The 266,820-nt window shown below is 38.6% G+C and overlaps 10 protein-coding genes, 2 long non-coding RNA genes and 1 pseudogene across 19 annotated transcripts; 7 read left to right on the forward strand and 6 right to left on the reverse strand.

Annotated features, from left to right (window-relative positions):
• The first annotated feature begins 425 nt into the window (after nt 1-425).
• On the forward strand, nt 426-16,664 carry znf219 (zinc finger protein 219). Of its 4 annotated transcripts, none has more exons than XM_053619399.1 (5): nt 426-567; nt 8,887-8,961; nt 9,066-11,085; nt 11,407-11,544; nt 11,764-16,664. In XM_053619399.1, the coding sequence occupies exons 1-5, from the start codon at nt 538-540 to the stop codon at nt 12,849-12,851; spliced, it is 3,351 nt and encodes a 1,116-aa protein (XP_053475374.1). In that variant the 5' UTR covers nt 426-537; the 3' UTR covers nt 12,852-16,664. The 4 variants fall into 4 exon arrangements, with proteins under 4 accessions (XP_053475374.1, XP_053475372.1, XP_053475373.1 ...); XM_053619397.1 differs by lacking the exon at nt 426-567 and adding an exon at nt 713-1,383; XM_053619398.1 differs by lacking the exon at nt 426-567 and adding an exon at nt 713-929.
• A 41,394-nt stretch (nt 16,665-58,058) lies between these two features.
• LOC128604325 (E3 ubiquitin-protein ligase TRIM39-like) lies at nt 58,059-66,600 on the forward strand. Its single transcript, XM_053619386.1, has 7 exons — nt 58,059-58,464; nt 59,449-60,077; nt 60,287-60,382; nt 64,312-64,545; nt 65,264-65,411; nt 65,573-65,599; nt 66,056-66,600. The coding sequence occupies exons 1-7, from the start codon at nt 58,458-58,460 to the stop codon at nt 66,598-66,600; spliced, it is 1,686 nt and encodes a 561-aa protein (XP_053475361.1). The 5' UTR covers nt 58,059-58,457.
• Nucleotides 66,598-73,974, forward strand: LOC128604324 (E3 ubiquitin-protein ligase TRIM39-like). Its single transcript, XM_053619385.1, has 7 exons — nt 66,598-68,083; nt 70,306-70,958; nt 71,555-71,650; nt 71,814-72,047; nt 72,275-72,422; nt 72,691-72,717; nt 72,831-73,974. The coding sequence occupies exons 1-7, from the start codon at nt 68,017-68,019 to the stop codon at nt 73,382-73,384; spliced, it is 1,779 nt and encodes a 592-aa protein (XP_053475360.1). The 5' UTR covers nt 66,598-68,016; the 3' UTR covers nt 73,385-73,974.
• A 502-nt stretch (nt 73,975-74,476) lies between these two features.
• LOC128604261 (E3 ubiquitin-protein ligase TRIM39) lies at nt 74,477-91,424 on the forward strand. 3 transcript variants are annotated; one of them, XM_053619260.1, is made up of 8 exons: nt 74,477-74,699; nt 75,969-76,044; nt 76,686-77,317; nt 78,199-78,294; nt 88,768-89,001; nt 89,560-89,707; nt 89,813-89,839; nt 90,431-91,424. In XM_053619260.1, the coding sequence occupies exons 2-8, from the start codon at nt 75,996-75,998 to the stop codon at nt 90,964-90,966; spliced, it is 1,722 nt and encodes a 573-aa protein (XP_053475235.1). In that variant the 5' UTR covers nt 74,477-74,699; nt 75,969-75,995; the 3' UTR covers nt 90,967-91,424. The 3 variants fall into 3 exon arrangements, with proteins under 3 accessions (XP_053475235.1, XP_053475234.1, XP_053475236.1); XM_053619259.1 differs by lacking the exon at nt 75,969-76,044; XM_053619261.1 differs by lacking the exon at nt 74,477-74,699 and having other exon boundaries at nt 75,989-76,060.
• LOC128604263 (uncharacterized) lies at nt 77,219-84,665 on the reverse strand. Its single transcript, XR_008385159.1, has 3 exons — nt 84,336-84,665; nt 83,951-84,040; nt 77,219-77,288 (listed from the first exon to the last, which is right to left on the reverse strand). It is a non-coding gene; the product is annotated as an uncharacterized LOC128604263 (long non-coding RNA).
• A 10,322-nt stretch (nt 91,425-101,746) lies between the features above and the next one.
• LOC128604262 (nuclear factor 7, brain-like) lies at nt 101,747-103,058 on the forward strand. The gene is made up of 2 exons (XM_053619262.1): nt 101,747-101,816; nt 102,412-103,058. Exon 2 carries the CDS (start codon nt 102,468-102,470, stop codon nt 102,945-102,947), a length of 480 nt encoding a protein of 159 aa, XP_053475237.1. The 5' UTR covers nt 101,747-101,816; nt 102,412-102,467; the 3' UTR covers nt 102,948-103,058.
• Nucleotides 103,059-112,276: 9,218 nt separating this feature from the next.
• On the forward strand, nt 112,277-127,161 carry LOC128604028 (E3 ubiquitin-protein ligase TRIM21-like). The gene is made up of 5 exons (XM_053618799.1): nt 112,277-112,694; nt 121,022-121,639; nt 123,033-123,128; nt 123,653-123,824; nt 126,524-127,161. Exons 1-5 carry the CDS (start codon nt 112,560-112,562, stop codon nt 127,054-127,056), a joined length of 1,554 nt encoding a protein of 517 aa, XP_053474774.1. The 5' UTR covers nt 112,277-112,559; the 3' UTR covers nt 127,057-127,161.
• A 6,346-nt stretch (nt 127,162-133,507) lies between these two features.
• On the reverse strand, nt 133,508-133,659 carry LOC128604534 (uncharacterized; annotated as a pseudogene).
• A 5,738-nt stretch (nt 133,660-139,397) lies between these two features.
• On the forward strand, nt 139,398-145,229 carry wu:fd46g04 (endonuclease domain-containing 1 protein). Its single transcript, XM_053619481.1, has 2 exons — nt 139,398-139,785; nt 142,749-145,229. The coding sequence occupies exons 1-2, from the start codon at nt 139,486-139,488 to the stop codon at nt 143,253-143,255; spliced, it is 807 nt and encodes a 268-aa protein (XP_053475456.1). The 5' UTR covers nt 139,398-139,485; the 3' UTR covers nt 143,256-145,229.
• A 1,377-nt stretch (nt 145,230-146,606) lies between these two features.
• LOC128604379 (uncharacterized) lies at nt 146,607-151,230 on the reverse strand. Its single transcript, XM_053619482.1, has 5 exons — nt 150,893-151,230; nt 150,165-150,200; nt 148,797-149,039; nt 147,980-148,231; nt 146,607-147,446 (listed from the first exon to the last, which is right to left on the reverse strand). Exons 2-5 carry the CDS (start codon nt 150,193-150,195, stop codon nt 147,169-147,171), a joined length of 804 nt encoding a protein of 267 aa, XP_053475457.1. The 5' UTR covers nt 150,196-150,200; nt 150,893-151,230; the 3' UTR covers nt 146,607-147,168.
• A 1,101-nt stretch (nt 151,231-152,331) lies between these two features.
• On the reverse strand, nt 152,332-165,567 carry LOC128604029 (acidic leucine-rich nuclear phosphoprotein 32 family member B-like). The gene is made up of 4 exons (XM_053618800.1): nt 165,216-165,567; nt 154,798-154,898; nt 154,483-154,557; nt 152,332-153,824 (listed from the first exon to the last, which is right to left on the reverse strand). The coding sequence occupies exons 1-4, from the start codon at nt 165,565-165,567 to the stop codon at nt 153,462-153,464; spliced, it is 891 nt and encodes a 296-aa protein (XP_053474775.1). The 3' UTR covers nt 152,332-153,461.
• Nucleotides 165,568-173,583: 8,016 nt separating this feature from the next.
• On the reverse strand, nt 173,584-176,909 carry LOC128604487 (uncharacterized). The gene is made up of 3 exons (XR_008385188.1): nt 176,339-176,909; nt 175,591-175,626; nt 173,584-173,826 (listed from the first exon to the last, which is right to left on the reverse strand). It is a non-coding gene; the product is annotated as an uncharacterized LOC128604487 (long non-coding RNA).
• A 632-nt stretch (nt 176,910-177,541) lies between these two features.
• LOC128604255 (calsequestrin-1-like) lies at nt 177,542-225,046 on the reverse strand. 3 transcript variants are annotated; one of them, XM_053619248.1, is made up of 12 exons: nt 224,658-225,046; nt 193,421-193,453; nt 189,610-189,703; nt 184,977-185,077; nt 183,744-183,855; nt 183,514-183,587; nt 181,270-181,400; nt 180,907-180,952; nt 180,684-180,738; nt 179,863-179,963; nt 179,548-179,622; nt 177,542-178,899 (listed from the first exon to the last, which is right to left on the reverse strand). In XM_053619248.1, exons 1-12 carry the CDS (start codon nt 224,892-224,894, stop codon nt 178,465-178,467), a joined length of 1,494 nt encoding a protein of 497 aa, XP_053475223.1. In that variant the 5' UTR covers nt 224,895-225,046; the 3' UTR covers nt 177,542-178,464. The 3 variants fall into 3 exon arrangements, with proteins under 3 accessions (XP_053475223.1, XP_053475225.1, XP_053475224.1); XM_053619250.1 differs by lacking the exon at nt 224,658-225,046 and adding an exon at nt 199,162-199,206; XM_053619249.1 differs by lacking the exon at nt 193,421-193,453 and having other exon boundaries at nt 177,543-178,899.
• Nucleotides 225,047-266,820: the final 41,774 nt, after the last annotated feature.

Raw genomic sequence — 266,820 nt, forward strand, 5'->3', positions numbered from 1 at the left:
CTAGGTGTGAAATAGGTGCCTTTCAATTCAATACGCAAGAATCTTGAGTAAGATTATTATTTATAATAACGTTTATAAATAATTCAAAAGAATAATAAATGCATGGTTTAAAAATAAATTCTTGTGTGTCTGTAAGAAGTGGGCACGGGTTTGAGCGGACCAGACTGAGAAGCTACTGCACCTGCGCAGAACCACGTGACGCGAGAGTCTTAAAAACCTCCTGCCTAAAGGGACGCTTCCCAAAAAACTTTTCTGTCCCAAAACTTCCCACCGGAAACAACTCAATGTGGACTACCGGCCACCTTTAGAGTGAAAGGAGTTGTGTTGATTATCGACATGTTTTGGGGTTTTTTGGGGGGGAGCAACTGATGGAACATACAAGTGTTGCCTACTTTACCTTAAAGTTCAGAGCAGATGTGGCAACATGCTGAGGAAATCTAGCAAAAAAAAAATTTTTTTTTTTTTGCAATGAATATACCATGCACAGGACGCAAGCAGAGTGCACAATCCAGCTGTCAGTAACCTGCGCATGGTTTGATGTGCACGAGAACACGGGCCGCCCTGCACGTGAGAACACTTTTAAAATGGAAACCCTTCCATTTATAATTGCGTTTGCAACCTTCAGCCACTTCTCTCCTTCATCGGCGCTCACACTGTCTCATTCACTCACTCACTCACTCACTCACGACTACACAATAAATGGATCTTTAAAAAATGCAAAAGAGAGAGAGAGAGAGAGAGAGAGAGAGAGAGAAATACGTGCGAGAGAAGAGGGGAGGAGAAGAGAGAAAGAGAGGGAGGGGGAAGAACGGCGTAAGCTTGTATACAACTACCTCGATTTCCATTTCCCCCCCAACTCGTAATGTATTTAATTCAAGCGAAACGTAATCATGACGTGTCTTGTCATTAATCTCCTCGCCGCCTCTCCCGTAAGTACATTGAGTCTCACTTTCATCACAAAATATCTTATAAATTTAAAACTATTCGCTAATTTACACTGCGCGCGCTCTTATAAATGATGATATGATCATGTGTTTGCCAATGTTCCGCGTGTAATTTCCTTTTTTTCCCCTGGAAATGTAGCGATTGCTATGGGCTTCATAAACAACAAATAACCGACGACGACTTTTTTTGTTTTTAATTTTTTTTTTTGGGTGCTGATCCGGGCTAATGGAGAAAAACACCCAGCGCTCGTGCTACATACACTTAGCGCTTTTTTTTTTTTTTTTTTTTTTTAAAACGGAATGGAATGCGGCGTCTCGGGGTGATTGGCGGCTCGCGCATCCCTACAGGGCACATCATACATGTAACCGCACGAGACACAATTCAGTCGAGCGTGGAGTGTGTCATGGATGTGCGCCTTGCCCTTGCCACCAGAATGGGGTACTTGTCTGTAGTCTGGGTTAAGCTATATGGCTATATGCACAAGGGCTCGGGTTACAAATGATTATATAAAAAAAAAAACAACAACAAAAAAACGCTCATTAAAAAAAACAAAAAAAAACTTTTATGTCTAATATCTCGAGCGAGTGTTGCATGCAATAGCAATAAGGGTACTTTATTTATTTATTTATTTATTTATTTAAATAAACGTCCCAAAGAGGAACTTATGAGTTGAATAAAAGTGTCCTGAAGTACTGCTGAACTTGATGTCTGGATGATGGATAGAAAATAACCAGGAACTTTTCTTAAGTTATGTGCACCATTCAACTTGCTCGGTTAAACAAACGCATGAAGTGTTAAAGTCGTCATTTATTTCAATTTGCGCCGCATACTCATGCTCGGAAAACATGCATCGGATAAATGATGCGCAGTTTATCTTTAGCACCAGTTTCTTCCATTTGTGTGTCGAACCCGAGTCTTGGAAGTGCACCGAGGTCGCATAAACACTCCTCCTATAGCCTATAATGTCGCTAAATCGCTGACCTGCACGACTCCATATTGAGCCGAATACTAACTGTTGATGTTTTACGCGATGCAATTGTGAACTGAAGTGGAAACTGTTACTACCGCCTGCGATTACACGCAGGACCACTTGTCCTAGGCTATTCTCACCTCGTTCTAGTAGCTTACACAAGGCTGCGAGCTCCGGCTGCTGCATGCCCCCGCTGCGCTTTGCTACATAAGTAGCCGTAAGTGCTGTTTCGAAATGCATGCTACTATTTGAGGTAAAATAGAACGGATGCATACAACGACATTCTGTTCCAAAGCGCAGAAATCTAACAAAAGTTCTAAAAGTGCCTGTTGGTCTACGAGGCTCGGGGTTCGGCTTTGGAGCCGACATTGGCAGCGAAATTCAAGATGAAACCCGTGATGGCACTTTTCAGCTGCTCCTTCTTCGCACTCGCGTGTCCCTTTCCCCCCTCCCCTCCCCTCACATTATCTTTTGTCGAAAGAAAATCAGGAAGAAAAAAATATGGAGACAAAAAAACATCCTTCAATCGCGTGCAACGAGCATCAAACCCCAAAATCTCTACGCACCATTATGTTGGTTTGTGATTTGGTTAAACCCAATGCTCGCGCGCGCACTCGTTTGTTCGCGAGCCATTATTTATTTTATTAATGAGCCTGTTCTCTCTCTCTCTCTCTCTCTCTCTCTCTCTCTCTCTCCTTAAAAATTGAGATGGCCGCGAGAGGGAAGGGCGAGAAAGCCACTGAAAATGGTTGCGCGTTATTGACGCCCAAAGGCCGTGGTGGAAATTCTTCTCAAGATAAGTGAGCGGACGTGTCATCAAATGTCGCCCTCCGCTCCTTAAAGTAGAATACAATCCCAAAGCAGCCTTTCCAGGTTTCCTTCTAAAACCGTAGCTCTTTTTTTCTTATTACCTTTTGAAGGTGACACAGTCTAGGCAGTCATGAGGGGGTATTATTTTTCCCCCTTGAGACTTCCAGCTAACCTTTTAAAAGTGAGGTGACAAATAAGGTTGAAAATGTAAGACTGAGGAGGAACTTGGAATTCAAGTAAAGGTTCTTTCATGAACCGTTCATGAACATGTTTTTAAAAAAAATAAATTCTTTGCGAACAAGATTCCTGGAGGTGCCTTTAAGGAAGAATCACTAAAAGATCTTCTAGAATTTTTGTTTTGTTTTTATAGTGTAGTAACTATGGGATAGGTAAGTGGTTCTCAAAGTGGGCTCTCAGCGAGGGAACCAAAGTTTTTTTTTTTCTCACTTTCTTAGTGCTGGAAATCACAGCTCATTTTATTTATTTTTTTTAATCAAAGTTACTATATATTTTATTGAGTTCTTATAGTTACATGATCTGACTGGTCACTTATCCAAAAGCTTAAAAACTCACAGGCATATAAATAATATCAACTTGGACCTACAAGCTCAGAAAAGGGGTAATCATCTTTACCATACCTTGTCCCTGGGGTGCTACCCTCAAGCAGAGACCTTTCGCACCTTTCGTATGTATCTTTTACCTAGAAAGGTGCATGTATTGTACCTTTAAAGCTTCACCCTACAAGCTAATTACAGTTCATTTTTGAACTTAAATATTCAGCACACTATATCCATGTTTCTAGGTGAAATGTACATACAAAAAAAAAACAATTAAAAAAAAGATGTACCCTTTCTGGTGCAGTTTAGTACTTTGGTTTACTCAAAATCACAACCCATTATTATTAGTCAAGTTAATCTATTTATTATTGAATTCTTATACACATTAGCCTGTTGGACTGGTCACTTAGCCAAAACCTCAGTATCTCAAAAGTACACTCTCAGAGAAAAAAAAAGTACTAAACTGTACCTTGTCACTGTGGTGGTACCCTCAAGGGTGCATCTTTTCCTTTAATATCTATCTTTCAGGAACTGGAAACAGATATAGTGTACCTTTAAGATGATTTAAGGTGCATACGTGGACCAGTTATTTTTTCAGAGTAAAAGTTTAAAGGTACACTACATACACCTTACATGTTAAACGAGACAAAAGATAAATAATAATAGTACAAAAGAAGTACCTTTAAGGGTACTATAACAGCAACAAGGCAAAGCACAGTTTAGTACCCTTTTTTCTGAGAGTGCAAGTAGGCCTTTAAATAATGTCAACTTCAATCAAATGTGTTCTATTGGTGAACATTTCAGGAATAAAAAGTTATACGGTTACTATAAATAGGCAAAATATTATTGTACACATTTAAATAATGAGCCTAATATTTGAATAGTTGAATGGGGGTCCGTGAAATTTATTTTAAAGCTAAAGATTTCATTGGCTGCAAAAAGATTGAGAATCTGGTATAGGGGAACACTTTTAGCAAAAATGCAACCTTGTCAACCTTGAGTGGAAATGTGACTGCTGCTTCATTTGAGCATTTCTTTCTTTTGAATAGTAGCCAGATGCATTCCAGGGTTGCATCTGTTGGAACTGTAAAGTCGACTTTACTAATGAAAGTTCTGATTGGTTTAATTGGGCAATTAACACTCAGCTGGAGGTAGATCTGTTCGTACTCCCCCACAGAGGAGGAAGCACTACCTCTTTTAAATCCCTCCTGTGTCCATGGAAAGAGCTTTGCACATATTGCAAAAATGCCACAGGCTTGCAGTTTGAGCTGAGTTGTTTTGTCAGAGTGGTAAATGAGCAAAGGCTGTCTTTAGTTAGCAACAGATAAAGAATTAAAGTGGGAGGGTCAATGGAAGGGTTCACATGGCTTGCCCTGTGTATATTTAAACATCCTAACATAGATTTTTTTTTCTATTGGATGCACTCATGCACAAATCACTGCCCTAATTTCTCTGATTCGCATATGTAATCAGAGTTCATCCGGTTGCATTACCTCCCATTTGTATTTTTTAAGAGCAGGTGTTGGGGCTCAGCATTTCACTTTACTTACATAATTAATCTTCTAGGTGCTGAGTCCCTGACAGTGTCTGGATGAAAAAAAAAGGGTTAAGTTAATATTATGCTGTTAGCCTGAGGAGTGGAGTTGTGGAACCATCCACTATCCCTTGGAGTTCAGGAGGTTTAGTTCTAACATTAGTTTTATTTGTATAGTGCTTTTAACAACACACATGGTCACAAAGCAGCTTCACAGAAATTTGGATGAGATTTAGGTCCCTAATAAGCAAACCAGAGGCAAAAGGGGCAAAGAAAAACTCCTTGAGATTAAATGGGGATGTAACCTTAATAAGAACCAGACTTAAAACCCATCCTCTTCTGGGTGACACCAGACAGTGGGATTTTAAATCATTATAGTACACACCTGTAGAAAAGTAAAGTGAAACAGTACTGTGTTGAAAAGGCTGTTTGTTTGGTATGAACACAGTGTGGAGAAACACCCTGAGATGACTATAGAACAGTCTATAGAACAGTCTTTACGATTACCGCAGCAGTTCTTAGGTAGAAGTCTATAGTATCCAGGTGAGATTTTTCCACTGAAGCAAGATTGAGACTTGGGCATAAACTGTTTTTGGGAAATGCAAATTAATGCCCAGCTGTTTCTTATTATTACTCATTTCAACCCACCCAATTCAACACATTTGAGCACTTAGTAATTAACTAATGAGCTGGGTCAGGGTTAATCTTGGAATCTACTCTCAGAATATAGGAACTACTCTCCAAATGAAAAAATAAATGAACCTAGTGTTCACAACAGGTGTGTGATTTAATAATAATTAATAATAGTGATTAATAATAATTTGCATTTCTGGTGCAAGGCTTACCAAACCCACACACTCAAAAAGTTCCACCTGTAGCTTTAAATGAACTCTGAACTATTAGACATACTGTGAGATTCCATACATTTTGTTTTTAGTACCCATAGTTAAACCAGCTACACTGGCATTTTATTGAGTGTAACACAATTGCCATTAACACAGATTCATGCTTACAAGCTTATAAACATGTCATTCTTAGCAGCTGCAAGTCTACTTACTTTAAAATACAAGGCTATGTGAAGCAGCAACAGGTAGCAGATCTTTTCAGAAGTAGGTTAGAAATATAGCAAAACAGTAAATGTTTCTACATATCTAGAGTGTGAAAGAAATGACAGAAATAGTGTTTTCACTGCATATCTACAATGGCATCAACTTCTATGGAGCTGACCTTGAGCCCTGGCCTAAAAATTGAGTGATAAGAGTCCCATTGTAAGTGCTCTTGTAATGCTTATTGTTAGATGAAATGAAACCACCAACTATCAAACTGAGAGGTAGGAGTATTGAAAGAAAACACACGGGCACCCTGAGACAGATTGCAGGAGAGGGAGCGACTGAGGTGAAGGAACTGTGTGGGAGAAAAAAGAAAACTGATGTGCATATTTCAAAGTCACTGCTATGTGTATGTTAGGCATGTGCATAAGAAAAACAGAAAGAGAGTGAGGGGTAAGCAAAGACTTAGGTTCAGGCCAAGATTTAAAAAAAAAAAAAAAAAAAAAAAATAGGAAATGAAATGAATTGTGTCTATGTGTAAGCTTGCCCTTTGACCACAGGCGAATGCCATAAGACCAAGTCACATGCATGCACACACAAAGAAACACACATGGCCAACAAAATGAACATAGTATAATCAATACCTAAAGATTTTGGTACAGGCAGAGACACAGACACACTGAGGCACATCACACATCAACACACCCACAAAGACACACGAGTACACACACCCTTTTCACATAAATTTTCTCAAGGGCATCTGTTACACACTGCATGAATAGCCGCTTGTTCATCCTTTAGATACATTACATGGTTACGGAGTATACAATTTTAGAACAGCTATTCCAGTAAATGTGTGATCCAATAAACTAGGAATGCATCTATTTCTATATTAACATTCCTGTGTCTGTATCAACTATCTATAGTTTCTGTTTTCAAGTTGAAGTTGTCAAGTATGACTATTCACATGGTAGAGATCACTCAAGTATGTATTTAAAAATATATATCATTAATAAAATGAGAGCCACACACAAGATTTTAAGGTCACCATAAACATTTTTAAATGTTTATCACATCTAAGGAATTCCTTGATTGAAATTATATTAATGTCAGGTTTATTAATGTCAGCAATATTAATGTCAGGTGTTTTTTTTCCAGTCTGTGTCTATCTTTTTACATATAAGAATGAAGAAGGTTGACAGTGCGCAGTTGGCATGCTGTTAACTCTGCCCGTGTTACTGTTGTTTAATTACACCTCCACTCCTCAGGCTAACAGCATTAGCTCTATCTAGTTGTTATTACAGTTGTTATGCAAGTAAGAACTTCGGACTGTTCTTTGAAAAGAACATTCAGTGGTATATAATAAGCTTTGATTTGTTTGAATGGTAGTGTCCTGTAAGATATCTACTTGAAAGATTGAGGTCTGGAGGATGTGGTGATTAAGTTCAGCACTTGAGATCAAAACAAAGCATAGGAGGTTCAGTATACTAGTATACTAGTTCAGTACACTATCAGTATCTGCTTAATGCCTGTATCTGTATCTATATCTGTATTCAAATTTAAACCTGAAGTTTAGTTTTTTTCTTTCAAGTTGTAGTTGACAAAAACTATATTGTTCCAGTGTAGTATATCATGTGGCCATCCGGACAAGGGTGTTTAACATGAATGTATCATCTGGTGACTTGCTGCCATATTGCAAATGTGTGTGTGTATTATTTGTGTGTGCTGCTTTATCACTCTCCTGCCTTCATCTTTCCCCTCCCCCCTCTGTCTAGCACCTTATCACTCCTTCTATCCAAATTCGGTGGGGGGGGGCCTTTATTAGAATGACAGGCCCGGTCAGACACAAACATAATCTGTCATGGCAGAACAATGCATTGGCACAAACAATATTCATATGAAAATAATACCATCAGACCAAAGAGGTTCAGCATCCTCTACTCTAGAGCTGGGAATGCTTCGTGCCCCCTTTTTCATGAGAAAATTACCACTCAAATATGGCTCATTCAGATGTGAGTCTCTCCTCCAACCCCCCTCTCTCCCTTTCTCCGTCTGTCTCGCTCCCTTCTTTCTCTTCTCCCTTCGCCATGTTATGAGGCCCCAATCTACCAGCTGATAGCAGCATTCCCTGGCATAGTGCCAACTGGCAGCGATGCAAGAGAGAGAGAATGAAAGAAAATTAGTGAGTAATAGAGGGAGGAGGAGTGAAAGAGAGAGAAAAGGAGAGGGGGATGGGAGTCTATTGAGGTGAAAAGATGGAAAGAAAAGAATTAACAATGATGGTGTATTAAAGAGGAGAGAAGGAGGGCAGGAGAGAGTGCAATTGATACTGTAGTGACAGAGACATGATTGAACAAAAATGTCAACTGGCCACGTTTATCTCATATGCACACAAACTAATCGCATTTACAGAATTACCTATATTCTTATCCACTCTCTCTGTGCAAAAATAGAAACATACTGTCATCAACACAGAAAAACACAAACTGTCACAAACTGTGACTCACACATACAGAAACACAGATGCACCCACACATGTTCCTCTATTTAGCAGATTTTTTGCCACAATTATCAATGAGCTCAATTTTCTTTCAGCATTTTTTCATGCTATGTCTGGACATGTCCTCATACAGAGCATATTTCTGGTCCTGGTGTGTATATGTGATTTGTGTGATTGTGACGTTACACAATTACCTCTGACTGGGTTGTGGGAGTGGGGAACAGATTATAATTTCTTTCTTATTTAAACAGCTACTATATATGTATGTGTGTGCAGGAAGGGTGTGTGGGGAAATCAAAACATCTCGCGCCCATCCTGTTTAGGATAGTTTGTGTCCTGCTGTACCCTTAGCTTTTACATACTATTCAGGCATGCATACTTGTGCAAACAATAGCCACAACACACAATAAGATCATGTTATGATAGAATATTAACCAAAATGGCAATAAAATAATTTTTTCATAATCAGAACAAATTGTGATCCCAGTGTATATGCATATACTCTTGTTTCTGTTTTGTAGGTGGTGTCGGAGACCATTTCAGACGTGCATCCTCTCTCATTTAAGGAAGCAAATGATGGAATACACACACTACTAGTAAGTACCCACTCTTCTACAGTATATAAGAGAAGCATATTTATACCTGTTGGCATGCTACCTTTTTCATACTTCTGACTGCTGTTACTCTCTGTCTGGCACAGAGTATGGATTCTCCTAGAGAATGTATGATTGCCCTCTCCTCTGAGGTACCCCTGTCCCCTCCCTCAATGCCCTCACTAGATGACAGCCCTCACACCTTACCCCAAAGCCCTCACTCTGCCCAATCTAGCCCTCTAACTAACCCATATACACAACTGTCACCTTTTGATGATGCCAACCAGCAAGATGAGGAGGAGGTTGATGAGCTATCAGGTCCACCATCTCCTACTACAGTTGTTGCACTGTTTCCAGAGGAAGAGCAGCTGTGTACTCCCTCTTCAGAGAGCAGTCCTCCAGCCACTCCGTTTGCACCGCCACCTGGGTTTGGAGCACTGGAGCAGGTTCTTTCATCTGGGGACAATGCCACCTGCAATGATGAACTAGACCTGCAGCTTTTCAGCAATGAAGGTGTGGCTGTCCAAGGAGGTTCATCCAGTGGCCCCGCCCTCAGGTTTCCTTGCCATGTTTGTGGGAAGAGGTTCCGCTTTCAGAGCATTCTCTCCCTGCATGCCCGAGCTCATAGTTTGGACAGGGACCGCCATCCCACTACCCTGTACAAAACTGCACGTATTAAACCAGAAAAAAATCACTTCAGTGATACTGTTATCCAAAAACAACGGAAGCTCAACCTGAATTCAATATACAAATCATTTCACCAGAATCAGAGAGAAGAGACTGTACCAGAGGATCTCTGTCAAACAGTCAATATCTCTCAGTTTGAAATGGATGAAACCACACCACTGACTCCACCACTAACGGAAGAAGCACCAGTCTCTTCAACCTTTTCTCCATTTGGGTCTGCCTTCATAGAAGATCCCATCCCTCCTGTGTCAGCTCTTGCCTTCCGCTGTCATGCATGTAAGGGTAAATTCCGCACAGCTGCTGAGCTAGCTCGTCACGTGCGGATCCTCCATAACCCATACAAGTGTACACTGTGCCCCTTCTCAGCCAATAAGGAGGAACGCCTAGCTGTTCACCTACAGGAAAGCCACCCACCTGAAGAGCCTGTGCCACAGCTTGTCTTCCCATCCCGCCCAAACACATTGCAACCACAAACACCTTCCTCACAAGCACCTGCTGTTCCAGCCTTCCGTTGTGAGACTTGTGGTCAGCGGTTTACCCAGTCCTGGTTCCTGAAGGGTCATATGCGCAAACACAAGGCATCTCTTGACCACAAGTGCCAGGTCTGTGGCCGTGGTTTTAAAGAACCCTGGTTCCTCAAGAACCATATGAAAGTGCACCTCAACAAACTGGGCCTGAAGGCTGGTCTAGGAGATCTGGGACCTTCAGGGTCTGAACATTCCAAAGGTCCTACTGGGAACCATGCTCTAGGGGCTCTCTATTCTAATGTGCTCCTGGCACACAGTGTGGCAGGTGGAAGTGCAAAAACAGGGAATCGGATGGAGAGGTCAGAATTCAGTGAAGGATCAAGCAGATCTTCAGTATGGGGTTACCTCAGGTTGCCAAATGACAGCAATGGTGCTAGTTGCATGGAACGCCTTCAGGCAGTGGCGCAGGTGGCAGAGATAGGTAACGGTGGAGAGAGAGGAGGAGCAGAGGTATTGGATGGACGAGAGCAGGCAGCTATGTGGGAACTGGTTGCGCATAGACTGGCAGCAGTGCAGCAGAGCCAGCAGCAGCAGAGATCCCAGGCGCAACCCCAATACTCTTCCTCACAGGGCACTGTTGTTGGGGAAGGTGAGCAGATGCATGCCTACTTAGGTGGCCTTGGCTTCAAAGAGGACCTGGAAGCCTCCAGGGCCCCTTGGGAGTGTCCTGACTGTGGCAAGCTTTTCCAGAATCTTCACCAGGTAGTGGCTCATGCCCGTGTTCATTCTCAAAGGCCACGGAAGTATCGAAGTATACATGGGAGTGTTCGAAAAGAAGAGGATGGAGTACAAAAAAACACCGGATTCCAAGCAGGAGAAGGACAAGGATACAGAAATGAAGGAAGACAAGAATCTCAACAACTCCAATCAGGAGTACCAGCAGGTTTCCATTCTTCTATAGCACATCTCTCTGGTAAAAATAATCTAATAAAATATATTTTAAAAGCCAATTCATAGATTTTATTAAGATGCTTTTGTTGTATGTTGTGAGTTTTGCATAATCTATTAATCTCTGAATGATTCTGAGGGTTCGTTCATGCTGTTACTCACCAAGTACTTAAGCTTAATGAGAGCCCAAATGCTTTCTTTTGATGTCTCTGATATTTCCTGTGCCTTCTGGTCCAACAATAGCATTAATATAAGGAAAGGTTCTAAGTCAACAACATAGTTGATAAATTCTGTTTTACTTTTGTATTTAAATGTATACCATTAAATCTTTTTCTTTTTACCCCAGGGGACAATGGTCTGAGAGGAACATCATTTGGACCTTCAAGAGAGCGGGTGCGAGGTACAGGAATGAAGGATTGCCCCTACTGTGGTAAATCTTTCCGCTCTTCCCATCATCTTAAAGTGCACCTACGTGTGCACACAGGTGAGGCTGCTACAGGAAATTGAGTCATACATGTAATGCATACACTATACAACAATATATTCACTCTCTCCTCTGAGATACCTGTACTGCAGCAATCACTTAAACGTTAATATTTACAAAGAAATTCCGACCGTCAGAAATGACAAAGAGTGCCATCTGCTGTTATTGAATAAAACTGCAAATTCAGTTTTTGTATGTTTCATGTATGCTCTCTTTTAGGTGAGAGACCTTACAAATGTCCCCACTGTGACTATGCTGGCACCCAGTCTGGCTCTCTTAAATACCATCTACAACGACACCATCGTGAGAGAAATGCCATGGCAAACTCTCCTAGCTCCTCATCTTCAAGCCTCCCTTCATCATTGACTGGCTCGCCACGAGAGAAGCAGCATCGACCCTTGACTGCAAACCAGGGCTCATTCCCCACATTCAGACAAAGCCAGACCTTGGCCCATGGATCCACAGAACAGAAAGAGAGCCATCTGAAGTCTAGAGAAGCTCAAAAGGAAAGAAATTTGGATAGTCAGTATCGTTTTCTGTCTGGGATGATGCAGGAACTGTACCCAGGAGGACTAGAAGGGGGATGGAGAGGTGAGACACCTCCTCCAAAAATACCAAAAATATCCAGACGTAAGCCGCTTGTTACAAGTCGTATGATGCCAGCTAATGGATATCAAGGCAGCATCAACTCTAGTGTTTCCCAAGAATGTGGACCCCTAGACCTCTCTCGCCGCCCTGTGTCTAGTGTAGGTGCAATGAAACAAGTCAGAGGACCAGTAAGCAGCTCTGATAGTCCAACAGGGGGAACAAAAGGAGATGGAGATACTCTAAATCAGTGTGTGTTTTGTCCATTTCGAACCTCTTCTTCTGAGCTGATGGCAATGCATCTTCAAGTCAACCACACCAGCAAGTCCCGCCGTAAAAGGGGGGGCGTTGTAACACGTGACAACCACTCTCCCAGGCTGACCCTGTATGGAATGAACCATGACCCTTTGGCACTGTGGAAGTTCCTCAGTGAAGGAGATGAAATCATGGCCATGGATGACTGGATAAAATACAGGTCAAGGTCTGAAAATGGGGTCAGCTTGGATGATGGGGACCTAGAGATGGATCCCACAAAACATGGGCTTAAACTAGATGGCAAACTGGGGAACATTGATGATCATGAAACAAAAGAAATAGAAGATGGCCTGGAAGCAAACAGCAACCTTGAAGATAACTTCCATCAACAGGGCATGACAAAGGATCTATCTGACATGATGCAGGAGGAGTTGCCAGAGGACAGGGAAAAGCTTGAGAAGAAGTAAATGATTTAAAGTGCCCCAGAGGAACACAGTGCTAGAATCAAGGATCTATTGGCAAAATTAGACAGAAAACTAAAATGAGGCTGTTCATGTTATTTCCAACACAAGGACATCATGTCCTAGTTTCATACATAGTCACAGACTTGCACACGGACATATATCCAGTATTCTATGCTAGTCTTAGCCTTCAGGAGTCCCGAGGCCTTCTTGACTGCTGTTTTTTTTTTTGTTTTTTTTTGTTTTTTATATATATATATATATATATATTATATATATTTCTTTTTTATTTTTGTCATTTAAGGTAATTGCCAAGTTATATTTCTTTCTACTGTGAGACATTCCCATGTCAAAAGCATCTGGAAATGGTAATCATTAGAACAGGAAAAGCAAAAAAAGAATCATTAAACTTAATAATAATAATTAGATTTTTTTGTACTAATATAATAGCTTGTGTTAAATGAAGAAAAGGCTGGCTTAACATAAAAGCCAGATGTAGTCTACAACTGAACTTTGCATTTTGACAACACTTGCACCATTAACCAAATGGATGGCATAATTTCTTACCATACATTTACCAGGCTGTATGCACAGTATGCTGTGATGACTAAATGGTACTGGTGATGACCATTTTTAACAATACACATCAAAGCAAATAATATTTGCCCCATATATACTGTCAGCTAGGCCTGGCAGTCTTCTAGATTTCTTCTACTTTATTCTGTCTCTGCCTGGTGCTGTATTTATTTTTAGGGGAATCCAACAACACAGGAAATTATAGTTCATATATACAGTATATTCCAATTAATGTATAAGAACTCTAAAGGTAAGATAGATCTGGAACATTGTGTCGGCAATTTCTGTAGCTTGTTTGTTGCACCTGAAGGAGTGGAACATTTGACTTGAAACATGAGAAGAGATGGCCAGCTGACAGAGAACAAATTGCAGTGTTTACATCAGAATGACCACTATGATTTTTTATTTTTTTATTTTTTTGGATGAAACTGGATCATGATCATTAAGAAGGATTGAGGTCTGGTTTTCATATATGGAATGAAACATTTCTACAACACTGAGCTAAACTGTAAGAGACTGAGTCTCAGTCAGTCATTCCTACTTTTCTTTTCTCTCTCACCTGTAAATCACCCAAGAGAGAGATGAGAAAGTATTGGGTCCCTAAGCATCAAGGCAAATGCAAAAAAAAACAAAAAAACAAACAAAAAACAACAAATAAATATGGCATCTTTAAGATCAATACTTTTTTTAAAGAAACAATAAGAAACATTATTAATAACATCACTAACACCTTCATAGACATCCCAATAAAAATGTGTAGCTTTTATAAAGATAAAAAAGAGAAAAAAGTTCATTTTTAAATGTTTTTTTTTATTTTATTTTAAGAAGAGTTCTTAAAGAATAAAAAGTGATATCAATATCAGTAATAATAATGGTTGTGGTAGAATACTGGTTTGGAATGTCTTAAAAACACTGTGCAAAGTTCATTGTTTTCCCAAAGTAGATTTTCATTTCCCTTTGAATATAGACCAAACTTTTTGTTTAAGAGTTATTGTTCACTTTCATTTGAAGTAATGCTGCAGATTCAAATCTCTGTTCCTAATCATACTATAAAGTGGTCAATCAATCAATCATTCAATCAAAAAAAAATGTTGATGAAATCAACTTATCAACTATTGATCTAATCAGGCATGCAATCAAAATCTAGTTTTCAGTACTAAAGTGTTGGCACCATAATGTATTTGATAACTTATTTATTAATTATTGTGTGTCAAGGACATATCACTTTGTTGTCAGTTTGACTGACTTGAACTATAAGGGACTGACTCCCTGCTTTCTATACTATTAATGTTTATGGCATTCTCACACATTACCACCCCAAAATCAGATAGTGTGATTGAATGACCTTACTCCTGCCTCTTGTGCCACTGACTGATAGAGATGGGTACTGATTGTTACTGCTGGCCTTACTATATAAATGTGCATGTGTTGTTTTGTGTGTAGAGCACCTTATGAGTTTGGTAACCCCTGACGTGGTGGTCGTTAAAGATTACACTCCAAGCCACTGTGCCTTCCGTCCTGCACACTTCCTCAAGTACTTTGTATTCTCACCAAATGCACCTACAGTAACTCATACCGTATCTGCTTTCCACTTCCAGCTGTCTTTTAAATGTTGCCACTTCTAAGGTCTTATCATTCTGTCTACTTCTCTCTCTCTCTCTCTCTCTCTCTCTCTCTCTCGCTCTCTCTGTCTGTCTGTCCCTCAGCACACGTTATCAGACATTTTGGCATTATTCTGTGTACTCACTTCATTCAGTTCCAGTTTTTTCTGAACTGCTCCTCTTTTCCAACAAACACCACTGGAAGGTGACATACTGTTTAGCATTGTGGCCTTTTTTTTTTTTTTAGATTTTATTTTAATTTTTGTGATGTTTGTTTGCCAATGAGATGAGATCAAGCTCTTCTTATAATAATTAATGTTCATTTGTTTTTTTTTTAGTATTACAAAAAAAGAAAACTGTGTTTGATGTACAGATAGAGTTAGAGATGTGTTTCTAATGAGAACTCCAACCACAGTGCCGACTCTCCATCTCTCTTAATAATCTTAAATATATAGACTGTGTGGATACTTGATGTGTAGCTGAGGGCAATATGACTGTTAGAGCATATTGTGTTGGCATGTTAAGTTCCTACCATGACTAATATTTAATCTAATGGGGAAAGCATGGCTGATGCAATGAGTGAATATATAATATTCAAAATGTTGTGAATTCCTATCTTATTCGTGGTTACAAATTCATGTGTCAATCATCAACATTTAAATATATGAATGTTACGATGCCCCCAGTGACATCTAAAAATGCAGAAATCACAGGAATCTGCAGTAGAGGAGAGTTGGAGGGAAGGTCTGTGTTTGAACTCTTAAGTAGTTGACTGCTATTGCAGTGAAGGGGAAACTGGTCTAACATAGTAGTAATTAATATGAAAATGTGGACTGAGAAAAAAATAGTAGAGAAGATTCAATAAAATATAAGAAAAATAATAATGTTGTTGTCTATATATGTGTGTGTCACTGTAGAAGTAATTATGATGATTTTATTTTAAAACTTTCTTATTACCCAACAGCATACAGTGACATTTAAACATGAATATAATCCATCCATACATTCATTTTCTGTACCGCTTATCCTTACTGGGTCACGGGGAACCTGGAGCCTAACCCATGGGGCATGGGGCACACACCCTGGACAGGGTGCCAATGCATCGCAGGGCACAATCATACACACATTCACCCACCCATTCATACACTACAGACATTTTTTGAACATGCCAATCAGCCTACAATGCATGTCTTTGGACTGGGGGAGGAAACCCCAGAAGCACGGGGAGAACATGCAAACTTCACACACACAGGGCCGCAGCAGGAATTGAACCCTCAATCCTGGAGGCGTGAGGCAGACACGCTAACCACTAAGCCCCCGTGCCCCCACAGGAATATAACAACTTTGTTATTATGTTAATATACTATATATAAATATATATGTCCAAATATATGTCTGAATCAAGGGGGGCATTTTCAACTATACAAAGAGATATTCATGGACACTGAGAAACAACTTTTAGCTGCCTTGAGACATGGACTTCTATACAAAAGGGTTTGTGGGAACCATGGTTACCGTGGTTACCACTGACCCCTTTTGACTGAACTTAGCAGGTGAGACAATAAAGGAGAGGAAAGCCAAAGCACAAGATTAAACAGCTGTGCTTTGTGTTAACTGGACTTTGATTTATACTTATCAGTCTACAAACTACAAATGAGAGTATATGAAAGTAATGTCCGTTGATATTTTGTTTAGATTTGTGGGAAGATTCAGAACTGTTTCAGGTGACTTAATTGGAAATGGCATGTGAAATCTGTTACTGTAATTACAATACTAGTAAAATATCAGCTGGTTCACCTGAGTTTTTGAATTTGCCATGGTTTAACTCCAGAAAGGGCAAAAGGTGTTGGCTACAGGTGTATTGTACAGTGCTGTCCTCTAGTGGAAAAGAATCAGACCGAATAATTAAAATCCATGTGTTTATAATTTGTTTTATCACCACCAATTATTTTTGAGGGTAAATATTAGTATTTTAAATTCTTCCATACCAAGAAGCCAAGGAGAACCCAGAAAAGTGATTAATTTGAATGAACAATTCAATTCAGTTTTATTTGTATAGTTTTTTATTTTAACAATAGGCATTGTCCCAAAGCAGCTTTACAGAAATATATAAATTGATAATATAAATAAAAAATTTACAAATTTGTCCATAATGAGCAAGCCAGAAGCGACAGTGGCAAGGAAAAACTTCCTGAGACGATATGAGGACAAAATATTGAGAGGAACCAGCCTCAAAACGGAACCAATCCTCATCTGGGTGACACCGGCTAGTGCAATTATAAATAAATCCCTTCTGTAAATGTGCTAATACTTCATGGTTAAATAGTGCAGTTATGTAACCAGGAAAATTCATTACAGTTTTTACATGAAGTCTGTTTTGTTGAACTTCTCCACTGTTCACTGATGGATACTTGAGTGCAAAACTGTTTGTGGTAATTGCGGTGCTGAGGCTATAATAGTAATTGTCATCCTAGACATCATAGCATAACTGTTCACATGAATTGAGGTCCAAAGCCATCTTTATGGTTTTAGTGGTACCATCCTCAGCAATCCCAATGACCTCCAGGCTGCACCACGTGGGGCCATCCTCAGCAGCAGCACGTAACTTCCAGCTGATGAGAACTCCAAACAGAAGTAGGCATTAGGCATCAGGATGGATTAGGCAGCTGTGGAAAGCAGAAGGGGTCAGGATCACTGGTATCTTAGGAGTATCGTGTAGCTCGACAGAAAGAGAGAGAGAGGGGGGGGGGGGAAGAGAGGGAGAGATTATTAGGTATGGTTAATGTCCCATTATGGTTAAGGACAATGTACATTGCGTGAGTGCGAGCAGGGACTCTGGCAAGACTAGCTATGACAGCATAACTAAAGGGAGAGCCAGAAGGTAACACAGACATGAGGGCCCTCTGGGACATAAGGCAGCCAGCCACCCCACCATCTACAAACCTGGGTGAATGCATGAAAGTAGGGGGGAGCGACAGCATCCAAACATCCCAGTTCACCACAACACTCAATGCCTGTGAGCCTTCTAGATCTGCTCCTGAACACTAATTGGAAGGCTGTTCCATAACTGTGGGGCATTGTAGGAGAAAGCTCTTCCCTCTGCTGTAGCCTATTGAGGTACCAACAAATAGCCTGCACCTTTTGATTGAAGTAGGTGTGGCAGATCATAAAAGACCAAAAGTTCGCTCAGGTACTGTGACGCGAGACCATTAAGTGCTTCATAGGTTAATAGTAGTATTTTATAATCAATGCAAAATTTTACTGGGAGCCAATGCAATGTGGATAAGATAGGGGTGATGTGGTCATATCTTCTGGTTCTAGTAAGGACACTTGCAGCTGCATTCCATACTAAGTGGTGCTTGTTTATGCTCCTACTGGAACATCCAGACAGTGAGGCATTACAATAATCCAACCTAGAGATGATGAAAGCATGAACTAACATTTCTGCGTCGTGTAGTGACATTATATATCTCATCTTAGCAATATTTCTGAGACGAAAGAAGGCTATCCTAGTAATATTATCTGCATGAGCGTCAAATGAAAGACTGGAGTCAATAATCACACCAAGGTCTTTTACTGCTGTACATGACGAAATAGAAAGGCCATCCAGAGTTACTGTGTAAACGGAAAGTTTACTGCATGTGATCTTACTGGAAGTGCTTCTGTCTTGTCAGAATTAAGTAATAGGAAGTTAATAAGCATCCAGTGTATAATGACCTTTACACATTCCTCAACATTACTGAGCTGGTGTCTGTCACCTGGCTTTGCTGAAACATACAACTGTGTGTCATCAGCATAACAGTGGAAGCTAGTTCCATGTTTACAAATAATTTGACCCAGAGGTAGCATATATAATGTAAAAAGCAGTAGGCCTAAAACAGAACCTTGTGGAACACCAAACTTTACCTCAGTATGCACAGAGTAATTTCCATTTACATCTATGAACTGATAACGGTCAGTCAGATAAGACCTGAGCCAGGAGAGGGCCGTTCCCTTAATGACAATCATGTTTTCCAGTCTACCAAGGAGAATGGTATATTCAATAGTATCAAAAGCTGCAAGGTCAGGCAACATGAGCAAGGATACACAACCCTGATCAGAGACCAGTAGTAGGTCGTTTACTACTTTAACCAGCGTTGTCTCTGTGCTATGATGAGGCCTAAATCCTGACTGATACATTTCATGAATGTTATTCTTAAGTAGGTACGAGCATAGCTGCTGTGCTACAACCTTTTCTAAGATCTTGGAGATAAAGGGGAGATTTAATATTGCCCTATAGCTGGACAATTGACAGTGGTCGGGGTCAGGTTTTTTAATCAGGGGTTTAATAACTGTTTGTTTCAATGATTTAGGTACATAGCCTGTGCTAAGGGAAGAATTTATTATATTTATAAGGGGTTTGAGTACTTCTGGAATAATCTGTTTGAAGCAACATGTAGGTAAGGGATCTGCTATTCAAGTTGATGATTTTGATGAAGAAATTAATTACATTAGTTTGATTTCTCTAAGGGGATTAAAACATTCTAATTGTTGATCTGATATTGCTATATTATCTACAGGGTTAGTTATAAAACTGTCTGGCTGGTTTTAAATTAATAGTCAGAATTTTTTGTCTAATATTTTACATTTTGCCAGTGAAAGAATTCATGAAATCATTGCTGCTATATAATGATTGTGTGCATGTTTCTGTGATGGTTTTATTCCCAGTTAATTTTGCTACAGTATTGAATATAAGAATCTAGGATTATTTTTGTTATCTTCAATTAGGGTGGAGAGACAGACTGATCTAGCAGCACTAAGAGATTGTCAATAGTTCAGGAGGCTCTCCTTCCATGCTGTTTGAAATACTACCAATTTGGTTTGATGCCATTTACATTCTAATTGGCGAGTAGTCTGTTTTAAGGAGCATGTGTGATCGTTATACCAGGGTGATAGCTTTTTCTCTCTAATTATTTTTTTTTTAAGTGGGGCTACCTAATCTAGCGTGTAGTGAAACATTGACTCTAAGCATTCAGACACTCTAAGCATAAAGTTCTTTGGGATCAAACGGTGATCCAATCATAGCTGATATCTCTGGGAGGTTATTGATAAAGCTCTGTGCAGTAGCTGATGCGAATGTATGTTTGACGCGGTAGCGTGGCAAGTGCAAATATTATGATCAGTACGCAGTTTAAAGGAGATGAGATAATGGTCTGACATAGCTTCAGTCTGCGGAAGTATGACTATATTTCCTATATTTATTCCGTATGTTAGTATCAGGTCAAGAGTGTGACGACCATTATGAGTGGGTCCTATTACATTCTGATTGACCACTCACTGAAGGGAGGGGTCTATTCTATCTAGAATAGACACATCCGCTGTTCTCAGAGGGTCTTTCGGGTTATCAACAAGTCACCAACAATTAAAGCTTTATCTAGAGAAACAACCAGATTGAAGCTGAAATCTGCAAATTCACTAAGGAATTCAGAATATGGCCCTGGGAGTCTGTAAATAATAATTAGTGGAATCGACTCGGTAGATTTGGAACAACCTAAGTCACTCCCAGAAAAGATTCCAATTGTTCACAAAGAGCAGATTCTGTTCATTACACCATGATATTAACCATTCATTTAAAGCGGAAAGTCTACTGAACCTTTCAAGTCCATGTCTGTATGTGGGGTGTGGTCCAGACACGATGATCTTTGTCACAGGTGATCTGCTGCGTACTATCTCGATCAGGCTGCCGAAGTTCCTCTTCAGGACTTCCACCTGCTGCAGCCAGATGCCGTTCAACCCCCCCCCCCGTGCAGCAAGAGAGCTCCGAGGTTCTTGTCATTCCTCAGGATTGCGGGTACCTGTGTAGCAACATCGAGAACACGAGCATCAGAAAAATACCTTACCTTTAATTGAGGTGACGCGGATGTTCCGAAAGACGGAGTCTCCAATGATCACGACATTGGGTTTGGTCTTGCGGACATTGGTGAAGCATTTTCTGGTGGAGAGCTTGAAGACTGGGGGTGGTGGAGGTCCTTGCCCAGAGTCTGGCCCATGCCTTCCACTGCTGGTGCACCCAGGGACCATGATGTGTTGATGCCGGAGTGAAGGAAACCTGGGCTGGTTGCGTCCTGGGTACATGGCCCTTGTGCAGAGAGGCACATGGAGGAGAGGTGGTGTGAGTAGTTTTAAGTGCGGCTCTCTGCTTACGCAGCTGGGTCTGCTTTACAAGTAGGTCGCATATCTGCTTCTCCCCAGCCACCAACTCCATCTGCACTGTGTGCGACTCGAACGTGTCCTCACCTGCACTGAAAGGTAGAAAAAATCTGATACATTCGCCATTCTGAACAGTGGTGGTTGAGGGTTAATGTTAGCTGGCTAGCTGGTTGCGGATGTTCATGGAATCGGATGTGTCACAATGTTCTGAAAAATACTATCCGGGATATGTTCATACAGTATGATAGTGAATAATAGTAGGTTTTAAGGTTAATCAAAAATAGAAAAATTTAAAAACTTAGCATCAACTCAAGTAGATTCCTTGAGTAGCTCCTTCCTGTGCAGCCTGGTTTGCTGACTACTACTACTACTTATATTATTATTGTTATTATTATTATTATTATTATTATTATTATTATGCTGATAATTCAAAAATATACATTACACACACTTAACCTACTCTATGTATTGTTAAGTCAAAGAACCTTGTCAGATACACCACTGGACTCAGTTCTAAGGTCCAAGGATTTCCTGGGAAACTACTGCATGTGTTGACATTTAATTTATATTGTTAAAGCACATATTAGTCTGCATAGGTTGTTTCTAACTTCCTCATTCATTGATTAGTCTTCATGAACTATTCTACCCTGGTCAGGGTCACGTTGTGTCCAGAACACTGGGTGGGTGGTGCGAATACACCCTGGATGGGATACCAGTCCAATCAAACACATTCATATACTCATTCACACCTATTTCAGATGAGTCAACCAACCATGTTTTTGTGAGATGTGAGGAAAATCAGGGGATCAGGAGGAAACCCACAGGACACAGGGACCTTGGAGCGGTGAGGTAGCAACAATGCCTGCTGCACCATCTTCCAAATTAATCTGTGAAATTAAATAATGTCTACATTGAATAGGAAGTATCTATTTATATAGCATTTAATGATTTGTATAAGACAAAATACAAACCAAAAAAAGCTTAAACTATCTCTCTGTGAATTCTCAAACAAAATTTCAAATTGTAAATTAGTAAATCTCTACCACTCACCAGCCACTTTATTAGGAACACCAAACTAATACCGTGTAGGGCCCCATTTGCTCTCAGAACAGCTTCAATTCTTTCAGGCATGGATTCTACAAGGTGCCGGATGCATTCCTCTGATATTTTAGTTCATATTGAGAACACTGCATCACAGATTTGTCAGATGCACATTCAGGCTGAGAATCTCCCCTTCTAGCACATCCCAACGGTGCTCTATTGGCTTCAAATCTGGTGATTGGGGAGACCACTGAAGTACACTGAACTCATTATCATGTTCATGGAACCAGTTTGAGACAAAAGCTTTGTAATGAAGCTTTCTATCATGGTACATTATCATGCTATAAGTAGCCATTATAAGATGGGAAAATTACAGCAATAAAAGGACGTACATGTTCAGCAATGATACTCAGGCTGTGGCATTCAAACAGTGCTCAATAGATATTGAATGACTCAATGTGTGCCAAGAAAACATTCATTACACTATCACTGCCAGCCTGAACTTTTGACAAAACGTAGGTTGGGTCTGTGGATTTGTGCTGTTGACTCCAAATACTGACCCTACCATTTGCATGCTGCAGCAAAAATTGAGATTCATAAGACATGACATTTTTCCTATCTTTATCTGTCTGGTGAATCTGTGCCCACTGTAGCTTCAGATTCCTGATCTTTGCTGACAGTATTGGAATCCAATGTGCTCTTCTGCTGTTGCAGCCTGTGAACCTCAGGGTTCAACGTGTTGTGCGTTCTGAGATGCTTTTTTGTTTAGCACAGTTGTAAAGAGTGGTCATTCGAGTTACCATAGCCTTCCTGTCAACTACAATTAGTCCGGTCATTCTCCTCTGACTTCGCTCATTAACAAGGCATTTCCACCCATACACCTGCTGCTTACTGGATGTTTTTTGCACCATTCTGTGTAATCTCTAGAAACTGTTGTTCATGAAAATCCCAGGAGATCAGTAGTTTCTGAAATTCTCAAACCAGCCCATCTGGCACCAACAACCATGGTCAAAGTCACTGAGATCACACTCTGATGTTTGATCTGAACATTAACTGCAGTCCTTGACCTGTATTTGCATGATTGTATACATTGTGCTTCTGCCATATGATTGGCTGATTTAATAATTGTATGAGTTGTTTTTAATGCAGCACTCAGTATCTCATTATGATTTATAAAATCATATCCATGTTTGAGAACTTATGGCACAGTCAACACTGGAGTCCCATTGCGTGAATTTGGACCTTCTGAGGTAGCCACTTTGTATGTAATAAATATGTAATGAACCCAATATTGCATGCTAGACATAAGCATGTGGAATAGAGAAAATCCTTCAATTTTAACAACATAAAGTTCCTAAAAAAGAGTCTGTCATGAATATTCCATTACACATGCAATATTTATGAAATAGTTCTGCACTTAAAAGGAAACTTTTAATGGAACACTATTTTTGGCTGAAATTTCAAAACATGAAGACTTTCTTCAAATTTTCATTCATTTTCAGTAACTGCTATTCTAGATAAATAGCAAGGCAGGAATACATTCAGGATAGGACACCATGCCATCACAAATTACTCTGCTTAACACAATGTAACAATACAAATGTAATTTTTAATAAACAAAAGCTTTTAATAAAAACAAATTAGGCTCTCACTAATTTATCTGCCACATTATCCCACTTTATCATTTTGCAATATTCTCTCATTCCATCAATTTATTGCTGCTTTTGTATGACTTTGTTAGAAGCAGACAAAAAGACTTCAGATTTTGCTCTAGCAATCACATGGAGCCAGTTAAGTTGTTGGTAACAAAAAGTAAGCAATGTATGTAGACATTAGACAGAATATTGTTGTCTCAAATATCGTGATACAAAATTCTGGCGAAACTAATTCACTGCTCATATAATGTATCACAATATTTCCATTTAATATTTATTATAAACTCTTACTCTTCTCACACACTAGGTGGCAGCACCAGAGGTAGTAGCATACAGAGCAAGAAGTTAGCAAGTGGGAGCCTAACTGTCTCAAAGCATGCTTGCTTAATAGTTCAAAAAATTAAGTTAATCAGGATATGCTATGGCACATGTGTCAAACACAAGGCCCACAGCCTCCTTTCATTTGGTTTCATTTGGAAATGACCCCTAGTGCAATTACTGCTCAACATTTTCACACTACACACAATTCACAGAAGATCTATAGTGTAGCCATACAGAAGTAGCTACCGTAAACCGCCATATATGTGAACTCCGGTTTCTACCTTGGCTGACTTGATTACGCTCCGAATGTCGATTAAATTCAATGTCTGTGTGCTGTGCTTGATGTAAGTCTTACTTGTGAGTAAAATGATTAAGAAGCACTTCGTGTGTTGCGCTGGCAGTGGCGTATCCATAAATAAATTTTGCAGGGATGAGGAAATATATAAAATAAAATCACTACTGTTTTACTCATTTATACAATTAAATTAAGTGTAATGCATTCATGCATTTAAGATGGATTTCTGTGTCATATCTGAATTCAGCATTGAAACTCCCAGAATGCACCTCCAACAAGTAACATGGCCTCCACAGACTCCAACTCCCAGTTCAAACGTTCAAGTTCACCTGATGAGTCAAGTCAAGTAAAATCAAGTGGGTTTTTATTGCTATTCCTCTATATACCTTGTATACATTGGAATGAAATGGCGTATCTTCCGGACCATGGTGCAACACGGAACAGTACGCAAGACTACATAAAGTGCAAATATACAACAGTGTGAGACGAGTGCAAAACAATAAATACAGAGAACAAAACAATAAATACACAGGACAGTAAATACACAGGACAATAAATATACAGTCAATAGATACACAGAACATGGACTGTAGCTATTTTGTAATGTAGCAGCACTACTGTAGTATAGCAGCAATACAGGCAGCAAAAACAAGTTCCATAGTATAAAGTGACTGATGCAGCTACTGTATGTAAAGTGCAGTGTGCAGTAGTACTGAGTCTTACCGGGTAAGTGTGTGTGCAGTGGTCTTGGGTTAGGTGTTTGACTAGCCCAGGTGAGTGTTGGGAGGTAGCCAGGTATTGAGTATTCTGACTGCCTCAGGGAAGAAACTGTTGTGGAGTATGCTGGTGGTGGCACGGATGCTCTTGTACCTTCTGCCAGATGGCAGGAGGGTGAACAGTCCATGAAAAGGGTGGGACGGGTTGTCCGCAATACTGATGGCTTTGCAGATGCAGCGGTTGTTTAATGAGGTGTCGATGGTGGGTAGAGAGACCTCGATGATCTTTTCCGCTGTCCTCACAATCTGCTGTAGACTTACTCCACACACCTGACTCACCACCACACACATATAAGAATGCTCACAGCACAAAGAAATACAGAGATGAGCCACTAAATGTCTGGAACCAAGATTAACCTCTACCAAAGTGATGCAAAGGCCAAAGTGTGGAGAAAGAAAAGATCTGCTTATGATCCAAAACATACAAGCTCATCTGTGAAACATGGGTACTGTCATTGCTTGGGCTTGCATGGCTGCTTCTGGAACAGGCTCACTAATCTTTATTGATGATTTAACTCATGGTGGTAGCAGCAGAATGAATTCAGAAGTTTACAGGAACATTTTCTCTGCCAATATACAGAGAAATGCATCCAAATTAATAAGGATGAACTTTATCATGCGGCAAGATAACGATCAAAAACACACTGCCAATTCAACAAAGCACTTTATCAGGGGGGAAAACTGAAAGGTTTTAGACTGGCCAAGTCATTTACCAGACCTTAATCCAACTGAGCAGCATTTGACCTCATGAAGAGGAGACTGAATGGAGAAACCCCTGAAATAAACAACAACTGAAACAGGCTGTGGTAAAAGCCTGGAAAATCATCACAAAAGAAAAAAACAACAATTTGGTGATGCCAATGAGTCACAAGGTTGATGCAGTTATTTCAAGCAAATCCCAACCAAATATTAAGTGTTATTAACTTTAATTTACTTCAAGACTTACCTGTTCCTATTTGTTTGCTTGCCTAAAAATTGGGTGGTCTTATACAATGGTTGTTTATGTTGTTTAACACATCCAGATGTAAATACCAGGAAATAAAAGCTGAAATATCATTAACTTCCTTGGTAATTTTGCAGATTTCATCTCGAGCCTGGTTGTTACCTACATGTTTCTTCAAACAGATTATTCCAGAAATAATCAAACCCCTTCTAAAAATAATAAATTCTTCCCTTAGCAAAGGCTATGTACATAAAACATTTAAACTAGCTGTTATCAAACCTCTGATTAAAAAACCTGACTTTGACCCCTGTCAATTGTCCAACTATAGACCTATATCAAATCCCCCCTTTATCTCCAAGATCTTAGAAAAGGTTGTAGCACAGCAGCTATGCTCATACCTACATAAGAATAACATTCATGAAATGTATTAGTCAGGATTTAGGCCTTATCATAGCACAGAGACAACGCTGGTTAAAGTGGTGAATGACCTACTACTGGCCTCTGATCAGGGTTGTGTCTCCTTGCTCGTGTTATTTGACCTTAGTGAAATTTTTGATAACACATATCATTTTATTCTCCTGGATAGACTAGAAAACATCACAGGCAAAAAAAGTTGGGACAGTATGGAGAATGCTAAAAGCCAAACAAAAAGAGTCATTTGAAAATTACATTCACTCTCTGCTTATGCAACCATGTGCTTGTAATTTGGGCAGAATGTGGTTTGGCACTGTCCTGCTCTGGATGGCAGCATATGTTGCTCCACAATGTGTACATATCTTTCTGTATTAATGGTACCATCACAGATGTGTAAATTACCCATGAGCACTGACACACCCCCATACCATGACCGAAACTGGCTTTTGGACCTGACCGGACCACAAAACATGATTCCACTGTGCTGCTGTCCATCTCAGATGAGCCCAAGCCCAGAGAAGTCAGTGGTGTTTCTGGACAGTGTTTATGTATGGCTTCTGCTTTGCATAGTAAAGGCTTAACTTGCATCTGTTTATGCAGCGACGAATTGTGTTGAGTGACAAAGGTTTATCAAAGTATCAAAAGTTTAACAAAGTAATGTTGTTCTCAAAGTGTTAGATTATTTGCTGATGCATCTGTTGGCAGATTGGCGAGCCTTGACCCATCTTTTCACTTGAATGACTAGGCCATTTTTGGAGGCTCCTTATATGCTATGATTAGATGATTGCTATTATCACATCGCTATTAGTCCTAAATTGCCCTTGCCCAAACTTTTTTGGAATGTGTTGCATACATCAATTTCAAAATAAATTTTTATCTTAAAAAAACTATGTAGTTGATTAGGTAAAACATCAAACACCTTGTCTTTATATGTGTTTTTAAAAAAAAAAAAAAAAAAAAATACAAATCAAAGTACATTTACAAATCACTTCCCTTTGTTTTTATTAGCATTTTCCATACTGTCCCAACTTTTTCGAGATTGGGGTTGTAAATGGTGACATCTCTATGCATACTGAGGTAAAGTTTGGTGTTCCGCAAGGGTCTGTGTTAGGCCCATTTCTCTTTTATTTATATAACCTACCTCTGGGTAAAATTATTTATAAACATGCTATTAGCTTTCACTGTTATGCTGATGACACCCAGTTGTATGTTTTAGCAAAGCCAGCTGACAGACAGCAGCATAATAATATTGAGGAATGTGTAAGGGACTTTAGACATTTGATGCTCAGAAGTAAGCTTTCTGATTACATAGTAAGGCTGGATGGCCTTTCTGTTTCATCATATGCAGCAGTAAAAGACCTGCTTGTGTGATTATTAACTCCAGTCTTTCATTTGATTCTCATAGATAATATTACTAGGATAGCCTATTTTTTAATTCTGAAATATTGCTAAGATATATAATGTCACTACATGATGCAAAAAATTTAGTTCATGCTTTTGTTACCTCTAGGTTGGATTATTGTAATGCCTTACTGTCTGGATGTTCCAGTAGGTACATAAACAAGCTCCAGTTAGTTTGGAATGCAGCTGCTAGAGTCCTTACTAGAACCAGAAAATATGACCACATCACCCTGATCTTATCCACACTGCATTGGCTCTCAGTAAAAATTTTCACTGATTATAAAATACTACTATTGACCTATAAAGCACTAATTGGTCTTGCACCCCACAGTACTTGAGCAAACTTTTGGTCTTTTATGATCCGCCATGCCTACTTCGATCAAAAGGTGCAGGCTATTTGTTGGTACCTCGAATAGTGAAAGCTACAGCAGGTGGAAGAGCTTTCTCTTACAAAGCCCCACAGTTATGGAACAGCCTTCCAATTAGTGTAAGGGACTCAGACACAGTCTCAGTGTGTAAGTCCAGTCTGAAAACATATTTGTTTAGTTATGCCTTTTGTGAATATTTTTTTCTTTAAGTAATGGAGCAGATCTAGAGGGCTCACATACTTTCACACACACACACACACACACACACACACACACACACACACACATACACACACACACACACTTTCACGTGTTCACTCAGGTTTGCTGATGGTGGAGTGGCTGGCCGCCTTATGTCCCAGTGTGCCCTCATGTCTGTGTTCCCTTCTGGCTCTCCCTTTCTCTGCCTCTCACTATCTTATGCTGTCATAGCTAGTCTTGCTGGAATCCCTGCTTGCACTCACACAAAGTACATTTTCCTTTACCATTACAAGACCATAAGCATACCTAATAATCTCTCCCTCTCTTTCCCTCTCTCTCCCTCTCTCTTTCTGTCGAGCTACACATGATTCTCCTGAGATAACAGCGGTTCTGACCCCTTCTGCTCTCCAGACCTGCCTGATCCACCCTGATGCCCTACTTCTGGTTGGATTTCTCATCAACTGGAAGTTACATGCTGTTGCTGAGGATGGCCCCACATGCTGCAGCCTAAAGATCATTGAGATTACTGAGGATGGTACCACTTAAAAACCATAAAGATGGCTTTGGACCACAATTCATACGAACAGTTATGCTATGACTACAGTTGCTATGATAGCTTTAGGACAAACAGCTTTGCACTCAAGTCTCCATCAGTGAACAGTGGAGAAATTCAACAAAACAGGCTTCATGTAAAAACTGTAATGAATTTTCCTGGTTACACAATTGCACTATTTGACCATGTAGTATTAGCACATTTATAGAACTGATTTATTTATAACTGTACTATACATTGTTACCCAGATGAGGATGGGTTCCCTTTGGAGTCTGGTTCCTCTCAAGATTTCTTCCTCATAGTGTCTCAGGGAGTTTTTTTCTTGCTACCGTCACCTCTGGCTTGCTCATTAGGGATAAATTCTTACATTTAAAATCTATATCCTGAATTTATATACTTCTGTAAATGTACTTTGGGACAATGTCTATTAACAGCGCTATACAAATAAAACTGAATTGAATTGAATACTTAAACAGCCTTATATACAAGGAGTTAACCCATTGCAACATGAATTAGCCTGCATCTCATATACTAAAAACCTCTATCCATTTAAAAAATGGACAAAAAGACTTATCACCCATTACTTACCAGAATTTTGGTTCCATTTGTCAACATCTGGCTTTTGTTTCTTAGCACTATATAGATTTGTGCATATTATTATGATCTTCCTATGGCACATCTATAATAATGATGTGTAGTTTTTGTTTTCTTTCTTTTTTTTTTTTTTTTGAACAAACTGAATTGTACTAGTTGTACTGTCTAAAAGATTCTTTTGTCCAAGTTTAAAGATTTATGCCAGAGATTTGGTTAAAATTTAATCATTCCCATCCTGCTAGCAGCTAAAACTAAACTTTCCCATATTGATTAATTTGTCTTCTCAAACACTGAGCAGTTTTTTAGCACTTCAATTTAGCTAAAACTCTTTAGTACAGTATGACAGCATACATGTGATACATGTTCACAGAGAAGGTAAATTTTTACAAATACCAACTTTGTCACAACATATTTATATTTTTTTTATAATGTTGTCCATTATCACCACACAAGCTATTGTATTTTTTAAAATAAGAAATAACACAAAACAGATGGTAATTGTTGTTAGGCGGCGGAGAAAGTGACAGTTCAGGTTAAGAGTCTTTATTCTGAAACAGGCAGACAAATCCAAAATCTGAACCATAATCGAAGTCAAAGTACAGGCAGAAGTCAGGTGATGTGCAAATAAAGTTAAGAAGGCAAAAGTCAAATACATAAAGAATACATAAAGAAACCAAGGAACCAGAAATGTAGTCATGACCATGAACACTATAGCAGAATAACAAGGCTTGGTATTGTAGGTATACTTCGCAAGTATCGTGGTGAAATTATGGTGGTGAGTCCTTAAATACTGTTGGCTGTGATTGTGTAATAGAGTCCAGGTGCGTGTAGTCAGAATAAAAGATGAACATGAACATGAGAGAGTTTGTGATGGCTGTTGGGTACTGTCGTCTTTGGCGGTCATGTTTATAGATCTCTCTGAGCTCTGCGAGTTGTAGTCAGCCGTCATGCTTGTAGGTCTCTCTGTGATACTTGGAGTAGAGTGCAACGCCGTTTCCGGCGTCAGTCCATGCATTTTATTTTGTAACAGAGTCATTTAAAATTATTTCAATTTTTATTTTCCCCTGAGACCCGAGGAGCAGATCTCTAATCTGTGTATCTATTAATTTCTGACTGCAGGGGGTCAATGAGAAAAAAAAATTGTATTTGTATTTGATTCTGGTTTGCCCACATCTAGGCGGTGAACCAGGATTTAGCCGCAGTTTCATTATTTAATGCAAGTCTGTTTGATGTTGAGGTAATAAAATAATGCAGCAAAAAAATAAAATAAATAATAATAATAAAAATAATAAGGCTTAATAAGAAATTCAGGTCAGACATCCAGCAAAACATCAAGTATCTTTTGGTCTGTACTCTACATTTTTAATATATCCGTTTGAATTTGACATTACACTTTGCTTTTCTAGTAACAGCAATTTTAGAATTTAAATTTCCATATGCTTTACTTCATCATTTTAGTAGTGCCATTTTTACTTCACCATGCTAGTAACAACAATTTCAGAATGAATATTTCCATATCCTGCACTTTATCCTTTTAAAGAGGTTGACTTGCTTTACATGGTCATTTGTATATATACATTTTTTTCTTTATCCTTTTATTTTTGTTATTAGATTGTTTTTCTTTAAAAAGCACCTTTGTATTTTTAGCCCTGTTTTTCTGTTTACTGTGTAGAATAGTGCATAAGAATACGATTTTGGATGCACCTAGTCTGTCATAGTAAAAGCACAGTGTATCATAGTTAAACCATAGTGTGTCATTGTAAAGGCATAATGTGTCAGTAAAAGCATAGACTGTCATAGTACATGTATAGTATACTATAGTAAAAGTATAGAGTGTCATAGTACATGTATAGTATACTATAGTAAAAGTAGTACAGTAGATTATAGAGTCTAGGGTGAAAGGCAAAAAGTCTACAGGTATATATGTTCAGTGTAACTACATGTACCTAAATAATAAGTATTATTCTTTTTTTTTTTTCATTAAAAAAACTTGTTTTAACAAAACAAACATTTCACATGTGCTAGTTCTCACTTTCCAGAAGATGGCGCACACTCTCACAAGAGTGACTGATCTTGCACACAGCAAAAGGTACAATGTTGAAAATAATCCTTTGCTTCTCTAAATACTTAGGGATTATACTTCTAGTCAGTATTTAGTCAATCCAATGCAATAGAGGTTTAGTAATTAGATTTTTAAATAAAGACATTACTATGTAGTCATGACATAATAGTGATGGAACTTTATATCCATGTTAGAAAACAGCACTGGCAGTGTTAGTGTCTCCGTTGTTATTCTAAAATTGTTTATTTATTTATTTTTTTTGGTAACAGTACGAATATTTTCATTGTGAACATATTCACTGTGCTCATGTATTACATTATCCTTTTTGAGTGCTAAACATTTTGACGCCAAATGACATATTTGGGTAGTATCACAAAATGCATTCAGAGGGTAAGACAGTGCATCCAGAGGGTAAGACAGTGCATTCAGAGGGTAACACAGTGCATTCACAGGGTAACACACAGTGCATTCAGAGGGTAACACAGTGCATTCAGAGGGTAACACAGTGCATTCAGAGGGTAACACTCAGTGCATTCAGAGGGTAACACCGTGCATTCAAAGGGTAACACAGTGCATTCAGAGGGTAACACAGTGCATTCAGAGGGTAACACAGTGCATTCAGAGGGTAACACTCAGTGCATTCAGAGGGTAACACCGTGCATTCAAAGGGTAACACAGTGCATTCAGAGGGTAACACAGTGCATTCAGAGGGTAACACTGTGCATTCAAAGGGTAACACAGTGCATTCAAAGGGTAACACAGTGCATTCAGAGGGTAAAAGTGCATTCAGAGGGTAACACACAGTGCATTCAGAGGGTAACACACAGTGCATTCAGAGGGTAACACCGTGCATTCAAAGGGTAACACAGTGCATTCAGAGGATAACACAGTGCATTCAGAGGGTAACACTGTGCATTCAAAGGGTAACACAGTGCATTCAAAGGGTAACACAGTGCATTCAGAGGGTAACAGTGCATTCAGAGGGTAACAGTGCATTCAGAGGGTAACACACAGTGCATTCAGAGGGTAACACACAGTGCATTCAGAGGGTAACACAATGCATTCAGAGGGTAACACACAGTGCATTCAAAGGATAACACACGGCATATTCTAGTAAACCCAAAGTGTAATTTTTTAAAAATATATATAGTTTAATATTGTAAAGCCAAACTGTGTCATTTTAAGACCATAATCTATAATAGAATACCATAGTGTGTCATAGTAAAAGTGTACTTTGTCAAAGTAAAACTTTATTGTGTCCTAGTAAAAACCACTGTGTCATAGTAAAAGCATAGTGTATTATAATAAAAGCTTAATGTGTCAAATTAAAGCATATTATGCTATAATAAGATAATGTGTCAAGATGAAACCATACTGTGCCATAGTAAGGCTATAGTGTGTCCATAGTGTGTCATAGTTAAACCACAGTGTATCATAGTTAAACCATAGTGTGTCATAATAAAACAATAGTGTGTCATAGTAAAAACATAGTGTCATAGTAAAGCAGTGTGTGTCATAGTAAAAACATAGTATAAAAGCATCATAGTAAAGCATAGTGTGTCATAGTAGAAGTATAATGTGTCATAGTAAAAGCACAGTGTCTCATAGTAGAAGTATAATGTGTCATAGTAAAAGCACAGAGTGTCATAGTAAAAGCACAGTGTCTCACAGTAGAAGTATAATGTGTCATAGTAAAAGCATAGTGTTTCATAATAAAAGCACAGTGTCTCACAGTAGAAGTATAATGCATCATAGTAAAAGCACAGAGTGTCATAGTAAAGCATAGTGTGTAGCATAGTAGAAGCATAATGTGTCATAGTAAAAGCACAGTGTCTCATAGTAGAAGCATTATGTGATATTGTAAAAGCGCAGTGTGTCATAGTAGAAGCACAGTGCCTCATAGTAGAAGCATAGTGTGTCAGTAAAAGCATAATGTGTCATAGTAAAAGCATAGTGTGTCATAGTAAAAGTACAGAGAGTCATAGTAGAAGCATAATGTGATATAATAAAAGAACAGTGTCTCATAGTAGAAGCATAGTGTGTCATATTGAAAGCATAGTGTGTCAGTAAAAGCATAATGTGTCATAGTAAAAGCACAGCGTCTCATAGTAAAAGCATAGTGTGTCATAGTAAAAGCACAGTGTCTCATACTAGAAGCATAATGTGTCATAGTAAAAGGACAGTGTCTCATAGTAAAAGCGTAATGTGTCATAGTAAAAGTATAGTGTGTCATCCTTGCTGAAAAACAACAAAAGCAACAGCAAAAAAAAAAAAAAAAAGTAGAAAGCCTCATAGAATTTGTCATGGTTTCAATTGTTATAATGGGAATTATATTGGTTTAAATGAGAAACTGTAATGGCCCCTGTGGGTCTCTACTGGTAATTTGTTCCATTCTAATGGTAGCATGTTATTTATAGTGTTTACCATTAAGGACCAATAATGGTAATGGTAGCTAATGGTTTTAGTGAATAGCTAATGCTTTGAAATGGTATTTGTCGTGGAAAACATTTTAATTTCTGTAATGGTTTCTATTGGGGTTTTTTTTTTTCCAGCAGGGATAATATAAATATTGTGCCAGAGCACAACCATTGTAAAGTGGTACAAGAGTAAAAGCATTTTGTGTCGTAGTAAAACATTCTTTTATCACAGTGTGTGCCTAGTGCATCGTAATAAATCTACAGTATACTGTATCATGGTGAAACTAAAGCCCACTTAAACCATACTGTATTACAGTAAAACTACACATTAGTATAGTAAACCCAGAGAGTGTCATCAGAAAACCTCAGTATGGGATACTATGATACCATAGTGGATTTTTTCCAAGGGAAATCCCTCGCGTGCATGTCTCTACATTACAGTGCTCGGTGGAATATAACTGTCGCCGCACTTCCTCTGCTAAAATAAACGTGTGTCAGCAGCGTCATAATTCAGTTCTGCGCGCGGTCCAATAACGTGAGTTAGTGCGCGTGTGAGTGGGCGAGGGGAGGGGGGAGAGGAGAAGGGGGGCAGGGGTAGAGGAGGGGGGATTCTGCCGTTCCGTTGCGCACAGCCGCACTGCTTCATACCGCATCGCCACAAAACCACTGACTGAACCGCCTGCTCGAATTCACTCAAGCGCCGCTGTATTTTTCCCGCATCCCCACTTCACGCGTTTCTTAAGCTTAGGGGTTTTAAAAAAACAACAAAAAAACAAAAACAAACAAACAAAAAAAAAAAACAAAACGCACACTTAAGAGAGCGCAAGAAGAGGGACGAAAATAAGAAGAATAAAAAAAAAAGCCCTATCATCTCTGCAGAACTCCACCGCACATTTTCCAGCATGAGCGAGGTGAGTGGGAATAACAGGAGAAACAAGCTAACCGAATGTACGACTCAGTAGATGAGACAGATCCAGAGATGCTTACTTGAATGGAGTTCTCAGACTCCCCCATGCGCAATTGCCACCACTGTATCCTGTTGATATGACAGACTTAGTGACTGTACACCTGCATGAGAAGCCAAGGCAGGATTCCACTGTGAAACTGTGTTAACTTAAAAAATAATAATAAAAATAAATAAATAAAAAAACAGCATATGTATGGCATAATTGCATAAAAGTGTATGGATATAATGTAACCTACAGCTGCATAGCGTTTAGTACTTTGCGACCTTTGCGCTTGTCCACCTTTACCGCCGCATTACTCAAAGTGCAGGTTTAAGCATTCTCTCTCTGTCACATCTCATCCTTCAAGTGCATGAACGTGTTGCAGTGAAATGCGGAGAAATTCTGCCAATCCACTCCGCTACACAATATGCATGAGGTGCAGCAAAAGATCACTGCTGTTAATGCGCGGTTTGCCATCTTTTTAATCTGCTGTGGGCTCCTGCTACAGGCTGTAAGTTATTATGCTTGACTTTGAGATCAGGCAGCCTGCTTTGTGATAAATCTATAAATAAACTTTTGGGATGTTTTTATTCTAGCATCAGATCTCCTCAGGAGAGTCATATAGAACAATAGAGTGTTACTCTTGTAATTTCTCTCTGTCCTACTCTGTTTGAATAGCTAGGGGTATGGTTAACACTAAAGGAAAGTATTTGCAGCCACATCACCCTTGCTTATTTAGCTTCGTACACATTTCTCATTAGATTTATTTGGACATATCAATTTCACATGCAGTTTTATGCCTATGGTACGTAACTACAATAGGGAATTTAGTTTAGGTTTTTCCTCTTTTTCTCGCAGTAAACCAAATATTAACTACATGGCAGCTATCAGTCTGTCTCGTTTTTATTTTTTTATTTTTTAACAATTTGCACTGCTGAACTCAAATGGAAAGTTAAGTTTACGGTTATGGTTAGGGTTCACACCATTTCTTATGACTTTGCATGAAAACAAATATTTGCTGATTTAAATTTGTAGAAATTCTTTATGAGATCAGTTTGCAAAGACTAACATGCTTCTCAACGGTCTCACATTTGAAAATTTGAAGCATGTTGTATGAAAATATCCTAGATTTCAGGTTAGGGTGAGTTGAAGAGTTATCAGTTGTAAAAAAAAAAATAAAATAAATAAATAAATAAATAAAAAAAATTTACAACTTCAAAAGCATGAAATTGAACAAAAACACCAACATCGCCGTTGTTTGTTCAAATGTGTAGAGATTTATAATGAAATGAGGTTGCAAGATACCTAAGCCATACACTGCATCTTATTGAAGTGCTCATGCAATGTCATAATGCAGATGAATACGCCAGAAGGACAGTGCTAACTGTGCTGAATCCCACAACTGGCTAATGTTGCTCTGATTGACAGCACAGAGAAAGAGAAGGGCCAATTATGCTCTCTTGTGGACACCTGGCATCAGACCACAGTGGCCTCATCAGGAAATAAGCTTGCAACTATAAGGTGAATTGTTAGCTATTAACACTCTGGACACCAGTTTGCCAATATTTTCAGTCTCTCCTCTGAAATAGGAAGAAGTTAAAGTCATTAAGGATACTGCGGTTCAACGTGGTTCTCTTATTACCTAACAGCTTCAACCAGCCAGTCATTAAGTAAGGAATAAAACATACTGGGGTGTGCTGTTATAGGAAAATAATCAATGACAGGGTGGTGTGATGCAGCCACATTGAAAGCAGAGTTTCTGTTACCAACCCAATGAAGGATTGATTATTTTCCTATACCAGCATGCCCTGAAATGTTTTATTCTAACTATTACAATTTTTAATTTATTGAGGAACATCATACATTTTAACCTTATAAAGTTACATTTAATGTTGCCGAACATCCATTCCAGACAAGTTAGAGTGTTATCACATACTTTATAGCAGCTATAAACAGTCTTTCCCTCACCAGCCTCTTTTACTTCTGACTTTTGAATAAGACAAAAACACATCTTGTCATGTTATAGAGAACCAGAAAATACACTCTGGAAAACTCAGAGTTGCAGAGTAAGATTTGAGTTGACAAAACCAAACAAATCTAACCTGGGTTAATTAAGGTTAACAGGTTTCTTGATGCTGGTTATCAACTTTCTCAATCAACCCAGGTTTTAACCCTGAATCATGGTTTACTCATCATGCACATGCACATAAAACCAGACATTTCCAGAAAACAGCCAATACCGTTCAACATGAAAAAAATGCAGGTGAGCGTACTTCCATTGAAGAGCAAGAAATTATTATTTGAAATATGAGGAATTTAAACCTTAAAGGAATTTAAAATGCAAAAAGAAGCAACGTTGCAGCTGCCAGAGCTCGGGAAAATTGCTGATTGTGTAAATGCCCACGTTTACTTTTATAGGTTCACAGAGAGAATAAACGGATTGAAAACTTATAACCCCAACATATTTCATGTAATTTCATTTAATATAAATGTAAAGTTTTAAATTAAATATTAATAAAATAAATATCAATTTGTGAAATTATATTAGGACAGGAATAATTTCCACCGCATGAAAATATATACCACACACGAAGAACCTCAAAGCAATACATAAAGTTTGCAGTACAGTAAGAGCATGGCTTTGATGTGTCATGACCCTATGTGTGCATGGGTTTCCTCTGGGTTCTCCAGTTTCCTCCCATAGTCTGAAAACATTCCAGTAGGTTGAATCTAAACTGCTCCAAGGTGTGAATCTGTGTGTGTGTGTGTGTGTTCCCAAGAAGGATCTACCATGGCTACTGAAGATGAATAAATGAATATCTCAAACATTATTTTTAATTGTATTTCCATTATGACTAGATAATCTAAGACATAATTCAAAGTCTACTTGATATTTCAATACCTAAATTGGTATGCTTCTGCCATACTGGAAAATTTATAATAGTCTATTCATTTGATATTACACTTTTTCATCATCACGCATCAACTTGGCAAAAAAACAACAACCCACCTTTGCATTTTATTTTGAAATATTAGTTTCCTGAGTGTAATGATTACAGTGAATACTGGATTAGCATAACTAATTAATGTTGATGTCAACAGGTATATTTTTTTTTGTTGATGATGACTAATAGGCTGCATCTTTGTTCCAAGAGAATGGTATGTGGTGGCACACAATAATAACATCAGCGTACAAAAAGGAGTATTTTTTGTACAAGCATTCTACCGTATTTATGGAAGCGGAGTGTTACATTACTGAATATTTGTTACAGTGTAATATTACAGAGTGCAGTGCTGTGATTTAGTTTGATAATTTGATCATTTAAAATTGATTTTGTATTTAGTTTTCCTCCTATGGTAATGACTCCCTAAATAAACCTTGATCGTTGAATCTTGAACCTGGACAGAAATGGGCACTGTTCATTTTTACACACATTTGGGGATGTTTACTCATCATTTTCCAATGTATTGAATATGATACACTTGTATCGTATTTATTTAGCAAGAAATCCAAAGTAAATGCAACACACGTTGGATGAATTATTGGATTTTTTTTTTTTGCAGTTATTAGATTTCTTATTTAGATTTATTAGATTTATTTTTTTATCCCTATGTGTATTTGGTGTCTATAACTGCTCTCTCACTGATACACACTGTATCAACAACATGGATTAAAGTTCTCCATCACCTCAACAGATTTCTATCATATCAATCTTATACTAATCATGTTTTGTTTATTAATTTTTTTTTAGGTTTGACTTTGGTGGTGTTTTAAAGTAAAGTAACTCTCACACAATGTGCATTCAAACACCTTGTTTTCAGTAACAAGGTGACACAAAAGTTTGCTGGAGTGACAGGTTTACGGACACAAGAAAATCTCGGTGCAACCTACAGGAAAACAGTAAGCATGCTGCTGATTAGTGTCTTCCCAGTATTTTAACAGTTTAAATTATTGACTCTGTTGAGTGTTCCTACCGTCTGCTGTGATATTGGAACATGGTGAAAAACAGTGGTGGTATATGAGTCACTAGTCCATACTATTTCGAGCAGATTGTGAAACATGATATCGTATTATTGGTTAACTGAATTTTCTCCCTGTGCAGGGTGAATTTTCTCCCTGTACAAGGTGACGCTGTTGAAGATGTCTAGAGACAAAAAAAGTCAATGTATATTGATGAAATATTATGGAGCAAGACACTTTTAGCCTATTTATCGTGACGAATCACCTAAAGTATTACCTGAACATTTGTTCATTTTGATCCCTTTTTCTATTCTCTCTCTGTGGTAAACGTTAGGACTATGCAAACACAGATCTGATCTGGGGGTTGGTATTATGGCTGATACTGGTCTGACATGCTGGGTCTGCTGATGCATTTTATGGTGTGAATGCATGTTACAGAGGTGTCAACATCTACAGTTTAGCCATAGCATTTTCAATTTATGATTCATTGATATGCCGATATGGGGGACACCTGAAAACTGAAAGCTTGGCTGAAATCTCTGATACTGATATTGTATCAGAATGTACTGTAAAAGATTTAATTGATGCATTTAATCGTGTGAGTTCTTGGGTGCAATGATAAGCTAAACAAAAAAATCAATCCAGAACAATTTGCAGATTATTTTTTTTAGAATAAACATGTGATTGTCAGTGCCAGCCAAGACAAGACTACTTTTTAATGGAAGTTTGCTTTTAGTTTAAACATTTTTCATAGACATGCTGTCTCATTTTTACTTTGGTTAACAGTTTACACACAATGCAATTCAACTGCCTGTTGATAGTGGCACTAGTGGGAATTTAATTTCTACCTAAACAGAGCAATGCAGCAGCACTTTCATCCTTTGCAGTACAATTCCACTGCATGGAAATTTGTCACCTGAAATTTTGCTCCCATTCATTTCCAGTGGGGAGTAGTGAAAAATGTATGAGGGACTGTGAAATAGCGAGTGACAAGAACTTCAAAAATCTGAGCTGGTTGCAACTTTGTACAAATTACAAGCGACAGCCAACTTTTCTTCTGGCCAACATGGACAAACAATTAATAACCACACTGAACTAAGCTAAATGTGTAGGGATGTCATTCTTTAAGAGATTAATACCACATTACAAAATTCACCTTCTTGTAGAATGCTAACCATCTGAGCTGAGTCTTTGCTATAATTCATTGTAACTGTGTCATATAACAGCATTTCAGTCTGGAATGTTGAGTTGAGTGCATTTACTCTCTCCACTACATCTACTCTGGATATTCATTAAGACGACATTTAATGCTGCTGGGAAATGCTGAGTGAAATCTCTTTTGTCTTTTGGAGCTAAAAGCAAAACCTGACCTTTATCTTTACCTTTATGTTATGTAGAGGTTGCTGAAATATTCACTTATTAAACTCCATTGTAACTGCTCTAGCAATGTACATGTGTGACATCAATGCAACAGACAGACAATCTCTAACTTCCCACTGAAATAACTGGAATACAGCACCAACCAACCATTAGCAAAAGAATCTTGCCAAATATTTCAGTATAAGCATATTTAATGTGTTTCAGGGTGGCCGTGTTCTTTACAGTAGGGATATTAGCCATAGTTTTGGTAGAATGCACAATATGCAAAACATTTTTTTTTTTAACTTTTGTACATGTAGCAAATTGGCTGGTTCTAAGGATTTTACATTATTCTGTTTATAAGAAATTAATACTGATGTCACCGTTTAGGGACGAGCCGTTCATAATGGATCAGGAAGCTGAGCTCCATCTGTTGCAGGAGAGATGCAAGTGTCTAAAAGCAGAGAGTGTAACAGGAGCTAGAAAAAAGAAGAGTAGCCTGGAGGGGTGTTGCAGTGCCTAACCATAAACTACGGTTAGAAAATTACAGTGTGCTTCAGTGGCAAGTTTAACTTGGGTAACACCTCTCTCTCTCTCTCTCTCTCTCTCGCTCTCTCTCTCTCTCTTTCGCTCTCTCCTTCTTCTTCTCATCACCTACAGCAGCTCCCCAGGGCAGGTACTTAAATACTGCAATCTGTCTCTGTCTCTCTGTCTCGCAAATGTTCTTTCTCTCTCTCGCTCTCTCTCTCACTTGCTGTCTTTCTCTATTCACCCATGCCCCCCCTCTTTCTTTCTGCTTTTTTTTCTCCCACTCCATCCATTTTTCTTTCCATCTGCTCCCCTCACCTCCATTCACCTGTTCATCTGCTGCAGTACTCAGAACATGAAACAAGACAGATCGTTATAATGAAACCATCACAGAGATGGAAAACTTGAAGGTGGGAGGGAGGGAGGGAATAGATAAAAAAGAGCGAAAGAGAACAAAATGGGATGTAAAAGCTTTAGAGAGTGAGGGAGCAAGAGAATGGGCCTGAGGCAAAGTGTGAATGCGCTAATTGCGTGGGCTTCTTTATTTTTTCCTTTTTATACTGCTCTTCTTTTTCTTCATGACCTTGCTCCGTTCCTCCCTCCCTCCCTTACTGGAGCTTCCTCTCTTTCTCCTGTCATTCATCTCATCTTTCCGCCCCTCTCTCTCTCTCCAAACACAGATGTCTGTTTTTCTTCTCACTCTTTCGACCCTCCGTGAACGTCATTTGCACTTTCTTGCTGAAAAGATACGGAAGGAAGGGAAAAACAGAAAATGCAGGGGCGATTCTGCTGACAGTACAGAGAGCATGGAAGGTAGAGGAGTGAGAGAGAGTCTGTGGGTTTTCTGAAAAAGACAGAGCTCTCTGTTCTTCCATGTCAGCATTTTAGTCTTTACTGAGGGCTGCAAGAAGCTGACAACCACTTTTGACAACCACTATCGCTCAAGATGTTGCCGCTCTGACATGGCAGTGTTATAGGGACCTCTTTATCTCTTTTTTCATCACTCTACCTCACTTCTGCTCCCTTTTCACTGCAGAGCTTATTTAACAAGAATAAGTGTTTCATAGATGCTTTATTTTTTTTATTCTTTTTTACAGCAAAACACAAACATTTAGGGTATTTGTGTCATGCTCTAATAGGGATTGTTTTGATCATGGGCTATTTCATCCAGAGATTAGTAATGGGAATGAGTTTATGCAGGATTACACACACACACACACATATATGTATACACACATGTTTGTTGTACCATCCTTGCGAGGACCTTCCATTAAAATAATGACTAATCCAGCTTATTAATGCCATGCCTACACCAAAATCTAAACTTAACTTTAACCTCAGTAACCAAAAGGAAACCTTTTGGCTCTTAGTTTTTGTTTTCTTAAATAAATACTGCAGTAAAAGCCATTTTCCTTGTGGGGACCAGCCAAATATCTGCATAAAGTCAAAAATGTCTGAAATTTCTGTTGAAATGTCCATGCCAAGATGTAAAAGTACATAAACACACACATACTGATTGCACTTACCCTTACAGCCACATAGAGACAGGAAGATGCACTTTGCCATGTGGCATTTTACTGTATACATTATTCATAGAGAAAGCATCAGCAGATAAAGTCAGGAAGATAGGTGAGTGGAAAGTAAGATGGTAAGACTGAGATGGAAAAGTGAGCGAGATGAAAAAATCCAGACAGGCACTGAAACAGAGCGAGACAGCGAAAGAGAGATTATAAAATTAGGTCAGTTGTCACACAGGAATTGGCTGGCCATCATGGCTCTTATGGAATCCCTAAGCTCATCCGTGTGTGTTCTGGATAAATCTGTGACTCTATGTGTGTGTCTGTACTTGTGTGTGAGAGAGGTACTGTAGATTAGCAGTTTGGTCTCTTGAGTCTACTCTGGCTAATAGCTCTGCTTTACAGGGAGACGGAATCATTCTCTTGTAATACGCTTCAAGCTCTATTACCTCTTCTCTTGATGTTACGATTATGGAGTAGGCTCAAGACACAAACACATCTAACATATAGGGTATGTTGTAATGAATGTAGTTTAGAGTTGGATTAGCAGGGGACCCCATAATGTAATGGTAATGGGAGAAGATCTCCTGCCGGGGAAGAAGATAAACTGCACCACAGCAAACTTTGGCATAGAGATTGAACTAAATCACATCACACTGAGCAGCGATGTTACCCGCCGTATGGTCTCGTTCCACTTCAGATAATATACTAAACCCTCATCCCTCTTCCCCACTAATGTATTCGTGTTTATGCTTAGGAGAAGTGTGAAGGGGTGTAATTTTATTTGTGAGGAACAGCTCGGGCTTGCAGTGTAGCTAACCGGCATATTTATCACGCATTATTGCAACTATGCATATTATCATAATAATGAAAATAAAGGGAAATGATGATGTATTTGTCTGATTTTCCTGTTTTGATCATTCTAATTAGACTGTGCTTTATCCATTAGTCTACTGTGAATCAAATCCAAATTTTCGGTTGTTCACGTTATTTATGTAATTACTTTTTTTTTATGCAGTTATTACCTAAGATTGTGGGAATGCATTGTGTTGGAGCTTTCGCGAGCTTTTTTTAGACAGTGCAGCCATTCTGAAAATTAACATCAGCAGAGCTGGAGAAATCATGAATGCATTAGCTAGCCCACCAGACAAAAAAAGCTCTGGTGTGCTACCAAGCTACCCTTGTTTTGGTTGCCTGGACATATAAATGACTATGCTAAAAAGCAGTAGCTAACGCAATATGTTAACTAGTTAAGTGCATTAAGCAAGATTAATAAGTATATGATCATGTAGTACATTGTATTTGTGTCCTCAGCAAAAGCGTTTCGGCTATAAGCTGTGGTGCTGGCTTTATTTTGCTCAGTTTTGTGTTTCCACATACCTGCATGCTTCAGATTCAGAAAAATCTGTCATCACTGCATATTAATTAATCCTTATAGTAAATATAGGTGCCCTTGGCCAATGTGTTAATTCAGAAGTTGGCAGGATTTGGAACCACACACTATAGTTACAGAATCAAGGTGTAACGTACCTTCGTGTAGCACATTAACTTTCAAAATTATGTTTAACACGTGGAACTTCCAGTGGGATCGGGTTCTATGGTCAGATGATGGTGGTGGTTTATGGTGGTTCTGGTGCACACAGAAAGGTAGCCATATGGAAAAGTACCTTATGCGCACGGTTAAATATGGTGGTGGCTCTAATATTTTGGGGCTGTTTTTCTGCCAGAGGACCTGGACATTTTGTTAGGATACATGGCATCATGGACTCTATCAAATATCAACAGATATTAAATGAAAACCTGACTGCCTCTGCCAGAAAGCATAAATGGGCCATGGTTGGATCTTCCAGCAGAACAATGATCCAAAACATTCATCAAAATCAACACAAAAATGGTTTACTGACCACAAAATCAAGGTCCTGTCATGGCCATCCCAATCCCCTGACCTGAACCCCACAGAAAACCTGTGGGGTGAACTGAAGAGGAGAGTCCACCAGCATTTGAAGGATTTGGATGTTGTGTCCTGCACTGTAGGTTAGAACGCTGAGTTAAAGAAGCAGTTAGATTGTTCTGTGATTGCAATACATGTCTGAGAGCACTGTGTGCGATTGGTTTTTGCCTGAGACTGTTCTGGGTCTGAGCTATATTTATTTATTTATTTGGTCCAGCTCCTCCTACACGGGCATACTCAAAAGTCCAGGAGGTAGGAACAACTCAGTGTGTTTCATGCTTGATAACTGTGTTTCCTGTTTTGTGTTGTACAGCATCTCATCTAGCGTCCTCCTTCTAGTGTACTAGAAGGAGGGTTAGTCCTAGGGTTAGCTGGAATGAATCAGGTCCAGCTCCACCTGATGGACTTTTGGTTCTGCAGGGACCAACCAGGGTGTACTCCCATTTCATGAAGGGTACTAGTAATTCCATTTTCAAAAATCAATTTTATGATATTTACTTCATGATATTATGAGCATTCTAACACCAAAGGACTGGTCACAAAATCATTAGGTCTTCTTTCAAATCACTTTATACTAATGGATGAAATGATAAATATCTAAAAGGTAAACTGAATTTGCTCAGGAGAAGTTCCCTACGAAAGTTAAAGTGTATTTAAAGTTTGCCTTTTCACTGCTTGTGCTCAAAGGTCAACCACTTTCATGTTTTCCTGAAATGATCTCAATGAAGTTGCTCATTCATAGCTTTTTAAGCATTGTTACGTCAAGCTAGTAATTTAGAAGGAGCTCTGTGAGACCTAGAAGAAGCTGTGTGTGTCGGTTTTGATTTCTCTCTTATTTCTCTTCCAGCCTACGCCCACAGGGAACCCAGACAGCAGCCAAACACCCGCCTCAGACACCAAAGGTGAGTGTGTCTCTATGGCTCCCACTTATCTACTTGCCTCTCTCTGCTTGACCCTTTAGTTTGTTGTGTATTAACTGCTCTTATACCACATTAGTATTGTTTGCTCAAGTCTGACTGGAAAGAAGGTATTGATTATTTTGCAGTAACAGCATATCTGACAGCAGTTATGGCTGCAAGTTTTATATTTATAAACTCGCTCTAATAAGTGACAACTTACACAGAGACTTAAATAGGAGATTGTCAACATGAATGTATAAAAAATACTTTTCTGCAAGAAAGGAGTCTTCAGTGTCAGGGCTTTGTAACAGTCAGAGGTACTGCTGAAAACATGAAGTTTTCTGACACAGAACTTTGTGCTTTGCGGTAACATAACACCCTGCATTTTTTTGTTTTACTAACTTCAAGAGACAGAAAAAAGAGAGGCTGGTGAGGGAATGACTGTTTTAATAACAACATTAAACGTAACAGTAAACAATTAAAAAATATGATGTAATTCCTTAATAAAAAATGTTAAAAACACTATTAGCATAGATAAATTGCTGTGGTATAAGAGGAATAAATGCTTAAATAAAACACACCACATCACATCACCATGCTGTTGATTATTGTCCTATAACATCATGCCCCAGCATGTTTAAGTCCTTACTTTAAACACTTTATAAGTAGACTGGTAATGATGTCTGGGACTGATTAAATGATGTCATTTTTGAGTGGGGAAAAAACCCACAAACAGAGAGAAAAACAGGCTTGGTATCATCACAAACACAAGAAATGGACCATATACTTCAGTGCAATGAGTGTCCCTTTATACTGTGGCTGTGATTGTGCTGTGAATTGGATGCAGGTGTGCGTGATCTGGGAATTGCAGTCCATGGCGGCCATGTTTGTAGGCCACAGTGCAGGATGGGAAATGAACTTTGTGGCGTGAGCAGACCTAACAATAGAACAAATTGAGTTCCTTAAAAAATATTATGGTTGGGTACAAACAAAAATAATAACTGCAGGAGGGGGAAGGATTGGTTAGAATTCTTTTGGTAGTGGGTGGAAGTGGGATTTAAAAAGTGTCTCGTTTAAATAGTACGCTACTGTGTACTGAACAATCTGTACCAAATGTGTATTTTAGTGTTATAAAGTCTGTTTATTTGGTTAAGAAATTATTTGGTTAAAAGTCACCGTGTTTATTTAAACCTGATTTGTTGATTCAGTGATTTCTTTATTATAATTCACTCATATTGACTGATTTTTATTATAGGAAAGGCGTCTGCCACAGCAGGGAAGCCGGAGCAGGAGGAAGAGATCGATATTGATCTGGAGGCACCCGAGACGGAGAAAGCAGCTCTAGCCATCCAAAACCAGTTCAGGCGTTTCCAGAAGAAAAAGAAGTAGAACTTTAATCCAACAACTGTAATAAATGAAATAAATATTAACAGGAACAAGATATAGAAAGAAAGTGGTGGTAGAAATTTATTTTTTAAAAAAGTATTTAGTTAGCAGAAAAACAACAAGATTTCTTCTGCATGTTAGGGAGAGATTATAGGGGGAAACAAATATAGACAGGAAGTGGAATTCATAATCTAGCATGAAAATAGTCAGTCAGCCATTTGCTTTCCCCTAAAACCTTAAACTCATAAATAACAGTTGCACAGGAATGGCACATAGCTCCAAATACATACCCTTAAAATGATCAAAAACTCTAATTCCTGTGTCTCAAAATGACCCCAAACTCAAATACCTGGTCTTGAAATGTATCCCCCCAATATGCCTGAAACATAAATACTGTGCTTAAATGTGGCCAAATTCAGTGCTCAAAATTATAGACCAATTGAAGTCCCTGTACTGAAAAGGAAGCCATTTGGCAAACAAAATTATATTCTCCATCCGCAGAGCAAGCACATGATACAAAAGAGCACATGTCTCGTTCAAAAGAGCACATTAGCATTTTCCAGCTCCCACTTCTTGACTTCCTTTTTATTTCTTTTCTCCTGTTCCCTGTGGCATTGATGACAACTTGGGCACAGTCTCAGATTTTAATCTCTTTTTTGGTTCTGATGCAGAAACTAGAGGGAAAGTGTGTAATGTGTTCCCAGGTAATACTATAGCTATCCCTGAGGTTGCACTATGCAGTCACACTCTTAGAGAAACAGGCTAGTCGAAGGGATATTCACTGCATCCCCATGGTATGCTGTTTCCATGCCAACCTGAATTATTGATACACCATTGGTTGCACAACAGCGTGCCCAACTGATCAAAAAGCCAAGAACAGTTGAGGTGACAGAGAAATAAGCAGTAAAACAACTGTGGGGGAAATTATATAAATTAAATTAGTAGGAGAGCCCATCAGTACTGATACCTTAATACAATACACCTTGATTAAGTACTGTAACACCACTGAGTAACTCCACGAGGAACAAATGAAACAGTATGCTTTATTTGAAGTGCAAGAGATGCAAGTTATATACACGACCGCAAAGTAATAGTACTAGATCTAATTTAGACCTTACTTCCCAGTAGCTCACATCCCAACATAGGGGTACTAAATACAGATTGAGGAATAGAATTGGGACAGAGAGGAAATGGTGACCAGAAAAACCAATTGGAGCTGAACAGTATACCCAATTTAAACCAACCCCTTGAGCCATGAACTATTTATAATAATTCTAAGCATATTCTTGTCATTTTTACCATGGACAAGCACAAACACACTTTTGTTGGCACAAAAAGGTAAAGTCTATAAAGTATATAAAACACTGACCTGCTCTGGAAAAGCAGAGCTCTAACTAATTAATACTCTATTACTGGAATGTAACCTCTTTTTCTATTTAAAGGGCTGAGGCACAATTAGCACATTCGAAAAGTGCTCATTACGCATGGTGAGATATCCCTAAAGCATCACTACATGAAAGGAGTCTGTAGTCTTATGGATCTTGTTTTATACACAAATGCCACGGTACAGTTTCCATAACAACATTTAAAACCAGATGCCTCTGACAAAACATTTACATTTACATTTACATTTACATTTACATTTAAAAAACTCAACTAACTGCAACTGGTTGTAGATGTGACATTTACCAAGTAAATCATGACGTTTGGAGAGAAAATAGTGCTAACTATTTTAACGTTTACACATAGTGAGTGTTAATATTAAAATAGTTGAGTTTGTACTTGGCAATAAGTTATTCATTTTATTTCACTCGCCCTCCTCCTATGGCCCTCGCCCATTTCTCCCACTTTTACACTTTATGGCCCATTTTAGGAATGACCTCCTTTCACTTTGCCTCAAGGCATCTCAATCTTGGATCTCCCATACTTGGCATGCCAACTACACCAGTTTTAGAATTCTGTAATACTTAATGCAGTTATGGTCTGTACTTATATCTTAGCAGTTACAGTTAAAGTTAAGTACTGTATATCCAATGTGAAGTACTGTATATCTAATCCACTCTATATCTTGGGTACTATATATGCTATGTCAATACTCTATCATATTAATATACCTGGAAATAACGTTTTAAAATTCGCCTGGTCTTAGCACTTTCATACCTCCCTTTCCTCATCCCTAATCTAGACTTTTCTCATGTGTTGCGTTAAAGCAACGTGGCTTTGCTTAAAAACACAAGGATTAGCACCACCATGTTGCTTTTATGATGCAAAATAGTACAAAACCATGGGAGTGGAGGAATTCTTTACCAATAGCCATGATACTGAGAACAAGGACAGGAGGACAAGTCAAGCAACACTGGCAAGGTGCCAGCACCACAACCTGACCTCAAAACCCTCTTCAGGTGACCTTTTTAAATGGACAAATTACATCATTTCCTGTCTGTTGATTAATGATGTGAGCCCAATCAAGAGATGAGGTGCTTCTGATTTCTTTAATTGCACCTCCTTGCTTTGTTTCCTTGCTTCTTGTCCTCGCTTCTTAGCTCCTCTTACAGAGGATGTTGAGAAAGGGGACATGAAATGAAAATTAGGACAGGAGGAATCAAGAACAAATGAGATGTTTTTGCTTAATGAATGGTTAGTTTAAAGCAACTTCAACAAATTAATTTATTAATGACGTTTCCCTGCTGTATTAGCTATATAACACAATATACAGTTCAGTGATTACACACTAAATTATCCTTAATTAAAATATTATTGTATGTGTACATCACACACTTAAATGTTGATGTTTTAGTCTAAACAAGATCATCTGACTTCTCAGATTTTAAAGCAAGTGATATTAATTTACTTTTATGCAAAGGTTTTATTTGTATTATTGTTTACTTAATTAAGATTATTATGTAAATTTTATTATTATTATGGTTCTTTATTGGAATTAGATTTTTTGTGAGAGGTGGAGCATTTGTGCCATAGGCTTACATAATGCTCTACAACAAAAAATACTCACACATAGGAAACGTCTGCATATCCTCGCTCTCTCCTTGATTCCTCTAAATGCATTTTAAGAATTGGTACATCCTTAAAGACTGCAGACTTCGCTTGATTTCCAGCTCAGGGGCTGAAAGGGGTAGGACAGAGGAATCAAGGAGAAATCAATTAGAGTTTTGGGAAGCACCCATGGAATCTGTAGCTGCCTCCCACTGGGACACTGCAAAAGCTGGATGATTGACTGGATGATTGCATATCAGTAACATTGAGAATCCCATGTCAGTCCTTTTGGAGTGTAGATTGAATGTGCAAATAAGTCACTGATTTCTCATTGATGTAGGGCCCTGGGGAGGGGCATACGGATGCTTTGGATTGGGACCTGTCCTTTGTACTGTAGGGCTTATGTAGTTGCTAACCACATTTTTCCATGTTACCTAGAGAGGGAATACGAAAATGGTTGTGACATCACACTGTGTTTTAGCAGCGCAGGTCCTGTTTTGTGTTAGGCATTTCAGACATACTTTATGTAATCCTGTGTGGCAGAGAAAGCACATTCAAACATTCCTGATGTGTTGCTTTGAATTATACACAATTAAAATTTGCTGCAGATTGCTTAAGAAAACCACCTTGCATTCTTCTTTTAATGGGTTTTGTATTCACAGTGTTTGTGCTTAATAATACATTATAGATGACATGAAAAAGCATCAGGGGAAAGTGTGCATTAAACAGTATTGATGAGACGATGTAAACTGCTGACCTAATTTATTTTTGTTTAACAACACTTCCTCTATGGTTTGTTGAATCATTTGCGTCAACCCAGTATGCACAGGGGTATACGGAGGGATGTCTTTTTGCTACTGATTTCAGACCTGTTACATTTCTCATGTAATAATTACGTGTAGCACTTAGTAGAGACAAGCTGTTCTTGAATCAGCTGCTACACAGAGTGTTCCCAGAGGATTTCAGTTCCTGTGTTTTTTCTCCCATGGGCCTCACTCCATTCAACTGCTGGGGCGATGAGCCATGACTGAAGCTTCATTAGGACAGTTAGTCTCCAGAGGAAAAGGCTCACTGTCCATAGGCGGTCTCTATAGATAGTCCTCATGGTTAATGTGTGTGTGGGGTAATAGAGAGCTAGGGAAAGAACTCAGCATCACTCAGGGATGCAGAGAGATACAAGGAAGCAGAGGGACCCAAAGGAAGCAATGTATGAACAAAGGACACACAGGAACCTTGTGTTTCCATTAGGAGTGGAAAAAATGAAGGGCTCTTTCATGCTGATGTGCAGTGATAGACTACAGGCCCTGCTCAGAAAGTCAATAAAGTAGCAGGAGTTGAGTTTTGGAAAAAGACAGATCATTTGATGTTTTATATAAGGAATTAGTGTGATTATATTCAGAAGATGACAAAGAGCAATTGAATTATGTAATACAGCACATGATTTGAATAAATGGCATGTTCAGTGTTTAAAAGAACCTTTGAAAGAAAACCCATTAGCACGTTATTGCTTCAGTAATAGACTTACTGCTATCTACTTAGATTCCCAAATGACTAACCATAAAAGTTCCCACAGCCCACAACAGGTTAAAAAGGCTAAAAATACATGTAAAGTGGTAGATTACAATACAAAAGGCATTTAGAGAAAATGGACCTATGCAGTGACAATGTAGTTTTAAAAAACTGTGCTTTAATTAATCCTTAAAAGTCTGTGACTGCACCTACAGCATAAAATATAATGTCTTACATATTGCATAATAATGTAGGAATTATTTTGTGCAGAGACTTACTTTTAAAAATGTATCTTATTGCAAATATCTGTAGCTTAACAGGGGTAAAAAAAAAAAAAGGTAAAATTAAAAAATTGCAAATTTACTCATAGTATCAGTTTATCTATAAAACAACCTTCTGCAAAGATGTTGGATTTTTATTTATTCAATATTTGTTCGTAAGCTGTAAGCCTACTCAGCTTTCAAACAAGACCTTTTAACCAGTCAGATGTTTTGTGATTCATTGCCTACCAATCATAAGTCTGGTCATTCAACAATACATCATTCATCAACTATATGGACAAAAGTTTGTGGACACCTGACCATCACACCCATATGAAGAACAATATGTTCTTCAAATTGCTGTTGCAAAGTTGAAAGCACACAATTGTATAGAATGCCTTTGTATGCTATAGGATTACAATTTCCCTTTACTGGAACTAAGAGGTCCAAACGTGTTCCAGCACGACACTGTGCACAAAGCGAGGTCCATGAAGACAAAGTTTGCCAAGATTGGATTGGAAGAACTTGAGTGTCCTTCACAGACCCCTGACCTCAACCCCACTGACGACCTACTCCCCAGGCCTCCTCATCTGACATCAGTACCTGACTTACTAATACTCTTGTGACTGAATAAACACAAATCCCCATAACCACACTACAAATTCAAGTGGAAATCCTTCCTCTAGTGCAAAGTAAAGGTTATTATAACAGCAAAGCAGGGACTAAATCTGGACTGAAGCAAAAATGAGTGCTATGGTCAGGTGTTCGCAAACTTTTGACCATATAATGTGTCTGTGCTCAAACAAATGATATAAAACAACACACTAATTGTTAAAAGGGGCATTTTACTGACTTAAACCTAGGACTCAGAACTTGTGGGCAAGCATAGGCATGGGGTCATTCCATCTCAAATGGTCCAATTTTTATCAGCTTGTATCACATTTTATAAAGTACTGTTCATTTTTATTATTTATTATGCTTATATTAAATGTTTATTTCTCAAAATGCATGAATAAAGTAGACTTTTCCCCAGATTTCTACTAGCCCTAGCTCTGCAACCAGTGGAATCTCAAACTCATTTTTTTTATTGCAGAATGCTACTATAGAGGACTTATTTCTCTGAAAATTTCAGGTTTGTACCTCGTCCCCCACCAGAGATATTCCACTTTCTCACCCCCATTTAAAAAAATAAAATTAAGAGAAGTCTCACACCAAAATGTTCTGCATGCACACTATACTTACCTAGGTACTTACTGAAAAAAAATAACACTGAGACTATTCCCTTTATAAATTGACCCTAAATGTGGAACTGTGAGCAATATTGGGCATTAAATTTGGACATGAGCTCTAAGTCTAAGGAAGAAGAAACTACTAAATGTTTATATGTCCATGTACCTTGTAATGTGATCTAGAGATCAGTTTTTGTTTCCATAAACAGCTTTATAACTAAAATTTGTTGCATGCCATGACAAAAAGAGGGCTGTCATAGTTAAACTAAGTAAAATAAAATAAAATAAAAATATTAATAATAATTGGTGGTTTTGCAACATCAACACACAGAGGTCATCACTCAAAAAAAAAAAAAAAAATTAAAATCGGTCAAGCAACCAACAATTATTGGACGACTTGAGATGGAATGACCCACAGTCTTCTGAGTGTTAAAGAAGGAGCTGCCAAATCAGTAAATATGATACTGTGGCCTAAGTGAGGAATGAGCATGTGGCTCTTGTCTTTGATTGGCAAATACACACTTACAGTGCAAAATAGTGGTTTGGTGGTTAGCTGCAAACCAAGCCAGGGAAAACCATCAAGGGAACAAAACCCATCAGGCTTCCACTGGACAGTAAATATAAACAAACATAAAATAATGAGAATTTCCTGTAAACAACGCTGAATTGTTGTGGCAGGTTGGGCTTTATCCAGATTCTCCGGTTTCCTCCCATAACCAAAAAACATGCCAATAGATGGACTGGTGATTCTAAGTTGCCTAAGTGTGAAAGAGTGTGTGATTGTTTGTGTGTGTGTGTGTGTGTGTGTGTGTGTGTGTGTGTGTGTGTGTGTGTGTGTGTGTGTGACTGGTGCCCTGCAATGGACTGGCATCCCATTCAGGTCCAATGTGACCCTGACCAGGATCTCAGTAATGAGTATTGCTTTATGTGGGTAACTGTACCATTGAATGGATTATTATTGTACTAATGTGTGAAACAATTTACCATCTCATGCGTGAAACATTCTTTTCGATGAGTCATCCATAATATTTTATGTTAAAAACATAACACACAACATTTTCTCACCCTGATAACTCACCTCTATGAAAAATTAGAAGCATTCCACATCCCTTGTTTTCCCTAATGAATTCCCTAAAGATCATGGGAAGAAGAAAAGTAAGTTCTTTCATTGTTTTTGTGCTTTATTTTCAGTGATATTGTGATAGTGACTTGCAAATTCACAGATGGAAAGTTAAATGAATGATAAATTAAAAAAAATAAATCAGTAGAATATCCTTAATGTCCTCATGTCATTAGCATGGATGCTAGTTGACCACATTTTGTGTAGGTGCTAATTCTGTGCTAAAAAACCCTCTCAACCCTGTTTCTTTCAGCCCTGTTTTTGTGAAGATCAAAATTCAGCCATTAAATTTCAAAATGATTAAAAAACTAACTCTTTTTTAGTTACAATTGTGGAATCACCCATAGAAGCTCTTAATTTAGGGTGCTAAACCACAGTTCTTGGATACAGTGTCACAACACTGCACAACGCTACACTGCTTTCCTTTATTTTACACATCTGGCTCAACACCTCATTATCAAGATCGTTCTGAAACTGAGTTGAAACTGAAACTGCCCTGTTTGAGTGAACCTGTAACCTCAGATTCCTGTTCTTGGCTAACAGGAGTTGAACCTGATGTAATCTTCTGCTGTTGTAGCCCATTCACCTCAACCACCTCAAGGTTTGGTGTGGTTGGCATCCTAAGATGCTTTTCTACTCACCACGATTGTAAAGAATGGTTATTTGAGTTACTGTAGCCCTCAAAACACATTTTTCCCTCATTCTGATGTTTGATATAAACATTAACCGATGCTCTTGATGTGTATCTGCATGATTGTGTTCATTATGCTGCTGCAACATTGGATTGAAAATTGGATAACTGCATCAATGTGAAGTTGTTCAGGTGTTCCTAACGTAGTGGTTGATGAGTGTTTAGAGATGAATACGTAACGGTATTTATTTGATTGTGTTTCATGTAAACAACAACTGCACAATAAATGACAGGTCCCATACATTTAAGGCAGACTAGACTGGCATCTGAAATTGGACTTTTGGCATATTTCATGTATTCAGTCTTCATTAAATGGGGAACTGAGGACAATTAAATTATTATTGTGGCCTCTTCACAGCGCACTTGTCATTTATTACTTGATACTGAATAAGGGGAAATACTTTGGCTGAGTTGTTGGGACTGTTTTCAGTCAGTACCCAAGAAAATACTAGCTAGTCTATGTGCAAATATGCAAAAGTGGCAGTAATGCTAACAAGAATATTATATCAGATAGAGATATAAAACCAGAATTTTTCAAAGAACAAAAACAAAAAACAAACAAACAACAACAATAATAAAAACAAACAGGCTGAATAATTGACAGGCTAAAGTGTACCTAGATAAATTTGTCAAGAAGACGAAGTAAGTGCTACCACATCATGTTTCGTTTCCTTTTTATTAGTCCGGGAACAGAATTTTATTCATGTTTCTTCTGACACCTGGCACCAAAAAGGCAGTAAATTTAGATTTCAGGTGTGACCTGAAATGACTTAGCAAGAGGGCAAAAACAGTTAATGCTGCAGCTATGCCATACATGTGAGTACCCCTGTACATGATAAAAGAGAGATAAGACATTGCCAGTTACAGTAGTGACTCTAGGGCCATTGGTCTCAAAGTGGGGTCTAAGGACACATTTTGTTACAGTGGTGGAAATCACAATCCACTGTTATCTTTATATAAGTTATTTTGTCTGTAAATAATGACAACTGGAATATAATGACAATTTTAATAATCAGACATGTAAAAAAAAAAAACACAAAAAACCTTCTGGCACCAAATCAATTGCCTAATAGTATTGTATACATTTAAATCCATCCAGTTTCCATACCGCTTATCCTGCACAGGGTTGCAGGGGAGCTTATCCCAGGGAACTCAGGGCACAAGTCAGGGGACACGCTGGATGGTGGGCCAGCCCATCACAGGGCACAATTTTGGAAATGCCAATCATGGCAATGCATGTCGTTGCATGTCGTTGCATTGATATGCATTGCATGTCTTTATGGACTGGGGACCAGAGTACACACACACACAAACCAGAGTATCTGGAGGAAACACCCTAAGCATGGAGAGAACATGCAAACTCCATGCACACAGGGCAGAGGCGGGATTTGAACCCCCAACCCCAGAGATGTGAAGCAAACATGCTAACCACTAATCCACCATGCCCTGGGCAGCAAAAGGTTTGAGAAACCCTGCTTATGGGAACCCATAAACCAAGGAACTTCATTAGTTTTATCAATGAAAAGATTAGGCTTTTTGAATATTACACATTGCTGCTCATTTTTAAACTCAAAACCTTCACATATAGAAAACAAGCTGCAGCAGTTTCAAATCCTATTAAAAGTATTAATTTATTAATAGTTTATATAATACAATTCAACAGCAACACCATTAGCAGTAATTAAAGCCATGTGTATTGCCAATTTGCACTGAGTATCATGTAATGGTTCTCCCCTGGACTGTTTAATGGCTGACAGCCTAAAGAGTTTCACAAATCAGGAAGACCCTTATTCATGATGTAAGTGCTATGCTCAAAACCAGTCAACTGAAAGAGAACACTGTGTGTGTGCTTGTGTGTGTGTGTGTGTGTGTGTGTGTGTGTGTGTGCGCGCGCCGTAGCAGCAGTGCGAAGCACTATTATGTGGGAGTGGAGTGAGAAAGAGCAAGAAAGTGTGAGATGGAGTGAGTGAGAGAGAGGGAATGAAAGGGAGAAGGGGAGGAGAGTTATGTTTCTAATAATAAACCAGAGAGAGAACACAGTGATTGAGGTACAGAACATTGAGAGAGGGTCAGTAAATGCAAGCGAACAGCAAGAACAACGGGAAAGGGGTGGGGGGTGAGGGTCTGCAAAGAGCAAAAAAAGATTAGTTTCCGAGTACGGCATATTAAAAATGTGCCTGTAATTTACACAATGAAAACTGTAACCACATGAACTCAAATGGTGCCAGAATTAAAGCCCATTTTAATGTTCACTGAATTGTATCAATTCATTTGTTTAATTAACTACCCAGACAAGACAAGAAAATATAAACCACTTTATTAATAATAGTGTAGTTGAGTGTAGTTTTTAGGCTATTTTTAATCAGTAACGATGATGTCATGCTTTTTGGCAGACCAGAAGTCTTTATTCCTATGATGCTATCAAATTATATGCAATGCCTCAAAATGCATTTTAGCTGAGGTTGCATTTTATGGAAATCATTTCAATCACCACAGAATTTATGTAAGGAAAAGGGAGCTTGGATGAGTGGTGCATATATTATCAATGTTCTGTTTAAATCATGACACCTCAGTTGACAGAAAGGGAAAGCCTGTGTGCCATGGTGGAGCATTAAACAGTATAATTTACTGGATTGCCGCACTGCTGAAGCAGCAGCACCGCTTGCTGAAATCTTCCCTCTAGAGGTAGTATGTGGGTAAATCACACAAGTTCAACACTGCATTAATACATCCTTGGTTCTATTTTCCCCTATATGCAGTGCCCTGCAAAAATATTAACCACCCATGAACTTTTCCACATTTTTTAATGTTAAATATATCAGGATCCAGATGTGCAAAGCTGATAGAGATATACTGTATAGAGATGATTTGAAGCTACAATTGCTGCCAAAGGTGGTTCTACCCAGAAAGTGTCTGTTTTTTAAAAAATATTAAATACAGTATTGTGTAAATAAGTGATAAATATCTCAATCATATCAATTTAAATTCCATTGATTTGTATCCATTTATATAAACTGTTGTTAAATATCTTCAGATGTCCAGTTTTGGTGAACCTATGCCCACTGTAGCCTTAAATTCCTGTTTGTGGCTGACAGAAGTTGAACCCAATGTGGTCTTCTTCTGTTGTAGCCCATCCACCTCAAGGTTCGACGTGTTGTGCTTGCCGAGATGCCTTTCTGCTCACTATGGAGTAGATATTTGAGTTACTGTAGCGTTCTTGTAAACTCAATTCAGTCTGGTTATTCTCTTCTGACCTCTGACATCAACAAGGCATTTCTTCCCACAGAACTGGTTTTTGGCACCATTATGTATAAACTCTAGTCACTGTTCTGCATGAAAATCCCAGATCCCAGACGGTTGAGTATAGTTAAAGATTAGGAAAAAATCACCTGGTCTTTTGGCCCATCTGGTACCAACAACCATGTGACGGTTAAAGACACAAAGCTCACATTTTTTCCCCATTCTGATATTTGATGTGAACATCTGCTACAGCTCTGAAGCTCTTGACCTGTATATGCATGATACTGCCACATGAGTGTCTGATTGGATAAATGAATAAATGTGCAGGTGTGCAGGTTTTCCTAACAAAGTGGGCAGTGAGTGTATGTGTTGTTTGTTTAATCACCACCCACAGCTTAGCCACACAAACCCAGCCTCTCCAACTCACCCACAATTTTGCCACACCCAGAAAAAGGCCAGACGAATTTCTTCAAACAGTTTGCATTTATGTGTTTGCCTCTCGGAGAAAAGTTGATAAACAGGTTTAGTATGTGTATGCCTGTGTATGCATAGGAACAACTAAAAGCCACTAAAAGAGAAGTGAAGAATTCAGTGAAGTGAAGAGTCAACATATCACCATGCAGAGTAAGTCATCGAGACATTTGAATGTTCTGTCTGTTTTTATTTATTTACTTTTATATAATTTAATTATTTAAGTATAAATTGTGCTCTTGGATGGAGGGAATAGAGTAGGCTGTGGTTGGCTAGTGTCAGAGAAATGAATAATTTAATGAAACAACTTAATGAACATGGATTTTGTGGAATAAACTTCATAATATTCCTTATAGTTCTTGAGTTTTAATTAAGAATTGATTTCTGTACTTTATATTAAATAAGTTAGATAGGGCTACTACTAGAAAGAATCTTACCACACTTAATATATTCAGTGAATAAGAAATTACTCCCATACATTTTCTGAGAACATGATAAATAAAGGCCAATGTGAAAGGAATTTATTTTCATTTAGATGCTGACGTCTATCCTGAGCTGCTGCATTCCTAAAATGACCTGCCTTTCATGGTTATAAGAGTCTTATGATGTTTCAGCAGTCAAGCTTGTTTTATTTGTGCCTTTTTAATGATTGTAGTTGTTGTTTTTTTGTTTTTTTTTATATAGATATTTCTTCTGAAGCAAAAGCAGGAAGTAGTAAAGGATATATCTTTATCTAATATAAGTCTCATTTTGTTAACTTTCTGACCATAGGTCATTGTCCTTCAGTGCTTTTCCATGTAGGGCCCAGCACTGCACTTGTTTAAAAAAAAAAGTAGAATTGAAATATTTATACAGACTTAACTGATTAGGCTTGTATTTGTATTTGGCACACAACTATCCAATGACTTGATCAAAGCTTGAGCTTTACTATATGAGGAAATCAATTTGAGGTGGCAAAGTATGTTATAAGCAGAAAAACCTTATTTTGGCCAATATGCATTTTTTTTGGTCTTTTTGCTGTTTGCCAGAATTCAGCCACAGAAACATTTGATGGGTTTTCCCCAAGACCATTTCAAATATTTTGACATGTATCCATGTGCTTTGACAATTAATAAAATGTACTTTTCGGTCTCCCAGGCCTGGCGTCTAAAGGCCGCACACTGTCAGAAGAGCAGTTCTCATGTTCCATTTGTCTAGAGGTGTTTGTGGAACCTGTCTCAACACCATGTGGACATAGCTTCTGCATGGCTTGCCTGCAGGGCTACTGGAATCACAGCAACAAGATTCTGTGCCCCATGTGCAAGAAGACCTTCTCCAAAAAGCCTGAGTTATGTGTTAACCGTGTTCTTGCTGAGATCGCCGAGCAGTTCCAGGGCCTTTCTGTTGCTCAAGTAGCGGGTGCTGAAGGGGTGGTCTCGCCAAGACCTGAAAAAAAAGACGAGGACAGCGGTGAGTTCGCCAAACCTGGTGATGTGCCCTGCGATGCCTGCATTGGGAGAAAGCTGAAGGCCCTGAAGTCTTGTCTAAGTTGCCCGGGGTCCTTCTGCGAAGCCCACCTGCGGCATCACAAAAAAGTCAAGGCCATGACCAAGCACAAACTGGTGGAACCCATCCACCACCTGCAGGAGAAGGTGTGTAAAAAGCATGAGCGCCTCTTGGATGCCTACTGCCGCAAGGAGCATGTGTGTGTGTGCCGCGAGTGTGCTGAGGTTGCGCATAAGACACACAATATAATCTCAGTGGAGCGTGAATATAAGAAGCTATCGGTGAGTGGGTGGAATTGAATCTGATACTTTTGGTTTTCACAGCACAAGATTAGTTTTAAGTGTTAAGTTTTCAAATGCCTCTGTAATTTATTCTGTGCTAATATTATTCTCAGAATTTTTTATGCTCTCCCTAAAATTTTTTTACAGTTCAGTGGTCATACAAAAAGATTTTGTCTTTAGAAAAGTAATCGCAATTCCATTTTCTACAGAGTCAACTGGGGATGAGACGATCTGAGCTGAAACATCTGATTAAAGAGAGAGTAAAGAAACTAGAAGAGGTCAAGCAGTCCATTGCAGTTATCAAAGTGAGTCCCAGATAATGCCATGAAATTAAATAAGTCCAAAGACTTATTAATAACTCCACAGTTTCTAATTTTTAGAACCATCTGCTGACTGTAGTGACGGTGAATCACCACCCCTCTGGTTGAGACTCCTTATATCTTATGGGGTTTTTAATCCCTGCATTTACAACCAAGGATTCTTTACCTTATGTTGTGTAGATCACTATATGCTGGCTGCTGATATCATTTGATGCAATGTTTTCACATTGCATCAAATGATCAAATGTGATCTTTCTATCTGTGCATTTATTACATTACATTTATTTAGTTACATTTATTTAGCAACACTTGACAAATCACTTTATATATTTTAATATACAATCAAAATAGTATATTTTGTATATAATAGTATATAATATTTGGAAGCAAAAAAAATTTTTGTAATTAAATTGCACCTTGGTAACAACATGTGTGCTAACATTATACATGTTGACTGAAATTAACTGGTTTCCTTTAGAATATGTTAGGCTGGAAAAAAAAACAAAAAACTAATCAAACTAACTCACAATCCCCACAGATACATAATTTTAGTACATTTAAAGCAATTTCTCCCTCCAAAAAAAAGACAAAAAAAAAAAAAAACCCTGCTAATTTTTCACAACAGGAATTGTCTGTCTTTCCCATTAATAGTTTTGCATCCATCCATCCATTTTCTGTAACACTTATCCTTACTGGGTCACGTGGAACTTGGAACCTATCCCAGGGAGCATGGGGCACAAGGATTGGCACCCTGGACAGGGTGCCAATCCATCGCAGGGCACAATTATATACACATTTACATATCCATTCATACACTACGGACACTTTTTGGACATGCCAATCAGCCTATAACACATGTCTTTGGACTGGAGGAGGAAACCAGAGTATCCAGAGAAGCCCTCGCAGCACGGGGAGAACATGTAAATTCCACACACACAGGTCAACGGTGGGAAACGAACCCTCAACTCTGGAGGTGCTAGTCACTAAGCCATAAACAAACTGTTAGTTTGAAACGTTCAAAATGGGTTCACAAATTCATCACTATCAAACTTTGAGTTGTATCTACACAATGTTAGTATTACTGATCTAAGAGTTCTATTACAATTATAATAATCGAACAATGTAAACTTATTAAATTGTAACACAAAACACCACTATTTTGTGTAACATTTTAATGAGGGTACACTGTAAGATTGTTAAAATTGTAAGAAGTTAAATAGGTTTTAACTTCTATAAACTGTCACGCCCTCACACAAGTGTTTTGTTTTCTTTCTCTTTAAGTTAAAAAGACAAAAAATATGATGACTGTCATGTTTCTGAGAAAACACAAAGCACAAAATCCTCTGTCCTGCCTCCTTCCAAAAAACTTGCTTCAAAGAAAATTTCACCATATCAAAAATTGTAAATATATATATATATATATATATATATATATATATATATATATATATATATAAATCTGCATCTGGAACGGAACATCTGCCATACAATCCTTGCAGTCAGAAGTACTGTCTGAGGATTGAATCAAATTTCCCTTCACTAATGTCCAGTCATTACCTGAGTGTTAAAGGTCTAGAGACGCTTATAAACATTACCAGCTGCACCTTTAACTTTTTAATGGATTCAGTGTAATGTTTAATGGAATGTAATTCAGAAGTGATATTGGTCCATCACAAAATTAGTCTGTCTAATTTATCTCTTAAATTCTATTAGAGTAGAGCTTAACTCAAAAAAAAATTACACAGGTGTACATCTGAAACAACAACAGATCTTTTCGAAGCAGAAGCTCATTTCTGAGGGTTAAGGTATTCTAATAGAATTTAACCCCCAGAAATATACACAGGCGTATATCTGAAAAAAAGATATACACTTTCTTTGATGGTATAGAAGCTCATTACTGTGGCTAAGGTTCATTTACTGAATATGTCTGTGCAAACACAGTTTTCATAATCTGACTAGCCTAACCAGTAGGACCGCTGCAAATATTTACTTTCCACACCCAAACTTAGTGCCATCAGGTGACTGTAGGAAGTTAGACATGTCGAATGTTGCATAAGAAGCATAAATGACACTACACACAGTATGGAAATTCAGACTTTCTGACCAAACCTGTTTCAGGTCATGCCTGTAGCAGTACTATGTAACAATATATTTTTCCCTTAGACAAAACAAGTTTAATGCTATACTTTGTCAATAACACACTGAGGTTAGTGTGGCAGTTCTTAGCCAGTGTTGTGACCAAATCTCAAGCTGTTATTGGAGCCCTGCTGGAGCTGTGTTCAATCATACAAAGATAATGAAGTTGCACAGGGGGGATGATCCAAAAAGGATTAAAAAAAACACACACACACACACACACACACACACACACACACACAAAAAAAAAACAGAAAAAAAAAAACAGCAAAGTCTCTTATTACAGAGATGTTCTCTCTCTGTGGTTTTTAGAGCCAAAAATTGTAAATGACAGGGAAGTGATTGTATACATGATAATACAATAACACTGTAGATTTCATTATGTTCATAGCTCAAGGAAGCCATGATGTGTTTTTACACTTTGTAGTTAAACCAGTCAGACCAGTCGTTGCCAAACTCATGAGCAAGGTCCTGCCGGACATCTTGTCACCATGCATTTGCAGTCCTGTTTACTGTACATGGACGGAGTCTGCAGTGCTCTAACATAATGCACCACTAAATCAATATAAATCGTGTCGCTACAGTAAACCTAATTAGTCATCCATGGCAAATACAGGGGTGGAGAATTCATAAATTCAGCCCACTGGACAATGAAAGCTCCAGTCCCATGTTTCAGTTGGTATAAACCCAAATGACTAAGCAAAAATGTACTAGCTAACATAATGTAATAGAGAAGTATGGTGAGCACAGTAAGACATTAATACAACCAAAGGGAAACAAACTAGTATAATGTATGAATTCCTGTGTATCAGTAGTACTCATCTTCTTCTAACCAAATTTTTAACATAGCACATTGTATTTGCATTGTCAACAAAAGTCAGTAGGCAATGAGATGTGATGTTTTCTTCTTGCATCTTTATGTTCTTCTGATATGTTATGGACTATGAAAGCCCTGAGCCGCAAGATAGTAAAAAAAAAAAGATGAAGTGCCATGTTATTTGTGAGTTTAAACATTAAGTTATTAAGTCAAAATAAGGAGTTATTAACTCAAAATAAAAACATAATATATTGAAATAAGTTATTCAGTCAAAATAATGAGATAATATTTTGAAATAATGACTGTTAGAGATAAGGAATCTCAGATTATGTCCGTCAGTCCTCAGTCAGCCTTACAGCCTTTTATTTCTTTTAACTCTTAGTTCTGTGCTATGTGTGGTTGACCGCAGAGCGTTTCAGGCCTGGAGAGTCTAAATGAACACACACTGACACACATGTTGTTCACAGAGACGTCCGGTTTATTCGTGGAGAACAGGAGTATTTATACACATAGATAAGCAGCCGTGCATGGGCATGTTTCTACTTTTGCAGGTGCTAGACAGATTCAGACAAAGCACACAGCACACACAGTCATACTACAAAAAATAAGTCTTTTCAAGGTATAGAAAATATATGTGTCAGCTATAATAAAGGGTGGCAGTTGATCAGCTAGGTAATAAAGTGAATACGTTCATCATAGGCATTTGATAGCACAGAGACACACAAACAGAAACTATAACCCAGTATTCCCCGTATCTAAGGTGTCTCAGTAGCAGTTCATAATATAAGAGAGTACATGATATTTCCTTCAGTGACCTATAATGACAAAATAATGAGCTAATATGTCAAAATTTCTGTGTATTTGTAGTTAAACAGTCAACAAGACCTCAAGGACAGCTGGGAAATAGATGAATTTACACAAGGTCGATACGGCTAACAATGTGTGTGCATGTATGTTGTAGTCGAGCAGTCAGCGGGAGATCGAGGAGAGCTGGGCTGTGTATGCTGAGCTGCAGAGGCTGCTAGAGCAGAGTCAAGCCCAGCTGGTGGAGCACATCACATTCCGGCAGAAGCTGGCTGAGGAGCAGGCACGAGATTTGGCCAGCCGTCTGGAGCATGAACTTAACATGCTCAAAAACAGGAGCTACGACCTAGACATCCTCTCAAATACCCAGGACAAAGTGCTTTTCCTCCAGGTATGTGTGTGTATACAATTGCTGTTGAATGCTTGAAACTGACTGGTCAGAAGGTGTTGATTAATTTTCTATAACAACAGCTTTGACAGTAGTGCTGGCTGTAATTCAAATCAGAGGTTTATATTAATGTGCTCATTCTAATACATTGTTGTTTCTATAGTAACAGCCATACAGGGACTTGTATGCAAATGCTCAACATACAGTATGTGTCGATATGGGGAAGTTTTTCTTTTAAAGAGAAGGTTATTTAGCATAGCTCCTTTAAAGCTTTTCCTTTAAGTTTTCCACATGGATAATTCTTCAGGACAGAGGACTTTGTATTTTGCGGTTTCTCTGTAACATGATAAAATGTTTTAAATAAAATTTTTAATAAAAACTGCTAGTGTTGGCAAATTACTGTGTTAAAAAAGGAATAAAACACTTATCTGAATCAGTGCATTAATATAGCATTTTCTGGCCAATCAGATTAAAGAATTCAGCAGCACCAATGTATGACATAACTATAATATAACGTGAAGCATAATAATAAATGATGACAATGAGGAGTGTATTGTACCTGAAAAGGTACAGGTGCTCATGTATAGACTACAGTAAAAGGCTAAATAATCATTGTAAAATTTATTTTACAATCACCCCCTTATTGTGGATGTCCATATGTATTACTTATGTGTGTGTGTTTGTATTAAAATCTGACATGTGCGATTTTTTGTTGTTGTAGCTTTTGCCCACTCTCCCTCCTCCACCCGAACCGACTGACTGGACAGGTGTGTCTGTGAACACTGACTTGTACCTGGGAACTATCAGGAAGTCTGTCTCTGCACTCATTGAGAAGTTTCAGGAAGAGTTGAAGCACCTCTATGGGAAAGGTAACGTTATTAATCAGTGAAACCAATGAAAAGAAATTATGCTGGCTGACACGAATAAATGCATTTTTAGAAGTCATTTCTCATTAAAACATACACAATAGTTGGTTTTATTGTTTTATGTTGATGGTTACTCTGAATAACTCTGACTGTTCTTTTAACAGAGCTGAGAAAGATGCAGAATTATGCAAGTAAGTGCTATTTTCACTTACTATTGGGAAGCTCTGCAAAACTTCATGTTCTGTTCGATACTTAGAAATGAACATTCCACTGACCCTAGAGATTTCTTTTGCTTAACAGCAATACAATTGTAAATCCAAGAAATCTCAAGAAATCCACACATATAAAGAAATCCAAACATTAAAGCCTATAAATGAAGTTTGGATCAAAATGTAATCATCATTGTAATGAATGTAAGATTTTAAGTGATTGTTTATGGTAATGAACATGAGGATATTTCATGATGTAAACAGCATTTTAGAATAGATGCACTTTTGGAAATGGCAATTAAATGGATTATTTTAACCCTGACAATTGAGCAGCATGTAAGCATCATTAGTTGTACTTCAAAACAAAAAATGCATGAAGTGACTGGCTGTAGTGTTTTTTAAAATGTTCTTTTCATTCTCTATAATGTTCTCATAAAGGCGAGGTGCTTATGGACCCATCCACAGCACAGCGAAACCTGGTTGTCTCCGAGGATGGGCAGCAGGTTCATTATGAAGAGGGCCGTAAAGCCGGATCCCAGTCGGACAACCCACGTCGCTTCAGCCCAGCTCTGTTTGTTCTCGCTCGTGAAGGCCTCTCCTCCGGCAGGCACTACTGGGAAGTGGATTTGGGACGGAAAACAGCATGGACCCTAGGAGTGGCAAAGGCATCTGCTCGTCGCAAAGGAGACCTTCGCCTCAATCCTGAAGGTGGCTTCTGGTGCTTATGGCTGAAAAACAACGAGGTGAGAGCTCTGGCCTCCAGCAGGATTCCCCTCCAGCTGCCCACACTGCCACAGAAGGTGGGTGTCTACCTGGACCATGAGGGAGGACAGGTGTCCTTCTATGATGTGAAGACACAGTCTCACCTCTACACATTCATGGACACATTTGGTGAGAGTGTGTACCCCATCTTCAGCCCATGTGCCAATCAAGAGGGAACGAATGCAGGAGCACTGTCCATCACATCTGTGAAACACAGCTAAAGCAGCATTGTTGTTTGTTAAATATGTTTAAAAACCTGCCTGATTCTCATATATAGTTCTAAAAAAAATTATTGTTGGATTAGGGAAAATTTAATTCTATATAAACTTCCATGGATGGATAAACATTATAGGATAATACTACATGAATAATGTACTTTGATTAATACTACAGTTTATTAATACTCACTAGTCAAGCAGTACATTAATTACTACTACATTATTGCCAAAATTACTATAGCTGAATTTTGGAAATTACATTAATTGAAATTAATTATTTTACTTAGCCTACTTTCTGACCTTGCCATGACAACCTGCCAGCAAAGTTGGGTAATGAACCAGCAAACACAGCAGTGAAAATAAGTCTAAAAACTTGCTAGTTAAGTGTGATTTTCTTACAGTGGAATCAAGTTTTTGGATAATTACATGCCATAACACAATGTGATATCAGCCTAACCAATTCACTTTGTAATCAGATACTGGCTGAATTTGAAATTGTAAACTTATCATTCTTAAAAGTTTGTCAGTAATACTTTTTTTTTCTGTAAGTAGATTAACTTAATACATGTAGAGGTAGACAGGGTGTGTTTCAGTAGAACCAGAATAATCTCTTTAAATGTAATTTTCTCCCTTTTTACGTTTTGGCATAATCACACTTTTAAATGCAACTTTAAAACTTTATTTGTGATTGATAGGCAAAAGAAAAACATATTTTACTTCAACAAAGCTTGTACTTTTCAGAAATATACAGTAGGGAAAAAGACCATATGAAGGGTTTTCTCAGGCCACTGCACAAATGAAGTGCTGTGGTTATATGAACTTAATTTCTAAGATGGACTCAACATAAACATGCTTCATTTCCAGAGTGGGTGATAATGTGCACTAAAGATTATATTAAGTGGAAAGGACTACTGCCAAACACATTACTTCACATTACATCACACTTGTATATTTTGCATTTGCAAATGCACTGTATTTACAGTTTTGTGATTGGGGTATGGTTAAATATAATTACTTATCAGGTGATTTTATTGAAATTGAAAAACAGATTGAAAATGGTTAATGTAGCGTTTTATTATGTTCAGACTACTAAAATTTTATTTACATGCATATATTCTTTCTGCCATTTGTACATTATATGAAGTAATTTTGAACACTCAACTTTTTGAGACTTTTGAATAAAATAAATCAATTGCATCAATAGCATTACTTTCTCTTTCTTCACATGACCCGACTACAGATCTTTATCATCTGTCAATTGCTCATAGAAGTAGAACAGTATAAAACACTTACCATGTAAGGGGTTAACTTTTTGTCTTTATGTCTAGAGGGACCACTAGCCTGGAAGTGCAAATACTAAACTAGGCTAAGGGAAGGGGTGGGGGCTGATATTTTTGAGCAGGGAATCAGCTGTGTCGCATGTCACTCGCCGTCTATAGTAGAAAGATCACTTTATACAGGGGCTCTGAGCATTTCCAGCTCCCTGGTGAGTCTCCATTTGAAATCTTCATCTAACATTACTATTTAATAACAAATAACACTTACATACTGCTAAAACAAACATACATAACTATTTTGATTTCATAATTGAAAGACGTGATTTTACTGACAGCCATGCTTGCTTATCAGTTTTGCACACTGCCAAGACTTCAGCACTTTGCATAGGAAAACTAATCAAAATCTCACATTATGCACAGTCTGCTTGAAATGTTCTATTCTGGAATGAAGCTGTAGATATGAAATGCTCATTTATGAGTAGAGAGGTGAAGCAGGGCAGTGACTAGACTGGTATATTTGGAAATGTTAATCTTGGAAATCTATGAATAGACAGGTCTTGCCTTTCTGCTCTGCCTCTAAAGCTGTGGCATGCTGCTAAGAGCATATGCCAAGAGTCACAAAAACAGGACTGCTAATCAGCTAATCATGCCTACTTGCACAAGTGTCGCATTATGGTACAGTGCTATGAATAAGTATTCACCCCCTTGATATTTTCCACTTTTTCTAGTGTTACAACCTAGAACTGAAATGCAATTATCTGGGATATGTCATTAATCTAGCCCATAATGTTGACATGGAGTTAAAAATAAAAAAAATCAATATAGTTTGCAAAATCATTTACAAATTAAAAAAGTTGTGATTTGCATAAGTATTCACGCATGTTGCTGTGAAATCCCTAAATTAGTTCAAATACAACCTGTTGCCCTCAGAAGTCACATAACTGGTTGAAAGGAGTCTGGGACAAATTATCAGTTTTTTTTTAAATTAACGTATTACTCTTGTCTGAGTACACATCAGACAAGATATCAGGTCTCTCTCAAGTGTAACAGCATGGAGGGGAATTACATTTGTGTGAACTGCTGATTTTGCAGGTTTTTTTTTTTTTTTTACAGAAGATTTTCTTTCTAATCTAATCATGAAAAGTCCAGTGTAGTTAGTATGTGAGAACTGTCAAATTACAGATTTGATTTTATAGATTGATTTTTGATTGATTTTGATCTGTTTCCATTGTGTGTGCATGTTATAATGCAAATATAGTACAGGAATGATAGAAAAGTTACTTTAATATTTTAAGCTATACATATTTAATTACATGATTTGTGACTGTAATAGTGTACATGCCCAATAGACAAAACTTATCTGTACAGTTTACACTACATGGCCAAGAGTATGGGGACCTGACCATCACACCCATGTGAAATCCTTCCCTAAACTGTTGCCACAAAGGTGGAAGCACACAATTGTATAGCATTGGAATTTCCCCCCACTAGAACTAAGAGGCCCAAGCTTGTTCCAGCATCACAATGCCACTGTTCACAAAATGAACTCAATGAAGACATGGTTTGTAAAGTTTGTCAAGTTTGTCAAGTGGCCTGCACAGAGTCATGTCCTCAACGCCACTGAACACCTATGGGATTAATTGGAATGCCGACTGTTATGATTATTACTGTAATGTCGACTATGAGTGTTATGGTCATATGTCCACAGTCTTTTGGCCATATAGTGTATGTGGAATTACAAAGGTATTAGAGACACTTAATATAAATGGGGCCATCTTTATTTGTCAAACCAGATTGCATAATTCTTTACTAATGTAAGATTTTAGAACAGCTACTCAGTTACTGGAATAATTCAACAGTAAGCTCAGTCATTCTTAGTTATTGGTTAATGTAACATTAAAAATGAGGCAGTATGCAATTGCTGGTACTAGATGTGTGCTTTATTAGGCCAGATCTATTAATTGTTGTCAGTGCCTGTAATGGAGTTAGGAATAATCAATAATATATGTAAAAATCAGAAACTAAAACAGGGCTGTAATGCTACAAAGAAATAGCAGGGTATACTGTATAGACATACTAATCAAGGAGTAACACAGAACAGGTGGACACAGCCAGGTAACAAGGAGACATGACCAAAACAGAAACAATCATATAAACACTTGGTACCTGGGAGAGCCATAGGACCTGCGATGCAAAGAGGGAATGTGTGACACTTGCTAAGCGATGTGATCAGTAACTGCAGTGTTAGGAGTATATGTGTTACCTATTTGGAGTATATGTCTCTGTAGCAACAATTTGAAAAAAAAAAATCTCTAAAGCATCCGTGAATCATCCTATGTGGTAGCTACTAATAGGAAAGGTTGAATTATTATTAACATGAGGAATGTAAGGAAGTTTTGTAAAAGTAAAAAAAAAAAAAACATTTCTTTAGGAATGGCTTCACCTACAAACATGCTAGCCGAAGAGCAGGTCCATTGTTCCATCTGTTTGGATGTCTTCACCAATCCAGTGTCCATCCCCTGTGGCCACAACTTCTGCATGGGCTGCATTGGTGGCTACTGGAAGACCAGTTCCCTCTTCATGTGCCCCATGTGCAAGAAAACCTTTTTCAAGCAGCCAGACATTAGCATCAACACGGTACTGCGTGAGATTGCAGAGCAGTTCAAGGAAATGAGAATCAAGCCTGTCCTGAAGCAACAGCAGTCCCAGCAACAACATGAGCCAGAGAAACTACTGGAAGAGCTACCCTTGGAAATACCAGAATTGATTCCCCCAAGTGGGCCTTTGATTGAGGCAGTGTGTTGTGACGTCTGTACTGGGCCTCAGCAACAGGCTGTGAAGTCGTGCCTGGTGTGCCTCACTTCATACTGTGAGGAACATCTAAAGACACACACAGCAAGATTCACTAAACACAAATTGATTGAGCCAGTGCAGAATCTGGAAGACCGCATGTGTAAGAAGCATGAGAGGCTGCTGGAACTGTTTTGTAAGAAAGATCAGATCATGGTGTGCGTGCTCTGCACAGAGATGGACCACAGGGCACACTACACGGTGCCGGTCGAACGAGAATGGAGTGAGAAAAAGGTAAAAAGACAAAAAGATTTGTCAGTCCTTGTCTTGGTGTATCACTGCTTTGCACATTTTACTGTTTTCCCTGTTCAAGTAGACCGATTCAATTCGCCAATTAATTTGCAAGCTCTTTTCAAGCTACATTAGATGTGTAAATCCAGTTCTAGACTGTGCAATTACAGCAGTCTTTTAGATTATTACTTGTTATATTGTAAGACATGATCCCAAAAAAATCGTGTCCAAATTCTATAACAGACTGCACAATAACACGTGGTCTCCATGTCAGATTATACAATGATGATCCTCTAACGACAGACCTGTGATTAAAGAAAATTACTACATTTTGCTTAATTAGTGTGATCTGGGTTCATGCAGAAAATCAGCCATCAGGGAACATGTCACTTGACACATTGGTGGTTCTAAGACCACCAATCTTACTCAAGACCAAATAACTCTTTTGATGATGTACAGTTTTTGTCTGCAACAGCAAAACTGGATCATAAATTGTACAGTGTAAAACTGGCTTTAGAGCAAAGTGTGCAGCTTTATAAAATCAAGTGTAAGAGACAGAGAGATAGACTTTAATGAGTGTATTAAATGGTAATTAACAGGCTCTGCTACGAAAAACAGAGGCAGAGGTTCAGCAGATGATCCAGGAACGACTCAAAAAGGTGGAGGACATCAAACACTCTGTCGAATTGAATAAAGTAAGTTTGAATCTTCAACATACTGTTTATGTTTCATCAGATGGCACTGCAAATCAGCCTATAATGCTGGATAGAAATCTAGGCAAACCTGATTGATAACCTCACAATATTTCATGTTAACGCACATATGCATTTTCTCTTCTTCCTGTCTTGCCCTCTTCAGCACAGCGCTCTTAGGGAGATTGAGGACAGTATGCAGGTGTTCTCAAACGTGGTCCGTATGGTTCAAAAAGCCCAGGCTGAGCTCATTCTTGCCATAGAAGAGAAGCAGAGGAAAACAGCGAGCTGGGCTCAGGGACTCGTCGAGGAACTAGAACGGGAGATTGACATGCTGAAAACAAGGAACAGTGAGATAGAACATCTTGCTCACACTGATGACCACATTTACTTTCTTCAGGTGGAGTCTTGCAATAAAATTTAAAAAGAAAGAAAGAAAGACAAAGAAAGAAAGTAGACAAAGGATGCGCAAGCTAACAGATTTCGCAAAAGTCATTTGGTCATTTTACTACTTCGTTATTCATATTCTTGCAGTCTGTTTCCATGACCTTTAACTTTTACATGATTAAGATTCAAGAATAGTCAAGATTAGGAAATTTGACATCTAATCTAAATTTACATCTCCAGAAACTCCCATCTCTAATCACCCATCCACAAGCTAAAGACTGGTCTGAGGCCCATGTGCCCACAGATCAGTGTCTGGGGACAATCAGGAGAGCTGTGTCCAAGCTTGAGGAAACCCTGAGAGAAGAGATAGAGAAACTTGCAGAAACTGGTGGGTCTTTGATTCTTTGAAATGAATACCCTACTCCACTGGTGTTTTCCTCCTGGTGTCTCTTTGCCAAATCAAAGGAAAATTGGTGATTCTGGATGATATTTGGTTTGGTTTGCTTTCACTCTGCACATAATAAAATAAACCTAAAAGGTACAAATATTTTGACTGAGGGGCATGTAACACTGAAAACATACTCGTGGAAGTCTTTGATTAATTGGTCAGAAATTCATTGATGTGATTTTTTTAAAACATTTTTTCTTCCTAACAGAGCTGAAGACTGTTCAGAAGTACTCAAGTATGTTTTTGTGTGTGATTTCCCATACAAAAATATTTTTTTAATAAAAAATATTATGATCCCTTGTTCCATATTTCCATCGTTCCAAAGTTTCTTTGTTCTTTTTTTTAAAGTGGATGTGACCCTTGATCCTGACACAGCCAATCCCTGGCTGCAACTCTCTGAGGACAGACGACAGTTGCGTCACCTGGGGGCATGGCAAGACCTGCCTGACACACTAGCGCGTTTTGACACAGTGGTCATCACCCTGGGCCATGAAGGTTTCACCTATGGTCGCCATTACTGGGAGGTCCAAGTGGGTGAAAAAGATGACTGGTACCTGGGTGTTGCCAGAGAGTCTGTCAACAGGAAAGGGCGGATTGCTATAAGCACGTCTCAAGGCTATTGGGCATTGGCTATGAAGAAGGGACAGGAGTACAGAGTCTCCTCATCTCCACCTCTTATTCTTTCTGTCAACCCCAAGCTGAAGAGAGTGGGCGTGTATGTGGATTTTGAAGAAGGACAGGTGTCATTTTATGATGCAATATCAAGTAGTCACATCTACACCTTCATGGACTCGTTCCAAGAGAAAATATACCCGTTTTTCTACCTTTATTGCTGTGATAAGGCCTCGGACATACTGAGCATCTGTCCAGTGATGGGGGTAACACACAACAAACAGTGCTGAACACTATTACAAGGACAATAAGAACACGTTTAAATTTTACATTTTAATCCATTTTTTTGTTTTATGAAACTATATGACGTGTTGGTGCTTTAAACTGACACCTAGTGGCTGAGTGAAGTGAAGCATCAATATCAACCCTGGTGTTATGGAGATGCAACTGCTTGTGCTTCAAAATATCAATAACTTAGGAACTGACAGAGCTGTTGTTACAGCCAGGCTTTTAATATTAAACTAATAAGACGTCTTAAATGTAAATGCTACCACAGTGTAATTTTTTGGGGTCTATGGTTTGGAAGGCTTAGAAAAAAATGTCTGATGATTTTAATGAATTAATATATTTTCTGAAATGTATCCAACATATAAATGTCAATAGTTGGATTATATTAATAAAACAAAATTGAGCTGCAATTAAATTAGATTACTCGAATAAAATGAAATCCTCTGTCTATTCATCTGTCATTTACATGTACAGTATTTGCTGTGTACACTCCTATTCCATTCATTAATATACTGCAATCATGGATTATTATTATCTTTACAATTTTCATAAATGTAAATAAGTGGAATACTCAAAACCCTGTCTAAAGAAGTGTTATTTTTATTCTTTTAGTTACTAATTTACTCTCATGTTCTTGATGTGCATGAGGACGCTGTGCTTTCTGCCCACACACAAACTGTTCCCTAACACATTAATCACTTAAATGTTTCTCAGTGTCACCAAAACAATATTTTGTGGCATCTGTAATGTTGCACGTCATTACTGTGGTTAAATTTAGTTAAGGGAACTCATTTGTAAACCATTAGTAAAACCACATAACACCAATGGAATGTTGTTACTTATAAATGTGATGCTCATAGTGGGATTATGACAATAAGTGTAGGCTATATATTACTTTGTCTGTATCAAAACACTTTACATTAGGTGAAAAAAATATATTATGGCACCAATGTTCTCCTTGAAACGATAAAATATTACAGACTGAAAGACAACTGAGTATCAACTTCACTGTATAATTGAGTGGTTTTATTCGTGTCTTTGTTCTCTTTCCAGGAGGAAGCTGGCACTATATTTGCAAATCTAGTTCCGCAACTTAGCTTTACCCAGAAATGAAAAGCGAAACTAACCTAGAAGTTCATGCAAACATGAGCATATAGACACACACACACACAGACTGCTAAGGAAAACACTTACACAAAAGGGTGTGTAATTTTGATGAAATGAAACTCTACTACACACTACGAATACAGAAGAGTACAGTCAGAATAAGGAAAGACAGATTGTCAGAAATGAGGAGAGGATCAGAACTTCACCAAGGTAAATCTGAATTACATTTTTTTATTGACTATTATTATGAAAATGTAACTGTAATTTAATTTAATTGTAAATTAAATTTAAAAGTAAAATCACACAAATCTACCTATTTGGCCATATTTCCAGGAAATTAACTGCACTAATTAAGAATGTGCACCAAATATAAAAGAAAATACCTTACAGTAAAACATGCTGTAACTAATATATATTATATATATATATATATATATATATATATATATATATATATATATATATATATATATATATAACTTTAATAATAATAATAATAATAATAATAATAATGTAAGTTCTTTCTAGTCAAGGCTAAAATGCAAACTGTAGACCTGTACATCACTCACAGCTATCTAGCCACTTAGGTTTACAGTATGATGACTCATATTTTATTTTACACATGGGCGTAACCACGCATCATTTTGGGGGGTCGTGTCTCCCCAAATGTTGAGGAAATACCAATCTGTCCCCCCTCAATATACAGTACAAAATATTTTCTATATGTCCCCATTTAATGAACCCTGCCAACGGATCTGTCTTTTCTTCATCTATTCTATTTATTTATGTCTATTCCTTTTTAATATATTTCTAAATGTAGACAGCAGCCAAGCATAGAAAAGTGCAGCAGTACATACAAGCTTTTTTTCAGACAGCAAGTACCTAGATACCTAAATAGTAGGTGACCTTAGCTGAGAATAGAAGGCATCATATCATGGCTTGGTTTGTTCTTAAGAACGTCAATTAACTGTTGATATTTGCACACCCACAAAGTAGGCTAGGCTAATGTCCGTTCCAGTTTTTGACCATTAACGTTACATTTACTTGCATATCCTCCCGCCGAGTTCGTTGGACCCCCCCCCATGTCCATACCATGGTTATGCCCTAGATTTTACATTTCATTAATTAAAGCAAACCCAAATACTATTACTTTTCATAACATAAAAGAAGACCCCCCCACACACTCTTTTCTAATGTATAACAGCTTTATTCCATAAAATGGCAGAAGATACTGATAATGAGCTTTAAAGGTGCACTAAAAAGGCACCATAAAAACTATACTCCAAGAGGCCATATGAGAGCTTTGTGTCATATGCACTGCTTTTAAAATATAGCTGTGTAAACAGTCTTCAAAATTCTCCTTTTGTGTTTCACTGCAAACATAACAGTGAGATATATATATATATATATGTTACGTCAGGAGACGTATTGTGCGTGTGTGCGCTCTCTCTCTCTCCCTCCCCCGTTTCGCTCTCACAGGTCGCTCCGCCCTAATCTGACGTGCTGATGTACTGCACAGGGATTGGAGAGGAGAAGATTGTGCGTCTTTTAAAAAGTAGGAAGAACGTTAGGTCGGTAGGAATTCAGATGTGTGGTGTGTCTGTGATTGCGTCCGTACGATTGTGTAGCGGATGTTTTTCCAGTGTTTGAGTGAAATCGCTTGCTTGTTGTATTGTGTACGAGTGAAAGAAGTGAGTGGTAGGATATTGTGTTGTCTCATTCCCCTGTTTTGTCCTATGTTGTGGCAGAGTGTACGCCTGAATTGTAAATATATCTTTCATTGTAAATATTTCTCTTCTTACTGTCACGAAAACTGTAGGTGTTGGGTGCCGTTTATTTTGGGGCTCTACCTTTTGTTCACTTTTTTGCCTCAGTTAAGGAGACAGGTTAGACTCTGTATTTTCGTTTGACATACCTTTTTTTTTGTTAGGTTAGTTAAATTGATACGGGGAAGATAGTGACTGTTTTATTTATTATTTTGGCCTTGCCCAGCCCTGAAGAGTGGTGCTTTCAGAGTGATTGTTTGTTTTGGATTTTTCTTCTTGTAATAATTAAATTTGTAAGATTTGAAGATTTAGAGAGAGAGAGAGAGAGAGAGAGAGAGAGAGAGAGAGAGAGAGAGAGAGAGAGAGAGGGTTTTGCCTCAATGAAATGCCAAATATTACTAAATTACCAGTCTGTATCAATTATCAACAGTTAACCTGGATTTTCACCACAATCAAACCACAGACATGAATCCCTTCAGATCCTTCACACCTTCCTACTCTACTCTACGGGACACTCCTGTGGCCATCTTGCAACACCTCAAATGTTCCATTTGTATTGATGTTCTGGAGGAGCCTGTCACTACCGCCTGTGGTCACACCTTCTGCAAGAAATGCCTGGATCGCCACATGGCCATCAATGACCTAGTCTGCCCATTGTGCAAGCAGCATCTGAGATTAAAACCACAAGTAAACATTGCCTTTAGAGATATTCTGAAGGATTTCTATGAAGCCCAGAGTCCCATTCCTGATGAGTTCGCTGGACAGCCGGAGGAGGTCCCCTGTGACGTCTGCCCTGATAGTCGCAAGTATAAAGCAGTCAAGTCCTGTCTGATGTGCTTGTTGTCATACTGCAATCAACATCTTAAAAGGCACCACAACAAGCTACGTTCCAAAGGGCATAAGCTGGTGGAGCCACTGAATGAGCTGGATCAGCGAGCATGCATGATCCACGGCAGGCCTCTGGAGCTCTATTCAGTCAGCGAGGGGAAGTTAATCTGCAGTCTCTGTGTGAAAGGTGGGACAAATGTGGTGTCTGTGGAGGAAGAAAGAGACAGAAGGCAGGTAAAAAAAAAATGATACTTTGATTCTTCTTGCTAGAATATGATTAGGTCTCTATATTTGTTTTTGAGTTTTGTGGGTAATAAAGCTAATTTAATTTAAATGCGAGTTATAAATTAAACCAATAAGGCAGGAGAAAGTTTTCAGGTAAGGGTGTTCTTAGGCATGACACTAAATGCAGTGCCTAACACCCCCTTATAAAATGACAACAAATGTTGAGAAATGGAGAATCCAGAGTTCAGTAAATAATTTCACTTATTATTAATAATATTTGCAATATAAGATTTTTCTGCCACACAATGTAATCTGTTAACAGTAAGGTTTCATTACAACAAACAACAGAACAGGCAAAGATTATGATATTCTATGAAAAAAAATAATTATTTAGGTAAAACAGTTTATTGGTTCATACAGAATTGAATGACTGTGGTCGCAGATGTGAGAATATCAAGGATCTTACAAAGTCTTTGATCATGGCTGATCCAATCAGATTTTACAAACCAAACTACCCAGTACCAGTTGTGTCTCACAACATTCACACAATCCTGTTAGCTGAACATATTCACTTCTATGAAATATGTGAAATATTCCAAAAGTCACAGGATGCATTATCTAAATTTCCTGAAGGTCATGGGAAGAAGAAAAATATGTATTTATTTATTTATGATTTGATGATATGATGATATTGACCAACAAGGTCACCGTCAGTGGGGTAGGGAAAATTAGATATTTTGGTTTTAAAATGCTTTTTTATAAAAATGATTAATTTTTTTAGAATCAATGTTGGAAAGTGATAGAAAAATAAAAAAATATTTTACAGAGGGATAAATGGCTCCCCATTGTGGAATCACCCTGTTGATGTGTAAAGATATATTTCCTCACAGGCAGAGCTGGGCACTGTTATAAGTGAGATGAAACAGGGAATACAGCAGAGAGAGGAGAAAGTGAAGGAGCTGGACAATTCAGCAGCAATCTGCCTGGTGAGTCCCCATAACTAACCTACTGTACAGCTCAGCAATACAGCTTATTTGAACTCACATTTTTACACAACTACACTTTAAAATGAATTACCAAATTATAGTGGCGTTCCCTTTCCAAGGGAAAGGGACATTGTGTCATGCTTGATGCTGTGGAGACGCCCCCTGGTGGAAAGGTTGTCTGAGGCCGTGTTTACACTAATGCATTTTCATTTTAAAACGCTGTTTTAAAATGAAAACGATCCTCGTCCACACTGGCGTTTCCACGGTGTTTCAGAAATGATCTCCATCTACACTACATGACAGAATATGCATGTCACATGACCATTCATGCACACTGGGCATGTGCATACAAGTGTAAACAAGAAGTTGTGTGCTAGTTATCGGAAGAACAGTGCTGATCACTGGCAGGCACAACAAACCGGAGATCCATGTAGGGCTTACGCCACTTGAAATGAGATTTGTTGCAGATTGCTCTAATTATAGCTCACCTCTTGCGCATGTAGGCTGCTGTAGTATTATAAAATACAGAATTTAACTGCACCATGGCTGCTAAGAATGACGACAAAGCCAGCAAAGCTTGTGGTTCAGTCTCACAGAGGTTGTATTCCGCCATGCTCCTGTTTTCTCCCAGAGCAGTAAATACTGTAGTGGATAGGTTTCAGGAAGGGGAAAAACAGTCAGAGGTATTCATTAGACTCCTGCCTTGCCGCTTCAAGCTCCCAGGGGCATCGAGTAGTCCTCGGCCTGGGACTAGCACTGATGGGGAGGAACAGAAACCTAGTGTGGCCTCCCCCTATGCAGAGGCAGGGGGTTCAGGATCTGAGGACCATTCTAATGGTTCTAACAGGACTTTTGAGGTTGTTATTGCACCCCAGTTTTTCTGTAGGGCATCATCTATTCAACAATTTCCAATGTTCTTATGTCCCTCTTCAGTGAGCTGGGCAGGGTAATGAACTTATGATACTTTCACTTAAAAAAAAAAATAATAAAAAAAAATAATAAAACTCTCCCCCTTGAGTCTGCCGGGGTGTGGGAATGCAACTGTGTTTGGGCCTGCATTACCTGAAACTGTGCTCATTATATGTGCAGTTTCAGTGTGTTATTCTCAAATTATCATTTGCACATTCAGTTCGAGTATTGATTTGTCATGATAAGATCTGAAAACCACACATTCTCACATCCATATTCCCCTCCCTTTAGTCGAATCTGTTATGAATGCAAAATGTTTCTGGGGAAATATTTCTTCTCCTATTTAAAGGGGGTATCTATTATCAGAATCAGCTTTATTGCCAAGTATGCTTATAAAAGACCAAGTATGCTTATAAAGACTAAACTGTGTATTGCACATAATAATATAAATCTGTTATATACAGTGCAAGGAAATGTAATGGCAGAAGAAGTTGGATGTATTGGATAAATATAAAAAGACTAATCTGTGTATTGCACATAATTATTGCTCGATGGGGCAGTTTAACTGTTCATGAGATGGATAGCCTCGGGGATGAAACTGTTCCTGAACTTGACGGTTTTGGTGCTCAGAGCTTTGAATCGTCAGCCAGAAGGTAACAGTTCAAAAAGGTAGTGGGCAGGGTGAGTGGGGTCCAGAGTGATTTTTCCGGCCTTCTTCCTTATTCTGGAAGTGTATAGTTCTTGAAGGGAGGGCAGGGGACAATCAGTAATCCTTTCAGCAGTCCTGTGGCAAGTTGAACTTCCTCAACTGGCAAAGAAAGTACAACCTCTGCTGGGCCTTTTTCACAATAGAGTCAATGTAGGTCTCCCACTTCAGGTCCTGTGAGATGGTAGTGCCCATGATCCTGAATGAGTCCTTTACTGCCACAGTGCTGTTTAGAATGGTGGGGGAGTCAGTGTTGGTGTGCTCCTCCTAAAGTCCACAATCATCTCCACCATTTTGAGCTTGTTCAGCTCAAGGTTCTTTTGACTGCACCAGACAGCCAGCTGTTTAACCTCCCTTCTGTATGCAGACTCGACGTCATCACCGGCTGATGACAGTGGTGTCGTCTGCAAACTTCAGGAGCTTGACAGAGGGGTCCTTGGTGATGCAGTCATTTTTATAGAGAGCGAAGAGTAGTGAGGAGAGGACACATCCATGGGGGCACTAGTGCTGACTGTACAGGTGCTGCAAGTGAATTTACCCAGTCTCACAAGCTGCTGCCTGTCTGTCAGAAAGCTGGTAATACACAGCCAGATAGACATGGGAACAGAGAGCTGGTGTAGTTTGGTCTGGAGTATAGCTGGGATGATGGTATTGAATGCTCCAGTGAAGTCCACAAAAAGGATCCTTGCATATGTCCCTGGTCTGTCCAGATGTTGCAAAATATGATGCAATCCTATGTTGACTGCATCCTTCACAGACCTGTTTGCTTGATAAGCAAATTGAAGGGGATCTAGAAATGGTCCAATGATGATCTTCAGTCTCTAAAATGATTTCATGTCCACAGACGTCAGGGCAGGAGGTCTGTAGTCATTAAGTCTTGTGATTTTGGGTTTCTTTGGGACAAGAATGATGATCGAGCATTTAAAGCAGCATGGGACTTCACACTGCTCAGTGATCTATTGAAGATCTGTGTGAAGATGGGGTCCAGCTGGTTAGCACAGGAGCTGAGACACACGGTGGAAATACCGTCTGGGCCTGAAGCGTTCCTAGTCTTTTGTTTCTGAAAGACATGGTACACCTCTATTCATAGATCTTAAGTGCATGTTGAGTATCAGGAGGGGGAGGAAGGGGGTTGCAGGAGGTGTGGGTGTTTATGTGAAGTGAAGGTCAGAGCGAGTTTGGGGTGTGAGATTGGGCCTTTTAAATCAGTGATGTGCGGTGAGGTTCGTGGCTGGGGAGTCACTGACTCTTTCAAAGTCAGATTTGCAAATATGCAGTGGCAAGAAAACGTATGTGAACCTTTTGGAATTTCATGGTTTTCTGAATAAATTTTAGGGATGCACCGAATGTTCGGCAACCGGAATTATTCGTCCGAAAATAGTAAAAATGCACTTTCGGTGTTTGGGCGAATAAGTGAAAAGGCCGAATAAATTTGACCGAACAATGACGTGTTTGATGACGCGCCAAATAGCCTAGCAACCAGAGTGAGATGCGCGAATTTCGCGACCTCCACTTCCGGCAGCGCATGCTCTTCGGATGTTGACAACCGTGGCATTGTTTACTGTGGACACGTGCGTTTGTTTTGTTTCTGTTCCGGAGTATTCTGTCACGTCGCGAGACCTAAGGTTGTAGAGTACGGAAGCAGGTAAAGACGTATTTATGTAAGGGAACATAACATTAACAACGTATCCAACTGTACTATATCTACTATGATACTCGGCGAGGTGTACAGTGACGCGAGCGGTATATATCCCCAATATAATCAGCCGTATATAACTGAATAGAACCATTTTTTGCACTCTTGTCAGTGCACTTTTTTGTTGTAGGCATACATTCACAGGAGTGTTACATTCTTTCAGCAGTCAGTTATAGGCCGAACATAGGCTATTCAAGGGGGGCTCAAAGATGACCACATAAGAATATTTTTATTTTACTCATTTATTTATTTAAAGTTATATTGTGCCTTGTTGGTAGCCTATGCCTGCTGGAATGTAAAAAAAAATGTTCAGTGTTAAATATTTTGAAATTGTAGTTTTTGTAATTGATTTTTTTCTTTTAAAAGCAAGACAAAATAGTAAAAAGCACATTTTGACTATTTACTTTATGCAACGGTGAAAAAAAATGGTAAAATAAATGGAAAAAACGTGTTCGGTATTCGGCCAAGTTTTTCATTATATTCGGTTTTGGCTTCGGCCAAGAATTTTCATTTCGGTGCATCCCTAATAAATTCTTCATAAAAAGTGATCTGATTTCATCTAAGTCTAGGGTATTGACAAATATAATGTGTCTAAAATAATAACACAAAAAAAAATTCTGATCTTTCATGTCTTTATTGAGAACAACCAAAAAAAAAAACTCATAGTGCTTGTGGAAGAAGTATGTGAACCCTTGAGTTAATGATCTCAAAAAAGCTAACTGGAGTCAGGTTTTAGCACACCTGGAGTCTCGTTAAGGAAATGAGTTTGGAGGTGTGGACTACAGATACTTTGACTGATAAAACCCATCAAACTTTTGGAGTTTGCTCTGCACAAGAAGCACACGCTTATGTGAGCCATGCCTCGCCAAAAAGAGCTTTCAGAGGATCTACAATCAAGAATTGTTGATTTAGATAAAGCTGGCAAGGGTTACAAAGTGATTTCAAAGACTTTAGAAATTCACCAGTCTACGGTTAGGCAAACATTCTACAAATGGAGACACTTTGGGACTGTTGCTATTCTACCAAGAAGTGGGCACCTAGTCAAAATGACACCAAGAGAACAACAAAGACTCATCAATGAGGTAAAGAAACAACCCCGAATGACAGCCGAAGATTTGAAGGCATCATTGGAACTGGCTAACATCTCTGTTCATGAGTCTACAATACGTAAAACATTGAACAAGCAGAGTACCTACGGCAGGACACCACGAAGGAAGCCAGTGCTTACTAAAACGAACATTGCTGCACACCTGAAGTTTGCAAAAGAGTGCGTTGACACTCCACAGCGGTATTGGCAAAATGTTTTGTGGATTGATGAAAGTAAGATTGAACTATTTGGAAAAGCCACACAGCACTACATCTGGTGTAGAAAGGGCATGGCATATCATCATGAAAACATCATCCCAACCGTAAAGTATGGTGGAGGAAACGTCATGATTTGGGCCTGCTTTGCTGCATCAGGGCCTGGCCAGCTTGCAATCATTGAGGGGAAGATGAAATCCCAAGTATATCAGACAATTCTTCAGGATAATATGAGAATGTCTGTACATCAGCTGAAACTGTGTAGAAGTTGGGTGACGCAACAGGACAACGAATCAAAACACTGGAGCAAGTCCACAACAGAATGGCTTCAGAAAAACTAAATCCGCCTTTTGCAGTGGCCGAGTCAGAGCCCAGACCTCAACCCAATAGAGATGCTATGGAATGACTTGAACAGAGCCATACACATGAGACGTCCAAAGAATATGACGGAGCTAAGGCAGTTCTGCAGGAAGAATGGGCTAAAATTGAGTGTGTTCAATAAAGACATGAGGGATCAGAATTTTTGTGTTATTATTTTAGACACATTATGTACCCTTGACTTAGATGAAGATCAGATCACATTTTATGACAAATTTATTCAGAAAACCATGAAATTCCAAAAGGTTCACATACTTTTTCTTGCCACTGTATGAATTCAACAGAGAAGCAGAAATTCACCATTCAACTGGCTGCTTGCACATTGACTACTGGTTATGTTTCATATCCCACATCAGCATTCTTTACACACGCATATTTAAGGTACATATTTGGCCAAAGAAGAAGGTTAACTTTATAGCGGCTCAGAGAGAGCGCATTTGCTTTGCACCCTCCGTGTGCTCTTAATTTGCCATCACAATTCATACTCATTCAATACAAATGAAAGTATACACAGTCCACAACAAAAAGACAAATGTAGTTTTATTCTTTAAAATAACAATTTTTTCTTATCTTGTTTTATACAATTTTTTTTAGTTATTATTTTAAAAAATGGCTGGTCTTTAATTTTTGTCGTGGACTGTACAGCAGTGTATGCATGGTCTTACCTTTACTTCACGGGACAGCTCACTTCACGCCACATAACGCAAAATGACAGATCTGGGCTTTGTTTGTGGCATCCGTTGTCTCGTATACTTCTACAGCAACAAATAGGGCTGGATTAATCTCCTTTTTATATCATTTCTAATCTCATCACTTATTGCTTCAATTAAATCGTCCTGAATTATGTTTGATAAGCCAGAAAACACAGTGGATGTCTCTAAATGTCTAGCTAACCGATCATCTTTCTCAGCAAAAGCATGTCATAGTTCTACAGAGCTGCCACGAATAGAAGGTCGTACTCTCATCGTTAGCACAAAATGCTAATTGCTGTTCGGCTAGGAAGCAAGTTGCATTAATGAGGTCTTTTAAAATCTCTCGGTTTTCCTTTACCTTAGCGTTGTGGATGATAATATTTAGTCTCCGCTGTTCGTTCAAAGCCAAATCTATCCTTGCGCTTCCAAAAATTTTTAAAAGCAATTTGGCTTTGAATGTGAGTAGTTGAAGTTCATGTCTGCTGAGGCTTCTTGGTATATTTTTAAGTCACAAAATCCCGTTGTAGTCCAGACATTGTGATTCGTTGAGAACAAAAGGCAGGGAAAGCGGAAAAGGCGTTTTTTTCCGATGTACCACTCCGTTTGAAAAGAGCTTATCTTCTGTCCTGTCGTTTGAAGCAAATCTTTTAGCTCCGGCATCGGTCTTCCATTATTTATCACTTCCGGTTTTGATTGAGAGTCCAGTTTTGAGAAATGTTTTAGCTTTATGTTATATATATATATATATATATATATATATATATATATATATATATATATATATATATATATACAATCTTCCATTTTGCAGTCAGGGCAAAAAATAAAAATAAACGGACTGATGCGGTGCATTTCACTACTTTTTTTTTTTTTAGCTAGCGTATTACCCACAATGCCATTTATCTGTAATACGTGAAGAACAACAATCCTGTATGCTCACACACGCCCCCTTCAGTGACGCAGAGGTACTGGCTGCCTCCCCTCCTGCTTTTTCACTGCGGCATTATGTCAGATCAGCAAGTCTGATAAGTTATACACATATGTGAAATACATGACCTAGACTATGGAATGTGTGGAATTTATTTATTTTTTAATCATTATTTGTTTTTTACATTTCATGATGACACAGGGGACTCACTGTTTTAAATCTACAGTAGAACACATTCAGGTCATCACCCAGTTGTTGGTCCACCACAGGCTTGGGGGTAGGAGTCCAGTAATTTGTAAGTTGTTTCATGCCTCTCCACACTGATGCTGGGTCATCTGAGTATCTTCTTTTAACCAGTCTGATCTCCTAATTCAGTGTGTTCCTGGCCTGATTGTACAAGACTTGTAAACCCCTGTAAGCATCATCTTTGGACTGACAAAGTTGCCTGAGCTTTGCTGTAAACCATGGTTTGTCGATGTTAAACATTAAATAAGTCCTAGTAGGAATGCACATATTCTCACAGAAACTGATGTATGATGTAACAGTATCTGTGAGCTCGTCCAGGTCGGTAGCTGCAGTCTCAAAAATACTCCAATCTGTGCAATCAAAGCAGGCTTGTAGTTCCAGTTCTGCTTCACTGGCCATCTCTTTACAGTCCTTACTACAGGCTTGGCTGATTTTAATCTCTGTCTGTAGATTGGAAGAAGATGAACCAGACGTTGATCGGAGCATCCCAAAGCTGCTCTAGGGACAGAGTGATATGCATCCTTTATTGTTGTGTAGCAATGATCCAGGATGTTCCTATCTCTGACTGGGCATGTAATGTGCTGTCTGTATTTGGGCAGTTCACGTGTGAGATTTGCTTTGTTAAAATTCCCAAGAATAATAATAACTGAGTACGGATATTGTTGTTCCCGTATCTTGATTTGATCAGCCAGTTGTTGCAGCGCTGCACTCACACACACATTTTCCGTGATATATACACTCACCAGAATAAATTATGAAAATTCCCATGGCATGTAGAGCAGCCTACAGTTAATAAAGAGCGCTTCCAAATTTGGACAGCACATCTTCTTTAACATTGTTACATCTGTACACCATTGAAGTAAAAACATGTTCCACCTCCTCTTGTTGTCAATTCAATTCAATTTTATTTGTAAAGCGTGTTTAACAATGGACATTGTCTCAAAGCAGCTTTACAGAAATATATAAACACAGGATACAGATTTTAAGAGAGTGAATTTTCCCTAATGAGCAAGCCGGTGGAGATGATGGCAAGGTAAAACTCCCTAAGATGAGATGAGGTAGAAACCTTGAGAGGAACCAGACTCAGAAGGGAACCCATCCTCATCTAGGTAACAACGGATAGTGTGAAAGTAAAGGAAAGTTCATTATGGTTTTCATATGAAGTCTGTTTTTTTTTTTTTTTTTTTTTTTTTTTTTTTTAATAACTAATCCACTGTTCACTAAAGGAGACTTGAGTGCAAAATTGTATGTGGTAATTGCAGTCCTAAGGAGATAGCAGCAACCACAGCGAAAATGTCCCTGTGAAATTGAGGTCCAAATCCATTTCCATGGTACTTCAAGTGGCACCATCCTCAGCAATGTCCAGGCTGCCCTGCTTGGGGTCGTCCTCAGTGGCAAAATGTAGCTTCCAGTTGATGAGAGCTCCATCCAGAGGTAGGGCATCAGGATGGATCAGGCAGGTCCAGAGAGCAGAAAGGGTCAGGATCACTGGCATCTCCATACTATCATGTGTAGATCGACAGAAGGAGAGAGGGAACGGGAGTTTCCCCATTAAATCCATGATGCAATCCGCTCTGAACCGCTGAAAGCCCGGCAGATGTAACACGCTGTCTGGAATGGCTTCGTTCAGCCAGGTTTCTGTGAAGCACAAGACAGCAGAGTTTGAAAAGTCCTTGTTTGTACGGGTGAGGATTTATAGTTCGTATGTTTGGTAGGCAGGGAGCAGAGATTCGCTAGACGAATGCTCAGCAGCGCTGTTCGAAAGCTTGACCAGCACACCTGCTCGTCGCCCTCTCGGGCGTCTCACATGTCTGTGTCTCTTTGTCATGGGGAAGTTGTATGCTCTTTTATGTGTCTCTTTCACATCATGAGTCCAATAGCGTAGTGGAACCCAGTGACTACTAGGATAGTGCTGTGGATTCTACAAACACTTCAAATTCGCCCACGGGAAGTGTATGCTCTAAATACGTGTTGCTTCACTTTGTGGTGTGGATATCATCAGTTAGACCCTGTCACTGAGGTGTGGGGCTACAAGATGTTTCACAGGCAGACTGGGGGTGTGGCTACTTATCGGGTGACTATATGCTTAGTGCTGAGGTTCATCCACAGGGAAGTGTATGCTCTAATATGTGTTGCTTTTCATCATGGTACGATTAGTGTTAGATAAACCCAGTAACTGAGGTGATGGTTATTTACATGAATGCTTCTCAGCAGAATTTAAGTTATATAGTTGCTGTTTAGGTGGTCACATGCTCATTAAGGAAAGTTAGTTTGGACACTGTTATCTAAAGTCGCTTTTTCCCATCAGGAAATCATATGTTGAGTCTGTTAGTGCTGGTATAAACAGAGTTCATACTTCTTTTTATATCTAAAGATGGAATATTGTTGAACACAGACATCCTACCAAGGTAGGGGCTGAGGCCCAGGGAATGGTGTGGTTGAGGCCACACCTCTTTCCCAATAGCTCTGTTTTCAGAACAAGGGGTTCGTCAAAACCAGTAAAGTCTGCTGCTGGTAGCTCTGCTTTGACCATCTCCCAAGTATGGTGTTCAGACATCAGGGCCCTGTTGAAGCAGTGTAGGCTATAAGTCTGGCCCCTGAGGGGGTACCAACTCCTAGGTGTTTTCAATACTAGAGCTTTATCCACAAGGAAGTGCACACTCTAAAATGCCTCTATTCTTTTGTGGTATAAAGATTGCCAGTAGATTCAAGCAGACTTGGGTGGTTACACTTGAGGGTGTGGCTTCCTCTAAGGCATTACCTGAGGATATGCTGTAAGTAATTTTTTGATAGACGTGGTGCAGTATGGCATAGTGGGCATTCTCGTTCCCAACGCGTCAAACGTGATGCAATGTAGAGTTCCCTTGGAAAGGGAACGTCTGGGTTACGTATGTTCCCTGAGAATGGAACGAGACATTGCATCTTGTTGGCCATACTTTGCCATGCCTGCAAATTGCGTCTTCCTTCAAACAAATAGAAGCTAAATGACCTAGTTTATGGGTGCCTTACATAGTCTTTGTGACGCGTTTCTACTACGTCACCAGACTGAGGCAGACGTCTATTTTTTTGGATACTGATTTGAGCTTTGGCACAATAAGGAGCATGGAGTCACCAGACTGAGGCAGCTCAATCAGATTGGCGTGATTTCACAGGCATTCAGACCCCGTTTCTGCCAGGGGGCGTTCCCAAAGTGTGAGGCAATGTCTCGTTCCCTTCTCAGGGAACAGGGTTACATATGTAACCCAGATGTTTTCATGTACAGATGATCTGATAGATCTGATTAAGCTATCTGTTAATGGGAAAATACAGCTCTAACAACAAACAAAAACATTTATTATTAGTCTTAGATTATGTGGATTATGTAAAATATTAGTATCAGTCCATTAATATAAACCATTTGAACTATCACCTGATAGTACTATCAGAGATGCATTGTTATAGAAAATTAATCAGTACATTCTGACAGTCAGATTACAGTCAGATTACAACAGTGCTGTGGTATAACAGAGAATAATCAACAGCGAATGAACCTTGAAAAAGAAAGCTACATTTCACATGCATGTTAAAGAAACAACACTGATGCCCTCCACTTCTAATGCCCTCCAAATCTTTACAGGCACTGATTGACCAGGAGTCAAAGGAAATTAAAAAGGTTTTCAATGCCATAAAGAAAGCAATTCAGAAAGCAGAGAATGAGGTGTTGAGCCCTTTAGAAGAACGGAAGAAGGAAGTGGAACAGGAGGCAGAGGAGCTGAAAAGAGATTTGCAGAGAAAGATCAACACATTGAGTAACACCATCTCAGATCTACAAACATTGAGAGATGAAGAAGATCCTGTCTTCTTCCTACAGGTCAGCAACTAATCACTTGTGGTGTTTCCATCACAGAATAAACCTTTTCTCTTTGGATGCAGACAGTGTCATTTAGCTCATAGTTATATTTAGTATGTTAGATGTTTTGTAGAATAATATATACAGCAAGGTTCTGAGTCAACCATCAAGAAATACCACAAATCTTTTATTATTCAGATAAATAGAGACAAATCATGTTTTAGTTTGAGAAAACCTTATGTCAGATGCCCCTAATGTCAAATTAATATTTCTATATGTCTATATTTACCCACTTACAACTGCCCTCTATACATTATGCATTACAGTCACAATGTCCTTCAGTAAATAATAGTAAATGAGCAAATTCCACACAAATATCACCCATACCATGGAAGAATAAAGTTCTGAGCAGATGAATAAAACTACTTTTTAAATTTTCACATATCTTTCACTTATAAACCACAGTATTTAGCTTTAATTGTTTCAGAGAAACCAAAAAGCAAAAAGTCACATGAAGATGTCACATGGTAGGAGACTTTCCTAAACTTTAACTTTTTTATTTTTTGTATTTTTTTAAAGAGTTATCCCTCTGACAAAATGGAAGATAATGGCAATGACTGGATGTCTATTTTTTTGGATACTGATTTGAGCTTTGGCACAATAAGGAGCATGGAGGTGACCATGATGGCTAATATTAAGGACGAGTTTGAGAAACTCTCCAGAATTGGTGAGGGAAATGGCTTTTACTGCTTTCCAGGCAAATGTATTATGTACTTGTTTTGTCATCACTGTGAGTACCATTTATTTATTTATTTTCTCACTTGCCTTATAGAAACTGCAAGGATTAAGAAATATGGAGGCAAGTATGAAATGTTTTTATAATATCAATGATAATTCCTAGTACTGGCACATTGAGATATACAATTTGATAAAATGTCATAAGTATTTGTAGTATATATAATTACTGCATTTTTATAAATGATTAACTAAAATGAGTCCTTCATGATGGATTCAGACATTATGACCGTGCTGTAAGACTAGTGAGGCTTGAGACCTCTATCTCTACTTAGCCTAGCAACTGATTTCATCTATTAATCTGTAATTGTTATGTATTCTGTTAATCATCATAATGTTTGAGGATGATTGGTACAGGATTATATATTAGCAGTTGATAAATGACAGTTGTAGATAAATGCTAATTGTAGATCAATGCTGTAATCATTTTGTAAACGGTTGGTGTTTAGTTTAACAATTGTAATCTGGCATGACTTGCTATATAACTGTAGTTAAACACATATTTAACTCTGTGCACTTTTTGAAGCACAAAACTGATACAATAGCTAATGGTGATTGTGTTAAAGAAAACAAACAAACAAACACATTACAGTAGTTGATAGCTATGATCAGGAACATGTTTGCTGATTCATTATTTACATCTCTGATCTTTCAGTGGATGTGACTCTGGATCCCGACACTGCTAATGCACAGCTCCTAATTTCTGATGACATGAGGCAGGTGCACAGCTCTGTGGAGAAAATGGATGTATCTGATTGCCCTGAGAGGTTTGATGTCTTTGGCAGCGTTTTGGGACAGAACCCGCTGGCTGAAGGCAGGGCCTTCTGGGTAGTGGAGGTTGGGAACAAACGAGGCTGGGATATTGGGGTGGCAAGAGAGAAGGCAAACAGGAAGGGTGCACTCTCCCTCAAACCAAGCCAAGGATACTGGGCAATTGTGCATTATAATGACGACAATTATGCAGCTCTGGAAGACCCTCCCACCCTGCTGTCTCTTTCAAATAAACCCTGTAAAGTAGGAGTGTTTGTTGATTACAGCGAGAAGTTCGTCTCCTTCTATGACATGGAAGCAGAAACTCACATTTACTCATTTACTGACTGTGCATTTGGAGCAGTAATTAAACCCTACTTTAGCCCTCACCTTAATGAGAATGACCCTTTGGTCATTTGCCCCGTCAATTCCAGTGAATAAGATTTCTATTTAAAGGGAAAGGTAATTTTTGAGCAACTGTAAAAGCTGTACTGTTTAATAAATTTCATAGACCCTTATGTAAGAACAATGAATGACATGTTCACAAGCATATACTGTTCATTTAAATATTTGAAGGCTTTAACTTGTGATTTTACTGGCAATTTAAATATATGCATTCCATTTGATACTAAAATATGTATATAATCAGGAATGGTTATTTGCAAATAAAGGGATCAAAGGTTCTGTGGTTATTAAGTTCTTTTCGCAGTAGCCAAAAAATGGCATTATTGTCTGTTTTGGGGGTACTTGTGTTCAGCATTGATTTTTTTTGTGATATCACACACCACAGTAGTGGTTAATGGCTCATATGAAAGTAGACACTTAAGACTTTAAGAATTAGCAGTTATTTCAACTATTTCTTTTTTTACCTAGCCTACCTGGGGCAATATATTCAGATTTTTTTTTTTTTAATTATTAAAAAAAAAAATTGTTTACTTTTAACACAAATGCTATATCTTCACAAATGTTGATATCAACCCCATTCCTGGTCTCAAAGATGCCCCAACTACTTGTCCATGAACACCCAAAATATAAGGAAATTATCTCTAACCACTAAAATTGTGTGTAAGGTTATCCAAACACAGGTAAAACCCTCTCCAAAATGGCACAAAACCTCTCCAAATGGCACCAAACGTCTCTAAATGACATAAAACCTCTCTAAATGGCACAAAGCTTATAAAAATGGCACAAAGCTTTTAAAAATTGCAGACTTCTAGAATTAGCAAACATTTTTTTTTTTAAAGGCACAAAATAACGTCTCCAAATGGCACCAAACATCTCCAAATGGGACAAAATGAAAACAAATGGCAGTAGCATGAAATCTGTTACAAAATGTGTAATTTCACACACAAAAAAAGTCTGAAACATACTTAAAAAATAAATAAAATAAAATATAATGTTTTTTAAAAATAGTGCCAGAGCCCCAGGTGAAGAAGCACTTGCTCTCCTAATGGCTCAAATGATAGACACGAGTGACCCCTCTCCTCTGACTTCTCTGGGGGGTAGATAGAGCGGTCAGGTTTGCAGTGGAAACCTCCATGTGGGTGTTATGGGGAAGGCCTCAGAAGAAGTGTGAGGAGGTTCAGGAGCATTTTTCTTCTTCTCTGTAACAATAAATAATCATGAATACAAAGTACACTAAGTACCAAAAATCACCCATAGTAAATACTAAAATGGCTTTTATATTTATATAATAATAATAATAATAATAATAATAATAATAATAATTCTACATATTATGTATAATATATTCTATATAACTCATGCTGGTGCATTTGCCATTGTTTTGTTCATTATAAAAAAATGCAGTGCCATGTTGCATGTAGAAAACAAACACTGCCGTGTTAAATGGCGCACTTGTATAGCGCTTTTATCCAAAGTGCTTTGCACTGTGTCCCATTCACCCACACACACACACACACTCACCCACACACACACCCACACATTCTCACCCACGGTAGCAGAGACCATGCAAGGCGCTAACTTGCCATCGGGAGCAACTTGGGGTTCAGTGTCTTGCCCAAGGACACTCCGGTATGTGGAGTCATGTGGGCCAGGAATTGAACCGCCAACCCCACGATTAGTGGACAACCCGCTCTACCATCTGATCCACAGCCACCCCATATTGCATATAGAAAACAAACACTGCCGTGTTGCATGTGGAAATATCTCTGCTGTGTTGCATGCAAAACTCAAGAATTTCATACTGCATGCAAATACTTGCTGTATAAAGTTTTTCAGGAAGACCGCTAGAGCGGAGAAGCCATTTCCTGATAGTTTCTCTGCATGGCCCTGTAGCGCTTTGCTGATTGGCCTGTACCCGCTGACACACAACTCAAGACTAATGGATGCGCGTGTAAAAGGTTTAGTTGTGCTGATTACGCTTATGATTTTCTCAGCCTCTGCGTGGTCAATCATGTCGAGTTTGGGCTTGTTTGAAAGCTAGAAGTATCTACAATTGGTCCATGTGGGTGTCAATCAAGTTAGACTGCCCGATTAAAATTTAAGAGGCGGGTTGTTCCGCATAGCCAAAGCAGATTAGCTTTTTCAGAATGTGTCTCAGTTCGGTTTATGGCTAATTACTAAATTCCAGAGGGGTGGGATACCAAAATACTTAATGCATTTTGAAGAGGACATTTGTGACTAAATATGTAACTTTGTGTTTATTTTCTTCAACAAAGCTGATGGACTTTATACCGATGGAAATGTGCATGATTTATAAAACCGCAAGTGATGCATTTTTTTTTTCTTTTGCATGTTTAGGGTGAATTTGCTAATATGTTACAGTGACTCTTTTGATGATTGAGGATTTGTTAGGTGAATGATTATATCTAACTATTAATTATACAAAAATTCATTATAACATACACATCTTTCAAGACTTCTGACCTTCCATCCTGGTTACACTGGAAAGCTCATTACATGTAGCTTGCTAATGTCAGTAGCATTAAGGTTATTGACTTGTCAAGGCTGTCTATGTTGCCTTTATACAATGTGCTCTAGGTAAAATCTTAAACCAGGTTTTAAACGTTTTAGTAAAACTACCCAATTACCCAACTATATGTCACGAGTTCCCCTTTAAGCAGGGCGCTGTTGAGCATATGAGCGCGCGTGCACGAGCAGGTGTTGACAATCGTGACATTTCGACACGTGCATTTGGTTATGTTTCTGTTATGTCTCCTCCCCGTTCTGTCATTGGTTGTTGTTTCATGTGTGTCTGAATTTCCCTCAGCCGTCAGCCATTACAATGCTGATTATGTTTGTATATATACCGCACGTCTCCCAGCACACGGTGTGGAATATTGAGTTATAGTAGATTAGTTTAGAGTCCTTAGGATAGACAGTCACAGTCACAGTTCATAGTTTCATATTTAGATTCAGATTCATAGTCATAGTTCATGTCATGTTTCATGTTTAGGTTCGTTTGTTAAGTTCACGCTGGTTTCTCCACTACCAGTCCCTCATTGTTGTTTATGTTTCATGTTTGGTATATCGATCCTGTATCCCGCGACCACGACTTTGATTCCTGCCTTGCCTCGTTTATGCCTGTTTGCCGATCGTCTGAACTTTGCATGTTACTGGATTACATTTGTGGATTACGTTTTGATTTACCTGCCTGTGTTCTCTTGTTTAATAAAACTGTTCCAACTGCATTTGCATCCCTCATATCTCCGTTACATCACGATATGTGACAATATATATATATATATATATATATATATATATATATATATATATATATATATATATATATATATATATATTCCCTTTGAATAGGAATCTGTTCCTATTTGAAAGGGAATCTGGGTTTTTTACTTCGTAGCAAATAAACAAAGCACAGATATGACACAAAACAATTTTTGTTTAATATGTGAACATTCTGGTTTCGTGAATGTTAAATGATTTTTTTTAATTAATACCATTTTTTTCCCCGATTAGGTAGAGGAAAAAATTATGTCAGTCTGTTGCCATGATCATTATCTTTTACATGATTACCTTTCAAGAATAGTCATGATTAGGACATTTGACATCTAATCTAAATTGACATCCAATCTCAACCTCCAGAAACTCCCATCTTTAATCACCCATCCACAAGCTAAAGACAGGTCTGAGGCCCATATGCCTACAGATCAGTGTTTGGGGACAATCAGTAGAGCTGTGTCCAAGCTGGAGGACACCCTGACAGAAGAGATAGAGAAACTTGCATAAACTGGCGGGTCCTTGATTCTTTGAAAAGAATACTGTACTCCAAGGGTGCTTTCCTTCCTATTTGTTTCTTTGCTGAGTCTGCATCACAGGAAAGTTGATGATTCTGGTTGCTATTTGGTTTGGTTTGCTTTCACACTGCACAAAATTAAATGGACCTAAAACTGGCACATAACACTGAAAACTCTTTGATTCATTGGTGTGAAAGCTCCCTAATATCCATCTATCCATCCATTCACCTTCTATACGGCTTATCCTTTTCAGGGTCACGGGGAACCTGGAGCCTATCCCAGGAATCATCGGGCACAAGGCGGGGTAAAATTGTGGATAAAAATGACATGGAATAAACACGAGGGAGACCTAGTATGAGTAATATGTAATTTTATTGAAAATTCACAGGACTGGTGGGTGTGTAATCCTGAGGAGAGCGGTAGGGGGAAGAAAATGGGGTGCGTCCTGGGGACATGGGATAGCCAGCAAGGGTGAAATAAGGAGAATACTGAGAGTACGGCGGACTGACAGGTGAGAAGAGGGAAGAATGGTCAGAGCCCAGATCAGAGAAGGCGATATCATCCTCAGACTGAAAGCTGGAGGGAAGGTCAGGCAGAGGGTCTGTTTGTGTAGAGGCGTCAATACACACATTCGCGGGGTGGATTTTGTATCGGGGGGGGGGACCCCGCATTTCCATTTCCAGAGGGGGTGCTGCGAAGAACGTCAAGTAGCACCATGATGTCAGCAGTGAGATGCGCGAGCTGATAGTGAGTGTTCAGATCCAAATCCAGCCCCTCCAGTAAAGGAGAGAAGGAAAAATGATGACAGGCACCTAGACACACAGAAGCGGTATTAGGCGGATATTGACGAATTGGATTCACACTTTAAGATCTTTAAGAGTAACACACTATGGTTTATTAGTCACAGAGAAATATAAGAGCTGAGGAGTGCAGGCTGAGAAACACACACACACTCTCGTATAGTCAAGGGCGGGCGTGCAGACATAACACACCCAAAGGCCCCAACGCACACACATAACAATATGAGATAACAACATGAGACCAAGGTCTCTCTAAATTGTTTTCTCTCTCTCCCACTTTCAATCCTAATGGTAGTCAGAAAGTCCTCTTTCAAAACATCATGGTAAATTTGATAAGCCTTTTTTTAAACATCATGGTAATGTAGATGAGCTCTTTTTAACCCTATTGGTATTGATATCATAGTCTTTATAAAATATATTGGTTATTTACTGTGTAAATACAGTATAAATACTGGAGCTTGAGCTCCAGGTGTCAGATCACTTCTGAGAATTCTCATTGGTGTGGATCTCGTGAGGTGGAAATAAAATCTGGACCCTTGCTTCTTCTCACTCACGGCTGGTGTCTTTTTTCTATCTCCAACTGGGTTTACAGATGTGAGTATTTGCTTCTATGTTGAATTTTAAGTGTCTTTGGGTAATAGGCTAAATTTGGGCCAGCAGTACACCCTGGACAGGGTGCCAATCCATTGCAGGGCACAATCACATACACATTCACACACCCATTCATACACTATGGACACTCTGGAATATGTATAATGAAACCCCCAATTTTTTTTTTCTTCCTTACAGAGCTGAAGAAAAAATCTTATGATTCCTTGTTCCATCAGAGTTTCTTTTTTTTATTTTGTAAAGTGGATGTGACCCTTGATTCTTTCACAACCAATCCTTGGCTTCGACTCTCTGAGGGCAGATCACAGTTGCATCACCTGGGGCATGGCAAGACCTGCCTGACCCACCACAGCATTTTGGTACAGTAGTCATCACCCTGGGCTGTGTCACCCTGTCAACCCCAAGCTAAAGAGAGTGGGTGTGTATGTGGACTTTGAAGAAGGCCAGGTGTCATTTTATGATGTAATATGTCCATATGTCCAATATGTCCAGGTGTCATTTTATGATGTAATATGTCCAGATGTCATTTTATGATGTAATATGTCCAGATGTCCAATATGTCCAGGTGTCCTTTTATAATGTAATATGTCCACGTCTACACCTTTATTGACTCGTTCCAAGAGAAAATTTATCAGTTTTTCCCCCTGCCCTACTGTGATAAAGCCTCAGACATACTGAGCATCTTTCCAGTGATGGAGATAACACACAACAAACAGTGCTGAACACTATTACAAGGACAATAGGAATAAGTTTAGATTGGATTTTTTAAAGACCTGCTCAGTGATTGTATTTTCTGTTATGCAACAGTCAATATGACGTTTTGGTACTTTAAACTGATAGCTAGTGACTGACGTGAAGTGAAGCATCAATATCAACCCTGGTGTTATGGAGATGCAACTGCTTGTGCTTCAAAATATCAATAACTTAGGAACTGACAGAGCTGTTGTTACAGCCAGGTTTTTAATATTAAACTTATAAGATGTCTTAAATGTAAATGCTACCACAGTGTAATTTTTTGGGGTCTATGGTTTTAAGGCTTAGAAAAAAATGTCTGATGATTTTAATAAATTAATATATTTTCTGAAATGTATCTAACATGTAAATGTCAATAGTTGCATTATATTAATAAAACAAAATTAAGCTGCAATTAAATTAGATTACTCGAATAAAATGAAATCCTCTGTCTATTCATCTGTCATTTACATGTACAGTATTTGCTGTGTACACTCCTATTCCATTCATTAATATACTGCAATCATGGATTATTATTATCTTTACAATTTTCATAAATGTAAATAAGTGGAATACTCAAAACCCTGTCTAAAGAAGTGTTATTTTTATTCTTTTAGTTACTAATTTACTCTCATATTCTTGATGTGCATGAGGATGCTGTGTTTTCTGCCCACAAACAAACTGTTCCCGAACACATTAATCACTTAAATGTTTCTCAGTGTCACCAAAACAATATTTTGTGGCATCTGTAATGTTACACGTCATTACTGTGGTTAAATTTAGTTAAGGGAACTCATTTGTAAACCATTAGTAAAACCACATAACACCAATGGAATGTTGTTACTTATAAATGTGATGCTCATAGTGGGATTATGACAACAAGTGTAGGCTATATATTACTTTGTCTGTATCAAAACACTTTACAGTAAGTGAAAAAAATACATTATGGCACCAATGTTCTCCTTGAAACGATAAAATATTGCAGACTGAAAGACAACTGAGTATCAACGTCACCTTATAATTGAATGGTTTTATTCGTGGTTTATTCGTGGTTTTATTCGTGTCTTTGTTTTTTTTCCATGAGGAAGCTGGCAAATCTAATTCCGCAACTTAGCTTTACCCAGAAATGAAAAGTGAAACTAACCTAGAAGTTCATGCAAACATGAGCATATAGACACACACACATAGACTGCTAAGGAAAACACTTAAACAAAAGGGTGTGTAATTTAGATTAAATGAAACTCTACTACAAACTACGAATACAGAAGAGTACAGTCAGAATAAGGAAAGACAGATTGTCAGAAATGAGGAGAGGATCAGAACTTCACCAAGGTAAATCTGAATTACATTTTTTTATTGACTATTATTATGAAAATGTAATTGTAATTTAATTTAATTGTAAATTAAATTTACAAGTAAAATCACACAAATCTACCTATTTGGCCATATTTCCAGGAAATTAACTGCACTAATTAAGAATGTGCACCAAATATAAAAGAAAATACCGTACAGTAAAACATGCTGTAACTATATATATATATATATATATAACTTTAATAGCAATAATAATAATAATAATAATAATAATAATAATAATAATAATGTAAGTTCTTTCTAGTCAAGGCTAAAATTCAAACTGTAGACCTGTACATTACTCATAGCTATCTAGCCACTTAGGTTTACAATATGTTGGCTCATATTTTATTTTACATTTCATGATCTAATTAAAGCAAACTCAAATACTGTTACTTTTCATAACATAAAATGAAAAGTATTTTCATACTGTCCCCCATAATTCAGACACACACACACACACACACACAGTAGTGCCCAAAAGTTTGCATACTCCTTGCAGAATCTGCTAAATCTTAATACTGTTAACAAATTAAGAGGGATCATTTCATACATCTGCCCCCCCCCACACACACACACACTCTTTTCTAATGTATAACAGCTTTATTCCATAAAATGGCAGAAGATACTGATAATGAGCTTTAAAGGTTTTTTTTTTATTGCACCCAAGTATGTCTGTAGGGCATCATCTATTCAACAATTTCCAATGTTCTTATGTCCCTCTTCAGTGAGCTGGGCAGGGTAACAAACTTATGATACTTTCACTTTAAAAAAAAAAACCTCTCTCCCTTGAGTCTGCCGGGGTGTGGGAATGCAACTGAGTTTGGGCCTGCATTACCTGAAACTGTGCTCATTATATGTGTGTTATTCTCAAATTATCGTTTGCACATTCAGTTCGAGTATTGATTTGTCATGATAAGATCATATAATATAATATATAATAATATAAGTCTGTTATATACAATGCAAGGAAATGTAATGTAATGGCAGAAGAAGTTGGAAGTATTGGATAAATATAAAAAGACTAATCTGTGTATTGCACATAATTATTGCTCGATGGGGCAGTTTAACTGTTCATGAGATGGATAGCCTGGGGGATGAAACTGTTCCTGAACCTGACAATTTTGGTGCTCAGAGCTTTGAATTGTCAGCCAGAAGGTAACAGTTCAAAAAGGTAGTGGGCAGGGTGAGTGGGGTCCAGAGTGATTTTTCCGGCCTTCTTCCTTATTCTGGAAGTGTATAGTTCTTCTATACACTGTATAGAACTTCCTCAACTGGCAAAGGAAGTACAACCGCTACTGGGCCTTTTTCACAATAGAGTCAATGTAGGTCTCCCACTTCAGGTCCTGTGAGATGGTAGTGCCCATGATCCTGAATGAGTCCATTGCTGCCACAGTGCTGTTTAGAATGGTGAGGGGGCCAGTGTTGGTGTGCTCCTCCTAAAGTCCACAATCATCTCCACCATTTTGAGCTTGTTCAGCTCAAGGTTCTTTTGACTGCACCAGACAGCCAGCTGTTTAACCTCCCTTCTGTATGCAGACTTATCGTCATCTTGGATGAGGCCGACGGCAGTGGTGTCGTCTGCAAACTTCAGGTGCTTGACAGAGGGGTCCTTGGTGATGCAGTCATTTTCATAGAGAGCCAAGAGTAGTGAGGAGAGGACACATCCATGGGGGCACTAGTGCTGATTGTACAGGTGCTGCAAGTGAATTTACCCAGTCTCACAAGCTGCTGCCTGTCCATCAGAAAGCTGGTAATACACAGCCAGATAGACATGGGAACAGAGAGCTGGTGTAGTTTGGTCTGGAGTATAGCTGGGATGATGGTATTGAATGCTCCACTGAAGTCCACAAAAAGGATCCTTGCATATGTCCCTGGTCTGTCCAGATGTTGCAAAAATGATGCAATCCTATGTTGACTGCATCCTTCACAGACCTGTTTGCTTGATAAGTAAATTGAAGGGGATCTAGAAATGGTCCAGTGATGTCCTTCAGTCTCTAAAATGATTTCATGACCACAGACGTCAGGGCGACAGGTCTGTAGTCATTAAGTCCTGTGATTTTGGGTTTCTTTGGGACAAGAATGATGATCGAGCATTTAAAGCAGCGTGGGACTTCACACTGCTCAGTGATCTATTGAAGATCTGTGTGAAGATGGGGTCCTGCTGGTTGGCACAGGATCTGAGACACACGGTGGAAATACCGTCTGGGCCTGAAGCGTTTTTTTTTTGTTTGTTTGTTTCTGAAAGACATAGCACACCTCTATTAGATCTTAAGTGCATGTTGAGTATTAGGAGGCGGAGGAGGGGGGTTGCAGGAGGTGTTGGTGTTTATGTGAAGTGAAGGTCAGAGTGAGTGTGGGGTGTGAGATTGGGCCTTTTAAATCTACAGTAGAACACATTCAGGTCATCAGCCAGTTGTTGGTCCACCACACGCTTCGGGGTAGGAGTCCAGTAATTTGTTGTTTCATGCCACCCCACACTGATGTCGGGTCATCTCAGAGTATCTTCTTTTAGCCAGTCTGATCTCCTAATTCACTGTGTTCCTGGCCTGATTGTACAAGACTTAAACCCTTGTAAGCATCCTCTTTGGACCAACAAAGTTGCCTGAGCTTTGCTGTAAACCATGGTTTGTCGATGTTAAACATTAAATAAGTCCTAGTAGGAATGCACATATCCTCACAGAAACTGATGTATGATGTAACAGTATCTGTGAGCTCGTCCAGGTCGGCAGCTGCAGTCTCAAAAATACTCCAATCTGTGCAATCAAAGCAGGCTTGTAGTTCCAGTCCTGCTTCATTGGCCATCTCTTTACAGTCTTTACTACAGGCTTGGCTGATTTTAATTTCTGTCTGTAGATTGGAAGAAAATGAACCAGACGTTGATCGGAGCATCCCAAGGCTGCTCTAGGGACAGAGTGATATTGATCCTTTATTGTTGTGTAGCAATGATCCAGGATGTTCCTATCTCTGACTGGGCATGTAATGTGCTGTCTGTATTTGGGCAGTTCACGTATGAGATTTGCTTTGTTAAAATTCCCAAAAATAATAATAACTGAGTCCAGATATTGTTGTTCCTATATCTGTGATTTGATCAGCCAGTTGTTGCAGCGCATTCTCGTTGCCAACGCGTCAAACGTGAGGCAATGTAGAGTTCCCTTGGAAAGGGAACGTCTGGGTTACGTATGTTCCCTGAGTAGGGAACGAGACATTGCATCTTGTTGGCCATACTTTGCATGCCTGCAAATTGTCTTCCTTCAAACAAATAGAAGCTAAATGACCTAGTTCATGGGTGCCTTTTATAGTCTTCATGACGCGTTTCTACTACGTCACCAGACTGAGGCAGACGTCTATTTTTTTGGATACTGATTTGAGCTTTGGCACAATAAGGAGGTGGAGGTGACCATGATGGCTAATATTAAGGACGAGTTTGAGAAACTCTCCATAATTCGTGAGGGAAATGGCTTTTACTGCTTTCCACGCAAATGTATTATGTACTTGTTTTGTCATCACTGTGAGTACCATTTATTTATTTATTTTCTCACTTGCCTTATAGAAACTGCAAGGATTAAGAAATATGGAGGTAAGTATGAAATGTTTTTATAATATCAATGAAAATTCCTAGTACTGACATATTGAGATATACAATTAGATAAAATGTCATAAGTATTTGAAGTATATATAATTACTGCATTTTTATAAATGATTAAATAAAATGAGTCCTTCATGATGGATTCAGACATTATGACCGTGCTGTAAGACTAGTGAGGCTTGAGACCTCTATCTCTACTTAGCCTAGCAACTGATTTCATCTATTAATCTGTAATTGTTATGTATTCTGTTAATCATCATAATGTTTGAGTATGATTGGTACAGGATTATATATCAGCAGTTGATAAATGACAGTTGTAGATAAATGCTAATTGTAGATCAATGCTGTAATCATTTTGTAAATGGTTGGTATTTAGTTTAACAATTGTAATCTGGCATGACTTGCTATAAAACTGTAGTTAAACACATATTTAACTCTGTGCACCTTTTGAAGCACAAAACTGATACAATAGCTAATGGTGATTGTGTTAAAGAAAACAAACAAACAAACAAACACATTACAGCAGTTGATAGCTATGATCAGGAACATGTTTGCTGATTCATTATTTACAACTCTGATCTTTCAGTGGATGTGACTCTGGATCCCGACACTGCTAATGCACAGCTCCTAATTTCTGATGACATGAAACAGGTGCACAGCTCTGTGGAGAAAATTAATATATCTGATTGCCCTGAGAGGTTTGATGTCTTTGGCAGCGTTTTGGGACAGAACCCGCTGGCTGAAGGCAGGGCCTTCTGGGTAGTGGAGGTTGGGAACAAACGAGGCTGGGATATTGGGGTGGCAAGAGAGAAGGCAAACAGGAAGGGTGCACTCTCCCTCAAACCAAGCCAAGGATACTGGGCAATTGTGCATTATAATAACGACAGTTATGCAGCTCTGGAAGACCCTCCCACCCTGCTGTCTCTTTCAAATAAACCCTGTAAAGTAGGGGTGTTTGTTGATCACAGCGAGAAGTTAGTCTCCTTCTATGACATGGAAGCAGAAACTAACATTTACTCATCTACTGACTGTGCATTTGGAGCAGCAATTAAACCCTACTTTAGCCCGCACCTTAATGAGAATGACCCTTTGGTCATTTTCCCTGTCAATTCCAGTGAATAAGATTCCTATTTAAAGGGAAAGGTAATTTTTGAGCAACTGTAAAAGCTGTACTGTTCAATAAATTTCATAGACCCTTATGTAAGAACAATGATTGCCATGTTCACAAGCATATACTGTATTCATTTAAATATTTTACCTCTAACACCTCTAAATCTGAGGCCATGGTTCTCAGCAGGAAACTGATGGAGTGCCTACTCCGGGTAGGGAATGAGTACTTAACCCAACGGAAGGAGTTCAAGTACCTCGGGGTCTTGTTCATGAGTGAGGGGACATTGGAGTGGAGATTGGCCGGAGAATCGGAGCAGCAGGAGCGGTATTGCAATCGCTTTACCGCACCATTGTGACGAAAAGAGAGCTGAGCCGGAAGGTAAAGTTCTCGATCTAACGGGCAATTTTCGTTCCTACCCTCACCTATGGTCATGAAGGTTGGGTAGTGACCGAAAGAACTAGATTGCGGGTACAAGTGGCTGAAATGGGTTTTCTCTACTCAACTCAGAGTAGAGCCACTGCTCCTTTGCATTGAAAGGAGCCAGTTGAGGTGGTTCGGGCACCTGGTAAGGATGCCCCCTGGGCTCCTCCCTAGGGAGGTGTTCCAGGCATGTTCAGCTGGGAGGAGACCTCAGGGAAGACCCAGGACTAGGTGGAGAAATTATATCTCCACACTGGCCTGGGAACGCCTCGGGATCCCCCAGTCAGAGCTGGTTGATGTGGCTCGGGAAAGGGAAGTTTGGGTTCCCCTGCTGGAGCTGTTGCCCCTGTGACCCGATAACGGATAAGCGGTTGAGGATGGATGGATGGATTTAAAGATTTGAAGGCTTTAACTTTAATTCTTTATAATGTTATGATTTTTACAATTTAAATATATGGGATCCATTTGATACTAAAATATGTATATATAACCACGAATGGTTATTTGCAGATAAAGGGATCAAAGGTTCTTGTGTGGTTATTAAAGTCACTTCATAATCCTAAGGCATCTGAGATGGTGGTTACTGTAGTGCAATGTACTGTGCAGTGAAATATCAATGCAAGAATATAATGCAAGAATCATTTTATACTTATCTATGTTAAGCTAAAGGTTTTAGGTTTGAGCTCTGCTGTCACTTAACTAGTAAATAAGATTTTGCATGTTTAGGGTAAATTTGCTAATATGTTACAGTGACTCTTTTGATGATTGAGGATTTGTTAGGTGATTGTGAAAAATGTACTAATGTCAGTAGTATTTAATGCTAATGATAACTACAATATCAATATTTATACACTGTATAAGAAACCAGTACAGTAGACATTTACTGTGCCTGTTATGTACATTTACTTACACACCCTACTGAGGCTTGATGTCTGTTTTGTCACACTGTAAATTGAGTACTGATATTGAGTTGTCAAGGCTGTCTATGTTGCTTTTATACAATATCACACATACCACACATGAAACCACTAACTATTATATTACCAAATACTTTTTTATTCATTGAAGCATTTTTATTTTTTCCTGGTGACAAATAAATACAATAGGATTTATTTATTGATTAATTTACTGCTTACTAATTACATCCTACTTATACCATATTTGTCACATCACATGCCACTTTTGAAGCCGCATGGTAAATCCCTTGATCAAGCACACCTGTTCCTTATCATACACGGTCCTTAAATTACCTGAATTCACAATAGTGATGGCAAAATGAAGCTTTCTGTAGCAATGTCCCAAATGTTATCCTAGAAGAGAATACTCCAATCAGGATAATACTAAAATACTAACACTAAAAAGGTTTATTACTCGAAGGTTTTCAATACAGTGCACACTCATTTGGTGGCATCTGGTGGTTGAAATAATAAAGTGCAGCTCCTAATGCATTATGCACTGGTGTTTTGGGTTCCAGAGAGAGAGAGAGTCGCGCCAACGGAAGTTCAAAATGCTTGATCGTCACATGATTCAAGTAGACTTCCGATATTTCCCAGAAGTTATTTGCGGACTATTTGAATCCATAGAGTTAGACAGAACTGCAATTTTTGGTAATTAGTAACCAATAAATGCATTGATTAAATATATTTATATAATTCAACGACATGTGTATGTAGTATATATATGTACATCAATGTTGTTTAAAAAAAAAAAAATCCACTAATACTTGAACAGTGTGGTCAATTAGCGTTACCTGCCTTGTTAACATACCATGGTTAAAGACTGTGTTGATGTTATTTTTAATTAATATTTTTTATGTTCTTAAACTTGTAAGTTAGTCAAGGGCAATGACTAATGTCATCTTTATGACTTTCAGATAGGACAAGCGACAGGAGACTATCAGTGATTGTCAACTCCCTGGGTCAGCGGAGTAGCAGCAGCAGCAGCAGCATGATGTTAAGTGTGGTGTCTCTTTCAAATTGCAAATAAGTGAAATGTAAATGCACCCCAACACTTATTTAAATATACGTTAATAAATAATATATTCAACTTAAACATATGTTCATACACAATCATATATATTTTATGTATTTTGACTTTTGAAGCTTGTGTAACATCATGCCTATTTATAAGCCTGGCGTGATCAGGTGACGTGGCAATTAAGTGCGTGTGATATATAAATGACACCCATGAACCGTGCCGTCAGCCTCTATTATCTGAAGCAAAGACACAATTCACAGGCATGCCGCAGTATGACAAAGCTACGCAACCTCTTGTTCCCTTCTCACGGAACAGGGTTACATGCGTAACCCAGACATTCCCTTTCAAAAGGAACTTCACGTTGTGTTGGCTGAAGATTTCGGGAACGAGAATACCCACTCCGTCATACTGAGGGTACGGCCTGTTCAAAAAGACCCGAGCCCAAGGGTCACTGCAAGACACTCGAGCCTGGTCCTGAATGTGTATCCAGGCTGTAAAATTGAATGAATGTGTGAAGCGTACACCAACCTGCCACAGCACACACATACTGTAAGGATACCTCTTTGGACAAAGTCTTCGAGGAGGCGACTCCCCTAGTAGAATGAGCCCTTATGCCCAGAGATGTAGCACGACCGCGCGCCTCATAAGCAATAGAGATAGCTTCCACTATCCAGTTAGAGATGTGCTGTTTCAACACAGCATCACCTCTGCTGTCGCCGCCAAAGCCGACCAGCAGCTGCTCTGACTTACACCAGTGGCCGGATCGGTGCAAGTACAGAGAGCCCTTACTGGACACAGTCAGTGCAATTTCTCTTGTTCCGGTTTGAGGAAGAGTGGAGGGCAGAAAGCCTGCAACACTACTGACTGGGAAGCAGAGGTAGGCACTTTAGGAATAATCCAGCATAGGATACAGGAAGGCCTTGGCTAATCCAGGGGTAAAGTCAAGGCAGGAAGGGGCAATAGAGAGCTCCTACTCGCTTGAGAGATGTCAGGGCCAGCAGAATAGCTACCGTTAGAGTCAGAAGCTTCTCAGAGGCTGACACTAAGGGCTCAAATGCGGCACCTGACAGAACTTCCAGGACCACAGAAAGGTCCCAGGAAGGTATGCGTGGTCTGCAGATGTGCCTCAGCCGCCTGACACCACGTATATCCCTCGAAGTTACAGGATGTTGCCCCCCAGAGGCTCCATCAATAGGGGTGTGGTTGGCCAAAATGGTGGCCACGTAGACCTGATTGTAGGAGGAGCCACCCCTGCTGAGAAACGTCCTTCTAAGAACTCTAGGAAAGTAGCTATTGCGCAGTTTGCTGGGTCTAGCTGACATTCCTCATACCACAAGACAAAAAGTTGCCACTTGAGCACATACAATTTCGTCATGGATGGCTTTCTAGCATTCTACATGGTCTCTACAACCTCAGTTGTGAGATCAGAATCTACGAGCTGGTACCCCTCAGGGGTCAGACCCACAGTTTCCATTGTTCCAGCTGAGGGTGATAAATCAGCTCTCCAGCTTGAGACAGTAGAACCGTGCAGATGGGAATCTCTGAAGGAGTGCCGTCTAGCAGGGATATTGTCTCTGAGATCCATATTCAGGCTGGCCAATAAGGTGCTACAAGCAGCAGACGTAGACCGTCTTGGTGAACTCTCCCTAGAACTTGTGGGAGCAGAGCGATCAGGGGGAAAGCATACAGATGTGACCTCGGCCACATGTGCACCATGGCGTCCAGCCCTAATGGTGCAGGAGGAGTGAGGGTGAACCACAGCGGGCAGTGTGTTGTCTCCTTGGAGGTGAACACATCCACTCCTGCTTGGCCAAACCTCCGCCATATGGACTCCACCACTTGTGGATGGAACCACCAATCCCTGGGCCTCAGCCCCTGCCTCGACAGGATGTCTGCCTCCACATTCCAGTTGCCCAGAATGTACATTGCACTCACTAACACAACTTTACTTCTGCGCAGAGAAGAATTAATTGCGCCTGCCTGAACAGGGGGCGCAAACATCATCCTCCCTGGTGGTCAATATATGAGACCACCGCTGTGTTGTCTGTAAACACATGGTGACCTCTCAGTTGAGGAACAAAGAATTTCAGTGCTAGAAATATGGCCCAAATTTCTAGGCAATTTATATGCCACTTGAGATGAGGGCCGCTCCAGAGACCATGAGCTGGACAGCCATCTAAGACTGTGCCCCAGCCAATGAGGGATGTGTCTGTCATTATCGTCTTGCACTAAGAAGACACCCCTAGAGTGTGACCCAAGGCTAGAAACTGGGGACACGTAGGCATTCCCGTGTGACACTGATTACACTCAGAGGTTTCAACCTCGGACAAAACCCACAACTTCTCAGCCACCACTGGAAAGGTCTCCTGTGCAATAGGCCCAATGGTATGACATTGACTGCTGCTGACATAAGCTCCAACAGTCTCCCATAGAGACTGGAGGGGATGCCAAGATCCAGCTTCATCTTGTTCAATGTCGATAGGATTGACCCTACGCATGTTGGGGATAGAAACGCCCTCATCGTAATAGAAGCCTTATAAACCCTAGAAAAGTTGTCCACTGCACTGGAGAAAGCATACTTTTCTGAGGTTCAATCTGAGCCCCAAGCTCTTCATGTGGGCTAGAACAACATTTTGATGTTGAACCGCCAGTTCCTTGGATCGTGCTAGAATTAACCAGTCATCCACGTAGTTTAGTGCACGGATGCCCTGGAGTCACAATGGAGCCAGAATGACATCCATGCACTTTGTGAAGGTGCGAGGGGATGAAACTATTCTGAAGGGAAGAACCCGATCTTGGTATGCATTGCCTCCAACGTAAACCCCAGGAACTTCTTGTGACTGGGCGATATTTCTATGTGGAAATATGCACCCTTTAGAGCTATCATCACAAACCAGTCCTCAAACTGACTCTGTGGAACGATAAGTTTGGGAGCCAGCATCTTCAACCTGTATGTCTGAAGAGTACAGCTCAGATAACACAGATCTAAAATTGTCCACATACTCCTTTACTTTTTGCAGACCAGGAAATAATGGCTGTTCCCTCCCTCAGGGAACGGGGTACATGTTCTATGGCCTCTTTGTCCAAGAGGGATCTCTGAACTTGACCCGGTAACCCTTTTCTACTATAGACAGAACCCATGGAGACACATTTGGTCTTTTATTGACGTTAACTTTTCCACATTCGATTGGAGGGAAAGCATCAGATTTTCGTTGCCTGTGACAGCTTGCTGACCAGAGAACACTAAAAACTTGGGACAGCCTTGGCTAGTGGAGACCCTACAGTAGCATTGGGGGCTAAGTGCCCTAACAACCTCATGTCCCCTGATATGTCCCTCCACGGCCCCTCAGGACCGTTCCTCTTTTGTCTGCTTGGCCTTTATGACCATTCTTAGATCAGGCCTAGTAGCAGGCTGCAACTGTGGCCGCCCGTTTCCCCTGGCTGTCTGTGGGGGTTGGCGGGCTGCCATCCTTGCCTTCTGCGCCTTCCTCACACTAGCCCTAGTGAACTCGACACAAAAGGGAAGGAACTGGCTGAATGCTGCCATATGTCAAGCTCAATCAGCAGGTCTGCTTGGTAGGCCTGCAACACTGCCATTGTTTGCAGTGACCCACAAGCAAGACCCACTACTGCATAGGCCTTGCCCACCAATGCCACGGTGGCCTTACATTGTTTGGATGGCAAAGCCGGCCCCCCTAAATTAATTTCCCACGATGGCCAAATAATCCGACATTGCAGGGTTATAAATGCGGCTTATGCATGGTTTTCCCCCAGAAGCATGATATTTTGTCATGCACTTCTGGAAAATAGGGGAGTTTTCTGCAGCGTGAGGGATTTACTTTCACTGGGGAAAAAAAGGCTCATCCAGCCTTAGTAATCACTTCAAGCAGCTCTTTATGTTTCTGTTTTTAGCACATCCTTCTGTCTCCTCGGTGTCAGAGAGGAATTATTATTTTTTATTATTGTGTGTGTTTTTTTTTCTTCTGGCTTTCCATAGCGGGAGGAGGAGTCGCGACGTGAGCTCCAAAATCCAGCGGAGAGCCGGACCCGGAAGACAGAGCAAGAGCTAGAGCAGCGCTCGTCTCCGGTTGCTTTTCCAGATCCATACGAGATCCCCCGGACCTGAGACGGTTAGATGCTTCAGCAGCGGCCGCCCAGATCCGCGAGGCTCTGAAACCCAACTCACTTCGGCTTCCGAGAAGAGATCGAGTCGCGATCGGAGCTGCCTAATGTAAGGCGTTAACAATGCTGCCGTTGCATGCTCCATCTCTAGACACTTCACACAGAAAGTGGGCAGTCCTCCCCATGATGAAACAGGAGCATGATGTAACACTTCCTGAATTCTCTCACTCATACTTTTCTCTTTTCTCGCGCATTCTTTTTTTCTTCTCTTTTTTTAAACAGATAGAAAAGTCCAGAGATTTTGAGAAAAGATAGAGATGAAATGAAGAGTCTTTTTGTTTTTGTTACACAAACGACCAACATTCAGTCTCGCGGAAGGTAATAAGGCTGACGGTGCAGTTCAAAGGTGTTGTTTATATATCACGCGATATGCTTAATTGCCACAGAAACTTGCAGAAACAGGCAGGTCCTTGATTCTTTGAAAAGAATACTATACTCCAAGGGTGCTTTCCTTCCTATTAGTTTCTTTGCTGAGTCTGCATCACAGGAAAGTTGATGATTCTGGTTGCTATTTGGTTTGGTTTGCTTTCACACTGCACAAACTTAAATGGACCTAAAAGTTACAAATATTTTGACTGAGGGGCATGTAACACTGAAAACTCTTTGATTCTTTGGTGTGAAAGCTCCCTAATATGTATAATGAAACCCCAAAATGTTTTTTTTTTCCTTCCGTACAGAGCTGAAGAAAAAATCTTGTGATTCCTTGTTCCATCAGAGTTTCTTTTTTTTATTTTGTAAAGTTGATGTGACCCTTGATCCTGACACAAGCAATCCTTGGCTTGGACTCTCTGAGGGCAGATCACAGTTGCATCACCCTGGGGCATGGCAAGACCTGCCTGACACACCACAGCATTTTGGCACAGTGGTCATCACCCTGGGCTGTGTCACCCTGTCAACCCCAAGCTAAAGAGAGTGGGTGTGTTTGTGGACTTTGAAGAAGGCCAGGTGTCATTTTATGATATAATATGTCCATATGTCCAATATGTCCAGGTGTCATTTTATGATGTAATATGTCCATGTCTACACCTTTATTGACTCGTTCCAAGAGAAAATTTATCAGTTTTTCCCCCTGTCCTGCTGTGATAAAGCCTCGGACATACTGAGCATCTTTCCAGTGATGGAGATAACAGACAGCAAACAGTGCTGAACACTATTACAAGGACAATAGGAACAAGTTTAAATTGGATTTTTTAAAGACCTGCTCAGTGATTGTATTTTCGGTTATGGAACAGTCAATATGATATTTTGGTACTTTAAACTGATAGCTAGTGACTGACCTGAAGTGAAGCATCAATATCAACCCTAAAATTGCATATGGAGATGCAATTCAGTCCCTCCAGGATTTAGCGTTTTTGCGATCACAGAAATTAAGGAAATTCAGTAAAATCAAGGAAATTCGCAATATTCACAGGAGCTTGCAATTTTTCAAAATTACCACAGATTTTCTGCAGATTTGGGCCAAGATGCCTCATGTGACGTGAGCACAACACACCATGTGATGTCATGCAAATTCAGCCAAAGCCCCATTCAATTCACGTGCGTCATAAGTACAGGTGAAAGGTCTCATTTACCCACAAGCATCACTGTGAAAAACCATGGAAAACAATTTTGTTCGATTGCAATTTCGGCAGTTCAAGTAGTTTTCCACAAAAAGGCACAAAAATTCTGCAAGTCGCATCACAATTTTTTAAAAAATCCACAGCAAAATCAAGCATTTTTGGCCACAATAATAACAATCTCCACAAAATCCTGGCAACTGCTGTGCCTCAAAGTGTCAATAACTTAGGAACTGACAGAGCTGTTGTTACATCCAGGTTTTAAATATTAATCTAATAAAATATCTTAAATGTAAATGCTACCACAGTGTCACTGGTTTGGGGTCTATGGTTTGGAAGGTTTAGAAAAAAATATTTTAATGAATTAATATATTTGCTGAATTTACCTAACATTTAAATAGTTGTATTATATTAATGAAATAAATTTGTGCTGCAGTTAAATTGGCAGACACCATTAAAGAGAGCAACTTACAGACGTGTTATGTAGTGTCCATCAAGAACCTCTTCTAATGTTAGTACAAACAGGTCAGGGACTAAGCGTTCTATCAAACTAAAACCCAGTTAGAGCAGTACAAAGCTGCTGAAATGACATGGTGGGTACTTTTAAAAAAAAGTTGTGGCCAGAAATCAAAACTTTTAGGCTACAAACGAAGTATCTTGTGGTCAAAACTTTGACCACGTGAGAGTCCCATTTGCTTGCAAAAGATTGCAACGTTTTTTCACAGCTAACAGGAACTTTTCACAGGCCACCTGTCTGAAAGACCACAATGAAAAATCAGCATGTTTAAACTGCAAATAATTTGCTGAACCACTTAAAGCTAAGTGAGATATTGCTTGCTGTGTACAGTCCTATTCCATTCATTAATATTCTGCAATAAACTAATTGAATTGTGTACATTGCTATACATGTAAATTATGGATTATTATTATCTTTACATTTTTAGAAATGTAAATAAGTGGACTACTCTAAACCATGTCTGAACACATATTATTTATATTCCCTTAGTTATTAAATTACTCTCATATTTTTGATTTGCATGATGATGTTGTGCTTTCCACCCACATACTGTTCCCTAATCTCTTAAATGTTTGTGGGATCTGTAACATCACACCAGGAACTGTGGTTACTGTGGTTAAAGGTAATAAAGGGAACTCATTTGTAAACCATTAGTAAAACCACATAACACCAGTAGAATGGTGGTACATATAAATATGATCCTCATAGTGGAATTATGACAATAAATTCAGGCTATATACCATTTTGTGTGTATCAAAACACTTGACATTAAGTGAAAAAGAATTATGGCTCCAATGATCTCTGAAACAATAAAATATGATAGACTGAAAGACAACTGAGTACCTGTGTCAGCTGATAACTGAGTGGTTTTATTCATATGTTGGTTATTTTTCCATGAGGAAGCTGGAATTGTACAACTTAGCTTGACCAGAAGCGAAAAACGAAACTAACCTTGAAGTTCATGCAAACATATGCAAACAGACACACACACACACACACACACACACCTGTTCAATGCTAAGGAAAACATTTTAACAAAGCTGAGCCATACAGATGAGTCTAGTCAGAATAAGGAAAGACAAGGAAAGGATCAGAACTTCACTCAGGTAAATCTGACTTTCATTTTTTATTTTATTTTATTTTTTATTGACCAATATGGCATTCCACAATGACTTTAAAAGCTGCTTGTCTAAATGTTTGAATATTAATATGAAAATTGAATTGCATAGGTTAAAAGCACATATCAAGCAGATGAATGAAATACCTGCCAAATAGTGAACCATTTTAAACTCATGTTAAAATGATAAATGCTTAATAAATGTATTTATTCGTACTTATTTGACTCAAAACCAGATTCATGATTATCATGATGTTAATTGTAAAATAGACTGTTATAGTGAGACTGGAGGGTGTTGTATTAGTTTTTCTTATTATTCTAATATCTCATGAATTGTCACTTTTCCAACCATGTTGCTTACCACACTTAAAATATATATATATATTGGCCCTAATTAAATTCAACATTATTAAATTTTGCTCATTTAATTAATTTACATTTTGTTTGAATTGTTTTTTATGCATGTCACGTGTTTTGAACCAAGTTATGTGAATGAATTAAAATCACTTAGAAAAAAATAAGATGGCTTCGTTTGAGGTCCTCTCTGCACATGCGTATGAATATAACACCTGCACAGTTTCCTTGGCTCCAGAAGGGAATTTCCAGTACCGCGCAGTGAGAATTGATGACATTTTCATTCTGGTCCCGGAGTTTCAACTTTCCGACGATTTGCACAGTAAGTAAAATGTATTTCATATTATGCAGTACCATTCATTACATTACATAACAGTCTGTTGACTGATTTAAGAAAATAGTAGTGCAGATGCACAGTATAATACGATAAACGTTAAAGCATTCACATTGTAGGTTACAGAGGTTTTTATAGTGTAGGTCAACATTGCACATGAAGTTACTCGTATATAAGCACGTTAAGACAAATGTTATGGTTTGTTTGTTGCCGAAAAAATAAGACTCGTGTTGCGAGTATGCATGCATTTGAAGCATGTGGGAGAGGTTGTGCCTCCTTGTACTTTATCAGTCAACTATTGTGAGTGTTTGTCCACTGTAATATATATTTTGTTTACTATGTGATGAATTTCCAGTTTTTTGACCTTGGGTGCATGTAAATCTATTGTATGAGACGTTTAAAACAAAATTAGGCACGTATCAAAACCATAATAGGTGCGCTTTAAGTAAGATATGGATGCTTATTTTTTGCTATGTACCATCTATTAAATCCAACTTGGACTACATTTACATGAACAGCAGTAATCTAATTATTGACCTTACTCTGAGTAAGATAATAATGTGATTAAGGTGTTTACATGCATTGCTTTTAGAATACTCCTTTCATGTACCCGTTTTACATGTTATAGAACATAATTAGATTAACGGCACACGTCATTACGTCACCGTGCCACACCGTCCGATGTCCCTCCAGAATTTCACGTATCAACATACAGTTCGTCTTCGTTATGGTACAGTATACAGTTTTGGGTGTTTTTATTAAATTTTTTAATGAACGCTTTAAGTGCAGTCAATTATTTGTCATGCTGTACGTGCAAATAGATGACTGCTTGAAGCCGTGGGCTGCGTCCCAAACCGCGTACTTACTGTCTATATAGTAGCCGAGATACATGTATTTTTCCCCACTACAGGTCTATAGTAGGCAAGCATGCAGTTTGGGATGCAGCCGTACTCTCTTGTTTGCCGTAAAATGATGAGCACTGCCGTGCGTGATCGTGTCCTGTTGCAAAATGCAGTGAAAACTCTCACACGACGTTCATAATGTGATTAAGGTGTTTACATGTCTGTAATACACATCGATAATGCGACTAAAACAGGAGTACTCCACATGTCTTAATTCGATTAGTGCTTACTTTGAGTATGACCTTAATCAGATTAAGGTAATTAAAAATTGCTGTTTACATGGTAGTTTCTTAATCAAAGTATCGTCTTAATTGGGTTAAGAATGGATTATTGTTGTCCATGCAAACGCACTGAATGTTGTGTTGTGTTTATTTATTTATTTATTTATTTTGGATTATCTTATGTGATTGTCAGTTCAATGAATCAATGTAAAGACTGTGGCATTCAAGTGAGAAGGCAACCTGAAATTCTTAAACACTACAGACTTAAACATGGCCACTTTGGGCATTGTTTCAAATGTATTCATCCAGGCGGGCCTTGTGTTGATATCTTGAGTTGATATTTAGGGAGTCCTTTACATTTTTATGCCATGCATTGTTACATAACATGTAATCTTATGTAATATTACATAAAGTAATATTCAAATTTGTAATATTTACAGAAAATTGATGTCCATCTAAAGAGAGAAGCTATCCTCAGAACTCTTTGCATCTATCTTGTTGAGGATGAGGGATGCCTAGTAAAGAAGTATATGGTGAGTCTATTTGAACTGTGCATCTTAAATCAATAGTCCACCTAAAAGTTGTCTGCTATTTGTTTTCATAGACTGAAGGTGAATGGTGATCAACACTTTGTTGCTCCAAAAGATTTAATGGCATTATCAGTGTATGTGACTCATGGGGTTTAATACAAATCTAATTAGGTGATTTGATTCCTTTGAGTGCGGTAAAAAAATTATGGAAGAATCACCTAAGACGTCTTGGATTAAATCACACGAGTCAACTGGATTACGCTGGCAATGCCTTTATATCTTTTTTGGAGCGTCAAAGTTTTGGTCCCCATTACTCTTCATTGCATGGACACAAACAGCTTTACAAGATTTACTAACATACTCATGTGCTAAAGAATAATGCCAAAAGAGACACTGTTTGACCCTCACTGCTCTTTGAGCAGTTCAGCCCAGTCCGCTGAGGACCGTCTCAGCAGTAACAAGAACTGCATCCCTTGATTGCATCTCCCATGGAAGATCTTTCCTTGTGACATCTCTTTGTTTGAGACACCTCATTCCAAAAAAAAATTATAAATAGATTTTGTAAGCCAATAAATAGGAACCACATTAAAATAATGGTGTATACCTTATCAATTTAAAATCGTCAATCAGTTACCAATCAAAAAACAATGTCTAATAACTTCTTATTATGTTTCTTTTTATTTGAATATAGGGCAATCAAAGAGATGACTTCTTGAAAGACCTGACAAACACCATTTGAAAGGAAGGAGGAGCTCTTGAACACTTTGAGGACATCAGATCTGTTGCAGTGATGCTGGCTGCAATCTATGTGCTTAATTTGGCATATACAAAAGAGCTCAAATATTACTATGCATTTATTCAGAAAGTCCTTCTGCAGATGAATTCTGAAAGGTTCTTCCCTAAAGACTGAAAAGCAAAATTAATGTAATGCTGTCATTTTGCTACAGGCACTGATGTTCAGGTTCCTACTATACAAATTGCAATTTGTTACCTGAAATGTCAGCACTTTGTTGTTAACTGTTGCATTACGAAACTGTATTGTGGCTGGTTACTTTTGTGGCCAATTTAACAATTGTACAGTTCAAGCACTGTTGTTTTAATGATGCACAAACAAATGTTATGTAGCCTATTGCCACCTGTGAATTTTCTATCTTTTTCTTTATTTTTTTTTGTGGTTATTTTATGAATGTGCAATTTGTTGTTATAAATGTCAGCAGGTTTTTAATAGTTGCATTAAAAAGGTGTATTGTGCAGTCTGTAAAGGATTTCACAGAACCATTTATTCATGACTTATAAATGTTAGAAACCTGTGAAAATGTATCTTATTGTAAAGTGGACATATGTGAGCCATTTATTAATGACTTATAAACGTTAATAACCTGTGAAAGCGCACCTTAATTTAAAGTGGACGCCTCTGAACCATTTACCACTACTACTGGAAGTAATTGATTCATTAATAAAATATCATGAATAAATACGTTTCTCACCCTTTTTTGCATTTAGTGTTTTGGAGGATATAAAGTTTGAAAATTCATCTTGATAAATTGCTGTGGATAAGCATCGTGACCTGAGTTTACAGAGACATTCAGAGTAGCACTTGATAAGCAACATGGTTGGAAAGGTGACATGAGTTGTGAGATATTAGAATAATAAGAAAAACCATTACAACACCCTCCAGTCTCACTATAACAGTCTACAGTACTTTTGCACTTAATATCATGATAATCATGAATCTGGTTTTGAGTCAAATAAGTATGATTATATACATTTATTAAGCATTTATAACGTGAATTTAAAATGGTTCACTATTTGGCAGGTATTTCTTTAGAGTCACCTTTTTTATTCATGCAGTTATAATTGACTTATAATGCATCTGTAAATGCGTTAATACTCATTAATGAACACCTTTATAAATGCTTTATAAAGGAAAACTTGATGTAAAGTGTTACTGAAAATGCTAATAAAAACAAAGAGGAGTGATTTGTAAATGCACTTTGACTTTTATTTAAACAAAAAACATATAAAGACCAAATATTTGAGGTTTTACCTAATCAACTGCATAGTTTTTTGAAGACAGATGTTTATTTTGAAATTGATGCATGTAACACGTTCCAAAAAAGTTGGGTCAGGGGCAATTTAGGACTAATAGCGATGGGACATGTTGAAATAAAAAGGTGATGTGAAACTGGTGAGGCAATCATCTAATTATAGTATATAAGGAGCCTCCAAAAAGTCCTTCAAGAGCAAGGATGGGTCAAGGCTCGCCAATCTGCCAACAGATGCGTCAGTGAATAATCCAACACTTTGAGAACAACATTCCCCAAAGACAAATCGGTAGGATTTTGGCCATTTTACCTACTACTGTGTACAATATAATTAAAAGAGTCAAGGAATCTGGTCAAATCTGAATCATGTTTTGTGGTTCGACAAGTCAACGTTTCAAATAGTTTTTGGACAAAACAGCCATCATTTTCTCCGGGCCAAAGAGAAAAAGTACCATCCAAGCTGTTATCAGTGTCAGGTCCAAAAGCCAGCGTCTGTCATGGTATGGGGGTGTATCAGTGACCATGGCATGGGTAACTTGCACATTGTACCATTAATGCAGAAAGATATGTACACATTTTGGAGCAACATATGCTGCCATCCAGAGCAAGACAACACCAAACCTCATTCTGCCTGGATTACAAGCACATGGTTGTGTAAGCAGACAGTGCGGGTGCTAGCGTTGCCTGCCTGCAGTCCTGACTTTTCTCTGATTGATAATGTGTGGCGCATTATGAAGCGCAAAATAAGGCAACGAAGACCCCGTACAGTTGCACAGCTGAAGAAATACATAATGGATGAATGGGGGAAAATCACGCTTGCTAAACTTAACCAACTGGTGTCTTCAGTGCCCAAAAGCTTAATAAGTGTTATTAAAAGAAAACCAATGATACAATGGTAAACAGTTGACTGTTTACAAACTTTTTTAGAGTGTGTTGCAGTCATCAGATTTGAAACAAGTGTATATTTTCAAAAATAAATTAAATTCCTAACATAAAACATCAAATATTGTGTTAATGATGTGTTTTCAATATAATACAGGGTGAATAGAATATTCAAATGACTCTTTTTGTTTGTTTTTTTGCCTTTTCCATACTGTCCATACTGTTTTTGGAATTTGGGTTGTAGACCTGTACATCACAAGTAACAAGTAGGTTCACATTTCATGCTCAAATTAAAGAATAATAATAGGAACTAAAAGTAGGAGTTATTAAGAAAATAGGGTTCCCATTTAAGTCTGCTTCCTCTCAAGGTTTCTTCTTCAGGTTGTCTCAAAGCTGGTCACTGAGCAGCACAATGATAGGGAGCTTCCTTAGAGCTCTAGGTTACTGTCTGTTTGGATGTACTGCCCATCGCTGTTGGGTTTCATAGTGTTTTAATTGTGTTTAGCTGCTATTTCCATAACTCATTTTGCTGACAGACACCAACAGTAGGATTAGTTGCCAAACATTACCAACTCTTAAAAAACAATGAAAACACAATGCTAATATAAATTCAACCCTACAGATCCCTGCACATTCCAAAAACAAAGAGTGCATTAGACAGTGCAATGGATAGCCATTTACTATACACAGTATAACAGTTTTAATGGTGAGAAATGACTAAATCAGTGGTAGGAACAAAATCAGGCATTCAAAAAAGGTGATGATGCAGTGTAAATTCTACCTATGTTAAGACATGTACAACTTTAAGCATTAATTCAATTCAATTCAATTCAATTTTATTTGTATAGCGCTTTTTACAATGGACATTGTCTTAAAGCAGCTTTACAGAAATATCAACACGGTATACAGATATTAAAGGTGCGAATTTATCCCAACTGAGCAAGCCACTGAGTCGCAACGGTGGCAAGGAAAAACTCCCTAAGATGTTTTAAGAGGAAGAAACCTTGAGAGGAACCAGACTAAGAAGGGAACCCATCCTCATCTGGGTAACAACAGATAGTGTGAAAATGTTCATTATGGATTTATATGAAGTCTGTTTGGCCTTAGAAGCAACCATAGTCCCAGCAATCTGGAATTGGAGTAGATGAGAGCTCCATCCAGAGGTAGGACATCCGAAAGGATCAGGCAGGTCCAGAGAGCAGAAAGGATCAGGATCTCTATTATCTCCATAAAATTGTGTGTGGCTCGGCAGAAGGTGAGAGGGAGAGAAGAGACTGTTAGGACTGTGCTTAGCATAATAGAAAGTCTAGTCAGGGTAGGCTTGAGTAAACAAATACGTTTTAAGCCTAGACTTAAACACTGAGACTGTGTCTGAGTCCCGAACACTAATTGGAAGACTGTTCCATAACTGTGGAGCTCTATAAGAGAAAGCTCTTCCCCCTGCTGTAGCATTCGTTATTCGAGGTACCGTCAGATAGCCTGCATGTTTTGATCTAAGTAGGCGTGGCGGATCATAGAAAACCAAAAGGTCGCTTAGATACTGTGGCGCAAGACCGTTTAGTGCTTTATAGGTTAATAATAGTATTTTATAATCAATGCGAGATTTCACTGGGAGCCAATGCAGTGTTGATAAAATCGGGGTGATGTGGTCGTATCTTCTGGTTCTAGTAAGGACTCTGACAGCTGCATTCTGGACTAACTGGAGTTTGTTTATGCACCTACTGGAACATCCAGACAGTAAGGCATTACAGTAATCCAGTCTAGAGGTGACAAAAGCATGAACTAATATTTCTGCATCATGTAGTGACAATATATTTCTTATCTTAGAAATATTTCTGAGATGAAAGAAGGCTATCCTAGTAATATTATCTACATGAGCATCAAATGATAGGCTGGAGTCAATAATCACACCGAGGTCTTTTACTGCTGCACATGATGAAACAGAAAGACCATCCAGAGTAACCATGTGATCAGAAAGCTTACTTCTAGCTACACGTGGTCCTAATAAAAGTATTTCTGTCTTATCAGAATTAAGTAAAAGGAAGTTAGTTAGCATCCAACGTCTAATGTCCTTTACACAATCCTCAACTTTACTAAGCTGCTGTCTGTCCCCTGGCTTCTCTGAAACATACAACTGAGTATTATCAGCATGACTGTGGAATCTAATTCCATGTTTATGAATAATTTGACCTAGAGGTAGCATATATAAAGTAAAAAGCAGTGGGCCTAAAACAGAACCTTGTGGAACACCAAATTTAACCTCATTATGCGTGGAGAAGTCTCCATTTACATCTACGAACTGATACCGATCGATCAGATAAGACCTGAGCCAGGAGAGGACTGTTCCCGTAATGCCAACAACATTTTCTAATCTATCAAGGAGAATAATATGATCTATAGTATCAAAAGCTGCTCTAAGGTCAAGTAACACAAGCAGCGAGACACAACCCTGATCAGAGGCCAGTAGTAGGTCATTTACTACTTTGACCAACATTGTCTCTGTGCTATGATGAGGGCTAAATCCTGACTGATACATTTCATGAATGTTATTCCTATGTAAGTATGAGCATAGCTGCTGTGCTACAACCTTTTCTAAGATCTTAGAGATGAAGGGGAGATTTGATATTGATCTATAGCTGGATAGTTGAGAGGGGTCAAGGTCAGGTTTTTTAATCAGGGGTTTAATAACTGCTAATTTAAGTGATTTAGGTACATAGCCAGTGCTAAGGGAAGAATTGATTATATTTAAAAGTGGTTTAATTACTCCAGGACAAATCTGTTTAAAGAAACATGTAGGTACAGGATCTAGTATGCAAGTTGATGAATTTGCTGAAGAGATTAATGAAGCTAGTTCGGTCTCTCTAAGGGGAGCAAAACACTCTAAACATTGATCAGATATTGCTACATTATCATCTAATGGATTAGTTATAATACTATCTGGTTTTAATTTAATAGACTGAATTTCACATCTTAAGCATTTAAGCATATTAAGCATTTTGTCTCATGGGATGACACACATAACTAAATTCCCACTCTGTATGCCAGCAGATAACATTTCACCACCATAAGACCATGAATGACTTCACACCCCTCACATCTTCCATCAGTTCTCTACAGAACACTCCTGTATACATCTTGCACCACCTCAAATGTCCCATATGCCTTGACATGCTACAGAACCCTGTCACTACCACCTGTGGTCACACCTTCTGCAAGATCTGCGTGGATAACCACTCACGCAGTAATGGCAAAGTCTGCCCATTATGCAAGGACAATCTGACCAACCTAAAGGTGAACATTGTCTTAAAAGAAATTCTGAATGAGTTCCACAAGGCCCAGAGGCCAGGTCCAGATGAATTCACTGGACAGCTGGAGGAGGTCCCCTGCGACATGTGCTATGATAGTCACAAGTATAAAGCAGTCAAATCCTGTTTGATATGCTTGTTGTCCTTCTGCAAAAGACATCTTACTGGACACCAGAAGAAGTTGCATTCCAAAGGGCATAAGCTGGTGGCCCCATTGAATGAGCTGGATCAGCAAGCATGCATGGTCCACGGCAGGCCTCTGGAGCTCTATTCAGTCAGCGATGGGAAGTTAATCTGCAGTCGCTGTGTACAAGTAGGGAGAAATGTGGTATCTCTGGAGGAAGAAATCGACAGAAGGCAGGTAAAAAAAATTCCATGCTCTGGTTCTTCTTGCTAGAATATAGTTAGGTCTCTATATTTGTTTTAACATTTGCTGTAGGTTGAATTCTAAAAATGCAAATAACCAAAGCCTAAAGCATTGATAGCACTAATTTTAATATTATTTATAATTTAAAAATATTTGCCTGAAACACCAGTTTTTACCATAAAATCAGAGCTAATGATGAGAAATGTAATTTTACCCTGCAGTATTCATGCAATATTTACAAATATGTATGTTAATGTCATAAAGCAATAAGCCATGAGAAGGTTTTCAGGTAAGGGTGTTCTTAAGCAAGACACTAAATGCAGTTCCTAAAAACCCCTTATAAAATGACAACAAATGGATGTAGAATGTAGAAATGTAGAATCCAGAGTCTGCTAAAAAATTTTGTTTATTATTAAAAATATTTGCAATAAATAGTTCTTCTGCCACACAATGTAGTCCACTACTACTGTTTACTGAAAACAGTAAGCTTTCAGTGCAACACCATTAGGCAAACAGCAAAGATTAAGGCATTCTATGGAAAAATCACTGATTTAGGTGTAACAGTTCTATTCGCTCATACAGAATTTAATTATTATGATGTGGTCACAGGTGTGAGTATTTCAAGGATCTTACAATGTCTTTGAACATTTGAACACTGATCAGATTTTACAAAACTACCCACTACTAGTTCACACATCCCAGATAGCTTAACATATAGTAGTTACTTGTATGCAATATTTGAAATATTCCAAAATGCACAGGCTGCATTATCCAAATTTCCTGAAGATAATGGGAAGAAAAACTATTTATTTATTTATTTATTTATTTATTTATTTATTTATTTATTGACTGATAGGGGCACGGTGGCTTAGTGGTTAGCACATTTGCCTTGCACCTGGGGGCTCGATTCGTGCCTCCACCTTGTGTGCATGTGGGGTATGTGCTTTGGGGGTTTCCTTCAGGTACTCTGCTTTCCTCCCCTGGTCAAAAGACATGCATTGTAGCTTGATTGGCATTTCCAAATTGCCCGTAGTCTGTGAATGGATATCTGAATTTGTGTGCAATTGTGAGCGGCTATGGGCTGTGTAGGATAAGCACTATGGAAAATGGATGGATGGATGGCTATTGACTGACAAGGTCACTTGGAATGCACAAACAAAAAAAAGAAAGAAAGAAAAAAACCCTGTTACTCATTTAAAAGAAAAAAATTAGTGAAAATGAGATACTTTGGTTTAAGATGCATTTTTAAAAATGATTAATACTTTTTCTTTTTAGAATCAATGCTAGAAAATGATTTTTAAAAATAGAAAATGATTTTACAGACGGATAAATGACACTCCGACTGTGGAATCATCCTGTTGATTTGTAAAGATATATTTCCTCACAGGCAGAGCTGGGCACTGTTATAAGCGAGATGAAACAGGGAATACAGCAGAGACAGGAGAAAGTGAAAGAGCTGTACAATACTGCAGCAAACTGCCTGGTGAGTCTCCATAACTTACCTACAACTCAGCAAAACAACTTATCATTGTTACACAACTGCACTTTTAAATGAATGACCAAATTACAGTGGTGTTTTCATGTACAAATGATTTGATAGCAGCTAAATCACCATTTGGCAGTAATCTAAACAGTTTTACTTGCATCTGTTAATGGGAGAATATGACTCTTTATGAATAACAACAGATTTATTATTGCTTTTAGATTATGTGGATTATGTAAAATATTAGGATCAGTGCATTAATATAAACATTTGACCTGATAGTACTGTCAGAGACTGTGTACAGAAAATTAATCAACACATTCTGACTCATTTCACTGCAAGTTTTATATTTTATATGATTGTGTATGTGACAAATAAAAATCTTGACTCATGACTAATCAGATTACAGCAGTTCTGTGGTCAGTATAAGATGACATAAAATAACCACCAGCGAATGAACCTTGAAAAGGAAAGCTACATTTCATGTGCAACACTGATGCCCTCCACTGGTCAAATCTTTACAGGCTCTGATTGACCAGGAGATGAAGGAGATTAAAAAAGTTTTCAAAGCCATAAAGAAGGCAATTCAGAAAGCAGAGGACAAGGTGCTAAGACCTTTAGAAGACCGGAGGAGACAAGTGGAGCAGGAGGCAGAGGAGCTGAAAAGAGATTTGCAGAGAAAGATCACCACATTGAGTAACACCATCTCAGATCTACAAACATTGAGATATGAAGAAGATCCTGTCTTCTTCCTACAGGTCAGCAACTAATCACTTGTGGTGTTTCCATCACAGAATAAACCTTTTCTCTTTGGATGCAGACAGTGTAATTTAGCTCATAGTTATATTTAGTATGTTAGATGTTTTGTAGAATAATGTATACAGCAAGGTTCTGAGTAAACCATCAAGAAATACCACAAATCTTTTATTATTCAGATAAATAGGGACAAATCATGTTTTAGTTTGAGAAAACCGTATGTCAGATGCCTCTAATGTCAAATTAATATTTCTATATGTCTATATTTACCCACTTACAACTACCTTCTATACATTATGCATTACAGTCACAATGTCCTTCAGTAAATAATAGCAAATGAGCAAATTCCACACAAATGTCACCCATACCATGGAAGAATAAAGTTCTGAGCAGATGAATAAAACTACTTTTCACATATATGTATTTCACTCCTTTATAACAGTATTTAACTTCTATGGTCCATTTAATCCACAGCCATTTGCCAGCAGTATTTTTTTTTCATTTATTAATGAAACACTCTTTATACCTTTGTTAATTTATACAAGATTTAATATTGCGGAGCTTCCATGAAATATCTCTGTGACAATATATATATATATATATATATATATATATATATATATATATATATATAAGTAATACAAGTATATGCACAATAATCACTGTATGATGAAATAAAACGAGTCCTTCATGACAGATTCAGACCTTTGGACCCTGATGTAAGACTAGTGAGGCCTCATATGTTGTGGCACAGAAGCATAAAAAAAAACAATTTGTGAAAATTTTGTAACATGTGAACATTTTGTAAATGGTTCCTGTTTAGTTTAACAATTGTAATCTGGCATGTAACTCTGTGCATCTTTTGGAGCACAAAGCTGATACAGTGAGGGAAATGTGTATTGAATGCATAAACATGTTTTCAGTAAATATATTTTCAATGAGGCTTTTTACATGAAATTTTCACCACACTTTGATATTAACTCAAGAAATCCACACATATAAAGAAATACAAACATTAAAGTCCATACAGGAAGTTGTGTGTAATAAAGAGGAATAACACTGGGGAAAAAAAGCATTGAATATGCTAACAGAAATTTATTTAATACTTAGTGGAGAAGTCTTTATTTGTAATGACAGTGTCAAGACGCTTCCTGTATGAAGAAATTCATCGGCCGCAGTATTCATGTGTGATTTTGGCCCATTCTTCTAAACATATTGTGTTTAAATCTTGAAGATTTCCGGGGCCTTCTTGTGAACCTTGATCTTTAGCGCTTTCCACAAATGTTCAACTGGTTTCAGGTCAGGTGATTGACTGGGCCATTCTTACACCTTGATTTATTTTCTCTGAAACCAATTGAGAGTTTCCTTTGCTGTATGCTTTGGATCGTTGTCCTGCTGGAAGGTCCACCCACGTCTCATTTTCATCATCCTTGTGGATGGCAGCAGATTCTTCTCAAGAATCTCCTGGTAAAGGGCTCCATTCATCGTTCCTTCAATTATATGAAGGCTGCCAGTACCATGCGATGAAAAACAGCCCCACACCATGATACTTCCACCTCCAAACTTCACTATTGGTATAGTGTTTTAAGTGTGATGTGAAGTGCCATTTCTTCTCCAAACATGGTGTGTAGTATGACAGCCAAAAAGTTCAATTTTGCTCTCGTCTGACCAGACTACACTCTTCCAGTATTTCATAGGCTTGTCCAAATGAGTTATAGCAAACTTTAAATGAGCTTCAACATGCCTTTTCTTTAGTAATGGAGTCTTGCAGGGTGCATAGAGGCCATGGCGGTGGAGTGCATTGCCAATTATTTTCTCTGTAATGATGGTACCTGGTGCCTCTAAGTGTTTCTGGAGCACTTTCCTAGTGGTCCTTGGCTCTTGAGCTACTCTTCTAACTATTCTTTTGACTCCCTGGTCAGAAATCTTGCGAGGAGCTCCTGTGCATGGCCGGTTGATGATGGAGTGATGTTGCTTCCACTTGAGGATAATGGCCCCAGTGGAGCTTACTGGAAGATTCAGAAGTTTTGAAATATGTCTGTACCCGATTCCATTAATATGTTTTGCAACAGTAAGGTTGGTGAGGTCGTGGGAGAGTTCTTTGCTTTTACCCATCATGAGATGTTTCTTGTGTGACACCTTGGTAACGAAAAGCCTTTTTATAGACCATCAATTTACTAACCCAGCGGATATTAATTTGCACAGACAGGAGGTATAATTACCTTCTACTTATGGATTTCAGCTGGTTCCTTGTATTGGAGAACTGCTGTTTCTTAGCATCTTCAATACTTTATTCCTGTGTCATTCCACTTTATTACACATAACTTTATTTATGGACTTTAATGTTGTTATTTTTTTTGCTTTATATTTGTGGATTTCTTGAGTTCATATTGATGTCTGGTGAAAATTTCATGCCAATAACCTCATTGGAAATATATTTACTGAAAAAAATTTGACGCGTTTGATACTTATTTCCCCCGCTGTACAATAGCTAATGGTGATTGTGTTAAAGCAAACAAACAAGCAAATAAATAAATAAATAAATAGATGGATAAATAAATAAATAAATAACACAGCAGTTAATAGCTATGATCTGGAACAAGTTTGGTGATTCATTATTTACATCTCTGATCTTACAGTGGATGTGACTCTGGATCCAGACACTGCTAATGCACAGCTCCTAATTTCTGATGACATGAGACAGGTGCACAGCTCTGTGAAGCAAAGGGATGTATCTGATTGCCCTGAGAGGTTTGATATGTTTGGCAGCGTTTTGGGACAGAACCTGCTGACTGAAGGCAGGGCCTTCTGGGTAGTGGAGGTTGGGAACAAACGAGGCTGGGATATTGGGGTGGCAAGAGAGGAGGCAAACAGGAAGGGTGCACTCTCCCTCAAACCAAGCCAAGGATACTGGGCAATTGTGCATTATAATGGCAATATTTATGCTCTGGAAGACCCACCCACCCTGCTATCTCTTTCAAATAAACTCTGTAAACTAGGAGTGTTTGTTGATTACAGCGAGAAGTTAGTCTCGTTCTATGACATGGAAGCAGAAACTCACATTTACTCCTTTACTGACTGTGCATTTGGAGCAGTAATTAAACCCTACTTTAGCCCTCACCTTAACGAGGATGTCCCATTGGTCATTTGCCCTGTCAATCTCTCTATTTAATGGGAAAGGTCATTTTTGAGCAACTGTAAACTGTAAAAGCTGTACTGTACCAATTGTACTATATCAATTTCATAGAAACTTATGCAAGAATTGTTAACAAGCATATACTATATTCATTTAAATACATGAAGGCTTTTAACTTTAATATTGTATAATATTGTGATTTTAATGGCAATCTAAATATATGCAATCCATTTGATTCTAAAATATATATCACCAGGAATGGTTATTTGCAGATAAAGGGGTGAAAGGCTCTTGTGTGGTTATTAAAGTCAGTTCGTAATCATTAGGCTTCTAAGATGGTGGTTATTTTAGTGCAATGAAGTGTACCGGGCAGTGAGATATCAATGATTTGCAGCAGATAATGTAAGAATCAGTTGATTCTTTTCTATGTTAGAGTTTCTAGGTCTGACTCTTCTTTTTAAGAGCTTTGCTGTAACTAAAATATTAAAGTAGATTGTGCATGTTTATGGTGAATTTGCTAGCATGCTACAGTGGAACTTTTGATGATTAATGATTTGTTAGGGGTTCGTGAAAAATCCACTAAAAACACATGTATGTGTATAAACCTAAAAAAATATAACAACAACAAAACATTCTAATGTATCCAGGGTGCAAGTTGCTCCAAAATAAGGTATTTTACCTTAATAATATGAAAATACATATATGTTTTTGTTCAACTCCACAAACACATCTTTCAACATGTAGCTTACTAATGTCAGTAGTAGTTAAAGCTAATGTTATCTGATGATACATCGAGTGGGATCTACATCGAGTGGAATCTTTTCATCCCAACTCAATTTCGTCTTACATAAGCTTTGTAAGAGCCTCTTTGCCACGAGAATGATAGGAGCCAAAAAGCCCAAGGGGTCATAGATTGAACAAATGATGGATAAAATGCCCCTCGGGTTACCTCATGGGACTTGATTCTATACTGAAAGTATATCTCTACATCTCTTTCGACGTATCATTGAGCACCAAGAGCTCTTTCCATTGGTAACTGCTCCTTATTTAAATCCAGAGCTCTCATTTCTTTTGCTCTATCCTCTTCTGGAATTTCAGAAATCATGGCACGATCATTACTGATCCATTTGTTTAAGTGGAAACCACCTTTTGAGCATACTTCTGTTAGCTATTGATACAGAAATATTGCTTGCTCTGTACTATTGACTGCTTTCAGGCGGTCATCTACGTAGAAGTTCTGCCGGATGGTATTCGTGACTTCTTCCAGATACGTCCCCTGATTGTCATCTGCTGTTTTCAGTAAAGCGTATGTTGCACAGCTGGGTGATGACACTGCACCGAAGATATGCACAAGCAACCTGTGTTCCACAAGCTCTTTAGAGAGGTCTCCGTTTGGCCACCAGAGAAAGCGCAAGAAGTTAGCGTCTTCCTTTGCCACTCGAACCTGATGGAACATCCCTTAAATGTCGGCGATGAAGGCTACAAGGCCTTGCCGAAAGCGAAGCAATATGCCAAGTAGTGTATTGGTAAAGTCACGGCCTTGAAGCAGTTCCTTATTCAGAGAAGTTCCACCAAATGTTGTAGCACAGTCAAACACCACGTGCTTTTGTGTGGGTGGTAGACACCATGGTGAGGCAAATACCACACCTTGCCAGTTTTGGCTTGCAACTCACTCTGAGGAACAACTTCACCATACCCCTTCTTCATGATGTTGTTCATAAACGATTTGTTCAAAACGTTCAATCTTTTTAGAATCTCTTCAGTAGATGTTGAGTTCTTTGATGGGCTATTTGCCTGTTGCTTGGCATGATCACATTGCTGTTACAAAAGGGGAGTTTTAAGTGGTAATGACCATCTTTAAGTTCAGCTGAAGTAGAAATGATACTCATAAAATGGTGATCTTCCTGTGACAGTTCATTCTTTTCTCCATAGTGCTGTTCTATGAAATCCTGATTATATTGTTACATCAAAATGTTTTCCAGGTTAGCAACAGTTATCCTATTGACTTGAACAGAGGTATCCTTGTCATTTTCGATCCCGCCTTGGCCGAGTGGACCATTGATAACCCGTCCAAGAAGGGTTTTAACAGCATAGGGCCCATCACCTTCACTGTTAATTATTCTCCAGGGTTCTAGAGCCTTCGGTGCATTGACACCTATTAGTAGGCCAATGGTTGCATTGATTTGAGTCAAGTTGACCTCTTTAAGGTAAAACTATCTTTTCTTTATTCGGTTTATTTTGGAATACTTCACATACTTCCATTGGATGATTTTTATTGCAGAACATGCAAGGCTTTACAAATGCATCAGAACCATTCATTGTATTTCCACTTTGCTTGTTATTCTTTGATGGCTCAGACTTTGACACTGGCAAAACAGTCGTAGCGAAACTGCTCCCCCTACTATTTGCTTTGGAGTAGGCTCTGTACTGGCCTTTTGATTCAGAAATTTGCTTCAACGGGCTTTGAATCTCTCCAAAGATTGGATCCAGCATCATTCGTGATTGTTTGTCAATAAATGCAAGTAGATCTCCAAATGTCGCTCTCTGCTTGTGTTTGTTGTAGATGTTGCAGACTACTGCTCTCCACTTGTCACGAAGCCTAAATGATAGCTTTGACACAATGATCTTTAAATTGGAGGGTGTTTCAAGATCTGTAACATAGTCAATCTCCCCCATTGTCTTATGACAACTTTTCAAGAAGAGTGCATACGACCTCAGACTAGATACATCTTCTGACTTGATAGTAGGCCACCTCAGTGAAAGCAGATGTGATTTTAACTGTATTTCCAAAATGCCATTCAAGTTGTTCCTTAGCTTCCTTATATCCCTTTTCCGGTGACATATGAAAACAAATGCGGACAAGGTTTCTTGGTTCTCCAGATGTGTATCGTTCCAAGTAGTTTAAGCTTTGTTGCATATTGTCAGTTTTTGTTTCGATGGTCTGCTCAAAAGATTGTATGAAAGATCTGAACTGCAGTGGGTCTCCATGAAAGACTGAGATTTCTCTTTGTGAAAGTTGTGACAATGCACTTTGCTTTATCAGTAGTTCTGTGATTACATTTTGCCTTTTCATGACATCCGTGAGGGAATCATCATCCAAACGAGAGATATCTCTTGGAGCTTCCTTTTATATTAAACTTTGCATAGGCCTTCTGATAGTGATTGAAGATGGGTCTTGGGTCTCCAGTTTCACTTGTGATGGCATATGTGTCACTTTGTTAGTGGAATTTTGGTCAGAGTATGCTCTGTGTTTTGTTTGAACCCTTTTTGTTGTCGTTGGAACAATATATTTGGTTGATGTTCTAGATGAAGTTGTGATGTTACTCGCTTGGGAGTGCAAGAACTGTGACTCCGTCAGAGCATTTATTTTGGCTTCAGCTTCTGCTATTTTCATTGGCAATTTAAGTTTTTCTTTCTTTGATTTTATTCTCATTTCTTCCATGTCCAACTCCAGTTGCCACGGCCCAGTTTGTGCCTTTCAAACACCGTTTTACTCACAATTTCACAGAGATGATCTTCCCAAACTTTAGTGTCCAAATATATCCTTTTCCAGTCGTTCGAAGCCCAAACTCCGCAATCCATACACTTTTTTGACTTTATGTGTCGGCGATTTGTTTGATGCCAGGGAAACGTGGAAACCAGGTTGGATTAACGCACTCTCCTCGCATACCGTTGATAAAAAGTCCTTTATTTTCTTGACAGAAACAAAATGATGGATGACAACTTGTTGAAATGAAACCTTGCTATAAAACTTAATGTAAAATTTCTTGTTCTGAACTGGCGTGCAGGAGCGTGGTCAAGAAAGGTGTGCTTCCCAGCTCTCCGTCCACCCTGTCGGAAGTTTAACCTTCGTCATATATACCTCCCGCACCACATATGACCCACGACCCAGGAGCAAACACACCACCACACCTCACAAAATGTAACACAATCCCAAATAACAGATCACGCTAGCTCCTTGCTACACCAAACAACCCCAAATTCCAACTCCACAATAAAAATGGCAAAATGGCTGTCACAACAATATCAATATTTATACATTGTAAAACCAATAATCCAATAAGAAACCAGTACAGTAGACTTTTACAGTAACTGTTATGTACACTTACTTTTTATTACTGTCACTGAGCATGTGTAGAACATATATAGTTAAAAGTTACTTTAAAAGTTACTTTGATAATATTATGTTCTGTAGATGATGAGATATTCATAGACTTCGCAATTTTACATTGAGGAACATTATTCTGAAATTGTTCCACAAGTTGTAGACGCAGGTGGTGAACCTCTGCCCATCTTTACTTCTAAGATACTCTTTTTATACCCAATCATGTTACTGACCTGTTGCCAATTAACCTCCAGCTCTTTCTTTTTAGTAACACTTACTTTTTCAGCCTTTTGTTGCCCCATCCCAACTTTCTTTGAGATGTGTTGCAGCCATAAAATTCAGAATTACCTTTTTTTTTTTTCTAAAAATGGTACATTTACTCAATTTAAACATTTGATATGTTTTCTTTGTTCTATTGTGAATAACATGGGTTTATGAGATTTTCAAATCACTGCATTTTGTTTTATTTACATTTTACACGTTTTACTTTTTTGGAATTGGGGTTGTAATATCAAGGCATATACTGTAGTTCTCAGATTTATTTATTTATTCAATTTTATTTATTTATCAAAGGTAGTCTCTTACACATCATCAATACAAGTTTCTTATAAATAGACAATATTATTTGTTATATCAATTAAAAAAAAAAATCCTGAACTTTAGAATGCCCTCATTTCCTTGTTGGTTCCATAATTACAAAATATTTCTTTATTGCTAATCAGCATGAATAACACAAAACACTCTTTTATAGTGACTTTTTTCTTGAACACCAGGATTTGCTCCTCTTTTGAAAAAATTTCCAAAGCAGTGTACCAAAACAAAGCTTCAGACGTCATTGATCACATATTTTTGGCAGAATGAATCAAGCAAAGGTTTGTGTGTTTTGACACATGCCTTGGAGTTCAGGATTAAGGGTGACATCACTAACTCACAATAGATCTATGCAAAGTCTTGCTCTTGCCTTTTGGTAGTCGTTATTGTTCTGTGCCTTGTGTTTTCTAGTTTATCTTACTCCAGTGCTGTTGGCCAACCCCTTGACTCATTGCCTGTTTAGTGGTTTTGAATATTGTTATTCCCTTTGACTCTGTCTGCCTTAATGACAGCTAGTGGACACTTAAAGCTTAATAAAATCTTTCCAGGAAACTGCTGAAAAATGTTTGGCTTCATTAGGCTGTAAGTGTCCACTAGGGGCCTCTAGTAACAATATAGGCCACTGTACCTGCCACCTGTACATGCCGAAAAGAAACAACTTGCTGTATCAGCTTGCTTTTAGTTTAACCTAAGCTGTGGTTTTTTAGGTAATCGATAATCATGTCCATAAGATTAAAAGCTACAGAAGTATAGTGTGCTTCAAACAGAACAGCGACAAGTTTTCTTTAAAAGGGCAGTGAATAGGGTGTTGAGATTGAATATGTATTGAATGAATTTTTACATAGTCGGATTATAGACTACTCAAAACAGCTGACCAAAACTGGACCCATTCTCTAAGGTAGAGTCTAAGCATTCCATTAAGGCAGTTTTGAGTTATCACTGTTGATGTCATTACTGGAAATCAACACAAGCATCCATATTGAGCTTCATCTGAAAGTGCCCTACCTTGACACCCACTTCGAAGCTCCATCCTAAATCCTATAGATAAATAGTAATTTAAAAAGCTGGCAGTTGTCACATCACCTGTCACTGTTGAAACCATAATTGACAACTTCCATAATCAGAACTACAAGCATGTCACATCTCTCTCTCTCTGTCTCTCTCTCTGTCTCTCTGTCTCTCTCTCTCTCTCTCTCTCTCTCTCTCTTTCTCTCACCTTGAAAGAATCCTGCAGAGTCACCAATGAAGGGCAGAGGCTGCTGGTGACATGCTCTACAGCGTAAACAGACATAAGAGGGGTTCCCAATGTTCCCAATACTCCAGAACACAGGAGCTTCTTATGGTTCACCATTCTAGGGCAGGAATATCAGTTCAAAGTTCTGCCATTCTGGCTATCTCTAGACCCACTGGTTATTTTGAGATGCATAAAGGCTGCCTTGTCATCTCTGAAACCCATCTCTGGGTTCCTCCACTGGAGACAAACATGCACATCTCCTCTTGCACATCCTAAAGCTCAGTCTCAAGGTGAGCTCACAAAAGAGCTCCCTAACACAAAATCAATGAATATGATAGCCACCCTTTGGCCAAGCTAATAGTTCGCATTCCAAATGGGGAGCAGTGAGGTTTCTGTATTGATCCACAATAAAAGTCAGAACAAATCAACTAGAATTTAGGGTGGCTGGGTGGCCCTGTGGTTCTTTCTACCTGTCCTGATACACTATCATATTTTGCCATTGGGTCTGCTTAATCTGGAAACTTCTCAAGTGGGCTCACTAGTGGCTAGCCTTACTGAAAGCATCTTACCTACTAAGTACAATCGAGGCAACACATATGACCAGGTAAGTCATGCTTGTCTCCGACATCAAGCTGAGTCATTGTTGATCATATGCTGTGGGTAAGAACAGATACTACACTTGATCTTAGCCAAAAGGCAGAGAAGTGATCCTGTGGATAGAGGCATTGTCATTCTGGAAGAGACCACTCCAATCAGGATAGAAATGTTTCATCATAGAATGACACATCCCTCTAAGTAGACAAGTGGACCCAATACATACCAGCAAAATGCCCCCCTTTCATTTTTTTTCTTTAATTTGTTATCTATATGTAGGTAGCATGTTACCTATAATTAGTTATGCAAGGGAACAGGGAAAGGGAGAAAAATGCATTTCAAGACTTCATTCCAATTCCACTGAAAGATGCCCTGCCTCTACAATTAGAAGCTAATGTACTTAAGGAAAAATATTACTGCAAAATTAACCCTTTCATGCATAAATTATGAAATCCTGATTAAGGATTTTTTTTCCTGTGTTTTTACTCTTCTTTAGGCATAAACATGTCATTTTTACTTTTCATTTTACTTTTACATACATTTTAAATGAGTGTCCACTCCAGTGGACTGCATACATGCAAACGAATAATTAGTGTCCACTATAGTGGCTGTTATGCAGTTATTCTATTAAAAGCCTGGCAATAGCCAGAAAATGGCTTTTGAATAGCTGTCCACTGTAGTGACCACTATGCATGAAAGGGTTAAATAATTATATATAACTAGAACTACAATTCAAATAATTCTAAGTTTACAATGGGAAATTAGTTCTCATTTTGATTATTAGCTTCATCCACATCATTCTCTGTCTCATCACCTGGGTTCAAAGACATTTGTGGCATTTTAAACATGAGCCTCATCATTGTTTCTTCATTCGACTGATCTCTAGTTGTGCTAACATTAGCGAGGAAATAATCACTGATTAATTCAGTGAGTTCCACTCTACTGACTAAATTTCTTGATATGAATGTCTTTTTAGTAAGTTATTTGTGAGATTAAAAAATAGAGTTAAACTCAAGTTTGGTCAAAACTCTTTTTTTTTGTATTTGTGGCTGTATTTTTTTTATTATTATTTTTAATTTATTTATTCATTTTCATATGATTCATTTACATGTGATTCATATTCAAGTAATTCATTTTCATGTGATTCATTTACTAATTTGCTTCTCTTTAAATCCAGTTTTAGACTGTCATATTACAAAGGTCTTTCCAGATTATTACTTGCTACACTGTATGAGATAACCCCAGTAAAATTGCCTGAATTCTATAATATAATTTGTTCACCATGTTAGGTTTAAATCCTCTAAAAACAGATTCGCAATTAAATAACATTACTCTGTTCCAATTCACATCCTTCAACGCACTGGCATGTTCTGCTTACTCTCACAATCCACCAAACTCCCACACCCAAAGTCTCCATAAACAAATAGCACAGCAGTGTATCCTACAAAAACCGAACGTTGTCCACAATGTGAAAAAAACTCGGAGTAAGCTGAACTAACCAACAAAATTACCAAGACAAAAAGTTCCAGTAAGAGAAAAAGCCCCTACCGACTTCAAGTCTGATAAACAGTCTGCACACAATAATAAATATAATGTCCTTAACTTTTAAAGACTTGTAACAAATAATGTAACAGTGTAGCAGGTAAAGCTGGTGCAGGTAAAGGAGATAACACTAATACAATTAAATAAACAGAAACTCTAACCCAGTCGGAGACTCAAAACAGAGAAGCACATTAATACGGAAGTAAATTTTAAGATGAGTGAGTCCACAAAATCTAGGCGAAGTAATGCAACGACAATATCTTCAATCAAAATCCGAATTCTGTAGAGCTGGAAGGCTGAGTGCAAAAAATAAAAATAAAAGAAGACCGAAAAAGCCGCTGCTGTGTAGGTGATGCAGTTCACCCCGATATCAAGAGTTTAACATAGTCTCCTGCTTCCTCCGCTGAAATAAAGTCCTTCTGGACACCGTTATATGTAATGCGAAGCTGAGCTGGATGAAGTACTCCATAGCGAGTGCCCTCAATACCACGAAGTTGACGCCGAACCTCGTTAAATGCAGCTCGGGCCGGGCTGTCTTGGCTGTGTAGTCAGGGAAAACGGAGATGGTCAAATGGAGCTCTCTCGCACGGCGTAAAATGTCAACACAACTGTGATAATGGAATCTGCACACAATAGCTCGTGGTTGTTCACCAGGCTTGGGCTTCGGCTGAAGGGTCCGGTGGGACTGGTCCAAAACCGGCTCCTTCTCCAGATCAAACGCCTCTTTTAAGAAGGCCGCTACAGCAGCAGTTGTACAGGTGTCAGCGCCCTCTGGAACTCCCACTATCCTAACGTTATTGCGCCGTGACCTCAACTCCAAATCCTCACATTTATTCTCTAATTGAGTCACGGTCGCAGTGAGAGACTCGATAGTAGTCTTCATATGAACTATGTCATCGGTGCAACCGGAGAGCGCGTGCTCCCTTCCCCCAACAGTACCTTTCAGTGCTGATATGGTAGCCTCGGTAGCAACTTTATCACTAGGTATTTGTGGCTGTTTGACAGAATCCAGACAAATTGCAAATTTCTCTCATTGGATGAACTTAAAGCAGAGAAAATATACATAAGATAGGGCAAGCCCTAATCATCCTAAACATCAACACTCCACAACCCAATAAAACCTTGCTAATCATGCCATGCTAATTAAGTTGCCTGAACTATATCACCCTGCAGCTCTTCCCTGGTTTCCCACTGAAGCTAAGCAGGGTTGAGACTGGCCAGTACCTGGTGGTCATTGAGGAGATTTACACCCCATACAATGTAAAGCACTTTGATTGCCTAGAAAAGTGCTAAATAAATCTAAGGTATTATTATTATTAAGTTAATATTGCTGTTCTCTGCAGCAAGGTGCACCGTAGAGGAAGTAAAAGGTGCCAGTAAAAGGTAAATACTATTCTAATTGCAACACTTACTGTAAAGCATCAAATTATTTTGTCAAAGCCAACATGAGTCACACTTCAATATGAATCACGGAAACAACAATTACACCACACCTCTAGGAATAGTTTGTGAATTTTAATGAAGTACTTAAACACTGTGACATCACATCCTCAAGAGAAGTAACTGCAAGATATTTGCAATGTGTCATAGTATTTTAGTGGGCATCATAATGCATCATAGAGTTTTTGTGGAATCTGCAAGACCAAAATACAGTTTCTGTAAATTAGAAGGTTGTAGAAGGTTCCTTGCCGGCACTGTGCTGTTGTCAAAACTGAAAAAGGTCTCAATGGGTTACTAAGTATGAAAATATATATAATAACAAAAAACATTATAAGATTTTGGAGTGGTGTGTTATACAGCACTGTTCATCACTATCATCAAAACACTGAATGAGGAAATATCGTTCAGAAGAATAGTATTCCATCTCTCTAGTACCAATCCAGAGACATGTAGAATCTATGACAAGGTACACTGAAGCTGTTCTAGTGGATTTTGGTGACCCAGCACCTTACTAGTGAGTTATTTGTTTGATTAAAATAGAGTTAAACTCAAGTTTGGTCAAAACCCTTTTTTTATATATATATATATTTTGTGTGTGTGTGTGTCTGTCTTTTGGATGTTTGACAGAATTCAGCCAAAAACACAAATTGCAAATTTCTCTCATTGGATGAACTTAAAGCAGAGAAAATATACATAAGATAGGGCAAGCCCTAATCATCCTAAACATCAACACTCCACAACCCAATAAAACCTTGCTAATCATGCCATGCTAATTAAGTTGCCTGAACTATATCACCCTGCAGCTCTTCCCTGGTTTCCCACTGAAGCTAAGCAGGGTTGAGACTGGCCAGTACCTGGTGGTCATTGAGGAGATTTACACCCCATACAATGTAAAGCACTTTGATTGCCTAGAAAAGCGCTAAATAAATCTAAGGTATTATTATTATTAAGTTAATATTGCTGTTCTCTGCAGCAAGGTGCACCGTAGAGGAAGTAAAAGGTGCCAGTAAAAGGTAAATGCTATTCTAATTGCAACACTTACTGTAAAGCATCAAATTATTTTGTCAAAGCCAACATGAGTCACACTTCAATATGAATCATGGAAACAACAATTACACCACACCTCTAGGAATAGTTTGTGAATTTTAATGAAGTACTTAAACACTGTGACATCACATCCTCAAGAGAAGTAACTGCAAGATATTTGCAATGTGTCATAGTATTTTAGTGGGCATCATAATGCATCATAGAGTTTTTGTGGAATCTGCAAGACCAAGATACAGTTTCTGTAAATTAGAAGGTTGTAGAAGGTTCCTTGACGGCACTGTGCTGTTGTCAAAACTGAAAAAGGTGCCTACTGGAGTGTAATATGTGACTGCTTCATCTGTTATGGCTCTGTTATGCTATAGCATTTTGCTATAGCATTTTGCTGCCATAGTTTGGCTCCACTTTCGTCCACTTGCAAATTGAGATTGCAAATCAGTACAAAGTTATTCTGACTGATCACATTTATTCTATGATTAAACCTTTTTTATTGTAATGGGAGGGGTCTCTTTCATGATGGCCCTGCCCATCTATAGGGCATGAGGTCTCAATGGGTTATTAAGTATGAAAATGATATATAATAACAAAAAACATTATAAGATTTTGGAGTGGTGTGTTATACAGCACAGTTCATCACTATCATCAAAACAATGAATGAGGAAATATCTTTCAGAAGACTAGTATTCCATCTCTCTAGTACCAATCCAGAGACATGTAGAATCTATGACAAAGTACATTTAAGCTGTTCTGGTGGATTTTGGTGGCCCAGCACCTTACTAACCCACAAAGTATGGTAAAATTAGAGTTAGAAAATTAGAGTTGCTAGCCTACTATTAAATATTTTAAAAAGGTGATCTTATTCCCCCTTTTTAAACTCCATCTTATTTGCACTGCCACAAGAGTGGCTGTAAGGGCATTTTGCATGTTTCTATAAATGTCATTTGCATTGCTGGGATCAGCTGGGATTGAAATAATATTAGGTATTTTAAAATTATACAACTGTATTGTTGTACATATAAAAGAGATGCAGTGGATCAACTGAACATCTGTTGCTAATTAGTGAACAGAACATGAGGATAAACTAACTTCTGACAAGTGTCATTTGTTTTAACTTGGCAACTACAAGTTGTAATAGTGGAAATTTCCTTTAAATATTTCACCTGGTATCAACTTAGATTTTGCTCATGGATGCCAAACTATACCTGTCTATAAATAAGTCAGCATACGCTGCCTTTTCTTGACCAGGTGCGGTTTCTGAATAATTTTTAAGTGAGAAAAACACCTGTTTTGATATTGAGGCCCTCACTGCCAATGTGTGTGTCCTTCATCCACAGATGGCTCACAAGTATCGTTTATTTTTTAATATGCATATTTTTTACCCCCCAAATTATAATAAAGACTGAAGGCAATGAGACAGTCCAATAATATGAATTGAAAAATGTGCGTAATTTGAGTGATATATTGCCTGTGGTTTTTATGATAATTTAGAAAATGAATGAAACAAAAAGGCACATAAAACAAGGTCTTACATAAACAAATCATTACACAGTATTATTTTTCTATGTATTTCAGTAAGAACACTTATGCTTAATTTAGTTAGTGGAAACCTCCTTCTTGAGTTCATAAACATTTTACAAAGACTATCAGAAAAGCAGACTTCATTCCATGAACTTGAAAAATATCTTTATTTACAAGCTGTGTTTTTTCCCACAAACTCAGAGACACATTGCCAGAGTGGTCAATAAGTAACGCAAGGCAATGGGTACCTGTGTATGTGTGTGTGTGTGTGTGTGTGTGTGTGTGTGTGTGTGTGTGTGTGTGTGTGTGTGTGTGTGCGTGCACCTGTGTTTATTTAAAAATCTAAGTTCTTTGTGCTGTTCATTTCTCCTATCTCCCTGTCACTGCTGCAAGCACAATGTCTCCAAACACATTTTATCTCCTCTTCCTCCTGCCTGCTTTCTCTCTCTCTGAGGTTGCCACTTTTACAAAGTGTCCGCAGTTCTTTTCTGCAGGAATTCATCCCACGGTGTTGCAAGATACAACGGACAACAATCGTTACACACAGATATGCCAATGCCTTCTGGACCAAAATGAAAGACCACAATATTTCTATGCCACTCTCTATGACACCAAGAACAAAATCCCTGTTTACTCAGCCTACGAGTTCCGCCATGCAAGTGTTGACAGGGTTGATCGCTGGTATGTGGAACCACAGGTAAGAGTATGGATGAAAAATGTGATTTAATTTTCTCTTGAAAGCCTGCCAATATGGTTGGTGTGTTACCTTCATGAATGTAATTTTGAATGGTAGCGCTACACTCTTTGAACACTTTATTAGAAAGACCTGTGCATCTACTCATTCATGCAATTATGAATTGTGAGCGCAATGCAAAAAATCTTGTAGGTATGCTTCAGGTAATGTTGACATTACATCACTTACCAGATGGGCTGGTTTGCGTACTTCTATAACTTCTGATCTCCTGGAATTTTTATGCACAGCAGTCTCTAGAGTTTACTCAGAATGATGCCATAAAGAAAAAACATCCAGTGAATGGCAATTCTGCAGACAGAAATGCCTTGTAGATAGCCAGACTGGTTCAAGCTGATAGAAAGTCTACATTAACTCAGATAACCACGCTGTACAACTGTGTTGTGAGCAGAAAAGCATCTCGGAATGCACAACTCATTGAACCTTTAGGCAGATGGGCTACAAAGGCAGAAGAACATGTTGGGTTCCACTTCTGTCATCCAAGAACAGAAAGCTGAGGTTGCAGTGGGCACAGGCTCAACAAAACTGGACAACTGAAGACTGGAAAGATATAGCCTGGTCTGATGAATCTCAATTTCTGCTGAGGCACACAGATGATAGGGTCAGAATTTGATGCCAAAAACATGAATCCATGAACCCAGCTTGCCTTGTGTCAACAGTCCAGGCTGGTGGAGGTGGTGTCATGGTATGGGGAATGTTTTCTTGGCACACTTTGTGCCCTTTAATACCAATCAATTATCACTTAAATACCACAGCCTATTTGACTATTATTGCTGACCATGTGCATCGTTTCAGTTATCCATCCTCTAATGGTTAGTTCCAGCATGATGCACCATGTCACGAAGCCAAAACTGTCTTAAACTGGTTTCATTAACATGACAATGAGCCCAATGTTCTTCAGTGACCTTTTCACTCACCGGCTTTGAATCCAATAGAACACCTTTGGAATATAGTAGAACAGGAGATTCTCAGCATGAAAGAATACCTGAAAAATGTACAGAAAGGTGTTTCCAACACCTTGTAGAATCCATGCCACAAAGAACTGAGGCTATTCTGAGAGCAAAGGGCCCTACCCAGTATTAATATAGTCTTCCTAATCAAGTGTTCTGTGAATGTATATCTGAACTTTAATTAATGTTTGCATTTTTAGGCCATCTTTAATAGTTGCTGCTGTAATTTAGGTAATAATTTACCTCTATAGGCATATATACTGTAGATGTGTAGTTATTGATGTTTATCAACAGCTTAAGGATGTAACCGAGTATGAATAAATTAATTGGGCTGAACTGATAATAGTTTCTAAACAGGTATCTAGTTGAGACTAGAGGTGTGCATCACAACTCATTGCTAGCTCGTAGATTTTCTGCCACTGGCTATTGAACCATGCTTTATTGTTTTCATATATTGCATGTTCTTATTCTTTGCCCCTCTACATATCACTTCCATAAATACATACATTTTCTATAAATCCTGTATTAATAATGCATTATAAATGCTTTGATTACATCATATGACATTTTTACTACCTTATGGTGTCTAACATTTTCCTATATAATTCAATGTAGTTATAGTTACATGCATAAAACTCTATGAAGCATGGATATGATTTCATAGTATCATTGCAGGCAATAATCTTGTAATGTGCTATAAAATGAGCTTAGTATAACCTGTTGTATAGGTACCATACCGGAGCCTGTGTTATACATGTTGTATAGTTAATTACAGCATTAATGTTGCTTCTGCTCATCTTAACCTACATTATTATAAAAAATGTCATGTTTGACATTCATACCAAATAAGATATCATTTTACAAACTGGAATTCTCTATTCCAGTCTTATGAACAGATAATCTGACAATTTGAAATCATGCTTTATATTCAGGCTTGAGTATTACGCATTAATGCAATATTATGCATAGCTATTGAGCATTTACACAAGCCTATCCCAGACATTGTTATTTTATATGTTGTATATGCATGTCACAGATGCATTAATACAGCATTAATAAAGAATTTACAGGGAAGTAGGGAAGATTTCCTTTCAGTGTTAAAGCACTGCCCTACAAAATTAGCTCTTCCCAAAAATGCAACACATCTCACTCTTATTTTAATATACTGTTTTATTTAAATATTAACTCACTGTCAGACAATGGAGGCAAAGATGGATGCAGTTGCAGGTAAAGCAGCTCTAATGAGAAATTGACAACCAACTCCAAAATTAAATGCATGTTCAAGATCAAAAACAGGCGATGGTCAGGCGATCAGCATTCAGACTAGACTAGGCAGGAAAAGGCAAACAATAAACAAAACATGCAAAACCAGAGAATCAAATATAAACAACAGCTTGGAATCATCAGTTGTACGAGGATAAAACCGAACTGAACTGTTCAGCAAATTAGTCATTAAAATAATTATTGTATAATGGCATACGATACTTAATATTGGAACTAAAATAATAATAATAATAATAATAATAATAATAATAATAATAATAATACATTATAAGTGTTAAAAATGGAGTAATAATGAAACCTCTGCATGTAAATTGTATTTAGTAATAGGGGATTGATGGCATACAAAAATAAGGAAATCAGAAATATTTGTTTCATTATTACTATGCTATACTGATATAGTTGGTGTTGCAAATTTTTTTTATTATTATTTATTATTTTTACAGAGGATTTCTAAAGAGTATTGCACATTTTAAAGAACACACAACATTGTATCTCTACATACTGATGGTTACAATCAAGCAATTTTCCTAACCAACACCAATACCTTAAAAAACTTGATGCTGGGTGGTAGAATTATTAAAGCATGATTTTGATTGTTTTTACTTACTATATAACATTTTATATGCTATATAAACTATTCCTTAAACTAGCAGCTCCTTTCTCTTTACTTTGAAGCTCGATGGAAGTAACCTTATGTGCATGGCGTCTCAGGGGACCATCCCATCACCCAATCGAGGGCAGCGACAGGCTCTTAACAGTGATTATGAAGGCTCTGGCTATGACAAGGGACACCTATTCCCTGTTTACCACACACACAATGCAGACACCATGCTGGCCACCTCCACGTTGACCAACGCAGCTCCACAAGATCCTAGCTTCAATCGTGGTCAATGGAAAAAGCATGAGGAAGACATGGCCACACTGGTGCAGCAGAACTGTAACTGGGCTTACATTGTCACAGGTGTAGTCCCTGGGAATCAAGTGATTGGGAATAATGTAAGGGTGGCCCGTTATTACTGGAGTGCTTATTGCTGCTTTGGAGATAGTGGTGCACCACAGTCAGCAGGCTACATTGGCCCTGATAACAATGGCCAGGTGCAGCAGGGCAGTGTGATGTGGCTGGAAGATGAGCTGAGCAAGCATTATGGATCTGTCTTCAGTATCTTCCAAGGCTCATGCTAATACAAATACTAACCACCAAGTGTAGTCATTGTGAAATGAATCTGCTATAGATGGGTGTTTCAATACAATATTTAATATTTGTTTTGAAATATTAATTAAACTGATTTTGGTTTTGACACATATCATGGAACTGATATGTCTAAGGATGTTAAATATATGTGAAAAAGTATTTGCTGATTTCTTCTGTTTTTTTTTTTTGTATACTAAATAGATTTAGATCTTCAAATGAAATACAATATAAAACAAAGGCAACTTGAGTAAACACACAGTACAGTTTTTATAACTTTTTATTGAAGCAAAAAAAAAAAAAAAAAAGCTATCTAACACCTATCACCAATGTGAAAAACTAATTGCCCTCTTAAATTTAAAATCTGGCAGCAATATCTGCAACTAAATGCTTCCGATAAGTGGAGATCAGTCTTTAACTTACTTCTAGGACTAGGACTTACTTCTATGCTTCTGATCATTGTCTTGCTGCATAATCCAGTTGCGCTTGAGTTTCAATTTATGGACTGAAGACCGGACATTTTCCTTTAGGATTTTCTGCTAGAGAGCAGAATTCATGTTTCCCTCGATAAGTTGCCCAGGCCCTGAAGCAGCAAAGCATCCCCACACCATCACACTTCCACCACCATGCTTGACCGTAGATATGATGTTCTTTTTGTGGAATTCTGTGTTTGGTTTACAAAAGATGTAATGGGAACCTCTATGAATGTTCTGGTTTATTGAAATTATATGGAGAACTTTTGGATCAAATGTAATAGCTTGAAAGTAATAGTTTTTTTTTTTTAAATTAATGATTTAATTTTGAATTAATGATTTAAGTAAAACCTTGTCTGTTTTATTAGACGATTTTTAATAAATGAACAAGATATTCTGTAGAAGTAATCAGTTTTAATATTTCAAAATTGATTTAGCCTCATCCACTCTTAATAATAATAACTAGCTGAAAGACCTATTACTAAAAATAGAACAAAGACTTGAGACTTGACTTGGACCTCAGGGACTTGTGAACATCTGGTAGATACAGTAGATCTGCCAGGACATACAGTATCTCACAAAAGTGAGTACACCACACACATTTTTGTAAATTTTTGATTATAACTTTTAATGTGACAACACTGAAGAAATGACACTTTTCTACAATGTAAAGTAGTGAGTGTACAGCTTGTATAACAGTGTAAATTTGCTGTCCCCTCAAAATAACTCAACACACATCCATTAATGTCTAAACCGCTGGCAACAAAAGTGAGTACACCCCTAAGTGAAAATGTCCAAATTGGGACCAAAGTGTCAATATTTTGTGTGGCCACCATTATTTTCCAGCACTGCCTTAACCCTCTTGGGCATGGAGTTCACCAGAGCTTCACAGGTTGCCACTGGAGTCCTCTTCCAGTCCTCCATGATGACATCACGGAACTGATGGATGTTAGAGACCTTGTGCTCCTCCACCTTCCGTTTAAGGATGCCCCACAGATGCTCAATAGCGTTTAGGTCTGGAGACATGCTTGGCCAGTCCATCACCTTCACCCTCAGCTTCATTAGCAAGGCAGTGGTCGTCTTGAAGGTGGTTTTGGGGTCGTTATCATGCTGGAATACTGCATACTGATCATATTCTGCTTCAGTATATCACAGTACATGTTGGCATTCATGGTTCCCTCAATGAACTGTAGCTCCCCAGTGCCGGCAGCACTCATGCAGCCCCAGACCATGCCACTCCCACCACCATGCTTGACTGTAGGCAAGACACACTTGTCTTTGTACTCCTCACCTGGTTGCCGCCACACACGCTTGACACCATCTGAACCAAATAAGTTTATCTTGGTCTCATCAGACCACAGGACATGGTTCCAGTAATCCATGTCCTTAGTCTGCTTGTCTTCAGCAAACTGTTTGCGGGCTTTCTTGTGCATCATCTTTAGAAGAGGCTTCCTTCTGGGATGACAGCCATGCAGACCAATTTGATGCAGTGTGCAGCGTATGGTCTGAGCACTGACAGGCTGACCCCCCCACCCCTTCAACCTCTGCAGCAATGCTGGCAGCACTCATACGTTTATTTCCCAAAGACAACCTCTGGATATGACGCTGAGCATGTGCACTCAACTTCTTTGGTCGACCATGGCGAGGCGTGTTCTGAGTGGAACCTGTCCTGTTAAACCACTGTATGGTCTTGGCCTCCGTGCTGCAGCTCAGTGTCAGGGTCTTGGCAATCTTCTTATAGCCTAGGCCATTTTTATGTAGAGCAACAGTTCTTTTTTTCAGATCCTCAGAGAGTTCTTTGCCATGAGGTGCCATGTTGAACTTCCAGTGACCAGTATGAGGGAGTGTGAGAGCGATGACACCAAATTTAACACACCTGCTCCCCATTCACACCTGAGACTTTGTAACACTAACAAGTCACATGACACCGGGGAGGGAAAATGGCTAATAGGGCCCAATTTGGACATTTTCATTTAGGGGTGTACTCACTTTTGTTGCCAGCGGTTTAGACATTAATGGCTGTGTGTTGAGTTATTTTGAGGGGACAGCAAATTTACACTGTTACACAAGCTGTACACTCACTACTTTACATTGTCACATGAAAAGATATAATCAAATATTTACAAAAATGTGAGTGGTGTACTCACTTTTGTGAGCTATTGTATACAGAATATATTCTTCTATCAACCAAACAGTGCTGTTTCTCGTACTGAAGCCCATGATCTGCTTTCGCTTGGCCAGCAGATCTGTGAACTTTTCTCAGAACCGTTTTGCAACAAGCAGCAGAGCAGATTAAATAATGGAAATTTGTGGACAGTTAGATTTAAGAAAAAATATTACATTTCCTATTAAAACTTATGCTAAACCTAATTTAAACAAGTTTCTAATTACAATATTGAATTATGACATTTTAACTTTATGCAGATTTTGAGCGACTTGCTGCAGCGACTACCAGTGGGAGTGAAGACAGTAGAGCGCACATGATCCGTAGCCACCCATGATCACTAGCAGAAGCAGAGACATTGCAGCAGTAGCCAATTAGCTTAGCTTAGCTTAGCTTAGGATCTTATATATAAGATACAAGAATCTTTGGATAGCTTAGGATCTTATAATAAAAGAAATAACAATGAAACACAGTTACTTTTTGTTGCAATCAAGCAAAATCCCAATGTAGCTCCTATCTTGGATGAATTGTCCAGCTTGTTGCTGCTTCGTTGACCGGGAACGAGCGAACATATAATGAATGACACAATGATGGTGATGCTCATTTATACTGGGATTTTGCTCAATTGCAACAAAAAGTGAGTGTGTTTCATTATTAGTATTTTGTTATAAATGTGCTAAGGCCATAAGCTAAGCAGAAAGATGGCCACAATGACAGAGTAAAGTCTCTTTCATCTTGTAGGATATTACTACTTTCCACCCCCATATTTTATCCCCACCACTTTTCAAAACAAAGTGACGCTCATGTATTGCCTAAGCAAATAAATTACTGATAATTTTTCAATACAATTAAGTTTCATTAAATACAGTTTGCAAAGATTATACAGTAATTAGTATCATAATTATTTTAATCCATTGATTTTTAGCAGTAATTACAGTATGTTTGTTCAGTGGATTTAAAAAATATACTGAAGTCAGTTGTCAGTTTTGGAGAACTTGGAAAGTTGATCTCTTTTTTTTCTGAAAACCTATTAGTAATATGAATAAATAAAAATCAACGCATACAATACTTATATACAATACTTTACAAATCTTAATGTTTATACAGGCAAATATAAAAATATCACACTATAACTTTGTCAAGCATGTGTACATTATGAGTCTGATTTTTTTGTCAGTTCATTAATCAGAAATCAGTTGAACGACAAGACGTTTTTCTCATTCACTGGCACGGGGTAGCCATTGTTATTCAAGTGTTCCCATTGTCCTTTCATACTCTGCTCTTTTTTTCCAGTGAGAAAGAGCATCTTTCCTGCTTTCTCCAGAATTCTTCGAGTTCAAGTTTCATCTCAAGGACCTGCATTCTCTCCTGATCTATCTTTGCTTGCTGTTTTTCTAAACAGTTCCTTGCCTTCCTCAGCTCCTCCTTCTCTTTTTCCACTTGTTTTTCTTTGCTTTCCAGCTCTCTCCACCTCTCTTCTAGCAGAAGGTGCACTACTTTGTTATTTTCTTTGTCCATTTCAAACATCTGAAACACTCTGTCTTTTTCTGCAATGGAAACAGATGGGAGTTAAAAAAAATTGTATAGGCGCATCAAACACAGAAAATAGTCAAGGGTTATTGTAATACATAAGGGGTGGACAAATCACAAATTCATTAGGTAGTCCACCAGCCAAAGGTTCCAGTGTCTTTGCACACTACTTAATACAGACTAAGGGAAACAAACGAGTATATAAATATCACTTGGGGAGGCTAATTTAAACCCAGCATTTAAATGTAAAATAAATAAATAAATAAATAAATAAATAAATAAATAAATAAAAAATACTGAAATATAAATCAGAAAAATGGGAAATGGAAATTATAACAAAATCTTTGAAAACAAAAACAAAAAACAAGAAAGAAAAACACCTAAAAGATAAATTATTTAAACCAAATTTTCAATTTGAATTGGGGTTGATACTGATAAGTCATGAATAAATGCTTAATCACTAAATGCTGTTTAAGAACCTGTGTTCATAAATGTTTTACAATTCATAATTCAAGTCCAACAAAGGAAATTGTTTACAAGATTGACTGACCTAGCTCACGGTACAGTAAAGGCTCACAGTGGAAAAGCAAATTGTAGAACCCGTCACTCTGTTTCATCCCATGCTGCTCCAGAACTCTGAACATGGCGTGCATCCTCACCTCGCTTCCTTCCTCTTCACACACCTGGAAGTACTCTTTTTCCGTGATCAGGCCCTGGGTGAGCATTCGGTTGGCCACTGACTCCACTTGCGTCACTGACTCAATGAGCTTCTGCTTCACCACATGCACATATACAGCGTGCTCTGAATGGGAGAAACAGCATTATGTGAGTGATTTTCAATAACTTCAGTAAGTCTTAGGCACCGTATTTATTTTTTTTAGTGCAAACTTTGTTAGATTTTTATTTTGTGACTTCTACATTATTGAGTCAGTACAACATATTACATTTCCAAACATTTGTTTTCCAACACAAAGAAAGCATCATATTCTTAGGTAAAGGAGCAGATCTAGAGGGCTCACAGGCATAGAGTGTTGTAGTTAACTGGGATGTTTGGATGCTGTTACCCGCACCTGCCCCCCCCACACCTAGCACCACCCCCCTACCCCCCACCCCCCAACCCCCGCCCCACACACACACACCTTCACACATTTACCGAGGATTGTTGATGGTGGGGTGACTGGCCGCTTTATGTCCCAGTAAGGCAGTAATCTGGGCTATTAAACAGCAATGTTTGGGTGTATATGGGTGTGGTGTATGAAAAAAGTAGTCTATAGCCAGGTATAAACTGAATGTGCTGAGAAAGCCCATCAGAAAAGAAAGTACCATGAGAAATACAATGTGAAAAGTTAGCTTTTTATGCAACATACCCAACTGCAGAGTAAGCTCAGGCTCATGTTCTTGTAGTAGTCTGTACAGGGCATTTCTCCCCTGTTGTCCTTTGCTACACAGAGCATGCAAAAGCTGCTTCATTCTATCCTGAGTGCTTGGAGCTGCTACAATGGTCCTGTGTTTGTCCTCACTCAGCAGACCCTGGTTCAGCAAATCTTTACATATCCGCCGTGTCTCATTCACACTCTCAACCAGCTCATCCATACAGCTCATTACCAAATCTGCACACACAGACATAGGATAACACATGAGAGTGAGTGAAGTAATTCCCCTGGAGTAATGCACTTGAGTTGACTTAACTATAAATTTCTCAAGAAAGGAGGGTGATGAACTTGTGTTAGATCATGTAAGGTCCCTTAATAATCTGCTTGTATCAAAATAATCCAAAATAAAAATAAAGTAAAAATACTAGATGTAATTTCTTAAACATAAGTGCTTTAAAATCTCCTCCAAAAGTATTGGATTGACAAGGCAATTCTTTGGTTTTTTTCTGCACACTGAAGACATTTGGGTTTGAGTTCATGAAGATGCATAAGAGACTATATGAGACGATAAGAAATTCAGCATCTCCTAATGAGAGGTAATCTTAATGCACCAGAATACAAAGACATTTTAAACAATTGTGTGTTACCAACATTGGATCATTTTAAAATTATTGTTATACTGTAGATGTATTGGCACATGATAATTAATGGTTAATAAGTATATCTACTGTACATCCAATAAGCAATGGAGTAACTATATGATTTCTAGGTCTTCTTAGGTACAAGAAACAGAGCCATTAATTATCTGATACTGGGAAATTCATCTGTAGGGCTTCTATGGAGTCAGGCGGAATGTCCATTTATGGTTGTTTTTGCATTCATTCATTCTGAACATCTGGGGTATATTTTTCATCATTAACAATAGGTACATATTTTTCATCACAGTTCATACCCTGCTTTAGTTTTTCCAGTAACACTTTACTTAAGGAGAGTGTTCATAATGATATATGACACCTACTTAATCTCTTCAATACATAAATTTGCATAAACATTTATAGAGTTATATGAACAGGTGTCAACTGTTATAAGGGCTGTTTTTATCGCCTTTCATTGTCAAATGGAAGTAACAACTGGGCCATGTGATGAAGATTTTTCTGATTAACCTTTGAACATCATTTGTTTGATTTGCTTTAGTTCCAAACAAAAGTGTATTTTAAACTCCTCATTCAGGAGCTATCAGCTTTGTTACAGTATAGTTACAGTATGATAAAGTTAGAATATAAAAGAAGAATGTAGGAATGGATGGAACATCATAGCTAAATGTCATTATTAGTTGAGAAACAGCTGAAACAATTTTCTTACCCTGAAGCCTTGCCGTCTTCATTCTGCACATGATATCTGTTGGACACAATTAAGAGCATGTCAAAACATGCAAAACAAAGATTAATAAAATGTTCGCTGAATAATCAGATTACACACACACACACACACACACACACACACACACACACACAGTCATTTTATTATTTGTAAAGACCCTAAGTTTAATAACCAAAAGTTTCTCTCTCTTATTATTTTTGTTAAATAATTTATGAGATAATTATAATTTGCAGTCATTTACTGGCAGTAAACTGCTTTACATTTACAGTAAATAACTGTAAAACATATTTACAGTAAAGTACTGTGATTTCTTTTTCCAGCAAATTCCTTTTTATAGTATATTACTGTATGTTTCCAGTAATATACTGTAAATTTTGCAAGTAAAAATTCTTGTTAATATAATTCTTGTTTAAAATATAGCATAAACCAGTGCATTTGCTCATTTAGCTGATGCCGGATACCATTGAGAAAATGGATAAGGATCTTGCTCAGGGTTTGTCAGTGTTGAGATTTGAACACCCAACCTCCTGAACGGTAACTAAAAGCCTTCACCACTGAGCCACCACAGCTAGCTCAACTAACTTGCACTGATTCAACCAGCTCTACTACTGAATTAATAAATCACCAACGTTTTTACAAGCATAGAAAGTTAAACTCGAGGTCAACACAAGAAGAAGATCAAAATGTTTAATTCATATAATAACTCTTACCTGTCAAGTTCTTCTCGCTCTGTTCTGCTTGCAGTTGGCAGTCACACTTTCAGCTGTTTCTCTTGCTGTCTGCATATATTTTGTTCTGTTGTGTGGCTTACATACCCAGGGTGGTGACATTATACACCCAGGGCAGTGACATACCCAGGGCAGCATGTAGTCATTTAACCTGAATTTCCCAGTCACGTGATCATTATGTTTGTGACAAGGTGATGCACAGCCTGCACAGATACCAAGACATGATTTTCCTGTTTCTCATTATTCATGTGCAATTGTCAGCAAAAGTTGTCTGCCAAAGGTTATTTGATTTTTAAAGTGAAGTCTCCAGGCTCCCTGCAACCCGGTGTAGGATAAGGGATACAGAAAATGGATGGATGGATCATGGTTGATTTTCAGGTATGTTTTGGATCATTGTCCTGTTGTAGAAACCAGTCTCTTTTCAACTTCAGTTTCTTAACTGAGTGTCACATTAGCTTCCAGAATTTGCTGATATTTACTGCAATCCATTCTTCTATCTACCCATGCAGTGTTTCCTGTCACACAACCACAAAACATAAAAAAAATCCACCCCCATGCCAAACAGTTGACACTGTGTTCTTTTCATCATCTGCTGCTCTGTAATTCACATACATACCTTTGGAATTCAGTTTTTACTTCATCATACCACACCAATTTCAAAATGTCTGTGGCTTATTTAGATGTTATTTTGCATAGCTTTTGTATAACCATCCTGCATGTTACGCCCTCGCCGGCAGATGGCACTGCGGCGCGGCTTCTGAATGCGCACGTGCACGTAACCGAACTCTCACTTATGGACACGCGCCTCTGTGTGTTTAAGCATTGGCTGATTTAATCCAGGTGTCTGTGTTTTTGTTTAATTAGGTTGGTTATTTAAACCCCTTGTTTTGCTGTGCACTTAGCGCAGTATTTATGTTGTATGAGTTTGAATGTAGTAGCGAATGCGTGTAGCACGCTAGCGGTCTTGTTTCCATCTCCTGTTTTCGTGTAATGCCTAGACTCTAGTCCCATGTTTAATCTAGCTAGTCTAGTTCAGTATAGACCGCGTTCCCTGTGTTTTGTTTGCTTATTTATTAATAAAGACATTGCTCCTGCGCTTACTTCCTGCATATAACCCTGTGTCGTGACACTGCATGTCCTTGCTGTCCTTTAGGGGTTTTAGGGGTCATTAGGGGTTTTGCCTTTCTGCCAAGTTCTACTGTATCTGAGAGTTTCATTGGTCTTCCTGATCTTGTCTTGACTTCCACAGGTATCCTGCCATTCTAACTGCTATTTCTTAATGACAATTCAGAGAGTGGAAAGCTGGAAGCTCTTGGATATCTTTTTTTTTTTAGCCTTCCTGCTTTGTAGGCATTAATTAGATCCATTTTCAGCTCCTCAGTTAGCTGCTTAGAGGTGGCTATGGTTGGTGATTGTTAGCAGAATGTTTGTAGAGTCAGACAATTTATTATGCTCTGGAATTGTCATCAGCTGACAATTTCTAATGACCTACCTAATGAGCTATGTAAACTAAGGTCTAAGATAATAAAGTTCTGAAACTGGAATGTTGTCCAAACTCCAACAAAATGCTATAATTAAATGTTTTTTTTCTTCTTCTTTTTAATCTGGTTAAATCAGATATATAGTAAGTATGAATTAATATTTGCAAAGAATATTTTTAATTCTTTGCTGTGTATTTTGTGTTTACTTCTGTTCATTTAAAAAAATCTCACTTCTCATCGGTGTTTACATTTCACTCACACTCTCACAAAAATGCACATACATTGAAATGAAGACCATGGAAAACAGTTTTTGTTTCTTGTTCTTCTTGTCTTCACATGTTTCCAACATTGGACAAAATCTGATTTGCTCTTTTACTTCTGTTGTACATCTACTACTTTCTACAAGAAATGGTCAAATTAAGACATTTTTGTGAATACAGCCTCCTCCCGTTTGAACAAATAACAAAAATAATGCACTTTTTGTTGATTTAGTATATGTTAGTATATGCTCACATTAGTATATTGAAAATCCACCCAATCAAAACAGTTACTTCTTAAAAATATCAGGGTAAGAAACCCACCTCCATGGCAAAGAAAGATTCCTGGGTACACATATAAAAATACAAGATACTATTACTTAAACTTTGTAAAATTTTGTAGATCTCTTAGATGGCTTAATACCCCCAGGCTTGTCTCCATTTTTAATTTTAGAGAATGCTTTTAAATAAGCATGAACTATAAACACTGAGAATTTGAACTTGAAGTTAAACTTGAATTTTAACTTGAATTTTAACTTTGGACAAGAAGATAAACATTTACAAAGTTCGGGAATACCACAAGGGCATTATAAAAAGACCATTCAAATAATGCGGATGTGCCCCTGAAGTGTCAAGGGATTCAGATGGATTCCTGCCTTAGAAAGGCAAAAAGCTTCCAAAACCAGGAAGTGATGACCATGATGTGTGGACACTGAAGCCTTTAATGAACTATGAACTTCACATTCATGGCCATAAAAGTATTTGGTCTAGTGCCAACCAACATGGTGAAATCCCTGAAATGATGGAAGGAATTTATTCATCATCACTGTCGTTGTCATCATCATCATCATCGTCGTCATTATCGTCGTCGTCATCATCATCGTCATCATCCTCATCATCATCATCATCGTCGTCGTCGTCATCATCATCGGCGTCCTCGTCGTCATCGTCGTCGTCATCATCGTCGGCATCATCATCATCGTCTTCGTCATCATTGTTGTTGTCATCATCGTCATCATCATCGTCGTCATCATTGTCGTCATCATCGTCATCATCATCGTCATCGTCATCATCAATGTCAATTTTGCCCGACAGCACATCCTCAGTCCAGGTGTCCATCTCATATGAAGTGGGCATGTCCTCCTCATCATCCATCTCCATCCAAACAGTGTCAGCCTGTACAATACATACAAAAAAGAGAATTTGAAAGAGACAAAATGGAGAAAAAATGATAGCAGGTTATGTTTAGTCTGAAGCACATACCACGAAGGTTCCTTGGGTCTCCTGCCAGTTTGAAACTTTCCCCACTACTAACATGCCTTGATCCATCTCATCAGTTAATTATTAAGGTTTTAATGAGTTGCACCTGGTGTGTTAAGGGTAGTGAGAACTTCAAACTATGCAAGGCAGGAATTAAGAATTAAGGACTGGAATTAAGAATTTCATGCATACACATTTAAGAAATGTCATGCAGAGATTTTAGGAAAAGTCATCTTTAGAAACATTAAAACCCAGCAAACCAACTGTTAATATAAAAGTGTACAGCATTAATCAGGCAGGAGAAGAAAGTTAGACAAGTTTTTTTTTTTTTTAAATGACAAAACCAAGCTAAACTAGAATTACAGGAAAATAGATAGAAAGAGAGACAATTTCAGACAAGCAGGCAAGCGGGTTAGGAGATAAACTCTGTGTGCTTAAGACCCAGGTAGTCAACTTATAGACAACACTCACAAACTCTTATAGAACACAGCTGAGCATTTCAGGCATTGGATAGGCATCTTATCACACCCCTTCAGGCAACAGACTGGCTTGTTAACATAGGTGATGGTCTTACATCCTTTACATCCACCACACCAATTTGTGGAGAGGAAAGGTCAATGCCAAAGGTGTTTTTCCAGTATGGCACCAACTGAATGAAACAAACACAGGAAAAATCTGAAGAGCTTTATGCATCCATGAGACTTAATTTAACATTCAGTATAATTCAATATGCAGGCTATGTCTAGGATATGTCAGATAACAGTAATATTGAAGAATATGTATGAAGCTCGCACTTAAACTTCAGAAGATTGTAATCCAGTTTAGGGTCAGTGTCAAGGATAAGGGCTCAGGGGTTCAGGGTCAGTATTAGTTTTATGGAGACTCTCACCAGGGGGAGGTCATCTGGGTCGATCCAGATGATGCTCAGATCAGGGTTTTCAGTGTTATCACATGCTACCTCCTTCAGAATCTCCAGGAATTCAAAACCATCTAATTAGAAGTTAAAAGTTAATCATAACACAATAAAAATATTAAAAGATATGTGCTCGCCCAAATTTGACAGTTAATATAAGTTTATTAATATAATATTATTCTAACAGTCTATTTAATTTTTTTCCAGATGCTCTCTGTCCTAACATGTGAAAATTGTTCTTTTCAAGTGGTAATGAAGGATATTTATTTACTTATTTCCTTTTTTCAATTTACATCCACAAAATAATGTGTATGCTGTTACTAACAAGATCTATGGCACATTGTATCTTTTAATATGGGCAGATACTCAGAAAATAAATTTATCTTGTGCCTGTGAAATATTATTATGCACACACAACAGAACATACACGTCTCACCCCCTTTAGTTTACTTTCACTTTACTCTTCCAGGAGTCTCTTAGAACTCTAAACTTACCAAAGCTAGTAGCACAAGCAAAGTCAGTAAGGACAAGTAGCACAAGAAAAAAAAAACATCATTTACAAGTTGGTTCTACATATAATTGTAGCTACTTATAATAGAGTGATGTTATGGGATGTGCTCTTCTAGCTACCCTTCTTATTGATTTAGTATCTACTATATGTACACTGTCTACACTGTATGCTTCTTACTCTACCTTCTCTAAAAAGCAGCCATTCAAACTAGCACTTATTATACACTGTAAGAAGTCTTAACTCTCCTTAGATCTTCAGCTTATGTGTTTTTACATAGTCGGATTATAGACTACTCAAAACAGCTGACCAAAACTGAACCCATTCTCTAAGCATTCCATTAAGGCAGATTTGAGTTATCATTGTTGATGTCATTACTGGAAATCAACACAAGCATCCATATTGAGCTTCACCTGAAAGTGCCCTACCTTGACACCCACTTCGAAGCTCCATCCTAAATCCTATCGATAAATAGTAATTTAAAAAGCTGGCAGTTGTCACATCACCTGTCACTGTTGAAACCATAATTGTCAACTTCCATGATCAGAACTACAAGCATGTCACATCTCTCTCTCTCTCTCTCTCTCTCTCTCTCTCTCTCTCTCTCTCTCTCTTTCTCTCACCTTGAAAGAATCCTGCAGAGTAACCAATGAAGGGCAGAGGCTGCTGGTGACATGCTCTACAGCGTAAACAGATATGAGACAGGTTCCCAGTGTTCCCAATACTCCAAAACACAGGAGCTTCTTATGGTTCACCATTCTAGGGCAGGAATATCAGTTCTGCCATTCTGGCTATCTCTAGACCCACTGGTTATTTTGAGATGCATAAAGCCTGCCTTGTCATCTCTGAAACCCATCTCTGGGTTCCTCCACTGGAGACAAACATGCACATCTCCTCTTGCACATCCTAAAGCTCAGTCTCAAGGTGAGCTCACAAAAGAGCTCACTAACACAAAATCAATGAATATGATAGCCACCCTTTGGCCAAGCTAATAGTTTGCATTCCAGATGGGGAGCAGTGTGGTTTCTGTATTGATCCACAATAAATGTCCGAACAAATCAACTAGAATTTAGGGTGGCCTGGCTGGCTCTGAGAATCTTCCAACATGTTCTGAGACACTATCATATTTTGCCATTGGGTCTACTCAATCTGGAAACTTCTCAAGTGGGCTCACTAGTGACTAGCCTTGCTAAAAGCATATTACCTACCGGGTACAATCGAGGCAAAGCATATGACCAGGTAAGTCATGCTTGTCTCTGACATCATTGTTGATCATATCCTGTGGCTGAGAACAGATACTCTGCCAAAAGGCAGAGAAGTGATCCTGTGTATAGAGGCATTGTCATTCTGGAAGAGACCACTCCAATCAGGATAGAAATGTTTCATCATAGAACGACCCATCCCTCTAAGTAGATGAGTGGACCCAATACATACCAGCAAAATGTCCCCCCTTTAATTTTTTTTTCCTTTAATTTGTTATCTATTTGTAGGTAGCAAGTTACCTATAATTAGTTATGCAAGGGAACAGGGAAAGGGAGAATACTGCATTTCAAGACTTTATTTCAATTCCACTGAAAGATGCCCTGACTCTAGAATTATTAGCTAATGTACTTAAGGAAAAATATTACTGCAAAATTAACCCTTTCATGCATGAAGTATGAAATCCTGATCAATGATTTTTTTTTCTGTGTTTTCACTCTTCTTTAGGCATAAACATGTCATTTTTATTTTTCATTTTACTTTTACATACATTTTAAAAGAAATTAATGAAGTGTCCACTCCAGTGGACTGCATGCATTCAAATGAATAATTGTGTAAGTGACCACTGTAGTGGTTGTTTTGCAGTTATTCTATTAAAAGCCTTACAATAGCCAGAAAATGGCTTTTGAATAGCTGTCCACTGTAGTGACCACTATGGCCAGTGGAATGACCAGTCCCTGGTGGTGGTTGATGAGTAATAATAATAATTTTATTATTATTATTATTATTATTATTATTAAGTTAATATTGTTGTTCTCTGCAGTAAGTCGCACCCTAGAGGAAGTAATAGGTGCCAGTAAAAGGTAAATACTATTCTAATTACAACACTTACTGTAAGGCATCAAATTATTTTGTTAAAGCCAATATGAGTCACACCTCAATAGGAATCATGGAAACAACAATGACACCACACCTCTTTTTTTTTTTTTTTTTTTAGTCTTTTGGATGTTTGACAGAATTCAGCCAAAAACACAAATTGGAAATTTCTCTCATTGGATGAACTTAAAGCAGAGAAAATATACATAAGATAGGGCAAGCCCTAATCATCCTAAACATCAACACTCCACAACCCAATAAAACCTTGCTAATCATGCAAGGTTTTATCATGCGAATCACGGAAACAACAATGACACCACACCTCTAGGAATAATGTGTGAAATTTAATGAAGTAATTAGACACTGTGACATCACATCCTTGCGAGAAGTAACTGCAAGATATCTGCAATGTGTCATAGTATTTTAGTGTGCATCATAATACATAATAGAGTTTTTGTGGAATCTGCTAGACCAAAATACAGTTTCTGGTTAAGGTCGTAGAAGGTTCCTTGCTGTCACTGGGCTGTTGTCAAAAATGAAAAAGGTCTCAATGGGTTACTAAGTATGAAAATGATATATAATAATAAAAAACATTATAAGATTTTGGAGTGGTGTGTTATACAGCACTGTTCATCACTATCATCAAAACACTGAATGAAGAAATATATTTCAGAGGAATAGTATTCCATCTCTCTAGTACCAATCCAGAGACATGTAGAATCTATGACAAGGTACACTGAAGCTGTTCTGGTGAATTTTGGTGGTCCAGCACCTTACTAGTTAGTTATTCATTTGATTAAAATAGAGTTAAACTCAAGTTTGGTCAAAACCCTTTTTCTTTTTGTATTTTTGGATGTTTGACAGAATTCAGCCAAGTATGGGATGGGATGAACTTAAAGCAGAGAAAATATACATAAGATAGGGCAAGGCCTAATCATCCCAAACATCAACACTCCACAACCCAATAAAACTTTGCTAATCATGCCATGCTAATTACGTTGCCAGAGCTATATCACCCTGCAGCTCTTGCCTGGTTCCCACTGAAGCTAAACAGGGTTGAGACTGGCCAGTCCTTGGTGGTGGTTGAGGAGACCCCCCCCCAATGTACAGCACTTTGTTTAGATAGAAAAGCGCTATATAAATCTAAGCTATTATTATTATTATTATTATTATTATTATTATTATTATTATTATTATTATTAAGTTGATATTGCTGTTCTCTGCAGCAAGGCACCATAGAGGAAGTAAAAGGTGCCAGTAAAAGGTAAATACTATTCTAATTACAACACTTACTGTAAGACATCAAATTATTTTGTTAAAGCCAATATGAGTCACACATCAATAGGAATCATGGAAACAACAATGACACCACACCTCTAGTAATAATGTGTGAAATTTAATGAAGTACTTAGACACTGTGACATCACATCCTCGAGAGAAGTAATTGCTTTTTGTCCTAATTGCAGTGGTCTCTTCCATGATGACCCTCTTCCATAGGGCATGAGGTCTCAATTGGTTACTTTTAAGCTGTTCTGGTGGAATTTGGTGGCCCAGCACCTCGCTAACCCACAAAGTATGGTAAAATTATAATGAGAAAATTAGAGTTGCTAGCCTGCTTTTAAATATTTTAAAAAGGTGATCTTATTCCCCCTTTTTAACCTCCATCTTATTTGCACTGCCACAAGAGTGGCTGTAAAGACATTTTGCGTGTTTCTATAAATGTCATTTGCATTGCTGGGATCAGCTGGGATTGAGATAATATTGGGTATTTTAAAATTATACAACTGTATCGTTGTACATATAAAAGAGATGGAGTGGATCAACTGAACATCTGTTGCTAATTAGTGAACAGAACATGAGAATAAACTAACTTCTGACAAGTGTCATCTGTTTTAACTTGGTTAACAAGTTGCAATAGTGGAAATTTCCTTTAAAAGTTTGACCTGGTATCAACTTAGATTTTGCTCATGGATGCCAAACTATACCTGTCTATAAATAAGTCAGCATATGCTGCCTTTTCTTGACCAGGTGCGGTTTCTGATTACTTTTTAAGAGAGAAAAACACCTGTTTTGATATTGATGCCCTCAATGCCAATGTGTGTGTGCCCTTCATCCACAGATGGCTCACAAGTATCGTTTATTTTTTAATATGCATACCTTTTCCCCAAATTATAATAATTTGGCAATGAGGCAATGAGACAGTAAAATAATATGAATTGAAAAATGTGCTTAATTTGAGTGATTCATTGCCTCTGGTTTTTATGATAATTTAGAAAATGAATGAAACAAAAAGGCACATAAAACAAGATCTTACATAAACAAAGCATTACACAGTATTTTTTTCCTATGTATTTCAGCAAGAGCACTTATGCTTAATTTAGTTAGTGGAAACCTCCTTCTTGAGTTCATAAACATTTCACAAAGACTATCAGAAAAGCAGACTTCATTCCATGAACTTGAAAAATATCTTTATTTACAAGCTGTGTTTTTTCCCACAAACTCAGAGACACATTGCCAGAGTGGTCAATAAGTAGCGAAAGGCAATGGGTACCTGTGTGTGTGTGTGTGTGTGTGTGTGTGTGTGCACCTGTGTGTATTTAAAAATATTCCGAGATGTGTGTGCTGTTGATGTCTCCTATCTCCCTGTCACTGCTGCAAGCACAATGTCTCCAAACATGTTTTATCTCCTCTTCCTCCTGCCTGCTTTCTCTCTCTCTGAGGTTACCACTTTTTTAAAGTGTACGCAGTTCTTTTCTGAAGGAATTCATCCCACGGTGTTGCAAGATACAATGGGTACAATTTCTACACCACTCTCTATGACACCAACAACAAAATCCCCGTTTACTCGGCCTACGAGTTCCACTGTGCAAGTATTGACAGGGTTGATCGCTGGTATGTGGGACCACAGGTAAGAATATGGATGTGGATGAAAAATGTGATTTAATTTTCTCTTGAAAGCCTGCCAATATGGTTGGTATGTTACCGTCATGAATGTAATTTTGAATGGTAGCGCAACACTCTTTGGACACTTTATTAGAAAGACCTGTGCATCTACTCATTCATGTAACTATGAATTGTGAGTGCAATGCATAAAATTTTGTAGACATGCTTCAGGTAATGTTCACATTACATTACTTGCCAGACGGGCTGGTTAGAGTATTTCTATAACTGCTGATCTCCTGGGATTTTTATGCACAGCAGTCTCTAGAGTTTACTCAGAATGATGCAATAAAGAAAAAACATCCAGTGAGTGGCAATTCTGCAGACAGAAATGCCTTGACTGGTTCAAGCTGATAGAAAGGCTACATTAACTCAGATAATCACACTGTACAACTGTGATGAGCAGAAAAGCATCTCGGAATGCACAACTCATCAAACCTTGAGCCAGATGGGCTACAAAGGCAGAAGAACACGTTGGATTCCACTTCTGTCATCCAAGAATAGAAAGCTGAGGTTGCAGTGGGCACAGGCTCAACAAAACTGGACAGCTGAAAACTGGAAAGATGTAGCATGGTCTGATGAATCTCAATTTCTGCTGAGGCACACAGATGATAGGATCAGAATTTGATGCCAAAACATGAATCCATGAACCCAGCTTGCCTTGTGTCAACAGTCCAGGCTGGTGGAGGTGGTGTCATAGTATGGGGAATGTTTTCTTGGCACACTTTGTGCCCTTTAATACCAATCAATTATCACTTAAATACCACAGCCTATTTGACTATTATTGCTGACCATGTGCATCGTTTCAGTTATCCATCTTCTAATGGTTACTTTCAGCATGATGCACCATATCATAAAGCAAAAACTGTCTTAAACTGGTTTCATTAACATGACAATGAGCCCAGTGTTCTTCAGTGACCTTTTCACTCACCGGCTTTGAATCCAATAGAACACCTTTGGTATATAGTAGAACAGGAGATTCTCAGCATGAAAGTGCACCTGAAAAATGTACAGAAAGGTGTTTCCAACACCTTGTAGAATCCATGCCACAAAGAACTGAGGCTGTTCTGAGAGCAAAGTCAGGCCCTACCCTGTATTAGTAGTGTTCCTAATCAAGTGTTCTGAGAGTGTATATCTGAACTTTATTTAATGTTTGCATTTTTAGGCCATCTTTAATAAGTTGCTGCTGTAATTTAAGTAATAATTTACACTCTATAGGCATATATACTGTAGATGTGTAGTTATTGATGTTTATCAACAGCTTAAGGATGTAACCGAATATGAATAAATTAATTGGGCTGAACTGATAATAGGTTTAAAACAGGTATCTAGTTGAGACTAGAGGTGTGCATCACAACTCATTGCTAGCTCGTAGATTTTCTGCCACTGGCTATTGAACCATGCTTTATTGTTTTCATATATTGCATGTTCTTATTCTTTGCCCCTCCACATATCACTATCACAAAGTCTTTATTATATACGTGAATCAATAAACAAGGACAACGCGGTCTCAACAGGAAAACAAGAAACTGGATACGAGGCAGGAAACTGAACAGGACAGGAAAACCAGACCGCTTAGCACATGTAACGTCTTCAGCATTCAAACAATCAATCAACATAACTAACATAAACGAATAATACTGCGTGAAGTGCACTGTAACACGAGGCGTTTAAATAACAAACATAATTAAACTAAAATTACCGACACCTGGAGTAAATCAACCAATGCTTGTGTGATGCCTACAAATGTATTGTCACAATTGTTGTTGTTTTTTGTATTGGCCTGTATAAAAGGAACAATTTGAATGTATTTTTGAAATGGATTTGAGTAGTATTTTTGAGGGTGCAATTGCTTGATTGTGCCACAAGGGGAGGTGTTCGTTTGTGTGTGCGCTAGTAGGGCTGCGCGATGCTTCCGCTTCTCAGACAGAGAACAGCTTGCTAAGCAATCACAAGTAACATCTCCTGTGTCTGATTTTTCTGTAGGTCCATGGCACCACGAATAAGACTCACAATGGTTGGCATGAGATCTTTGTTTTCATTTGGTCCCAATATCAGCTGTTCAACCTCATTAAAACCAATCAGGGGGCAGTCCATGGACACACTACTCACCAGGAAGGGCACTTGTATTGCTAGGTTTGGGTTGCTGTTGTTTGGAAAACTCACCATCACTCCCACCCAACCATCATATGGCAACGGTTGATCATTTACAGTTAACACTCTGAGAGCCTTTTGTCCAATAAGTTCAGCCAGTGGTCGCAGCTTGTGGTCAGGAAGGTAAGTTTTTACCCACTGGCGGTCTAGAAGGCTTACTTGGGGACCAGAGTCCAACAAACAATCCACCGCATAGCTGTGAATATAGCACTTTATTTTACATTTCTTTCCCACTAGCTGAGCCACTCTTTCATTAGCTTCAGTCTCCTTGTTTGTTAATGGGGGAGTTACACAGCTGGTTTTTACCTGGGCGGGTTCGTCTGTTTGCATCTCTAGCTTTGTGGGTACTGCTGTCTGCTAATGCTTAGTGAGTGAGTGTCAACAGAGGGCTGAATGATGTTCCTTGTTTGACCCCGTTTGAGACATCCTACTGCCCTGTGACCTGCCTGCCCACATGTGAAACAATGGTTGCAAGAGCTAGCTCCCCTTTCAACACACTTAGGGCAGCCATACTGTTTTGCTGCTTGTTTGACCTTTTGTGTGTGTGTGTGTGTGTGTTTGTCTTTAATTTATTTGATTCATTTTCATATGATTCATTTTCATGTGATTCATTTACATGTGATTCATTTTCATATGATTCATTTACATGTGATTCATTTACTGATTTGCTACTCTTTAAATCCAGTTTTAGACTGTAATATTACAAAGGTCTTTCCAGATTAATACTTACTACACTATATGAGATAACCCCAGTGAAATTGCCTGAATTCTATAATATAATTTATTCACCAAGTTAGGTTTAAATCCTCTAAAAACAGATTCGCAATTAAATAACATTACTCTGTTCCAATTCACATCCTTCAAAGCATTGGCATGTTTTGTTTACTCTCACAATCCACCAAACTCCCACACCCAAAGTCTCCATAAAATATGAGACAGCAGTGTATCCTAGAATAACGTAAAGTTGTCCACAATGTGAAAACAACTCGGAGAGTAAGCTGACCTAACCAACAAAATTACCAAGACAAAAAGTTCCAGTAAGAGAAAAAACCCCTACTGATTTCAAGTCTGATAAACAGTCTGCGCACAATAACAAATATAATGTCCTTAACTTTTAAAGACAAATAATATAACAGTGTAGCACGTAAAGCCGAGGAGATAACACTAATAAAATTAAATAAACAGAAACTCTAACCCAGTCACAGCCTCAAAACAGAGAAGCACATTAATATAGTAGTAAATTTTAAGAGGAGTAAGTCCACAAAATCTAAGCAAAATAATGCAATGACAATATTTTCAATAAAAATCCGAATACTGTAGAGCTGGTAGGCCGAGTGCAGAAAAATACAAATAATAGAAGAGCGAAAAAAACGCCACTATATAGGTGATACAATTCACCCCGATATCAAGAGTTTAACATAGTCTCCTACTTCCTCCGCTGAAATAAAGTCCTTCTGGACACTGTTATATGTAATGCGAAGCCGAGCTGGGTGACGTATTCCATAGCGAGCGCCCTCAATATCACGAAATTGACGCCGAACCTCGTTAAATGCAGCCCGGGCCTGGGCTATCTTGGCTATGTAGTCAGGGAAAATGGAGATAATCAAATTCCTAGTTTTAATCCGCTGGACCTCTCTCGCACGGCATAAAATGTCAACACAGTCACTGTAATAGTAGAATCTGCACACAATAGCTTGTGTCATTCACCAGGCTTGGGCCAGTGGGCCTGAAGGGTCCGGTGGGACCGGTCCAAAACCATCTCCTTCTCCAGATCAAACGCCTCTTTTAACAAGGCCGCTACAGCAGCAGTTGTACAGGTGTCAGCGCCCTCTAGAACTCTGACTATCCTAACATTATTGCGCCGTGACCTCGACTCCAAATCATCACATTTATTCTCTAATTGGGTAATGGTCGCAGTGAGAGACTCGATAGTAGTCTTCATATGAACTGTCATCGGTGCAACCGAAGAGAGCGTGCTCCATTTCCCCAACAGTACCTTTCAGTGTTGATATGATAGCCTCGGTAGAAACTTTATCACTAGCCAGCTGTGATTTCACAACCTACAAATCAAGCTGGATAGTAGACAGAGCACCCCCGACTCTCCTGGAGCTTCTAAAGCTCCTTTTTAAAAATATCGGCAATGTCCTTCCTCAATAAAACCAACAACTCAAGCCTAAGTGCGGTGAAGTCAAAATCACCACTCGGCAACGCGGATTCAGGGGGAAAAGGGGGCTCGCTCATGGCACACACATTCGGCCTCAGTCGTGTCTGAATGCTACCATGGGTTTTCATGTTCTTTCCAGACATTTTAACTTGCCACAAAGTTAAAAGTGCAAATAAAAAAAATGGAGTAGAATAAGTCAAAATATATTATATGACCGAAAAGCGCAAATTAATTACAATTTTAATCGAAATCAGCAGGAGAATCCAACTTCGCGTCCTACTCCACCGAATTCTGAATTCTGAATCGTTTGTTTGACCTTTTGCTTGGTATGGGTACATTGACAAGTTTGTTCGGGCGTCTTGAGGGCTGTGAGACACTCCACCATTTTAGTCAGAGCATCAACCTTCGCACTCAATTCCTCTATGGCTTTATTTTTCTTCTTTGCTTTGTAATCAGGTAGTTTCTCACTGTCTTTATCAGGCTCAAGTTGAGCACTGTGAGCATGGGTTACCTTCTGTCATGGACAATGTCCCAGTCTTTGCTGCCTCTCACTTTCCTCACTAGACACTTTATTAACTTGTCTTATCAGTGCTTCATCTGAAACAGTGTAATCAGACAGGAGAGGCTTGAGTTCATTGCGAATGTCACTGTACTTGGGGAGAAGGCCCTGATGGATGGTGCGCAGAAACACATTCTGGATTGTGCGGTGCTCATACTCAATGTCCATACTATCCTGTCTGGATGCAAACATGACTTTCTGTTTCAGTCCTATCATTCTGTAGAGAAACTGCTGGGGACTCTCATGCTCATGTTGCTTGGTGCTCATTAGCTCCTGAAATAACTCACTACCACTCTTTTCACTCAGATGAGAACGCATGAAGCTTTTAAGCTCAGAAAGGGTCATGTTGTCCTTGCTATTCAACATATCCTTAAACTGTCCTGTTTTGATGATGCGGAGCACACCTTGGATGACCTCCCCCTCTGTATGGCCTGCCTTGAGTCCCTCATCAATCTGCTTGCATAATCCATGGTAGCTGATGTCTTCTGTATTGTCTCCAACTTTACTTCCATGTACTTTAAATTCTCTGCGTTGGAGTCTCTCAGGGAGACTACCTTGTCAGGTGTACAGTATTTTGGGTCTGGCGATGGACTGGAACCCTGTCCAGGGTGTACCCCGCCTTGTGCCCGATGCTCCCTGGGATAGGCTCTGGGTTCCCACGACCCTGAAAAGGAGTAAGCGGTAGAAGATGGATGGATGGATGGATGAAGTTGAGGTGTTGGGGTGGCTATGAGGTCTAATCGTGTGTCTAGAGTGTGGTGGCAGTAGAGGCAGGTGTGTGTTGTACTGGTTGTGTTATCTGAAACTCAGCTAGCTTCCTACCCAAAGCCTCATAGTTAGCCATTAGCTTTTTGTACTCAACTGTGTTGTATCAAAATTGGCCTATTACCCAAAGACAATTAATAAACAGATACTCACATACATTAACCAGTTGAAGGACGAAAGTAAGACACCAGGCCCGTGAGTGAGGAGAGGCAAGGATCCAAATTTATTGTTGCATGAGATCACATAGTTGAGACTTCCCAAGGATGATCTCCAAAAAAAAACCAGAGCTGAAGCTCTTCTATTTATACAGTTTTCTTAGGGTCAGGATGACCCAGACATCAATATGTTTAGAGTTATCTGTCCCGGAACACCATTACGTACATCAATTGGGCACTGTTGTGCGACCCTTATCACGCAGGTGCAGTTCCGGCTCCAAAATATATTTTGTCTTGTTTCACTCTTTAAAAATAACTTGACCTTGTCTGTGTCGCTTCCTGACTGGATTTTCGTCGAGAAAGGACACTTTTAAACACACCATCTCTACATTATGAGTAAATTTTATGTTTGTTCTACATTTCTTTTTTTTTTTTATAGTGCTTGCATGTACATTACCCTATAATAGTTTTTCATGAAACAGAATATGAAACAGATTAATTTCTGTTTTCTGCATACACACCAGGCCACTGTGTGTATGTGTGTGTCTCTTAGTTGACCTTCTGCCTGCGTGCAGACGTACTCCACCTATGCTCTGAGGCCTGCCGCAATTAATCAAATACATGTATGGTTTACATCTTATCTGTGTGTGTTGTGTCTTAGGTGAACGTCAGCCCAGTGAATTTTCAATTGACTGCTTGTGGGTCTACAGGAAATGTGTCTGTAATATTACTCTCTACAGTACCCTGTGGAGCTGCTACAACCTGTGTGAGTGTTTGTGTCAGTGTAACAGCATCATCCCCTAATACTGTAGGCTGACTGACTTCAGTGACACGAATAGCAATGAGTTCAGTAATAGCATCTTTCAAGGACAGCAAGTGAGAAAATCCCTGGTCCTATAAATCAAGTAACGTTTTACAATTCAGGTAAGTGCATATATAATCAAAACAACTTTCTTCATCACCATGGATTACACTTGAAGAATCAAGATCTGGTACTGGTGTGATGTTCTCAGCAACCTGAAAGAGTTCCTCCGCTGTCAGTGTGTGAAGACTCTTCTTTATCTTCCAGGTCAGGTCTTTTCTTTCAACATCCTCCATACTGTGTCCCTTGGCCAGCAATGTCTCACAGTCCAGTCACTTCGAGCAAGCAAAACTGCATTCCTCCAGCTGGGGTCCCCTCACAATCTCTGGACCTGTAGCCGCCTCAGTTGCACGCCTGCCACTCCACCGTACTGGTCCTGCGACGTCCGCCTGGTTTGTAGGTTAAAGGATCAGAGCCAACTCTCATCAGATGCCGATCCCAGCGGTGCCTCCAAATTTCTGTTACAGGCCTCAAGCTTGAGTAACCTGTGAACAGATATTGTGTCCTGTTTTGTACAGGAAAATCAGACACTGGAGATGCAAATTGTGATCGCTCAGCAAGCTGTTCTCTGTCTTTATTAAACAGAATACATCTTTTTTCTTCTTCTTCATTCAAACCACTTTGACAATAATATTCCTTGTAACAAATTACACATTGTGCATCACATTACAGCATGGAGGTTAATCTATCAAACCGCTGGTATAACATATTTTACAAATTATATAAATGTACAAATTTGTTGTTAAGTTCAACAGAAATACTTCACCTATCCCAGTCTTAACTGGTACTATGACTCTCAGTTACTGCTATTACCAGCTCCAAAATCATATGCATCCAGTAGCTTTAATACTGTTAAGCCTGCTTGTTTCACACTTTTAGTACATTTTCAAATACAAAACACAAAAACAATAGAGAGGCCTACATTATACAAATACCTCTGTCTCTTTAACCTTACCAACACATTACAACTATATATACACACAACTATTGAACTAACTGTACTTTATAAATTTTAGCTTTAACAAATAAAGGGAAAAGGTGCACATGTCCAGGAGCAATGACCAAACAAAATAAATGTCGGCGTGGGAAGGCCGCCATGTCGCTTACACTTTTTATACGGGAGCTAGCTACACTTCAATTCAAGGTCTCTCAACTGAATAAACCACTGTTTTACACATAAAATGTTGTCATAACAACATATTTAAGGGTTTAAAAGTCCTTAGAAATGTATTGCAGCAAAATATTACACACTACTAACCTGTTTTGTACAGGAAAATCAGACACAGGAGATGTTACTTGTGATTGTTCAGCAAGCTGTTCTCTGTCTGAGAAGCGGAAGCATCGCGCAGCCCTACTAGCGCACACACAAACGAACAATTAAGCAATTGCACCCTCGAAAATACTACTCAAATCCATTTCAAAAATACATTCAAATTGTTCCTTTTATACAGGCCAATACACAAAACAACTTAACAATTGTGACAATACATTTGTAGGCATCACACACTCCCCAACAAAAAATAAAATGGCTCCTGACATTTTACCTTTAAACTCTTACTCAACATCACTGAAAACATTCGTAACTCAAAGTGCATTTCTTTAGCCTCCTAACCTATGTAGATAGTCCTTTTATGAAATACTGGAATGGTGTAAGGGTGTGGAGCATAGGAAGATGGAACATGATATATTGTGTAATAGCATAAGATACTTAATATTGGAACTAAAATAATAATAATAATAATAATAATAATAATAATAATAATAATAATAATAATAATAATAATAATAATAATAATACATTGTAAGTGATACAAATGGAGTAATAATGAAACCTCTGCATGTAAATTGTATTTAGTAATAGAGGATTGATGGCATACAAAAATAAGGAAATCAGAAATATTTGTTTAATTATTACTATGCTATACTGATATAGTTGGTGTTGCAAAAAATGTTTTTTTTAAAGAGGATTTCTAAAGAGTATTGCACATTTTAAAGATCACACAAAAATGTATCTCTACATACTGATGGTTACAATCAAGCAATTTTACAAACCAATACCAATACCTTAAAAAACTTGATGCTGGGTGGTAGAATTATTAAAGCATGATTTTGATTGTTTTTACTTACTATATAACATTTTATATTGTATATAAACTATTCCTTAAACTAGCAGCTCCTTTCTCTTTACTTTGAAGCTCAATGGAAGTAACCTTGTGTGCATGGCGTCTCAGGGGAACATCCCATCACCCAATCGAGGGCAGCGACAGGCTCTTAACAGTGATTATGAAGGCTCTGGCTATGACAAGGGACACCTATTCCCTGTTTACCACACACACAATGCAGACACCATGCTGGCCACCTCCACGGTGACCAACGCAACTCCACAATATCCTAGCTTCAATCGTAATCAGTGGAAAAAGCATGAGGAAGACATGGCCACACTGGTGCAGCAGAACTGTAACTGGGCTTACATTGTCACAGGTGTAATCCCTGGGAATCAAGTGATTGGGAATAATGCAAGGGTGGCTCGTTATTACTGGAGTGCTTATTGCTGCTTTGGAGATAGTGGTGCACCACAGTCAGCAGGCTACATTGGCCCTGATAACAATGGCTGGGTGCAGCAGGGCAGTGTGATGTGGCTGGAAGATGAGCTGAGCAAGCATTATGGATCTGTCTTCAGTATCTTCCAAGGCTCATGCTAATACAAATACTAACCATTAACTAGTTATTGTGAAATGAATCTGCTATAGATGGGTGTTTCTATACAATATTTAATATTTGTTTTGAAATATTAATTAAACTGATTTTAGTTTTGACACATATCATGGAACTGATATGTCTAAGGATGTTAAATATATGTGAAAAAGTATTTGCTGATTTCTTCTGGGGTTTTTTTTGTATATATCTCATACTAAATAGATTTAGATCTTCAAATGAAATACAATATAAAACAAAGGCAACTTGAGTAAACACACAGTACAGTTTTTATAACTTTTTTATTGAAGCAAAAAAAAAAAATCTAACACCTATCACCAATGTGAAAAACTAATTGCCCTCTTAAATTTAAAATCTGGCAGCAACATCTGCAACTAAAGGCTTCCGATAAGTGGAGATCAGTCTTTCACTTACTTCTAGGACTAGGACTTACTTCTATGCTTTGGATTATTGTCTTGGGCATAATCCAGTTGCGCTTTAGTTTCAATATATGGACTGAAGACCGGACATTTTCCTTTAGGATTTTCTGCTAGAGAGCAGAATTCATGTTTCCCTCGATAAGTTGCCCAGGCCCTGAAGCAGCAAAGCATCTCCACACCATCACACTTCCACCACCATGCTTGACCGTAGATATGATGTTCTTTTTGTGGAATTCTGTGTTTGGGTTACACCAGATGTAATGGGAACCTGTATGAATGTTCTGGTTTATTGAAATTATATGGAGAACTTTTGGATCAAATGTAATAGCTTGAAAGTAATAGCTTTTTTATTTATTAATGATTTAATTTTGAATTAATGATTTAAGTAAAACATTGTCTGCTTTATTAGACAATTTTTAATAAATGAACAAGACATTCTGTAAAAGTAATCAGTTTTAATATTTCAAAATTGATTTTGCCTCATACACTATTAATTATAATAACTAGCTGAAAGACCTATTACTAAAAATAGAACAAAGACTTGAGACTTGACTTGGACCTCAGGGACTTGTGAACATCTGGTAGATACAGTAGATCTGCCAGGACATATACTGTATACAGAATATATTCTTCTATCAACCAAACGGTGCTGTTTCTCGTACTGAAGCCCATGATCTGCTTCTGCTTGGCCAGCAGATCTGTGAACTTGTTTCAGAACCGTTTTGCAACAAGCAGCAGAGCAGATTAAATAATGGAAATTTGTGGTCAGTTAGATTTAAGAAAAATATTACATTTCTTATTAAAACTTATGCTAAACCTAATTTAAACAAGTTTCTAATTACGATATTAAATTATGAAATTTTTACTTTATGCAGATTTTGAGCGACTTGCTGCAGCGACTACCAATGAGAGTGAAGACAGTAGAGCGCACATGATCCGTAGCCACCCGTGATCACTAGCAGAAGCAGAGCCACTGCAGCAGTAGCCAATTAGCTTAGCTTAGCTTAGCTTAGATCTTATATATAAGATACTAGGATCTTAGGATAGCTTAGGATCTTATAATAAAAGAAATAACAATGAAACACAGTTACTTTTTGTTGCAATCAAGCTTTGACGGCCGGGAACGAGCGAAAATATAATGGTGATGCTCATTTATACTGGGATTTTGCTCAATTGCAACAAAAAGTGAGTGTGTTTCATTATTAGTATTTTGCTATAAATGCACTAAGGCCATAAGCTAAACAGAAAGATGGCCTCAATGACAGAGTAAAGTCTCTTTCATCTTGTAGGATATTACTACTTTCCACCCCCACGTTTTATCCCCACCACTTTTCAAAACAAAGTGACGCTCATGTATTGCCTAAGCAAATAAATTATTGATCATTTTTCAATACAATTAAGTTTCATTAAATACACTTTGCAAAGATTATACAGTAATTAGTATCATAATTATTTTAATCCATTGATTTTTAGCAGTAATTACAGTATGTTTGTTCAGTGGATTTAAAAGATAGACTGAAGTCAATTGTCTGTTTTGGAGAAGTTGGAAAGTTGATCTCTTTTTTCTGAAAACCTATTAGTAATATGAGTAAAAAAAAAAAATCAATGCATACAATACTTAGGTGTAAGATAGCACATATTAAAAACAGAACATTTTAATGTTTATACAGGCAAATATAAAAATATCACACTATAACTTCATTGTCAAGCATGTGTACATTATGAGTCTAAAAGTATGAATCTGATTTTTTTTTGTCAGTTCATTAATCAGAAATCAGTTGAACGACAAGATGTTTTTCTCATTTACTGGTACGGGGTAGCCATTGTTATTCAAGTGTTCCCATTGTCCTGTCATTCTCTGCTCTTTTCTTCCAGTGAGAAAGTGAGAATTCACATCCTCCTTCATCTCATCCTGCTTTCTCCGGAATTCTTCGAGTTCAAGTTTCATTTTAAGGACCTGCATTCTCTCCTGATCTATCTTTGCTTGCTGTTTTTTTAAACAGTTCCTCGCCTTCCTCAGCTCCTCCTTCTCTTTTTCCACTTGTTTTTCTTTGCTTTCCAGCTCTCTCCACCTCTCTTCTAGCAGAAGGTGTACTAATTTGTTGTTTTCTTTGTCCACTTCAAACATCTGAAACACTCTGTCTTTTTCTGCAATGGAAAAAGATGGGAGGTTAAAAATTTTGTATAGGCACATCAAACACAGAAAATAGTCAAAGGTTATTATAATACATAAGGGGTGGACAAATCATAAATTCATTAGCTAGTCCACCAGCCAAAGGTTCCAGTGTCTTTGCACACTACTTAATACAGACTAAGGGAAACAAACGAGTATATAAATGTCACTTGGGGAGACTAATTTAAACCCAGCATTTTAATGTAAAAAAAAAAATAAATAAATAAATACTGAAATATAAATCAGAAAAATTCTAAATGGAAATGACAACAAAATATTTGAAAACAAAAACACCTAAAAGATAAATTATTTAAACCAAATTTTCAATTTGAATTGGGGTTGATACTGATAAGTCATGAATAAATGCTTAATCACTAAATGCTGTTTAAGAACCTGTGTTCATAAATGTTTTACAATTCATAATTCAAGTCCAACAAAGGAAACTGGTTACAAGATTGACTGACCTAGCTCACGGTACAGTAAAGGCTCACAGTGGAAAAGCAAATTGTAGAACCCGTCACTCTGTTTCATCCCATGCTGCTCCAGAACTCTGAACATGGCGTGCATCCTCACCTCACTTCCTTCCTCTTCACACACCTGGAAGTACTCTTCTTCCGTGATCAGGCCCTGGGTGAGCATTCGGTTGGCCACTGGCTCCACTTGCCTCACTGACTCAATGAGCTTCTGCCTCACCACATGCACATATATGTGTAAGAAACAGCATTATGTGAGTGATTTTCAATAACTTCAGTAAGTCTTAGGCACCCTATTTATTTTTTTAGTGCAAACTTTGTTAGATTTTTATTTTGTGACTTCTACATTATCGAGTCAGTACAACAACATATTACATTTCCAAACATTTGTTTTTCAACACAAAGAAAGCATCATATTCTTAGGTAAAGGAGCAGATCTAGAGGGCTCACAGGCATAGAGTGTTGTAGTTAACTGGGATGTTTGGATGCTGTTACCCGCACCTGCCCCCCCCCGCCCACACACACACACACCTAGCACCACCCCCCCACCCCCCGCCCCACACACACACACCTTCACACATTTACCGAGGATTGTTGATGGTGGGGTGACTGGCCACTTTATGTCCCAGTAAGGCGGTAATCTGGGCTATTAAACAGCAATGTTTGGGTGTATATGGGTGTGGTGTATGAAAAAAGTAGTCTATAGCCAGGTATAAACTGAATGTGCTGAGAAAGCCCATCAGAAAAGAAAGTACCATGAGAAATACAATGTGAAATGTTAGCTTTGTATGCAACATACCCAACTGCAGAGTAAGCTCAGGCTCATGTTCTTGTAGTAGTCTGTAAAGGGCATTTCTCCCCTGTTGTCCTTTGCTAGACAGAGCATGCAAAAGCTGCTTCATTCTATCCTGAGTGCTTGGAGCTGCTACAATGGTCCTGTGTTTGTCCTCACTCAGTAGACCTTGGTTCAGCAAATCTTTACATATCCGCCGTGTCTCATTCACACTCTCAACCAGCTCATCCATACAGCTCATTACCAAATCTGCACATACGGACATAGGATAACACATGAGAGTGAATGAAGTAATTCCCCCGTAATAATGCACATGAGTTGACTTAACTATGAATTTCTCAAGAAAGGAGGGTGAAGAAGTATCAAATTGTATCAAAATAATCCAAATTAAAAATCAAGTAAAAATACTAGATGTAATTTCTTAAACATAAGTGCTTTAAAATCTCCTCCAAAAATATTGGATTGACAAGGCAATTCTTTGGTTTTGCTGCACACTGAAGACATTTGGGTTTGAGTTTATGAAGATGCATAAGAGACTATATGAGACGATAAGAAATTCAGCATCTCCTAGTGAGAGGTATTCTTAATGCACCAGAATACAAAGACATTTTAAATAATTGTGTGTTACCAACATTGGATCATTTTAAAATTATTGTTATACTGTAGATGTATTGGTACATGATAATTAATGGTTAATAAGTATATCTACTGTACATCCAATAAGTAATGGAGTAACTATATGATTTCTAGGTCTTCTTAGGTACAAGAAACAGAGCCATTAATTATCTGATACTGGGAAATTCATCTGTAGGGCTTCTATGGAGTCAGGCGGAATGTCTATTTATGGTTGTTTTTGCATTCATTCATTCTGAACATCTGGGGTATATTTTTCATCATTAACAATAGGTACATATTTTTCATCACAGTTCATACCCTGCTTTAGTTTTTCCAGTAACACTTTACTTAAGGAGAGTGTTCATAATGATATATGACACCTACTTAATCTCTTCAATACATAAATTTGCATAAACATTTATAGAGTCTTATATAATAATGATAATGAGCCTTTATTGGTCATATATACATATGCACAGTGAAATTCTTTTCTCTGCATACCCCAACATATCAGGAGGTTGGGGTCAGACCGCAGGGTCAGCCATGATACAGCACCCCTGGAGCAGAGAGGGTTAAGGGCCTTGCTCAAGGGCCCAAGAGTGGTAGCTTGTCAGTGCTGGAGCTTGAACCCCCGACCTTCCGATCAGTAACCCAGATCCTTAACCACCAAGCCACCACTGCCCCCTCATATATATGAACAGGTGTCAACTGTAATAAGCACTGCTTTTATCGCCTTTCATTGTCAAATGGAAGTAACAACTGGGCCATGTGATGAAGATTTTTCTGATTAACCTTTGAACATCATTTGTTTGGTTTGGTTTAGTTCCAAACAAAAGTGTATTTTAAACTCCTCATTCAGGAGCAGTCACATCTGGATTTAAACTTAAATGTTGAAACCACAGCTAATCTAATAACAGAGTAATAGTGTTTTTTTTTCTTAATGTAGTTCACATTCTATTATACATTTTTAACAATTATGTGTGATCTCTGTAATGTGTCTGTAGTCATTTGAGTAAAGCAAATGGTCACGTGAATTGTTAAAAATGCTAAGAAAAAAGGTACCGTATATTACTGTGGAACAAACATCTACAGGAAATATGTGTTGGTTGAATGAAGCATAGGGATTTTTCTTAACGGTGTAGGAATGCTCCTGATCCAGTTTTTCATGTGTCACCAAGTAAATGCACTGTCAAACATGTTCGGCTTTACTGCCATTACATAACACTGTAACACTGCTGTACATTGTGTACCATCACCTGGCCTGAACCGCCATCAGCTTTGTTACAGTATAGTTACAGTATGATAAAGTTAGAATATAAAAGAAGAATATAGGAATGGATGGAACATTATAGGTAAATGTCATTATTAGTTGAGAAACAGCTGAAACAATTTTCTTACCCTGAAGTTTTTCCGTCTTCATTCTGCACATGATATCTGTTGGACACAAAGAAAAGCATGTCAAAACATGCAAAACAAAGATTAATAAGATGTTCGCTGAATAATCAGATTACACACACACACACACACACACACACACACACACACACACACAGTCATTTTATTATTTGTAAAGACCCTAAGTTTAATAACCAAAAGTTTCTCTCTCTTATTATTTTTGTTAAATAATTTATGAGATAATTATAATTTGCAGTCATTTACTGGCAGTAAACCGCTTTACATTTACAGTAAATAACTGTAAAACATATTTACAGTAAAGTACTGTGATTTTTTTACAGTAAATTCCTGTTCTTTTTATAGTATATTACTGTATGTTTCCAGTATTATACTGTAAATTTTGCAAGTAAAAATTCTTGTTAATATAATTCTTGTTTAAAATATAGCATAAACCTGTGCATTTGCTCATTTAGCTGATGCAGGATACAATTGAGAAAATGGATAAGGATCTTGCTCAGGGACCCAATCATGGCAGTTTGTCAGTGTTGAGATTTGAACACCCAACCTCCGGAACGGTAACTAAAAGCCTTCACCACTGAGCCACCACAGCTAGCTCAACTAACTTGCACTGATTCAACCAGCTCTACTACTGAATTAATAAATTACCAACGTTTTTACAAGCATAGAAAGTTAAACTCAAGGTCAACACAAGAAGAAGCTCAAAATGTTTAATTCATATAATAACTCTTACCTGTCAAGTTCTTCTCGCTCTGTTCTGCTTGCAGTTGGCAGTCACACTTTCAGCTGTTTCTCTTGCTGTCTGCATATATTTTGTTCTGTTGTGTGGCTTACATACCCAGGGTGGTGACATTATACACCCAGGGCGGTGACATACCCAGGGCAGCATGTAGTCATTTAACCTGAATTTCCCAGTCACGTGATCATTATGTTTGTGACAAGGTGATGCACAGCCTGCACAGATATCAAGACTTGATTTTCCTGTTTCTCATTATTCATGTGCAGTTGTCAGGTTGTCTGCAAAAGTTTGTTTGATTTTTAAAGTGAAGTCTCCAGGCTCCCTACGACACTGTGTAGGATAAGAGATACAGAAAATGGATGGATGGATCATGGTGGATTTTCAGGTATGTTTTGGATCATTGTCCTGGTGTAGCAGCCAGTCTCTTTTCAACTTCAGTTTCTTGACATTATTCCAGAATTTGCTGATATTTACTGGAATCCATTCTTCTATCTACCCATGCAGTGTTTCCTGTCACACAACCACAAAGCATAAAAAAATCCACCTCCATGCCAGACAGTTGACACTGTGTTCTTTTCATCATCCGCTGCTCCGTTTTTCACATACATACATACCTTTGGAATTCAGTTTTTACTTCATCATACCACACCAATTTCAAAATGCCTCTGGTTTATTTAGATCTTATTTTACATACCTTTTTGTATAACCATCCTGCATGTCCTTGCTGTCCTTTAGGGGTTTTAGGGGTCATTAGTGGTTTTGCCTTTCTGCCAAGATCTACTGTATCTGAGTGTTTCATTGGTCTTCCTGATCTTGTCTTGACTTCCACAGGTATCCTGCCATTCTAACTGCTATTTCTTAATGACAATTCAAAGAGTGGAAAGCTGGAAGCTCTTGGATATCTTTTTTTATAGCCTTCCTGCTTTGTAGGCATTAATTAGATCCATTTTCAGCTCCTCAGTTAGCTGCTTAGAGGTGGCTATGGTTGAGTGTTAGCAGAATGTTTGTAGAGTCAGATAATTTATTATGCTCTGGAATTGTCATCAACTGACAATTCCTAAAGACCTACCTAATGAGCTATGTAAGATCTAAGATAATTAAGTTCTAAAACTGGAATGTTGTCCAAACTCCAACAAAATACTTATAATTAAATGTTTGTTTTTTTTTAAATTCTTTTTAATCTTGTTTAAATTCATCAGATATATAGTAAGTATGAATTAATATTTGCAGAGAATATTTTTTAATTCTTTGCTGTGTAGTTTGTGTTTACTTCTTTTCATTTAAAAAATCTCACTTATCAGTGTTTACATTTCACTCACACTCTCACAAACATGCACATACATTGAAATGAAGACCATGGAAAACAGTTTTTGTTTCTTGTTCTTCTTGTCTTCACATGTTTCCAACATTGCACAAAATCTGATTTGCTCTTTTACTTCTGTTGTACATCTACTGCTTTCTACAAGAAATGGTCAAATTAAGACATTTTTGTGAATACAGCCTCCTCCCGTCTGAACAAATGACAAAAATAATGCACTTTTTGTTGATTTAGTATATGCTCAAATTAGTATATTGAAATTCCATCCAATCGAAATAGTTACTTCTTAAAAATGGCAGGGTAAGAAACCCACCTCCGTGGCAAAGAAAGATTCCTGGGTACACATATAAAAATACAAGATACTATTACTTAAACTTTGTAAAACTTTGTAAATCTCTTAGATGGCTTAATACCCCCAGGCTTGTCTCCATTTTTAATTTTAGAGAATGCTCTTAAATAAGCATCAACTAGCAACACTGAGAATTTTAACTTAAACTTAAACTTGAATTTGAACTTGAACTTGAACTTTGGACAAGAAGATAAACATTTACAAAGTTCGGGAATACCACAAGGGCATTATAAAAAGACCAGTCAAATAATGCTGATGTGCCCCTGAAGTGTCAAGGGATTCAGATGGATTCCTGCCTTAGAAAGGCAAAAAGCTTCCAAAACCAGGAAGTGATGACCATGATGTGTGGACACTGAAGCCTTTAATGAACTATGAACTTCACATTCATGGCCATAAAAGTATTTGGGCTAGTGCCAGCCATCATGGTGAAATCCCTGAAATGATGGAAGGAATTTATTCATCATCATCATCGTCGTCATCATCGTCGTCATCATCGTCATCGTCATCGTCGTCATCATCATCATCATCATCATCATCGTCGTCGTCATCATCATCATCGTCATCGTCGTCGTCGTCATCATCGTCATCGTCATCATCATCATCATCATCGTCATCATCGTCGTCATCATCGTCGTCGTCGTCATCATCGTCATCGTCGTCGTCGTCGTCGTCATCGTCGTCGTCGTCATCATCATCATCGTCGTCATCATCATCGTCGTCATCATCATCATCATCGTCGTCATCATCATCGTCGTCGTCATCATCATCGTCGTCGTCGTCATCGTCAACGTCAATTTTGCCCGACAGCACATCCTCAATCCAGGTGTCCAGCTCATATGAAGTGGGCATGTCCTCCTCATCATCCATCTCCATCCAAACACTGTCAGCCTGTACAATACATACAAAAGAGAGAATTTGAAAGAGACAAAATGGAGAAAAAAAAATAGCAGGTTATGTTTAGTCTGAAGCACATACAACGAAGGTTCCTTGGGACTCCTGCCAGTTTGAAACTTTCCCCACTACTAACATGCCTTGATCCATCTCATCAGTTAATTATTAAGGTTTTAATGAGTTGAACCTGGTGTGTTAAGGGTAGTGAGAACTTCAAACTATGCAAGGCAGGAATTAAGAATTAAGGACTGGAATTAAGAATTTCTTGCATACACATTTAAGAAATGTCATGCTGAGATTTTAGGAAAAATCATCTTTATAAACATTAAAACCCAGCAAACCAACTGTTAATATAAAAGTGTACAGCATTAATCAGGCAGAAGAAAGTTAGACAAGTGAAAAAAAATGACAAAACCAAGATAAATTAGAATTACAGGAAAATAGATAGAAAGAGAGACAATTTCAGACAAGCAGGCAAGCAGACTGGGAGATAAACTCTGAGTGCTTAAGACCCAGGTAGTCAACTTATAGACAACACTCACAAACTCCTACAGAACACAGCTGAGCATTTCAGGCATTGAACAGTCATCTTATCACACCCCTTCAGGCAACAGACTGGCTTGTTAATATAGGTGATGGTCTTACATCCTTTACATCCACCACACCAATTTGTGGAGAGGAAAGGTCAATGCCAAAGGTGTTTTCCCAGTATGGCACCAACTGAATGAAACAAACACAGGAAAAATCTGAAGAGCTTTATGCATCCATGAGACTTAATTTAACATTCAGTATAATTCAATATGCAGGCTATGTCTAGGATATGTCAGATAACAGTAATATTGAAGAATATGTATGAAGCTCGCACTTAAACTTCAGAAGATTGTAATCCAGTTTAGGGTCAGTGTCAAGGATAAGGGCTCAGGGGTTCAGGGTCAGTATTAGTTTTATGGAGACTCTCACCAGGGGGAAGTCATCTGGGTCGATCCAGATGATGCTCAGATCAGGGTTTTCAGTGTTATCACATGCTACCTCCTTCAGAATCTCCAGGAATTCAAAACCATCTAATTAGAAGTTAAAAGTTAATCATAACACAATAAAAAAAATATTAAAAGATATGCGCTCGCCCAAATTTGACAGTTCATACAAGTTTATTAATATTATATTATTCTAACAATCTATTTAAAATTTTTCCAGATGCTGTCTGTCCTAACATGTGAAAATTGTTCTTTTCAAGTGGTAATTAAGGATATTTATTTACTTATTTCCTTTTTTTAATTTACATCCACAAAATAGTGTGTATGATTTAACTAACAAGATCTATGACACATTGTATCTTTTAATATGAGCAGATACTCAGATCATACATTTAACTGGTGCCTGTGAAAATATCATTATGCACACACAACAGAACATACACGTCTCACCCCCTTCAGTTTTAATTTCACTTTACTCTTCCAGGAGTCTCTTAGAACTCTAAACTTACCAAAGCTAGTAGCACAAGCAAAGTCAGTAAGGACAAGTAGCACAAGAAAAAAAAAAACATCATTTACAAGTTGGTTCTACATATAATTGTAGCTACTTATAATAGAGTGATGTTATGGGATGTGCTCTTCTAGCTACCCTTCTTATTGATTTAGTATCTACTATATGTACACTGTCTACACTGTATGCTTCTTACTCTACCTTCTCTAAAAAGCAGCCATTCAAACTAGCACTTCTTATACACTGTAAGAAGTCTTAACTGTCCTTAGATCTTATCCACTTTTATGCATTCAGCTTACCAGGGTCAGATTCCTCAGCAAAGGCTACAATGTGTTGCCCATTAATGTCATCCTCCTGATGAGAAATAAGTAAGCAAACAAACAAACAAATAAATATATAAATGTCCAGTATTTACCATAATCTGAATACTTCATATTAACCAGATGTCTTGGCCATTATCATCAATCTAAAAGATATGAGTCATAATAATATGTGTTCATTTTTCTGGCTATGAAAGCTTACCCAGGTCTCATACATGCTGTGGGGTTCCAGTTTTCTTAGAGTTGGTCTGGAGAAAAGAGAAGCAACACAGATTTCCACTTGCAGTAAGTTTAAATACTAAATTTAAAAGCAAATTAATGGTCTTACAAGACCAAGCACTTCTTCATATCCTCTTCAACTGAATAAGGCATATTAAAGCAGGGTAAACATTAATCTGTACAGTCACATTGCTTGAACACTGCTCCTGGAAAAGTCCATAAAACTTCATGAATCCCACAAAATAAGTAATCAGGTCTATTCCTGTAATAATAATAATGTTATATAGTCCTGTAAGCTTATAAGCTTACGTTCCCATATTAAAATATGCCTTTTATGATGTCTTACCTTTCATGCTCTTCAATGTAGTCAATCAGCTCTTCCTCAGTGTAAGGTTTGCCGGGGATTGTGGTAGGCTCTTTCATGAAGGGCTCAAAAAAATCCACCTCATTCAGTTCCAATTTTAGTTTTTGGGCAATCTACACAGATGCAGTAGTCAGGACAGTGAGGAAGCACTCAGAATTCAGATAGAGGTACAGTACAGGCTTCGTGGAACCTGAATATTTCCATACTTTTTGTAACCTGGCATGCTAACTCTGGCTTTGTTGACACTGTGGTCCATCCACATTACAGGATGTATGTTAATGATGAGATTTTCTGCAACTGGAAACCTTTTTTCAGTGTATTTCTTTGATGTAACTATTAATTTCATTCATATTAATATTTGTTTTCTTTACCAATGACACAAAAATCAAAGAATTCAGGATTTGTGTTGTGTGAGGCTGGGACTGAATATTTTTGCACAGTGGTTGAATTATTGAAAATGATCAAAAACACTGTCATTATTTTAATTCAAAAACTTAAACAGAAAATTAAGTGCATGATAAAGTAGCTTATATCGCATTCAGACGTTATGATTGAATTGCCTCAATTTAGTTACTCTGAATATGACTAACTTCCTTAATGCAACTTTTGGCCTTAAATGACTCTTTGCAAAAAAAAAAAAAAAAAAAAAAAAAAAAATTGTTTTAATATATTGAAGAATGCATCTTGTATTGTAAAATACTGAATGTTACAGAGCTTATATGTGAATATGATGGAAAGAGGCACTTTACAGGCTATTGCTGTACACTATTTGTCAGCCTCTCTACTGCCTCCCAGTGGAAAGGGACCATAATAGGACCATCCATGTGTTATTTAGGCGGTGTACTATTCTCAGCACACTGGTAGTAGCATCTGCAATGGTATTGTACTGGTATCAGAAGGAACAGCATTGATGCTGTGTAGTTTTACTGACCACTTGATTGCACATGAATTACTCAACCTAATGCAAAATCTTTACATTTGTATTATATTCTTAACTGAAACAGGTCAAGATTCCCATAAACTGTAAATAAATCAAGAATGATACCTCAAAACCACAACTGTAATCAATGTAAATGTGAAGAACCACAATTAAAGAGAAGATTTTGGGTGAGATAAACTTCTATTACTTGTCTTCTACATACATTCGCTCCAGAATTTCACGTATCAACATACAGTTGGTCTTCGTTATGGTACCGCATACAGTTTTGGGTGTTTCATTTTTAATTTTATGTAAGGTTCAAGTGCAGTTAATTATTCGTCATGCTATATGTGCAAATAGATGGCTGATTGAAGCCGTGGGCTGCGTCCCAACCCGCATACTTACCTACTATATAGTAGCCGTAATACATGTATTTCACCTACTATATAGTAGGAAAGTATTCTGTTTTAGACACAGACATACTTTCTTGTTTGCCGTCAAACGGTTGAGCAATGCTGTGTGTGATCGTGTCCTGTCACAAAATGTGGTGAAAACTCCCACACAATGTTAATAGTGTGATTAAGGTGTGTACATGTCTGTAATGCACTTACATGTCTGTAATGCATGATAATGCAACTAAAATAGGAATACTCCACATGTCTTAATTCGATTTGTGTTTATTTCAGGTATGAATTTAGTTGGATTAAGGTCATCAATAATCGCTGTTTACATGCTAGTTTCTTAATCAGAATATTGTCTTAATCGGGTTAATATTGGATTTTTGTTGTCCATGTAAACGTACTGACTGGTAGTCCATGATATGTGTTAATCACCCTCAAGTCCTAGTTTCTGTCATGACTGGGGTATTTAAAATACCTCAGCAGTGACCTAAATATTTAAAAGCCTCATCAGCACTACTGAACTTAATGCCACACACACACACACACACACACACACACACACACACACACACACTTTAAAATTGAACTAAACTAACTTTAAAAGTTAGTTAAAGAGTTAAACAACATGCCAGTACACAATCACCATAACTGCTCTGCTGAAATTGATCCAACTTCAAAACAATATCTGGTCAATAGTGTTCCTCTTGTGGTACATTAGTACTGATATAGTAGGTAGTGGATAATGTTGTATTTATTGCAGTATTGTAGATATTATTTATGGACTGTCCTTTTTTCCACAATATATGATTTGGAATTAATTTGTCATGGTTGAGTATTAACTAAAATATTTTGCAAATGTAAAAAAGACAAAAACATCAATACACAAATGTTTCGATTTTTGCTTACTTTTGAATCGAAAGTGGCAAAGAACTTGATGAAGGGATGGAACTCTTCAGCGGCATCATCATATTCAATAAAGTCTGAAATATGGAGAACAATTGGGATATAGGGACCACTACATATAGTATCAAACACTGGCTACATGGATTGTGTAATCAGTAACAGACACAAGACTGAACAAAACAGACCTGACTAAGTACACAGCACAGGAAATACAGCCACTGGGCAATACTTACGCCGGGAATTCTCATTCTTAAAGTATCCCACCAATTTGATATCCTCATCAAGGTTAAAAAAGCCTCTTAGCTCTCCTTCATTGTCAATGATCTCCACAGGATCCTCAATAACCTGAGAGAGAGAACAATCTATCAGTAATCAGTAAAGGTTTTGAAAAAAAATACTTCAACTTGACTTATTCATGGTCTCATCACATGGTGGGACAATTGGCTTGTAGTGGGTATTAAAGCATGATAATGTTTTTGAAACTACTACTTGGAAGTGAAAGCAGTTTAGGAAGAAGTGCATTCTCGGTTGAAATGTACTAATATTTAGCAGCAAGGGTATTATTTATATGGTTTATTCTTTGAATTATGTCATAATTCAAAGAGTAATATCTGCTTAATACAGTAACTAAATAGCTACTAGCCAGAATCCTAAATAGCTATTTCTAAAAAATATATAGCATAATAAAGTAATTTTTTTTTAAGTAATTTGACTGATCTAAAGAGTTCTGTAAGGCCTTCAGAAAATGTCTAGGACTGGCTGTCCCAGCAAATTCAGCCAAAAAGCAGACTGTCTGATTCAAAAAGAAGTCTCCAAGATCCCCAAAATTTCATCAAAGGATCTGCTAGTGAGTCTTGCACCTGTTGGTATCAAAGTACATGTGTCTACAATCAGAAATACATTGCACAAATTTGACCTGCATGGGAGGCGTGCCAGGAAAAAGGCTTTGCTGTCTAAAAAGAACATTAGGGCAAGACTACAGTTTGCCACTGAGCATATACGCAAAGTCCAGGCCTTTTGGAATAATGTGCTCTGGAGAAACGAATCAAAGATATAGTTGTTTGGCCACAGTAACAGCAGACACCAAAGACAGCTTTTCAGGAGGAGCACATCATATCAATTGTGAAGCACAGTAGTGGAAATGTTATGGTTTGGGGTTGCTTCGCTGCCTCAGGGATTGGACAGTTTGCATTCATTGATTCAACTATGAATGCTGCATCATATCAAAGACTGCTTGAGGCCATCTGTCCAAAAGTTGAAGTTGAACTGAAAGTGGACCTTTCAACAGGATAATGATCCTAATCACACTAGCAAATCCACCAAGGCATGGCTCAAAATAAAGAAATGGAGGCTTATGGAATGGCCTAGTCAAAGCCGAGATTTAAATCCCATTGAAATGCTGCAGATTATTGCTTTGGCCATATAATATAGGAATTATGGTAGAAACTAATATCAGCATGACTCACATCATAGAGGAATTCCACCAATGTTTCTGCAGCCATCTCTCCATCATACTCAATGATCTCGTCATCAGCAAAGATATAAATGCTGTCGACTTCATCGAAACCTGTCCAAAATTAGGGGTATACTTAGTAGCAGAATTATGATTTACACAAAAATAATACTAAAAGCATGGTGTACACCTTTCATGATATTTCAGTCTGCATTACTGTGATGTTCACCAATTCAAGCAATCATTGACAAAGTTTCAAATTTAAAATTGCACCCTGAATAATTGTTTTAAATACACTTAATCCAGGACTGAGTTGTAAACTGTTGTTTTTTTTTGTTGTTGTTTTGTTTTTTTTTTGTTTTTTGTTTTTTTTTTTGGCGGGGGGGGGGGGGGGGGTAGGGTAAAAAAATTGTATTTTTTTTACAATGAAAAAAAATAATGTTTTCAATGAAAATTGTGAAATATAATGCACCCAATCTTATGCCAATTCATAAACGGTCCTTAAGAAAACCATTCTCTGGCACCTGCAACAAAAAAAAATTCTTAGCTGGTACACACATCACAGCATGATTTTATAGAGTGAGAGCCAGTTGTAGAGGGAGAGAACAAAAGTCAGTTCAGGATACAGTTTTTTAAAAGTATAAAATTATCAAATATCCTAAAATCTAACCCAAACCATGCTTCCAAAGCTGTTACAATTGTGTGTTACAGTGGCCCAGTCAAAGCTCAGACTTCAAGCTGATTGAGAATCTAATGTGATTAGCTGACCTCACATGTTTCTGACAAAGCTTTCACTATCCCCGGTTGGTATATGTCATGTGAAAGGGGAAAGCTGGGTGATTTCTTATAAAATATGTAAGGCATTATGTATTTGTACTACTTGAATATCTGTGATTAGACACAATGACACATTTGTGAAATAAAGGGTATATTAAGACAGACATATTTTAGATATTGTTAAAAGCATTCTTTGAATGTATTGACCTTACAAACATTGGGCCTAATTTATCAACAAATGTATTAGTAAATTGTCAATAGACAATTTACACATTTCCTGAGTATGTGTAAATTTATGCATTCAAAGATGAAATAATGTAACATTTGTCTGATTTGCTTCAAATGATATAATTTCCGTGGATTATTGCACTTTTACTGTATATACAGATTACATTCTCAAGTATAAATAGCTTAGTATTTCAATTACACACCCAAATGTAATTAATATTTTGTGAAACCCAGTTGTATATATTAATTGCATTATTTAAAGAAAAAGAAAAATGTTAAAAAATAAAAGCAAGCAAGCCAAGAAAAATTCATATGTTAAGTCAAATAAAACGAGTAATTAAATTAAGAGGAAATGCTGTATAAAAGCAGGGTGGTCTGTAATGGCTCAGCATATAAATTAGTTCCATTTGCCACAACATCTTCTTTTAATGCTGTGCAACACTTCATTAGAACCAGCAGTAGGTGACTAACAGGTGAAAGATCTGGTATGTCTCCAGCTGCAGTATGCCGTATATTCCCTAGTGTGCTACATGCCAACATCAGGCTTCCTATGCCTTCCTGCTTTTCCAGCATCAGGGAGGACACATTAGTGTGTGAGAGAAGGCTAGAAGTAAATTTTGAGTTCAGTTTGGCTTACACTAACATTTACACACAACTTTACTAAAAGATAAATGATAAATGAGACCCATTGCTGGAATAGAATGAATCAAAATGTTGATTCTTTTCTAAAATAAATAAATAAATAAATAAATAAATAGATAGATAAATGCAACCCCAACTCTGAAAAAGTTGGGACAACATGGAAAATGCTAATAAAAACAAAGAGGAGTGATTTGTAAATGTACTTTGACTAGTATTTAAACAAAAAAACGTATAAACACAAGGTCTTTGATGTTTGACCTAATGAACTGCACAGTTTTTTGAAGATAAACTTTTACTTTGAAATTGATGCATGTAACACATTCCAAAAAAGTTGGGAGTTGGGCAATGTAGGACTAATAGCGATGTGAAAGTTGAAATACGAAGGTGATGTGAAACAGGTGAGGCAATCGTCTAATCATAGTATATAAGGCCTCCAAAAAAGGCCTAGTCCTTCAAGAGCAAGGATGGGTCGAGGCTTGCCAATCTGCCAACAGCTGCGTCAACGAATAATCCAACACGTCCAACAAGGAATTTTGTCAAATCTCGGTGCGTAAAGGGGCAAGGCCGAAAACCACTTCTGAATGTGCGTGATTTCCGATCCCTCAGATGTCACGGTCTTAAAAACCTTCATGAGTCTGTAATATATATTCTGACATGGGCTCGGGAATACATTGGTAAACCTTTGTCAGTCAACATCATTCACCGCTGCATCCACAGACGCAAGTTAAGGCTTTACTATGCAAAGCAGAAGCCATACATCAACATTGTCCAGAAGCGCCGCCGATTTCTCTGGACTCGGTCTCATCTGGGATGGACAGCAGCACAGTGGAATCATGTTTTGTGGTCCGAGGAGTCGATATTTCAAATATTTTTCAAGCTGTTGTCAGCGTCAGGTCTAAAAGCCAGCGTCTGTCATGGTATGGGGGTGTGTCAGTTCCCATGGCATGGGTAACTTGCACATCTGTGAGGGTACCATTAATGTAGAAAGATATGTACACATTTTGGAGCAACAAATGCTGCCATGCACAGCAGGACAACGTCAAACCACATTCTGCCCGGATTACAAGCGCATGGTTGCATAAGCAGAGAGTGCGGGTGCTAGCATGGCCTGTCTGCAGTCCTGACCTTTAGAATGTGTGGCACATTATGAAGCACAAAATAAGGCAATGAAGGCCCCATACAGTTGCGCAGCTGAAAAATGCATAATGGATGAATGGGGAAAATTCCGCTTGATAACTTAACCAACTGGTGTCTTCAGCGCCCAAAAGCTTAATAAGTGTTATTAAAAGAAAAGGTGATGTTACACAGTGGTAAACAATCGACTGTCCCAGCTTTTTTGTAGTGTGTTACAGTCATCAGATTTGAAATGAGAGTATATTTTCAAAAATAAATTAAATTCACAAAGCAAAACATCAAATAATGTGTTAATAAGGTGTTTTCAATATAGTACAGGGTGAATTGAATTTTCAAATGACTTTTTTTTTTTTTTTGCATTTTCCATACTGTTCATACAATTGGGGTTGTGTGTGTGTGTGTGTATATATATATATATATATATATATATATATATATATATATATATATATATATATATATATATAATGCAGCAAGGAAATATTGAATACATCCCACCAGATATTGACTGTGTCGTGTTGTAAATGCTAAGTAGATCATCATATATCTCCTCACTCAACAGTGTAGTGATAATCATGGTCCTTTGAGGAATTTCAACATGTGGCTGTATAATTAGTCCATAATAGAGAACAAGCTTGTCTTTTGAGGGTTATGTTATTTGAATGGCAAGACTGAATGTGCTGCTTGTCCTGCCCTGGAGACATGCACTACTGACAAGTAGGATAAGGATAAGTATATAATGACATTTGGAAAAATGCAATAAGGTACTTGCCATTTACTTTTGCCTCACACGGGGCAGCACACAGTCAAATGCAATATAGCTGAGTGGATTACATTTTACATTATGTTCTACAGCAGCAGTTCTCAAACCAGTCCTCAGGGCCCCAAAGACTTTCCATATTATTGTTCTATGTCTGTGTTGTGTGAGTTGAAATAGAGCAAACATGTAGACTCTCTGGCAGGCCCTAAGGTATAATAATGGTTGTATTTACATGTATTACAGATTTGTCATAATATTTTAATGCATGCATGATATATTAGGATTTTTAACTGTTTTGGCTTATAAACGAGACAACCTACTCAAATAGTTAAAACATTGCTGTCCTGCTCCTGGTTGAACAGTAGACATGCTGTGTTCAGTCACTTTGCCACTAGAGGGTAGTATACTGCTTTAAACTGAACTTAGTGACTCTGTATGTACTAAATGATAGTACAGCCCTATTTATACAGTGGCTTGCATAAGTATTCAATCCTCTTGAACATTTTATACTGTTACCCTGGAACTGAAATTGACTAACTTGTGATCATATGTCATAGTTTGACACAAAATGCACTTCACAAGTTTGTGTAAAACCTGATGATCCGCGTTAGATCAAATCCATTGGCATGTCACCTGAACACTTGCTGAAGGGGATAAGACTTGAGGAAAATCTGACTTTTTGTACAAAGGAGTTGGCATGATCAATATCGCAAATTTGCTTACATTTAAATAATGACCTAGAAATAGTGCCGAATCTTGAATATTGAAAATTCAGTTTCCTTTCCTTGTTTTCCTTGTCTAAAATTTTCAGTAAAAACAATCCCAGATTTTTTAACCACACTGTATAATGCCAAATAACAGTTCTTGGTTGTAACACTACAAAGAAGTGGAAAAGTTCAAGGCGATGAATACTTATGCAAGGCACTGTCATACAGCACTGTATATCAGCACTTTAATTTTAGGAAATGTTCAAGAGTGATTCCTTTAATATTGTTGTTATATTTTTATATCCACCCTGAGAGGAAAGGGTAATAGTAACTGAGTACTTCAATGGATAATGGTATAATTGTGTTGGGATTTAGTGGATCTTGCTGGAGCACATTACCCAATTTCTTGGCAACAGCAACATTCTTCTTCGCATCTACCAGCCCGAATCCAATATCCTCATCATTGAAGTCATCAAGCACCTGGGCGGCAAGCTGCACAAAAATAGACAGTCAATGTAGCATTGGCACATGGGCAGATACACACAGAGACACACACACACACACACAGACACCCACCCACACACACACACACACACACACACACTAACAACTAATATGCGGAACCTGGTTTACAGAAGAGACATCTTGTTACAGAACTAATCAATAAATGTTTATATGCATTTCTGTTTCTCCTAAATTATTTCACTAGAGAAATTTTAATGCTTGGTTTTCCATCCCAAAGGCAAACAGCATTTTTCACATGTTGCCTATGCACACAGCCCAATCATACCATTTTGTGATGACCACACATGCCCTATGGTCACTATAAAGACAACAGCACACCCAGCACCACCTATATGTAATAACATGCTGTCTTACTAAAAACCAGAGTGACACTATGTTATAATAAACTCAACAACTAGACCAAGACAGTGGGTTTTCGATTATTACTCGATGTAGGAGGCAAACTCTGGTTGCCTTTACTGTAAAATTAGAGCCATTGATGGACAGTTGCTCTGACCAATGCCAGAGCCTCTTGGGCAGGGCTGACTGTTCACATGGTTGAGGGGTGAGACTTGTTTGAAAGGCGTTGAAGGCTGGAGACATGGAGACAGGTGGACAAGGGATAATGTGTGGCTTGTAGAAAGTACACACGTATAGGCATGTATGTAAATACACAAAAATGTATCATCTGGACTGAACATGCTGCATGGCAATGGATTTACTCCCAACCCTCTTCTTTGCCTCAACAACTTTTGTCTTGTTTTTCTCATATTACAGAAGCTCTTGATAATTTAAGACCCATTTTATCTTGTTTTTGAACACAACTCAGTCCCCTGAAGATGAATCCCAATGTTTAATGTATACGGAATTTAATTGAGCTTTTGCCTGTGTGATGCGGTCATCTACTCACTTCAGCCAATGAAACCACAGCATCACAAGGACTCCCAGCTTTAATTCATCTTATAAAAACAAATCTGATCTTGTCTCAATTTTTGCTTCAAATTTGCAACATATTTTAATGACTCAGTTCAAATAAGTTATGAAGGTTAAAGTTAGGGTTAGGAGTAGGGTTAGTGGTCGATTTGTATGTAATCCTACAAATTGTTCTTGCTCATTAGAATTCTTGGACATTTCATAAGAGGCCAACAATTTAAGATTTTAAGTAAGGATTGAAACATGATGGGACACCCTGTTATAGAAAAATAATCAGTGATGGGGTGTATGGGGTCACGCTATTATTTACCAATAACAGCATGGCCCAAAGGGTTTTATTCCTCTTATACCACTGCAATTTGCCAATACTTACAAATTTCTGTTCATTAAAGAATAATGAATAAGAAAAAGTCATGAATTTAATTTTCAGTTGGTAGTTGGACTTAAAGTTGTGGAATGCTATAACACCCTCTCTTTTATATTCTCTTAAGTTAATAAGACAAACAAACACATCTGGTCATGGTACAGAGAAAGCACATAGTCTTAACACTTTCAAGTGTCTGAAAATGTAATAGCTTCACTTCTGACTGTTACAATGCACTGACACTGGAGAGTGCATCCAAAAATGCTAGATAACCCTCACAATATCAACAAACACGGTTTTAATCCATTTATGTGGAGCATCTGACACAATTCGCTGTATAAGTTTTTACTATTAAACGGATAGCTTATTACAGTTAGCACATTAAATATAATCCTGTGAATTGCCTTGCAGCCAGAATTACTGTCTGAGTCGTGCTGTTAAAGAGCAGTTTCTTACCAATCAGAATTGAGAATTCTACAGCACTCTGGTATAATATTTAACTGTTATCAGTACATCCATCTCAAACTAGTGGGACAATAGAAGTTGAACTGCATACAGTGGTGCTTGAAAGATTGTGAACCCGTTAGAAGTTTCTGTATGCATAAATATGACCTAACTGAAATGAACTTTAGATTTTCACACATCATAAAAGTAGATAAAGAGAACCCAATTAAACAAATGAGACAAAAATATTATGCTTGGTCATTTGCTTATTGAGGAAAATGATCCAATATTACATATGTGTGAGTGGCAAAAGTATGTGATCCTTTGCTTTCAGTATTTGGTATGACCCCCTTGTGCATCAATACGTTTCTGGTAATTATTGATCAGTCCTGCACATTGGCTTGGAGGAATTTTAGCCCATTCTTCAGTACAGAACAGCTTCAACTGTCCTTCCACAACATTTCTATTGGATTAAGGACAGGGCATTGACTTGGCCATTCCAAAACTTTAACTGTATTCTTTTTTAACCATTCTTTGGTAGAATGACTTGTGTACTTAGGGTTATTGTCTTGCTACATGACCCACTTTCTCTTGAGATTCAGTTCATGGACAGATGTCCTGACATTTTCCTTTTGCATTTGTTGGTATAATTCAGAATTCATTGTTCCATCAATGAAGGATAGCATCATTGTAGATGCAGCAAAACAGGCCCAAACTATGATGCTGCCACCATCAAGTTTCACAGACATGATAAGGTTCTTAGGAGAAATGCAGTATTTTCCTTTCTCCAAACATAATGCTTCTCATTTAAACCAAAAAAAAATATTTTAGTCTCATCTATTCATAAAACATTTTTTCAACAGCCTTCTGGCTTGGCCACGTGATCTTTAGCAAACTGCAGAACGACAGCAATTTATTTTTGGAGAGAAGAGGTTTTCTCCTTGGAACCCTGCCATGCACACCATTATTGTTCAGTGTTCTCCCCATGGTGGACTCAGACATTAACATTAGTTACCATGGGTTCCTTTGTGACCTCGATGACCATTACACATCTTGCTCTTGGAATAATCTTTGTTAGTCGACCACTCCTGGGGAGGCTAACAATGGTCTTGAATTTTCTCCTTTTTTTTTTTTACACAATGTGTCTGACTGTGTATTGGTAGGGCCAATCAAAAGTTACAAAAGATGGTTTTGTAACCTTTTCCAGCCTGATGATTAACAACTCTTTTTCAAAGGTCCTCAGAAATCTCCTTTGCTCATGCCATATACTTCCACAAACATGTTTTGTGAAGATCAGACTCTGATAGATCCCTGATCTTTAAATAAAACAGGACCCTCACTCACACCAGATTGCCATCCCATTGATTGAAAACACAAGACTCTAATTTCACTTTCAAATTAACTGCTAATCCTAGAGGTTCACATACACATACTTATGTAATACTGAATCATTTTCATTGAATAAATGACCAAGTATAATATTTATCTCAATTGTTTAATTGGGGTCTCTGTCTAATTTGAGGACTTCTGTGAAAATCTGATAATGTTTTAAGTCATATTTATGCAGATCCATAGAAAATTCTAATGGGTTCACAAACCAAGCACCACTGTAAATAAATGGATGGATGGACTGATGGAGGGGGAGTTGGATGGATTTACTGGTTAACAGTGACATATTTTGGCTTCTTTTTTATTATGTTCCAGAAGCCAAATTAAAAAAATCTACAATAGCATCGCTCTCTGTTTCCTTCCATATTTCACAACTATATAATGCATCAGAAAATACCTGAACAGATGAAAGTAGTCCAAATAAAGCATTCCTAGACAGAAAGGAAGGATGCCATTCAGATTTTTTTTTTTTTTTCCAGATCAGGCTTTAGTAATTGGCCAGACGTTAAGGAAATTCATTTAAAAATCATAGAAATTTGGAAAAAGGAAAAAGAGAACAGTATGCCTGGACATACCTGGTAGGTGAGGGCAGCGGGGCTTGTTAGCAACTGCAGAGAGAAGTTATGGGACTCTTTAGAGTAGGACAAGCAACAAAACAGTCATTTAACTCCAAAGAACAGACAGGTGCAGTCAGCATAACACAGACTTATTCAATTCAGGACACTGCAGCTCAAGGTAACCAAGTGAACTGGACAGCGAACATGGCCCACAATGCAGCCACGAACAAGCAGGATTGTTGAAGCAAAAATGCACACTGCCGTTACTCAATTTGACAATATTCCTCCACAAATTCCTTAACATAAAACACAATATTGTGTGGGGCAGCCCACGTCTGTGAGCCTTTGCATACTATTTAGTTACAAAATAAATAAATATGGCCAGATATTCAGTGAATAATAATCATTCCACATAAAATGTTTTCCAAAGCGTGACACAGCACACGTGTCAATGGAACCGTTAACAAGAATAGTACATGCAGTACATTTATGGCAAATTGTAGCAACAGCAGCAATGTGAGTTCATTTCTCCTAAACTCTTCCAATGAAATGTGTCCTTAAATTGAATATTTGTGCAACAACAATCTAGGAAATGAAATTTCACAAACGGAAATTATGAACACATTTATTGCTGTAAAATCTCATGCTCCGGTATTTCTTCTCCATACATTTAAAGAATGTAGCTGAATACTCCATACCTAGAGCCAGCCTAACTCCAATGAAATTTGCTAATAATAACAATCAATATTGGTATCACATGTCTCAATATTTTGCTTGTGTTTTCTCATTTAAGTACGTCTTGGGCTCTGTTTATTTTATTTTTGTGGGGGCCTGCCACTTGGTTGGCCGTGTCAGCACACTCAGGTGCAAGCATAATGTTGTTGGTCATGACATTGGCCTCAGACAGGAACAGGGTTTGGGAAGCTGTCTTTTCAACTTCAGACTGGAACTGGGCATAGGAGGTCACTTCATAGTTGACCTCTTCGACCTCGGACAGGACCATGGCTTGGGAGGCCGCCTCATCAGCCTCAGACCATGGCTTGGGAGGCTGTCCAACAGGAAAGTGGCTTGAGAGGTCATCTCATTGACCTCTAGCAGGAACATGACTTGGGAGGCTGCCTCTTCAGCCTTTGACTGGAACTTGACGTGGGAGGTCACCTCGTTGACCTCCTGCTGGAGCTCTGCAGGTGAGGCCACCTAGTGGGTCTCAAGCTGGATCTTGGCTCTTGCTCTCTTGTAGAGCCGTTTATGGGTGTGCCAGCTGCCTTTGAAACATTCCTGGGAGCAGGAATATTATTTGTCTATCCCAAGTTTACTGCACGTTGGACACTGTAGGGTGGCTTCTATACGGCAGACCTCGGTCTTGCATGCCTCTGTCATGCCTACTGCTGCCCTGTCAGCCTGGAGATGCTGGAGGTGAGTGGTGGAGGCCACCCTGTCGATCCACTCATAAAATGTGTGGAACGGCAGATCGGGCTTGCTTGTCACGCTGACTTCCCTCAAAAGTTCATCCATGTTGCAGTTCTGTCCTGGATTCCCAAACTCCTTTAGAAATAGTTCCACAAACTGAGTTATATTGGTGAGGGCACTGGACCCTGTACTGGCCAGATGCTCCACCCATTGGTAGGCCAGGCCATAAAGCTGGGACACAATGAATCCGGGCCACTGCCTTTTGTCCAGCTTGAGGTTCTCCAGGCTTGAAAAGTACATTTGGCAGTGGAACAAGAACTGCCTCGGGTAGTCGCACAATCCATAATTAGGATCCGAAGGTCTATGTCAGTCTACCGGGGAAACTGGACTGACAGGAATGGTGGCCAGACATCCCTATGTACACTGGCATGACGATCTCCATGCTCTCCTGCTGCTTCCATTTTGAGGCAAAGTATTCTGTCCCGTAATGGAGGCTGAGACAGACGCAACTGCATGTAAGGCAGTTTAATGAGAAGACAAATCCACAGGGTTGGGCAGAAATCAGTAACCATAGACAGGCAAGGGCCAAATGATCATGCAAACAATCCAAACTAGGCAAGGCAGAGAATCACAGTCAAGGGAATAACAAAATCAAAAATCCAGAGCAACGACACAAGGTAAAGGCTTGGTCAACAACAGAGACAAGTCAATTGAGCATGATACTTCACAGTGGCTGTGTGTGTGAGAGTCTCTTAAGTAGTATGGTGTGATTTGTCCTCAGGAGAAGTTGACATGTCTGTGAGTTCCATTTGGAATTGTAGTTGGCCATGTTTGTAGTTTGTAATGCATTCTGGGATATGGAGTTACTGGTTTGCCGTGACAAAGACAACACGGTGGATGTGATTGGGATATGGTTATTATCAAAGTGATGGGCTGGGGCAGTATGGGGGGAAGTGGGTAATATTTGAAATATCAGTTGAGTTAATTAATATGTATAACACCGACTTTGGATTCTGTGAGTGTTGTATGCATCTATGTTTAGTTTATTTACATGTGTTTGTGAGCATCCTGTTTAAGATGTGTGGTGTGGCTCTGATTATGTGGTTGGTCTGTAGAAGCTGTATTGTTGGCTATTGCAAGGTGATTCCCTGGTGTATGTAGGTGATCAGTGGTGTCCAAATAGAGTTACATTTTAAAGTTTTATTTTTGATTGAGTCAGAGAGCTTTTCCATTGTTATGTAGTCGATTAGTAGATTTTTCTCAATGTGTGAGATTAATATTGTTCTTTGAGTTCCAATTTGTTAGTATGGTTTTCTTGGTAATGGTTAGCACTGTATGGAGGTCTATTGTGTTTTCCTTTGTAACGCTGATGTTTGAAACATGGGTGGCATTTGATAGCTGTACTGACGAAGTGTAAGTCTGAGATACTGATTTTATTACATAGTGCCTGTTCTGTATCTAACCAATTGTCATTTATCTGACTGGGCTTTATCCATTTGATTATATATTGGAGTTGGTTAATGAGGTAATATTGTTGGAAGTTCAGGGCATCCCTGTTATTGGGTCTTTGTAAATTGGTTATTTTGATTCTTGGAAGTAAAATTTGAGGTTGGAGGTTGAACAGGATCACTGAAAATAAGTAATTAATTTTGGGTTGTATTGTCATTTTTATGGATGCTGTTCTGCCAGTGAGAGAGAGGGGGACGTTTATCCAGCATTGGGTATCATTATTTATGGTGTTCAATAAAGGGTTAAAATTATGTTTATGCAAGTCTGACAGCTTTGTGGAGATTTTGACACCAAGATATAGTAAGTTATATAGTTATATGCTTATAGGGATAGGTAGAGATTGTACTGTGGTTTTGGGGAGTTTCATGTTGAGAGGGAGCATAGATTATTTAGTTCCAGTTGATTAGTTTCAGTTGATTGAGTAATTTGAAAGTTTGGAATAATTTCCGATTGTATGAATAGTTTCTTGTCTTGATTCTATAGGGCTTTTTTTTAAGAAGAATACAATATTTAATATAACAAGATTTTTTTTTAGCCTAGCCTAGTAAGTTTAAATCTTATAATTTTATTGTGGCAGTATGGTGTTTATCAAAAAAATATTTAGTTGTGCTGCCCATTTTATCTCTGTATCAATGTTATTGTGGAGAGGTGTGAATTGTTTGCCCAACAGGGGGCTCACGCCCCTCCCACTGCCCATCGCCCTGCTCACCAGCAGCTAAACACAGAGTCCAATAAGTCATTTCCACCAGCGGATTGGAACGCCAGTGTAGTGTGAGAAAGGTTTAGGAAAGTGTCTGGCATTGATTTCTCACTGTGACTTTAGTAGACATTTTAGTGCTTTAAGCACGATAGATGCATGGTTTATTGGAAACAAGAATATTACCTTCACTCATCACTTCTTTAATACCCTTTTTTCAAACCATTGACTATATCTTGCTCCAAATGTTTGTACCTGAAATGATTACAGCTCTGGTCACAGGGTGTCTGAGGCTAAGACTAATGTTAAAATAACACTGTAATGGAGTTGAGCTTCACTGTCCTTTTGCCATGGAAAGTTTCTATGTGGACACATACCGTATTACATTTTTAAAAATATAGGCTGTCCATAGCTTTTTTGCACAGCACTGTATTTTCATTAGATATCGCTGCATTTTAAATAATTCCAGTTCATACTGAATATGAAAATTCACAACTGTACAACTATACAGCCCTATAAATCATAATTTAAGGGCTGTAGTGTATCTGAAAGATGTTTTTATTTATACTGCTCAGACTTGGATTCATTTTTACATTTTCGTGACTGTGCAGTCCAAATTATGTAATTTATGTATTTAATTGTTAGGCCTTTGTATGGTTTCATATTACCACATTAATAAGTTAAATTTGGTTATAAAAAAATAAAACTGTGTTAATGTTCTAATCAGTTTTGAACATACCAAGTTGTTTTTGGTTTGAAGTTAGATTTGGTTGGTTATGGCAGTAGAAAAAGGTGATGACAGATGAAATGACTCAGACATGAGCAACAGCCACCAGCATGCATTCAGCAAGCAACAGAGAAACACAGACCATCTGTTTTAGACACTGCCCACAAAGCATGAAAAAAGCACGTGTCTGTCTAAAAGTTTAATAAGGGTGGTAAATCTTCTGTTCACCGTCTCCCAGAAAAAAAGGAAATTAAATGAATGTCAAAAAGGAAATGAATTTAGCTCTGCCTGTGGATGAATGTGAGAGGATGAATCACTCATGACCCTTGCTTGATCTTGCTATAAAAAGGCCTTTTGGCAGGTACAAATATTAATATTAACATCATTTTAAATGATAATGTTCCACTGAATGGGTTAGTAGAGGGGGAAAATAAAAACCCTACAGGTCTGCAATAAAGGACATTTATTAAATGCTTGAAAGCATCCAAAAGGTCAGTGCTGTTTCTGATCTCAGTGTTTTGAAGGGGGCAGTTTTTTTTTTCAATGCTTTTCATGTTGCGAATTCACAATGCATGTGAATGCCATTGTCATTGTGAGGTGTATGATTTAATTACATTTGGCATATTTTAAACTTACATTTATGCACTAAGGTAGTCTTTAATGTTATAGTGTCCTGTCAGTGTTTTAAAAAAGCTGTAAGAGTTTATAAGAAACTAGCAGCACTTATGACCGACTTAACTACATAAAAGTGCACCTGTTTGCATGTGTGTTTGCACTTAGGTTAGTGCTTATATTTCTTCATATCACAACTAATATGTGTATTAAAGTGAATAGGGAAGGTTTAGCATCTGCTTATGCAGCCCATTCTCCACATTCAGTTTGGAATAGAGGTATGATTAAAACATGAGCAAAAAAAGATCCACCATCCTTGACACTGCTTTGAGTTACACATGTTTTTTTTTATTTGTAAGACTGTGATTAATTTGTATAGCACTCAGGTACTAGCAGGTCATGTTTAGTCATGGCTCTCCCTGTTCTTCCTACAACTAATGTGTGCATGTTTCTGGTCTGTTGATGGAAGCATTGTCTTGTAGCATTTGTATCGCTGTGTCAGGGAATTTGGAGTGCAAGTGGTTTATTTACAAATTAAATGCAAACAAAAACAATAAGAAATAAGAAACTAGGAGTTTAAACATGAGCTATGGATATGAAATATAAACTATGAAAATTAGGCAAGCAACATACAGACAGCAGGTAACAAGACAAACTCTAGGCAAAGGAGCATATAAAAACTAGGGTTAGAATGCAGTGTTCATTAGATGCAATCAGAAACAGGTGCGTGTGTGAGATCAGTGGGGTCAGGTGCTAATGGGTAGTGTAGTCTAGTGCTGATTAAAGCACTAACATGACACAAACCTCCCCATAATTGTGGCTTCCAAACTGCATCCTACAGCCACAGGGGGGTCTTGGGCCACCAGGTAAAAGGTTGTGATGGAGGATCACTGGCCAAGGAAGTCAAAAATGAGTGATACCCATAGCAGAGCATGCTGGAAGAATGGTGTCCTCTGCTGAGTATTGAGGCTGAGCCAAGTCTTCAGCGGAGCAACGGGCACACAAAATCCATGATGGGGCCAGAGGGAGAGCAAAGTCCATGGTGGAGACAGAGGGGGAGTGGCATCCATGGCAAAGCTGGGGGGGGGGGTGATGCCCCCAAACTCCAGGCAAATGAATATACAAAATACAGGGTTTACATACAGTGCTCAATAGGTGCAATCGGGAACATGTGTGTGTGTGTGTGATCTGTGGTGTCATGTGATGTGCAGGGGCTGATGGGTAGTGTAGTCTGGTGCCAATTAAGGCACTAACATTAACACTATCAGATCCCTCCCCCAGTGTGTGGCTCCCAAACTGCAACCTATAGTTACAGGGGGGTCCTGGGCCACCAGAGAAAGTGTCCATCCACTGATGGAGGCTCACTGGCCAAGGAAGTCCAAAATGAGTGATAGCCCTAGCAGAGCATGCTGGAAGAATGGTCTCCTCCACTGAGTATTGAGGCTGAGCCATCCATGTCATCCATGGCAAAGCTAGAGTGGAGGAGCAATGCCCTCTACAAACCCAGAGTGGCAAGCTCCATATTTTTTGTGGATAAACCTGTGTTGTGTTTGCATATTGTTTGATATCCATGAGAGCATAGTAGCTCAGGGGTCACAGAATACAGATACAGAGAATAACCAATGCAGTTAGGCTCATCACAGTTGCCCCCTGGGAAATGATAAACTAGAATAAACAAGCTGGTCATTTCCTAGAGAATAATTAAATGCTACTCTTCCTAGGATTTCAATATTAAACATGCTGGAGTAAGTACTAGGTGATAAATTCATTGATCATCAAAATGATCATTGCGATTTCCAACCATTCTAGACTCAGATACAGTGGGGCAATTTTATAGCTGCAGAGCAAGTGAACAAGCTACAAAACCTCCATCCATCCATTGCACTCCTGCATGAACATTGTAGAAGGTTCCATAACTAATTCCAGAGATAGTGGAAGGTGCCACCCACTATTCATCCTCATTCATTCCCCAACATATCAAATCATCCTCGGTTTACCCTAGTTGCAATAGCACAATCCCACTATAGATTGTGAGCACAAAGCCATTGTTTCTTGGTCCACATCCTACAGAGGAAGATGCCTACGCATACCAGTCAGCATTCCATGTTCCTCCATTCTGTTGAGAGCCCATATTCCTCCTATGAAATTTTTGTATTACACGTCTCAGTGAAGTGTTTAGGATAACTGAGCCACTGAAGTCCTGCCATACCAGTCTGGGGATTACAGAATTGCATTTTTAGTGGGTACTATTCAACCCAGAAATATACATTCTACCATAAGAAAAGCCAAAGAGATGGAAATAAGGTTTCATACATACAAGTACATTTCCAGCATCAGCAGGGATTTTATTCAGGAAGATGAAGCAGGGTGGCCTTTGTCAACAGTCAAATAAATATATCCCCTTCCGTTAGTCCCCTTGGCCATTAAACAACTCTGAACCTCGACCTGTGAAGTGCTCGGAGGGGGTGATGAGTAGATGTGTTTGTCCAACTGCAATAGGCACTATGAATACTTGGTGATGTTATATGGTTTGGATAATGCTCCCTCCATATCTCAGGCAATCTTAAATGATGTTCTCTGTGACTTGTGACAAACAGGCAATAGTTAACCTAGATGAACTAGATAGATATCCTAATACACTCTGCTTCCTTTCAGAACATAGTCAGCATGTTTGTAAGGTGGTGAGAGGATTGATGGAGAACCAATTATATGTTAAAGCTGGAAATTAACATTTATTCCTTAGATATGCTATCAACGCTTGAGGGGCTCAGATGGACAATCAGAAAGTGGCTGAAATCTCGGACCATTAAAGAGCTCCAGAGGTTTCTGGGCTTGTTTATATATATATATATATATATATATATATATATATATATATATATATATATATATATATATATATATATATATATATAATTTATCTATTTATTTATTTATTTATTTATTTATTTATTTACCATGCTTTCATTAGGAATTTCTGCATGACCACAGCTCCTCTGACATCTTCACCAAAGCTAAACTAACTTATTGGCACTCATTTCTTTCCTAAAACATCCAGAACTTCCAGAATTCAGTGCCTATCATCATTGTGGTTGATGCATCTGAACTAGGAGTCAGTGTTGTTCTCAGTGGCAGAGCTACTGTAAGGAGAGGCAATGACCAAATTATCAATCAGAATAGATTGTGGTGAATCAGAATAGATAGGTCATTGTTTTCATTATTGTTCCTTTACACTTGATGAACTTACACACAGAAGAAAAAAAAAATACTTGTGGAATATGAAATAGCTGGACACTCTAATATGTCAGTGTTACATTATTTGGTTGCACTACAATCCTCTTATGCATATATTATATACATATAGTATATATTTATATTTATGGACTGGATGGGTGTTTAAACTTTTGCACAATTCATAATTACTATTACATCATAGACATTCACTTTTATTTAAGTTCATGAAATATTAAGTAACTGTGCATAATATATGGAGAAAAATAACATTTTTTGTAGCGGTTGTGTTTACTTCTTTTCACTTAATCAATAAAATATGTAATTAGCCACGGGTGCCAGGGGTGATTTTGATCTATGTTTTAGATCATTGTCCTGCTGGAAGATCCAACCATGGCCCATTTTAAGCTTTCTTTTAGAGGCAGTCAGGTTTTCATTTAATATCTGTTGATATTTCATAGAGTCCATGATGTCATGTATTCTAACAAAATGTCCAGGTCTTCTGGCAGAAAAACAGCCACAAAGCATTAAAAAGCCACCGCCATATTTAACCAGGGGCATGTGGTACTTTTCCATATGGCTACCTCTCTGTGTGCTCCAAAACCACCTCTGGTGTTTATTGCCAAAAAGCTCTATTTTAGTTTACACACCTATATTAGCAAAGATATATATATATATATATATATATATATATATATATATATATATATATATATATATATATATAATTATTTATTTATTTATTTTTTTTGAACAAACGATCAAATGATAAACAATATAGACAATTTTTTCACAGCCTTCTTTGCTCATATTTACCAAGGGTGCCAATATTATTGGAGGGCACTGTATGTCCCAGTACTTGCATACTCATTTGCTACACACTCAAAAGTGTGTACTTTTTCTTCACAAAAAGAGTACACACTTTTCGTGCATAGTATAAGTAGGTGAATTTGGACGCAACAATTGTCACTGATTGTCATCAGGAGCTGGGGACATTTCTGAGGAGTCACTGCCACAGCCACCAAGTCAAATGGGTTCCTGGCATAGGATGAATATGCCCAGAATTCACTGTGTCACTCATCTCCTTGTCAAATCCCATTTCAGTCTGTTATGTGTTACCAACCATCATTGTTACCATGGAATCTGACCCAGTCAGAGACTCCTGCTGTGGATGAGTGGTTCCAACAAGCAGAATGAGAGAGAGCTCACACTCAGTTCCAATATACTTTTGACATTCTGTCATTAAAGTGTTCCAAATTATATCCAATTGCTGCTGCCTCTTCAAGACAACTTAAGCTATGTTCGGTCTCCACCATCTCTGTTACTGCCCTTACCAAGGTTTTTAGGTGAAAAATCAGTATTCAAAATTAAGGATTTAAAATTAAAGTCATATTGCTTGATGCATCCCAAAAGTAACTGTGTGTTTCTATAAAACTAAAAACAAATTAGTTAATGAAACATCTTCCAATCTCAAGTTTCTTCCAACAGGGGAATGTGAGTCAGCCTGACTGCAGTGATGCTTCCCATGATGCTGAATAAGCTTGTTTTTACATATGGCTATGAGAAGAAATTAATATGTTCTTTATATGTTATTAACAGCTTCATACATCTGGAACACCATCATTATCAGCAACAATTTCCTTTACAACGGCACGGTGTAATTACATTTTAACAGCAGAAAGCCCTGTTCCTTAAACACAAAAACATGATTGTGTATATTTACATATTTACACCACAAGAAAAAAAAAATACTTTAAAGGTTAATCACACTGGTTTCATAACAGTCAGAGTAATCAAAAAGTATGTGATTATAATGTTAATTAAAACTATGTAAAAATGATGTCCAGTGGTGTATGGCATGGCCTTCAATTTATGATTTGGATACATAGTTTAGTATGCAGTATATTACAGAGTCAGTAATATTCCAGTTATAATAATATTAATATTAATATTTGGATTTCAAGAAACAAGTCCTAAACATGACCGCAGTTAACATGCAGCACTGTGGACACTCAGGCTTGTGACAGTAGGACATCATGTCCTTGAAAGCATGACATACTTGAGTCCCCTGCTGCTATGCAGCATGTCATAAATGGTGGGAGAGACTGGAGGACTGGAGAAGCCTGAATAATGATGCTTGGCTATGCACTCATTTACAGTCATGTAAAAAAAAAAAAAGAAGAAGAAGAAAAAAGTATACTCTATGGAAATTGTTGGCTTTTTTTTTTGTTTGTTTGTTTGTTTGTTTACATATTTGGACAAGCAAACATTTGATCATCATTGAAACAGTGCCTTTTAATAAAGTTGATATACTTGAACAAAACCATAAGGAAAATTAGCCTTTTCAGTCATTTAGTCAACAGAAATATCAATAGATGATATTGATAGTGATATTGTTCTGTGGAAAAAGTACAGTAAGTACACCCTTGGCCTCAGAAGCTAGTATTGTCCCTTTTAACAGAAATAACGTCTTATAGGTGTTTTGCATAATTGTCCACCAGGCTTGCTGGAATTTATGACCACTCTTCCATGCAAGATTCTTTCAGCTGCAAGATGTTTGAATGATTTCTTGCATGTACTGCCTGTTTTAAATCTCCTCACAAAATTTCAATGGGATTTAAATCTGACAAGCTTTGACTAGGCCATTCTATTAACCTCCATTTCTTCATTTTGAACCATTCCTTGGTGGATTTGCTAGTATGCATAGAATCATTATCCTGTTGAAAGGTCCATTTTTTTTATTAATCTTCAACTTTCAGACAGATGACCTCACATTATCTTCAAGCACTCTTTGGTACGATGCAGAATTCATAGTTGAATCAATGAATGCAAGCTCTCTGGACCCTAAGGCAGCAAAGCAACCCCAAACCATAACATTTCTACCTCTGTGCTTCACAGTTGGTAGTGGTGCTTCTCCTGAAAAGCTGTCTTTGGTCTGGGCCAAACATGTCTGCTGTTACTGTGGGCAAACAACTCTATCTTTGATTTGTCTGTCCAGAGCACATTATTCCAAAAGGCCTGGTCTTTGTCTATATGCTCATTAGCAAACTGTAGTCTTGCCCTAATGTTCTTTTTAGACTGCAAAGGCTTTTTCCTGGATCGCCTCCCATGCAGGTCAAATTTGTGCAATCTCTTTCTGATTATAGACACAGGCACTTTGACACCATCCCTTGCAAGACTTACTAGCAGATCCTGTGATGAAATTTTGGGGTTCTTGGAGACTTCTTTTTGCATCAGACGTTCTGCTCTTGGGCTGAATTTGCTGAGACAGCAAGTCCTGGACAAATTGGCAGTCGTTTGAAATCTGTGCCATTTGTAGATTATTTTCCTTACAGTGGAATGATGCATTTCAAATCATTTGGAGATCTTTTTAAATCCCTTGCCAGACTCATAAGCATCCACAACCTTTTTTTTCTTAAGGCCTTATATAACTCTCTAGATCTTGCCATGATGACACCACACACTTCAATAACAAAGGGAACAGCAGACACTCGATAAGAGAGGGGTATAAATAAGACAGGTTCCACCTGCACTCCCTAAACAGGTTCTAATCACTGGCACCCAATCCTGAACACCTGATTCTAATTTCATGGATTTGAAGGGGTTATAAATGTATAAATGTAGGGGTGTACTTGCTTTTTCCATGTGACTGATCTGTTTTTGTTAATTTAAATTGTGGAAAATTACTACAAAATGTCTACAAAATTACATCATCAATCATTTGATAGAGTGTATCAACTTTATTCATAGGCACTGTTTCAAAGAGGATCAACTGTTTGCTTGTCACTTTTAAACCTAATGGTAACTTGGAAAGCCCTTTTTCAGAGCCTAATGGTAACTTGGAAAGTCCTTTTTCAGAGCCTAATGGTAAATTTGATAAGCCCTTTTCAAAACCTAATGGTAATGTAGATGAGCTCTTTTTTTAACCCTATTGGTATTGATATCATAGTCTTTCTGAAATATATTGGTTATCTACTGTTTAAATACAGTATAAATACTGGAGCTTGAGCTCCGGGTGTCAGATCACTTCTGAGAATTCTCATCGGTGTGGATCTTGTGTGGTGGAACGGAACCAATAAATCTGGACCCTTGCTTCTTCTCACTCACGGCTGGTGTCTTTTTTCCTATCTCCAACTGGGTTCGGAGATGTGAGTATTTGCCTCTATGTTGAATTTTAAGTGTTTTGGGTAATAGGCTAAATTTGAGCCAGCAATATATATATATATATATATATATATATATATATATATATATATATATATATATATATACACACATACACACACAGTATCTCACAAAAGTGAGTACACCCCTCACATTTTTGTAAATATTTGATTATATCTTTTCATGTGACAACACTGAAGAAATTATACTTTGCTACAATGTAAAGTAGTGAGTGTACAGCTTGTGTAACAGTGTAAATTTGCTGTCCACTCAAAATAACTCAACACACAGCCATTAATGTCTAAACCACTGACAACAAAAGTGAGTACACCCCTAAGTGAAAAAAAAAAGATTAAAAAATAAATAAATAACAACGTAAAATTAAGATATCAAGAAGTTAATGAATGTCTCCCTGCCTGACTCCCTTATTGTCTCCCTGCCCTCATTGTGTGAGTACCGAATTGAGTTCTCTTTAGCGGCTTATTGCGCTTGGATAGTCAAATAAATACACACACATCATGTCAAAATGCAGGTCTGGCTGAGTATTCATGCAAACACAGTCGGTTATGTCTTAAGTGAATGTAAACAGTTCGACAAAAGAAATCGGAGGTCTGTCAATACAGTATATTGGGCCTGTGCATTAGGTCTTAAAGTGACAGCAATCTAATAAACCTGCTGCTCTGAGTGTCATTAATGTTAATCAAACAAAAGACAAAGAGAAAAATCACTCACTCACTCATTCGACTGAATAACCAGTAAATTTAATAAGAATCATCGTACCTGTCATACAGTGAAGTCTATTTTATTTTACATGTAATTGCTTTATTCAATTTCCGTAGTGTTTCTTACTTGAATACTACTGATAGACCTACCTGAGAAAACATGTCGTTATTGTTAATGTCACGGTTCAAAGGTAGAGACAGAAGCAAGCACAGATTCTCAAACATGTAATAAACAAACAAACAAACAACAAAACAAAGACACTAAGACAATTTGGCAAAATACTGTGGCTAAGGCTAAACATAAACAATGAAACAAAACATACTACAGGAACAAAGGTCAAGATAGACAATACGTAGGATAAAGAAGCAGTACAAACAGTGGCTATTTATGAGTGCTCGTTAAACAGAAACGTGATACAGGTGCAGGTGGTCATGTGACAGTGATGTAGTATGGTGCAGTGGCTGCTGGGAAATGAAGTCCAGAGTTACCTCCTTGATATATGACAGAACCCCCCCAAGGGCACTTCTCCCGGAGCAGTCAAAATGCACTCCCTCCCTCTGGCGATCCTGGCCCCCGGGGCAAAATGTCCCCAGCTGAACCAGGAGACTGAGCGGTGTCCTCAGCGGAGCAAGAAAGCAACGCAATGTCGTCAGTGGAACAGGTAAGCAGAGCGACATCCTCAGCGGGGATGGAGCTCAGAGAGACATCCTATGCAGGGGAGGACAGCATGACAGCTTCCTCAGCAGGACAGGAGAGGGGAGCGATGTTCTCTGCAAGGCCCGAGGGAAGCTCCAAATTTCTGCGAGGCCATAGAGGGGATCAAGGTTCTTCACGAGGCCAGAGAGGGGAGCGAGGTTCTCCGTGAGGCCAAAGGGAGGAACGATGCTCTCCGCAGAGCACGAGGGGGAAACGATGCCCCCCGTGGAGCAGGAAGGGGGAGTGACATACGGCACGCAGAAAAGAGGAACGACGTCCTCAGCAAAGCAGGATGGCAGAGCGACAACCTCAGCTAAGCAGGAAGGCAGAGCGACATCCTCAGCCGAGCAGGAAGGCAGAGCGACGTCCTCAGCTGAGCAGGAAGGCAGAGCGACGTCCTCAGCCGAGCAGGAAGGCAGAGCCAAGTCCTCAGCCAAGCAGGAAGGCAGAGCCAAGTCCTCAGCCGAGTACGTAGGTAGAGCGACGTCCTCAGCCGGGCAGAAAAGCAGATGCCTTTCTCAGCGGAGCAGTAAAGCTGAGCGATGCCCTCAGCGGTGGAGAAAAGCAGGGTGAGTCCCTCAGCAGAGCAGGCAAGCACAGCGGCGTTGTGCACAGGGTTGGCGAACAGAGGGGAGCACTTGGGTATGTCGGTAGATGGAGCAACATCTTCAGCCAACCAGGGTGACTGAGCGACGTCCTCAGCTGATCCGAAAGGCTGAGCGGCGTCCTCAGACGAGCAGGGAGGCTGACTCACGTTCTCCACTGACTCCATCCGCTGGACCAGATCCACAATAGGGGAGGGAGGGTGGGAGATGGCACCAGCCCAGTCAACAGGCTCCCACTTGTACCCGGACTCCTCCATGTCCTCCTGCAGCTTGGTACTCCTCCTCTTGTTGGCGTAGCATAGCATAGTTCTCCGTGAACATAGCTGGCAGAGTGAAGCCCAGGTATTTCATGATTCATCTGCTGCTTCCGAGTTTTAGGTCTTACGTTCTGTCACGGTTCAAAGGTAGAGATGGAAGCAAGCGCAGATTCTCAAACATTTAATAAACAAACAAACAACAAAACAAAGACACTAAGACAATTAGGCAAAATACTGTGGCTAAGGCTAAACATAAACGATGAAACAAAACATGCTACAGGGACAAAGGTCAAGATAGACAATACGTAAGACAAGGAAGCAGTACAAACAGTGGCTATGTTAAACACAAACGTGATACAGGTGCAGGTGGTCATGTGACAGTGATGTAGTATGGTGCAGTGGCTGCTGGGAAATGAAGTCCAGGGTTACCTCCTTGATATATGACAGTTAAATAAGATTGTAGTGATATCACCCACCCCTAAACTTTGGTATTTAGTGATTCCAGTCTTGAATTTCACAAACAATGTGAAATGTACTTCTTAATGTAGTAAACATCATAAACCTTTCTGATAGCGATTTTTTTTTTTCATTTTGGGAATTAAAATTTTAAAAGTTACAAGATCACAGCTGTGTTCAGAAATGAGTTTGTTGTCATTCATAGACAGATTAAAAGCAGTAATAAAGCATGAGGCTTGTTGTTATGACATGCTGCTAAATGTAACTCTACTCTGTACTCTCTCTCTCTCTCTCTCTCTCTCAGCCTATATAACTGTGAGGGAGATACCTCAAATCATTGAAATGTTAACTCGAACTGGAGGACACAATATAGTGTGATACAATAACAAAACAGGTTCATTCGTATTTTCATACACTTGTAATATAATAAAAGAAAAAATATCCCTTTTTTCTTTGAAACCATAGGAAATTAGTTGAAGTACTAATGACATGAAATTAAAAAAATTAAATGGCAATGGCAAGATGTAATAGTGGTATTTTTTGTTACATTTATGTTGCCATTGATTTGTAAATGTTAAAATATTAATTTAACAGCTCAGTGTTGAGTTTACAATTGCAATTAATTTTATTTCAATTTAATTACTTTCTGAACTTGGCTGGACTTGACTCAGACTTGAGTCCACGCAGACTTGCACTCGATTGGTTAAGGACTTTGTTTCGACTCGAACTCGACAAAGGTTAACTCGGACCCAACACTATTAACACATTATTTGATGTTTTACTTTGTGAATTTATTTATTTACTTTTTTAAATATACACTCATTTCAAATGTGATGACTGCAACACACTCCAAAAAAGTTGGGACAGTTGACTACCACTGTGTAACATCAGCTTTTCTTTTAATAACACTTATTAAGCAGTTGGGCGCTGAAGACACACGTTCGTTAAGTTTAGCAAGCACAATCTCCCCCATTCATCCATTATGCATTTCTTCAGCGGCGCAACTGTACAGGGCCGTCATTGCCTTATTTTGCACTTCATAACGCACCACACATTCTCAATCGGAGACAGGTCAGGACTGCAGACAGGCCATGCTAGCATCCGCATGCTCTGCTTACACAGCCATGCGCTTGTAATCCGGGTAGAATGTGGTTTGGCGTTGTTATGCTCTGGATGGCAACATATGTTACTCCAAAATGTGTACATATCTTTCTGCATTAATGGTGCCCTCACAGATGTTTCCCATGGGATAACTGACACACCCACATACCCTGACAGGCTCTGGCTTTTGGACCTGATATTTGGATGGTCCTTTTCCACTTTGGCCCGGAAAACACGACGGCTGTTTTGTCCTGAAATGGTGTTAACTGTTAAAGATTCACCAAAGTATTCCCAAGCCCATGTCAGGATATCCATTACAGACTCATGTTTTTAAGACAGTGACGTCTGAGGGATCGGAGATCACGTGCATTCAGAAGTGGTTTATGGCCTTTCCCCTTTACACACCCATATTTGACCAGATTCCTTGAATCTTTTAAGTATATTGTGCACTGTAGAAGGTGAAATGCCCAAAATCCTACCAATTTGTCTTGCGGGAATGTTGTTCTCAAAGTGTTGGATTATTCTCTGAAGCATCTGTTAGCAGATTAGAGAGTCTTGACCCATCCTTGCTCTTGAAGGTCTAGGCCTTTTTTGGAGGCTCCTTATATACCATGACTAGACGATTGCCTCACGTGTTTCACATCACCTTCGTATTTCAACTCGTCACATCGCTGTTAGTTCTAAATTGCCCCTCTCTCAACTTTTTTCTAATGTGTTGCATGCATCAATATCAAAATAAACATTTACCTTCAAAAAACTATGCAGTTGATTAGGTAAAACATCAAATACCTTGTCTTAATACTTTTTTTGTTTAAATACAAGTCAAAGTACATTTACAAATGACTACTCTTTGTTTTATAGCATTTTCCTTAATGTCCCAACATTTTTGGAATTGAGGTTGTAAAATGTATATCCATTATACTTGCAGCAGGCTATGTATTAATCATTGCACCCTGTTCACCTTGCCATTTTGAGTTGATTCAATGGATTTGTGAAGGTAAAGGTGTATATTCCATTCCATCGGGTCATCTGTGATTTCATTTTCCACTCACTGGAGGGTTCATATTATAAATTGATGTGGCTGCTTATGTAATAATCAACACACACACACACACACACACACACACACACACACACACACACACACACTTAAACTGCTTTGTTTCATGTGAACAATAAATTACAAGAAAACTGATAGCATGTTTCTGTACTGATTACACAGTTGAACATCCATGCTAAATAAATGCCAAGTGGTTTCTAGAGCAGTGATAAATATTACACACACACACACACACACAACATACACACACACACACACACACACACACACACACACACACACACAAACAAACTTCACTGATTTTCATGGTAATGAGGAAATATCTTATTGACAACAAACAACAAAAACTGGCATAATTGTTTCACTAAAGCTTATAAATGTCTGGTCTAATTTCATTTGCTTGACAGCAGGGCTGTCAAACATCTCCCCATCTTGTGAAAGAGCAAGAACTACTAAAAAATTGAGCCCTCAAAATCAGAATTTATTTTATTATTATTATTATTATTATTATTATTATTATTATTATATCACAGCACTGTTGAATTGTGCAGAAAGTTGGACAGGTGTAGATTAATTTTCTATAACTTTTATAATTTTCTGTTTTATTAACTTCAGGAATAAGAAACAAAAACGTGAGAGAATGACTGTAGCTACTATAAGCGACAACAGGAACTAACTTGTCTCACAGACATTCCACAACATTAAATGTAACTATAAATGGCTAAAACTCCTGTTGTGTTATTCATTAATAGATTCATAAAATGTAATATGTGACAAATTACTGTAGCATAAAAGTCTTTTTGACATACTGTTACAGGAAAATAATCAACTTTGTGGTGGTAAAAGTAACTCATTTTCACACTGTGCCACATCTTCACCCCCACCCTCACCCCATCTTTGATTATTTTCCTTTAACAAATGGCATGTTTTTTATTCCTTACTGAGCCAATGAATATTTCACAAGAAATTGTTTTCTTGGCCATGAAGTCATAGCAAGACCCAGGCTAACAGAATCAACCAGGTGGATTAAAAAAACTATGGACTTTGCTAAAGACATAATTCTCTACAATAAAAGGTACACAGTGGAGGAATGTCATGGGCTTTGGAGAGGAGGTAATAGAGGCTAAAATTAGTGGCTAACAGACAGTCACCAGGCTATGCCCATCAAGAGCTATTCTGGCACACTGAAGTATTTTGGCGCCTCTTAAAACTTGCTGACATGCATAACAAGCCACAGTTTCTCCTTAACAAGCACTGCAGAATTATGGGAGGAAAAGCACGTTAATCATGCCACTAAATTCCATGAAGGTTTATGAATTTAAAGTATAGGCAAGTCAGTCAGTTTTCCTTGACAAATGTTCTATGGAAGTACTAGGTGATTTTCCACAGGTAATTTCCCCTAGGTTGGCTAAACTCAATTCCTGGAGTTTAGCCACAATCCTACTGAGATTTGTGTGCTCCTTCTTTAAAAAGCCTTGGTAATTATCTAATGAGTAAATCAGGTTTGCTAAATAGGCTAGATAAACTCTGTGCAATGCTCTGTGCCTCTGTGGGGGTCTGACACCACTGTAATAATGTATTAAATAATATGAACCTACATAATACAGCTGCATGTTCTATTTCTCAGGCAGGTTCCATAATTGCACCTTCTATTCATACTGAATTATTTATTTTCAATGATTAACATTACTCTCTTCTGAGGAACAACATTAACTGATAGATACAGAGGTTAGCTATGAATCTTTTCTATGGTAACACAATTCTCTGGAGGCCAAAATTAGCTGCTAACATGCCTTGTGGGATAAATTTAAAGTTGTATGATTCTAGTAGCTGATTTTTTGTCTCCACAAACCTGTAGCTATATACAGTATGCACCCAAACCCTTGCTAGCTTTTACACTTTGTCAATCACTTGCTGGTTATCCTGTTCATTCAATTATAAATTAGAAGAATTATATAAAAATAGACAAATACCATAGAAGATTATATCAACTTCTTTGTCTATACTGCAGTGCCATCTAAGACGATATGCTACTACCTTAATAATAAACCTTGAGTCACCAGAAACCTGAAGGCCCTCATGAATGAAGAGAAAAAGGTCTTTAAGGCAGGAGCCAAAGGGGAAGTGAAGTGTGTGCAGTGGGGGCTGAAGGTTAGAATCAGAGATAGTAAAGAGGATTACAGAAGGAAATTGGAGGGCAATCTGCAAAGTGGCATGATCAGAGAGGTATGGAAACAAATAAGAAAATCTCATGTTACAAACTGCAATGTGACCAACAATGAGAGGTGAGTTTACTAAGGCAAATGAGCTAAATCATTTCTATAATCTCCCCCTTCACCTATAGTCATCCAGGGTACCTCCGCTACACACCCCCTCAACTGGCCTACAGCTGCCACCTTTCTACCCATCCCCCAGGGCAGCTCCTCACCACTACTTCACTGGTCCATCATCATCATGACCAACACATAGTGATGAGAACCCTTCACTGCACCCCTCTCTCCTCCATCCCCCAGTAGGAGTGACAAGTCATCATAAGTTTCCGCTGATGTTGTCAGCTCTAAATTGCTGAAGACCTGCCCAGACCAGCTATGCAGAGTGCTAAAGAATATATGCAGTCTGAGAGTGGAAAATGTCCTGAGGCTGTGGAAGACATCCTACTTGGTACCTGTGCCTAAGAAAAAAATCCAAAGAATCTGAATGACTAAAGAACAGTAGCACTGACATCACATCTCATGAAGACCATGGAAAAGCTAGTCCTTGATCACCCCAGAAAGCAGACAACCTTAACAATCGATCCCCTACAATTGGCTTACTGGCCACTTGAGGTGGTGGAGGATGCAGGAACATTCCTGCAACCCAAAACTATCTCCCACTTGGAGAATTATGTGAGAATCGTGTGAGAATCATGTTCATGGTATGTTTAATACCATTCAGCCCACACTCCTGAGGGACAAGCTGAGGTCTGCACAGGTGGTCAATGCTCTGGTGTAATGGATCAGAGACTACCCAACCTGCAGACCTGTTTCTGATAGCAGATTATTAGCAGCACAGGTACTTCTCAAAGGACTGTTCTGGCTGCCTTCCTCTTTACTTTTTACACCATACATTTCAGGTACATCTCTGAGACCTGCCATCTACAAAGGTTCTCATATGGGACAGGAGGGAGGGAAGAAGGGGGGTGATAGAGGAGTGTGATCAAAAGCTGTGTGGAGATGTCTCAGCTTAATCATCTTTGGCAGACTACAGGAAAAACAAAATAGATTGTGGTGGACTTCTGCAGGATGAACTCGTCTCCAGCTCTGGTGACCATACAGGTTCACGACATTGAGATACTACAGGCATACAATTACCTGGGTGCACAACTGGATGACATGCTGGGATAGTCAGGAGAACACAGACAGTCTTTACAGAAAGGAGTAGAGCCAACTCTAGTCTCTGAGGTCTGAGGTCCTTCGATGTTCATTGCAATCTACTACATAGTTTTTATGAGTCAGTGGTGTCGTATTATCTTACATGTAGCTGTGTGCTGGGGTAGCAGCTTAAATGGTAAAAACACCAACAGACTCTACAGCGTTATTAGGTAGGAGTGCTCAGAATGGACTGAGACTCAACTGATGGTCGAGAGGCAAATGCTAGCCAAACTCTCAGTCATTAGTACTAAACCCAACCATCCACTCCATGCTGAAATTATTGCTCTGCAGAGTACAATGATCAGCAGGCTCCTTTTGCCTCAGCTGTCAGAATGCATAACCCTGTCATCACTCTCATCATCTAGTTAGCTTTTCTGTTAGTTTCTTACCTGCACAGGCTTCTGCATTTTCTTCAGTCCAAGGCTGTAACATATTTTGCATGCTGCTATCTTATCATACTCTACCTCATCTTGTATATACAGGTGCATCTCAAAAACTTTTTGACTAAAAAACCAAACTAAATTTTCCATAATTTATGTCAAAAAGTGGAACTTTCATATATTCTAGATTCATTACACATAAAGTGAAATGTTTTAAGCCTTTTTTGTTTTAATCTTGATGATTATGGCTTACAGCTCATGGAAATCAAAAATCCAGTATCTCAAAATATTAGAATAATCCCTGGCACGTACCAGGCAGAGCCCCGCCCCCACCTCGGCTACTAAGACCACATCTCTGTTATGCTAATCCCAGCATAAAGACCGCTCCTCAGATGCTCAAACCCATTTAAAGCAGGTGAAAACCTGGCCAGCAGGATCCATCACTACTCTTCTGGACTGTTTTGAGCACACTGACTCGCACATGTTCAGGGAGGCTGCAACTGACAGCAACTTGGACACTAACTTGTAGGAATACACGGCATCAGTGACCAGCTGCATCAGCAAGTGCATAGATGAAATCACCATCTCCAAGACAATCACTACATCCTACAACCAGAAGCCATGGATGACTGTGGAGGTGTGTACACTGCTGAGGCCCGGAGATTCTGCCTTCAGGGCAGGTGACAAGGCGGCCCTAAGAACAGCAAGCGCCAAACTGTCCCAGCCATCAGAGAGGAAAAGCGCGCGCACACACAGAAAATCCACAGTCACTTCACGGCCATCAGCAACTACAGGACAACATCACCTGCCTGTGACAATGATGCCTCCTTTCCAGATGCGCTGAGCAACTTCTACACTCGGTTTGAGGCGCAGAATGATGTGGTGGCAAGGAAGACCATCCCTCCTCCCAACAACCAGGTACTGTGTCTAACCACGGTTGATGTGAGGAAAACTCTACTCAGGGTCAACCCATGGAAAGCTGCTGGACCAGACAACATTGCTGGCAGAGTGCTCAGAGGATGTGCATACCAGCTGGCAGATGTACTCACTGACATGTTCAACATCTCCCTGAGCAGCACTGTCGTTCCAACGTGCTTCAAGGCCACCCTCATTGTCCCCATGCCGAGGTAGTCTTCAGTGTCCCACCTCAATGACTACCATCTGGTTGCACTCACATCCATCATCAAGAAGTGCTTCGAGAGGCTCGTCCTGGGGCACATCAAGATCCTGCTGCCCCTCTCACTGGACCCACTGCAGTTTGCGTATCACCCCAGCCGCTCAACGGATGATGCCATCACCATCACCCTACATCTAGCCCTCACCCACCTGGACAAAAAGGACACCTATGTTTGAATGCTGTTCATAGACTTCACCCACAATCATTCCTCAGCAACTGCTTGGAAAGCTGAACTTACTGGGCCTGAACACCTCCATCTGCAACTGGATCCTGGACTTCCTGACTGTGGGACCTCAGTCAATCTGGATCGGGAACAGCATCTCCAGCAACACTACACCACAGGGGCCCCCCAGGGCTGTGTGCTCAGTCCACTGCTGTTCACTCTGCTGACTCATGACTGTGCAGAAACACACAGCTCCAATAACATCATCAAGTTCGCTTATGACATGACTGTGGTGGGTCTCATCAGCAAGAACGGTGAGTCAGCATACAGAGAGGATGTGCAATGGCTAACGGACTGGTGCAGAGCCAACAACCTGTCTCTGAATGTGGACAAAATGAAAGAGATGGTTGTTGATTTCAGAAGAGCATGGGGCGACCATGTCCACTAAATATCGACGAATCCTCCATGGAGATCATCAAGAGCACCAAATTCTTTGGTGTCCACCTGGTGGAGAACCTCATCTGGTCCCGCAACACCAGCTCCATTGCCAAGAAAGCCCAACAGCATCTCTACTTTCTGAGAACGCTGAAAAAAGCCCATCTCCCACCCCTCATCCTCACCACGTTCTACAGAGGAACTATTGAGAGCATCCTGAGCAGCTGCATCACTGTCTGGTTTGGAAATTGCACCTTATTGGATTGCAAGACCCTGCAGTGGATAATGAGGACAGCTGAGAAGATCACTGGGCTCTCTCTTCCCTACATCATAGACATTTACACCACACGCTGCATCCGCAAGGCCACCAGCATAGTGGATGACCCGATACATCCCTCACACAAACTCTTCACCCTCCAGCCGTCTGGAAAAAGGTACAGAAGCGTTCAGGCTCTCACGGACAGACTGTGTAACAGCTTCTTCCCCCAAGCCATCAGTCTCCTCAATACTCAGTGACTGGACTGACACACACACACATACACACACACACATGCGCACACGTGCACACACACACTCTGAACTGAACACCATCCCACTCCCATTGCAATATTTGCATATTTCCTCCATCGACTCTATTGCATTTTTGCTGCTACTGTACTTATAAAAGATGTTCGATTTAATTTCTTGTCACTATTACACACTTTACCTGTTTGCTACTGCAATAACCGCTGTGTCCATATTTGGTATAAGGTAATCTGCCAAATACTAAGTCATAGCATGTTAAGTTTACATTTACACCTTTTAAATTATTTTGTTACTCTTTGGCACCTATCTTTTGCACTACCTATTGTATATTGGACATTAAAACTGTGTACTGGTCGGCGCTACACTGTCACTTACTGTCCCTATTGTCCTGTTTTAGTAGTACTGTACTGTCTTGTGTTAGCACACATTTGCACGTGCACTTTATGTATAAATGTGTAGATCTTTAGTTCCATGTTGTCTCATGTGGTTAGTGTATTGGTTTATGTAGCTCCATGGTCCTGGAGGAACGTTGTTTCATTTCACTGTCTAAGGTACCAGCTGTATATGGTTGAAATGACAATAAAGCCACTTTAACTTTGAACTTGAACTTCTTAATCTAGCATTTATTTTATATATTATAACTGTAAACTGTTGTTTTGCATACTGTTATTTTATTTAATTGTCCCTCTCAGCATGGTCCTGAACACAACAAGTGCTGCTTTTATGTTGTTTTGTTTTGGGTTCTTGTTTGCTTTTGTCATGTGCCTTTCATCCTGTCCTAGTCCTGTCTCTACGTAATGTGTTCATCTGTTCTATGCCTTGATTTAAAAAAAAAAAAAAAAAAGTTATTCTACCTTGTTGTTTCTGTTCAGTGTTGCGAAGTGTTATGTCCAGGCATTGTTTTCTAGGCCCTGTTCTGAGTGTAGTACTTCCTGGTTTTGACACTCACCCTGTTTTCACCATTTTATGATTATGTATTATCATAGTTTGTTGCTATTTGGCTGTGTTCTGATCCCTGTAATGGAAGGAATCTTTGATTTGGTGCCATTCTAGGTGAACTGTTTTTTTTAATTATTATTATTTATTTATTTATTTTTTAGGTATAAAGTACATCTTTTGGAAGGGACGTTACATTTATTTTCATTTGTAACATTCCACGGATTCTGATGATCTTTTGTGATTTTCTGAACCCTATAACAATAGCAAATAATATAACACTGTATTACCAATTTTAGGATTTGCTCATTTATACACAGATATACAAAGTGATTCAAGCCATTTTTAACACATCTTTGGTTAAAAAAAGAATTTAATATATTTGATTTTTTAATTGTTTGATCTCTATGTTCTGCTGCCTCATGGCAGCTAATAAGAGTCTGACAGAAAATGAAGTCTCTGGTGCCTTGTAGAGAGAGAACATTAGCATAGAGCTACCATATAATCATGTGGTTACCATGACAGGTCTGAAACAGCTTGAGGGACTTCCTTTATGGGACTTTGGAACACAACTAATGAGAAGGCAAACAGATTAGATAATGAAACCTAAGTCTGGTTGTAACACCAGAGTGAAAGGCAGCAAATATACGGATTATGGCTTTTGGAGGTTAGTCTAAATGTTGTTAGTTTACTTTGGGCTGTAGTTTACTCTGGTGATATAGCATGAAACTAGTGAAGATTCTTGTTAGCTGAGAAGAAACTCCAGTAAGAGTTCAAATGAAAACTAATTTTCACATTCATAGAAGTATTTAAGTAATGTCAGGTTTATCCAGGATAATTACAGGACATTTTTTTTTCTAATTATCTTAAGGTAACAAATAATTATGATGAAAGTAATGATGCATTGTGTAATGACAATGGGGTTCTGTTTGTGTGGAGGTCTGGGAAAACCATGTCAAGTTTTAATGAATATTGAGGTTCTTCTGTCAGTAATATACTTTGTCATCTCTACTTTAAGAAAACATAAATATACAGTGATGAGAAAAAATATTTCTTGTGTTTTTGTGTATATCTCATACTAAATAGTTTTAGCTCTTCAAACGAAATACAACATAAAACAAAGGCAACCTGAGTAAACACACAATACAGTTTTTATTTATTTATTTTTATTGAAGAAAAAAAATGTATCCAACACCTATCACTCATGTGAAACACTAATTGCCCCCTTAAACTTAAAATCTGATTGTGCCACCTTTAGCAGCAATAACTGCAACCAAATGCTTCCGAGTGCTGGAGATTGATGTTTCACTTACTTCTAAGACTAGGACTTACTCCTATGTTTTGGATCATTGTCTTGCTGCATAATCCAGTTGTGTTCGAGTTTCAACTTTCGGACTGAAGTCTAGACATTCTCCTTCAGGATTTTCTGCTAGAGAGGAGAATTCATGTTTCCCTCAATTATTGCATGCTCCCCAGGCCCTGAAGCAGCAAAGCATCCTCACACCATCACACTTCCACCACCATGCTTGACCGTAGGTATGATGGAATTCTGTGTTTGGTTTACACCAGATGTAATGGGACCACTGTCTTCCAAACAGTTCCACTTTCAACTCATCGGTCCACAGAATATTCTCCCAAAAGTTTTAAGGATCATCAAGGTGTGTTTTGGCACAATTCAGACGAGCCTTAATGTTCTTCTGGGTTAGCAGTGGTTTTTGCCTTGCGGCTCTTCCATGGATGCCATTTTTGCGCAGTGTCTTTCTGATAGTGGCGTCATGAACAGTGACCTTTATTGATGCAAGAGAGGCCTGTAGGTCCTTTGGTGTTGTCCTGGGCTCTTTAGTGACTTCCTAGATGAGTAGTTGCTATGCTTTTGGAGGAATTTTGGAAGGTCAGCCACTTCTGGGAAGGTTCACTACTGTGTTGAGTTTTTCCATTTGGAAATAATGGCTCTCACTGCTGTTCTTTGGAGTCCCAGAGCCTTTGAAATAACTTTGTGGCCCTTCAAAAACTGGTGTATGTCAATCACCTTCTTCCTCATCATTTCTGGAATATCTTTCAATTTTGACATAGTGTGTTACTGGGTAAGACCTTTTAACCAACTTTATGCTGTTGAAAAAGTTCTATTTAAGTGTTTATTTGATTGAACAGGTTTTGCAGTAATCAGGCCTGGTTGCATCTAGTCCAGCTGAACCCTATTATGAATGCTATTTCATAGATTTGGGGAAATTATTAACTATGGGGCAAATTAATTTTCACACAGGCCCAGTTAGCATTGTATAACTTTATTGCTTCAATAAATATAAAATTGTCATTTAAAAACTGTATTTTGTGTTTACTCAGGTTGGCTTTGTTTTATCTTAGATTTTGCTTTAATTTCTGAAACAATTTAGTATGACAAATCAGGAAAATTCTTTTTCACAGCACTGTATTTTCCCTAAATGTACACTTTCTAATTTTGCTTTGATATCTGCCTGCAAAGATTATGTTTGGTAATGAGCCAGTTTAACAACTGCAGCAGAAAATTCAGTCAGTTTGCCTAAAAATGTCTAAAACCTTGCTAGTTTCTCATGCTTTCATTAAGTTTTTGGATGGTTACATGCCGTATGCAATTGACATAAGCCTAATAAACTCCTGTAACCAGATATCAGCTATGAAAATGAGAAGAGTGCTTAGACACTCTGTATAGATGACAGTTTTAAAATGTTTAAATAATCTAATATAAAGACATTAATAAAAATAAATTCAGTCAATAAAACAGAAATTACTTTTACCTCAGGAGACTGATGTGGATGATACTGATAATCAAAGTTAGAACTGATCTCACATTTTTAGCATTTTTAGCAGTAATCTAATTATTGACTTTACTCTGAGTAAGACAATATTGTGATTAAGATGTTTGCATGAGTCGCTTTTAGAATACTCCTTTCATGTTCAGGTTTTACATGTTATAGAACATAGTTCGATTAACAGCACACGTCATTACGTCCCCACGTCACACCGTCCGACATTCCCTCCAGAATTTCACGTATCAACATACAGTTCGTCTTCATTATGGTACCGTATACAGTTTTGGGTGTTTTTATTTAAAATTTTTACGAACGCTTCAAGTACGGTTAATTATTTGTCATGCTGTACGTGCAAATAGACGACTGCTTGAAGCCATGGGCTGCGTCCCAAACCGCGTACTTACCTACTATATAGTAGCCGAGATACATGTATTTCGCCTACTATAGGCCTATAGTAGGTAAGTACGCGGTTTCGGACGCAGCCGTGCTCTCTTGTTTGCCGTAAAACGGTTGAGCACTGCCGTGTGTAATCGTGTCCTGTCGCAAAATGCGGTGAAAACTCTCACACGACGTTAATAATGTGATTAAGGTGTGTACATGTCTGTAATACACGTCGATAATGCGACTAAAACAGGAGTACTCCACATGTCTTAATTCCATTTGTGTTTACTTCGACTATGACCTTAATCGGATTAAGGTCATTAAAAATTGCTGTTTATATGGTAGTTTCTTAATCAGAGTATTGTCTTAATCAGGTTAATATTGGGTTATTGTTGTCCATGTAAACGTACTGACTGATATATAACAAACTCTCAAGCTCTTAGGGCTCTAAAGTACTGAAATGCAGAACAATGGATGTGCCCCTTTTCTTCTTCTTCCTCTTCTTCACATATTTGTTACAATTCTGCCAAGTGTAAGACACTGTCTTCCTCAAATCAGTTCTGAAGACTTAATAGTTCATGGGAAAACTTCTTACTATCCTTGTTTTACAACATTTCTTCTAATGATCTTATATTTTGGATTGCTTTCTCAGTACACTCCTCTTCAATTTTGGTGGCTACATTTCTACAGTGAATCATCTAAACTCATTGTAATTCTAAATGGAAATAATTCACTAAACTGTGAAAAATATTAAGTGAATAAACTTTATTAAAAAGAAGAACACAGTTAAGAAGAATGCATGTTTAAACATGAAACGAATAACCTGGATAAATAAATGGGTATTTCCCATTTTTGTCCTCAACTAACATTGAGTTGTGTGGAAATGCACTTCAAGATGCTGACACTTAACAGGGAAGTTTTTTAACCTTGGTCTAACATTGCTATCATTAGCAACTCCGCATAGCATGCTCTAAGTTTCTCACATGTTTGACTTTCAGCTGAGGTGTAGGAATTCTGAAGATGTCAGCGCGTATCACCATTTCACTCAGTATTCAGAAGATAATGCCCTTGCCACTAGGCAGGAGACAAATGATTAAAGGGATTTGTGATGACTGTAAGAGATGAGCCATCTGTTGAGCACTTTGTGGTGCAACTAAGTAGACAGTTTTTCCTCAGCACTGTTTAAGCTATTCAATTTCAGTGCTGAATGAAATTACAGTTAAAGCTTGGGTTATTCGACCCAAGAACAACTTCAATGTTGATCAATACACCATGGCAAGCTGCAGCTTGTTGGAGTACACATATAGATACTTAGATAACTCAGATGTGCAATGTTTACCAATTCCAATCTTGTCAGGGTGGCTACCAGATGTCAGATAATCCAATAGTCCATTGTTGACTGTGGTATCAATAATCTGGCCCCAGTATTGGATGTCTAAGATCACCTCAAACCAATCCTTGCTAACTGTCTAACAATCTAACCATGCTAACAATGATCTTTAGCTGTGTCCGGATATCCCTACTACCCTACTATACAGTAGGCGAAAAGCAGTATGCCAAATGAGTAGTATGTCCAAATTCTCAGTATTCATAAAACAGTAGGCAAGAAACATGCAGATGACCTACTGCTTCCGCTGAGATTCTGAGATGCTGAGGTGATGGAACCACTGGACACTGTGGATACCGCACTATACCATAAAGCAATGGGATTGGCGTGGAAGAGCTATCAGAATCAAATATGGCACGTCGGCTCTTTTGAAGCTGACAATGCCAACATGGCGGATGTAGCACATCCAGATTGTATTCATGCTTACCACTTATACTGATCAGTACACACTGTATTATTGGCCGAGCAGTAGGTACTGAATAAAATGCAGTAGCTACTGTCACATTATGCGATTTCGGATGCAGCCTTAGTGTTATCTTCTTTCTGACATTTTTGGATTAAATTAGCAAAACCTTGAGATTGGAAAAAAAAATTACAGAATTAAACTGTTGTATAAATGTAGTTAAGTAGTATATATCAGGGGTATCAACTAAAATTTGGTCCAGCTACATACATTTTCTTGCTTACAAAGGCCAGGAATGGTGACAACAATTACATTTTAATGCTCAATCATTAAAACTTAGTGTTAAAAATAAGTTTGAAGTGTTCATATTTTGTTTCACAGTTGTGATTCATGTTACCGCCATTGACTAGGGCCATGAACTCTGAACAGATAAGACATCTGGTTTTTGTCCATTGACTTAATTATCTTTAAACATTCTATTTCTGAAACTGACTCTTTTATTTTTAAACAAGTCATGTTATCAGTATGCTCATCAGAGAAGGTAAATAAAATGAAAAATCTGTGAAACTCTGAACACTATCCTTTCTGTGCTAATATCTTTAGCCCTGTAGCTAGTCTCTGATCTCAGGAACAGCCATCAGCTAAATATTTTACATAAATGCTTGCTATTAGATAAGCCTCAATAGAGGTTCTGCTACAGACGCTGAGCTGGTTCATATTTAGAAAACCGGAGTCAATGAACTTCAGCTAGTTTTGTAAATATGTTTATCAACTCTGCTACAGTATATATTTTTCCAAATACTTTGTGCTGGTCAGCTGAAATATTTTGGTGGGTCTGCATTCAGTTGATAACCCTTCACATATAGAATATAGCACAATCATATTTCCCAAATCTAACATTTTACCTACCAAAGATCCATTCTACCAAAGAGAATTTAAAGGCTACATAGCTTCTATGCATATACGTTCCAGCTCTTTAATGTGAGAGATGGAAATTCTAGCTTTTTGCAAAGCCATCAGTTTATAGACAGCAGGAGTGCTGTTGTTTTGAGCCTGGACCTCAAATTGGAAGTGAGCTAAATCAATAAGATCCAAAAACAACAATATTGATTTGAATCAAAAAGGCAGACAAAAATGCTGGTGATTTATGACATTGATTCCTGCAGTAAGTGCAGGATGCTCAAGAGAGAAAGGGTTAGAATACAACTGGGTGAGTTTCAACTCTTATCCTCAGAGTTTTCTCTCTGTACTGTTGTCCAGGTTTGTTGAGGTTACCTCAGCTGGCCTAGCCTGGAAGAGGACACTTCTACTGTGCAACTTTTCACTCAACTGCCTGAATAAAAACACTTGCTTTAGGTGATATTACCTGGACATTCAATTGCTTGGTTACAAAACAATCAAAGCCCAGGGAATCAAGCTTATACCATGAATTTGCTGGTAAACAAATAAAGTATGGCTTGGTTAGAATTCAGCAACTTGAGGACAAACCAGCAAATTACTTTCCTTCACTGACTGGAATAGATCAACTCCAATTCATTTGACTTCATGTCTCTGGCATCACTAAACTCTTACAGTATCTTGCAAGTTAAGAGGCTTATTTGAGCGACAGACTATCTGGTTGAACTTAAAGGTTAGGCAGTACTTTCTGCTGACAGGCTAGCAATGGGAGCCATCATGAACTACCAGATAGCCATCTGGTAAAGACACTACACACATAGACAGGTTCCTCTTAAAACCACTTGGATCTTATTTCAGCCTTGTCGGGGTATGGCATGGTAATGTGAAATGGAACACTGGATGGATTCCACTATTCCACCATATTGGTCATCAGCTGTAACATGAACTGCTAACATCTTGATCTTCTCTTTGCTGAAACATGATGCCTTCTTGCCTTTTAAGGGTCAATCTAGTCAAACCTTGATATTTATTTTTGACTAAATATCCATCTCCAATGTTCTTAATTCTTTTACTTGATTCCTTTCCTTTCTTTCTACCAAATATAATGTAGCCCATCAACACACCTCCAAAGCGAGCTCTTCCACTTCAAACTGCTTCTTGGCCATGCGGTTTTCCCCAATAGCTTTATGATAGTAGATCACCATGACATCGTACTTCTTCATCACAGATTTGTAGTTTTTGTTGGTCAGTTCATGGACACGATCCTTGCCATCATACTCGGGGATGTCCAGGACTTTTACTCCCCAACAGAGAATTCCACAGGTGAGGAGAACAACTCCAAGCCACAAGCCCCACTTCATGTTCCCGACACTTCAATCAGTAATAAAAAATCAAAATGGTTTCCTAATTTTTTTTTATTTATTTTTGCTTTGTTCCTAACGGCAGGTCACATAAACAGTTAGGAACAAGGTCCAGTCCGTGTGTCTGCCGCCCTGAAAAGAGCAGGACTGATAATTCACACGTCCTTTTAAACACACACATGCACACAAATCTTGCTTATGACTCTGGGAGGGGGTGAGGGTGAGGAGGGGTAAATTTGTTGGAGAGAAGTTGGACTTGCATAGGCAACATGATGGAAGCAGTGGAAGAAGGTATTAGTAGCATAAAATCAGACCAAGATGTGATTGGATAACTTAAATAAGGAAGGGTGGATATGTCAAAAAGGTGGGACCAAATCTGAGCACCTGTTTCAACCACCAGAGGGGTACTGGGGTAGTGAGATGGACACTGATATGGTCCCTCAAAGAGACATAGGTACAGTTGAGCCAGCGATCAAGGCAATAAGATTCCATTTCCATATTAAGTTTTGATGATCGCTTCAACCCTAACTAAAAATAAGAGCTTGCTTGGACAGTGAAAACAGGGAAGTCTGTGGCTCTCATGCCTGTGCTGATTATGCATTCATTTAGCTCAAACTCATTTGGCTCTATTCCCTTTGTAATACAGCAAAAAACAAACAAAAAAAAAAGGCGTATGTAAAATTTCTATTTAATTTATTAATCCAAAGCTAAACCAAGGAGTGTTCATGTATGTGAGCCTGAGCCAAACAAAAATGTATATACAGACTCAGAGAGCTAGATGAGGCAGTGTCAAATTTACAGTGTGTAACTGGAGACTAGAGTTATTAATAAGTTTGACATATGACCTCTGTTCTTTTATTCTGTTGACTCAAACAGATCATAGCATTTGGAGAGGTCAAGCAGGGAAAGAGGTGGAGTGTAGCCAGAGGTAGGTAATATAGCCAAAAACTTACTTTATTGAATTAAAAAAAGATTAGGGACATGGAATAAGGTACTGTATGCTTCTGTGAGCTCAATGTACTGTACATGGACTCACATCTCATTTAAAGCTATGATAAAAGCCATAACAGTGGAACAAGAGAAGCTATTATTCCTTACCTTTTTCCCACCTGTTTTTGGACAAATCTCGTTTAGAGGTTGATGAAGTCCATGATGATTGATTGATTGGTTATATTTTGGCTAAAGTGCTGGAAATCACAATTCAGGTTGTATTTATCATTGAGATCTTATACTATATATATATATATATATATATATATATATATATATATATATATATATATATATATATATACTGTATATACTGTATAGCTTATTTGACTGGTCACTTGAATTGACTGGGTTCAATTCAATCAATAAAAGTTACTGATAAGCTAAACTACTATACATAATAACTTAAAGATAAGTAGGTCTATGAATAATATAAAGGATGTAATATATATATATATATATATATATATATATATATATATATATATATATATATATATATATATATATAAAGAACTTTAAATATTGGACTTAATGTCTTTTTTTTCTCAACGGACATTTGAATTGCCCCACATTTATTTAATAAATAGTTAATAAAAATTAAAATAAAATGAAAACCATATTGACCTTAAGGGGTTCCTTGGCTACACAAGAGTTTGAGAGCCTCTTTTTAGAAGATATTCATAGGCACAGGAAAATTGGCCACTTGGTGTGTTGGCTGCATAGCTTCCTAGACATAGCAGTAGCTTTAAAAAGATTATATATATATATATAATCTTTTTAAAGCTACTGCTATGTACAGAGATTACACATAGCCCCAGTTATTATTTGCTTATTCACCTGTATTATTTCTTTACTACACCTGTAATTGCAGGTAGACTATCATTGATGGGTATGTTAGTAACACTGTTGCTATGCAGAAAGTGTTTGATTAGGCTACCCACTGCGCCACCATGCCATTAGCTTCTCATGTGCTTGAAGGTATTTTTCTTCATTTTACACAGATTCTCAACTGCCAAAGCAGTTGATTAGGAACTACTCGCAAGTTATCACACAGGAGGTGGTAATAATCGGAATATTGGTGGAATAAAATAATGCAGTAAAAAAGTTAATTCATACCCATCTTCTCCAAGTTTATTGATATATTGCAAATCCACATTTTATGTGTAAACCACTACATGGAAACAGTATGGTGACACATCAGTACAACAGCACCACCAATGGTCATTAAGAACAATATACAGAATTATATGAAGAAGCAAGGCTGGGGGTAATTTCTTTCTAACCCCAGCTGTACATTCATGCAGCCTATCAAAGATAGTCATGCCAGGTGATTCCACAGAGTGAAACACCCCTTAAATCTGATTTCAAATTTAAATTTCAGTAGCAGTGATTGAGAAAGCACATGTGAAACACAGTTGCAGGTATAATGAATATGAATCCATCCATCCATCTTCTATATGGCTTATCCTTCTTCAGGGTCACGGGGGAACCTGGAGCCTATCCCAGGGAGCATCGAGCACAAGGCAGGGCACACCCTGGACAGGGTGCCAATCCATCGCAGGGCACACTCACATACACATTCACACACCCATTCATACACTACGGACAATTTGGACATATGAATATTAATTAGGTGGATTATTTACTATGTCATCCTTTGTAGGTATACTGAGCACACATTGTCTAGTCAAAGTACAAATTACACATGTTTAGCATGATAGTATTTAGAGGAAACACGGCAGGAACCCAGTCAGGCCTTGGACTAACAATTAGAAATCAAATTTTATTGAATACACCTGTCTATCCTATCTGTCTTTAGCTCTGTGTGTGTGTGTGTGTGTGTGTGTGTGTGTGTGTGTGTGTGTGTGTGTGTGTGTGTGTGTTTGCGTGTGTGTGTGTGTGTGTGTAATAGTTTTCCCACACATCATGAGCAATGAGATCTCATGATGTGATGGATTACTCAACTCTAATAGTTTGTCAAGCTACTGTTAGTTAATAGATTTTTAATATCAGATTTTAATAATATTAATATCATCATCACCACTTTAAACTATGCATAATGTTGCAAGTAATGCCATATTGCTTATTTAGGTTAATCATATTCCTAAATGTGTACAACACCAATATTAATCAACTTATCATTTACTGAAGGTGAGAATACATTGAAATATTATCAAAAACAAAGATCAAGGAAATATTTTTTGGGGGGGGCAAGCACTGACATTCAGTTTTCTATTAATGCATTCATTTCATGTGGATACATAAGAGGCTATGCAGAACATCTAGAAAGTAAATATCTAGTGCAGCTATTGATCTCATTTTATCAGAAAAACAGCAGTAACAGTGAATTGGAAAGTGGAATTTAAATCTCATAAATTAATTCCACAATCCTACACCCTCATGCAATGCATGAAAGAAAGAAAAGAAAAACACGAGTAGGAGTGATGGAAACAAGATCTGGATATCAATCCCTATATACTCTGGATGAAGAAGAATCAAGGAAGTAACTACAGTGTACTTCAGTCATCGTTTGCAAACATGCAACAAGCAGGCCCACTCTACAGCGCCCTCACATGGCAGAGCCCAAAACAGACCACTTTCCAACTTTTACCTGTATATTTGTGCATCTTTGTGTGTGTGTGTGTGTGTGTGTGTGTGTGTGTGTTTGCCCGCACATGTTTATGTGTGTGTGTGTGTGTGTGTGTGTGTGTTTGCCCGCACGTTTGTGTATGTGTGTGTGTGTGCGTGTGTGTGTGTGTGTGTGTGTGTGTGTGTGTGTGTGTGTGTGTTTGCCCGCACATGTTTGTGAGTAGGTGGCTATGTGGGTGTTCTGTTTTCTTGTGTGCAGCATTTTTCATCTCTTAATCTCTATTTATGCTTGAGACCAGCACTTTTCTGAACCTACATATGGACTGTGAACTAAAACCAGATAGCACCAAAGCAAAGAAAATTACTGTACCTGACTGCAGGTGCAGAGGAACAGAGGAAAAGGAATACAGAGAGAGAGAGAGAGAGAGAGAGAGAGAGAGAGAGAATAAATTGCACACATAAATCCAAAGAGCTTATTAAGCGAATCAATAGTCGTGACCATGATGTTGCATTTGAACTCCAGGGAGATAGCTTCTGTTTGTACCAGAATGTAAAATGCTTATCAGTAAATAAACATCAAAACTATTATTATGACATGCTTACCACACTTTTATTTAAAGTTTACCTATCCTGAACATGAACAGGAAAATCAACCAGATCCTTGGTAAACCTTTACTATTGATGATTGGTTTACCTCACACATCTGTCTTCTATTGTAATGATACTTTTATTCCATTTCTAATTGTAATTTCTCTTGCATCCTCAGGATGATCAGTAGGGATGGTCCTGGGTTCTTGTAAAGCTGTGTTGTGATCATTTGTTAATTTAAAGTATGTTTAAAAGGATGTTAAAAAAGTAGCTATATGCCAGTAAAATGGAAATACTGATTGGATGCACAATACTTGAAGACATAGGAGCCAGGTGGGTTGATCTATTAAGCAGTCTTTTTAGTTTTATTGTTAGGCACTAAATAGTGCTTTTCAGATGGTCGATTTCAGATAATCAAACATAAATAGAACAGTCTTCTTGTGCTTTTAGCTAGCTTAGTCTCTGCAGGTTTCCATCTTTCTCTGGGCAACATGTTGACAAAAATACAGGCACATATTTAGGCTTCTGTAAATAACACACAAGTGTAGAAAATCACTCATTATATGCTCACTCCCTCCAACCCCTCATTCTCTCTGAAGACAATTAGTACCCATGGGGAATCAAAAGTCCAAGGGCTGAAGTTTGACCTGATCCATATCCTCCTACCTGGGCTGAGTCGAAGTAAAGGTCCAGGGGTGGAAACAACTCAGTGTGTTTCAGGCTGGATAACTGTGTTGATGAAAATTGTGGTATTGCATGGCTAATGGGTTATGGTTATAGAAGGCATTAGTTCAGGTCCAGCTCCACCCCTGCAATTTTTTTTCTGCTGCTCAACCACACTGCTATTGACACAACACCAGACGCACCCTGCCATTGATTACCCACCCTAGTGAGAGAGAAAATCCACCACAGCCTGTTTTTTGTGCAATCAGTTATATCCTGGTGATGTCAGAATAATTGTGCACAAACCTGCAATAATGGGAACAGCTAGCCCCAAGCACTGTCTCACCTCTTTTTTGGTCTTGGGTCTCAAGCAGGCTGAAATTATTAAATTGAGAACCCATTTGACCATGCCCCAATAGGAAGCCCTGACAACATCCTTCTACCCACCCAAAAGCATACTTTTTAGTGTTTGCTGTGAGTTCGGCCCATCTCAGGGATCTCCGGATAGTTCCCAAATGCTGTGCCACTGCTAGCCATTTCTATAGATGATTATTTTATTAAAAAGGCATACAAGCTGAGCGTAATTTTGTCCATGAATTGTTGAAATGACCCTTGAACAAGCAGAAAGGTTGTTACAAATTGGTGTAATCCATTTGGATACTGGAGAAAAAACTGTCAAAGGAATCTGCCAGTAACCCTTACTCAAGGGTCCTTACTCAAATTGAGTGTTAAATAAAAGAGAGATGTGCTCAACTGATTAAGCAGTTCATCAATGCACAGCAGTGGAAAGCATCAAACAGACTTTTCTAAAGGCCTCTGGACCAGTTCACTGTGGAAACTAGGACCACAGCACTGTTCCAATCTCTATGGAACTCCTCGATTACTCCCATGTCAGTCATACCCTGGAGCTCTTCCTGAACCACTTTTTTGTGTTCAGGTAATCTGTAGGGATGGCTGCATACAACCATTTCCCATTTCAGTGTGGTCTTCTATGTAGTTAGTGAAAACAAGTAGTTTCACGTACCGTAGAGAATACGGAGAAGCAGATGCAGGTGACAGATTCAGGCAGTATAATCCAGAGGAGTAGTCAAAGTTCGTAGTCGAAAAACAGGCGAGGGTCACGCAATCATGCAAACAAAACAAAACGTGGAAAGGCAGAAATCGAGGTCGGGGACATAAGCAATGGTCAAAGTCACTTTGCAATAAACACCGTAGAAAAGGCTTGGATAACAACAGAGAAACAAGTCAGCTGAACTTTACTTCGCAAAGTCTGCATGCATACAAAGTATCTTATATGCTGTGGTGAGAGGGCGGTAATGATTGGCCGCAGGTGTGTGTGATCAGAACTCCGGGGAAGGTGAGCGCAAGTGGGAAGTGTAGTCCTCAGCGGCCATGCTTGAAGTAAGTGTTGCTTCTCGGGAAACCGAGTCGTGGCTGGGATGAGATATGACAGAATGGCCCCCCAAAGGGCTCACTCCAGGAGCAGAGTCCTTTCTGGGTTTCCCCCGAGGTCGTGGACCTGGAAGTTCAGGGTGAGCTGCATGGAAGTCCTTACAGAGCTGTGGGTCCAGGATGTCTTGCGTCGGAATCCAGCATTGTTCTTCTGGTCCGTAGCCCTCCCACTCGACTAAAAATTCCAGCTTACCCCTCCTGCGCCTAGAGTTGAGGATATTCTTGATTCAATTCAATTCAATTCAATTTTATTTGTATAGCGCTTTTTACAATAGACATTGTCTCAAAGCAGCTTTACAGAAATCAAGTATGCAGGTTGCCCATCGATCTCCAGTGGTACAGAAGGGGTTTCGGAGGGCATCTCCATGGCTAGAGGTCCTGTGATAACGGGCTTAACTCATGACACGTTTAAGGAGGGGGCTATGCGACTGTGTTGAGGTAATTCCGGACGGTAGGTGACCTCAGTGATATGTTTTAGGATCTTGAATGGCCCCATGTATCTTGGGGTGAGTTTTTTGCAGCCATGTGGTTGTCTCAAGTCCATTGTGGACAACCAAACCCTATCACCAGGCTGGTAATGTGGATGCTCACTGCGGCGGCGATCAGCTCTACGCTTGTAGGTGTGTGCTGTCTGTCTCAGGCGCTGGTGTGTGTTGGACCAAACATGTTCGCTCCTCTGGAACTACTGATCCACTGCTGGTGATTCTGTGGGAGTCGCATTCCAAGGAATCAGTGGGGGTTGGTAACCTAGTACGCACTGAAATGGTGTGAGGCCTGTGGCTGAGTGTTGTAGTGAATTTTGTGCGTACTCGGCCCACGGGAGGAATCTGCTCAATCCTCAGGGTTTGAGGTACAGAATGTCCTAAGGAACCGGCCTAATTCCTGGTTGACTAGTTCCACTTGGCCGTTAGCTTGTGGGTGATAACCAGATGTGAGATTGGCGGTGATCCCCATTTTTTCCATAAAACTGGACCATACCTTGGATGTGAAGTGAGGTCCTCGATCACTGACTATTTCCTCCGGGATGCCGAAGTACCTGAATACATGCTGAAATAGTAATTCGGCTGTCATGAATGCGGTGGGCAGGGCGTGTAGTGGAACGAGCCTTACTGACTTAGAAAATTGGTCCACTGTTACCAGAATGGTTGTGTTACCTTGGGACTTGGGTAGATCTGTAACAAAGTCAATAGAGATATGTGACCATGGGCATTCTGGTACGGGTAGAGGTTTGAGCTTGCCAGCAGGAAGTGTCCATGGTACTTTACTCTGAGCACATGATGAACATGACGCCACCACTCTGTGTATCTCTCTCTCCATATTAGGCCACCAGTACTTTTCCCGTAACAGATGGTAGGTGCGTTGTGCCCCTGGGTGACCTGTGCAAACCACCATGTGGGCCCAGACGATGAGTTCCTGTCAGTACCATTCAGGCACGAATCGTCTTCCCAAAGGGCATGTTTCTGAAACTTGTGACTGGGGAATGTTCTCTAGCGCTTGATCCAGCTCCCACTCCAGGGCACTAATAATACATGAGGGTGGTAAGATGTATTCTTTGTTGTTCCTCAGAACCTCAGTGTTGTCCAGACGAGACAGCGTGTCAGCCTTAGTATTCTTGGATACGGGTTGGTATGACAGGGTGAACTGGAACCTGGCGAAAAACAGTGACCATCGGGCTTGACGGGGTGACAACCTCTTTGCAGTACGTAGATAAGTTCTTGTGATCAGTGAATATGTTGAAAGTGTGTAGCTCCCTCCGGCCAGTGTCGCCATTCTTCCAGGGCTAGCTTAACGGCCAAAAGTTCTCTATTACCCACATTGTAATTTCTTTTGGCAGGTGATAGTTACGTGAAAAGAATGCCACAGGATGGAGTTTGGGCCTCTCTCCGAAACGCTGTGAGAGAACAGCTCCTACAGCTCTCTCTGATGCGTCGACCTCAACCACAAATGGTTTGGATGGGTCTGGGTGCTTGATAATGGGAGCGCTTGTTAAGGCCTTCTTCAACTCAATCAGCGCTTCTAAGCACAGTCCTGAGTATTCTACTATGACAGGTAGCAAGAATGCAGATTGAACTACGCTCTGGGTTAAAGGACCCAAACTCACCCCTGGCTGATGTAGCTTAGCCGTTCCGTTGTTTCCTACATCACGGCATTGCTTGAGAGGGCATTGTCTGACGAAGTGCTTCTCCTCACCGCAGTAGAAGCAACGAAGCTTTTGACGCCGTCTCTCTCTCCCCTCCGTGTTAACCCGTGCCCGTCCCAGCTGCATGGGTTCAGCGGGGAGACTTGGCACCGCAATATCCGCCTCGCTGCATACTGGGCGGTGGCTCTGTAGCAGGCGGTCTAGGCGAATAGCCAGGCTAATGAGTGAATCTAGAGTTAGCTGATCATCGCGACATGCCAGTTTTGTCACTATATCCGGGTTCAATCCCTGGTGAAACATAGTCTTGAGGGCGAGTTGGTTCCATCCACTCCTGGCCGCGACAGTACAAAAGTCTAAAGCATAATCCGCTACGCAGCGTGTCCCTTGCTTCAGGGTCAGTAGTTCCTCCCCGGTCTCCCGGTTGTCTGGAGAGTGATCAAAGACGATCCAAAACTGCTCCGTCAGTTGATCCATGGTAGTGATGGTGCTGTCTCCCTGTTCCCATTCCTCCATGACCCAGAGCAAAGCTCTCCCGGTCAGTAGCTCCATGAAATGGATAATTTTCCGACTCTCCAGCATGCCTGGGTAGCTGGAGAAAAACAGGGAGCACTGGAGGAGGAAACCCCGGCAGCATGCCGGATCTCCGTCGTATTTCTCCGGCGCCGGTATGGGAGGAAAATATGTAGTCGTCGGTGTAGTGACCGGCACGGCTTGAGCTAGCCTAGCCACCTTCTCAGTCAGGTTGGCTAGCTGCTGTCTCTGGTCGCTAATAATACAACCGTGGCTTTCAACTGCTTGATGCCAACGCGGATCACCCGCTGCTTCCATAGGAAGGTGAAGTAATCTGTCACGTACCGTAGAGAATACGGAAGCAGATGCCGGCGACAGATTCAGGCAATGTAATCCAGAGGAGTAGTCAAAGTTCGCAGTCGAGAAACAGGCGAGGGTCAGGCGATCGTGCAAACAAAACAAAACAGGGCGAGGCAGAAATCAAGGGTGGGGACGTAAACAATGGCCAAAGTCACTTTGCAATAAACATGGAAGAAAAGGCTTGAATAAAGACAGAGAAACAAGTCAGCTGAACGTTTACTTCACAAAGTCTGTATGCATCCAAAGTATCTTATATGCTGTGGTGAGAGGGTGGTAATGATTGGCTGCAGGTGTGTGTGATCAGAACTCCGGGGAAGGTGAGCGCATGCGTGTGTGTAGTCCTCAGCGGCCATGTTTGAAGTAAGTGTTCCTTCTCGGGAATCCTAGTCGTGGCTGGGCTGAGATATGACAAGTAGGAAACATCAGAAAATTCTGCTTGATGGTGAAAATTGGTCTCCACAGGGAACTGGAATATTATGGGGCTTTTTTTATTTTAGATTTACCACTTGTCCCAAGTTGTCCCAAATGTTTCTCTCAAGGGCTTTAAATGGCTGACCACAACAACTGACCATCACACCTCCAATCTTCTGGAAAAACAAAAGTATGGTCAGGCACTGATGTTGGGCAAGGAGACCTGGGGAATGCCAGCATTCCAATTCATCCGAAAGGTGTTCAGTTGTGTTAAGGTCAGGGTTCTGTACAGGCCACTTAAGTTCTTCCATTCCAACTCTGGCAAACCCTGTCTTTATGGATCTTGCTTTGTGCCAAGGGGTATTGGCATGCTGAAACAGGTTTGGGCTAGGCCCCTTAGTTCCAAGGGAAATTGTAATGAACAAAGACATCTTATACAATTGTGTGTTTCCAGATTTGTGGCAACAGTTTGAAGAAGACCCACAATTATTGTAGGTCTGGTGGTCAGTGTCCACAAACCTTGGAGTATATAGTGTGTATTTGGAGTGTGTTTCATCTATTTATTTGTCATACCTCATAGTCAACTTCTCTGACTTCCAGTGTGAAAACAAAGGGAACTTGCAACTTGGTGATTAATCTATAATTTGAAGTGGGCAGTAAAGTGATTACTCTGTCTCCTAGTACAAACCCTTGAAGAAAAACAGCCCTGGTATATAGCTGGAATGATGTTCCTGGGTCTGAAGCAAGCTCTGAGTTAAATTTCCTAATGTGTGAAGTTTTGCCCTCACATCCAGTATATACCGAATTTAGTTTTTGCTGTGTGAAAGTTCATTCTCCCAATGTCTTATTCCAATTTCTAGCATCATCATGAATAAACTTGCAGAGCATAAGTTTTGAGGGCCTGATAAATCCAAATTTCCAAAATTATTAATTTTAAGCCCTATTCAAATGGGATTCATTTTCGTGGCTGTAAAGTAATTGTTACTGTGGACGTCTTTGATATTTATTGTCAATTCAAACTGGATAAGCGATTTCTGTAGAAATTGTCGTTTACATGCTGACAGCCCATCACTGCAGCCCTGTGCGTCATATGTAACATGGTGTGCCATGATGTTGTATTATCAAACACTGAGGTGTTTGATAATACAACATCATGGCACAGACAAAGCAAAAGAAACTGGACAAGAGCTCCAACTTTATCTGTAATTTCACACACACACACACACACAGACATATATATATATATATATATATATATATATATATATATATATATATATATATATATATATATATACACACAGTATGTCACAAAAGTGAGTACACCCCTCAGATTTTTGTAAATATTTGATTATATCTTTTCATGTGACAACACTAAAGAAATCACACTTTGCTACAATGTAAAGTAGTGAGTGTACAGCTTGTATAACAGTGTAAATTTGCTGTCCCCTCAAAATAACTCAACACATAGCCATTAATGTCTAAAATGCTGGCAACAAAAGTGAGTGCACCCCTAAGTGAAAATGTCCAAATTGGGCCCAATTAGCCATTTTCCCTCCCCGGTGTCATGTGACTTGTTAGTGTTATAAGGTCTCAGGTGTGAATGGGGAGCAGGTGTGTTAAATTTGGTGTTATCGCTCTCACACTCCCTCATACTGGTCACTGGAAGTTCAACATGGCACCTCATGTCAAAGAACTCTCTGGAGATCTGAAAAAAAGAATTGTTGCTTTACATAAAGATGGCTTAAGCTATAAGAAGATTGCCAAGACCCTGACACTGAGCTGCAGCATGGTGGCCAAGACCATAGAGCGGCTTAACAGGACAGGTTTCACTCAGAACAGGCCTCGCCATGGTCGACCAAAGAAGTTGAGTGCACGTACTCAGCGTCATATCCAGAGGTTGTCTTTGGGAAATAGACGTATGAGTGCTGCCAGCATTGCTGCAGAGGTTGAAGGGGTGGAGGGTCAGCCTGTCAGTGCTCAGATCATACGCCGCACACTGCATCAAATTGGTCTGTATGGCTGTTGTCCCAGAAGGAAGCCTCTTCTAAAGTTGATGCGCAAGAAAGCCTGCAAACAGTTTGCTGAAGACAAGCAGACTAAGGACATGGATTACTGGAACCATGTCCTGTGGTCTGATGAGACCAAGATAAACTTATTTGGTTCAGATGGTGTCAAGTGTGTGTAGTGGCAACCAGGTGAGGAGTACAAAGACAAGTGTGTCTTGCCTACAGTCAAGCATGGTGGTGGTAGTGTCATGGTCTGGGGCTGCATGAGTGCTGCTGGCACTGGGGAGCTACAGTTCATTAAGAGAACCATGAATGCCAACATGTACTGTGACATACTGAAGCAGAGCATGATCCCCTCCCTTCGGAGACGATGATAACAAACTTGTGAGATTCTGTATATAAATAATGACGTTACAAAATGCTGTTTGAACAAATGGTATATAATCATTCCATTTGGGAGGAGATTTTTTGGGAAGTTTGCAATAAATATCCCTCTGTCAAAGTGGCATTTGTTGACTGGACTAAATGTTGAGAACGAATCGACTACCTTAAAAGAAAACACAGTGAGTGCATTTGTATGGGATGAGTTTAACCTGGGGTTATTTTTACAGGCCGTTTTATAGAAGATAAAAGTCGCTGTAATCTTCACCGGCATGGGTGGAAAGTCTGGAAAAATAACTGACACGACCAGTTCACACAACACTAAAATCACAGAGAAGCTCTAGTAAATATTACTTTACCCCACCCCCTCATATAAAACTAGTCCTGTCTGAATAGCCCTTTAGTTTACGAATTTGTATTGCAGATGTTATTTTTTCCCCATAGCTTTCTTCCTAATTTTCTGATCCATCACCACTAAACCTGATTGAGAAATCTACATCAATTATATATACACTGATTACTAGCATTATCAGTCTTTACCATATGGTATAACACTTTTCTGGTCTAGTACCATGTGAAAATGATAGAAGCACCCACACAGCTAGGCTGCCAAATTGTAGCTTCAATGTTTTACAACTTCTCAAGTAAAAGCCACTACCACTTACAAATGGCTAGCCAAAAAATTAAAGCATGGCACTTCCACTACCCTTAATTCACTCTCTGGAATGCTTCTGCTATGAACCAAGCTGCAGGGGGGAAGAGGCACTTGCACATGGCAGTGGTACATGTTGGGGTTTGTTGATGTCTGAAATGTCTCATGGTACCTGGCGTTCATCCTTGCTCATCCTCTGCCAGTCTGTGGGATTATTGTAGAGACACACACCATCGCCCACTGGCCTTATGAGAGCCAAAAAGGCACTAAGAGATGTCTGAGGTGCTCAGTGTTTGGGGCTAGACAAGCTGTTGACAGACTTTGGTGCCAGGATGAGAGGCATGTGGGCTAGAAAATCAGCAACAAAAAAAAGCTTTCAGAAGGTTTTGCACATAAGTGTGCTCAGTTCTGCTTATAATTCTTTGTCAGTATTTCAGGAATAATCCTGTTGCTGAGCAACTGCAGCCCTAATAGATGGCAGTCCATGGGAGATGAATCAATTTGGAGGGGAATTTTTTTTTTTCATGCTTGTGTTTACAGATTTGTATAGCTACTGTCCCATTTTACAACTCTTAGTCTTGGGCTTCCAGTAGCTCTGTCAATATTATGTGATTTTTCATTATTGTAGAATTTTTTTTTTTTTTGCAACTATTTTGAAAGTAAGTGTGAGTAACAACTGTAATGGCAGCCATTTTGCCCACAGTCCATATAGCTCAGTGAGCCTAAAAGCAGGGTACCCGAGCAAAGCAGTATGGCTTCACAATCTACTTGTCTTGGTAATTATGGTATGACATGAATCCAGAGAAGCTGTAAATAACTAGAGGTTAGTAAAGGCCATTAATTAGTCTATTAGCATGGTGAGATGGCACAGAAAGACCTGCTTGCTTGCTTTTAGGTGTGTTTAGTTGGATGACATGCCTGATAAACCTACTTACAACAGAATACACTCATGTTAGCACACACACATCCACAAACACACACACACACACACACACACACACACACACACACATGCTTTATATATGAATGCAATAATTTGGCTCAACGGAGTCATTAGGACCTACAGTATGTGCAGAGATTTATTAAATCACAATCCAGAATTGTAAACATTAAGCAGACAGTGGTCATACACAATAATGGCATCAAACATCAAACCAACAAGGTGAATCCAAAGAGTAATGAAACAGATTGTAGTAAAACAGTCAAGGCACAGGAAACAAATAGAAAAGCGAGGCTTAGAACTTACCCAACTTAAGAGAAAGGATTTGCATTTAACCATTGCATGACTGGGCTTTATATAATACAGTCCCCTCTTAAAAGTATTGAAACAGCAAGGCCAATTCTTTTGTTTTTGCTGTAAACTGAAAACATTTGCATTTGCGATCAAGAGGTGAATATGACACAATATATCAGAATTTCAACTTTCATTTCCTGATATTTAAATCTAGATGTGTTAAACAACTTAGAACATGGAACCTTTGGTGCAGACCAATATTTAGGTGCACAAAAGTATTGGAACAGGTTAAAGTAAATAACACTTAATATTTGCTTGCATATCCCTTGCTTTCAATAACTGTATCAAGCTGGCAACTCACTGACATCACCAAACTGTTGCACTCTTCTTTTGTGATGCTTTTCCAGGCTTTTACTGCAGCTTCTTTTAGTTGTTCTTTGTTTTGGGGGCTTTCTCTCTTTTTGGTTTCCTCTTCAGGAGGTGAAATGCATGCTCAGTTGGGTTAAGGTCTGATAATTGACCTGGCCAGTCTAAAACCTTCCACTTTCCCCTCCTGATGTTGTGTTAGCAGTGAGTTTTGTGGCACTGTCTTGCTGTATGATGAAGTTTCTCTGAAATTGATTGGATGCATTTCTCTGTAAATTGGCAGACAGAATGTTTCTGTAGATATCAGAATTAATTCTGCTGGTACCATTATGAGTTGCATCATCAATAAAGATTAGTGAGCCCATTCCAGAAGCAGCCATGCAGCCATGATTTCTGAGCTCGTATGTTTTGGATTATGAGCAGATCCTTTCTTTCTCCATACTTTGGTATTTTCTAGAATCGCTAGAATTCAGGAAATGGTGACCTCTTTTGTCGAGGAGGGGGACTTTCCTGGGCTGTTGTGACAATGACCATACACACATTTCTATGTAACAGCTCATTTCTGATTACAGCTACAGTTTACCATGATATTCGTGTTTTAATATTGATATAAAATATAAATCAACATTTGGACAAGCAGTGGATGTTTTTATGAGCGGAATTTAAATAAAAGATTCAAATTGTAACAACTATGAAACATCTAACATTGTGAAGACAAACATCACGCTAAATCACATTCATCATGTGACATTGCTTCTTTGCATCGCTCCGCAGGGTGTCAGGAAGTGAGAGCCGCTCTAGCACCAGACAAAGAGGGTTTGAAATGACTCTGCATTTTCTTTGTTGCTTTTTCAGTTGATTCACTCCCCATTCAGACACACACACACACACACACACACACACACACACATTTGCCTTACTATCCATGTGTTCTTTCCATTAAAATAAGTAACTATTAATGCAACTAATTAACACTGTGACTAAAAGGAAACCTTTGGGTGCTTAAAAAAAAAAAGTGCAGTTTTTGGGGAAAAACAGCAGTCTCGTGGGGAACAGCCAATTATCCCCACGGGGTCAAAACTGTCAGATATTTCTATCCTTGTTGGGACATTTGATTTTATTCATTTAAAGCTTATTGTTTCGAAACAGCCCCAATGTCAGTCAAATTTCCATTTCTGAGAGAGAGAGAGAGAGAGAGAGAGAGAGAGAGAGAGAGAGATTCATGCCTGCATACAACAAACAGTTCTTTCAGAGAAAGAGACATCACAGAGTGTGTGCAAAGGAGAGGAACATTCCAGAACATCAGATGACACACAGGCATGTGTTCTCACTCGCTCTATCTTTTGCCCCATCCCATTTTTCGTCTTTCTCATAAATTGTTAATAAAAACACATCCACACAAAATACCTATTTATCTTTTAAGATAGACTCAACCAAGAATACGAATGCTCTTTTTCATGTTTTCTATCTCCTACCAGTTTTTTTTCTTAAGCACTTTCCTCTACTTTCTGCCAATTAAATGATCTTGTGATGGAGAGGAAATGACTTCCCCCATTATACAGTGCTGTGAAAAAGTATTTGCCCCATCCTGATTTCTTCTGTTTTTGTGTATATCTCATACTAAATTGTTTCAGAAATTAAAACAAAATCTAAGATAAAACAAAGGCAACCTGAGTAAACACAAAATGCAGTTTTTAAATGATAATGTTATTTATTGAAGCAAAAAAAGTTATTCAATAGCAACTAGGCCTGTGTGAAAATGTATGTTATTAATTTCCCAAATCTATGAAACTGCGTTCATAATGGGGTTCAGCTGGACTAGACACAACCAGGCCAGATTACTGTAAACCCTGTTCAATCAAATCAACACTTAAATAAAACTTTTTCAACAGCATGAAGTTGGTTAAAAGGTCTTACCCAGTTAAATACTATGCCAAAATGGAAAGAAATTCCAGACATGATGAGGAAGAAGATGATTGAAATGCATCAGTCTGGGAAGGGTTACAGAGCTATTCCAAAGGCTCTGGGACTCCATAGAACTACAGTGATAGCCATAATCAATAGTGAACCTTCCCAGAAGTGGCTGAACTTCCAAAGTTTCTCCAAGAGTACAGCAACTACTCATCCAGGAAGTCACAAAAGAGCCAATAACAACATCAAAGGACCTACAGACCTCTCTTGCATCAATGAAGTTCACTATTCATGACTCCACTATCAGAAAGACACCGGGCAAAAATGGCATCCATGGAAGAGTGGTGAGGTGAAAACCACTGCTAACCCAGAAGAACATTAAGGCTCGTCTGAATTTTGCCAAAACACACCTTGATGATCCTCAAACCTTTTGGGAGAATGTTCTGTGGACTGATTAGTTGAAAGTGGAACTGTTTGGAAGACAGGGGTCCCATTACATCTGGTGTAAACCAAACACAGAATTCCACAAAGAGAATATCATATCTACAGTCATGCATGGTGGTGGAACTGTGATGGTGTGGGGATGCTTTGCTGCTTTAGGGCCTGGGAAACTTGCAATAATTGAGGAAAACATTAATTCTGCTCTCTAGCAGAAAATCGTAAAGGAGAATGTCCGGTCTTTAGTCCGTAAGTTGAAACTCAAGCGCAACTGGATGCAGCAAGATAATGTTCCAAAGCATAGGAGTACTCCTCCTAGAAGTAAGTGAAAGACTGATCTCCAGTTATCCGAAGTGTTTGGTTTCAGTTACTGCTGTTAAAGCTGGCACAACCAGATTTTAAGTTTAAGGGGGCAATTTGTTTTACACATGGGTGACAGGTGCTCGATAACTTTTTTTGCTTCAATAAAATAATAATAAAATAGTAAAAACTGTATTGTGTGTTTACTCAGGTCGTTTGAAGATCTAAAACTATTTAGTATTAGATATACACAAAAACAGAAGAAATCAGGATGGGGCAAATATTTTTTCAGAGCACTGTAATCTCTCTTGCTCTCTCCTGAAGTTCTCCTCTCATGTTTTCTTACAAGAGGGTTCCTAATTTCGAGGTAGGCAAGCTTTTAGGTAAGCTTTTGCAGTGTGCATACATTATTACAGAGCTTAGGTTACTCTTCTTTGGCCTTGTAACTACAAATAAGAGCAAACTTTGATTGCTTCACTTCCTTGCTTAGGAATAAATGTGAATTTTGTTCCACCTGTCTCTAAAAACTTCCAGGTCTGGTGCTGGATTTTTTTTGTACTCTATCCCTAAGCGCTTTCTTATTTTAATCCCCTTCTCCAGTTCTATGAAATGTCAGTATTTTCTGTTTCAGGCCTTCTGGTGGTTGTTTTCCCAATCCCACTGTTTCTTGACTGCTCATAGCAAAAGTGTGAGAGTTTGAGCCTGTTTGAACTATTCAAACCTTAAATAATACTTATCACTGTAATAATTACTTAATAATAACTGCTGAAAGACTCCATTTTTGCATAAACTGTTAAATTAAAGGATATTTTTTAAATAATTTTATTTGGAGAATCAAGTAATTTAACCATGTAAATTGCAGACATTTGCACTCAATTAGGAAGAAAAAAAAAAAAAAAATGAAACACTGTCTTATGGGCATTGTTAATACAATGCAGTGATCTCTAAGCTGATATCATACCAGTGCATTATACCTAACATCCTACCTTCATCTCACTTATTAGCATTATAAACTGTATACACAACTACTGTTTAAAACAGGGTGTGCTGTTACAGAAAAATAATCAATTCTGCAGCAGTGTGATATAGCCTGATATGAAGCGGAGTTACTATTACCACCCCAAAGTTTAATATTTTCCAGTGACAGCATGTCCTAAAATGTTTTAAATCCTTTTACAAAACAGCCATTTGCCAAAGATTACAACTGTTATTAATTACAGATGATGTCTGTGGCAGCAGGAGCATGGTCAAGCATCTGCTGTGGTTAGAGAGTAGGCGGGTGAACTGGCAGGTAATGTGTGATGATTCTCACTTGTGCCTTATTACAGATAGGCGACTTATGTGTGTTTCTCTGTGCTTTCAGGAACATAACCAGAGAGAGAGAGAGAGAGAGAGAGAGAGCCACTGTTGGCAACACACACGCACACACACAAACACACTTGCAGAGCATGAATTTGGACCTTGAACTTGAACCAAGTGAAAGCTGGCAAGTTAATAAAGGCCCCTTTTCAGTTGGGTTGTTTTTTTTTTTGTTTGTTTGTTTGTTTGTTTTTTTTTTTTTTTTTTTTTTGAGTTTTTAAAAGTGCACTGAAAAGCATTGTGAAAATTAAATGTTTAACTTTGTTAAAAAATTCTAATATTTCCCGAGTCCTCCTTCCCACCCACACATTCCCAGGCTCTACAATGTAATACTTTAAACCCATGTATAAATACATTTAATGTTGGGCAAATTCATCCACAAAGTTTCATTATCACTTACATTCTAGCAGCTCATTCCCTCACCAACCTCTCTTTCTTTCTCTCTCTTCAAGCTTTTCATGTTACTGCGATAAGGGCCTGAAGACTTTCCTGTGTTGTAAAACTTAAAGGGACAGATTTATCTCTGACTGCAAAGCACTAACACTGGAGGTTCCTTCCAAAAATGCTACATAAATGTCTCATCACAAAAAACAACACCATATCAACAGTTTGTGTCCCTCTGAAAGTTGTTACGATTATAATAAAGATTATGTGTTAGAACAAATGCAGCAGCGGGCACTCTTGTCAGAGCTTCTGTTATGGAAAGTTAATCAACACCTTCTGACGAGTCAGAATTGAGTCAAACAGAGTATTATTCTTTCTTATTTTCCTGTTCTTGTCCTTGAACTCTTGGTTCTTGACATGTGTGTGTGTGTGTGTGTGTGTGTGTGTGTGTGTGTGTGTGTGTGTTTTATAACCAACCAAAACAAAATATGACAATAATGGCTTGGTAGTGCAGCCAAAAAAAGCTGCACTACACACTTAATAAGACACGTGGTCAAAACCTGGAGCTGTGTTTTATATAGTTGCACAACAGCAGCAGCTCTCATTTGGTGAGTGCCTCAAGGGCTTCAATTAATCAGCATTACAACAGTCCAATCCCTCCACCTTCCCTGAGAGCTATACTTCATTAGATGCAACCCAGAGAGACACAAGCTCAAGCACACACAAATCTCAGTCTATCACTCACTCTAATCAGATAGAGAAACAAACAGGTAGCAGTTCCATTTTGAAACTGATTTTATTATTTGCATATAACTGCCATAGTGATATTCAAATCTACAGTATCTGATCTTAAGATTACAGTGCAAATACCTGTTTCACTTTCTGCCTGTGCCTGCATTCCCTCTGTCTTTCTCTCTTTCTCTGTGCAGATCATATGAAGTGAGAATAGCTTTCTACTGGAGGCTTAAATTTCTTGAGGCATGTATATGTTAACAAATATCCCTCTTACATTCTTATAACCATGGGATATGGGCCTGGAAAATGTTTAATGAACAGAACTGAATAATGTATTCTGTATCTTGCTTGTATTCAAGGTGCATCTCCTAGTTATTTTGCTGCCAACATTCACACAATTGTATATTTTGTTTATCTCACAGGGATTTTTTTTTTTTTGCTCTCATATACAAATCGATGTGCTCACTTAAAATTGATCCTGTTGGATGTGAATTTGCTTTGCATAAGCATAAAATTGTAGGTGAACTCTCAATTCATGCTGCTGTCATACAAATGTACTCTTTTTGCATTTAAAATGCATACACATGCCTAAATTGATCTTATTTGCACACAAACTTTCTGTGGGGGTACAAGGTAGACATGTCCCCCACGTTTATTGTATTGTAATGTACTATAGTACATTACACAGTACTCTTACACAGTGCTTACCTAACGGGGACTATTTGACTTGTGTATCCTAATGAGCTCTGCAATAACACTAAAATCTATGAATAGTCCAATAAGAAGTGTTAACAGTTGATGTGGGAAGTAGAATAAGCTCTGCACTGTATGAGTCTAAGTTCTTGTTTCTGTGGCATCCGTGCCCTCCATTAAAACGGATTATCCTATTTTTATGACTGAAAATTTCACTCAACATTGTGTAATGTCAATATCCATTGTGCATATAAGCCTAGTGTATCCTGCTGTTGTCTATTTTGCATGGAATAGTTTGCAATAGCATCATCAGATTTTCATCATCAATAAATTGAAATGGGTTGAGTGACACTGAGCAGTAACAAACAAGATTAAATATCTGTTGCTTTGACTGAAAAGATAACAGTATTGCATCATCTGTATACATTTACTTTTCATATTTGCCCACATTAATACAACATATAAGAGTTACTATATTTTGCTAGGACATAATAGCTGTATTGCATTGACGAATCTACTGCATCTCTTAGTGAATGATCTATACACAGTATAGATCACAGAGTCGTCATTTCAGACAAAACCATGCTAGCTCACTAGATTTTCATATATATATATATATATATATATATATATATATATATATATATATATATATATATATATATATATATCAAACTAACAAATAAATAATCAATGCTATAATTCTACCCCTCCATGTTTGAACCTACTATCCAACTTAACCTTTTTTTTTTTTTTGTAACAATTTGAGAAGAAATGGCCAAATAAATTCAGCTAGAGTGACTAGCAATCATGCATTAAAACAAAGTTGCACCTAAAGAATGAACTCTGGTACAACCAAAGAATCCTAACTTGTACATCTAATAGCATTGCACCAGGCAAAGGAGAGACTGTGTTAAGGTTTGAGCAAGATAGATTGGGGTGTGGGTGTATATTTTTGCATGAAATCTGTGAGACCAGAAGGAATCATGCTCACTAATTAAACTATTGTGCTCATCACTTTTGGCACTAATGTAACAGCATACTTTATCACCTTCTGTACTAGAACAAGCTGAGATTGAATAGCTGTTTGAAAAGTCCAGTTTAAACCACTCAGATACTCTGACTACAACGGCTGTACTGGGAGCCTGAAAACATGCTTACATCATGTGTAGCATATGCCAGAACCATGTGCCTTATGCTGTTTTGAGGTTGTTGGTCCAAGCCACACTGTTCTCTGTGGTATTTTTATAGATGTTGGAGTGGTAGTAGTATTGATAAAGTCATCCCCAGATTGTCAGCAAGCTGTGAGTTAAGTTTGTATGTTAATTTTGAATATCTGTATTCAATCATTTTGAAAATTGGAATTGAAATGAGATACATGTGAAATTTCACTCTGCATTAACAAACTATTGCAAAGATTACTCTTGTACAAGGTGTAAAATTAAGAGACAATTAGTTATTGACCAATGCCTGTGTCTAAATACCAAATAGGATACTAAAGTAGGATATAGTATGTGAGAATTATAACTACGGTAACATGTGGTGGTCTTCGATTTGGTTACAGTATCAACCCTATTATTCATGTAGAGCATATACAGTATAGTATGTTTCCATACAAATGTTTTGCAAATGTTATGTAAATTTCCAAAACATCTACAGCATGTGTCATTATACCTTTAATCAATGAAAGTTCTTTCAGCAGTATTACTTAAGCAAAACTCCAGCCAAACAGTCACAACCACAAAATTGCTGCGCCATCATTCATTTATTCATTCATACAGTCAGTCACTCATTATTCAATAACTGCTTTGTCCTGGTCAGGAAAGTGGTGGATCGGGACCACTGGACGTGAGGATGGACAGGATGTCAGTCAGTCACAACTTTTATCATTTATTTGATAAAAACACCTATATAGCACCTCTTATGTGCCAACTCAAATGTGACTTGCACTTATTTTCCAAGAATATTATATTTCTCCACCAGATAACTTGGAAGCACTGCAGACAGGCAGCTGGTATAACTGGGCTAACAGGGCTGTCATTCGACAACAAAAAGACATCAATCCAAGTATCATTTTTTGCATATTTTTCAGTCCATGCCACTGATACAGCTGTAACACCTTATCAGCAGCTATTGAGAATGTGTATGTAAATTAAAGTTGCGGGTGTAATGAACACAAATTAATTGGATTATTTACTCTTTTAATTCTATTTTTTTCCCAAAAATGCTTTTGGATGAGAGACTAATAACATAATAGGCTAAGCACACATTGTCCAATCAAAGTACAATTTACACAAAAGTTAAGATGACAGACATGCAAGTTGTTTACTATGTTTGGCATTCAGAGGAAACATGAACTCAGTAGAGCATTGTAGACTTGATGCATTAGAAATAATGAACGGAGCTGCCTATCTGTTTTTAAGTGTATGTTTGTAATAGTTTGTTCCACAATATTCTTATGTCAGGGATGAGACCTCATTTGTCATTGTCAAGCTTTTTTGAGATATTTCTTCCTGCCCATCTAATATCTCGACCAGCCATCACTGACTGCAAATAATGTTGCAAATACGGCAAATAATGCATGAATGTCATGAAAAATGTTTTCTTGTTGAGGTACACTCAAAGCGAGGTCCATGAAGACATGGTTTGCCAAGGTTGGAATGGAAGAACTCGAGTGGCCTGCACAGAGCCTTGACCTCAACCCCACTGAACACCTTTGGGATGAACTGGAACGCTGATTACACACCAGGTCAGTAACGCTCGTGGCTGAATGGACAAATCCTCGCGTCAACACTCCAAAATCTAGTCAAAAAACTAAATCTGAAATGGCAAGTTCAAAAAGCAAATATGAGTATGATGGTCAGGTGTCCATAAAACTTTTGAACATGGATTGATGAACGGATGGATGGAAACATACATAACAAAAAACGGGTACAATTTGCGATATTTAGGTGTATTTCGACTACTTATTCGACCAGGGCAGAAATGTAACGTTATCATAAAATCAAATGGCTACAATCCACACTACACTCTACTGCCCACTGTGTCCAGAGTCGGTACTGCAGCACTCCAGAGTTCCCACAGAGAACATTCCATTCTCCTCCTGACATCCGCTCCACTCCATCTTAATCTTTAAAGGATATCTTTAACTCTTCCGTCAAAATACAGGGTTCACTTATACCTTCAGAAAATGTGTTCTTTATCATTGATAAGAACGTTAATGTTGTATTTTTGCTCGCTTGACGGTCCGGATGCGGCACGCCGGAAATGGAAATGGCGAGTGCTGAAAAGAAAGGAGGAGGAATGACGAGACCGGATAGCGCGGTGACATCAGATCCGAAAAAATGTGTGTGTGTGTGTGTGTGTGTGTGTGTGTATGACGGCCGTGTCCGGCAGCGTGTGACAGGAAAGGAGGGAGGACGGGCGAGAGAGAGTGAGAGAGAATCACACACACTCAGAGAGAGAGAGAGAGAGAATCACGTCCACTGTGAGAGAGAGAGAGAGAGAGAGAGAGAGAGGCGGTTTCCATTCGCAAACCGGCGAGACAGTGGATGCACGCGCGCGGACGCAGTAACTTCGCCGGGCCGGAAAAAAAACGCATCGATATTTTCACTGTTAACTGCTTTAATCGATTTTTTTTTTCATGCTTTGCTCCCGCGGGTTGTTTTAATTATTTGGACTTTGGCACTTGCAAATAATTCACAGCTTTACCTTCTATTCCAGCAGTAAAGAAGTGAGAGGAGATCGATCATCCCCATCCAGTCTATCTCAGTGACTCAGTGCTACACCCAGAGTAAGTACAGGATGCCAATATTATTTCCTTTGGCATCTTTCATACCTGATTTCTTTCATTCCTCTGTCCTCATGTCCACACTTTGAGATTCCACAGAATTCTCATAACTTGCCATGTCAGTGTCACGATCTGGGCGTGCTGTGACCCGTTAGTCAGATGGAGAAGTTAATCATCAGATGTCCCTAGGTAGCTCGAACTTGACCCCTGACTTGATTTGAACTCATTTATTCCTGATGATACCTCAATAGAATTAGAATTGATACCTAGAGAGTTGAATTAATACCACCAGGCTTGATTTATCATCAGCTGGGTAGTAGTACTTCACTCAACCCTGTAGTAGCTACATTCTGTTTGCATTGAACATTATGCAGTGCGAATACACAAAATAAAAATATTCATACAATAAGTTCCATTAGGAGCAAAGGTAAGCACCACAATATGACAGAGCCAGACAGATGGAGATAATAACGGAGCACACCGACATGATTAGAGTCTCTCTGTCCAGATCGATCCGTATCGCCAGCTTTGACCCTGTGCATTTAATTTTTCAGTCATGCCAGAAACCTGATTTGATTGCATTTTGAGACTGCATTTTTGAGATTGCATTTTGACCCCAGTGTCACGATCTGGGTGTGCTAGTCGGCTGGAAAGGTTACTTATCAGATGGATCTTGTGGCTATATATCATGAAGCAGTTTGAACTTGACACCTAAGGTATTATATTAATATCTAGGGAGTTGAATTAATACCAGCATTGTTGCATTACCATCTACAGTGCCCATGTACATCCAAACTAGTTTACTAGTTCATTCAATACAGTACATCCTATTTTAATGACACTTCTGATTAAGATGAATGCCGTGAGAACATACATACAGTAAAACCCTACAATAGCAGGTAAGCATTAGGCTGTCCAGAATAAAGAAGGCATTTGATCTGAATGAGATTGGCACAGAGCACAGTCATGCTTAGAGTTGTCCTGTCCAGATTTTTCCATATCGACTGACTAAGAGAGTGACAAGAGGCTAAGTTCTGCAAAAAGCATCCTGACTAAAGCTTCCTGGAATGCTGGCCATGACCTAGACCAGTATGGAATAAAACCTGCCAGAATTAAATATTTGGTCAAAATGATAGGAATATAAATGTGTGTTTCATGGTCCCTTGCCTATTGTGGTGTTTCTGTTTTGTCGCTACTGAAAAAAAAGCAGCAAAGCACAAACATCTTCTCTTCATCCACTTCCTGGCTCAGTGTGTTTGTGTGTGTTTGTGGTTTCAGGCAAGGATTCAAGCAGTTGTTGACAACCAAAAAAATTCTCTCCATGCCTCTCTCTTATTTTTTGACTTGTCAAAAGTGGAAAAACTGCACTTTTCCAACTGCTTCCGCTTAGATTCCTGTTTTTTTTTTTTTTTTATTTTCATTGCATTTTCTACTTTGTCAGATCCTTAAACCCTGTCTGCCTTGCTGTCCCAACCCTGCTCTTTGTTTTTCAGCGAGCTTCCCCCTTCTGCACAATGTAATTTCCGCAGGTCTGTCATTCACATTGTGCAGCCTTCATTATGTATCAAATAGCAGCAGAATCTCTCAGTGCAAAGGCAACAGATGTTTTTTTCTGTGCTGATAGCACTTGATGAGATAGGTAAGGAAATGTAATATAAAAACATGGCATGCTTTAGAGCTGTTATATAAGAATTCTTTCGGGGTAGCGGTTTTGTCCTGAATTTGGCTCTGTGTGTGTGCGCGTGTGTGTGCGGACTTCTTTTCTAGACGTGCTCTGTTAAAATTTTGGTGCCAAATTGCAGGCCTTTCGAGTACCACAGGTTTTGGAAAAGTTGATGTCCACAATGAGATCACATTTCGCATGGTCCTCTGCTGTGGGAAACAAAGAGATCCAGTTATTTTTCCACTGTGAGACTCATGATCTTCAGTAAATGATCAGTATGTGTGATAGAATAGTCTTCTAGATACATGTGTGTGAGAGTGTGTGTCTGAGCATTGGAGTTATTAACCTATAAGCCATCAGCTACTTGCCTTATTGCTTGTCCCTCTCAATGAGCACACTGCCATTTTAAGAAATGAATCAGCATTGATTTTCATTGACTTTCCCCCTCTACACAGAATCAGCATCAAAGGTAATTGGTTTTGATATCCAACCCTTTGAAGGAGTGTTTTTACGTCATCCAACATGAATATTCCACATGAAAGATCAGGATGTTCACTGAAGTGGAAACACACAGGCAGTGGAAAAATCATGTAGCAGATAATTTTTGTAAAAGGAATTTTTTTGTGAACAGCAGTGTTGGCTGGCATGAAGCGATGGTTTTGGATTTTTATTATATAAAAAAAAATATCCATCCATCACTGAAGCATAAAGTCACCCATGCATTCTTTTATTGACCTGCTTGTCTAGCTTGTCATACATCATTCTGTTCAATCAGTTTGAGGCATGTATGCTGCTATTCTTTTGTTTAGTTTTAGGTTACAGTAGCTCTCCAATAATTTCTCCAGTTTGTCAAAGATAATCAATTTTTGTGTGGTATGTGCTCTTTGGACAGAGAAACTTGACAATTCACCCCAGTTAATCAACACATCCTGAGGTTATTGTGTGAATCATGAATATTTTAATGTATTTACATGATAGCAGTTTGTATCCAGTCATGTACAAATTGTATCAGTGGAACGTTGTCAACTTATGATTTATCCAACTGTTATTAATGAATCTTCTCTGATGTATTTAACATCAACTGCAAACAATGTTGTCTTGTTCAGTTGAATGATAGCAGAATTTCTTTTTTCTGTTGCCTGATTTAAGTTGTGTGGAACTATTTTTTGAGATGGTTGATATCAGATCTACCAAAATACCCATCTGCCTAAAATTAGCTCCTCCTTTTACACCAAACACTGAGGTGACTTCTTTCTTGTTCACTCAGCCTCTTTGTCTTTGACCAAACTTGAGCAAAACTGCATCTAGCAGCATTTTTAAAATTTATTTAGATTTTTCCATGATTTTCTCCATAATTTAGTTATAACAAATTCCCACCCATCAGGCAGCTCTTCCCTATCACAAGACAACTACCAACATGTGCTTCCTCCGAGGCACGTGAAGCCAGCCAGCCGCATCTTTTCGAACTGCTGCTCATTCAAAGTCGGGGGTGGTGTAATATGCATGAGCTCACAGACGATTGGCTAGTATTCCTGAGATTGATGTGGGAGAGAGAGAGACCCCTCCCTCCATGCTGTAACTTTGAAAGCATGACCAGTTTTGCTCTTTTAGGCTCCTGGCCACAGATGGCTGTAGGATCATTAGGATTTCATCTTGCAATCTCCAGATGATAGAGAGAATGCTTTTCTGTTGTGCACCAGGATCAGAATCTAACACAATATGAGTTGTAGATTAATAAAAAAAAATCTATTTAATTTCAAATAGGCCCAAGTCAGAACAACAAACAACAGAGCAATGTGCTGGAAATATGTTCTCCCTCATTTTCTGCCTAATTTGGTCACCAAATTGGTCATCCATATAGCTGCCACTGTCAGTTTAGGACTCCCAGGAATGGATAGCTGTGGCATCATTGGGATTCAAATTCATGATCTCTTTAGTGATATAAGTATTTCAGATATATTATTATATGATGTCATACTGCACTTTTACATGCTGTCTATAAGGGTATAAAATGACTACCTGGCTATTAATTGTGTTAATCATGCACGTGCATATAAACTTGAGCAAGAGTACGAGCACAGATGAATGAAGACATCGAGAACATCACGTCTTACTCTTTGCTCATAGTCACAGTCATAACTTAACCAGTGTGAAGCCATCAGCCCACAGCCCATCTGACTGAGCTAGACTCTCCCACACAAACTGCATTACCCACTACCCCCATGACTGGTGTCAACGCCATTCGGACAAACAGGTGTGCCCTCTCTGGGGATCTGGCCAGTGTCCAGAACCTGTTAGGCACAATTTACAGCATTAAAATGCTGAGCTATTAGCAGCAGTCAACAGCACTGAAAGCTTTTAGCATACGTTCCTGTTTATTACATGCTTATTAGAATGTGTGCAGCTAAACTGTAAATACAGTGTATATGTGATAGTTATAGTAGAGCACTAATGAATGCTCAGTTATGCTTGGTCCAAAGGTGTTGATGATTTTCTAAAACATCAACTTTGACAGTAGTTCCAGCTGCAAGGGTTATATTAATGTGCTCTTGACATAGAAACTTGTGCAGTGGGTGCACCACATAAACGAATAAAAACATTTGGTTATGGTGGTGTTTTCTCTATGGAGATGAGGTTTTTTTTATTTTGCTTTGTTTTTTAGCATTTTTGGAAGGAATCTCGAGTGTCAGTACTACAGTATGTAACAGGCTGTAACTTTAGGTTTTCTAACATGGGGAAGTCTTCAGGGTGGAGACTTTCCAGTTTCTTGGTAACTTTTACAAGCTGCATTTTTGGTTTTGGTTTCACAAGAGAGAAAAAAAGGAGGTGGGTGAGGGAGCAGCTGTTAGACTATACACTTAAATACATTTTTAAATACAGAATTGTAATCAATTGCAAACTGAAAAAAAAGAAGAATACAACACTACAGGGTAGTCATTGATTATTTTCCTATAAGAGCATGAACTGTAGTGTTTTATTCTTTACATACATTACAGTATGCTGCAGTTACTGTAAGACCCTAACCATAGTTTATTTTTGTGTTGTGGACATCTGATTAAAGTGTGAGTGATATCTTTACTGTTATTCTGATAGTTATTTGTGTTTAAGTGTATAAGTGTTTGTATGAGCAGAATCTGAAATTTACTGTACATTGAGCATGCCACTGTATAACAGTTTCACCACACAATTTTTATCGTACAGTTGAGAACTCAGTATGGAAAACCTGGCGTAAGGTGTGTCATATTTGCCTACATTTACATCTGATATGGCTAGTAAAAAACTATATCTACAGGTGGTGGAATATCTTAAAACTGTCAGCATCAAACAAACACATGCACGCACACACACACACACACACACATATACAGTGTAATGGCATAAAACACTTATGTGGATTGAATTGTCAAGGCAATTGTCAAGTCTATACCAATAACAATCAATATTTTAGATCCACACATAACTTTGGATTGAAATGTCCCTATATTTTTCCATCCAATGTCAGTTCTTTCAGCATTAACACTAGGGATGTATTCAAACATGAACACATTACTTGGATTGAACACATCATACGGTCAAATGAATACAGATACAAATCATACGTGCCCTATTTTTTATTTACTTTTGGCATTATTTGTTGTTTGTTTTTGAGGGTTTTTATTTAGAACGCTTGTCCAAAATATTTACAGGGCATCTGGTTGAAGCTAGATGTGGGTTTTTACTTTCATGCAAACACGAGCGAGCACTCAGATAATGCTTGTGGGACAAAGAAAGACAACGCTGCAGTTACAGTGGGGGTTTTTTTATGACATGTTGACACTACTGGCATTTCTACATCTGGATTTTTTATCAATGAATAGAAAATACAGCAAACCAAAAAAAATAAAACCTTTCTGGTAAACCATGCACACTTCAAGTTTAAATCTGAATACAGCTACAGATATGAATATGGAGCCCTAAACAGATACAGATATTTTTTTATTGTTCTTAACTGTTAATTACAGTTTTTTTTTGTAGTAGAAAGCTGGAACAATTTGAGAATAGGCAGCTCCTGAACCAGCACCAGCCCTTTATCAGGGGAAGAGTCTTTTTGTAATGAGTCATGAAATTATTTCACATTGAGGATTCTTTAAACATTCAGGCAGCAATTATAAATTCTTATATGACACAATATGAGTTATAATGATGTTGCCACTTGTAATCACTTGTAGTAATGCATGTGATTAGTAATTAAACTGGAATGTGAACTGTAAATATGATGTATGTTCCTTTTGTCGTCACTTTAATGTAAGTGACGATATCAGACCGTGTGTTTTATCGGCAAAATAATAGTGTAGTGAGGAGTACTGTACGGGTAGGCTGGGTGATGAATCATGTATTAAACCTCACAAAGTTAGATTCACTTGAAGTAGTTCAAAAGAATCAAATCACTAAAATGAGTCATGACTCAGCACTATTATCCTGTCAGTTGTTCGGTGTTTGGTGTAGAGGCAGAGTGGGCAAAATGGTTGAATGCATTTATTGTACTGATGCTCATGATAATTGGACAATGACTATTTTATACTGTAGAGACATTCAGTATAAACATAAATAACTGGAAAGTGGCAGATGATGTAATGTTCACACACTACCACCTACATTTTGTTTAAAAATTTAGAGTCTTTGTGTGTGGGTGTGTCTTTGAGAGAGTAAGAAAGAAAGACAGTAATCAGAATTCAGAACATGTGCAAGTTTTAGTGTCTGTGCAACTCTCTCTCTGTGTGTGTGTGTGTGTGTGTGTGTGTGTGTGTTTGTCCAGTCTGCAGCTGTGACCCTGGCTGAACAGTGAGGTTAAGTCATCCTGTTCCCAGTTCCTCCTTCCCCTCTCTCTCTCTCTCTCTCTCTCTCTCTCTCTCTCTCTCTCTCTCTCTCTCTCTCTCACACACACACACACACACACACACACACACACACTCACACTCACTCACAGCTTTTGTCTTTATTTGCAATGCACTGATAATGCCCACACTGCTACCACAGTAGACCACTGTTTGTGTGTGTGTGTGTGTGTGTGTGTGTGTGTGTGTTGGTTTAGATTGGTGTCAGAATGCAAAGCACTGAACATTCAGATAGATACTGCTGGGCTGAAGTGAAAGAGAGTGGAGGAGGAGAAGAATGAGAGAATAGGAAATGAAAGCGTTGACAAGCTTAGGAATGTGAGACTTCCTTTCTCTCCCTGTCTCTCAGTTTCTCTCAGGATCTTGTTAGCACCTGAAATGCAAGGTGTCACATTTTCACCATATTGCACTGTAGAACTGATTGCTGCGTCATGCCATAGTGCAGTCTTTTATTACCACAGTATAATCCTATTCATTTAAAGGAGCTTTTGACGTAATATCCACCTACCACACCTGTAGCATATGAGAAGACCTTATATTTACATTCACTGGCCATTTTATTTTGGCCAAATGTCAAAAGTTCACAGTGAATTGTTTTCCCATGCCATTACACATGTACAGTCAGGTCCATAAATATTTGGACATCGACAAAGTTATTGGTATTTTAGCTGACTACCACAGTATATTGGAGTTGAAACTAATATTTCAGTGTTATTTAAGTACTGTAAGGCAGTCCGTACAGGATTTTGCAGTTTTTTTTGTGATTGTTGTGGCTACAAATGCTTAATTTTCCTGCTGCTTTTTGCAAAATTTGCAATGCAACTTGAGTTTTTTGTTCTTTTTTTTGCGAAAAACCACTTGAATTGCCGAAATCGCAATTGCACAAAATTGTTTTGTCTTTCACAGTGATATATGCTGGTAAATGAGACCTTTTAGCTTTATTCATGTTCGACACACATAAATCAAAGAGGGCTTTGGATGAATGTGCATCGTGATGACGCGCAAATCTGCAGAAAATCTGTCGTCATTTTGAAAAATTGCCAGCTCCTCCGAATACTGCAGTTCCTCACATTTTAACCGACTAAAAGTAATCATAAAAATAAATAGTCATTTTTAATACTTGGTTACAAATCCTTGCAGTCAGTGACTGCCTGAAGACTGGAACCCATAGACATTACCAGACACTGGGTTTCTTTCTTGTTGATACTCTTCAAGACCTTTACTACAGCTGTCTTGAGTTTCTGTTTGTTCATGGTGCATCTTGCCTTCAGTTTTTCCTTCAGAAATTGAAATCCATGTTCAAATGGATTCAGGTCAGGCCTTTGAAGAACATTTCCCTTTTTTACCTAAAAAAAAGTCTTGCGTTGCTTTTTAAGTATTCTTCGGGTCATTGTTAATCGGCAGAATTCATCCTGCTGCTTTTGTCAGCAGTCACGCCATCAATAAATACAAGAGAACCAGATCCATTGGCATGCATACATGTCATACATGACATAAGATGCACATGGCATAAGATGAGGTGGTATGCTGTGAATCATTAGCAGTTCCTTCCCTTCTTCATACTCTTGATTCATCTGCCCAGGGGATGTTGTTCCAGAATTGTACACATTTTTGGATGTGCTTGGCAAACTCTAATCTGACTGTCTGTTTTTGAGGCTTATTGACATCTCGTGGTAACCCCTCTGTATTTACTTCACTCTGGTGAAGTCGTCTTTTGATTGTTGACTTTGACACAGATATCCCTACCTCCTGGAGGGTGTTCTTGATCTGGCCAACTGTTGTGAAGATGTCTTTCTTCACCAGGAAAAGAATTCTTGTCACTTGGCACCCTTGTTTTCCATGGTCTCCCAGGTATAACCGTATAACCTTTTAATGTTCCTGAGCTCAACAGTGCTTTTGTTCTTTTCCAGAATGTACTCAAGAGTTGATTTGGACATACCTAATATTTTTGTTATCTCTCTGATGGGTTTGTTTTGATTTTTGAAAAAGACTAATGATGTCTTGCTTCACTTGCAGTGACAACTCTGTGGACTTCATATTATAATAGTTAACACACTTGAAAACACACTTGAAATAAACTCTAGACATGTTATCTGTTTACTTGTAAGTGAAATAATGAGGGAATAACATACACACACATGGCCATGCCACAGTTGAACAGCCAATTGTCCAATTATTTTTGATCCCTTAAAAAGCATATAAAATGGCCTGTAATTCCTACAGCATTAATCCCATTTAGATGTAAATACCAATACTTACATTATTTCTGAAAGTTTGCACTTTCCATTATTTAATTTCAACTCCAATATACTGTGGTAGACAGCTAAAATAAAAATAACTTGTCAATGTCCAAATATTTATAGACCTGGATGTAAGTTTGCCGTGTTTCTGAAAGATAAACTATTCTTAAAAGAGAATGATTTCTATTAGAGTAAATGGAAAGGTTTCTTGAGTTGTTTGAAAAGAAAATTTTAAACATTTTGGCTCATTGTTTTGGAGGGTACCAATAATTCAGGAGCAGATTGTAGTTGCACTAATTAATCTGGTAACTGAGTGTATACAGTTTCATTCAGAGCCTTTGTACTGAGTGTACAAAGGTGTGTGTCTCTCACATACTCCTTCAAGCACCAAATCTCTCCCCCTCCAGAGGCAGTGTGATATTTTTATCCAGCACACTTCCTGAACGATAATGAAGTGAAAGCTGGGTTTGTGTGGCATTTGCAAAGTTAAAGTCAATCATTTTTTTCCAGCATTATTCAAGGTAAATAATCCAACCAACATCAAGTCTTCTTAATTTATGCAATTGTGTGTCATGCAATTTTTTTTTTAAGAAGTGGATATAAAAAGTCTACAAACCACTGTTAAAATTGCAGGTTTTTGTGGTGTAAAGATCTCTGATGTCAGATCTTTTTCCACCTATGGGTTACAGTAGCTAGAAAGAAGCCCTTTCTCATGAAAAACAAACAAACAAACAAACAAACACCCAAGCCTGCCTACATTTTGCCAGAACGAAGTGGCAAACCATCTTATGGTCTGATGAGACCAAAATAGAACTTTTTGGGATTAATTCAAAAAGATATGTTTGCTGCAAAAACAAGACGGTTTATTACCCAAATGACACCATACACACAATGAAGCATGGTGATGGGAGCATCGTACTGTTTCTTTTCAGCTGGGACCGGGACTCTAGTCAAGAAAGAGGGAACCATCTATTTGGAAGGCCAAGACATATCACTGACTAGCAACACAAGTGGCATCTGACTAATAATGACCTTTATTAACACATTTATGTATTTCATATGCAGCCATTTGCTGTGTTTGTGTTGTGTGCAAGCTGTGAGATTCAGAAAGTAGGTCAGTGATGTAGCTCCCCTCGGTGCTGTGTGTCCATTAAAGCAGAAATGATCAAACTGCTGTAATTATCTAGCTAGTTGGAGTTGCCCAAGGATTTGCAGTTGATGGAGAAAATTTTATATAATTAGGAATGGACAATTAGCTTACAGTAAATATTAGCACTTACATACTGGATGCTTACTTAGTTTTAGTGGATGCTTATGTGGAAAGTCAGCAGCCTCTTTTTATTTTAAGGTGTTTTCTTATTATGACTTTTGAATGTATGATGTATACATTGTAATCTGTCAAATTGAGAATTATACAGGAAATAACTTCCACAATGTTGTATTTTTTCTTACTTCTGTTCTCTTAAAAATTCCCAGTGGTTTAAAACTCACATCCTGTGATGGAAAATTAAAGAAACCTTTAAACATTCCGGATGAGTCAGCAAATAAGCTAGGATGAATGTGTATTACAAAACAGTCAACGTTGCGTGAGCTTCACCCTGTGGGAAGTGCCCTCGCGCGTGACCGGTATCTGAAGTCTGTGTGAAATCACGCCTATTTATAGGCCTGCCGTGGGCAGGTGACGTGGTATGTTGTGCGTTGCGTGATTATAAAATGGCACCTGTAAACCACGCCATCAGCCTTATTATCTTCAGCGAAAGACCGCATGTCAGTTGTTTGTGTGAACACTCCTAAAATCTCTTCACTTCCTCTCTATTTTCCAGAAAAGAATATATGCATATACATACATACATATATATATATATATATATATATATATATATATATATGTCTTAATTTTCTGTTCCTCACCTCTTTCGAGTATGAGTCAGAGAGAACTCAGGAAGTGTGTTACTCCGTGCTCCTGTTTTATTTCTGGGACGAATGGACACACTTTCTTTGTGAAGTGTTTGGGGGCTGACTGCACACATTGTGAGCACTTCAAAAAAAAAAAAAAGAAGCAAGGCAGTTCTGCTCTCAGCTTCCTATCTCCTCAGCTGAATGCAGTTGGGTTTCGGAGCCTCGGGATTCTGGGCTGGCCGCTGCTGAGACAGCCAGCCCGCTCAGGTCCTGGGGATCCCGTATGGATCTGGAGGAGGAACTGGAGACGAGCCCTGCTCTATCTCTTGCTCTATCCTCCGGATCCGACTCTCTGCTTCTGGGTTTTGTAGCATCCTCCTTCCAGTATGGAGAGTCAACCCACCCTCTCTGACTCCGAGGAGTCAGACGGGGTAGCCAGTGCACCACAAACTGAGAGCAACTCTCAATCATATAACGAGCTGTTTGAAGCGATCACTAGGGCTGTAGAAAAGTTAAATTTGGACTGGCCCAGGGAAGAGGAAGTGGCTCGTAGCAGGCTGGATGGGCGCTTTCTTCCCAGTGAAATTAAAAACTCCCTCACACCTCAGAAAACTCCCCTTTTTTTTCCAGAAGTGCATGAAGAAACATCGTGCTTCTGTGGGAAAACCGTACACCAGCCATATTTATAACCAAGCGGAGTATAATTATTTGGCCATTGTGGGGAATAAACAGTACAGGTATTTGGCTATGCCAAAGGTGGAGGAGGTGCTTGCGAGCAGGATTTTTAGGGGTGCCGGCTTTGCCATCCAAGCTTTGTAAGGCCACCTCTGTTATGGTTGGCAAAGCCTATGCGGTGGCAGGTCTTGCTTGTGGGTCACTGCATACAATGGCAGTGTTACAGGCCTACCAAGCAGACCTGCTGTATGAGCACAACAGCGGGGAGGGAATTGGGCCCGAGGCACTGGCAGAGCTTCACTGCGTCACAGATTTGTCTCTTCGGGCATTGAGGCACCTATGGCTCAACCTCTCAGGAATAGGGGATAAGGATAAGGATAAGGTCTCCCTGCTGGCCGCCTGTGTTGAACCTTCCGGCCTGTTTGGTGGCACGGTTTATGCCATTGCCAACAGGTTTTACTAGGCGAAGCACCAAACGGCAGTGTTCACCCAGTTCCTTCCCCGTTGTCTCAAGTTCACTAGCACTAGAGTGAGGGAGGCACAGAGGCGAGTGTGGTGGCCCACCTCCCCCCGCGAAAAGCCAGGGGGACCAGACAGCTGCAGTTGCAGCCTGCGAGTAGGCCCGATCTAGGAATGATCATTAATGCCAAGCAGGCAAAGAAGGAGCGGTTCTGATGGGCCGCAGAGGAAAGTATCAGGGGACATGAAGTTGTTAGGGCAGTTAGCCACCAGTATTACTGTAGGGCCCCCCTAGCCAATATTGTCCAAAGTTTTCAGTCCCCTCTGGTCAGCAACTGTCACAGGGCAATGAAATTCTGATGCTTTACCTCCTACAAAATGTGGAAAAGTTACCGTCACTAAAAGACTACGTGGAAGCATGGAAACTACTGCCAAATGTGTCTCCATGGGTTCTGTCCACCATAGAAAAGTGTTACCAGGTCCAGTTCAGAGCTCGAACCCCTGGTTCAGAGGTGAGTTCGCCACAGAAGTCAGCCCAGAGCCAAGTCCGAAATTAGCGCAGGAATTAAGCTCCCTCTTGTTCCACAGATTCAGTTCGAGGACTGGTTTGTGACGATAGATCTAAAAGACACATATTTCCACACAGAAATATTGCCCAGTCACAGGATGTTCCTGAGGTTCACGTTTAGGGGCAACGTCTACCAATATTGAGTTCTTCCCTTCAGTCTAGCTTTATACCCTCGCACCTTCACGAAGTGCATGGATGCCGCTCTGGGAACTTGTACAAAACTACCTGGATGACTGGTTAACTCTAGCGCGATCGAGGGAGTTGGCAATTCAACATCGAGATGTTGTTCTCACCTACATGGGGACCTTGAGCTCAGTTGAACCCAAAGTTAAGCATGCTTTCTCCAGTGCAAAGGATGATTTTTCTAGGGTTTATAAGGTATTCCACTACGATGAGGGCGTATCTATCCCCAACACGCGTATGGGTAATCCTGTCAACATTGAGCAAGATAAAGCTGGGTCTGGGCATCCGCTCCAGTTTCTACGAGAGACTGTTGGGGCTTATGGCAGCAGCAGGCAGTGTCATACAATTGGGCTTTATTGCATATGAGACTGTTTCAGTGGTGGCTGAAAAGTCTGAGGTTTCATCCGAGGACAAAAACCCTAAGAGTAATCAGTGTCATGTGGCGATCCTTATGTGCTCTGAGGATTTGGAGATGTCCCCGGTTTCTAGCATCGGTCACACTCTAGGGGCGTCTCCTTTTCACAAGATGTCAATGACAGACACCTCCCTCACGGCTGGGGTGTGGTCTCTGGAGTGGCCCTCATCTAGAGTAGCATATAAGTCGCCTGGAAATGCGGGCCGTATTCCTAGCACTGAAATTCTTTCTTCTTCAGTTGAGAGGTCACCATGTGCTAATTGTGACAGACAATACAGCGGTGGTCTCATATATGAACCACCAGGGAGGGTTACATTCACGCCCCCTGTTCAGGGAGGCGCAACTACTTCTTCTCTGGGCGGAGGGAAAGTTTTTGTCTGTGAGTGCAATGTACATTCCGGGTAACCGGAGTGTGGGGGCAAACATCCGTTCGAGGCCGTGGCTGAGGCCCGGGGATTGGAGGCTCCACCCACAAGTGGTGGAGTCCGTGAGGCGGAGGTTCAGCCAGTTACTAAATACTGTATGGACTGGATACTATAGGAATGATGACCTATTAGATTGAGTTTATCAGTATAAACCTGTAATAAGAAATACAGCTGGCACTAATGTCAGAGCTGCTGGTATAGAAAATTGATCAATATCATCTCAGATTGGAGAATTCAACAGCACTGTGGTACAGTATACTGCTGTCAATACCATAGTCTACTCAACAAAAAACTTCACATTAGGCTACACAGAAAATACATGTGTTTAAGAATATCATCTGCTGTTCTGAGCATGCTTTCTGACGCGGCTTTCCTGCCACACAGATTGTTGGTTATGTTCTCCATTATACTTGTATTTTTTCTTAATCGCTAATGACATTCTGACACAAGTATGTGCTGAGTTCAGCTGTCATCATAGCAGATTAAGTAATATTGTAGTTTTTCTGCAGTCATAACTAATGCTTGGAAAATGAGGTCATGGTGGATGGCTGTCGTGCCATTTTTACAAGCTTAATGGCAGTAAATGGCAAACTAGGATAGGAAAGAAATAAATTGTTAAAAATGGAAAAATGAAGTTATTTGCCAAATTGAAGAGCACTGTAAGATAATTTGAATCAGCATGAATATTGCTGCTGAGAAAGATTTTATGGTCATGATTGTATTGTTCTCTCTGTTTTATCTATGGCTAAAAGCCTCCATTGCACTCATCTAAAAAACGAGGGTTCTTAAACAAGACAGAGACAGTGTGTGTGTGTGTGAGAGAGAGAGAGAGAGAGAGAGAGAGAGAGAGAGAGAGTATGTGGAAATGATTAACGGGTGTCTTACTGTAACTCCGATGGTCAGTCCAGCTGCTGTTATTTCCTCTGCCCTCTGAGTCCGGCCAGGATGTGTTCCCATGGTACGGAACTGAGTCTGGCCCACCAATCACAGCTGAATCTCCATAACAACTGGTAATATAAGTACTGTAGGATGTGCTTGTCTTAATGCATTTTCTTATTGTAGTCTGGATTCACACTGAGCACTGCAGAATGTGTGTGTGTGTGTTTGTGTGTGCATTGATGTTGATTTGACCTCAGTGTCTACTTACACACATGCACACAGGTGAACTGTGACCCAGAGTACAGTCAAGATTGAAGAGATTTTGTGTGTGTGTTCATGTTATAAGGACCATCTGGCTCCATATTACTAAGGAATGTGCAGTAAACCAGATGTAAGATGAGAAAGTCTCACTATATGGAAGCTAGACCCACTAACACATACACACACGTATTCCATCTTTATTTTTTCTGAACCTCTGTGTGTCTGCATGTGCCAGAGTGAGAGTGTGCCTCAGGATCAGCTGCGCCGATGTGAGCTGATGTATCGTGACTCTGTACATTACTCTGAGAGGATTTCTGAAAATAGAAAAATGACTGGCCTACATTTTCTCACTTGTGCACTGGCACAGTGGTTTCGTTTTCATTTTGTGTGTCCGGTTTGCACGTTACTGTATTTATGTGTGTTTATGTGTTAAAGACTAGGAGTGAGCCTCTTAAAAACTAATAATCAATGCAGTGTTATATCACATTTAATGTGATACTGTTCGAAAGCACAGCTGTGACTTGTCAGATGTTCTGCCTGGGAATTTATTACTGTTTTGACGTGTTGTGTTTACAGTGTTTATGAGAAGTTTCCATATGAATGAGTTCCATGTGGCCCACCCGCATGGGTAATTACGAATATTCACAAAGTCGAAGTTTTCTACAGTGTGGATGTTTCTCAATACTTTGAAGTTTATTTGTGGTTGCTTGCATGGGTTGAGTCCTATTTTGTGCCAGTAGTAAAAGCACAAGGTTTACTTATCTGTGTTGGTTTGGTGTTTAACGTTAACTGACAAACTTTCTGCACTCTGATGTTGTGTAGCCGGACCACTACCAGACTAATTTGTCCTCATCAGTGACTAAATTTACATACAAATCAATATTCCAAGATTAATCGGAATTTAGCAATATTCTAATTAGTACTGCATCATGTAAACACCGCAATCTGATTGCCCGATTCAGATTAAAACAATATTCTGATTACCCAAATTCTGATTCCCACCCCTGGACTATGCCTGTTTTAATTTGAAATGTGTTGCATGTAAACAACTTATTCAGAAAATCCACTGAAAGAAGATATACGCACGCTCAGTCCACAAGGAATTGTGGGTGCTAACAGATGTTTAGCAGTAGGCTAGGTATTTACTGTTGGAATGGCAACTCAGGCATACTTACAACAACCATGTATACAGGAATATTCCGATGCATGTACACATATGAACATCGCATTCGGAATACGGCTGCAACCTGAATATAGACCTTAAACTGAATTTGATGTGCATGTAAACGTAGTGAATGTTAGTAACATAATGACCACATGTGACTAAATCTTTTAATCTTGCATCATTTTAAATCAAATTATTACATTATACCAGCATTATTGTGAGCAATCATTTATTTTATATTTTATATAATAGTGCGATTAAATTCTCAAATCTGAAGATGTGGATTAATTTCCTTTAACAGCAGCTCTGACAGTACTTCCAGCTGTATAAATGCACTAGTTCTGATACATTGTTATTTTTATGGTAACAGCTCATTCACAGGGACTTGTATGGCAGACGCTCCATCTATAATGAACCAATAACAAAGAAAAACATATAATCATTGATTATAGGGTGAAGTTTTCTAAGAGTTATAGTTAGCATTTATGGAAGGAGTCGCCAAAGAAAGCCCTTTGGAATCATTGGTAAGTTTTCCGACAGAGTAGTTTATGTTTTCTGGTTTTTCAGTAACATGACAAGCTATTTGTCTAATTAATTTCAAGACAGTCAAAAAAAAAAGAAGAAAGAAACTGGTGAGGGAATGACTGTTTATAGCTGGTACTACATATGTGATAACAGGAACTAACTTGTCTCAAGAATGTTCCAGATAATTAAATGTAACTATAAATTGTTAGTAGAAATTGTATGTGTAAAAATGTATTAACCATCACACAGCACTAACACAGCACTAACACAGCACTAACACAGCACTAGAGTCTCCTTCCAAACCTGCTAAATAAACATCTTGTTACAGAAAACTATGATTATATATTTATTTTTGTAAAATAAATGGAGCATCTGCCATACATGTCCATGTGCATGTTACTATAGAACTAGAGCTGTTACGATAGAAACAATAGTGCAATAGCGTATTGATCTGATTAAAGAATTCAACAGCAGTGTATAAAAACATACTGTTGCAATCAAAATTATTTAAATTAATATAAATTATACAAATATAATTTAATAAATAGTTGCATTTTCAATTGAATTTGGGGAAATCACTGGAAGCATTCGTTGTGTTTAACTATTTCAACTGCTTTTGTTTGATTTGTTCATTACAAACAGCTGAAAGTCTGTAAATTTCGACAATAAACCTGATTTGAAATGAGGGTTGAATAATTTTGATTGTGACTGTGGCCCTAACTTTTCCTTTACATAATGATCACTTTGTGTGTGTGTGTGTGTGTGTGTGTGTGTGTGCATCTTTTTAGCCCTTTGTGAGGATGAAAAAATAATAAATGTCCTCAAAACAGTGATGTGTCACACATCTTCACTTTCACCAGGTCCTCACAAAAACAATGTTTTTATTTTTAAAAATGCAGTTTAAATTTGAATAAAATAAAAAAAAAAAGAGCCACATTGTTTCCTTTTGGTTATTGAGGTTAAAGGATGGGTTTGATTTACATGTAGGAATAGCATTAATTAGATGTTAGCAGTATTAATTAGCAATAAATATTACAGTATGTCGAAGGAATGTACTCACAAAGGTAGCAGAAACAGTGTGTGTGTGGGCGGGGGGTTGTGGCACATGTAATGGAGAGAAATGTTCAAATAATAAGTAAATAATAAGTTAAGCACAGTTTAAAAAGTAGAATGTCAAGAGTGGAAATTTGACTGTAAAAAAAAATAGACAAATTGTTAAACACCTGTTTGTATTACATTATTTAAATCAGTTTATTCCAAGCAAGTTGGTTGCTTAATTGAAAAGTTCATTATTTACACACTTCAGTTAAGCTAATGAAATATTACAACAGCCTTTATAATGGAGACTGGGATTCCCCCAAGGGGGAAATAATAAGGGGAAGTGTGTTAAAATCCAGTGCATACAGCCAGTGAAAGAAAACTGGCACTATAGAAACAAAATGTTATTATAATATTGATGACTGCATCATTATGTATAAGCCCCATTCTGGGAACCCTGTAGAGTTACTTCACAGTACATAATACATGTTTTGTAGACCAAACAGTACTAAAAATGTTGGTAAAACACACACACACACACACACACACACACACACACACACACACATTTGAAAAAATGTAAATCTGGAATAAATTTGTGTGAAATGCAAATGGCTGTAACACATAATAAAAATATAAATCATTTTAATGTGATATTCAATATTGAAGAGCTTGCCATACAGTCTCTTGAGTTAACCT

The sequence above is a fragment of the Ictalurus furcatus genome, chromosome 29 (genome assembly GCF_023375685.1).
Source record: "Ictalurus furcatus strain D&B chromosome 29, Billie_1.0, whole genome shotgun sequence".
NCBI lineage: Eukaryota > Metazoa > Chordata > Actinopteri > Siluriformes > Ictaluridae > Ictalurus > Ictalurus furcatus.

What these genes read in the sequence shown, in the direction of transcription:
- LOC128604379 (XM_053619482.1), bottom strand. Translation starts at nt 150,195, where the DNA reads ATGTGCAGAATGAAGACGGCAAGGCTTCAGG. An exon ending in GAAGACGGCAAGGCTTCAGG is followed by an intron (nt 149,040 to 150,164) that starts GTAAGAAAATTG and finishes CTGTGTGTGCAG; the next exon opens with ATTTGGTAATGAGCTGTATG. An exon ending in TGAGCTTACTCTGCAGTTGG is followed by an intron (nt 148,232 to 148,796) that starts GTATGTTGCATA and finishes TCTCCCATTCAG; the next exon opens with AGCACGCTGTATATGTGCAT.
- LOC128604028 (XM_053618799.1), top strand. Translation starts at nt 112,560, where the DNA reads ATGCAAACAGACACACACACACACACACACACACACCTGTTCAATGCT. An exon ending in AAGAAATCGACAGAAGGCAG is followed by an intron (nt 121,640 to 123,032) that starts GTAAAAAAAATT and finishes ATTTCCTCACAG; the next exon opens with GCAGAGCTGGGCACTGTTAT. An exon ending in ATACTGCAGCAAACTGCCTG is followed by an intron (nt 123,129 to 123,652) that starts GTGAGTCTCCAT and finishes AAATCTTTACAG; the next exon opens with GCTCTGATTGACCAGGAGAT.
- LOC128604262 (XM_053619262.1), top strand. Translation starts at nt 102,468, where the DNA reads ATGAAACAGGTGCACAGCTCTGTGGAGAAAATTAATATATCTGATTGC.
- LOC128604255 (XM_053619248.1), bottom strand. Translation starts at nt 224,894, where the DNA reads ATGAAGTGGGGCTTGTGGCTTGGAGTTGTTCTCCTCACCTGTGGAATT. An exon ending in TACATTGAAGAGCATGAAAG is followed by an intron (nt 180,953 to 181,269) that starts GTAAGACATCAT and finishes TCTTTTCTCCAG; the next exon opens with ACCAACTCTAAGAAAACTGG. An exon ending in TGCTGAGGAATCTGACCCTG is followed by an intron (nt 179,964 to 180,683) that starts GTAAGCTGAATG and finishes ACTTCTAATTAG; the next exon opens with ATGGTTTTGAATTCCTGGAG.
- LOC128604029 (XM_053618800.1), bottom strand. Translation starts at nt 165,567, where the DNA reads ATGACCCTTTCTGAGCTTAAAAGCTTCATGCGTTCTCATCTGAGTGAA. An exon ending in ACCCAGATGACCTCCCCCTG is followed by an intron (nt 154,558 to 154,797) that starts GTGAGAGTCTCC and finishes TGTTTCATTCAG; the next exon opens with TTGGTGCCATACTGGAAAAA. An exon ending in GTGTGGTGGATGTAAAGGAT is followed by an intron (nt 153,825 to 154,482) that starts GTAAGACCATCA and finishes TGTATTGTACAG; the next exon opens with GCTGACACTGTTTGGATGGA.
- LOC128604261 (XM_053619259.1), top strand. Translation starts at nt 74,603, where the DNA reads ATGAAACTCTACTACACACTACGAATACAGAAGAGTACAGTCAGAATA. An exon ending in TGAGAAACTCTCCAGAATTG is followed by an intron (nt 89,708 to 89,812) that starts GTGAGGGAAATG and finishes CTTGCCTTATAG; the next exon opens with AAACTGCAAGGATTAAGAAA. An exon ending in AAGGATTAAGAAATATGGAG is followed by an intron (nt 89,840 to 90,430) that starts GCAAGTATGAAA and finishes CTGATCTTTCAG; the next exon opens with TGGATGTGACTCTGGATCCC.
- LOC128604325 (XM_053619386.1), top strand. An exon ending in ACAAAGTGCTTTTCCTCCAG is followed by an intron (nt 64,546 to 65,263) that starts GTATGTGTGTGT and finishes TTGTTGTTGTAG; the next exon opens with CTTTTGCCCACTCTCCCTCC. An exon ending in AAAGATGCAGAATTATGCAA is followed by an intron (nt 65,600 to 66,055) that starts GTAAGTGCTATT and finishes GTTCTCATAAAG; the next exon opens with GCGAGGTGCTTATGGACCCA.
- wu:fd46g04 (XM_053619481.1), top strand. Translation starts at nt 139,486, where the DNA reads ATGTCTCCAAACACATTTTATCTCCTCTTCCTCCTGCCTGCTTTCTCT. An exon ending in GCTGGTATGTGGAACCACAG is followed by an intron (nt 139,786 to 142,748) that starts GTAAGAGTATGG and finishes TTTACTTTGAAG; the next exon opens with CTCGATGGAAGTAACCTTAT.
- znf219 (XM_053619397.1), top strand. Translation starts at nt 1,171, where the DNA reads ATGGAGAAAAACACCCAGCGCTCGTGCTACATACACTTAGCGCTTTTT. An exon ending in ATGGAATACACACACTACTA is followed by an intron (nt 8,962 to 9,065) that starts GTAAGTACCCAC and finishes TGTCTGGCACAG; the next exon opens with AGTATGGATTCTCCTAGAGA. An exon ending in GCACCTACGTGTGCACACAG is followed by an intron (nt 11,545 to 11,763) that starts GTGAGGCTGCTA and finishes GCTCTCTTTTAG; the next exon opens with GTGAGAGACCTTACAAATGT.
- LOC128604324 (XM_053619385.1), top strand. Translation starts at nt 68,017, where the DNA reads ATGTCACTCGCCGTCTATAGTAGAAAGATCACTTTATACAGGGGCTCT. An exon ending in AGAGAAACTTGCAGAAACTG is followed by an intron (nt 72,423 to 72,690) that starts GTGGGTCTTTGA and finishes TCTTCCTAACAG; the next exon opens with AGCTGAAGACTGTTCAGAAG. An exon ending in GACTGTTCAGAAGTACTCAA is followed by an intron (nt 72,718 to 72,830) that starts GTATGTTTTTGT and finishes TTTTTTTTAAAG; the next exon opens with TGGATGTGACCCTTGATCCT.